This window comes from Hirundo rustica, chromosome 1 (genome assembly GCF_015227805.2).
Source record: "Hirundo rustica isolate bHirRus1 chromosome 1, bHirRus1.pri.v3, whole genome shotgun sequence".
In the NCBI taxonomy this organism is placed as follows: Eukaryota; Metazoa; Chordata; class Aves; order Passeriformes; family Hirundinidae; genus Hirundo; species Hirundo rustica.
Genome location: NC_053450.1, coordinates 37,408,129 through 37,672,764, shown reverse-complemented (window position 1 = coordinate 37,672,764; position 264,636 = coordinate 37,408,129). Strand labels below are relative to the sequence as shown.

The 264,636-nt window shown below is 40.1% G+C and overlaps 2 protein-coding genes and 1 long non-coding RNA gene across 8 annotated transcripts; 2 read left to right on the top strand and 1 right to left on the bottom strand.

The window, feature by feature from the left end:
* The first annotated feature begins 52,727 nt into the window (after positions 1–52,727).
* Positions 52,728–95,460, top strand: RAB2A (RAB2A, member RAS oncogene family). Its single transcript, XM_040088341.2, has 8 exons — positions 52,728–53,001; positions 64,810–64,881; positions 68,289–68,356; positions 77,616–77,698; positions 79,043–79,135; positions 82,638–82,749; positions 91,579–91,647; positions 93,824–95,460. Exons 1-8 carry the CDS (start codon positions 52,956–52,958, stop codon positions 93,917–93,919), a joined length of 639 nt encoding a protein of 212 aa, XP_039944275.1. The 5' UTR covers positions 52,728–52,955; the 3' UTR covers positions 93,920–95,460.
* Positions 95,461–108,476: 13,016 nt separating this feature from the next.
* On the bottom strand, positions 108,477–113,014 carry LOC120757687 (uncharacterized). Its single transcript, XR_005702613.1, has 3 exons — positions 112,917–113,014; positions 109,538–109,593; positions 108,477–108,509 (listed from the first exon to the last, which is right to left on the bottom strand). It is a non-coding gene; the product is annotated as an uncharacterized LOC120757687 (long non-coding RNA).
* A 1,159-nt stretch (positions 113,015–114,173) lies between these two features.
* Positions 114,174–247,059, top strand: CHD7 (chromodomain helicase DNA binding protein 7). Of its 6 annotated transcripts, none has more exons than XM_040085683.2 (39): positions 114,199–114,302; positions 150,520–150,659; positions 155,277–157,137; positions 186,697–187,118; positions 196,308–196,443; positions 199,792–199,929; positions 201,008–201,073; positions 206,011–206,066; positions 207,445–207,559; positions 208,930–209,013; positions 209,944–210,081; positions 210,178–210,299; positions 210,738–210,981; positions 215,617–215,793; positions 217,129–217,272; positions 219,518–219,773; positions 224,673–224,883; positions 225,374–225,569; positions 225,798–225,965; positions 226,627–226,806; positions 227,023–227,133; positions 227,249–227,454; positions 228,361–228,560; positions 229,153–229,312; positions 232,370–232,459; positions 233,043–233,146; positions 234,517–234,646; positions 234,919–234,991; positions 235,211–235,265; positions 235,982–236,210; positions 236,377–236,585; positions 236,726–237,403; positions 237,774–237,934; positions 239,585–239,812; positions 240,043–240,486; positions 241,099–241,320; positions 241,719–241,859; positions 242,341–242,445; positions 243,212–247,059. In XM_040085683.2, the coding sequence occupies exons 3-39, from the start codon at positions 155,452–155,454 to the stop codon at positions 244,163–244,165; spliced, it is 9,039 nt and encodes a 3,012-aa protein (XP_039941617.1). In that variant the 5' UTR covers positions 114,199–114,302; positions 150,520–150,659; positions 155,277–155,451; the 3' UTR covers positions 244,166–247,059. The 6 variants fall into 6 exon arrangements, with proteins under 6 accessions (XP_039941625.1, XP_039941617.1, XP_039941652.1 ...); XM_040085718.2 differs by lacking the exon at positions 150,520–150,659 and adding an exon at positions 116,442–116,546 and having other exon boundaries at positions 114,205–114,302; positions 237,777–237,934; XM_040085710.2 differs by lacking the exon at positions 150,520–150,659 and adding an exon at positions 116,442–116,546 and having other exon boundaries at positions 114,205–114,302; positions 241,722–241,859.
* The last annotated feature ends 17,577 nt before the right edge of the window (positions 247,060–264,636 follow it).

Genomic DNA, 264,636 nt, shown 5'->3' with positions numbered 1-264,636 from the left:
CATATTACCATGCCTGCTCTATTCCCTTTGTGCTTTGTGAGATCAGCACAAAAGGTCTAGAAAGTAGGCTGGAAAAATCAGCAGCAGTTTCTCCTTGAGAGAAGGGCTCCCCAGGTGCCTCAATGCCAGCAGAGCCAGCTGTTCCCCACCAGCAGCTTGCTCCTGCTCTCCAGCAGACTGACGGACCAAGGTCATCATGCTGACGGTGATCCCTGCCTGGGGATGGGAAAGCCCAGCCCCTAGGGAATGCAGCTGGTGAGGAGCAGCAAAGCATCCCCCATCTACCCCAGAATCAGTTGCCAAAAGGTCCCTGCTGTCTCCCTGGATGTCAGCATCCTACATGCACTTACACCCTGCAGGTTTATACATGAATTCTTTCTAACAGGACTTAGTAGCAGCAGAAGAGCATGATTGCATCCAGACTGTGACATGGGGCTTCCTACAGAGCCAACACTTTTTGGTTTACTGTATAAGCCATTATTATATAACATTTCACAGAATGGCTGAGGTTGGAATGTACCTCTAGAAACCGATTACTCCAAACCCCCTGCTCAAATCAGGGTCAGCTTAAAGCAGATTTTCAAGTCCACATCTCACTGGGTTTTGAATATCTCCAAGGATGTAGAATCCACCACCTCTCTGGGAAACCTGTGCCAGTGTTTAACCACTCTCACAGAAATTATTGGTTTTCTTGCATTTAAGTGGAATTTCCTGTGTTTCATTTGCTCCATTGACTCTTGTCCTGTCGTTAGGCACCACTGAAAAGATCTTGACTCCATCGTTTTCAATCACCTCCTCCAGGTATTTATTCACACTGATGAGATCCCCCTGAACTTTCTTATCTAAAGGCTCAATCACCCCAATTATCTCTGTATGTCAGCCTTTCCTGTTAAGGGAGACACTCCAGTTCCTTAATCATTTTCTTGGCCCTGCACTGGACTCTCCAGTAGCTCCACATCTCTCTTGTCTTGGACAGCCCAGAACAGAACCCTGAACTCCAGGTATGGACTCCACAGCATCGAGTAGAGGGGCAGAATCACCTCCCTTGACCTGCTGGTAACTCTCTTCCTAATGAAGCCCCAAAGGTCCTTTGTATTAAAGCTGGTTTTCAGCTGGTTGACCCCACAGCTTTTATGGGTACCTGCAGTTCTATGGGTTCCTTTGACTTGGCATTTCCCTTTTTTGACCTTCAAGAATTTTTTTGTCAGCATGTTTCTCCAGTCACAAACACTTGGTATAGCAGCCATTCATTCCAGTTTTCTATCATCTGTAAACATGCTGAGGAAGTCCCACTGTCCAGCTATTTTATGAAGATGTTAAACACTTTTGGCCTCAATATCAATCTCCAGTGTTCAACTCTGGTGAATGGCCTCCAGGTGAACTTGTGTGGCTGATCACAGTCCTTTCAGCCCAGCAGTTCAGGCTATTTTCAGTGCAACTCAGTCCTGTTATCTCGTCTGTACATCACTGATTTACCAGGAAGGATGTTACAGCCGCCAGCGTCAAAAACCATGCTAAACTCAAGATAACAGCATATTCTGCTCCAACCGATCTGTAGTTTTTTCTTGAAGACAGGAGTGACATTGGCTTTCTTCTGGTCCTCAGGACCCTTCCCTGATGGCATTTCAAGAAAGGTCTTGCAGTAACATTATCTCCTTCAGCACTTGTGGTTGCATCCCATCACATTAACTTATGTTCACTCTAGCTGTGAAAGTGTCACGTAATCTGGTCCTTCTCCAACAGTGGCAATTCTTGCCTGTACCAGATGTTTCTAAATCTCTTAGGGACACATGGAGATCCCTGAGATCCCTGAAGTTGGTTTTACCAGTAGAGACCAATAAGAAAAGAGCACTGAGTACACTGATCTTTTCTGTGTCCTCTGTCACCAGGTCGCCTGCCCTGTTCAGCAGTTGGCCAACATTTTGCCCAGTCTGCCTTTTGCTGCTGATGTATCTGTAGAAACCTCCCGTTTTGCACTTCACATCTCTAGCTAAATTCAACTCCAAGTGGACTTTGACTTTACTGACCTGATCCCTGCATGCTTGGTCTCTATATTACTCCCATATCACCTAACTCTACTTCCACCTCTTGAATGTTTCTTTTTTACCTTTCAGCTTACTGTTCATCCATGCAGGCCTCCTCCTACCTTTGTTTTACTTCCTGCAGGTGGGGATCAACAGCTCTTGAGTCTAGAAGAGGTGATCCTTGAAAATCAGTCAGCCCTTCTGAACTCCTCTCTTCTGCAAGAGGGTGTCACATGGGATATTTTTCCAAGCAGGTCCCATTGTTTGTTTTCCTGATGTCCTGGGTTGTTAAATTGCTGTCTTCCCTCAAGATCCTGAGTTCCATTTGCTCCTGGCATTCACACTCAGAGGTCTGTGCTGGGGCCAGTTCTGTTCATTACTTTTATTGACGGCATGGAAGAGGGTATTGAATCTTTGATTAGTAAATTTGTGGATGACACTAAACTGGGAGCATGTGTTGATCTGTTGGGAGGTAGGAGGGCTCTGCAGAGAGACCTGGAATGGTTGGATGGATGGGCAGAGTCTGATAAGATGAAGTTTAGCAAGTCCAAGTGCTGAGTCCTGCATTTTGGCCACAATAACCCCCTGCAGTGCTATAAGCTGGGGACGGTGTGGCTGGACAGTGCCCAGGAGGAAAGGGACCTGGGGTACTGGTGACAGCGGCTGAACATGAGCCAGCAGTGTGCCCAGGTGGCCAAGAGGGCCAATGGCATCCTGGCTTGGATCAGGAATGGTGTGGCCAGCAGGGGCAGGGAGGTCATTCTTCCCCTGTACTCGGCACTGGTGAGGCCACACCTTGAGTGCTGTGTCCAGTTCTGGGCCCCTCAGTTTAGGAAGGACGTTGAGATGCTTGAGCACGTCCAGAGGAGGCAACGAGGCTGGTGAGGGGCTCGGAGCACAAACCCTGTGGAAAACAACTGAGGGAGCTGGGGTTGTTTAGCCTGGAGAAAAGGAGACTCAGAGGTGACCTTATCACTCTCTACAGCTTCCTGAAAGGTGGCTGTAGTCAGGTGGGGTTGGTCTCTTTCTCCAGGCAGCAACTGACAGAACAAGAGGACACAGTCTCAAGCTGTGCCAAGGGAAATAGAGGTTGGATGTTAGGAAAAAGTTTTTTACTGAAAGAGTGATAAAGTACTGGAATGGTCTGCCTGGGGAGGTGGTGGAGTCACCATCCCTGGATGTGTTTAAAAAAGATTGGATGTGGCACTTGGTGCCATGGTTTAGTTGAGATGTTAGGACTGGGTTGGACTCAATGATCTTGAAGGTCTCTTCCAACCTAGATATTCTGTGATTCTATGATTCCCAACTGGTTCATCTTCATTTGTGAAAATCAAATCCTGCAGAGCATCTCCTCTCTTCACCTTCTCAGTCACCTGTATCAGAATTATTATTATTATTATTATTATTATTGTTGTTGTTGTTGCTGTTATTAATATTATTAATAATAATTTTGTAATATTATTTTTGCATTATTGTCCTTCAATGCACTCTGGAGATCTCTTGGATTGCTTTTGTCTAGCTGTATTCAGCCATTGCAGCACTCTGGCTGTGTGAGTGTGATTTGCCTCTTAATCAGAGATTTCAAAAATCAGGTTCCCTCTGCTGAAGAATTCAAAGGTGAGAATTTTCCCTTTTATTTCTTTTTTAAACAACTGGCAACAAACAAAAAGTCCATTTCTCAGCACCATTGCAAAGCACATGTGTTATGGTCAAATATGTCCTATGCTGCTGTTAGTTTTGTAACAATGTCCTATGCTACTGTTAGTTTTGTAACAAAGAAATGTTTCTATCAAAGCTGCTTATCACCAAAATTAAATAGAAATTATAAATGGCTTGCCAATATTTTTCTGTGAGCCAGTTTTTAAATGGGTCACATTGTTCTTTTCTTTGCTAGCAACCTAAAATAGAAGTTATTATATCAACAGTGGTTTGCACATAATAAAGTGCTATCTGAAATTTAGTTTGGTAACGTTTTCACTTGAAAATTAAGGCTAAAGTTATTGTAAATTATCATGGTTTACTCTCTATTTTTCTATTTAAAAGCTATATTCTTGATAACAAAAATTGCAGTCGGAGTTCTGAACAGAGAAAATGATCTTTTGGTACTGGGAATAAGAAAAATAAATATTCATGTTGAGAGTATAACGTTATTGAGAATTCTTTTCCTTTCATGAGCCAAATTCTCTGCTGGCATATTTGATGCAATTGCACAGACTCCGCTGGGACTTCACCAATTTCTGTTACAGACAACACAGGACATTTATTATTGTTGTTGTAATTTTTTAAAAATAAGGATAAAATTGAAAGAGAAGCATTGACAGCATTTTCTTTCACACATCCTGGATTTGAGAGGCTATTTGTGAACATCAATCTGTGGTCCATTTCTCCCTGGAGTATCATGCAGATGTGCAGCTGCACAGCTGCAGCTCTTCAACGCCAGGGGAAGTATGAGCTATCCACAGACGCCAGGAAAAAAACCAGACACATGCAGGCCACACAAGGTACACAGAGCCATCCAAGAGTCACCAGCACCTCCAGGGGAGTGGTTTTTTATGCTCACTGTGGAACACTCTGGGAAAATGGAAATTCAGATGCGCACAGAGCGCAAGGTGTTTGGCCCAGCTCAGATTTGTGCATCACATCACTGCTGGTGAGGACTGTGCTCAGGCAATGCCATGTGAGGCTGTAGAGAATTCCTTCTCCGAGAATGGATTTCCTCACTACTGTGTAAGCAGCTTCTGCTCCCTCTCAGCCCTCGGTTCAGGATTAAGGGGCAACTCAGGGCTCTGCTTCAATGGCTGAAGTTAAAGTAAGGCTAAAATGGTCAAAGCTATTTGCAACAATGAAAAGCCTAATGAGGGAAAATAAAGAGGTCTTTCCACCACCTGCTGAGGAGAAGGGAAGTGCAGGAGAAAACAGACTCAAGTACAAGGTCCTGACTATTCCTGGCACCATGTGTTAGACTCTTTGGGGATTCTTCAGAGAAGTGAACTTCACTTACACTGAGATCAATGAAAACCTGTACATTCAATCTGTTTCTCATAAAAAAATAACTCTGAGTCTCTCCAGTGTGCAAGTCAGAACTGTCTGAAAGTCACAGGGAAATGAAGGGCTGAAAGGGTAAGAATTTTGTGCTTCTTTCTTCTTTTTATACACTTTTTATTCCCACTGATCCTGTGGGAAGCATAGGACTTCAGCACAGGGACAGCTGAAAAGATTCAGGGCTGTTAAAATAGTAGCTTGTTTAAATCCCAAGATAAACTAGTTGTGCTAAATTAATCTATGAACCCTCACATCAGATCTAGAGCCTCTGAGCAGTACAGATATTTTGAGATGATCTAATTGTAGCTGGAGAGAAGGGAGAGTGTGGGCACGAGTAACACTGCTGTGTGCCGCAGTGGGGTTAGCACACAGTGTGGTTCAAAAAGCTGACATGGGCAACACAGCCAGAACACCAGGGAGCAAAGATATCTAGGCATTTCTAAAAATTAGTTGCTGGAATAATCATAGAATAGCAGATTTGAAATGCTTGCTAGGAAAGTGAGGAAGATGTGTAAAGAAAATCTGGTTTTGGAAGTGGTGGCAGGATTGGAAAGAGCAGAGAAGGGTGCTCTTGCCAGCTAATAGATTAATAGACAGGAATTGTCTCTTGTGGGAGTTTTCCAGCTCTTCAGCAGGAATCAGAGACACCCTGGGTAGCTTTGTTTTCTAAACTCAGGCAGGATCAGTTAAAGCAGTGCCTCTCACCAGAGTGAATTGGAGGAAACAAAAGTTTTACCACTTTAACATGTTGGGAAGCAGGGCACAGGATTTGACAGGTGAAAGCTGTGCCATGGAGCTGAAGGAGATGAGCATTTTGGGAGCACCAGAGCCCTTCTGGACAATGCTCTTTTGTGAGTCTGGCACTGTCAGCTGCTGTGGGGTGGGAGAATTACATCCATCCCCACTCACACCTAGCTTAACACCGCACCACAAAACTGTCTGGGTATTACCAATGTAATCACTAACACCTAACAAGAAAGCAACAGAGAACACTTCTAAGGTACTGCTGGGAAATGTGGAATTTGTAGTATATTGCTATATCCACCCGCATTGGGTGGATGACATTTAAACACTGAAAAGTATGTTTCTCAAAAATTCTGGGCAACACTTTTGTTTTTACCCCTCTGCACAAATGGTGGAAAACATTTTTTTAAAAAACTACACAGCAGACAGAAAGCAAAATGAGTAACGATTTCACAGTTTCTGACTCCTTCAAGATGTGATTGATCTTTACATTGTCACAGGTCAACCTCTGGCATAGAAAACTCCAGATAATCTTCAGCTGCATTTCCTAAACCATTAATAGGATAGACAGGGCTAAGATAACAATGCACAATTTATTTTCCAAAAGCAGCAGACAGGAGGAAATGGATACCAAATGAATTAACTCATTAGAACAGTACGGCACATTTGGAAATTCAAAACAGACTGCCTGGAATGATTTAAATCTATCACAAGGTTAATGTCAGTCCCTTGCTTAGGCGTGTCAGTGTTGTAAACTAGTGAGCCAGTTTTAGAAAAGTTGATATGTGCATGCCCTGGGACTTGTGCCTTTGGGTGGCCTGGACTTAATTAATTACATGACTTGAATACCACCTATTGTGGCCCCCACAGGTTGCATAGAATGTGCAAGGCTTACGTTCACATGCATGGACACACGAAAAACCACACAGACATACCAATGCTTTCTAATATAAACAAAAAATATTTGTTCGCTTGTTGAGAATCATTACTAAAAATAGCAGGTATCTTACAGGCTGTAAATACATTCTGTTTTTAAGGAACTGCATCTGTATCTACAGCAAAAACTTGGCAGTTGTCTCAAGGGAGCAAAGTTTCTCTCATGCCCGCTTTATAACTGACTGAGAATTTCTCAGAAACCGGGTTTTAAAATTTGTCAGCCAAGCCTATTTTCTCCTGGTAAGCTCCCACCTGTGCCTCTTTCATAGTTACAGCAGTATATTTTTAGAAAATTGTGGACTTTTATTCAGCATACGAGACTCCATTACAGCATTGCTAAGGTAGTATCTACATTTATAGCTGTCATTAATATGGTATTTAAGAGCTTTAGTTGCTCTTTTTCCTTCACAGGGTAATAAGCTGTAATTAGAGGAGTCAGGGGCTGTATTATAGAAACATTTTCCACCCCATGTGTAGCACAAAGATTACTTTGCAAAGAGACAACTGGGAGCCAAAGCAGTTCAGAGTATTTCTTTATATATATATTCATGGCAATAGCACAATGACACTTGTCATTAAAAGAACAACATTCTAACACAATAACTTGTTCAAACACTGTATTTGAAAAATGGCTTAAATTTGATTAGTGTGTGCAGATAATGGGGACTAGACAACAGCACAGAAATGGTCCTGTTGATTTATATCTGAAGAGTCCACACACATGAGCTACAAGCAGCAGCTGTAAAAAGCTCTTTGCTTTCCTTTCGGTGCAGAAATCACTTGGAACAAGGGTCATCCCAAAACAAAAGCAATTCAAGCAGCCAATCTGAGAGGAAGATGAGGAAGGAAGGAGACTTATTTTATCTTCTGCACTGTGGCTCATTTTTACATCATCCCAGATTATGCAATATACCATGGCAGGAACTGTGAAGCATGAGCTCATCAAGAAAGGGCACTTTCATTAGCGCTGCTGCAGTGTGTGTTCTTAGATGTCTGAGGTGGAAAGGTCGCAGCCACAGACTCCACAGCACCTGGCCTGTCTACACCCACCCCTGGTTATCCAGAGTTATGAGGAAGAGAGGTTAAATGCTTTCACATGAGGGGTGTGTTTATCCTGGTGGCATACAAAGAAGAATCCCGTTAAATTAAGTAGCTCCCTTCTTAAGAATGTCAATTACTGTGAAACACAGATTAAAGTAAGATTCCATGAATTAGTGATCAGATTTCATTTGGCACTGATGTTTTACAATGTGTAGTGTCAAACACTATGTAATGTCAATGATAAAGCGAGCACATGAGGATTTACGATATGTAATGACATGAAATGCCTTCGGTGCTCAAACTCTCACTCCTTTGTTTGCATGTAAAACACAAACTGGTTTAGCATAAGGCACAAGATTTTTTCTCATCTCAAAAAAAATACAAGGGTCAGCTGGACTGGCATGAGGTAAAAGTACAAAGGTAAGAGCAGGATTACTTCAGATCAGGGGATTACTTCATATGGTCACAACCCTTCTTTTCCTTGAGTATCTGGATTTAGTATGATTTTCCAATAATCTTCAGAGAAATGTTGAAAGTCCATTTTTTAAACTGTATAGGTCTTTGTCCTTTAATTGAGTTACCCACATACTTGTGCACACACACACACACACACACTCTTAACCCCTTTCATTATTCACCAAAAGGCTTTAGTGGCCCCAAGTCACAGCGCTCCTGAAATCAGACATGTTGGTATTTTTGGAAGATATCTTGCAAATTCTTGCAGAACAGATGTGTGATTCCAATTCATGCAACCTGCCAGCTCTGTGAATTGGGGGTCCGAATCAGATATAGTCCTCTTCTTTTGTTTTGTTCTGGCTTAAAACAGCTCTCTGAGATTGACTTCATCCATGCAATCATCCCAAAGAGAATTGCTAGATTTAGCTGACAGATGCAAAAATCTCATGTTGTCACAGAATTCCCCAGTGTCTACTCAGCACCAGATGTCAAAGAATGCAAATCTACAGCTGGGTCTGGTGTTCATTTGTACTCCTAATTCCCTCCCTCCCAGCTGTTGTTTTCCATTTCCATGTACATACAGTTGAATTTTCAGAAGCAGGAGATAGACGCTTATGGTTCCAAATATTGGTATGAATATACATGTTTCTTTAACTGGAAAACATCTTTTTGAATTGTAGTGTATTTGCGAGGGTATATTTGACTACACTTACCCATCACTATTGAAAGCAACCTCACTCATAAACACAATCTCTTCTCAGTAAGTTAGAATAGGATTTTCACCCTTGCTTTGGCCTCCTGGGCACCATGGAAATAATAAGCATGACCACAGTAATACAAAACAAAAGACCTATAGTCGTAAGGAACTGCAGAGCAGTGTTTATTCAGTTATCTGGGAGGCTCTTTGCTGGCTATCCTTTGTGTCCCTCAGGGAAGGAAGTTCTAGCCTGGGACTACAATAACTGGTTTTAAATTTTGCTCTCCCTCGTGTAGACATTAGCAGCCTGCACAGCTTCTGAAATATTGTCAGACAATATTATGTCTACAAGAGCTGAACTGATTTTTCCTTTTTTTGTCCCTACCTAAACTGGGGCAAATTTTGAAATAACAGGTAAAGATTACTACAGCAGCCTACATTTGTTTTCCTAAGCTTTCTGTAAATGAATTCAGAAGTTCAGAATTTCTAAGGTTCACCTGCAGTGACCTCTAGTGTAGTTTAGATTTCCTTTCCTTACATGAAGATAGCATGCATATGAAGACAGACATTCTCTTTCTACTTATTCGCGTGATGATCTTCAATTCACTTAGTTCTCTGTTGTACAGATATTAATCATAATCTAAGAAATTATTTGGTTTATTATACTTCTGATTTTCAGCTAGTCAAGAAAGTTGGTTTCATCTAGGACTAACGACACATTACTGTGTTTAAAAGGGATGAGTCGTAAACGGCAGGAGAGGAAAAGTACAAAAAACACAGGTTCAAATTGAAATTCAATGTCAAAATTAGACAATCACATGTACATTCCTGCTTTTTAAGGAAAGCATAGCATGCACCTTACCATTGCAACATGTTGTACAACAGACTGCAGTAGTTTTCCAGAACATTCACCTTTCTATGCTGTTTTTATTGCCCTCAGCTGGATGGGGATATTGTTGTCTTGGTTTAATCCCCCTGCCTGTTTCAGTGCCTGCACCAAACGCAATTCACCAAACAGCACTGTCTCCCCAACTTCACTGAGACCTGAGGTGGCAAACCCATGCCATGACCAGCAGTGCTGAACAGATTTCTCGTCCAGTGCCTGCAAATAGCATAGACTCAGCTCACTACAGCTACCACACACTTCTTCAAGTCACTGCCTGGCTTGCAGCTACCCCAGCTCTTTCTGCATCCTGGTTATGTGATGCTCCAAGATCTGACGCTGGGGCAGGCAGAGCCAGGTCAGGTACCTGCATCTGCCGTGTCAATACTCATAAATCGTCACATTGCCAAAAAGATTGAATCAAACAAATTTCATTACAAAATACTGAAAAGTTGACTCCTGAAGTTGCTTAAGCTGATGCCTGAGTCCTGTTATTGTCATGAAATGTTTTAACACAACATGACTGATATTTATCAAACACAGAAGTGGAACACAGATTTAGGGAGAGTCCCCAGGTATTTCTGTATTTATTAACCATGCCCATAAAACAGAACTATGGTAGTGGCAATGTTAAGTGTTAACAGTACATTGGGGGAAGTCTAGCAGTGCTTATAACTATTATTATATATGTATCCACAATATCCATTTTTTAAAGTAGGTAATAGTATCAATTTAGGAAAGCAGTGATTTAAGATAAAAGAAAAAACGGTGTTTAATGGTTTTACATTAGGCACTAGCAAAGCTATCTGTATATCAGATAAGAGGAAAGGAGGGAGAAGAATGTAAATACTTTGTTTGAGGTGATCTGACCCGGCACAAATAGCCTCAGTGACATTCTAAGATCAAACAGTCCAAGCATCAGGTACATACACTTCAAATCACATGGGGAAGTTTGGACAGGTTGAGCCTGATCTGCCTAGCCTGATCTGAGCTAGTGCTCAGTGTGACAAAAATTTTTATTTCGTTCTGACTTTCTGATATTTATCCTGCGTATTTTTAAAAGTATGGGTATCCTGCATATTTTTAAAAGGTTGTGTTTCCTTATTTATTTGACTTCTAATCCATTCTAGTGACAATACCCCAATGAAATATTTATTTAAAAATCAAAAATACATATGCCAATTTACATTTTCAGGCTAGTGACTGTTTGGCAGAAGGATTAGAAAGGAATTACTACTAAGGCAAAAGCAAATATTTTTTAACAAGATGAAGAAACACATGTTCAGATATTTAAAAAAAATTAAAATCTAGCCAAATATTACATTTAAATATGATAATTCATAAAATTAATGTTAAAATGTTGAACAAATATTTAAAAAAAAAAAAAAAAGCAGAGGAGATAAGAAAAGTAGGGAAGTCAGGGAATTTTTCAAATGCTCTGTACCGTCAAATATACCTTAAATTTGAGACTGCAAGATATTGAGAATTAAACTGTGAGAAGCCAGCAGGAAAACAAAATGCTGATTGTGCCCAGAGTAAAGCACAGGAGATGCACAAGGAAGGGAGATTAAAAGCCTGTCTGAATGGGTGTTTGGAAGGTTGAGGGGAAGCAAATGGGCAGGTGGGCAGCAGTTGCATAAAAAAACTGTAGGGAAAAGCAATGTCACCTACAAAAATCATTGAGAAAAAGGGTTAGAGTTTCTTCCGTTGCAAAGGTTTTCATTCATAGGAAGCAAATAAAGGACATTTGTGGAGTAAAAAGCAGTCTGCCAGAGCCTGTCCCTGGTGCAACAAACATCACTTCTGTCAGAAAGGAAACATATGTTCTCAGCCAGCACCAGCCTCCAGGAGCCAGCACGCTGCTGGAGATGGACACGGAGCACAGAGAGCTGGCAGGACTGGTGTGGGAAATGGGGCTTGGGCACCACAGCCAGGCTGTGCAGAACAGCCATCCCTGGGTAAAAACAGATACCTCTGGATTCATTATAGTGAATGTCTGCCTTATGTTCATTATCATAGAAATTTATCTCAGAGGCACTGCCTTCTGCCTGGAAAATAAATGTTTCTACTTTGCTTCATTGCCTAATAGCTGGAGGAGTCCATTACCTTGGGAAAGCATTTTTTCCATTTACATTGACTCTTAAATATTTTATGATCATTTTTCTTTCTAGCTTTCACAGTAAATAAAGCAAATACATGACAGACACAAGATGTTAAATAGTCACCAATGTATGTAATTTAGTGTATATATTGATCCTCACCTATTTTTATCCTGAGTTTCTATAAATTGTACTATACGCTATACTGCTTCCTTTAATTATTTTCATTTACTTTAGACTGTCAGTGCTTAGTTTGACTACCTTTCAGTCTCTATCCTATAAATACTTCATAGTGTGCCTCAGGAGGTGCAGCATTTCAACTAAGGAACTCTGAGTCTGGGATCTTAGTGTTTGAAAGGCATTTGATTATTACTTCTCCTCTATGAGGATTGTTGCAGTGACATTTCCATGCAGTACCTCTGCCACTAACTCACTTTCAGTCATTTTGGAATCAAACATTATTTTTATCAGTCTGAAAAATATGGTAAAAGACTTTTTTTAATCATCAAATGTAATACATTCCGCACATACAGCCAAAATAATAATAAATATTAATAGTGTCACTAATTAATACAAATAATAATCCAGCTACATTTGTTGAAAGCATAGAGCAGAGTGAGACTCTAAGGCACCTCAGGGATAAACTGATAGAATATATGCCGGAAAACTCACTTCAACAGCCCCGTTTTGCTTTTCCTCCTCTCTGTTTTCAGGAATTACACTGAAAGAATGGCATTGAAATTACCTGGCTTCCCTTACATATATCAGCTCCAAAGAAATGACCAGGGGTGTACAGGGAAACTGAGCCAAGACCTACCTAACACAAGAGGGGACTTTCTGGACTGAACTACTCCAGTTTGGGCTGCAGGTCACAGGCAGAGACCTTATTGCTGGTGTAAAGCACAATACCCGCGCTCGGTGCCATGCAGTAAAGGGATGATGGCTGTAATAGTCACAAATGTTGTGCATTCGATTAAATTGAACCCAAATGCTGCAACATTGTGGGGAAGTTATGTCTAGGGTTATTATGGTCTGCAATATCCTGTAAAATCTAGATTTATTTTTTGGGTCTCAAAGTGTGAAAACACTTGGAAGAGACATAGATTCAGAGATTTTGTAAATTTTATGATTCACAGACACACAAAATGGGTAATGCCCCATTCCCAGGGAAGGGACCGCAGTGGATCATCTGGTCCAAGCTCCCTGCTCAAGTAGGGTTATTCCTAGAGCACATGGCACAGAATTGTGTCCATATGGTTCTTGAATATTTCCAGTCAGGGTGACTCCACCACCACTGTGGTCAATCTGTTCCAGTGCCCAGTCACCAGCACAGAAAAGGAGTTCTTCCTCATACTCAGGAGGGACTTTCTGTGCGTCAGTTTCTGACCACTGCTTCTTGCCCTATTGCTTGGCACCACTGAGAAGCAGCTGGACTCATCCTCTCGACAGCCTCCCTTCAGATTCTGACAGAGATCGATGATGTCCTCTCTCAGTCATCTCTTCTTGAGGCTGAGCATGCCCAACTCCCTCAGCCTTCCCTCACAAGAGAGATACTCCAGTATCTTAATCCTTTTCACTCCTTGGAATGGAAAAAACTTAGCCCCCTTTAAACATTATATTTTTAATATCAAAGCCAAAAAATAAATAAGTGTTCCTAGAAAATGTCATTCTTTTCCACAAAATATCTCTCTCCATTTTGCTCAAACACATATTTATACTGAACAAAATGTTTCAGAAACCCTTCCAACCTTTATGAAACTGGTTTACTATATGTAGGATATATGTGACAGCAATTTTCAAAGGTCAGGATATGAAATATTATATTATTACAACATATTGACTGTACCCACTAACTACCACTGCCTATACAACACTGACTAGGCATCAAAATATTAATATTTTTTCTTCTAAAAGGTACATGTCTTGAGAACACGGTCTTTTACCAAACTATCTTCTCTGAATTTTGGAACTTTTAGAAATTTAGTCTGCTTCCAAGGAGTAGTTACAAAAGAGGTGAGATTTAAGGCTGGCTTCAGAACTGGGCAAATAAGCTTTGGTGTAGAGTAAATGAACTACGGGGGAACTGGAACTAGGGAACTTTGAATCAAATCAACTAATAAATTCAGCCAGAAACGGGGACTGGCTAGGGAAAATAAAAAGGCCATAATACTTTAGTTTCATATTTCTTTGTTTAATGAAATTCCTTATTTGAAGGCATGAAATATTTTTTATGATCTCTTTTAAAAAATTTGACATATTTTTTTAAAAAACACTTTTAATTACTATATTTTTATTTTAATAAGATAATAAAAAACTCCTAGTCCAAGATCTTAAAACAGCATTTGATCTTTAAAGAAAAAAAAAAGGAAGAAGGATCCAAAATGCCTTACCATATCTATATATATGTATATAGGTATATATGTATGTATATATATGTCCCATTCCCTGGACCTGTTGTTTCCTATTGGCCAACCCTAGACCTTCGTAGATGCCTTGTTAATAGAGAGCAGAGCACTACTGCTCAAAAATTTAACTGGAGTTTAAGCTGTTTGAAAGTGGTCCTGGATTTATTACAATCCCTTAAACAACTTTCTAAAGTACATGCAATTTCTAACGCAATACTTGACATAATTTTCTTCTTGTCCATCCATGTGGTTCATTTATTTTTTCATTAAATGAATGGGAATATTTATAGGATTTTTTCAGAGCCTGTTTATTAAACCATTATACTGGAGAAAGGTACAATCAAAAGAACACTTCCTTTTTAAGTCATTCCAAGAGGTATGACAGTGATTCTATCACAAAAAGGAATACAACATATCCCAAATACATATTCAACTAATTATACAGACTGTTTGTGTTTTTTGAAGCCTGGACAGAGAGTAACCCTATAATACTAGAGCTTAATTTTGTTTCTACCAAAGAGTGTCAATTTGCCTTATGATCCACCACTTTTGCGTTGCCAACAAAGGCATGATAGACAGCAAACTGAAGCCACAATTACAGCACTTCTCTTCCACATCATCCAGTAGTAACATGACGTAAAGTCCCACATAGTCTCTCATAAAGTCTCTCTTACAACAACCTTCCATTGCCAAAAGGAGACCTACAAGAGAGCTGGAGAGGGATTTTTTTACAAGGGCGTGTTGTGATAAGACAAGGGGTAATGATTTTAAGCTTAAGGGGAGTAGATTTAGATGAAAACATTGTGAGGCACCAGAACCGGTTGCCTGGAGACGTTGTGAATGCCCCATTCTGGAGTTATTCCAGGCCAGGCTGGATGGGGCTTTGAGCAACCTGGTCTAGTGGAAGGTGTCCCTGCCCATGGCAGGGGGATTGGAACAAGAAGACTTTTAAGGTCCCAACCAAAACTGTTCTCTTGTTCCATGATTTTATTAGCACACGCTGCCATGACTCCTGTTTTAGCTGCTGTACTGCCCTTAGCCACTGTACCTCAAAAGCTCACACAATATAGGAAACAAGCTCTATCTTGCTAAAACAGAGAAAACTGCATTGTTCCTGTGTAATTTTGGTAAGATCTGGGGAAAGAGAATCTTTTTGTCATTGAATTTCTACACTGAAAACATTTCCACACTTCAGGGTGAAGCAGCAGCTGCATTTGCCACAACCTCACTGAAACTTTAGTCAAGGAAATATATTCAAAGCAGTGTAATTTTCTTTAAAATATTTATTTCAGGGTGCACCTTTTGATCTTATTTGAAGAAATTAATATGAACCCAGTCAATCACTTCAAATATTCAAAGCAATATAATTATAAACATCCCATGCTCAGTAATCACCACACATGGACCAATCTTTCATTCCTGCTTTCCATCCCTTCCTTCAACTCCTTGAAAGGAATAAAGTACAGAGATATTTTCCAGCACACCCCAAGGGAGAAAATGAGCCTAGACTGAGGCCAGGAGTAACTTCTAAGGTTGATGGCACGTAAAAATCCATTTTCTTCCAGCCCCAGAATTTGCAGACGTATATCTGCAATTTCAAGTCTTCCACAGTGGGCACTGAGATATAGTGTTAAGTGCTGAGTAAAACACAACCCACCTATTTCTTCATGCCAAATGTTCCTCCAGGAGGCAAGTTTGTTTAGATTGGCCAGGTCATCTGTATAATTGAGTTTCTGTGATATTTCCATTCCTCACCAGGCTAAGAAATATGCAAACTCTAAAGGAAAATTATCATAAAATTACTATTACTTACTTCCATTATTTGTTTGTACCCTTATGCTTTTTGTTATTTTTATAGCTCCAGCTAATGCAAAAAAGTACTTTTCAAATAATATTCATGCCAACAAAGTCCCTCTGGTTCATCCAGGTTTGTCTTTGTCCTCTAAACCTGAACTGCTCCATCTTTGCTACATACGCTCAGAGCACTAGTGACAAACTACTATTACAGATAGAAAAAATTACCTGCTGATAGAAAGGTACCAAGCCTAGATTATTGGATTTTTCATGCTGGAACTTAGTCCCACTGTATTTCATCTACTCTCTCATCAAGATATCTCTGCAGAAAGTAGCATCAACACTGTCAGTGCCTACAAAAATTCTCCAAAGTATATCTGGTCAATCTTTATTCTCAGAGAATGTTTGAGAGGGAGACCTGCGAATAACTCTAACCAGAAGAGCACAAAAATCAAGGATATCATCGGCCAATTCTCCTTTCACCTCATGCTGTTTTTTTCTCCTCAGTCTCATAGCTGGAATCTGTTTAGATATACACAGTTGTTAGGGATTTACAGAAAATGTCTAAACATTGTTTGGCATCACAGTCCATGTCAATTCTCTTGAAATATTTCAAAAAGAGTAGAAGTTTTGCTTTATCTCAGCACTAAAGATGGGCTTCAGCTTTTACAAGCACTGTTTGAGTGTCTATGTCATAACTCAGGACCCAGAGAACACTTTCTCTTCTTTTATCCACTGATTTCCAGCTGATATTCACTGCAATCTAGCTTCTAAGAATCCTATCTGTAAGAGTGAAATGAGACTTATAACTTGTTTTTCTACCTATATAGCCCAGATGACAAACCTCAAATAAGTGAAGCAAAGCACATATTCAATGTTGACATTGTTTATCTTCTGTAACTCTCTTTCACAGTAAATACATGATTCAGACAGTTTAGATCCAGGTGGACACGGACATACTCATTTCAACCCAGAAAAAATAAAGCTTTCCTACATCTTGATCCACTTAATATTCTTACAAAGACATTCTAGATTAAAAGGTATTTATTTCTAAGCTAGATTTTATCCGCTTAACATATAATGATCTATCATAAACATTTATTATAAATCTTACCCAGCTTAAGATAACTTGCAAACAAAAACATACTAGCCTGCCTCTGAGAAACATAAAAATAAATCATCACTGTATGTTGGCCTGAGTTAACACACAAACACTTCCATCGCTCCTCACTGCCTAGTGTCTCATCCTCAACAGGATCTTTTCTCTACCTCTGCTGCCTTCCAGTGGCTCTACTGCCTTTCAGCTGTCACCTACACTTTTAGCATTTGTTCTTTCTTCTAGGATCTTTGGTACTTCCTTACCTCTATAAATAAGTCTTGCTTTACTCTGATTTGCCTGACTTACTTTAGAATGAATGTTAAGAGAGTAGGTTAAAAGGTTTTTTCCCAGCTTCCCCTCTCATTCACTGATTTGAGCTGTTTACAGAGGAAAAGAACAGGAACTCAGATTCTGGAATATTTCCAAACTTGCAAAAGTTCAGATATCTCAAATTCTTGATCAGCTAGTCCTCACTGTTATTTCTTTGCCATTCTCTGGCAACAAAAAGCCTCTCCTTTGCCCATCTCTCCAAGTATGACATCATTTCTTACATGGTTCAATGGAAACATTATAGTGTCATTTATCAAAATGTGTAGCATAGCGGGGAACTTCTTGCAGTGTTTTCTTCCACACTTCTGTTTCCTGCATTCACTTGGAAATATCCACCATCCTAACAAGAAAACCCATCTCTAGATTTGTCTCCTCCTGAGTGAATGGCTGTGAATTGTGTGTGATAGCTGATACCTGCATGAATGGTTCCTTCAGAAAATAAACTTCTTGGAGAACAAGCACAAATTTTTTCACTAACGGAAGTGTATGAACATCAAACATCTCATGATGAAACTCAGGAAGGATTCATTATGCAGACAATACAAGCAATTACAGCAGAAAAAAACAAAATTAGCTCTTATATCATTCAACTGAGCCCGTGCCAAACAAGAAGTAAATCACTGAAGTTGTGTAAAATGCATGAGGTATACAACATTGTTGAAAATTGATTTTTTTTTTAATGATAAAGGGGAATTGGCACAGAAGTGATATGTAATTTTAAATTCTTAGCCTAATAACATTGCTAATTTTAACTGCCATTAGAAGAACCTTGTTTTCCTCTAAGGCATTATGTAAAGAATCATTCTAGCTCAAATATGCATGGGAAATGTTTAAGGGCCATTACAGAACAAACAATGAATATCAAACTAACAGCACTAAACCAGCAAATATCTCGAGCTGTGATGCCAGGACTCGGCTGTTTAGCTATCAAGCAGACATTAACAGATGACAGATAAGTTATTATTCAACAAAGTTGGATGCAAAAAGCTTAAATGCATCAAAACAATAATGTAAAAGACAATCTAAAATTTGATGAATGTGAAAAACTGCACATAACAAAAACATAACTTTTGTGTAATATTCTTAATTATGAAATACTAACATTTCAGCATGCAAGGTTTTAGCAGCAGTTTGGAATCCAATTTATGAAACTGAGTCCCACACATTTACATATAATTGCATCTGTGCAAAAGATGCCGCCATGGGCTGAGAAGAGGCTTTGTCACACAGTGGCTCGGAGCGGGGGGAACAGCACAAAGGCCACCACATCCTCTGTCTTCCTGAGACACTTTTCTGTGTCAGAATCAGAACTGTCCTGTGTAACAATAGCAAGAGCCAGAAGCTCTTATCACCTTCCAGGAGGTGACCTCTGCAGGAAGGCAGAAAGGTCTGCAGAAGCACACCCTTTTCCTCTCCTGACCTCAGGAAAGCCCTGCTCATGGCTGAAATTACATTGGCAAAGGACTATTTGGGGGACTCCAAAAGTAGTGCCTGCCAGACATATCAGCACATGGATAAAATGGAGCGCTTTGCAGTAGATGGGGATTTTAACACATTTAAATGAAATATGTGCAATTGCAGAGAAAAAGGAAATGTTAAATGTAAGTAGCATGAAAGTTAAGTGTGACTCAATGATGAAACATACTACATTACTCAAAACTGGAGAGGTGTGAACATTCAACTAAAAACAATGGCGGCAACTAGAAAAATATTTAGTAGTGTTGCTGAAGGTATAAGCAGATGCTGTGTTCACTGAAAACAAAGAAGCAAATGAAAAGCAAAAATATTTTTAAGCTAATTTTATAAGCAAGTGTATCTATTCCATAAGAATAGGACTCAGAATAAACCAGTGCACATAACCAAATTCAGCAACAAACTCTTGGCCATTGTGACAGCACAGACTGAAATGCCTTTTTTGCAAGAATTTCCTGCATGTGTACTATTAAATGAGGGAATAAGCAAGAGAAAAAGATTATGAGAGTCCAACTACATAGTCAAGGCAGTCTCTGCATTTGTACTATTCTGCATTATAAACTCAGAGAACTATCCGAAGTAGACAGATTTTAGTGTCATTTGTAAATCAATTACTTTCTTGCTAACATTGTTATGAAGGACACTTTGGACATTACACACATATTTGCTCAAAACAACTAATTTGGGTTTAAAAGCAGAGAAGTGCCTGTAGGCAAACAAAAATGCAGACCATATGTACAACAATTGAACAAAATTAATAACTACATTGAGTTAAACTACAATCAATTAATAATAATTTAATTTGAAGTTAAATTTTAGTTTAAAATACCCCATGAGGCTTGTAGATGGTAGAATTCTTGCTATATGCTCTGTGTCCTAACTGGCAGAAAGAATTTGGTCATAACAATCACATTTTAGTAATTATATTTAGTAACAGACATTTAATTACAAAACAAGGAGGTAATATAAAAGACATAATGACAAGTAAGAACAGAAATCCTGGCACCACAGTCTGAAAAAGAACAAGTAGAAAACATAAAACTCTTAATAATAGTAGCCACAACACTTAATTTTGAAATATTTGAAGGCTTGAGAACAAAGCTGAGTAATAGCACAAACATTTTTGTTTTCTGATCAAGCAACACAATTTTTTTTGCAGATAGAAGGATGTAAAAAAAGTTTAGACTGAGCTGGATTAAATACAATATTCTTAGGCTATAAAAACATCTGATATATGTTTTTTATAGTAACATGGGTTTTGTGTGCAAATGGAAACTGATTTGCAATGGCTGGAAAAGAAGTCTGTATGCTAACTCATCAATTGCTTACCAAGTGATAACTTGGAATTGTAGTTAGCTATTTCAAAATGTTTTTAAGGAAATGTCACTTTCATTGTTTGACTTGGGCATGCATCTTTTCTGTTATCCTTTGTTGTTCAGTGCTCTGCATATTTCATAGGAATATAAGATTGAAAGTCCTCCCTCCCATGCAGTCGCTAAATACACTCCCTGCTGGCAAAGACAACCGTGTGAATAGTTTGCTATCATTCCGTTATTATTAGATACATTAGACAGCTTCCTTTTCCCTTTTTAATAATATTGTCCAGGGAAGCTCTGTAAGTCTCATTATGTTAGGTTCACTGCCAGTGCTCATGAACAAAGGAGAAAGACATACAATAAAACCAAAACCACATGTGAATTTCTAGCATGACCTGAAGTCAATGGGTGCTGTGACATTTGTTTGGATTGCACCCTACAATTATAAAAAGGGAGTGTTCTCACTCTTTAGGGCTTTTCTCATTCAGCCATCAGAAGCTCAAGACGAGGACCGGAATGTAAGCCTAGATTCACAAAAGAGATTAGAGCCCAGGTTCTACACACTGAATCTAAAGTCACCTACCAGAGCTTTTCAGATCATTGCACCAGAAAAGCCTAAAGTTTACAGCTATCTAAAAAAAGGAATGCCCTAGGTTACAATGTAAGATGTGCCCAAAGTATGTATACTATCACCATCTACATGAGATGTTGAAACTAAGTTGGGCAGTGTTTCCCTTGCCCCCTCCCTCCAGACTGTCTTCTGTTAATGGCCCATCAATGCCCTGCTGCATGACTCAGAGATAACTCCCTCCAGGAGCTATCTCTGTTTAATGGGCAATCAAGGACCCATTGCAAGACTCATAGAATTATATCAGTCCATTGTGAGATGCTCCACCCAGGGGGAGGAGCCAAGCATTCCCACCTGGATATAATCTGGGATTTGGGACAGCACAGGCAGCCTTACCCCCTGGATTCCCAGAGGACAAGAGCTACCAGACCTTTCTACGGGATCACTGCTTCAACAAGACCACTTCATCTGGACTGCTACCACCATGGTTTCAGGTTGTGTTCTGACTCTGTCAGTAATCTTTTGTACTATTGCATTTGTTTTATTTTATTTTACTTTTTTTTTCTTTTCCTCCTATTTAATTGTTTTTCCGACTTAGAGTCTCTTGCTGGTTTTATTTTCAAGCCAGCTCATATTTTTGGCGTCCAATGTGGGGAACGAACCTACGACCCTGGGATTAAGAGGCCCATGCTCTACCGACTGAGCTAAGGGTGGAAGCACAGTCCTACCATCTGCCATGGACTGATCCAGACTGCACTGGAAAAGGGTGAGGCTCCTAAACATCAATGACATCATTGCATGGAGGAACACAGCAGGGGAAGTCTTCAAGAAAGGAGAGAAGATCATCCTGATTCTGCTGAAAGCTGGTTTTGCCATTAAGCGAAGTAAAGTTAAGGGACTGGCTCAAGAAATCCAGTTTCTGAAAGTGGCAAGATGGACGTCGCCAGATTCCCACAGAAGTCATCAACAAGATCATCGCAATGTCCCCACCGACCAGCAAGAAGGGAACACAAGCTTTCCTAGTTGTCATAGGCTTTTGGAGAATGCACATTCCAGAGTACAGCTAGACTGTGAGCCCTCTCTACCTGGTCACCTGCAAGAAGAACGATTTCCACTGGGGCCCTGAACAGCAACAAGCCTTTGCCCAGATCAAGCAGGAGATCGCTCATGCAGTAGCCCTTGGCCCAGTCAGGATGGGACCAGATGTGAAGAACGTGCTCTACTCAGCAGCCGGGAACAATGGCCTGTCCTGGAGCCTTTGGCAGAAGGTGCCTGGGGAGACTCGGGGCCGACCACTGGGATTCTGGAGCCGAAGATACAGAGGGTCCGAAGCCAACTACACTCCCACAGAGAAGGAAATCTTGGCCGCCTATGAAGGACTTCAAGCTGCCTCAGAGGTGATTGGCACTGAAACGCAGCTGCTTTTGGCACCCCAACTACCAGTGCTGGGGTGGATGTTCAAGGGAAAGGTTCCTTCCACGCAACACACCACCAGCACCACATAGAGCAAATTAATTGTCCTCAGCGCTCAGCACACACGTATTAAAAACCTGAATCGCCCTGGGATTCTGGAAATTATAACAAACTGGCCTGAAGGTGAGACTTTTGGATTATCTTCTGAAGAAGAAGAGGAACAAGTTACATGTGCCGAGGGAGCCCCCCCATAAAACAAGCTACCGGAGACTGAAAGACAATATGCCCTCTTCACTGATGGTTCCTGCCAAATTGTAGGCGCTAACCGGAAAGGGAAAGCTGCAGTGCAACGACAAGTTGCACAAGCTACTGAAGGACAAGGTGGATTGAATCAGGTTGCAGAGCTTAAAGCCATCCAGCTGGCTTTAGATATTGCCGAACGAGAGAAGTGGCCAAGACTCTATCTCTACACCGACTCGTAGATGGTAGCTAATGCTCTGTGGGGATGGCTGAACCGCTGGAAAAAGGCCAGTTGGCAGCGCAGAGGGAAACCCATCTGGGCTGCTGAGATTTGGCAAGACATCGCTGCCCGAGTAGAGAAGCTGACCGTTAAGGTTCGACACGTGGACGCACGTGTGTCCTAGAGTCAGGCTAATGAAGAGCATCACAACAATGAGCAGGTGGACAAAGCTGCCAAAGTGAAAGTATCACAGGTGGATCTAAACTGGCAGCACAAGGGAGAAGTATTCCTAGTCCGTTGGGCCCATGATGTATCTGGTCATCAGGGGAGAAATGCAACATACCAATGGGCCCGTGACCGAGGGGTGGACCTTACTATGGACAACATCTCACAGGTCATCCACAACTGTGAGACCTGCGCTGCAATCAAACAGGCCAAGCGGGTAAAGCCTCTGTGGTACGGTGGAAGATGGTTGAAGTACAGGTATGGGGAGGCCTGGCAGATTGACTACATCACCCTTCCCCAAACCCACCAAGGCAAGCGCTAAATGCTGACCATAGTGGAAGCAAACACAGGATGGTTAGAGACCTATCCTGTGCCTCATGCTTCTGCTCAGAATACCATCTTAGGCCTAGAAAAGCAGGTCCTGTGGAGACATGGCACCCCTGAGAGAATCGAGTCAGACCACAGGACCTGTTTCAAGAACGGCCTTATAAACACCTGGGCTAGAGAACCTGGCATTGAATGGATATATCACATCCCTTATCATGCACCAGCTGCCAGGAAAGCTGAACGGTGCAATGGGTTACTTAAGACTACCCTGAAGGTGCTTAGCATGGGGACCTTCAAAAATTGGGAAATGAACATATCAAAGGCCACCTGAATGGTCACCACTCAAGGGTCGATCAATTGAGCTGGTCCTGCCCAGTCTGAACCCTTGCACACAGTGGATGGAGATAAAGTCCCTGTGGTACACACAAAAGGTATTCTAGGAAAGACTGTTTGGATTAACCCCACCTCAGGCAAAGGCAAACCCATCCATGGGATTGTTTTTGCTCAAGGACCTGGTTCCACTTGGTGGGTAATGCAGAAAGATGGGGAAACCCATTGTGTACCACAAGTAGACCTAATTTTAAGTGAGAATGAAATAAAATTTTGGCCTGGAGCACGCTCAGAATACTTACGTCGCTATGGGAATTCTCAAATTATAGAAATACAATTTCTTTCTCCTCTGTGAGGCCATACAAGATTGGTGTTCTTAGACAAAAATAATTCTCAAACTTTTTTCTTTAAAAAATCAAGGGAAAAAAAAGGTACTGTATCTTTTGTCCTTAGCTTTTATTGTCCTCATATGTCTATGACACTCCAGGTTAACTCTCAGGAGGACTTGAGCTACCTCACCCACTTCCCAAGGGAGTATATTTTCACCATGTCTCAAATAAGCTAGAGTGAAATTATCTCAATTAGTCCTATTAAACTGTCTCACACTACATACAATTCTAGAGGTGTACAGAGAGTGTAGAGGTTTAAAATGTCTAAGTCCATCAATTACTTCACAAAGCATGAAAAAGTTCCATCAGAAGAATTTGTAAAACCCACTCTCAACTCTCCCTGCACTGCCACCAACAAAGACAGAAGAATGAGGCTGAATGTGACAGTGAGTGTTTCACAAAACTGAATAAATTGTATTGGATCTGTTGAACTCCTGCTTTAGGGATTTCTGAGAAAGGGCATCTAATTTCATCAGGAGGGAGATAGAGAGCCTTAGCTTTTTTAGGGAGTAAGGCTCATGCTCAGTTGAAATTTCTAATTGTGATTTTGTGCTCCCATAGACCCCACTCTCGCACATCTCATTCTCCATACATATATTATGAATTCTTAATGGTTGATTTCTCCACCTTGAAAAGCTGATCCCTGAAAATTCTTTAACTGATGGAGAATACAGACACAGACAATAAGAGGAATCAGAATTCCTCCCTGTCACTCAGTGGCTCTAGGTTACTAATCTTACCAATTAAATGGGATGTAAAAATGCTAGTGTGAAACTGGACTGTTAAAATATTATCCTGGGGAAATAATACTTTCGGAACTTGTATAAATGTTCTTGAATTCATGAAAACATGGAGCTGATGAAGCACTTCTGGATCGAAAATCAGTATTTCCCTTACAAATGATAAGTCATGCAGACTCCTAAAAATTGCAAAATAAGCAAAAAATGTCAGCTTGAAAACACTTGAATTGACAGGTTGTGGTAAAAGTTGCTTACATCTGCTGTCTCCTGAACACAAAATAAAGTTTTCACTTTCCAAAAGATGGTGATTTTTCTTTACATATTTCATTATGTTGAACGTTGTTGTTGCTGAAAGGACAGGGTTCCCAGCCTTCACCCTTGGGAGTTTTCAATTTTTTCTAAGGATGTCATACTTTTAAAAGAAAGCTCCATCATCACACCTGAGCTTCATGTCCCATGATTTTATCTCTGATTCTGGACATCTTGGCTCTTGATCTCTTGTTACTCCCTTAATTAAGTGGAAAACCATCACTCAGAGTAGCCAGCAATCTGGAATGTTTCCATACAGAGATGTGGAAACAGGGGAGTTTTTTCTCTGCCTGGCTCTCACTTCTCTTGCTTTGAAGTACAACATAGATAAATTATTTTCTGTTCTCTGTCCATCACATAATATTTGAGAGCATGTCAGTCTCCTGTACCCTTAGTGTACTGGCATACAGAGGTTGTTTCAGTGGTTACAAGAGCTGGCAGAGCAAAATTTACAGTGAAGAATAGTCAAGAGAGGGAGGTTTTACAGGGGCGTGAAGTGGAAGGACAGGGAGGAGTGGCTTTAAACTGAAAGAGATTGGACATTAGGAAGAAATTCTTCATTGTGAGCATGATGAGACACTGAAACAGTCTGCCCTGAGAAGTTGTGAATGCACCATACATGGAAGTGTTCAAGGCCAGATTGGAGGTGGACCTGAGCAACCTGGTCTAGTGGAAGGTGTCCCTGTCCTTGGCCAGGGGTAAGAACTAGATGATTTTTAAGGTCCCTTCCAACCTAAAATGATCTAAGATTCTGTGATTCTATGACATGGAACAGGGCTAAAACATTGTCACGAACAAAACGACACAAACAGGGACACAGCAAATACATCATCAAGCCCTTCCTACCTGTGTTGAAATTACACAGTATTTTGCTATTTTGCTCTCCTGATCAAATGATCCTCTTCACTGCTGCATCTTAGGGGAAAAAAAAAAAAAAAAAAAAAAAAAAAAAAAAAAAAAAAAAAAAAAAAAAAAAAAAAAAAAAAAGTTAATTGTCAGCTACTATTTCACTAAATTATAACTTTGGACAGACTATTCCTCCAAAAAGTAAAGAAGAGGTGGAGATTATTTGTAAGATATAAATAAAATAGCATTCCTTATGGCTAACATGTTAATTTGGTATGCTGACATGTGCCTCATTTAAACACTTCTGAACACTTTCAAGCACATATGAAAACAAACAGGATATGGTTTTTTTCAGAAAGCAAAAAGGAAAGGCTGAAAGATTGTATTTCATTATCACCCAACCAGAAGGTGCAAAACTGGTACATTGCAGAAGTCAGAAGAGTTGCTGTGATCTAGGTTTCTGGGAAGCAATCTGCACTTACCAGATACAGTGATGGGTTGAACTAGATCTTTTTCCTGTAGTGATGACACACATCACCCTCCCCAAAAGAAAAAAACCACTTTCATATTCAAAGATGTCAGCTTTCCTTAGAAAACTGAATCCTTCAGGTTTATTACCAAGAAACTCAAACTGACTCAACCAGACAAAAAGGAAATTTTAAGAAGTATAAAATTTTCCATTTGCCTTCTATACCTTAAAGAGGGGTCTTTCTGTGTCCTGCCTTTGTGACAGCCAGCTCAGTGGCTTTCAGAACTGAAGAGAACTGCACAGTCTCCCATGAATTCCATGAAATCATAAAATCATTTAGTTTGAAAAAGACTTTTAGGATAACTTAATCCAACTGTGAACCCAGTACTTCTAATTCCACCACTAGACCATGTCCCTAAGTGCCACACCTACACATCTTGTAAATATCTCCAGGGATAGTGACCCTGCCACTTCCCTGGGTAGCCTGTTCGAGTGCTTAACTACAATTTCAGTGAAGAATTTTTTCCTAATAGCCTATCTAAATCTCCTCTGGCATCATTTGACACCATTTCCTCTTGTCCTATCAATCGTTACTTGGAAGAAAAGACAAAACCACACCTCACAACAGTTGTTTGTACGTCAGCCTTTTACCTTTTCCTAAAGTAACAACAAATCAGACAGATTCTGTCCGTAAAAATACGTTAATTTTTCTTCAATTTGTTCAAGGAAAAGAGAGAAAATAATTACTGAAAATAATACAAATCACCAAAAGTTGCTACAAACTAAAAACAGTATTAAATGGGTGAAGATATCCATTCATATACATGACAAAGGACAGATTCCACCCTCCCTAACTTTTGCAGTATCTTTTAAACTGTGAGAATTGCAGATCAAGTGAAGAAAAGGCTGTCACACCACTGTCCAGCACATGCATCAAGATCCATGTTTGCATCAATCTGGTTGATCTACACAGTTTTGATTGTTTCTGCTAACAAAAGTGAAGCCTTTGGTCAGCAGCCTTTGCTCTCTCTGCACCAACACTGTGGATCCACCAGCAGGAAATCTCTGACCACCATCACAATCAGAGCAGGCCAAATTTTTATCCACCTTTCTTTATGTCTATTACCCTTATCACTGTTTGGTCTGCATCTTCCAATGAGTGCTGCCCCTCAACACATGAACCTAATTACTGTATTTGGGGTTATTTTCAGTTCAAAGTGTCCTTCTCAATGGCCACCAGTATAACACCAGTTCTATGCAGTGTGTCCTACAGAACAATACAATGGGATTGTATGCAGGTACGTGTCCTGGTAGACAAAGTCAGATTCAGTGCAACCCTCTGCCAAACTTTCTGGGAGATATCCTAAAACAAATTATCAGCTGAGCTTCGATTTAAATTTGGGTGAAATAATTGCTCATCAAGGAAAATGAGGGCGAGAAATGGAAACAAGGAACGAGAAAGACAGAGAGGGTGAGAATACCTTCATGTTCCCCAACACTAATGAGAGCCTTCACCATGCCCATGATGCCAATTCATACTCTATAAGAAAACCTAAGGAGTCTTTGCTACTGCTGTCACACATCTCTCTCAATCAATTCTTGCAGCCCTTGCACAGACTGGTAAAATCCCAGGACACCCCAGGGGAAGAAGGGCAGAGACTAGCAGACTGTCCCATCCCGCTCCACCACCCCAGCCAGGAGCAGACACGGGCTCATTCTTGGCAGGAATTTCCTTTCATGAGTGGGAAGAAACCAATGTGTTCCACCTAATGACTTATTCCCTCTTTCCACTCCAAAGAGCCCAACAAAAGGCCATAACAAACGCAGACCTTCTACTACTGAGTTTCCAAATGATATCTCCGGTTCTACATTGTCTTAATTATGTTTAATTAGATATGGCCTCTAATACCAGTAATATCAATACCAATAAGAAATTGCCCTTCCTAAACTCAAATAGACACAGGTAAACATAAGAGGAAAATATGGTGTAGTTTTAGTTTTAGATTTCTAAGCTCTAAATTTGATTCCAATTCTGAACCTAAACCAAATTATTAGCTGGAGTCCTTTCTACTGCTCTCCCCTATATTATGTAATAATTCTTGAAAACTATTATTTTATACTATTTTTTACTATAAATAAATATGAAATCTTTCTGTCTTCGTAAATCACATAAAGTGCAAATCCTAATGCAAAATTTAATTATATGAATGAATTGAAGGATGACCAGAAGTAAATGAGAGCATCAAGCACTGGCCTAAGCAACTGTTTTCCCTATTAGTATTTATCTAGACACTCTAGAATGAAAAAAAGTTCTCTTTCAGTACTAAACCCAAAACTTAAAACCTAACTCCAGTCTTAATATCAACACTAACAGTGATGACATCAATGAAAGTGAAAGAAAAGCATATTCCCATAGAGAAATATGTCATCTTCCAGGATAATCCCTGGAATATCCACCCAAGGATGGAGAAAAATAGAGTTTGGATTCCCTATTCCTAACACTACTCTAGCCATGGCATAGGTGCAAATCTCACCTCTACAAGATGACACAGAACATTCATAATTTCCAAAACCTGCCCATTTCCAACTCTTCAGTAATAATAGGATGCAGCAAAGATCTGGGTTCTTAAGAAGGAGCGTGTCAATAGGACAGAACACCTCTTATCCTGAAATCTAATCTCAGCCCTAAATTTAAACAAGTTAGAGCCTTAACCTAATACCACCACTAGCCCTAAGTTAGTTATAACCTGGTATGCATTCTGACCCCAAATTACAGAGTATCTTCCTTTACCAGCAGCTATCTTGTCTTCTGAGTCTTGAAAATCCACTTCCAAACTCTGTGTCTGATGTTAATTACTTGCAAGACTTGGAGCATAATGACAGAGTACATCCAATTTCCTAGTCTGTCATTACCTGCCCTTTTTGTACCTCTGTCAGACCACCAGCATAAGATATGAATAAATATCCTGAAGACTCGAATTCCCAAATCCCAGTTATAATACTGGTATTAATTAAACATATGTAAATAGTAGAGAAGGATATAGAGCATTTACCTCTTTTCGCAGTCTTCTTGATTCTTCAACCCCCTGAGAAAATCAAAAATCTCTTACACCCCCAAAGCCCAGATCAAAATCTACCTTGAAGCGTGGTGTTATTTTGCACACCCAAGCAAGAAATGACCCTTTCAAAATTGTCCCCTTCTGAACATGTGGGTCCTAGAAGCTTTATATTCTGACTCTTACACAAACCATATATCACTTTTTAATTATTTTCCGCAGACAAATGTGCAGATTGTGAATTCCCAGCAGATTTGTCTCTACAGTTTAGTCCCAGCAGATTAAGAAAAACTGTTCCCTTTAATCTTTATTCTCCTCCCAGTCATATAGGACCTACTGCAATGCTACAGAATTCTGAATTTGCAAAAATTTCAAAGATAGCCCCAGTCCTAATTCTGGTTGGGGCCTATAGCCAACACAAAATTACAAAATAAAATATTCCCTTTTGTCAGCATTTGTCCTCTTTCCAGTTCTGAGGATCTTAATCTTGGTCGTGTTGACAGAGCTGGGGAAACTAATAAAATATAATATTTCTGTAGTTTAATTTTAGCTGGGATTCAGTTAAATACGACTTTCAAAAATGAAATATCTGGTTTTGGGCAATTTTTTTCATTCTTTCTAACTCTGGACAGACTGCATTGTAAGCAAGTCATAAGAATGAGCTGGATGATGAAGAAAAATGTTCCAAATGAGTGCATTTCACCAAGAAGTTGATAACTACAGACAGAAACTTCTTCAGCCAATCTATCAAGAAATATATGTTCGCCCTTTTATTAATTTTTAAACATAAATTTATATAGTGTCCTACAACCCCACAGAATTTCTGTTCCACAAATTTAGAAATGCTCTTCACCAAACATGATAGACAGGAAGTATGATACATAAAGTATACTGCTATGAGGAGTTTAATTTTTGCAGCACTGCTATGATTTTGGTTAGTGCCAACATTTTTAGTTGCATACTTGATGCAAGTTCTCCACCTAGTGGAGTCATTTTTAATGCTCCAAAGGCTCATAATTCCTTTCATGTCACCATTTTTACTTCTGATTCATTTAAGGAGTAATAGAAACAGTTCCTTACATTAGATTTTATAAATACTTATGCTATATAATAAGGATTTTTTTCAAAATAAAAATTCATTTCACACCGTGACTGAAATATTTACAATAGCTTTGGAAAACATAAAGACCAAGAGAACGATGAAAGTAAAACCAGCTACAACAATCAACCTGTATCCACAAAATCATTTGAAGAAAATAACCCCAGATATTTTATTCATCTAGGTTTTGGTAGTTGAGTGAAATTCTATTTTTAGAAAATCTTATATCTTTCACAAAAATTAACAACAATCACATTTAAAAGAAAATTTTAGAGCAGGCAACATAACTGCTCATCTAGCACTGACAAAACAATTCCATCAGGTGCCAGAGTGAAAAATAGCAATTTGAACAGCTTATCATGGGACACAGGAAATTCCAAATCACTTGATGTTCTTTTTTTGAGGCTGAATGAAACTGTAAAATACATATTCTGGTGTTACCACGCACTTGTGCATGTATGTACATCATGCAAAGATTCTGTGGGAAAGGAGAAGGAACATTACCATGCAGAAAGTCTAACCAGATGAATACAATCATCCAGCCTGCTTAAATGCATGGATCATGATAATACTCCTCCCTGTGCTTACAAAGAGCAGGCTCATAGAAAAAAAAGAAAAAAAGAAAAAAAGAAAAAAAAAAGAAAAAGAAAAAAAAAAAGAGAAAAAAAAAAAAAAAACACAGAGAAAATAAGTGCTTATACAAAATCCACTGTTCACATCTCAGACCTACTGAGACCAGCTCTGGCCCAAAGCTCCAGTACCTGTAATCACAACTGTAGCACACAGCACAGAGAATTTAAAGTCCCTTCAGGTAGGCAGGTCCTGAGCCATTTCAGGAGGCAAAGGTCAAAACAGAGGGTATGAATTTCACCTCTGTTCTTGCTGGCGACAAGTGCACTTCCAAAGCAATTGGTATAATGCACTCTGCTCCTTGCATGACACATTACTTAATAATTGCATGGCTGCATTTCAAGTCACCTTCAGTTCACAGTAGTTTTTAGTTGTGACTTGACAGCCAGAGTGGGTTACAGTTATCCTGCACTTGAGATAATGAAGGTATAGATTATAGTTGAGAGCCCACATCAAAAAAATGAGGTCACACGTCCTGACTCAATACAGATCACCATTATAAACTTGGTCTCATATAACATTGCCATCAAAACGGTGCCTTGACTCGTTCAGTGCACTTACCAGAACTCAATTTGCCAGTACTGGAGATCACTTTCCCTTCTGCTGATGAAGTTCCAGCATTTCCTCCTTGTAATTTTCTCACTGTACCGGCTGACTCCCCCACAGCACCCAGCCTTGCAGACGCAGGTAGACTTCCTTGGGTACCCTATCTCTGAGTCAGCACACCTTCTCACGTGCACACTACGCTGCCTGCACAGCAGCAGCAGGGAGATGTCCCTGCTGCACAGAGGGGAAACTGAGACAGCAGCAGGAAGCTAAGACTTATGATAAACAGATCTCAAAGAAGCAGCAGTGGAGGAAAGAGACTTAACTGAAATCTTCTCCGGTGTACCGATAACATACAGCCTCAAAAGCAGTGCATTATACTTCCAAGCAGAAAGATAGCACTTAATCCAACAGAAAAGATTTCTTAATGCTGGATTAGGCAACCTAAACACAGCATCCTGCAGGGTAAGACACACAGCAAGAAAAAAACAGACAGTTTCCTTGTGATCATGGGACATATATTTACATATATATATATTTATGCAATATTGTCTTCTAAAGTGCCTGAGTTTCAACTGTGGCAAATGAATTTTGTTGTATTTCCCCTTCCTAACGGAAAAACTAAAATACAGGCAAATTACATGATTTATGGAATTGTAGAGCTATCTACTTGGTGGTGCCAAGCAATAGGACAAGAGACAATGGGCAGAAAGTGGTGCACAGGAAGTTCTGTGGGAATTTGAGGAAAAACTTCTTTAATGTGCTGGTGACCAAGCACTGGAACAGATTGTCCAGAGAGGTTGTGGAGCCTCCCTCCCTGCAGATATTCAAGAACTGTCTGAACAGAATTCTCTGCCATGTGCTCTAGAACAACCCTGCTTGAATAGGAAGGTTGGACTAGATGTGTACCATTCCCACCTGGCTCATTCAGTGATTCTGTGAAATTGCAGAATCTACCAAAAGCTCCCCAGCTGGAGCCATAAGGAGTAAGAGTATCCAGCAAAGGCTAGGAGCAGAGCTAACAGGCCTCCAATGACTGCCCTATGAATGGACCTCACCTCCTCAGAAACCTTCACTGTACACCTTTCACTTGGGTTTTCAGTGAATAAGGGGTAAATTTGGGGGCTGCCTGACAGTGTGCTCAGCCAGCATGTGTACCCTAAGCCAATCTGCTGGCCCTCAGTGCATTCCAGTTGTTATTTGCATGGCTGAAGTCAAAGAATATTGATAACAAGCACTGGCATGCAAATACCCCAAGCACAACGACAAGAGAACATCAGATTTTACATATGAATGTGGCTGAAACAGGAGGGCAAAATTTATAATCCCTCTCCCTTGCTCTTCCGCCTGTAAATGTCTTCTGCTCTTTAGCTGTAGCTATGCTGGCCTTGCGCCAACATACTGCTTTCCAGTTTTTATTCTTCTGTGACAATAGTCTACTGATTTCATCTGCTTCTCCTGCTTATACATTGCCTTTATTTCTTCCTGAGAATCAATAAATATTACTGTCCTTCAGAGACAGGAAGATAGACTGGGTAATGATTTTCCCTGCTTGCCAGGTTCCTTTCACTGAGATTGTGACAAGATTTCTGGGAACGAGCAAGAAAACATCTGCAATGCTCTTCCATCCTGCTGTCCACAAAGGGGGGACTTCATGTGCTGTATGCTTATATTCAATTGGGTCCCAAACTTCTGCATCCCAAACAAAACGAGCTCGTTACCTGAATGAAAACAGACCTGATGTTCTTTGTTAGAATGCGAATAACCAGAAAGAGAAAAATATATTCTCAGACATTTGGAAAAATACCTTTAATTGAGGATCATGCCTTGTTTTTTACACTTGTTCACACAAAGGTTGTTAAGAAATCTCATCAGACTAAGCAGTTAATCATTTATAAGGTTGTAGTTACAAAGCACTGCTTCAAGAGAAAGACCAAATATAATTGCATGGCTCTGGGTTGTTTGTTTGTTTGTTTGTTTGTTTTCAAATTCCCTTATGGAATTGTGTGATGTTTTCAATATACAGAAAGGCAAACCAAAGGAATCAAAATGACGTTTGGGGGCACAGAGCTCCTACCTTGCCAAATTTCATCTTGTTTACTACCTACTGCTTTGGTGCTAGGATTGTAACACATCTTACAGTATATTATTATGAGAAGAAACTTTTCCTACTAGTCATGACTAAAAAAAAAAAAAAAAAAAAAAAAAACCACAACCACCAGAAGTCTTCTGTGAAATTTGTGCAAAAGAAAAAACAAACCTATGAATCAGAAAATTCAACTGGGGCAAATGGAAGTTTCTAGAAATGATTAATACATGGAACTATTTCTAGCAGAGGAAATAATTAAGCACTGTTAGTCAGACTTGCAACAGGCATATGCAAGCTTGCTATATATTTATCTTTGGAATAAAGTCATAATTATCTATAATTCATACTATTATCCACGTTGGTGTCCTCTTGTGTTTGGTGGGGGGGTTTTGGTTTGTTTTTTTTTTTTTTTTTTTTTTATTCAGCTATATTAAATTAAGCTGCCATCTGGTTTTGACTTTGGGCTACCTGGTACTTTTTTTAATAAAATTACAGATTCTCCTTTCTTAGTCACAGCTCATGAGGTGATCCCTTAAAAAATAAAGTGCTATTACAGGAACACAGAACATAGCTCGCTATTAGAAAACATATATTCATACATCTACAACTGAGCGCAATTTTCTGCAGATTGCCACTGTGCAGCTACAGGAAGAGAGGGAACATTTCTTCATTATATTATCATTATAATTAGGGTCATACTAGACACAAAGTAAGTATCCCTTGGGATTGGACAGTGATTCCAAATTTTTTTTTTTCTTCTTCTTCCTAAAAGTGATAAATGCAAAACATTTTAAGTAGCTGTTGTTCCTTTTTTGTCTAGGATACATGGACAAAATCCATCACATTGTTCTTTCATGAATTGACCATTTACTTCAGAAATTCTAAAATGCCTTTCACAGACAGACGTTGTTTGTTGGCAAGGATTATATTGAGAGTTATGATTGTGGATATTGTTGGAGACACAAGCCTATTTATGTGTATATGACTTGGTCCTTTCCTCTCATCTGTAACATAATCCATAATTGAAGATTTACAGAAGTTTTAGAAAAATTAAACTTTCAGCTTTTATTGGATAGTACCACAGATCCATTATTTGCTTATTACCTGCTAAAATAATGCCCAAGACACAAAGACATTAATTTCACACTGCCCAAGTTAAAAATTGTGGCCATGTAGTTTACAGAATATGACAGGTCAAACTGCTGTCTGAAAGAGCTCTGATTTACTTTCTGAAGATGTCTGTTTGACTAGAGAGGGAAGTTAGAGGGGCTGGTGGCTAAACCTACATAAGAAAAAGTTCCCTGTTTTGGGGAAGAATCTTATGTAAATTAGGGTAGCCTCAAGGTAACTATGCTAAAATCTGAGTTTGTTATTGGGGCAACAACAGCTAAACATTTTTCTTATGAAAACAGCAAGGGGGTGGTTGCTATTGGCATGATGTTAAGATTGTGATATGCAGATTTTTGGAATGTTCTTTCTATTCACAGTTGCAGTCTTACAGTTAAGCAAAATGGATTGCCATCCTGCCCTTTGAATTGGTCCTTCAAATCCTCATGTTTTCCTGCCTCCCTAAGATAGGAAGGGATTAAGGGTGACTGACAGCAGAAAAAAAATTATGCAGCCACATATATGTTAATCTTGCCATCTTTTCTGCCAGATTTGGAAGGAGAGGGATATATATAACTGTTCCTTTGTCTTTCTTTTGGACTAGCCACTGATTTCCCAACACCCTAGAAAACATTTCTAAAGGTCTGGGACAGAAAAATAATTCTTTCGAGACAACTAATCTCTCCATTCATGTCATTTATATGAAAGCAATTCTACACCCTTAATATTGGCTAGACTATTTGGTCTTGAGTCTCAGGCCAGGCAAAGACTGGGAGGCTCTGATAAACCTTTCCTTTATCACAGTCTTAACTAACCCAATTTAATGTAACATCTGAAATTAAATCAGTGCACTTTTGCATGTTAGCAAACTTGGGACAGCAGCCTGATTTTGGTCAGAGGCTGCAAAGGGGTTTCTTTTGACCTCGAACACAACAAAGGTCTTATCTGAAGGCCTTCTTAGTTGGGAGAGACTCAGAATCTTGCCTTGTATAATCTGACTAAATAAGAGTTATTAGTTCAAAGATGTCAACCTGGTTTATAGAAGCTGAGATACAGGGAAGGTTAAATAATAAGTTAAAGCCTCTTCATTTCTCAAAAAAAATACTCCAAATCCCCTCTAACATTTATTCTACATCATGTATGTTCATCATTGCTAGGTCCCACTTCTTCAGAGTTTAGCCTCAGAATGCTGTTACCTCTGAATCTGAAACAGACCTTTATCTTTGCCCATTCAATCCCACACTTGGTACCAAGCAGGAAAAGTAATCTGCCACATGTCTCTAACCATCATCGTTTGTTATTACTACTTTTTGACATGGCCATACTGGATACCATGACAACATATTCTGCAGAAGAATGACAGGACTTAGAGGGAACACAAATGAATGCACTTTGTTCGCTTACAAGTATGATCACTTCAATTTTTCACTTTATTAATATTTTAAATACATAAAGACCCTTTTGTCCTAATGGATTCCAAAGCAAACCATTAAAAAAAGAAATAGGAGTGATTAAGATATTGCTCCCTGTAATTGGATTATATGTTTCTTGCTTCTGTGTTGAATTACTGTAGCAATTCAGCCTACAGATGACCAAAGTCCCTGATTTCTCAGTAGAGAAAGTCTTTTCTCTGAGCAACAGACTTGTAATTGTAGCATAGAAATTGTCAAAAGATCCATTCTATCCTCTGATGAATTAAACTCATAAAAGATGCAAGAACACATTTGTGCTGCTGATAGTGACAGCACTAGCTCTACAGATGTCACTGTTGCTGTCACTTTGTCCCACATAACTCAGTCAGTCTTGGGTATCTTTCCAGAAACCAACACAAAGCCTGATTCAGTCCTTCCCTTTCAAACATGGCCTTTACAGCTCCTGGAATTATGGCAAGCAGGAAAAGGAGGATGCCATTTGGAGAGAAATGTCTAATTAATTTATATTTTCAATGTCTGAACTAAAATTGCAGCAAACTACTGGTCCTTAATTTGGCCTTTTGGGGTCAAGCCCCATGTCAGTAGGCCGAGTGTGAAGTGCTGACCAATTTAGAACAAGCAGTTTTGAAAGGCCAATATCACAGAATGTCTAGGTTAGAAGAGACTTTTAAGATCATCAAGTCTAACCCAGCCCTAACAGCTCAACTAAACCATGGCACCAAGTGCCACATCCAATCTTTTTTAAACACATACAGGGATGGTGACATCACCACCTAACCAGGCAGACCATTCCAGTACTTTATCACTCTTTCAGTAAAAAACTTTTTCCTAACATCCAACCTGTATTTTCCTTGGCACAGCTTGAGACTGTGTCCTCTTGTTTTATCAGTTGCTGCCTGGAGAAAGAAACCAATCCCCACCTGACTGCAACCACCCTTCAGGACGTTGTAGAGAGTGATAAGGTCACCTTTGAGTCTCCTTTTCTCCAGGCTAAATAATCCCAGCTCCCTCAGTCATTCCTATGCAAATATTTTAAAGGTTCCATGCTGTAAGAGGCTGGTGGGATAGCTGCAGGCCTTCACAACATCCCTCCGGACAAGTTGTTCAGCTGTTGGATGAGAAGCTCACAGGGTGAAGAACTGGCTGGAAGGCAGAGCTCAAGGTGTTGTAGTGATGGGGCTACATCTGAGTGGTGACTGCTCACCAGTGGTGCTCCTCAGGGCTCAGTTTTAGGGCCAGGTCTGTTCAATACACTTACCAACGGGCAGCATTAGCAAATTTGGTGATGATACCAATCTGGGAAATGCTGCTGACTCTTGAGGAACAAGAGGCATTGTAAATGGATCCAGATAGATTAGAGCATTGGGTACTGATTAATGGGATGAAATTTAACAAGTTTAAATGCTGGATTATGCACCAAACCAGAGAAACACTGGGCACAAGTATAAATTAAGAGAAGAGTGGCTGAAAACAGCCCTGCAGAAAGGGGTCTGGGGGTGCAGGTTGACAGGATGCTCACCGGAAGCCAGCGGTGTGTGTGCCCTGGCAGCTAAGCCATTCTGGGATGCAACAAAAACAGCATCACCAGCCGGTCAAAAGAGGCAAGTATTCTGCTGTATTCAGTGTTGATGTGGCTTCAACTTGGGCGCTATTTGCTGTTCTAAGACTCACATCTTAAGAAGGCTGTGGAAGGTCTTTGGATGCACCCAGAGGAGGGCAGCAAAGCTGGTGAGAGGGCTGGAAGGCATTTCCTGTGAGGAGCAGCTGAGTATTTTGAGCTTCTCTGGTCTGCAGAGAAGCAGGCTGAAGGGTGACCCCATTATTCTCTCCAGCTTCCTGAGGATGGGAAGTGGAGAGGGAGGTGCTGATCTCCTCCAGTTTTGGTATCCAGTGATAAGACATGTGGGAATGGTTGAAAGCTGTACTGGGAGAGGTTTAGACTGAACATCAGGAAACATTTCTTTACTGAGAAGGTGGTCAAGCCCCAGAAGAGGCTTCCTAGAGAGGTGGTCGATGTCCCCAGGCCATCAGTGTGTAAGAGGCATTTGGACAGCGCCCTTAACAGCAAGCTTTAAGTTTTGGTCAGCCTTGAAATGTTCAGGCATTTGGACTAGATGATCATTGTAGGTCTCTCTCAACTGAAGTAGTTCAGTCTATTCTAGTCTATTCTAAGGGGAAACCAAATCATATTTACAAATATTCTATTTTATTCAGGATTTGAGTTGAAAGAAAGAGATAAAGGGGAGCAAACAATCATGGTTTATTTGTTTTTTGGAAATGTGACAGGCAAGACAGGTACCCATGCAAGCAATGGTATGAGGTTTTTTTCGCACCTCAGGTTAATATACCTCTATTTTTAAAGTTGACACTAGTAACATGTTACAGGGCTGACAGGAGAACCTGAACTATTAAGAGTCTCATTTACCTGATGCAAATTGCTCCAGAAATTACTACAGAAGTCTTAGTTACTCACAAGTATAATCTAATGAATACTTGAAAGATTTTTGAATAGGGATAGGAGAACTCTTATATTAGCTAAAGAAAGAATATTTAGAGAAGTCTGAGAGGAAATGGCATAGAATTACAGCAAAAATCCATTTTCACAGGATCAAATATTAAATTACTTAAAGAAGAGCTAGAAAATGGAATTAAAAATATGAGTAAAAAAGAGAAGGTAGAATTCAGAAACAGTATAATGAAAAATTAAATTGACATACTGTTCCAAGAAAGCCTGTCAGCAACCAAAACAAGATCAAATAAAATAAACCAGTATAAAATTACAGCTCCCTGTAAATGGACAGATAAGTCAGTTTAAATCAGTTTGGTTTACCATAACAAAGGTTGGATTTGACCAGGGTATTCTGGATAACTGAAAAATATGAGTGTTAATTCTGTGAAAGGTAGATTTGGGACCAGTGACTGAGATATAGGGTTACAGAGTAGTGTAATCCCAGATGCCAAGTAGAGGAATAACATGTGAACAGACACAGAAAACCAGAAACATTAACAGATAAAATACCATGAATAAATGAGGATTACTAATTTAGTTGAAAATATAAGAGGGAAAGATGAGGGGTTGTGGGATATTGGAGCCCATGGGAAGATGATTTTATATGGATATGCCTAGAAAGTATGGAGAGTAAAGAAAAATTGTGTCAGACTGTCAGTGGACATAAATATATCAAAAAAGCATAAAAGGAAATCTTATTTTAATTAAGCACCATGGCTACTGAGCTAGTAACTAATTGTTCCCAACTGGGCTTGGCACTAGATCAATAGTGACAATGTTCCTGAAATTATAAACACAGTACAGTAAAGAACAGCAAGTGCTATGACTGTAGTTCACTAGTGTGGTATCAAACCTGAGTTTTCTAAGAGTGTGTAATATGTTCTTCATCAGTCCAGGACTTGTGGACATCATTACATTCTGATAATTTAGACAGACTGAAAAAGAAAGAGAAGTGTCATCCCAGAAAAAGTCCCTAGTGTGGCAGGGGACAGTGGTTATTGAAAACTTTTTGGAGGAACTCTACTGCTCTGTGACTAAAGAAGAGAAAATTAAACATAGTAACATAAAGATTTTAAATATTATAGGGTTGTTATTTTAAAAAGGCAATACTGCTGGTAAATTTATAAATATGAAATTGTACTGGACACTCAGCATATATAGGTTGAATCTACCTGGCAAAAGAATTTGTATCTTGGATTATTGACACAGAGAATAGCTGCTTTGAAGACAAAGACTTATTGGAGATGTCCAGGAAAATAGCTTACAAAATAGTCAAAGGGGAATATTCAAACATCTTTGAAGGTTTAAAATGGATCCCTAGTCTGCATGTGAGAAATGTGACCAGCAGCCTGTAAAGGAGACCTAATAATGTCTTATCTAATATATGAAATTATCAAGGAAAACAAAAAAGAATGATAAAGTATACCAAAATTAGATTCTGAGAAGCTGCAGAAAAACATAATGGTATACAACAGATGTCTCAAATCCAGGCATTCCAGCAGGTAAATCTTGCCTCTTATCCTTAGACCCAGAAAAAGCCTACCATTAAGGGTTAATAGTTGAACAAAGCACCACCTTCTTTAGGCATGAAAGTCCTGTTTGGTTGACTAAATATACATGAAGATTCTAATAGAGGGTAAAAATATCATGCAAAACTTCAGGTTGAGATACATATTTCAGTGTGGAACAGCTTCATTGTTGTCCTGTCCTTACTGATGATTATGTGGTACATGTCAGAAAAATGTTACAGCCATCATGAGAACATCTTGAACTTGGTGGCTGTTCAAAGAAATCTCTGCTTAACAGAAACTGGCCTGAAATCCACCCTTATGTAAGGGATTTGAGGTTCATTGGCATATACTAATGCAAGAGGTTAAAGGTGCTACCATGCTTGCATTGCCCCTGGTATAGTGATAGCTCAGCTTCCCACAATCTTGTCAATATTTGAGAAAGTATGCAAGAAGGTGCTAACCATAATTTTTACCAAGGAAAAAAAATTATCTGTTAGAGCAGTAAATTCAAGTCAAAAGCTAATGTCCCAGATCTTAAAACAACTTTCCATGATATGGCCTAAGTGAATTTAAACTCTTTATCCTAAAAATATAAGTCCACTTTTAAGTGGAGTTTTGGAGAGAGAGAAGCTGGCAGTTACATGTTTCTTTACTGTTTTTACATTTAACCAGAAGATGTGACTAAGGGCATGGTAAGAATCATCTTGACATTTCTTTCTGTATAATAAAAGTAGATTTTGTAATGTAGGCCTCTCAATGATCATAGAACATTGCAAAAGAAACACTGACTTCAATAACCTATGCTAGCGTAAATCGTTTCTTTCGACAGTCACTCAAGAAAGTGATGCTTCAGCCATGACTGCTGATCTTCTTCAAGGTTTCTTCCAAATAAGTCAAAGCAAATTCTCCAAATATCTAGAAGAAATGCAATGTCAAAACAGTGTGCTTCAGAATAACTGTCAACATGTATGACTAAATTAAATTAACCTGCACCAAAGATTAAACATTGTTGTTCGGAAATGCATAACAGTCCTTGTATTTATAGAGGGAACTGCACCAAAGTAACCTTGATAATTTCTATGGATTTTGGAAGGAAGACACAAACATACAGCTAATTAAAATCAGTGGTCAGAAGTCAGTGTTGGTCCATGGAAACAACGAAAACCTAAGACTGTGTTGAAAGAAACATCTATCGCTTCAGTTTTAAGATTTCATATCTGGGGTATTGTCAATACTAACTATAAATCATGGTTTGGGGAAAGCAGATCTGTGTTCTGGAGTACCAAATCACCATAGTTATTTAACTGTAGTGATGTTGGGGAGGTTGATAATGGTTATCTCAGTATTTCTTTTTGCCATTACCAAGAGCGTCCAAAGACTGAAATGGTAGCTTGTAGGAAACAACAGCAGTGAAATTAGGTTTTAAAAGCCAATCATGTTATTCGGATCACTTTTACTGGCAATAAAATAATTGCAGTAAAGCAGGAATAAGCCCCCAGAAGACTAAATGACAGGGGTTACTATAGTTGCTATTTACAGAGACAAAGTCTGAAAAGATTTTATGTAGCTATTATTCACATATACGATCCTCTCAAACATTCGGGCTTCCTGAATGGTGTTGGAGTTGCAAAGCTCATCACTGAGTTAGTTATATAAATCTAAACTATCTATTTCGTGTTTCTTTTAATTCAAATGCCTGGCAGTACCACTATGGGAATATATGTGTGCTCCTATACACATATTTTCTAAATTACTTAACTGAAAAAGATAGTGCAAATCGAAAAAACAATACATAAAGGAAGTTGTTAGTTGAGAGACAGACATCACTCTTTAGTATATGCAAAGACAAGCCTGTTTTTTCCCTTGATGTTCACAGACAGGTTTATTGCCATTTAAACTCTCAGCAATTCCTCCTTCCCAGTTCCAGGATCACTTAACACGCCAGGAAAAGTACATGAGCCAAAATGTGTCTTCAGGGAGGTGTTATGCTGCCCTGAACAGTTGACTGCTCCAACATTTAGAATTTATGGTTCTGTCATTACAGAAGACATAAACCTTCAGGATCAGTGAAGTTTTGAGGGTATGTTCAGTCCATTTTAAAAAAAGAAGCTATGAGTATATTTTAAGCAGGTTTTTTTCCTCTGTTTCTCAATGGAGGCTGCTATATGTAAACTACTCCACAGCCTACTCTTAACCTTCCTGGAGTAACTGCAGTTCTAGGAAACATTTGCATGCTGCCACAATCCATGTGGTTAAAGGAGATAAATTATTCAGTGAAGTAACTTCCATATTCAAATCTTCTCAAAGCCTGATATCCAAGAAGCAGATTCTCTAAGATTCTCTAAAATAGACCTTTGCACTCTGGTTCCAGCAGCTCCTCTTTTCTGTGGTTACTAGCAATCTCTAGAAAAAGGCTCTTTCTCAGATTTGCAATTTCTTGTGAATTTAAGTGATTCTTACAGTCTCCTTATTTCCCTCTTTTTCATTTTTCAGTCATAACAAAAAGCATTGTACTGAGCTTCCATTCCCCTTCCACAGTTCTGTCTTGAGGAAAAAAGACTGAGAAGCTCTCACTGACCTTGTTCCACCGCTGGAGGAGGGCTCTGGAGAACTCACTCCCCCTTTCATCCAGCACTTCCACAAATTAACCTTCTCTGATGAGGGATCATGTTTGCCCTTGTGCCTCCTTCCTTTCAGCAATGGATCCCTAGTCAAAGTCAGATGTAAAGACCATTATTGTTTGGTGAAGAATTTAAACAGCTCTACTCAAGTCTAAAATCTGGTCTTACTTCAGCATTTGGGGAAATTTGCCAGGGACTTACCTGATTTACTTTGACAGATTTAGATGCTTAGTGAGTAGCCTAAGTTCAAGACATGCTAAATACACTCTGATCCATGCTCATCACCTGTAACTGAAATCTGAAGTCCTTGGGCTGATGCTCCTTGGTTACTTTTTAAGGCATTTAATTCACAATGTGCACCTTGGTCTCCTCAATGTACTCTCTGGGAGGCTGTTCATCTTCATTGCAGTACCTACTTTTTCCTCCACGAGGCAGCAGTTTGTAAAAAGTATTGTACAAATATTACATATTGCAAGAATACTGAAAGTAGCTGTTATTAAATAGTTTGAAAACTAGATTCAGGATGAATGGAAATACAGAAAACTGGATATTTTCAAAGGAGTGGGATAAGGAATATATACTTTTTTCTGACAGAAGAAAAGGTTTGCCCATAAATAAAGATAATAAACATGAAAAAAATTATGTCATGGCTATTTTATTGCAAACAGCTGCATATATATATATATATATATATATACACACATACACACACACACACACACACAAAACAAGTCGTCCAGAGAAGTTGTGGGTAATTACTTTAAAATAAGGCCCAGCAAAGTACTCTTTGTTACTGGTCAGTTTGTCACTTCAAGTCTATTTTTCTCTAAAACTCAGCTAGATCATACACATTACTGAGCATCAGTTAGACACGATGCTCTTTTGCAGAAAAGAGAGAGCCCAACTTATTTATACAAAAATGTATGGAATTTACTCACCTCAGAACATATGGTCAAATATCTGTTTTCTGCAAGTCTGGTATTTAAACCTATTTGATCTTTATCTGGGGTGTAGGATAAAATGTTTGCCTGTTTAAAGAGACACTCGCAAACTTAGCACTTGCAAAGTTGAACTACTGAACTATTCCAAACAATGAGACAAATCCATGTTCCAAACTGACTTATATAAAATAAATATTTACATTTGCTATTACAGCAAAATTTTCATCTAAGAAAGTACACGCAGATAAAATCTTCACTATTTTTTCATAATTTAAATGCAAATTGCTGACAGAAAAATCAACTTATTAAGATGAAACCTGAAAGAAGGAGCCACAGAATGAATGGAATATTCACTAAGCCATCCAGTAAATGTTCAAAAATATCACAATTATATTTACATTCCCAATAAAACTGGAATAAGAAACAGACTTAATTCAGACAAATTAGGGAATAATTCACTGGGATATGGTAATATGATTATGAATCTCTGTATTGCCTCTTTGTTTTGGAAACTGACCCATTTGTATAATTGATCTGCAGTTATCTTTCTTTTTTCTTCTCTTCCTCCTTTCATTGTCTAGGCTAATCAAGATATTTTTTCCAAAACAGTTGTTTTTATTTTATACACGACATTATACTACTTAAACTGAGATTTGCATCACTTTCTCCATTTACATTTGCCATAAATATTATAATTGTCTTAAGCCTTTCCATGCATTTTCTCTGCTTCACCTGACATTATACTAGCTCATTGCTTTCATTTGAGGCAACAGCTTTAATACCTTGATTTGAGTTATCAGGATACAAATATTTTGATTTCTACTTAGACTAAGCCACATGAATTAGATTAGTATTGCCATACCTTTCTGGGGAGGTTGGCTGTTCCATTTCTTCCTGTGCCAAAGCGAGATGCATTCCCAAGACACGGCAGAATTTTATTGCATCCCTTCAGCATGGTAAGCCTGACGCAACATGGCAGCACCCCATTTACTGAGTAGATAAAGACCAATTAACTCTGTGTTACATGGAGAGAGGATGAGAGGATGGCTATGGCCTAACTGCTGCTGCTGAAAGAATTTATTAAGTATGGTTATGGTTGTTCTTTTTGTCAGGGACAGCTCTGCTTCTCCCCTTCAGGCGGCTGGGTTCATGTGCATGGCAAGAACTATGGAAAATTTCCACATAACTGCTGCTCATGGAAAAATTAATTTAGGCTCTTGACTGCATGCCCCTATTGTCTCTCTCAAAGAAAACCACTACAAGAAGTAGTAGGAGTAGGCTCCCAATCCCTACAGGACATAAGGTAGCTTGCTGAGTCCATTGGTATTGGCCTTAGCCAGTTGTTAAATGGCTGATTTCCTAAAAGGAGGAAGTTTGGGTTTTATTTCTGAAACACTAGATTACTTTTCATAATCTGTAGACTACTCTGTGCTCATACTTCCTAAAGTGCTATATACTGTGCATTTCTTTCCTACAGCACCAAGAAGTTCTGTAAAATACTGGTCATCTTACCTTTTGCACACTTGGGAAGAAAATACCATGACTGAAATTGTTACCCAGAAACACATTTTGTCAATTTTCATGTAATTTTTGACTACAGAACATAAATTAAAGTCATTCTGAAGAAAATGAAGAAAATAGCATTGAGACACATAGCAGGAAAAAAAAAAAAAAAAAGGTAAATAGGGATGGGCTTTGGAGAACTGTCAACATACCACAGGACAAGTTTTATGGTGATGAGGCTTGGCACTGCCATAAACTGCAACCATCTTCTATGCTAAGTAATTATGATGACATGAAGGGTGAGATAACTAAATATGCTTCATTGTTAAAAAAGATGGAATTACAATGGTTATTGACATAATCTGAGTTTAAGTTTTAGCAGACAAGAGCTTCCTTAAGTAAAGATGTGCTACAACTCTTCTATCCATTGTGAACTGGAAATAAAGAATTGAAAAATCCACCTTTTAACATGGTATAGAACTAAAAAGAGACTGTCTGCCAAAGAGAAATCTGATGAAAATTAAATGGGCCCTGAAGCCAAGAAAATTGCTTTTCTACTGAAGTTTTTGCCATGAAACATAAGACAGAATACTTGACATCCAAAATTTCATACTCCTTTACATCTCACGACCATAGCAACAAGGCGTTCTCAATAAGCGTGTAAGAATGAACACATACACCCATCTGACATCTAAAATGAATGGAAGCTGGTGGCTGGGGTTTGGGGAGGTACGCTCCATCGCAATTCATCCTCTTGTGGTTTTTTTTCCATTCTAGGAGGTACTGTTTACCTTTCTCAAACAGTGTGTGAATGGATAGAGGAATCTGAATTAAGAGAAAAAAATTAATACTTGCCCACCCTCTGATCTGGGAATTAAAGACTCCCTAGTCTACAATGGAAGGCTACAATGGCACAGCTCATATAGGCAATAACATCTTTGGTATGACCTTCACAGCCTGAAGAAAAGTGAGGGAAATTGTGCTGAAATACCCTTAAGATGGCTGGAGTTTTGCAAAGCACTCCATCAAATGAAGGAAAATACATGCAGAAGCACAGGCTGCCCTTTGCATCAACAATGGCTGAATATCAAAGGAGCCTACGCATGTATTTTTAAAGTAAAACATCTTCTGATTAAAAATATTTATGATTAAACTTATTCAGTGGAATGCATAATGAAGAAGTACTTAAAAGAGAAATACACCTCTAGTTTCATGGTATTTTGTTTTGTTAAATTTTAAGTAATTTCAATACAAACTTAAAGCCTTTAACATAATTTAAGATATGGTTTAGATACAATTTTGTTAGAATTACCAGAAATTGCTATTACAACTTTTAGACAAAAATGTAGGGTAGGTTATCTGCTAATATCTTGGTGGAAAAAGATAATTTCTGCAGCACAGTTCCTAAGATATCCTCAACTCAGATCCTTTAGCAACTCTGCTGACTTCCAGAGTCTTAGACAGTTCCACACTTTCTACAGCCATCAAAAAACATCAATAGGGGTGTATGAAAAAGAAAAGCAGTCAATATTACTAGAAGAGAAGAAGAAAATAAATTTAATTTTTTTAACCATAAAATACATCTGACTAGGAAAAAAAGTTTGTCTACTCCTATTCCTTTTCAAGCAAACCAGTTTCCTTAAAGTTGTCCCACTTCCTGATGAAGACAGAATGTCTTCATGGTTATTTGCACTTCTGTGAGCCTGTGTGGTAACTTTAGCTTCCACTTTCTCTTTCTGAAAGCATTGCTAAAACAACTTTAAAAAGACATATAAAAAAATTAAGAAAAAAAAAGTCTCTAAACTAAAAAAAAAAAAAAAACCTGAAAAATTACCTTGATGTCACTTTAAGTAGGCTTCTGCATGGATCTCTGACATTGTTTAGCACTACTATTCCATGCTTCTGTGAATCTTGCTACACAAGCACATATTTTCTAATGCCCCTGAGAATAATTTAAGAACACAAAACCCAAACATATCTTTTCAGTTAGTTTCTTAGGCATTTCAAGATTATTTCAAGGATCCTATTGTTTTCCCTGTTTTTATGGGGAAAATTATTAATATTTTAATGTTGATAATTTAATAATAATTAATATGTTAATAATCATATTATTAATATATTGATATTAAAATTATCACATACTGTCTTATCAAACTGTTTATTATTACATCAAGGCAGTAAAAAATAAGGCTATTTGCAAGGAGAAACAGGGTGAAATGATAACAGAGGCAAAGGCCATTAGTAAATAAAAAGGGGTAATGCAGAGGTTATGCAAATATTTCCAGGGGAGCAAGAACCTAAAATATGAATACAGCTGGAAACTCTAGATTTATATTTTACTTTTCTTTTGCACTGCCTTAAAAGTGTAGTCTCAAAATTACATTTTGAAAACAAAAAATTCTATTGGAACTGAAATTTTCACTTCCAAAAATTACTTATAAATGTAATTGAACTTTAATAAAACATTCTATAATTACAGTGACTGGAGAAATGTGGTGTTTTATTTTTAATGTTTAGTCAAGAGCACGTAATTTAAGCTAAACACTACAGCATTCTAAAGGAATGTTTTTTAAAAAAAGAAACTGATTTCCAAACCTCTTTTTTCACCAGATCAAAAATAATAATGTAAACTGTGTACACATATCCAACTGCTAGCTGAAATCTCAGCCAAAGCTGCCTGGTCTAGGACCAGCAAAGCCCAGGCCACACATCACTCATAGACATGGATTTCTACCTACTCGATTCAGAAGTTGTCTCCAGTTAACCTTTATAGGTTTACCATGTATTTAGAAATTCTCTTTACAAAGGCAGATTTTCATTGACATTTCAATATATTTGACTGTCTTGCAGGATCTGCTCTCTATTTCCACATGAAGTGGGCTCCCATTCTCAACATTTATAATAAATAAAATAACCTGTATATTGCCTTGTTTCTTAAGTGTAACACAAATCTAATCTTAGAATTCACAAAGAAGAAAAAATATAGCATATACTTAATGCTCAGAAGAAGCACATGCAGACAGATTAAAGGATAAGCACTACAAAATAACTTTTCCTTCTCAGCATCTGTATAGAAAATTTAACCGTACAACTGAACAATTTAAAAATTGTAAGCTAGACTGAAGTGTGGGTAGAGATTTACTTCTAACAGTTGAATGATACTACTGTACAAAACATAATTAAAGCGGTTGTATTTAAATGTTACGACAGAGTTCTGCTTTTGTGTTTTCATTTCCATTGAAAACGTCCAGTCTAATGTTTTGTTCTGGAGAGTATGTTGAAATTTGGATGACTCTCTCCTACATAGTATTTTTATTCGTAAGGATCCTGCAAAGCCTAAGGCTTTTCTATAAACCTCATTGAGTTTGCTCAGTGGAAAATTAAGGAAAAAACTGAGTAACACAGGAAAAACAGCAAGTTATAGTCTTCCCAAGTGTATCCAGAAACTTTCCCAAATTTGCCAGAATATAATACTGACACAGTCATCATAGTGAAATATTTCATCATGTGATGTAAAATCATTAACAGATGCGCAGTCATGATAACATTAACAAAATTAAAAAAAAAAAATCTTTGCAATTCTTCAATAATAAATTACTAAGGCTTCTTTTATATCAAATGGCTAATTTTTTTTTTAATGAGTTAGTCTGACTACATGGCAGCCTTCTATCAAAGTATTAATGCTTAACAAAAGAAGATATTAATTTCTCTGGAAAAGGTAAATTTAGCATGTGAGAAATAAAAAAATGAAAATATTACCGTAGCTATTTGCATGCCTCTTATTAGTACTTAAGATGACATATGGTACACGTAACTTGGAGGAAAATCAATTTTGCATTAATCTCTAGCTGGAGGCATCTCAGATTTGTAGAACAGCTGGTAACATTCAATAAGTTAGGAACAAAGTCTCTTTTCCAGCAGCAAATTATCTTGTACTTACCATGGGATAGCCCAAGCAACAGTATTATCCTCGCAAGGCTCTACCAAACACCGATTCAATAACTATCTCTAACCATCACAAATGACTGAAATACTCCACAGAGCAGCTTGGCTGTCTGCCTAACCAGCAGAAGCCTGGCTGTCTGTCCACTGTGCAGGTGTTGGCCCAAGCTGAGGAGCCACTGAAGTCAGTGGGGCACTGCCCTGCCACGTGAGTCACCTGCAAGCTGGTCACCCGCCTGACCCACCAGTCAGTGCCAAAGCACAGACAGTAGGGCTGCCTTCCCTCTGGACGGTCAAACCCACCTGCCGCCTGTCAGACAGCTCAGCCGAGATGTTAAAGGCACCTTCCATTTCACCGGGGATTCTGCGCTGTCTGTATTTTCTCCCCATCAGGAAATCTCAGTTCTACAAAACAAAATGCCATTTTCTTCCCAGATCTCATTCAATCATATCAGGCCAATTTGGCTCATCTGGAAGTCTTGAAGGTCACATAATTTGGGAACTAAGACACCAAATCCCATCAATGATGTAAACAGAATCATAGAATCACGCACTCATACAATCATAGAATAGTTTGGGTTAGAAAAGAGCTTTAAAAGCCATTGAGTCCAAACCCCCTGCAACAAGTGGGGACAACTTCAACTTAATCGGGTTGCTCAGAGCCCTGTCCAACCACAACCCTCATAACCACAGGGCCCTTTGGGAGCCGTAAGGATGGCTGGACAGAGGTGGGATCCAACCGATGAGGTTATTTAGTTTGTTATGTGGCTGTGGGACTCAGGATGATTTTGCCCAAAAGCTAATAGGAAAAAATGAAAGCTTAGCCATTTGTCCTATTCAGCAGATGATTTTGACAGTGTCAGAACCAGGGAGGGTCCACAAGCAGATTAGGAGGAGCAGAGCTGCCCCATCCCTAGCAGGAGCAACCTTGACTTATACTGGCTGAGATCTTATCTGCTTACGGCCTGATCTCCTACAGCTTTGTCTCCAGTGGTTGAGGTCACACAAACCCATGCCAACAGCATGAATGCCAGCTGAAAGGCTTAGCTGCTGAGGGAGCACTTGAGAAGACTTGTTTTAGTGTGAATTCTTGATTGGGTTTGACAGCTGACCCCAGCTGCAGCCTTTCCTTCAGCTGAGGTACCCTGCTCCATCCAGATGCCAGATTCCACAATCATTATTAGGGCAGGAAACAGATGCACACAAGGGTACGTGAAAAAAGAAGCCGGCTTTCATAGGAGGCAGGGCAAAAACCTGTTTCTCTGAGAAAACTCATTCTGGCAAGGAATTGTTTATTAACAAAAATGTATATTGAAACTACTTGCAAATAAAATAATAGAGAAATGGCTCTTTTAAGTGTGAAGAGTTTTTAAACTAGGAGAAAAGTTCACATGCCACATTTCAATGCTCTGTCTTGTCCATGCAAGACCTATTCAACATTGTCATGAACAATCTGGGTAACAAAACAGCAAAGAAAATATGAAAAGAGAAAAAATCAAATATTTTTGCTAAACTGAGTGGCCATAATCAAAATTATTGAAATTTAGCAAGGGGAAAAATGCTGCTAATAGGGAGATACCAAATGTATGGATACATTTGAGTAGCAATTTTCTAGAATAGGGATCAATTATCAAAAATTAAATTCAGATGTTGTTGATAAAAAAAAAAAACAAACCTTCAGAGAGTGGCAAGACTGGAGATACTCCTTTGCCAGTTTTGAGGTGATGAGGTTGGTTAGAGACACGTGAGAACTGCTGTTTTGGGCTCTACACTTAATAAACAGTGTTGAGAAATTAGGAGAAGTACAGAGGATAAACAAATGAAAAGGAGGAGGCGAACATCTGACAAGAGGTCATTGAAAATGTGAATTTTTCATGTGGAAAAGGTAGATGTCTTTATAATATATAAAGGAGCTCCTTCCACTTCCTAGTGTTCTTGGGTTGTGGGTTTTTTTGCACATCCACAGTAGATAGGAATTATTTTTATAAAAAGCTTCATTTTGGGTTTCAGGTCATGAAATATGACAACAGGCACAATCAGCTTTATATTTATCAGCTTTATTTATTTTTACAAGTAAGTTGGATGCACACCTGTTAGAGGCCTTGTAGGTCAATGTTATCCAAGCTGTTGACCATAAATAAAAACCTCTATAAAGTTAAAAGACAGATACCTTTTACTCCCATTCCACCAAGATAGCCAGAATGGGAGTAAAATGTGAGTTTATATGAAAAATGTGCCAATGGCTCTTGAAAAGTCCCCCCAGTCCACAGTCAACAAACAGCTGTGCTGAAGGGAATCCCAAAGCACCATCAGTATGATCTGACTGGAGTGTCCTGCCGCATTTATCCCTACCAGGGATCTGCTATAGCCTCAGTGTGGATGTGATCTGGGCTGCCTTTGCTCCAGATTCAAAGGTCAGGGTACACCGGATGCTTCATGAAGCAGCTTAGACTACGGAAGACCTTGAAGCCTCTTCCAGCTCACCATTCCCATGTGAACTCGAAGTCCTAAACACCTGCTGGGAATTTAGGTTATTCACCTGGCTCATTGCTTTCAGTTCAGGGAGGAAACACAGAAACGGAAGAAACCCCTTCAGGCCAGAACTCATGATGAAAGATAAACTTGTACCAAACAGCTCATTGCTGGCTATTCTTGGAGGATTTATGCTTTGGGCCCCTTAATTTAGGAAGGACTTTGAGGTGCTGGAGTGAGTACCTATCCTGTGAGGAGCAGCTGAGGGAGCTGGGGTTTAGCCTGCACAAAGAGAGGCTCACGGCTGACCTTATCACTCTACAGCTCCCTCAAAGGGAGGTTATAACCAGGCGAGGGTCGGCTGCTTCGCCCAGGCAACCAGCGACAGTACGACAGGACATAGTCTCAAACTGTGCCAGGGGAGATTTCGGTTGGAGATTAGGAAGAACTTTTTCACGGAAAGGGAGCTTAGACATAGGCATGAGCTGCCAAGGGGGGTGGCGGCGGCACCGTTCCTGCTAAGGACAGACTGGACGTGGCACTCAGTGTATCGTTGACATGGTGGTGTTTGCTCATAGGTGGGACTCGATGACCCCTGAGCTCTTTTCCAGCCTGACCGACTCCGGATTCAGGGACAGTACCGGCCCGGAGGCGCCGCCGCCGCCCTCATCCCGCGGGGCGGGGGGCGAGGCTCCGCCCCGCGCGCGGCGGGAGGCGGCCTCGCGCCTCAGCATTTCCGGGTCGGAGGCGGGGCGGCGTGAGGGGGCGGGTGCTGACGTCGCCGGAGGGTCCGGGGGCCGCTCGGCGCCTGTTTATTGTTCTCGCCGGCGCCGCGTTCTGCCTTTCCCGGCGCCTGCGGGGCCGCGGCGGGAGGGAGGGCGGACAGCAGGAGCGAGCGAGCAGAGCCCCTCCGCCAGCGGCGGCGCGGGGGCGGAGGTAGGAGGGAGCGAGCGGGCGGAGGCGCCGCCCGGGGGCCGTTAACCCGTTTCCGCCTCTCCGCAGCGCGAGCCCGGGCGGCGAGCGCGCGCGTCACGCCGGAGCGAGAGCGGGACATCCCGCGAGCGGCAGCCCGGGAGCGGCCATGGCCTACGCGTACCTCTTCAAGTACATCATCATCGGAGACACAGGTGGGTGAGCCCGGCCCGGCCCGGCCCGGAGCGGGGCGGGGGGCGGAGAGGAAGGCCCGGCTCCCCGCTCCCATTTCCGCAGTGTTGGCAGTGCCGCCGACGTGGTGGCTCCGCGCGAGGAAGAGGCGGTGTCTCCCCCCCGCCTCTGCGCCGGGCCCCGCCCGCGGCCTCGGCCTTGTCTCCCGACGGCCTTGGGCCGCTGGCAGCCGCCTTCGGGCCTGGCTGACGGGCCACGGGGCTGCTCGGGCTGTGTCACCGCCCTGGCTGCGGCGGCGGAGAGGGGCAAAGGAGAGGGAGAAGGCGCTGTCACAACGAAACTTACACCTAGGTAGTGCCCATGGTTTGCAGTCTTGTGGCAGCGAGGCCACACTCCGCCCCTCAGTTTTGTGATGAGTTTCTGTCTCATTGCTGTGAGTTACCTTCAGCTCGGGCTGCAGGGATGCTCTTTCCAGTCTTAGCTGGAGCTGCTGTAGCAAACTGTGTGAAGACAGGCTGTCAAAGCTGATTAAAAGCTCTGGCTTCTTCCAGTCTAATTTAAATGAACTTCTTTTTTTATGCGTATATATGTACACACACCACTTGCTTTTCCAAATGTTTGTCACTTTCTGAAAACACATTGAATCGTAGAATGTTAAAGGGTTAGACTGGGGCTTAAAGATGGTCTGGTCACAATCCCCGCACCTCCCACTAGACCACGTTGCTCAAGGCCGCATTCAACTTAGCCTTGAACATTCCTTAAAAACTTACTCCGTTCTATTTGTAATTGGCTGCTGTGTGACAAATAATAAGCTTACAAATGTTGCTGGCATAGCCATATGCTGATAGGAATTGCTGCTTGAAGCCCCTTTGCCAATGTATTTTATGCTTGCTTGGCCTAGTATGGATGAGAGTAGCATACTCTGATCAAACGTTGTCAGGACAAGGTAGCTAACTTACTTAGCCATTGTGCCTGTGTGTTGTGCATTTTCCTTGTTGTTTTCCTCATACCTGTTTAAATGCCTTCTATAATAAGTTTGATGACACCTATTTTTTTAGATGCTATTCTGAGTGTACCTTCATAATTGTACTTCATACCTATGAACCAAATTATCTGTTGGTGGATTATAATTATACATTACAGTTGCATTACACATGAGGTTGTTAAATATGCTGGATGCAACGACTATGTGACTTTTATTTGCTTTTTAAACATACCTCTAAACTCTGAAAGCTTTTTTAGGCTTCTGCAGTAACAGTTGGAGAACAGGTGAATCTTTAGAAATTTATCACAGCTGTAATGACTCTGTTGGAAGCATTAGGCTGTAGATGATAACTGAAAGTTCTGTTTTTTGTTGAGTGTTTACGTGGGTGACATTTCATCAAGCCGGGACAGGAGGACAGGATTTGCACCTGTGCAGATTCAGGAGAAGTAAGAAGAGGTTTGTTAAGCCGGAGTGGTGCAAGATGTTAGTGCACAGTTCAGAATGACAGTGTGTCAGAACAGGTGGCCAATTCTGGTGCATCTCTAAAACCTGTACTCATTAAAGTGGTGGACAGCAGCTTACAGTTGTTTTGGTACTTTGATTGTATTCTGATTAAATTTTTACAAATAAATATCCTCAGTGTAATGGTCTGTGCTGCAGTCTTGCATTTGAGTTGCTTGAAATGGGAGAGACAGAATAGATGTGTGACTTCTGAAGTTGTTGCAGCTGCTTAAGAGCCAAATATCAGAAGAGTGAGAGACAGGAAACAGAGAGGAAAACGGCTCACAGATTTGCCATTGGCTTTTTGGTTCGTTTTTTTTTGTTAATTCTTATGGCTTGTATTCTTGCGTTGCTACAGGAAGCTAGTTAAAACTACTGCAATGATTATTCCAGAAGTGAATTGAATATGTCAATAGTGGTGAGTTGGTTTTGCTTTTATTTAGATCTCCTGTGAGCCTTTTAGGTATTCTAATAGAGTTAGTACTGAAGAGCATGGTTGAAGAGCATGTTGTGCATGGTAGCCAAGATGGTGGTGGTGGTCTGGGTATTACTACTCTTCCTCAGAGGAAGGTAATTGAACTCCAAGTTCTGACAATGGAAGTTAAGAGTGGATGGTGACTGTCTTCTTCAGTTCCTGTGGTGGATTCCCTCAGCGTTCCAACCAGTAAAGATATGCCACTGGCCTTGCAGACCATGTAGATTTCATAGCCATCAAGAAATTTGTTTCTGGTATTTGATTTAGAGGCTTTGGAAATGCCTGAGCTGCCTGGTGACTCAGCAATTAGTTGTAAACAAACTGTAGGAAAAAACTAAGAGACTCAGCTGAGGACAGATGTTAACATTTAGCTCCTCTCTCAGCATTAAAAAGCAAAGTAGGTGTGCGATCCATAAGCAAACCAACAAAAACCTCCTGGAGTTATACAAGACACCTGTATGTGCCTTTTCTGAATTGTGATTCCACATGCTTTCATCTGCTTAAACACAGGAATTCAGGATGATCTCAGTCTCTTAAAATGACAGCCACAGAGACTGACTGTGCAAGACTGCCTTGTGCTCAACAGTTCTTGTCCCTTTGCATTCCCTGTTTCATTGGTCATTGGCATTCGCTGTCTTTTTTTTCTTTTTCTGGTACTTCAGTCATGGTACCTTTATGAACACGGGATTGCTTCGAATCTGGTTGTTAAATGTATTTTTTAATATATAAAAAATGGTTTTCTGTGTAGTTGGAACTGGTTTAGGATCTAGTTAATTTTCTGTTATGGGAGAGACCTGAAATGGCATGGCTGTATTTCAGGTACTCAGACAACATGGCAATAAATGTGTGGGGGTTTTTTTTTTACATTGTAGCAGTAGGACAGTAGCTGTGGAGTTTTAAGAAAAAAATACAGGTATTATGGAATACTGACTGCTGTGAGAGTTTATCAGGAAAAATCCTTTGATCTGGCTATTTCCAAAGCATTATAGGAGTTTGCATATTCATTTGGAAGCATGTATGGTACTTGCTGCTTAGGGCTGTACCTCTGAGACCTTTGCCTTTATGATTGATGGTGTCTTCCTTTTTGGTGGCCAGTAGGAGTTGGTGTCTTCATCCACTCTTCTTTGTACATCTGCCTTTGGCCACCAGTTGAAGTTGAGATGGACTTTGATCTGAGCTAGGGTGAATACTCTTGGCATATGAGAACTGCCTGTTTGTGCAGTTGGTGACTGAAAGTCGGTAATTTTTTTTTTTTCTTTTAGCTCTTTTTCTGTATGATGGTAAAATCTTCTTTATTTACATGTTTGTTATCAGCAATGTACCATGTGGGAAAAAACTGGGAAATATACAAGATTTCTGTGAAGATGAGAGCTGGAATATTTTTTTTCAGAATAATACACGTTAACCAGAATTTTTTTATGTTAGAGTATGTTTGCTATATGCCACCAGAGAATGCTCCTAGAGTATCTCTACCAGTTTTGCAATGGTCAGGTTTCTTGCCACCAACATAATTTGTCAGTTGTAGCCTATCTAAATGTGTTTTTAGGATCACTGTTGCTGCATTTTCCATGAGAAGGTCTGCCTGTTTTTCTTGAATGTGTTACTGCAACTCACTGAGTTTTTTGCATAATGGACATTCACTTGCCTTTCAATTTCAGCAGATAGTTGCTGTTCCTAGACCAAGAGCATCTCTAAGTTACTCTTATTAGGAGGCAATGATGAAAGAAAATATAATTGCCTGGTGATCTAATTTTCCTCACTCTCTAGAGTAAAGTAAGCTGTCTAATCAACCATTTCACTTATCTAGGAGACTTTCAAATGTTGAAATTAAGCAATTGAATTTACTTTCTTTTTCAGTCCTCTTTGTGAAATATTTCTAGCGACTTTGCACTTTGCTCTGGAACAGCAGCTGTTATTAGCTAGTAAAGTGTACGACCAGAGTCTTTTGCCCTTATTTTCTCTAAGTATGTAATAGTATTTCTTTGCTAAACTGGTTTTCATCTTGCCAGAGCTGGTGTTAATGCCCTGTGATAGACTGAGAACTTGTTTGTGCTGAAAACCAGGTCTGTACTACTTATGTCTTGCTTTGAGACCCTTTCAATGATGCTTTAATCTCAAAAGAGCAGATATTAGGTGTTGTATAAGAACATCCTCTTAGCCTCTTAGAAGTTGTTAACTATAATTAACAAACTATATGTCCATACAAATGGTTTTATGAGACTGCTAGTATGCACACTTGTACTAATTCTAAGACTTTGTTTAAAAGAAACTCTGCCTTGCCACTCAGAAAAGCATCTAACCCAACCCCACCCCTGATTTAATCTAAACACGTGTTATTATGAATGGCTGGAAGTTTCTAAGTTGTTTGTGACCATGCGGAACATGAAGTTTTTTTACAGACTCAAATGTAGCTTAATTTTATTTGGAAATAATTTTTACTTACTTTTAAAACCTACAGTTAGCAGTGGAGCAATGCCATACAAACTGAAATATGGTAAAGCTGAACAGCTCCTTTAACTTTGTAGGCCTGTGCTAATTGTCATGAGAAAGGAGAAATTTACATCATTGGCTTCAAATATGCTGTTGAAAGTGTTAAAATGTTGAAGCTGAATCAGCTTTAAAAGTGAAATTTTTATTACTGTTCCCAAAATTACAAAGGCATCATGAAGGATTTTGGAGGTTGTTTTCCTTCTGTTCTTGTCCATGCTTACATTTGTATGTGAACTCCCTTTGCTCTGTACATGACAGCTTAGAATTTTTTAGTTTGTCCTTCCTATAAATTTCCTATAAAAAGTAAAGCTTTCCCACTTGATGGTAGAATTCTAAGACATAACTGACTGAGATTAAGAAAACTCTTTGCTTTAGGTTCATGTCTTGTTATGCCTAGGCCTGTGAAAAGGTAATACTGCACTTTCCAGAGCTGCATAAAGCTGCTGTAGTTGGAAAGGGAGGGGAGAAAGAATGAACTGCAGCCTGTGATAAGAAAAGGGCTTATGAAACATATGGAAGCTCTGCGGAGTACTGGAAAGAACTAAAAGTATCTCGTAGACTAGGTTAGAGGTATATATCTTGTGACATTTGTAATGTGTAATTGCCTGGTTAAAATCAAGGTTAGTTTTAAAATCTGGGTTCTTAGGTGTATCATCTACATAATAATCTATTTTATATATAGTATATGTATATATATAATAATCATATTATTATTATATTATAATCACCTTGCCTATTATTTGAATCTGTGTTACCCTGTCTTTAAGATATATTTTTGTTTGTTTTTCTAAAGGATGGTAAGAAAGCGGGAAGTTTGTTTCGGCTAGGTTGGTATTGTGGCACTGGTTTCATGGATATCCAAGCTGACATGTGAAAGGAGAAGTTCTTGCTCCCCTTACCTTGTGGTGGCTTTGATAGTCTGCCGTGATCTGGATCCACCCACTAATGCAGTCTTTATCTCTGTGTGTGGTGGACTGATTGATCACCATCAAGTACAAGAAAAATAGTTCTGAGAGACTGTTGAATTAAGCCAGGGTTTAATCTGCAGCCAAAATGAGGAGACTTTGTTACCACTTGTTGTCTCAATTATGAGCTCTGCTACTTCTTAGCTGTCAGTATCACTGCTTGCGCGATCCTTCAGAGAGCCAGCTCAGCTCACAAAGATGATTTGAAAAACAAACTAAACAAATAGTAGGTATGCTCAAAAGAGTGCAAGAGCCCTTTTGGGTATGGAGGTGGAGCTGTGTGGGAAGGAGTGAGTCTACTCACCAGAGACAACAGGCAGATTAACGTAGAAGGTTTTTCTTTAGCATTCAGTTTTTATTCCACAGTTGGGTAGAATATTACTGCAGTTCTTTTCCTGTCACCTTTCTTGGGCTATAGTAGGGCTTAGGTGAGCAAGTAAGGAAATTCTTAACCTCTCTTTGCTCTCTTTATTGACCCATTTTTAGTTTTGAACCAGGCCAGCTTTTCAAGGCAAATATCAGTGGAAGGAGCACTGAGTTTTGTCTAGAGCTAAGAAAAGCCTGAAAGCTTTCCTCATATTCAGCAGTACACACCTGACTTTGCAGCCAGTAACTGAACTTTCCTTGCCCTTTTCACAGGGAGTCAGGAAAGGGAGAAGGAATCAAGTCAGCTCTCTTAGCCAGAGGCTGGCTCAGCTGTATCATCACCTGTGCTGTGGTTCTGTTGTTCCAGAGATGCCTTTTTATTTTTTTTAAGTGCTTGTTGCATATGAGAGAGAAGGGAGAAAGGTAGCTTTACTACTGAGCCCTGAAAGAAACAGAAGTACATAAGGAAGGATGGTGTTGAAGCTGGGCCAAAGTGGACAACAGAAAAGTTCTGGCAATGCCTTGTCTAAGGAAACTGACTGCAGAGTGGCACCCAGATTAAGAGGAAGCTGTTAAGGGAGTCAGAGGAATTTGGAGAATCAACTCAGTCTGCTGGTTTGGAATTTAGAGCTAGAGGGTAAAACTACTGTAGCACAAGTTTTACTTCCCATCATTGCTTGAGTACTAAGAAGCGATGAAGGGATCCTAAAACAGGCACTTGCAAAAAAGCAAGCTGCCTTCCCTCTGAGCATATAATCCATTGTTTTCATTTGTTCTGAAGCAGGAGCTTTTGTTTACTGTGGTTGTTGAGGTGTATCCAAGCTCTCTCACATGAAAATACTAGATTTTTTTTTTTCTGGTGTGGTTTATCTGAAGCTATATTAAAATAATTGTGTCAGTAAAACAGAGAATGAGTTAATAAATAACTGAATCTATCCCTTTTGCATTTGCATTCTGCAATTAACTATCATCAAGACATGCTTAGCTACTTTTCACAATGTCCCTCATTTCAGGTGTAGATTAGTGCTAAGTGAACAAGATACCTGCTAAGCAGCCACTCTGTTCTTAGAGTTAACTGGTGTAGTTATTTTAAACCACCTGCATGCCATAGAATTAGCTACCTGCAGCTCTTAACTGATCTTTGCAGCATCTGTTTGTCACAAGGTGTTAAACTACTCAGGCATTCATATACTGCTCCTGTCTCTGATACATGTTCTTGGCAATGATAAGTGTTCCAGTCTATGATAGGGGAGTTTGCTCAAGCTCTGGGAGTGATTTGGGCTACAAACTATTTTCATAAGAACTTCTGCGATACAAACATGCAGTATCCTAAAACTATAAAATTAAAATGAAACCTCTATTTCAGTCAACAGTAGTACAAAACCTAGTTACAAAAACTAGTTATTTCTTCTGTTTCTCTGTGTGAGCCCATCGGTCTGCAATCTGCTCCTAAAAGGCTCGCTGTGGAGGAATGACTAGAGGTGCCGTCATCTTGTGCCAGTCTGAGACAGGGTTTGCATCAAAGGGGCTGTGCTTGTCTGTCGTCTTTGCTCGTCTGAGGGTGGCAGTTGTATGCGCATCTCAACTGACTTGGTCACCAGCCTTACAAGGAGAAGAAATACCAGATTGCCACTTGAGAGCTAGTGCTGGAATACCTAATAAAATGCCATTTTGTTGATTAGATTTTGAAATACTGTTCCAGCATTTGTAAGATTTGTGCAGGAATATTGGATTGGTTTGAGGTTTTGGTTTATCCACTGATACTGAAATAATTTTGCAAGATTAATGGCAAAAGCTATTTCTGGTGTGGCAGGTTTTTTGTGAGTGAAGTGGTGATTATGTTCTCTGATGGGGTAGTTTCATTTCATTGGTAATATAAAAGTTATCTGTGTCTATAAACACTGTTCACAGAATGAACTAGGTTGGAAAAGACCTTTGAGATGATCAAGTCTAGCCTATGACCTAACCTAATGCCTCCTAATCAACTAAACCATGGCACTGAGTGCCGCATGCAGTGTTTTTTTAAGTACATCCAGGGATGGTGACTCCACCACTCCCTGGGCAGACAATTCCCTTGCCCAATCACTCAGTGAAGAATTTTTTTCAGATGTCTAACCTAAACTTCCCCTGATGCAGCTTGAGACTGTGTCCTCTCTGTCAGTGGTTGCCTGGGAGAAGAGACTGGCCCCCACCTGACTACAGCCACCTTCCAGGAGGTTGTAGAGAGTGACAAGGTCTCCCCTGAGTCTCCTTTTCTCCAGGCTAAACAACCCCACCTCCCTCACTCGTTTCTCACAGGGTTTGTGCTCCAAGCCCCTCACCAGCCTCGTTGCCTCCTCTGGACGCGCTCAAGCATCTCAACGTCCTTCCCAGACTGAGGGGCCCAGAACTGGACACAGCACTCGAGGTGTGGCCTGACCAGTGCTGAGTACAGGGGAATAATGACCTCCCTGCTCCTGCTGGCCATACCATTCCTGATCCAGGCCAGGATGCCATTGGCCCTCTTGGCCACCTGGGCACACTGCTGGCTCATGTTTGGCTGCTGTCACCAGTACCCCAGGTCCCTTTCCTCCTGGGCACTGTCCAGCCACACTGTCTTCAGCCTATAACACTGCAGGGGGTTATTGTGGCCAAAATGCAGGACTCTGCCCATCCATCCAACCATTCCAGGTCTCTCTGCAGAGCCCTCCTACTCTCCAGCACACATGCTCCCAGTTTAGTGTCATCTGCAAATTTACTAATGAAAGATTCAATATCCTCATCTATGTCATCAGTGAAGACATTAAATAGGACTGACTCCAGCTCTGATCTCTGGGGCACAACACTAATGACTGGATGCAGCACCATTCACCACAACTCTTTGGGCTGAGCAATTCAGCCAGTTCTTAAACCAGTAAAGAGAGCACCTGTCAAAGCTGAAAGCTACCAGCTTATCCAGGAGTGTGCTGTGGGAGACAGTGTCAAAAGCCTTGCTGAAGTCCAAGTACACAACATCCACAGCCTTTCCTGCATCCACCAGGTGGGTCACTTGGTCATAAAAGGAGATCAGGTTGGTCAAACATGACCTACCCCTCCTAAACCTGTGCTGGCTGGGCCTGATACCCTGGCCATCCTGTATGTGCTGTGTGGCACTCAAGATGATCTGTTCCATAATCTTGCGGAGCACTGAGGTCTGGCTGACTGGTCTGTAGTTTCCTACATCCTCCTTCCGGCCGTTCCTATGGATGGGTGTCACACTGGCCAGCTTCCAGTCAGCTGGGACTTCCCAACAGAGCTAGGACTGATGGTAAATGATGGAGAGCACCTTTGCAAGTTCATCTTATAAGAAAATAACTTATAAGGTCTCTTATCACCCTAGGATGAATTGCATCTGGTCCCATAGATTTGTGAGCATCTTGGTGGCTCAGCAGGTCTTTGACTGCTTTGTCCTGCATAATGGGGGGACCATTCTGCTTCCTGACACTATCTACCAGCTCAGGAGGACACAGTCTCAAGAAGGACAGTTGTCCTGAGGACAGCCTGTCTTTCTGTTGAAAACTGAGGCAAAGAGGATGTTAAGTACTGCCTTTTCCTCATCTTTAGTTACTAAATTCCCTCTCACACCTAATAGAGAATGGAGGTTGTCCTTGCTCTTCCTTTTGCCATTAACATATTTAAAAATACATATTTTTATTGTCCTTTATACAAGTAGCCAGATTGAGTTCTAAATGGGCTTTTGCCTCTCTATTATTTTCCTACATGACCTAGCAATTCCCTTAAGCATTTTTGGAGATATCTGACCCTCCTTCCAAAGGTGATACACCCTCTTTTTTTCCCCACAAGTTCCATCAAGAGCTCCTTGCTTGTCGTCTGGTCGTTTTCCTTGTCAGCTCATCTTTTGGCACACGGAGACGGTCTGTTTCCGCGCCTTCAAGATTTTGTTTTGAAGCGTGCCCAACCTTCCAAGACTCCTTTGTTTTTAAGGACAGCTTCCCGAGGAACTCTGTGAATAAGTCTCTTGAACAGGCCAAAGTCTGCCCTCTGGAAGCCCAGTGAGGAGGTTTTATTGATGCCCCTTCTTGTTTCACCAAATATTGAAAATTCTATAATTTTCATGATCACTGTGCCCCAAACAGCCTCCAGCTGCCATATCTCCCACCAGCCCATCTCTGTTAGCGTAGTCCCTTCCCCTGGTAGGATCACTCACCAGCGGTAAGAGCTGTTCTCTGAGTATTTATTAATATTTTAAAATTCCGTACAGTTTTGTGTTCTGTCCCTGCAGCTCCCATACTCTGCCTTTCTCTCTTTCTTTCTTTCTTACTTGCAGTGCTTTTCCCCATTCCTGCTCCACTTCCCTTATGTTACTAATTTTTAAGGAACAGAATCTATACCTGCTTCAAAGTTTGTGTTCTGACAGCTTGCCATCATAAGCCAGAAAGCTGAAGAGATCTAGTAAGGCAAATGCTGCAAATTTTGCCTTGGACTACCATTCCATGCCATTCTATGCCATTGATCTGCTGGCTGCTGCATTTCTTTTCCCTCATTTGAACTGACTCTACTGCTTGTCTGACCGTGCATTAAGCTATTTCTGTTTGCTTTGTCACTCTTCTGTCAGATTAGCATGCTAACCCAGCGTGCAATTGAAATTGCTTCAGGACTCATCTAGGCTGTGTGGAGAAATGGACAGGAGCATACTGCAGAGAACAGAGTAGAGACAGCAACACTAGCAACAGGCTTAGGCTTGTTGGAATTGCTTCATTGTTTGGGATTTAATCTGAGTGTCGTCAGTTGCCGCAACTTATTTTGTGACAAAACCAAATGCATGTTTCCTATTTGCGTTAGACTTCATTGAAACTGGCTACTGGTCTTAGAATTAAAGTCCAAAATAAGATAGGTGGTGATTATATTTCTGTAGGCATTGTTTCCTCATTAAACCATACTGAAAAAACTTAGCTGAATTTGGTACTAGAAAGACCAGTGTCACTGTAAGCAAACCTCTGATATGCGTCTCTTTTGTCAGTAGTGCAGCTCTTTTCCTTCTCTCCTTTTTGCTATCTTTTATTACTAAATATGTCTCTTATGATAAGCTGTTGCTGACCTCTAGTATGTGGTTAGAATAGTTTTATCTTGCTGGACAGATTAAAAAAAAAGTTCAGCAGGATCATGGATGCTACCGTGTAGTATGTTACGTGATAATAGCTCAGAGTTTAAACCAAATATATTGCTGTCACATTTTAAAGGCTGAAAAGATGAATTTTTCACAGAACAGGACAAATAACCTCTCCAAGTAAAAGAAGGAAAAATTAACTGTAAAAAGTAGTATTTACAAACCTAGGTAGTTTGAGTACTCCTGCTTGACTGCATTAACTTCTACCATTCTGTGCTTTCACATATAGAAGAAATTGCCCAGTTGCTGACCAGAGTCTATGTGATGGGTAGTAGTTACACCAATTTCTGACATGAGTTGGTTATCTGAGGGGGACAATGTTTGTGTTACCTGTCTGACTGTAATGTGAACTCGGCTGCTGCCAGTGCTGCAGTTGGACTGCATTTTGGCCTGTGGTGGACCAGTGGGCAGTAGCATATAGTTGTTGTTAAGCAGCCACAGACCTGCTGTGGTTACCTCAGGAGATAAATAGCGAGCTAGGTGGGAGGCTGATGGTATTGAGGACCTAGTCATCTTAGAAGAAACCTGAAAGTACTGAAGGAGAAGCAGATAAAGGGTTGTGAGGAGTACCAAGCCCTGTGAAGAGAGGATGTAAAATGGTACTTTGAAGGTCTGTTAGAAAATAATTTTTTTTCCACTTAATTTTAAAGGCATAACTACTTTTTCAAAAGAATAATTTTTGTTCGATTTTTGAAAATAACTGCTTTGACTATAATGTTTCTAGAACTTTAAAAGCTGTAATTAAAAAGTTTTATACATTTCAAAGTATTTGAGATTCAATGCCTTCAGTTACTGTAATTAATTTCAAGCAACATGTAACATTTCCTTAAATTAATTTCTGTTGGTCCTTTACAGGCTTTTTTAAAAAAATTGTTTAACATTTATTTCTTGTCTTTCTTTTAGGTGTTGGGAAATCATGTTTATTGTTACAGTTCACAGACAAGCGGTTTCAACCAGTCCACGATCTCACTATTGGTAGGTCTTTTTTGTGCTACTGTTAGTACTGTACTACTGTTAGTAGTTAAATGATTGGGGTACCTCAGGATGCATTTATGAGTTTGTTGTGCTGCAGAAGTGCAGGATTTATTAAGGTGATGGTGAATCTCTAGCTAATGAATATTTGTTAGCCTGTAAAGTCAGTTGGGGGGTCTTTTATTGGGAGAGTACAATCTGAAACAATTTAAAAAGTTCATAGATGCAATATCTAAACTGTTTCTTCTGAAAAGCTGAAGACTGGGCACAGAAGAATTGTCCAAGCTTGAAATGCACTGATGGTGATGGAAGTGGCATTTTTTTGCTAGGGAATGTAATATTAGCCACAAAACCTTGAATACAAGTTACAAATAAACTATAGCAAAGTTAACCTTAAAGATGAATGAAGAAAAATGTTTATTTGGGAAGACTAACTTTTGAATAGAGGTCTGAAGTGTGAATGTCTTTGCTTTTGGAATTTTCTTTCCCAACTCTTCAACTGGATATGGACTATTTGTGTTAAGGTATGATTTGATACTGGGGGCATGAATGCACGTTCACACATTGCCTCTGGTATAACTACAGTACATAATACAAACTTTTATTTATCTTTCCACACAAAATAAGAGCAATAGTGTAGTACTAAATTCTTCTGAGGGCAGGTTTAGTCTGGAGATCAGTTTTGCTGTTAAGCATAACAGATGCTAGTCTCAGAGGAAGTTGCAGAACCTTTCAACTTGTTGATGGTCTTCTAAGGAACCTATCAGCTTTAATCACGAGCCTTGCACAAAATGTGTCCTAGTCTCTATTTTTAGTTTGTGCCCTGGAGTAGGTAGGCTCTCTGTGTTTGGGAGTACTGAAATAGTGCTTGAAATATAAACAGACTTCTTCATGTAACAGAATGTATCAGGTGGTTTGATTATGATTTCCCTTTCTCTTCACAGTCCTTGTACACCCTGTATGTGCCTGTTGTATAGTTCAAATTCTTTGGCAAACATCAGTTTTCAGGTATTTGTGAGGTCTTGGCAGCAGATAGGCTTGCTGAATAAAGAGACTGAGTGCTTTAGGGAGGCATGACTTAATGTCATCATTTCTTCTTTTGGCCTGCCAAATATATGACACCTTATATATCACTCATGCATTTGGCAGCCCTGTCACCTCAGACTCATGGGCTCTGGCTCTGGCTTCACCTCAGCAGGGTGGTTGTAGTGCCAGTTCTTTGCTCGGCATACAGCTAGCTGAAATCTGGGAGCAGAGCAGAAATTGAAGCCAGTAATGTGAGGAGGTGAACCTAGAAGCAACATAATGAGGGAGAGTGTAATGGAGCCTGGGAAGCTGCTTGAAGAGGAGGGAAGAAGGATTTTAGCTTTTATATTTTTCATCTATTTGTAATCCTGCAATTCTTTAGAATATAACTGTAAACTCCATATAGAGTGTTAGCTACTGTTTTCCCATTTTGGTCAGACAAAACAATTCCTCTCTAGGTCTGGGAATCAAGGACACCTTACTGTCTCAGACCCCGAAAATGTAAACAGAAGTGATTTGGGGGGACAGCAAACTTCATTACCTGGTGCTGTAATTGGAAGATTAACTCCCAATATGCAAATGGATCAAACTTATAAAAGTATGAAAACCCATGACCTATCATCCATTTTTGTGTGTAGCCCCTGAGGGGGACTTTGTCTGCCTGACATGTACCTGAAGGTCCTTCAATAAATATAACTGCTTTTTATTCCCCTTGATTTTGTCTGGCCTCTGTTTTTAGGTAGTCTCTAAAGGCATCAGAAGAGGCTAGAAATGCCTCCTTAACTGCAATGGCATATGCATATTTTGGCCAGGTTCTCCCAATTACCAAAACAGATTTGGAAAGACAGATAAAGAACATGGATTCAAAGTTGTATGCATGTCGCTGTGAGGGTGAGATGGGCTGGGTTGAATTTAACTAGTAAATGCCCTAATGGTTATATTAAAAGTCCTGAAAATGTGTAGATTAAGTAAACTGTTGTAAACATTCTAGCTGTTTTGCCCACTGCCCTTAGGACATGCCCTTACTGTAAACCTGATCAGCTTCTATTCCTTCTTTGAGAACAAGCTTGCCATCAAACTGTTTGTATTTTTACAAACTCAGTATTTTTTTCCTGGCATGTATTTTGATAGAATAGGATAAATAACCTTTAATTTTTTTTCGTTTTTAGAAACTAAACATTTAAGATAATTGTTGGATTTAAATCAGAGGCTCTATAGCCACATTTTGAGATCAGGTAGAACCTTCAGTGTTTACATGTGCAGTACTCCAAGGATGTACCCCGGCTTTGCAGTCAGTTTCAGGAAGAGCAGTGTCATTCACCTGCTTCCTCCTTGCTGCCTCTCCACCTCCATTCATTCAATTTCTTTGCATATAGTTCCTGCAAATTATTTGGTTACTAAAGAGCACAGTGGTCTTTGGCCAAGGGCTTTTATTCGGCTTGAATATCCAGTTGGGGAACTCTGTCCCTTTCCCCAAAAGTCTTTCCACAGGAAGCAACACTTCACCCTCAAACATTCTAAGCAAGCTTTTGAATTTTGGAGAGACATTTGGAATATTTCAATTCAGGGCTGCATAACTGAGAGTCTTGAGTCTGAGTCTAGACAATGACCAATTTTAGTGAAACTTCAGCTAGCAGATCAGTATTTTTTTAAAAAATAATGGTTATAGATTAATGGAAACTTGATAGCCTTTAAATATGTCCACTATCTCCAGCCATTTGTTAGATTTTAACTACTGCAGTAATAGCCTCAATTTATACTTGATTTACTGTTAATGACCTCAAAATTGCTTTAAAAATGGTATAGAAGGCTGAATTTTTCCACTGAAGAAATTACTTTTGTTTATTTGCAACACACTTTTGTCCTTCAGTTTATAATTGAGGGAACTTGATCTTTAGCTAGAATTTTGGAAGTCTGATTTTTTTCATAAAGACAGGTGGATTTTAATTAATACAGCAGTAAAATTTATTTTGTCGAAGGTGACTCATATGCTCACTTAATAGTTTGTTTATTGATAAAGAATTGTAGGTTTAATTTCTTCTATTTTTCTATACAGCAGTCTGTCATTGGTATAATGTTAAAATAACTGTGACTCTTCAATTTCCTGTTTACATTAAAAGGAGTGTATTTCTCCCTCTAATCTAGAGCTACTAAGTGATTTGGAAAACTTTGTTGGAAATACCTCCCAGACACTTAGACAGTAACAGTTACCTTTCTACAAAGCTCTTTCAAGCAGCTGGGAAATTGGCTAAAAGCAGGTTGTGAAAGAGATTATTTTCCTACAACATTGACTGAACTTAAACTTATGTTCTTGCTTTCTAAGTACTTGACATTCTTCTTTCTGCTATGTGCTAATAATGTATTCTTTTGTAAAATCTGTTCAGGTGTAGAATTTGGGGCTCGTATGATAACTATTGATGGAAAACAGATAAAGCTTCAGATATGGGATACGGTAAGTAATGAATCTGAAAAATTGTGTGAACATCTTGCTCCAGTAGCTTTTCCTTTATTCTGGCTAAGCTCTCTATCATCAGCATCCATAGACTATGTACTGTCTTGCAGCTTTCTTTGGTTTCTATGAAGTCAAAATTTGCTAATACTTCCTTTTTTTGGTGTGATGTGTTCTTTGCGCTGTAACTTCCTTTGCATTTCCAAGGTAGAAGAAAACACATGGCTCACTTTTCATAGAAGACTGAAGAACACAAGCTTAAGACAGAAAATATTTCAGTCAAGAAGGGACTGTAAATACTTTAAGTTTCAAAATGCCTTCTAAAATTCAGACTTTGACTTTCAAGGAGGTTCAGGTTAAGAACATATATTGGCTATTGTTGTGTTGTCAGTCACTTTACTATAAAGCAGTCAGCATCACTATCTGCAGTTGTGATGAGGCAGGTTTAAGATGTTCATACTAGTAGCTATATCTTTTAAATGTATTTGACTGTTCCCTAAGACAGAGTTGCCTGTTTCCTTTTCTAAAAGAATTTTAGGATATCTTTAGAAACTGACAAGCACGTGATCCCTAGCCTCATGTTTGTGTTATTTTTGGTACAGCAAATCAGTGAAGGGACATACATTCATATATGTATGCCGACATATGTGCATGTATATATAAAATGTAAATAACTGTAATGTTGTAGTGAACTTCATAGGTATGACCTTATTTGTTTTAGAAGTTCTTTACTTGAAATGGAACCTAACACCTGTGCCTCCTTGGAAGGTCTAAGTAACAGGCATAGAAGGACGTGGTAAGCTTACTTTTAGGCTTTTTCTGCCCTGGACATTTTTACTATTAGAATTGTGGATTGCAGACTACCAAGGTGGCTGAGCATTTTTAAGTTCAATAAAGAAGTAAATCTCTGCATAAAAAGTAGCTTTATAATCAAGCCCTTAGTATATAGTGTGAATATGTGACTACATACCTATATTGGTCCTTGTTTTCTAAAATTGGGGCAGATTGTCTGTAGGCAAAAGTACTAATTTTACTACTGTCTTTCACTGGCTTTGGAATTGATTCTGTTAATCTCCTTAGATACGAATGAACTTCAGCTGTGTTTCAGTGGATCATGCTTTTCCTGGTGCCTCTGACTCAGTGGCTCTTTGCAGCCTGCTTGTTGTCTTGAATGCATGCGAATAGTCCAGCCAAAATAGCAATCCAAGTGCTTGACTATAATTTATAAACTCTATTTGAGCACAGATATTTTCTGGCTAGCTTCTTACATGTATTAAAAATATTATTTGAAAGCTTTCATGCACTGAGTAGATTGTATGCTGGTGTTGTACTTAATAATTTATAAATTGTATGCAGTGAATGACATATATATGTATACTGGCCGTAGTTAAAATTTTAACTGTATGCAATCTGATTTTTAAAACACAGGATATTTCTATTTTAATCCAGTCTCAGTTTGTCAGCGTATCTGAATTCTACTGTATCATTTGTGATCTTCAGTACAAAAGTGTTGAAGGAATAGCAGAAATAAGAAACATGCTGAGGTAATTCTCAAGGCATATTTTACTTATGAGTGTTAAGGTACACAAATGTCCATAATGACCAAGGTTACTGTGTTCTATCTGCATTGAGCATTTTTTGATTTTCTGTTAGCCAACACTGGTAGCTGTTACTGGTGCTATCTCTATATTTATTAAGCTGTAACAACTTCTGTTTAATGAGAGAAGGTTCCTTTTACACGTGTTGCTGAGGAAACACATGAACTATTCATGTTTTTGGTTGATGCTTACTGAGGCACAGCACTAACACTTCTCCAATTTGGTGCTAGCCTTATACACCTGCTTTTAATCCATCACTGAACAGGATGCATCCTAAGCAGGGGTGTAAGAAGTGGAGAACTTGATAAAACTTGTTTGGATTGCTTAAGAATGAACTTGCTTGCTTAAGAGAATCAAACACAAAAATTCAGGTTTTTCTGGCCAGATATTTCTGTGCAACAGTGCTCATCTTGTGTTGTCTTCAGCAGATCACTGCAGCCCCAAGGAAAGGCGTGTGATAATAATGGGAACATATGGAAGCTGCAGCCTACCTCACTGCGGGAGTGTGCTGCACCTTACAGGGACAACTGAAGCTAACACTATTGTGTGTCTGAGATCCATTTGTGTGTCCTTCTTGTATGATAACTCAGGAATATTTTACTTTTTCATTATCATCCTAGTTTGGACTAAGAGTATATTATGGAAGTTAGTTCTCTTTACTGCAGTCTGTTTTCCATGTGGGAGTACACAAACTGAATTCCTTTTGGATGAGGCCAGACTGGAAGATATGCTTAAGGAATGCACGTATGCCTATTAGAATTTGTAGTCCAGTATTTGGTCCTGTGAGCTGGTAATCTAGTAAAACTAGTCTGATGCAAAAACACGCCTAGCTCCCTCCCTGCCAAAAACCCCACAAACAAAAATCTACGTTCTATGAAAGATACTCAGTGTGGCCTTTGCATTCTTAATGTTATGTGTTGCAGTCTCAGCCGTACTGCTGTTCATGTCTGCACAAGCAAATAGTGTCCTGTTGTTCTCTCCCAGCTGCAGGCTGTTCTGGATCTCCCCACTGCTGGGCTCTGCAAGCTTACTGCTGTGTGTGCTGTGGCACGCCCAGGTGTTTAGCTCTGTGAGTCTTTGGGTTTCACTATTCCTTTTTGCCGTTTTTAGGTCTGTAAAGAGGAGGTATTGGACCAAATTGTTTGTTTGTGTGTCTCTAGTATCTAGATTATTTATGTTCTTGTATCTTTAGTTTTAGTAATGGCTTCCAATAGTTACATGGGTTGAGAAATATGTTTGTCCAAAAGTATTAGTTGGTAATTGCCTATTATGATAAATTAAGCAACTCTTTTGTGGAAGTGTGGTGTTTGAGCTAGTGTCAGCTGCACACATAACTTTTAGGGAGCTCTAGAAGTGGTTTTACAGCAGCTAGTAAGGATTAAAATGATTGTTCTGGAAGCTGTTAAGCTTTTTGAGTTTAAATAAGCTGTGTAGATAAGGTTGGTTGTCTTGTGGCAGACCATAACACTAAGAAATTAAAATTGTTTCTCCTCAGAACAAGTTCATTGTTGTAGAGAGATAACTGGGCTTGTTACCAGGCTGAGTCAGTGGCCTTGGTTTTGTTGTTGAGGGGGATGTTCTGTGTTGCATTGACTGTTACTAACAAGTCATTGTTGATGAGGGAAAATAAGCAGTAATTGAAAGAGGATATTTCTGTCAGACAAGTAGGAGAAATCTGTGATGACACTAAGTAATGCTGATATTCTCTAAATTGGTATGAAAATGAACTTTTCTAATGTACTTGAATACTATATTTTTAGTATCTATTTCAGCTTTATTTCATGGAAATCCATGATTTAAAAACATGAATTCATTATTATGTTTATATACAGTACTTTAGTCCTGATTAGACAGACCAAATATCTGAAATAATTATAAACTAATTTCAAGTAATTTCTTGATTTCCATACAAGTGTACTTTCAAATTGAATTGATAGTGTTTTCTAGTAGTTGAGGGCTTGTATAAAATAGCATGTTTTTGGAAGACTGGAAGCATAATTGTTAAAGGCATATTTCACTTTCAGGTATGCTGAATATACTAATTCTTCTTGGAAATTAAGATATTTTTCTTGTATTTGCAATCAGTTTGGATATATTAGAACCAAATAAAGTTCTCTTCATTCATTAAATGAATATCCATCCTAGTGACTCTGACAATTGCTAGGATGTAGGGCTCACCCCCAGAGCTCTTTACTAACTGCTTACTTTGTGATATTTTCTACTTGCTTTGGTGTTCAGAGTATACTCGTATGTTTGTGGGCCGTTGGTGTATTCTTTTACTACATTATCACTAATTTGGCTCTTTATCCATGGTACCTACACACATATTGCTGCATCTCATGGCCCTCTGTTACACTACTGTGAAGTTATATGAAGAATTTACAGAGGATCTACTTTAGTTTCTGAAACTACTCTGATCATTGGTCACAGACTGTGTTTGCTGCCATGTGGGAGGTTTAACTTATTTCTGGATCCATGGATTGAAGGATGAGGCAGGGAGATTTGTCTGTTTAATAGTTATTCCCGTTGCTGTTTGTTAAAATGACCATCATCTGAACTTCAGTGCCAGTAGCTGAAGTTATTGTTTACACCCATGATGTCACTTTAGGAAGCTGAGGCAACTTGATACACCTTCTAGCTTAGTGTTCATAAACCTTTGTCATGCTTAAATGTATTTGGTATTGCAATACTGTAGTATTGGCATGTTATTTTCTGAATTGTTTTTTGGTTTCTTGGCAGTTTATCCATGCTTTCTACAATAGTTGCAAGATTTCTATAGGAGCAAGCTCTTCCTTAGGATAAGGCCTTAAATAGGAGGAATATGAATCACTTTTTTGCACAGTAGAACTCCTATTTTAGTGAGGGTTGCTACTTAAATCCTAAAGGTTTCAAATACAGTTTCTCTCAAGTTTTAAATGTATTTCTAATAATGGAAGGCTAAAGCTTTGTTTCTGTGATGTGTTGGGAATTGCTTTGGATATCTAAGTGGCATTTATTCAACAGCAGCAGAGGAAAAGGCAGATGTACAAATTACCTGTATTTAGACATATGTACAGTTTTGTCCTTGGAGATCTTTAGTCCTCTTGAAATTCCAGTTCTTACTGCATGCTGACGGGGTTATTCTCAAGCAGCATCTTGGTTAAATCTGTCACATAAATACTGAGACTTTCTTATATTCTGATAGATTCTTCTTCATAAGCATTTTTAGTTCTGTTTTTTTTGTTTTGGAATGTCTTTGCTGGTAACAGCAGGGGTTTTTCTTTATTTTTGCACTGCTTCTGTGCCTATTTGTCCTACATGCTAGTAAACCACCTTAATTTTTTTTTTCTGGATTGGAGACATGATTGCAAGGAAGAGTAATGCATTTGTATAAACAAGTTGACATGTGACTGAGAGACTGTTAATGTATTTGTAACTTTCAAAACTATATTTAAAGATATGTGTTGCTCCTCTTTCTGGAACATTTTATTCCTGGGATCAACTTTGTGGAGTTGTTCCCAGCTGGCAGCTGTCACAGGTGGTGTGACACTTGCGAGTTGGTTATTTCTTAGATGTCTTTTTAGTCTTCTTTGTATCTTAGGAAAGTGTAAACAGGTAAATAATAATTCCCAATGTTAATGAAATGTTCCTTCACCAGTTTTGAACATACCACACATGTATGCCTTATGTTTTCAGAGTGAAGGAATCTAGAGGTACTAGCTAGGTGATTTGTAGTTCTCATATTGCATGTGGATGTGTACTGTAGTATTCTCTCCTAATAAAAACTATTGGTCAGCTTGAATGCTGAAGGTCTGCTGGGACATTCTCAGATAACTTGGTCCTTGAAGAAACTACAAATTGTTTGGCATTGAGAACAGAGAATTCAGCAAAAATAATGAACTGTTTTCTAGGGAGGTACACTGTTATGGATGCTGGTTTTTTATCTACTTTTCTTGTCCTGCATTATGGCTTTTTTCATTTTTTCCCCCTTACTTTTTAGATTCAAGAATATGCAGTTACAGGACTTGCAAGTAACTCTTTTTGAAAACAAAGCCTTGCCTGTGTATTTTGCAACTGATGCAACTACACTGCATACTTGGAAATGACACCAAGATTTCCTGTGGGAATAGTAACACTTGGAAGGTTTTTTTTAAATATGCCAAGGATACTGTGTCCATAATAACAGCTGTATAGCTTAAATGTTCCTGAAAACTCTAGTGCAGTATCTTAGTGTACTTATGCATCTTAGTGACCTGAGGTAATTGATAATGCTTTGTGTTCTACTTATGTTGTTATTTTCAAATTGTGTTTTGGTCTCTGTACTGAAGTATGCTTTGAAAAGCACATGGGATATATATCTGTGCAGTTGAAGCAGGGATGATGATTTTTGTACTTGCCTGAAGACCTTTTACTTCTAGAACTATGCCTATATAGACATCTCTCCCCTCAGAAAGTTCGTTTCTGTGAGCCATTATGGTATGAATTTTAAAAGCTTACAGAGTAGAAAACAGCCAAAAAAGAATGTTACTTAGCACTTAAAACATTGCTTGTTTATCAGAGGCTTGCATATTTTCATGATTAGTGAACTATGCATGTCAGACCTAGCACCTGTTTTTCTGAAGAGTGGAGGCGTGTTCAGGCCTGCTCAGTGTGCAGCTCTAGGTTCCTGCAGGCAGCCATGTCTGAGCTGGAGTTTCTGTGGGTGTCAGGTCTGGCTGTTACCAGAAACATCCTCCATCTTCCCATTTCCACTGCAGTGTAACTCTGACAGTGAGTATAACCTGGGATTGTCTTGGAGCAAAAGTTTGAATCACCTTTACTGGAAATAATATGGCCTTGGCAAACGCCCTGTTTAACATTTGTTTCCTGACTATTGCTCCTACTATTGCTGATACCACAGCCCCCTGCCTCCCCCACCATCTGCATGTGGAACTCAGCGATGTGCTTTGAATGGCCCTACTTGAGCCAGGGAGGTTAGAACAGGGGACCTCCAGAGGTCCCTTTCTTGCCTCAACTGTTCCGTGAAAACAGAGATAAAAACAAGTAAATACTGGATTATGCAGGAACATGAAAGGGATGTTAATAACAAAATCATACTTAAGATAAAGGTCCTTTCTCTGGTATTGAAGCTGATTTTAATTTATACTGAACTTCTATACTGCTGCTTCTATCTGTTGCTCCTTGTTACAAACAGTTAAACTTGGGTAAGTCATAGACTTCTAAGACTGATAATGTACAAATTGTGGCACGATCATGGGGAGTTTTAAGTCAGTTTTGGGCTAATAGCCTTTACTTTCTTTCCGTTTTGAATTCTTTTGACTTTTGAAATAGCTTGTCCCCCTTGGAAAAAAGGGAAGTGGACAGAGAGAAAATTGTCAGATGAAGAGGTAAAGTAACAATGATGCTTAGAAAAAAAGCTGTGGGATGTATTCTATATGTCTAACCCTGTTTGACCTTCTATATTGACCTTCTAGATCTTGTTCAGAATGACATTGTTAAAAGTAGCCACTAAATTTTATATATAAGTTGTTTTTGCTGTATAATACATTTTTGTTATAGATAAACATATCATGGAGCTTTTTTACAGAAACTCAGTTGTGTTGCCCATTGGTACATGTAAGCATAAATTAATTATTTCTATGTGACAAATGTGATCCCTTCACCAAAGAAGGTGCCATTTTCCACCATTTTCTTAAGGAAACAATGATATTAAAATTTTACCATTTTCAATTAAAATTATTACAGTACTTTCTGGATTTATATACTGAACTTTTGTAAGTAAGTGATTCTTTTAAAAATTCACAATTCATACAGTTTTGTAAGATCTGCTAGAACCTCTGACAATGTTGCTTGACCATGATTAATTTGCTCAGGGAGGTGAACAATTTCACATGTCAGGGTGGAATTTATGAAGGTGTAACAGGCGGTCTTAATGTGTTAGGTGAAGTCTAGGTCATGTATGATTTTAGGCAATGTATGGAATACCCTGGTAACGTTAAGTTGTCTGGTTAGCAGGGAAATGTTTCATTTATGTACCATCCACTTGAGCTAGTTGCTACACCAAGGAAAAGTAAATCTTACTTGAATTTCTATGTAGGAAATCAGGTATTACACTAAAAAACTGTGTTATTTGTTTTTTACTGTTTCTTGGTGTATTCTAATGGTTGTCTATATTCTATTACCAATGTTTACATAAAGATGTTACCAAAGTTTATATGAAGCTGTACTTGGAGTCTTGGCCAAGAGCATATGTGAGTGTATTCTAATGGTGTTGAAACTATTAAGTGGGCTGTACTGTATGTTGTAACTGTTTCCACTGGAATGGCGAAGATAAAGTTTTTTCTTAAATAGAAGTTACTGTTTATTCTGGAAGATAAGGATGCTTTCCGAAGACTGAACACATCTAAAGTTGTGCCACTGTTCTTGCTGAGTGACAGTATCTAGATCAAGTTCTCTTTGAATTCAAGAAGATCTAGTATTAAGAAAAGTACAATAACTCTGAGAAGAAAACATTGTCCATATACTAATTTTGTAGTCATGGCTGAAGGGTAACTTGTATTTAATAAATATTTCATTCTTGTGTTTAATGTTCTTAAATCAGGGCAATTTCCTGTAGTTCTACAGATTCATTACACATAGGGGTTTTTTTCAGCATTCATATTTCTTAAACATGTTCTGTGTTATCTTTGAATTATGCTGAAGCATCTGTTATTGCTAAATATTAGAAGTAAATATTTCTTCTAGCAAGTGTAAAGTGCTAGATAGCTCTTCTGAAAAACACGAGCCTGAGGAGCTCAAGATCTGCAACCATGAATACTTATTTTCCAGGACTGTATTCTGGAATACAGAATACATATTGAACATGTTCTTTTAAGTGCTTTTTTTACAGAATACTGTTCTGTGAGAACTATGTAATATATGTTGACTGAAGTTTTTCACAGTGTATATGAAGATGACTCTTGCATACTGTAGCTGCTTTGACAAGCATTATTTATCAAGTACAGAGGAAATTGATTAACTCTGGAGCAAAATTGTGTAAAATTGAATTCACAACCATTTTCTGTTTTTTCTTAATAAAATGATTACTGAAAGAATTCCATCTGAAGACTGTTGAAAGCTGGCTGCAGTTTATGATATAACGGATAAAATCTGCATCCTTGGCCTTCCAACAACCTTTACACCAGCAGATGGTGGGCGTAAAGATGTCATTCATCATTTATTTACAATGGACTTTATTTATTCTAGTGTCAACAGCTGCCCCAGGGAGCGGGTTATTGAATTCAAATGTGAAGCTCTGGGTTATTTGCTTCCTTTCAAATTTGTCTTCAGAGCTTAGTTGCTAGGAGTCCATTCTGTGCTCTAATAATGATTCATGTATTGTGAAGCCATTCAGTAAATTGGGTTGTCAGGGATTGCCAAAAAAGGTTTAGAGGTCTTGTTCCGATTTTTTTTTCTTTCTTTTTTAACAGCACTGTGCTGTAGTTGGTGTCTTCTCCCTATGTGCCTTCTCTTGCTACTGTTGGCGACTTTGTCCCCAGTTGTCTCCTTTCTGATTTCCCTTCCATACTCTTCCTTATCACATCTCTCAAAAGTAGAATTCTATGATCCTGTGATTGTAAGTTCATGATTTTCAGGAACAAAAAATAAGTATTAGATAAGAAGTAATGAAACTTTGTGTTCTACAGGCAGGGCAAGAGTCCTTCCGTTCCATCACAAGATCATACTACAGAGGGGCTGCAGGGGCTTTGCTAGTGTATGACATTACAAGGTGAGAATACCAACTGGATTACAATGATACGTCTTTGTAGAATTGTGCTATGGTGTACAGTAGTGCCAAGTGTCTCATCTAGCCTGGCTTTTTTTATGGATACTGGTAATCTAACATTGTGTCAACTTCCTTTAAGTGCTTTAAGTCAAGATACAGTATATGTAACCTATATACTTGCAGTTTTCTCTGTATGGTAGTTGAGAAAGCATGCATAAAATCTGAGGAGAAATTAAATAAAATATTTTTATAAACTATTGACCATCAACCTCTGGATTACCTTTATAGAGAAATACCTGAAAATATTTCATCAAGTCCTTTCTAGTATTTTATTATCATGAGGTATAGTTTTTCTTTAATTGTAACAGATTATGTTTACTGAAGTGCTATTCTGCAAAGGAGTGAAATAGTAAAACATACAAGTTTGGTTACGTAAAAAATACCAGAAAACTTGTACCATTGCTGTGTTTATGAGGCTTGGAAAATGCAGGTCTTAATCTGAAACTGTTTTCGTAGTTGTTCAGAAATTACTAAAGTTTCCCTGCTATATTAAATAAAGTATCTATATACAGTTTATCTGTAAAACTGTGGGTACTCTGTCTGGTTTATGAAAATGTTGAGGCTCCAAAGTCCTATTAAATTGTGTCCCTCCTTTTGTGGGTCTTGGCTCTTGTTGCATTGAGCAACCACTTGTACTAGAGATTTCCTAGATGTTTTTCCTTTTGTTCCCTTTCTTTATTTAAATATCAGGAAGTAATGTATTCTTTCCTTTGGATTTCCAGTAAGTGAATCTTTGATTCATAAATGAAATACAATATCTTAAAACCACTCTACAAGCATGGGATTTATTACTCAGTTTACACTTTCTGTAAAAACTGTAATGTGTCACATTCATGTACCTCACTTTAAAAGATTTTACTGCTAAGTTTATTATTCAGCTTATAAACTCACATAAAAATTATCAACTATTTTCTGCTTTCAGTAAAACAAATATTACTTTATGTGTTTATTTGTACTGTTGTTTGCCTTGGTTGAAGCAGATGGGTACTCTTAAAATTCTGTTCAGTTTTTATATGTATATAAAATTACAGATTTTTACAGCTCTAAGAATCCTCTTTACTCTTTGTAGCAAATGTGTTTTCAATTACTTTTCAGGCAGAGTTCATTAACACTCCTTGTTTGCTAAATTTTTGTTCGCCCATTCTTCCTGTCACAAAGGGATTACTAGCATTTATCCCTAGAGCATGTACACTAATAAATGAGCTGGTTATTCAAGTAGAGTAGCGGACTAACAGGGGAAAGATTTCTTAAATACTGCTTTTAATGTTCGTTCTCTTCTATACTTAGGAGGGACACTTTCAACCACTTGACAACTTGGTTAGAAGATGCTCGTCAGCATTCCAATTCCAACATGGTTATAATGCTTATTGGAAACAAAAGGTAAAATTTTATTAGCTGTTATTTTGTAAGAGGGGAAGATTTAACTTCTCTGTATTTCAGCTTTGGGTTTTCTTATTTGTAGGCGATATGTTAATTTTAAATTCCTTTCTGTCACTGTGCATAGTTCTGTGATGAGCCTAAAACCCTTCCTATTCTTAAACTAATACAATGTGCAGCACATGGATCAACTACGTTACGTTATGAATCTTTTCTAGATGTAATTATTACAAAAGATTGATTGTAAATCCATGAAGCAATGGATTACATGAGTTTTGGTCTTTTTATGCTTTTTTGTTTCTGGAATCACCAATTAGAAACACCTAGATCTCTCTCTTATAAAGAGAATATGATTCCTAATTTGGAGTCTTCTGAAGTGCTTTAGTTTTTGGTTAAGTATCACATCAGAGAAAATGTCATTTAGGAAAAAAAAAAGCCGATAATACAGGACTCACATCAAAAACTTGACTGAAATGTAAGTGCCTACCTCAATGATTGAGACATTTCTGATTTACAAGCCTCTTCCATATTCTGTACCTTTTAGCTGGGATTGGGGTCGGAGAATGCTTTTTCACCATTTCATGGTAAATTCACTGGGTGATGAAAATACAACTAAAGCTTGTTGAAGTATTACCCAATTTGTAATCAATTCCTTCCTTGGTCTTCTCATCAGCTATGCTGTCAAAAATTATTCCTTATTGATGCTGAGACTTTGTAGTGAAAGACTTAATAAAAACACATCAGTGAATATATTACCTGTGAATATATATCAGTTAATATATATTATAATTCTTCTGGTTCTTGATCCAGTGAATTACAGCATCATATCTAGATTTTTTTTTTCTTTCTGGATGCAGAATTTTTTCAAAATACAAAAGTATCACCTCAGAATTTAATAACCCATTAATTATGTGATTGACATGAACTTTTCTCCATGCCTCAGCAATTCTTGAAGGTAAAGATGCCAGTTGAAATAATGGTGTGTATGCATGCCCCTGAAAATTTCATGAGCAGCCAGATCATTTCTTAGATGCTACTGAGAAGCAGCTTTGTGATAGTGAGTCTGGGTTTGCTGTTTGGGCCTGTTGAACTCTTATTTTCTTCTTCTTCCCCTTCTTCTCCCTTCTATTTCCCCCCCACTTCCCCGCCACCCTCTACCTCCTCCTGAAAACCATTGCACATACTAACTAATTGTGAAGCTTGTCAACTTTTTTTACATTATCTGGTAAATGACTAACAACTTTCTTTTTAATTGAGGAATGTGTCAAGCATTATCTTGACAAATTAATATAAAAAATGTAATCTTGCTTCATTAAATGAAGCTTTGGTAAACCCGTGATGGCCCTTGCCAACTGTTTTTATACTTGTGTGAGTAAAAATATGGCACTGAGAGAAACAGTAAAGCGTACAGTTTGAGATAAGTTTGCATACTTAATTGACATTTGTAACTTTCTGATTATTCTTAGCAATTGAACTAAATTTTTGTGTCTTGCATTCTGCTGATGCAGACTGATTGCTACTTGCAGCTAGTCCAGTAAATCCCAGTTACAGATAGGTTTTATTCAAACAATAAATACACTAAAAACTTCCACAGTAAATTGTTACAGATTAAGGTGCCACACTGTTAAAAGTTTGAAACTTTTTAAATTATATTATTTTCAAGGAGTGAAAGAAGAAAACTCCTTCAATTTTATTGCATTATCCTGAAAGACCTCTTATAATAGGTTTATACTAGAGATGGGTGGAAGGAAGAACATGTATGCTAACACAGTAGTTTTGAAGGAATAAATACTGCTCTAACGACTCCCAGAAGTGCACTTGACATAAGTTTGTAGTACTGACTTATTGCTGGATTTGAACAGTGTTGATAATTTAATTTGAAATATAATGGCTGTTTGTTGAAAACATTACAAATACTAGTGTTAAAACATTACAAATACTGTACTTAATCTTCTTTCCAGAACAAAGCATAGCTATATTGATCTAGTAAGACCAAATGCTTCGAATTATTGGAATGGAGAGAGGAAGACAACTGTGGTTAGTAGAAGTAGTTAAAGATCTTTAAGAATATGTTTAGGTATCAGTATTGAGTATTGATTGGGCTGTCATTGCAGTTTTTGATATGACTGCATTATTTCAAGTAAAAAGTTTATGTTCTGTCATGGAGATAACACTGAAGTGATTCAATGTTTTAAATAAGGTATTTTTGAGGGTAGCATGGTAGTAGCAAATAGTCATTGCTCAGGTTGAAAAAGATAGTATCAGCTAATACTGGGAGTGCCTAAATACAATGAACATCAACTTCAAAATTGCTTTGAGAAGATACTTCTTGTATCCTTATCTTATTTTTTTTAAATATTTAAATAATGTGCTGAATTGTATTGACTCATCTAAGCTAGCATTTCGTTAAAAATTACAAAAACCTGCTTTGCTGCAAAATAGATGCCACAGTGAGTATTACTAATTTTTAATATATGTATGATTACAAAGTTGGCAAACACTGAAGTCTGGTATGATACTTTTTATTTATATACTGACTGCAAATTATATCTATTTTTATGCTGTTTAATTAAAAATCTGTATCTAAGTAGATATATATACATATACAACTTAGATAAAAATTCATTGAAATATATATCTTACACTTACACATCAATACTAAATATATAATTTTTATTGCTCAAGATGTAATATAGTTACATCACATATGTGAATTCCTTGTTCTTAAAGACTCTTTAAAAAGTAAGGATAAAATTCTTATGTCTGCATGAATTAGAGAAATGGATTTGTCTCCAGTCCAGGAGGGGTTTTTTCGGCTTTTTTGGGTAGTATTTAACTTTGAATTAAATTGCTTGGAAAGCAGGAAGCAAGAACTTGTCTAACAGTCACTTCAATTTCTTTTGCTGCTGGAGGGCCAGGAGTTTCAAAACTGAAATGCTAACTCACTGGGAGAGAACAGCTAACATAGTTCAAAAGAACTTATTTCAGATTTTAAGTTTTTTATCAGAAAAGGAATTGACTGTATGAAGTTTTGCTACTGAATAGAAAAAATGAACTTTATTTTTTAAATTAGGTTTAATATTAATAAATCATTTACAAAGCTCCTTTATCAGCTCAGCTTTGTAGTACTGAATTGGTAGATATATATTGGTAGATATATATTATCATATATTATAGGGGAGAGTAATATGTACTAAAAATACAATGCCTAAAGTTAGTATTCAAGGAATACGTAGAGAAATACACACTTGTCCTGTAGAAAGCTATTTCATGAAGTCTTTAAGATTTATGTCAGCTAGGATTTATAGCTCAAGTGAGTGTGATGCCTTTGACTATTCCATATGCTTTAAGTGCATACTTTATTTAAGGGCTGTACAAGTTACATACCCAAGTTCTGATGGGGGCTCTTGGCTTCTCAGGCTTATAAGTATGTATGTGAAGAGTAATCTTTATATGGACACATTAGATCATGTCATATAACATTTGGTTTTTTATTCTATCTTAGTGATTTAGAATCTAGACGAGAAGTTAAGAAAGAAGAGGGTGAAGCATTTGCACGAGAACATGGACTTATCTTTATGGAGACATCTGCCAAAACTGCTTCCAATGTAGAGGAGGTAACTTTGCTCAACACTGGCTTTTTACTAAAACAGTTGATTTAAATTACACGTTTGTGTAGAAACTAGTCTTCTAGATTTTGGGTTCCTTAATTTGAATAACTACTCTTTGTATTATGAGACTGCCTATGTTGTACTTGGTTGCACAGCACGAATTATATTGTTGAGACTTCCACATTAATGTACTTGCAGGGGTTTTTTTTTAAGTATTTGATCAGAGAAATGGCTAACTTCTGTCTGCCATTTCATAAGAAGTATGATATCTTTTTCTGTCTGCCATGAAATCTAAGAAGTAAGGCTAGAATAGATCTGCTAGTCCAAAGCAAGCCAAGCTATTGGTATTCTTGGCAGATGTCACTGTAACCTGTTCTAAAGGCTCCTGGTATATCACGAGCTCTTCAGAGCAATCTCTTGCAGTGATTTGGTATTTGTACTGTCATCATCTTTCTTCTCTACTACCCAGTAGGAATCTTCTTCAATTTGCACACAGTTTCTATTTTCTGTCCTCTACAGAGCTGCTGAAGACGTCATTTTCTTGGTTACTGTAGTCTGCTATGTATTTGAATAAGTTTTTCAGTTTTTGCTACTTTAATGAACTTTGGTCTTTTCAAGTTTGACTTACAGTTCACATTTCTGGACACGTGTGAATTCTTGCATCTCTCACCTTGGTTTACTGCATTCCTTTCTTGAAGGGTACTTATGGTGGGCTGAGCTCAGTTGCAACTGAATACCCACCAAGTTGCTCACTCAGTGCCTCTATCCAGCAGGATGGGGGAGGAGCCAGGAGAGCCAAAGCAAGATCAAACTCAGGGCCTAAGATAGTTTTAAAAATTCAGGAAAGAGATGGGCGAAGAGTGACAAAAGGCAGTCACTCACAACTTCCTATAAACAAATAGAATCTCAGCCAGTCTCTGAGAAACAGCGACTTTGACTACCCTTTAGTTTTTATTCTTGAGCATTGTATCATATAATACAAAATACCTGTCAGGCCAGTTCTGGTCAGCTGTCCTGGCTGGTTCATGTCCCCCATGATTTTGCCTACCCTAAGCCTAATCACTGTCAGGAGAGGGCAGTGTAAGAAACAAGACCTTGACATTCAGCAGTAGCTAAAACAATGGTGTGTTATCAACCCCGTTTTAGTCATAAATCTAAAACATGGCACCGTGCAGACTGCTGTAAAAAAAACTAACTGCATTGCAGCCAGGCAAGTACAGTGGTGCACCAAGAGCTCCAGCTGAGATGCTAGTGCTATGTACAGCAGAAAGATTGCTTCACATGTCTTTCAGGCCCATACTCGGTTCATCCACACTGACCTTTCTAATAATGACATAGTTTAGCTTCTTATACTATGTAATCTACTCCTTTTCCAAAACTATCCTAAATTCAAAATGGTGTGTGGCCAGTGAAGTATTCTTTTATTGGTAAGGCCTTTTAGCTATAAAATATTTAATTTTTTTGAAAAGTTACAGTAATCTACAGATGACTTTCACAGAATTCATTGCTACCTGATTCTAACATTATCACCTCTTTTTGCATCAAAAAATACATCCTAGTGAAGGAGTTGTCCCGTATCTAATGCATCTCTGATTATCAGGAGGCAAATGAGCATTAAGTTCTTTATCAGATATTCACATAAAATCCTCTCCTTGTGATTATATGAGTGAGTGTTGTGTTGTGTGTCTTTTCTAATTCTGATGGAAAAGCTTTAGGATATAATCCTTTCCAGTGACAGTCAAGTGCATTCCTTAAATGGTGTTCTCAGTTAACACAAAAAAAGTGGCATGATGTAGAACAGTTAACAGCTACTGAAGCAAAATCCTAACCTCTAGCAGTTTCTTTATATGAACAAATCAGCTTCTGTTGGTAATGTTTTTTAAGCTTGTTTCCCTCGTTTCATCCTGATTTCTACCACTGTGGAATATCTTACTAAATCCATAGCTGGAGAAGTGCAATGACCTTCTTGGTGCTTAGATCTTAAAGCAGTTTAAAATTATTCATTATACTCTTCAGGATTATGTCTCATTACCTACATCTCTTGAATAGAAATGGGTGATAAAGAGTGGAAAACATCTTGGCTGTTTCTTTTGTGCAAGGCTGTTGGAGAAGTTTCCACCCTGTTTGCATAATAGGTAATAGATTGTAGGGAATGGGAAGTAGATGCAAGCTCTTCCTTCATAGGTACTTTGGAGACTTGCAAGAATTTGCTGTGACCATAGAGTTAAATCATCGTATTTCATGTGGAATGGGATTGTGTAAAAAGTTTCTGCATCACTGAGAGGATAGAATGATTACTGAAGGGAGGTTAGGCACAGGCTTTATAATTTGACTGCACTGCATGGACAGTTAATGCTAGTCTCTTTAGCAGTATTGTATTTTTTTAAACAGGAGGTTGTTGTTGATTTCCTTTTAGTCTCTGTCTGAAGCTGTAAAGGTAACCAACTATCAAAATATTACTGACTTTTTGTGCTGTGATGTCCATTGGGAGGCTTTTCACTTGTACATGCACAAGTCTCGGGTCTGAACCTCAGGCAGATTTGCACTTGTTTTAATCATAACATCCATTACTTTCTGACCTCTCATTAAACCAACACATAATACCTAAGAATTTTTTTTGTCTTGTTTGTGAGAGACATAAGCAATTCTATCACGTTTAGTTTTTTTGTTGGTAGTTCAGCAGTAGTGTATTACTATCAATTGTGCTCTTACCTGCAGCCTGCAGTTCAGAGTCTGCTGAGAGCTTTCTGCTTGGGCAGGGGCAGAGTAGAATCACCTACATGAACTGGGGGTGACCATGTAGTCTGCTATAGCACATGGTGCTTAACTCTTTGTCCTTGGCATATCAGTGGTTTGAATCCTATCGTGTGCACTGATTCTCAAGAAGTAAGGATACCTAGCTGTATTTGGGAAATGACAGTAACTTTGTGCTTTATTATTTCATTCCAAACTGCTACTTTTAATAATGATTAACGATATGACCAATCTTAAGCCAGAAAGTTTCCTGGATGCTGGTTGAAGCAGTGCTAGAACATCATCACTGTTCAGAAGTTGATCTCACTTGAATGTGCCCAGTGTATCACTGACTCCTGGTGTGAGAGTTGGTTTTAGTAAGTTGTTTCCCATATGTAGGAGTGCCTATGCCAAACTTCAGAGCATTTTTTGTGTTATTCCAAGATGTCTGCACAGAAATAGAATGCAATAATGAATTCAATATTTAGGATTAACTCTGAATAGACTCATGATTTTGACTGAGCAGTGGAGCACTTCGGCTACATGGAGCTCAATGGTCATTCAATAGTTCTGTTTCAGTTGTAACTTAATTTTCTCTTCAGGCAGCTTCTTTCATACTTTTGCTTAAACTGATAATGAATATTCAATGCTTCTGTAGCTTCAGCAGTGGCACAGATAAGAGAAGGGAGATCGCCTTTTGTAATATTCTGATGGGTGAAAGTGAAAATCTCATGGAAATGCTCTTAGAGGTATCTAAATTTGAACTGGTTTTTAGAGTGTGCTTTATTTCCCTTCCAACCCTCCCTGAACACAACTAATAGCTGCGAAGTGAACAATTGTTTGACACAGTAATATATTAAGCAGGGATTTAGTTAATAAAACTTGAAAGTCATAGGATGTTACAATTTTCATAGCAAGGTAAAGTGACCTACAAGAGGTAATCTGACTAGCACTTGCGAAAGAGCAGGATTTCTAGGTCATGAGTCTTTAAAAAAAAAACCAAGAAACACCCACCCAAAAGTTAGGTTTATCTAAATTTGTGACAAAGGCAGTATTCCTTCAAGTTCCTGGAAATCAAAGTTCTGTGACCTTTCAGCTATGCGAGGCTGACATTTTAGCTGGTTTCTCCTGTGAGAAAATGGGGTTGAAGCTTGTGTCAGTTCAGCTGAGGAAGGGAGAAAGGGGCAGGACACCTGGCTGTAATGAAGATATACAGCTTTTAGCTGCTTGTGGCAAATCCTTGGATTGTGCCCCAGCTTCACAGTAAGGAACACTGGCTTTGCTGTGTTTCTTGGGGCTTCTGGGCATCTCATGATATGATGAGAATAAAAGGTCTCAGTTAACTAAGTGTTTCAGGTTTTATAGAAGGGCATGAAATGTATTATACTGCCTGTCTGACCTGTAGATTACTGGAGAAATGGATTCATAGTTCCAGGGGATCTATCTTGTTGTTTTTTTGTTTGTTTGTTTTCCCTCAAGTATTCTGTCCCGTGTAACTGTTCAACAGCAGTTACAGGACTTTTGAAGTCAGTTTGAGCTCTAGTAATGTGCATCAGCTCAATAAGTTTGTTGTCAGAAAGATTGTGCCTCTATGGGGACATAAAGAAATAGCTATCAAGTTCTGGTTTGTGTCTTTGCACCTATACTTCCAATATAAGGTCACAAATATGTTGGGGTGCTTTTTAGGGTGTGGGTTCATTATGTAGCACCTTACTACTGCTTATAATTAACCCCTCTGCATCCTTTTTAGTGTGCTAGGCTTCTTGCTGAAAGATCATTTAGCTGTAAAAAGCATTGCCTTATGTGTATGCATGAAAGAGCTCAGAGCTTTGGAATCTCACTTTATTAAGTGCCCATCCAGTGCCACTTACACACTGAGATGGTTAATGCTTTAGGCATAAATCCGTTTGTTGTCTATGTTGTTACTGTTTCCAAATGCATTCTTAGATAGTAGAGTAATCTAACTATATCAATATCTTACTGCTAAAAGGTGAGATAGGAAATTGGAGAGGAGGAGGAAATTCTAGGTGTTGGCTGGGTCATACTTTTGAATTTGTGGCATATTTAACCTTTAAGCAGTCCTCATGTAATTGTAAGAAAGAATCCCGGAAATAATGATTGCCCGATTTTTTATTTCCACGCATTAAATTTAATTTTAACGTTGCCACCAGAGGGCAGCATGTTCCACGAGCTGACTGCTGGACGCGATCTCGTATCTGATTTTAGGCGAAGATGAACTTGTAAAGTCTTGAGTTTTGAAAAGTATCAGTGATTCATTTACAAGTTTTCCTGTTATGCTCAGCTTATAGCAAAGTCCTCAGATCCTGTCCTGCCAGTAGCTTTCTGAGAAAGTTAAGTGACATTATTGATATCTGCAAGTGAAAACTAAATGTAGCTGCTCTACTGCTCACATTCTGGTGCCCCTAGCTTATAACTCCTGCATACAGCTTCCATGAGACAGAGGTATTAGGAATTTATTCCCTTACCTATTTTTTGCCTTGTTTTTACCAGTTATAGAACTCATTCTTCCTGGATTAGGCTCAAGGACAGTAAAACTGTATTACTTGCTTATTTGTGTGATATAAATGTTGAAGTTGATTTAGTTCTACATTCAATGTTTGTAGGATTAATTTACCTTAAATGCAGTATCTGTAGTGTTTCGTAGTTGCAGTTTTGGGTTGTTTTGGGGGTTTTTTTGGGGCAAGCGTCGTGAGACGTGACTTCTTGATTCGCGTGTTGCAATCTGATATTGGGAAACTCCTTATACAAATAATCTAAAGTGATATTATACTGATATATTGTGATTTAAAAGCCTCTTTTATTGGCTTTGCAGGCATGACACAACAGGCAGATCTTGCAAGACTCACTTTCCCATTTGTACAGTAATGCCCTTTTCCTCAAAGGGGTATTGCTATTATTTGGGAACCTAGTTATAATGACCAGACAACTGAAAAACACATTACTTTAAAACAAATCACTGAATAACATGTATACAACCTTTTTCTAATGCTGTGCTACAGTTCTATTCAGCAGTCCCATGCATAAAAGCATCAGTGAGTTGTGGTTAGAAAAGGACCAAGAGGATAATATTAAATGTAGACATTTTCTTGAAGATACATTGTTTTCTTGAGTTTTCCCAAAATGTAATCAAGGATTTTTGTATTTGGAAGTCTAACATACTGATTTTGCAAAAGTCTCTCACTTCCTTTTATGACTAACAGAGGTACTGTGTACTGGGGCATGGCCACTTTTCAAGTGATTATGTAAAAGTGCAGGGTGAGTCTGGTACTGCCTCCCCTGGCGTGGTGAAAATGAACCTGGACCTGATTTGGGTTGGAAAGGCACCAGTGTCTTTGTCTAGTGTTTTAGTAGCAGCAGCATTCTGGGAAGGTGCAGTGCAACTGCAGTAGGCTTGGTAGGCAGCCAGCTGAGCCCTTGTGGGCTTGCTGGTGAGGTCTTGTGTGGAAGTGGCTAAACTGCACCTGCATCCAAGCTGGCATGTGAGGTGCTACAGCTGTGTTCTTGCAGTCCCCTGCACGTGGTCTAATAAATCTGAACTGGATTTGAGGGGAAATTGCTCTGTCTTTCTGCATCTATGGCTCAGTTAATCTGAAAATAGGATAAACTGCCCATAAATGAGAATTTATAGTATGCTGCATGTTCCAGAGAAGAGTTAGAACATGCAGTATTAAGAGATTTTTGGAAGAAGTCAGTTCTACCAAGTTCACCTTCTTGTCCTTGCTAATTGGGGCACTAGCATGCAATGCCAAAATCTGATCTGATATTCTTAAAGCAGGTATTCTTAAAGCTGCTGTTTTAGTGATGTTCTCAGGTAATTGAGTCTGCTTACACTTGGAATCGTAACTTAAAATACATGGATGTGAGAAACAAATGGAAGTGTCAAGGGCTTCAAGTCTCTTTTCATGGCTGATTAATAAGATTTTTTTAGAATATACGCAAAGAAGAGAACGTGAGGTAGGTTTATTATGTGCTATGCTCTTATGATTTGTTTTCAAATACGAATTATTTCTGTGGCCCAGTGCAACCTGGCATTTTGCTATGCAGAGTAACAGTATGTGCTGTTGTAACACTAAATATGTCATGCACCACAATCACTGATGGGAATGGGCTAGTCAGATTATGACTTTCAAGAGAACTGAAATGATAGAACTGAGATTAATGGAATATTTGGATTTTTCGGATCAACAGTTTCTTGGCTAATATGTTTAATATTAAAATATACTGTACTAAGCTCAGTATGCTTTTTTGGTTTGTACAGTACATGTGTAGTAACAGAAGGAATTTCGTGTTTGTGCAATGCTGTTTCCCAGTGCATTTTACTGGTTTTTGTGAGGATAGATGCATTGCTGCAATGACTGTTCTTGAGTGTAGCATCCAAAAGTTAATTTATTCTCAGTTTTATTGGTTGGGAGTCTGTTAAAATCCTAGTTTGTTACTCTAAAGTAATTTTTGTAGATTTAATGTAGTTCTCATGAAATTTATTCTAAGAGTCTTGTTTTACTTAGCCAGCAAATTCTAGAACAGTTAGAAGTGCCAATTGTTAAGTGCTTGTTTACATGAAGTTATCATAACACTTTTTTAAGACTTCAAGTTCTGCTTAATGTCCTGCTGAAGTAGAAGTAAGGATCCTCACAGATTCCAGCTGTGTGAATTTTCTAAGTTGACTTACACCATTCAATAGGCACATGTATGAGGCCATTACAATAATTAGTATGTTATCAGGAACATAGATAAGTTTGAATTTTTTTCCTTACATAGAAAACTTCAGTTTCTGAGGAATTTGAATCAATTCGTAGTTGGCTGAAAGCCAATTTTTCTTCTCAACTCTAACACGTGTTTGAAAAACGAACTTGCTTCCTAAGTGCCTTGTGAATCTGCAATGATTAATTCTTCTCATTATTTTGCTGCAAATTCTCATGACCCTCTGTGATGATTCGATCACCCACTTAGAGTTTATGCATATTCATATCTCTCTGCTCCTGCTGCAGTCGTTCAAGTCTCCTTCACTGGCTGTGGTGTGTGCTTGGTGCAGTAATTGAGCTGCAGTAGATTGATTACTCTGGGGAGCTGTAAGGCCTTTAAAGGTGAAAACATATCAGTCCTGTTAATTAGGAAACAAAGCTCTGGTGGCAAGTTCAGCAGTCAAATGCTTCCAGTGTAGAAATGAGGAAAGGTATGATTTGTTCCTCTCCATGAACCCTGTTTACTTTTTTATATTTGAATTAGATCTGTACTTTCTGTAATAGGCTTGTGCAGAAGGTAGCGCGTCTTGTATGATTGCATGGTGTTGGTATTTTAAAACAAAAAGAACTGTATGTTTATTGTAATTACTAGCTGCTGTTAATCACCTGCTAAATTATACATTATTTTAGGCATTACTTGACCTATAAAGCTAAATGAGAGATGAAGAATGGAATCATTGATTGCAAACTGTAACCAAAAACATTTATATCAGTCACCTTTACAGACCTGAGTGTCAAAGTATTTTCTCTGAATTAAAACAATAGATTTTTAGAAGTCATTATAAAACCTGGGCCTCTCTTTTCTACTATTAAGATCTGTTGCCCGTTGTGTGCAAGATTAATTAAAGAGAATATGTTCTTAAAATTAGGTGAATATTAAATGATAGCGTAAGGTTTCATCCAGCAGACAGCATCCTTACATCATCATTGTAAGTACCCTGTGGTTTTATGTTGCTAAGCACTCTAATCTAGAGTGGCCTATTACAAAGATATTAAGGGTAGGGGAAACCATCTGCCACACAATCTATCCATAAGGGTCAGAAATAAATAATTTAAAAGTAATTTATATATCTTAAAAACCACTTTTTCCCTGTAATTACTGGACAACAGATTGTAGAATACAGATGTTATGAAAATGCCGCTGTTTTTGTAAACAGTGTGTGATCCATTGCTGCTTCAGGGTGGGTTATAGGATGCTGTTGTCGTACCTGTTTCTGCAGAGGTCAGGAGGGAAAGTCTCACTGAAGCTACTACACATGAGATTGAATTCCAATTAGTGCATCTTACACCAAAGGGTATCACATTCATTGTGTCTGTGGTCTTTTTTCCTCTGTTTTAGGCATTTATTAACACCGCAAAGGAGATCTACGAGAAAATCCAGGAAGGAGTTTTTGACATTAATAATGAGGTAACTTTTAGTACTCTTCACACTCTCTGCTTTTTAAAAGTACAAAATTCACCTCCGCCAGAAGTCTGGACAGTAAAAGATTGTCTGTTCCATTTGGATGTGGAATTGTCTGCCATTGTGATAAAAATGGATTAAAATAAGTGACCCTATCCATCCATGAAGCATCACAAAATAATATAAATCCCCAAAAGAGAAGAAAATCCACTTTCATCCACTTCTCCATATGGTGTCATCTGTTTTCAAAGATAATTTTCCACTATGTAAATGGGGGACCATGTTGATATGCCAGATGCACTCCATGAGCTGTCCAGTGGAGGGGAGGGATTGCTTTGAGAGTTACATAAAAGACTTTTGAAATGTTCCTGCTTTAGGTGGCTGGATACTGTAGGGAATAAAAGATTAGCCTTTTTGCTTATGCACATTACTGAAATTACAGATTATTGGGGCCTGTGCCTTGGCTTGTTTAGGATGGGGGTGGAGAGCTGGAGAAAGGGGAACAAGCTAGAAAGACATATAATGTCTCTTGAATTTTGAAATGACAGTGCTGTTGAAAATCTTACTTCGTAACAATAGGATTGTATAGAAATGTTAAGATTGTGTAAGCTCTCAGTTAATAGTCTCATAAAAAATTTGACAAGGTGAGGTGATCAGTCTTTTCTGAAGAGCAAGTTGGGTTTTTTTTTATCCTGCATGTCCCCAAACATTGTTGCTGAGGTGCTTAATGAAACCACATGTGAAAATCTGCACCACCACTCTGTTCTGTTTCTGCTCTGTGGAGAGGTGTGTCCAGACTGTCAGTGTGATGCTTCTCTTAAACATCACAGTCCTTGCAAGATTTTTCGTAGCAGGGAAAGAATTGGCAAGACTCAAATTAAGTAGTCTCAATTCTTTCTGCTCAATATATTTCAACATGGGAAAAATTAGACTATTGAAAATAATACTCATGACTTCAGAGAGGAAAAAAATGAGAAACTTCAGTAGTATGCAAAGTAATACATCAGGAAACTTGTATCTAAATAAGGCTTGAATAATAATCCTCTAAACTAATTCTGACTGGAAAGTGTGTGTGCATGTTGGTGAAGCACTTCTTAAATTTAGTTCATTGATGAAAAATTTAAAATCGTCTTCCACATCTTTCTTGGAGAAAATGCAGTTGGTAGTGCAGTATAAATTGGAGAGCAATCAGAGTGTCTGAGAAAGCATGCTCATTGTATCTGTCGAGTTTCTTATAGTAGCTGACTGCTTTACTGTGCCTTACGGAGCTTTGATTGCAATATGCTGTCAAGAGCCAACAGTCCGTGCTACTTATTTGGCTTTATGCCAAGTCTGGCTCCTTGATTCCTCAAGAAGTTGCTATCAGCCCAGAGGGGGCAAAACCAATGAGCCATAGGGCATGCTTTTTATTAAAGAGGAGTCAAAGAGCGAAAAGAAACCGCATCAGCTGCTGTCAATACTGAGCGAGTGCCAGAAACCCGAAGGCTACCACTGCTGCAGAACAACTGCCAAGCACTATAAATCTGAGATTTGCTGTGACGCAAAGTTTCCTTAAGAGCTTAATTTCTGAAGCTACTGTATTACTTTTCTCAAAGTGCTGTATTTTTAGGTAAAATCCACTTGAGGGAGTGAGGGTTAAGATATAAGTGTGATTTTGATGAATGAAAGAGCTACGCTATGTGTGGGTTCTTGGCAAGTAGCCATGTCTTTTGGGATCACAGAAATTATTGATGACACAGAACACTCGTTTGCCCTTAGCCTCTACAGCTGATTCAACACAGAAAGAAATGCTGTCTAGAGAGGAAAAGTTTTATATTAAACTATTAAACTAGTGGAGATTTTGGCAAGAGGGGAGAGGTTATACATTCTTAGCAAATGCTATGTATTTTTAAGCCATATGCCAAATAGTATTCAAATATAATTCTTGCTCTGTGGTTTGGGGTTTTTTTTTTTTAGGAGTTTAAGCTACAGAGTGTAACATGGAGATAAAATTTAAATGAGAAGGAAGGCATCTTACTTTAAATAATATTTAATTGCCAAGAACATGCTGGGAAAAAATTACAAACTTTGCTGTATTCATTACATAAGTTAGGGGAACTTGTTATATGATCTTCTAAATAGACAAAGTAGCTTTTTGAGTATATTCTACAATATTTACACTGTGTATTAAACTTTATTTCAGGCAAATGGCATAAAAATTGGCCCTCAACATGCTGCCACCAATGCAACACTTGCAGGCAATCAGGGAGGACAACAAGCTGGAGGAGGCTGCTGTTGAGCCTGTTTTTACTTTCTAGCTGCCTGGATGGGGCCTACTTACTTGTTTGTTCACCCTTCCCTCCCCCCGCCCCACTCGCCTCCACTTAATTCAACTGAGACATGAAACTTGTAAGTTGGTTTCCTGTTGCAGAAGACTTTATCCTTCAAATTCTTGTATAACTTTGAATAAATGGTTAATGTTCACTTAAAGACAGATTTTGGAGATTGTATTCATATCTATTTACATTTGATTTCTAGGTCAACTGATGTGATTATTTTTGTTAAATGTTGTCTTGTGCCCTTGACTACGAACTGAATTGTATTAAACACTACAAAGTCATCTGAGTATTTTAATCAGTTTGTGTAGTTAGGTTTCCCAGCTCCTGAGGTTACCTAATGTTTAATATTGTAGCGCTGTCCTCAAGTTTTTTGTCAATTTTCAAGGCTATGAAGAGAAGCAGAAGGACTCTTTTAATTCTGTATTTATCACTTTCTGTATATATAGTTTAATAACCTGCTTGGGTGTACTTGCCAAGCTAGAATTCTTTAATGCATTTGCATAAAATCTATACTACTTAGAGCTTGAAAACTACAGAAGCATTAATAGGAATTGCTTGGATGCTAAATTTTAAGCCTTTTTGACATTGTTAGCATGTTCATCCTCCCCTGTCATTATCCTGAAGTCCGAGAGAGATGCTTAATGTATATTACTAGAGGCTACATACGTGCTATCTATTTTCATGCCAAATGTTTGCTGTTTATCCACAATTTCCACAACACCTCTTCAGAAATGGATTAGCTGTTTGCCTTAACAAATACTTTAGGTGAAAACAGAGTATGAATGAAAAGTAGAGGAGGAGTTGATAAATTTAAAATGGCACATTTTAAAAACATTAATCTTCTCAATGTTTTTTTCTTGTTTACCACTTGATTTCTAGGTATATTTTTCATGCAAGGACAGTTTTTCAACCTAAATGTATAGTGGTTGTGTAAAGTTTTCTTTTAGTGACAACTTGTAATCCTAAATATATGGTAAGCATCTTGTCTATTGTGAAGAGGGTGTGAAAATAAAATCTGCCAGTTTGGAAATCTTGATGAAAATCAAAACTACAAATGTTTTGTTACTTATTATGGTGATGGCTGAGGGGGGGCATATTTTTCCTCAAATGAAAGGGTTGCAACACTGCAAAACAAAATCCTGTGTTTAAGTGTTTATTTGTTAAAATACAGAATGTTCTTGTCACCTTTCATACAAATGTGCAAACAACTGAGTTTCCATCTCATCCTATTTAAATAATTGCAGACAAAAGGGTGATGCTAATGCTAGGCCATGCTTCATGTATTGGGGGAAATAAAGGGGTTGGGGGTAGGCAGTGACTGCAAAATTTTTGTCTTACTGGACCAATATTGACTGCAACACACCACTGGGGGAAAGGGATCCTCATGTCACCCATCCTAATTGTCAGAACTTGAACATCCAGAGTGAATAAACTTCATCCTAATGGGTGTAACATAGCAGTGGTTCTGAAATTAAATAAAATTTGAAAAAATGGTGTGGAACCTTTTGTTGCTATATCAGGGAAGGAGGAACCAGTATGCATTTATGTTAGTTGCTGACTTCAATTCTTTTTTACACACTTAGGAACATTTTCAGCAATGTTGTATAATTGTTTTCAACTTATAAATTATACAGAGGCTACTCTATTTACACACTTTCAACTGTTACCTGTTTATTATACAGACTTCACATTTGTAGTGCACACTTACTGTTTCAGTTGAATTTTGGAAATTGTGTTGCATGACAGTAAAACCGTAAGACTGAACTGCATGGATGACAAGGGAAAACTGGCATGTCCTAACTAGCTGTTTACAAGAAGGAGTGAACAAACAAGACTATTAGCTTGAAATTAACTACTTGAAGTTGGTTTTTTTTTCACTTGGCAACATTGTAGAATTCAGTTGTTTGAGATGAGAGAAAAGTGTGCTCTTATATAGCAGCCTGAGCTTCATTGCAACGGGGAATTAAGTTAGCCATAAAAATTGTCTATTAAGGAAGCAGAGGGGTGGGGATTTGCAGCCTGCTCTGAGAAGAACAAAAATGCATGCTGTTTTAAGTGGTGATGATTTGAAAAACTGAAAGCTTCTGACAGTCTCATTTTCTGAAAACATGGAAGAGGTATAGGATTGCCCAGGAATCCAGGGCTATTCTAGTAAAGAGCCACCAGAGCTGCTTTTTAGGGGGTGAGAGGGGCAAGAGGAATATACTGTGACTTACTAAAGTCATGTATGCAATTCATTGCTGATCCTTCTGGTTTGGTCCTGGTCATATGCCAGTCTTAGACTGTACATTATGTTAAGACTATAGTACTTTCAAAGAGTAGCTGGAACAAAACTGAAATTTCCATGCATTCTGTCTGGCTTTTTATCACAAACTTTATGCACATATAAACCTTTTGTTGCTACAGAAATCACTGTTTTTGTAGGGGTTCTTTTTGAGAAACCCTGATGCTATTTTATCCAATTAGAATTTGAAAATTTTATAGCACAGAACTTAGCAGGAGGGTTTACTTCTGAAGCATATGCTTTAATAAGATGATTCTTTCACAGGTTTCAATTTTACTTGCACATAAGTGACTGGTAACTTGCTGAGATTTCATGTTGAATTGCAGTTGCTTTTGTTGGTTACATTTTCACAACCAAAGAACCAAAACATGTAATTGATTCCCAGCAATTTGTACAGCTGTTGCATGTAATGTGAAACTGTTGATATTGAAAAATCATACCAAGGTGCAATTTTTTCCTGTAATCCCAGTTTAAAATATGGTATAAAGCAGCGTTAACTTAAAAAAAAAAAAAAAAAAAAAAAAAAAAAAAAAAAAAAAAAAAAGGAACTTAAAAAAAAAAATAAAATAAAAAAGGGAAGATTGGGGTGATAAGCCCTCTAAGCGTGACTAAAAACTTGTCTCTCCCATTTCTGCTACATTCTGCAGGAATTTTGGCAGTCACTGAAGAAAGATTAACAACTCCCTCTTAATCTTAGACCTGTCTGTCTCATTTGGCTTCAGTCATTTTGGTTTATTCTTGTGCCGATCAGCCTCAGCAGTGAGTTAAGGTAAAACTGCCAAACCCTTGCTGATAAGCTGAAGTAACAAGTGTCTGATGCCCCTAGCAAGCAGTGAGAGCTCCCATCCCCAGCTCCAGACTTGTAGCCTTTCTGCTGTGTTACACTTTTTGTGACACTTAGTTTCTTGTGGTGTTCTTTGAAGAGCCTTCAGGTGCAACACTTACATGTTGTTTGGGTTAGAAGGGCACACACTAAATGAGGTCTGTTTAAACTGGGAAGGTTATTTCTGCCTTAAGAGTTTGCCTGTGACTATTAGAGCACTAAATCTGTTCTTGGGAAGAAATTGAAACCTTTTTTTACGCTCAAAAATACAGTTAAACTTAATTGGAATGAGGAAAAAAAAACCAGTATATTAAATGAATTTGGAAATACCAGAAGACAATTTTGAGCATTGCATGATTTTTATGTTTTTTAAAGCGATCTTTCTTAAAGAGAGTATCCCAATGTGCCTAGTTGTTACCAGTAAGGTATTGCTTTTGTAAATGCTGATGTCTGTGGTAGTAATTTCTCTTAACAGACTGCTCTTTTGATACTACTGAGTGTCCTACAACTTTCTTCTTAGGTTTTTCAGTTGATTTGTTTGTTTGGTGGGTTTTTTTGTTTATTTGTTTGTGGTATGGGGTTTGTTTGTTTTTTCTAAATCTAGTTTCTCCTCTGTATCATCTCCTTTTTGTCTTTTCTGTTTTCATATTCATTCAAACTAAATTCTATGAGTAAAATGTTGCTCTCTGTCTTCACTTGCTCCACATCCATAACTCCCACACTTGGAGGAATTTGCCCAGTATGGGGCATTTGTTTTAGGGCTGGAAGGGTGGGGCAGAGGGAGAGAGGGATATGTGTGCTATCTGGCTGCATGATATAAAGTCATGAAGGAAATATTGCACAGGCTCTGTTGTTACACCTACTGTGTGTACTGGTTTGCATGTGTGGGGGGATATAATTTGCCTAGTCCTCTTCCACTGTTGCATGGGAGGAGATAGGGGAGACAGAGGAAGCCCAACAGGTTTTATTTGGAAATCTTAATAAATTTGTTTGCTGTGATCATATATATGATTTGTGTATACCTAATGTTCCTCCCCCTAAAATCTCTGGGTTCTCTTCTGCCACATTGCTGCAATGTAACTTTAACAGTATGCAGTGGTGATTTATTGTAATACACTACTGAAATCTCCATTTGTAAATAATCCAGGCTGCTGCTGTGTAAGTAGCTGATGAAATGTCTTTACTGGGTCTGCTGCGTATGAAAGAAACCACAACATTAGGCAATAAAAACTACTAACAGAATGTTACAAAACCAAGACCATGACAAAAAAAGCAGCATGTTGTGGATCTATCATTTTTATTCTTGGGACAGATTTTATTATTTTTGGAACTATTACAAGACTTATGTTAAATATTGTGGATGATAAGAGGAAACAGACTCTTGGCAAACATGGAAAACCAATTACAGCATATTACCCTATTCCCCTTCCAATAAAGGAGGGGCAAAGCTAAAAGTTTATTCTTTGCTTAGCAGCTGGAGCGGGGGGGGAAGTGTTGCTGCTTTAGCACTGGCTTGAGGAAAGAGATTGTTGCTGTAGTGATCTTACTGCAGGCACCCCAAGCTGGAGAAGGCAAACCCAGCATGCTCCACAGTCAGTTATACCCTGGCCTAAAAAAAGCACACTGTTATGAGAGTGCTGAGTAAAGAAATGGCTATTCTGTACCTTCAGGTGTACTGTTCGCTTAAAAATAAATTTTAAAAACTTGTGTTGGGTTGCAAAGCTCTGTGTTGTGGTGATAGGCATTTGACTGGATATGTAAACCGGAATACATATTTGGTATTTAGACATGGGATTTAATTGCAACATCCCATGGCTCTGTGACATAGAAGTGAAATAAGGTATAGGAAAAACCTACTTCAAAGTTTATTTAGAAGTCTGCACATCCATTTGTATTCCTCTCCCAAATTACAGTTCTTGTAAGATTGTCCATGGCAGCATGAATGTAGATGAATTGATGCATCAGTATGTTTGTTGGAGGTCCCCCCCCTCCCCCCCCCCCAAGCATAGTTATGATTTTTAGAATTCCTTCATTAAAGAGTCAGAGATATAAATGTTTATATTGGGCAGACTCTTGTTGATGGTTAGGTCTGTGGTATATTTGCTGTAAATTACAGCAGGATCTAATTAGCCTTTCTTAAGTGAAACCCAGTTTCATTACTTTTCTTAGATTTAGACAGAAAATACTGGGAGGGAGAAAAATCCTGAAGTGTGAGGACAGTTCAGAAGAAACCAAGGTACTACACTAGCCATTGTCAGTTTGACACTGTTTGGCTTAAAGCAGTCAAGTAAACACTGCATGTTCTGATTATGGCATGGGAAAACATTTTCAGATGCAGGAAATGTCTGAAGGAATGTGACTGAAAAAAACAGTTAAATAGCAGGGATACTTGGTAAGGCAGAAATCCATGGGGTTGCTTGCTGTCTCCCAAGATAGGGCAGGGAGAGGCTGTCAGTTTGAGGCATTGCCCAGCACCTGGGCACTGGCACCCACACCTGGCCTGGCATTGCTGCTCAAGGACTGAACCAGCTGTGAGGAAAGGACTTTTAAATTTGGAAATTGTTGACAGGTGCACATTTGACAACGCTAAGACTGGAGCTGAGGCAGTGTCCAGAATTTGTAGGACACATGTGAATCAGTGTTTCTTAGGAGGAAGGACAGCTACAGGGATGGCAGCAGAGTAGATGGGCAAGTTTACTTGTCAGCTGTTGGCTCAGAAAAATCCCTGAATCAATGTACAACACCTTTCTGTGATTGTAGAATACAAATGCAGAAAAGCTTTGTCTTGAATTTAGTTAGAAAGAGATTGTCTTTATGGAGGGGGGGAGGCTACCCCATTTTAATTTATGAGGATGACTAGCCCTTGGGTTGCTGGTTAGTGTCACGTCTAAAGTGCTTAAGATGGAGAAAATCAGAGCACAAAAGAATTCCTGTGTCTGATGCCCTTGAGAGTCAATTCAGCCACTTCTAAGCAAAACGTGACTGACCTAAGCCAACTGGTCACCGATGAAGGTCTGTCAGCCGTCAGTGGTGCACAGAAATCCAGTGGATGGGCTCTGCTGTTCCTCCCTGCCCATCTCAGAAATAAAACATTCCTGCACAGAAACAAAAGCGCCTGTGGCATGTCCCATAGTTACTGCTATGGAGCAGAAATTAAGTTTGTGAACAGAAGTGCAATACTGTAATTCTGTCTGGGAAGTTTTTCTAAAAAGACATGTAACTCCAGAGAAAAAGGCATCCTCATGTGCAGGACTGACCACTGTGCATCATAAATTCAGTGCTTTGGCTTTTCTCTGGGTTCCTATCCAAGTCCAATTCTATTTTCTTTCCAGTTTACTTGTCTTCCTTTTCGTTACTTCTCCTACCTTTTTCTTTCCTCTTTGAAGTTTGGGCATCTGTTTAAGGGAAATGATTCGAGAAAGAGTAGCATATTTACTGTTCCCTATTCTTCTGGAAGGCCTGTGTTAATTATCACTGGAAAAACAAAATACTTTTATCTACTTTGAATAAAGTGCTGACTGGTTTTAACAATGTTACTATGTAAATTTAGATACATAGTTGGTCACAGACCCACCTATTTAGCTAAATCCCGGCTCCTAGATCTTTCATCAGTAGTGTAAGTCTTCAGTAGGATCACAGAAGAAAAATGCAGTTGCCTATTACTCATATTTTTGGCCAAGCACCATCTGAATGGTGGGATTTTGTTTGGTTTGGGCTTTATTTTGAAGGTGTGTGTAACTTCATTTCGTCCTGGCTTTCCAGTTTAATTCAATTGCTATGCAAGATGAAAAGCAGCTTTCCTTCAATGAGCTCTGAAATTCTGAAGTTGTGCAGTTGTTGCTCAACCAGTCGAAAAGAGGATCCATTAGAGGGGAAGCCTCTCATGAAACTGCTGCTTTGTGAGCCAAGACATCGGCTTTCTTGCTGCAGGAAGGAGACGGTTCATTATCTGGGTGCTGGGAGCCAGAGTGTTGGAGAGTCTCCTCTTCCTGCTCCACAAGGACTGAGGCGTCTCTGAGGTAAGCAAAGCAGCAATGCGATACTCCCTAGGCTTATCAACCACTATCAGCTGGATCTCCTGTTTGCTCCAGACTCCACCTTCACTCGGAAAGTGCTTGCAATTCCATGAGGTAATTCCTCCTCCCAGCGCTGTGGCTTGTTACCACGACCACGTGCTCCCAGCGTGAGCCAGGACAGAAAATGAAAAAAGCCTACCGCGACATCCCTGTGCCGTAACTTCCTCTTTCTCCATCGTGCCGGGGACGGCTGTTGAGCTTCGCGTGCTTTGGCTCTGACCATGGCGGCAGCGGTCGCTCCGGCCGGGAAGGGAGGGAGGGCGAAGCAGCGCCGGCCGGGCAGAGCCATCGCCCTCCCGCCGGCCGAGCGGCCCTTCCAGCTCCCCCCGGCACCGGAGGCTGTCGCTCCCCGGCCGCCCATGGTCGGCTTAGCCACAGGTGCGAGGTAACACCTGCTGGGTTGGCACCGGCGCCGGTATAAATCTGCGTTATTTTGATTAAGCTCGGATTGATTAGGAACAGGTCCGGGCTAACGTACCATAAACACCTATTAAACTAAAATAAATACGTCTACAGGGGGCTTAGCTTAAACGGGTGCAGCTTTGCCCGCGCGGGGGGCGCGGAGGTGGCGGCGGGCACCGCACACGGCGGCCCCGACGGTCTCGGCACACGGCCCCGGTGCGGCGCCCGGGCGGTGACCGAGGGCGGTGAGCGATGGCGGCGGGAGGGCCAGGAAAGCCCGTCCGGGCTGACGTCGCTGCGCGGGGGCGGCCGCGCTGTCGCCGCGGGAGGGGGCGGGACGGGGTTCCCCATGGGAGGCGGGTGCCGCGGAGCCCCGTCCCGGGGGATGCTGTTGATCCGTCGCCACGGCAACCTCCGCCCCGCTGGGGGAGGGGGAGCAGGTAGCCGGGCGGCGGTGGCGGGGTCGGTCCCGCCATCCCCGCGGGGCTCTCCCTCCTCGCCCCGGGAGGTGTCCGGCAGCAGCTGCTCGCTCTTCCCGCGGCCCTGCGAGGGGGGAGCGCCTCTGGTGCCCTCCCCGTCCCGGCCGCCATCCTGAGCGGGTGTCCGGGGCTCCCTGCGAGTCCCTGGGGACGCGGAAAGGCGGCGGGAGGGGCGGGGTGCCGAGCTGTGTGAGCGAAGCCCCTCGGGAGGCAGCTGGCACGGTGCTCCCCCGGCTGAGGCCCGGCGGTCAGAGCCGCACAGCAGCGGGACCTTTCAAAGGAGCGAAGCCCTCCCGGAGCGGGAGCGCGCAAAGGCGCGGGGAGCCCGCCCCGCCCGGCAGACAGGGACGCGGGATACGCGGCGTCCCGTTCCCGGAAAGAACAATGGCCGTGCGGAAGCCGGGCCGCCTCTCCAGCCCGCCCGGGGCTTCCCTCCGGGATGCTTTCCCCTGCTCGACCTCCGCCCTCGCAGGCGGCCGCGTCTTCCCCTCGCCGCCCGCGTGTGGAGCCGCACCATTGTGGGGCTGCGCGGGAGCGTGGGAGGGGTGACCGAATGAGGAAAATCATTCCCTGCGACCAGGGAATGGGTTTCTGTGTCACTCCAAGGGCAGCCCGGCCTGTCGCCCCTCCCTTACCCTGCAGAATCTGCCTGCAGCCCGTCCCCGACTTCCTCCTCTGACCCAGCTGGAGCGTTGGTGAGCGGTGTGTTGTGGTACCGAGCCGGCTCTGAGCGTGGCTAGTAACTATAAACACAGCACGTAACTGTTCTGCTTAGAAAAATAACAGGAAAACTGATGGGTTTAATTTCTTTTACTGCATATTATTATTTATAGTGCTATTCAAAATCATCTCAGCTTTTATGTTAAGAAGTTCCTGAAGTGTAGGAAGAACAAATTCTTTCACTTTATTTTCATGCTTGGCAAAACGAAGGTGAGAAAAGAAGCAATGAAGGTTAAATATTTTGATCTTTAACTGGTTATACAATAGAATTTTGTCTGTAATTTTTTTTTTTTTTTTTCACAGCGTGAGAAACAAATCAGTATTTTTACTGTCACCTGTTTTACTTGTGAATGCAGCACAAATATCTCTGGATTGTGTGCCCCTGTGCATTTCTTCTACTAGTTTTCACTTCAGTATAAGTTAGACTGGCTTCATGTAGAGAAAATGGAAATTCCTTATAAAGTCAACTTTTCCCTAACTAAAGTCTTCTGTGGATGATTCAGTACTGAATGTGATGCTTAGACAGCAAATTTTATTGTGCAAAGGCAAAACAATGTGTTTTTTTTTTTTCCTCTGAATCTTACAACTCAACGAAATGCCTAAAAGTTGACAGTGGGCATACAATTTACCTGATTGAATGTTTCAGTTCTAGTTTGCTTTTTGGACAGGTAGGGTACACCACAGACATGCCTGGACATTTGACCCTTCTGAGCAGTTTGTCGCTGAGGAGGCAGATGACTAAACTGTAAATGCCAAGAGAAGAATTTCAACAAGATGAACACCTCTTCCTTTCTGACCTCCTGACTTCCCTAGTTTAGGTGGGTTTAAATAAACGGAGAAATAGATTGTATGCAGCACATGCTATTATGTACATACTAATAGAAAGTATACATTGAAATACTATTTAGTAGAAAGACAAGCAGCGTCTGAAAAGCACATAAGCCTAATTGATTCCAGACACAACTGGCCTGGATTTTGTTTCCTCTTATTCCAACTTTCTGACCTTGTAAAAATTATCTTGATTGTGTTATACTAAAACAAGGCCATGATCTTGCAAAAACTACCATGTGTGCTGGAGCTGAGAAGTGCCCGGTAAAGCGCTGCGTACAGAACGAATGCTGACAGCATTAGGCCCCAGTGCTGCCTGGATTGTTTTCCCTTGCTTGTATCTAATCATGGTGAAGCAAGAGTCTCACTTCTGCTGAAAGCTGGATCTGGGTTTTCATTTTTAAAGGGGGCGAAAAATGTGTAGCGGAGCCTACGATTTGTGGTGAATGACAGGTTTAAAATTCTCAGAGCAGTTTAAGCTACTGGGATTTTATGGCATTTAGACCAGGGGAAAGAACAGGGAGAGTTTAAAAACACATATTGCCTGTAATTTTTTTTTCAGTTGTGTGTGCTTGTGTGTGGTGGTATCTCTGTTTTTCAGAAGATTGTTTCTAGGCATTGGTAGGAGGGTTGAAGGACTTACTGGCTTTGGTGATAACCCTTACAATACCGTTGTGCCTTTGTATAAACATGCAGGAAAGACCCAGCACTGCAGAGTGTTCCATGTGCTCCTGTCTTTGGCTCTGGAGAACTTCTAATAATATTTTCTGCCTGAAAAAATCCAAGGCCTGGGTACACTGATCCTTTCGTTACAATAAATGCTGTTGCTCCTTCTGTTTGGGAATCTGTGTCTTGCTAGCCTTAAATCTCTGTGGAGAGTAGTGACAAAAAAAGTCTTTCCAGCATATTGAACCAATGATCCCTCTCCTTATTTCTCTGAAGGCTCTCCTTTTGATTTTTATCTGGATCAAGAATAAACTGTGTATTTGGGCCTTTGTCAGCAAGGTTCCCATGGGGCAATCCTTGGAAGCACAGGGATTGCCTGTTTAGTAGCAGGGAGGCTTATAAAAAGCAACTCCAGGTGGAAGTGGGCCTTTTCCTGCTCCTCCCTTCATCCTGCTGCAATTCCCTTTCATCCAAGGCCTGAGAACTGCCAGTCGTTCAGACCAAGGTACAAAACTGAGAGTTGTGCTCCCTTGACCAAGATATTAGAGTGTCTGCCTTCACTTATGTTGATTTGTTAATGTTCTGGGGAGTTTTGTTGTACATATTGTACTGTGTCAGCTTCTGGTTGTACAACAGCAAATATAACTCAAAAAACTAACCACACCTTTGAAGAAAGCAAGCAGCTTTTATGCATCATGAAACTTGGTTTCCAAGAAGTTGGCATCAATATGACTGCCATCACATTTGGGATTTTTTAGCTACCATGTCAATGTTTCTTATTTCCCAACAGATTGCAAGGTGGACATAGTGTGTGGTATGTTACTTATTAAATAAAAAAGCCTGAGAGCATGTGCAGTGTTGTGACTCAAAAGTCATGTTAGTAACCTGCTGCACCAAAGATGAATGTTCATGCCAGCATTGCATCTGTTATCTTTATCTTTTAGCAACTACTTTACAGCTTTTCTGTTAAGTTATAGACAAGGTCCAGGTAAAAACCTGCTGCCTCGGAAGCCGTGATACAATCTGTGCGCTCAGTGCGAAAAATTTGGCGTGTTCTGGCTTGTGTTTTTTAAGAGAGAAAACAATTGGTCCATTGCTGCTGAGCTGGGCTGTCTGTGCAGTGCTGCCAAAGTGGGCAGCCTTTGGAGTGTGACCTGTGGCATTACAGATGTGTCTCACATCCCCTCCCTTCTCGGCCACCACCAGTTGAAGACACAAGGTCTTCCTGCCTTAACCGAAACAAGCAGGTTCTGTTCATCTGCCCAGAGTGTACCAGCAAATAACAATGATTGTGTAAGTTGCTTGTCATAGCCAAAGTATAAACAAACTTGTGCACAGGAGAGGTGAGTTTCTGGCAGGCTTTCAGGGGCGTTCCCTCAGTGCTGCAGAACCAAGGTGCTCCTCTTAAAGGATAAAACAAATTTTAGATACTTATGCAAAACAGAAAATGTGCAGAATGGGCGGGACACAAATTGAGGTGTTGTCTGGTGGTGGTGGTGGTGCTTTTAACACTGACCTGTGGCTCCAGATTTATTTCTCCATGTTTGGCACATCAGAGAACACCTCTGCTTTCAAATTGTGTCAGCAGAGTGAGGAGTATGCAGCACCTCGTGGAATCAGATCTTAGATGTCTCCTGTGAAGTGTTAGTATGAAGTAAGGTGTTCCTTCATTTGTGAGTTCATATTGTCAGAGTACATTTTTTTTTAAAGGTTCAGTTAATGATGTATTCTATTAAATATTTAGCTGATTAGAAGGGTTTTCTTTTTACAGTGAAGGTGGCGAAGTACTGGCACAGGTTGCCCAGAGGTGGTGGATGCCCCATTCCCGGAAACATTCAAGGTCAGTTTGGATTGGGCTCTGAGCAACCAGACTGAGTTGAAGACGTCCCTGGGCATTGCAGGGTGGTTGGACTAGATGGCTCTTAGAGGTCCCTTCCAACACACACTATTCATTGGGTCTATGATCAAACTCTGTCTAGCCAAACAGTTCTTTTCTTGCAGTGCAGTGCTCCACAAAATATATGTTTGGCTGGACTGTGAGGAACTGTGAAGATTGTACACATAAGTTTAAGTCCTTTCACACTTGCTGAATATATCTCACCTTTTTAAATGTCCCTGTACCCACAATAATTAATAATAAGCATGAGTGCATTCCCCTTTTCCTCCAAATTGTGCTGTTTCCATAACTAAGTATTGATTCCTATTTAAATTTTCAGCCCTTAAAATGTTTTTTGTCAGTGAAATGGAGACCACAGCTGCCACCTTTGCTACTCTGTAACAGAAAAACTTTTCCATAAGCTTTAAACTTAGCTATGTATGAGACTGATCTCTCATAGCTGGGTCTGGAAAAGTGGAAGGAACAATTTATTATACTTTTTTTCTCACTGTATATAACATACAGTGACTCCATTTATGTCCCTGAATCTTTCTGAAATTCTCTGTGCATGCTCTTCTGGAGAGAGAAAGGGCAAGACAGAGAAGGAAAGAGACAGAAGAGACAAATTATTCTGATGCAAGGCACCAGGATGGTACCATGAAAAAGCCAGACAAAGAATACAAAAAGACAAATACTAAACTGGACTGGTATAATGCAGAGTATGTTTATGAAATGCCTCAATTGCACCAAGCTAGGAGGACAGCGACCACTGTAGGTGATCAGTACAGAAATCAAAATGAACTTCATATAGAAAAAAATAAATCATCAGAGAAGCCAGGGTAGATGATAATAGGGAGTTTGTAGAGCATCACTAACAAAATTGCAGTGGACAATGCAGTGCTCCTGCGAAATGCTCTCTTAGGATTTATCAATAGGTGGCATATGTAAGTCATCAACAATGTAAAGATGACTCCACTGAGTGCCAGTAAGTTCCCAGCTGCCGAATTGTCCTTGGTTTTATGGTCTGTGCTGAAAAAGTACCAAACAGGGAGAGAAAGCAAATAAGAGATGTAGAATACAAAACTAAGTGGTGAAGGAAGGAAGGATATTGACCCTTAAAATAATTTTTAGAGGGAATCAGATAAATTTTCCCATGTGTAAAAGGTTAGAAGAGGTTTGATCAATTGTATTTGAATGCCAATGAAATACCAGAACAAGCTACCTAGGAAGTTCGGGTCTCTGCTTCGTGGAGGGTTTCTAAGAACAGGTTAGACAAACATCTGTTGGGGATTGTCTGGGGCTACTTTATCCTGTCTTTGTGCAACCTGCGGGGACCAGATGGCCTCTTCAGATCACTCTCAGCCCTCTTCCTACAAGTTTACCAAGTGGGGAGGGGAGTGGACCTGAGTTTAATGAGAAAACGGTATCATCCTATTAGTTTATCCTCTTTCAGAATAGAAGAAGAATCAGAAAGAAACCACATTTAACTTAACTGTATAAGTAAATGGATTTTTAATTGTTGTAGACTTGCAGTTTTATGAAGCATTTAGAAAAACAAATGCAAGGCTATAGAAAAATGTTATAAAAATGGTATAGTACTGAACAATTTAAATGCATCTTTTTCTCAATGAACATAAGTAGGAAGAATAGTTTATAAGTATTTTTCAAGGATAGTTTGTGAATATTTTCAAGAATATTATTAGTGTATGTTTGGCCATAGGTTTTACATTGCTTCCCATTTCAAAACAAGCAATGACAGCATCCGTAGTTGCATCCGAGAATGTCACACCTAGGTGCTCTTTGCATATGCAAACCCAGGAATTAATTGTGAGAAATCACTCCTGTTCCCCAGTCCACACAAGGAACAAGTTATTCAGTACCTGCTCTGAAAAGTCTGTCTGGAAGGACAGACGAATGGAAACGTGAAAGTCAGTGCCTTGCCTCCTCGGCAGGTGAACTCTGTGACTGCGGCGGCGTTTCCTCCCTCCCTCCCTCCCTCTCTCTCTGCCTCCCTGCCTGTGCGCTGGGAAGTTCCAGTGAAATATTGCCGCTGTGGAAAGTCCTGTTCACAGCGAGGAGACGTGACCTCTCAGCGAGTCAGATCCAATTTTACAGGCGGCTCTGAGTCAGGGTGGAGCCCGCGCACTGAACTTTGTATTTCAGAAGGAAGTGATGTTGGTGGCAGCCCGTGTTGCTAAGCGGATGAGTTACAGTATTTTTATTTCAGCTGATACTTTCGGCAGGGGTGTGACTTCATTCTTAGATATGATGCCTTCCATTTATTAGGGACAAAGGTCAGAAATTGCCAGTGCTGCGGTAGCTGTGTCTCTCCATATAAGAAGAGGCACATTCTGCTGAGCCGTCAAAGATGGAAATGGGAGTCCTTAATGCTGCTCCTGCATGGTGAAAACAAAACCGACCGTGACGCTGTCAGTTCATGTCACGGTCCAAGAGCAAACGTCCTCACCAGCAGGGATGAAGTGGAGCAGGTCAATTCTGTGGCATTGCTCCATTTTCATAAGAACTCACTACTGTTCCTGATTAAAGAGGTGGCCTGGTCTTGTCTCTAGTAGTAGTGGGAACCAGGAGCCTGAGGTAAGCAGTCAGGTACTGTTAAATCAGAATTTAGATGGAAAGCAAAATGATCATGCCTCATATGCCAGCAAACTAAGTGATGAGTCTGTTTGGGAGGGACAGTGAGTTGTTTGTCACCTCTGTGCCGCTGGCACTTGGGTGGGTGCTGCCTTCCAGCTGTCCAGATCATCATAGGTGAGTGACCGTACCCGGGCAGCATTTTGGAGAGACTGAGCGGGACAGTGCAGTCAGGTTGGGGACAGCTGCCCACAGCAGTGTGTGCAGGCATGCCACCCACAGTGATGGGTCACACTGTGCTGTGTCAGACAGCATTTTCCCCCCTATAAGTCTCTGGTTAAGTCCTTAAGTTAGCTTTGAGAGAGCTTTATGTTGTGCGTGAGAGATTCTGCTGTATCAGAACACTTTCACATAAAAGAATAAATTTTGGGAATAGTATTTCCCTCTTGTTCCTGGATTCCCAGGGGTGAGGCATCAGGAAATGTTGAAGTCCCTCAGAGAGCTTTGCCCCTGAGAGGCCTGACAGGTGAGTGGCACGTGGGCAAGAGCTGCTGGAGCTCGCTGCCCCTCTGCTTTTCTGGTTCAGTTCCTCAGTTAAGGAGTTCCCTACCACAGAAGTGGCTGTTTGGGCCAGTTCCAGCTTTTGTCACTATGGCTGGCTTGAGTTTCAAAAAAGAAAAAACCGACCAACCCACACAAGTGTCTACCCTGGCTTGCCCTCTGTTCCCTTAGCTTGCTGGTGCCACAGGGTGGCTCCTTGTAGCACTTATACTTCCAGCACTTTTAGCTCTTCAGCTGAAGTCGTTAAAGTCTGTTGCTTCCTGGTACTTACCAAAATCCACGTGCTCTTGGTATTTCACCATGCTGTGGGTTAGTGAACGATTTCTTCTGAAAAAAGAGTATTGTTTTCCTTCAGCTTATGGCGTATCATTATCATCTGTGCTCTTTTGGCTACTACACACTCTGTCTCGTGTTCTGTAAATTTTGAGAAACTTTGAGTAAAATTTTCACTTATGAAAGAAAAAGAAACCATTTGATTTTCTCAATTCATTTGACTGAAACAGTGTTCAGAGGTTAATAAAATGTGAGTGTGTGTCAGGGCTGTGTGACTTTGGAGTCACTTCTCAGCAACCACGGCACAAATCCTGATGCCTTTGCTGGTCTGAGGCTCTGATGCTGCATCCTGGATGCTGAGCTGAAGTGGTCAGAAGGCAATAACTCCAAGGACAAGCTTGGGCTCACTGTACAGTTTCGCATCTCTCTGTGCATGAATAAAAAGTAAAAGCAAGCCTGTGAGAGGAGAAGTTGTTGAGTTTTGGGCACATCTGTACAGAATTTCCTTGGGAGCTGCAACTTCTTTCACCAAAGCAAAAAAGCTTTTCAGAGGAAGCCAGCTGGAGGGCATGGCAGCCGCACAAATACTTTCTGTCGGAACTGATGCATGGTTTGGACCTTCACAGTGCTGCGCAGGTGAGGAACCAGATGTGCTTAACAGAGCTGTTCTCCAGCAGGGTGGGCTGCTCTGAGCTCTCTGCACAGCCCTCAGCAGCTCTCAAACGAGCTCAATACCTGGACTGGGTTGTCAGGAATGAGGCACAGATTGCTTGGCCCTTGTAGCCTGAAGGTCTCCCTGTGCACAGCTTGTTTGGGGACTCACGACTTGTGAGGTGTCATCTGCTGCCTGCGGAAGTGACAATGTCTAGATCTTAAGATCACATTTCGCTGTACCTGGCTCTTAAAACAGATGCTGGTTCTTCAAAGTCTACTGAGTAAGTAACCTGCCTTTGTATTTTCATGTGATGCTTAATCATTTGCATTTTCTAATTCTGATATTTTAAAACAGGCTTAAATGCTGCCCAGTAATCTCAGTGCTGTACTTCTTCTTACGGAGTACATTAACTTATCTCTGCACAGCTATGCCTGTCACACACAGTGACTTGCTCAGCTTGGTACAAACTATCCCCACCTTGAGAGTTTACCTGGTTAGGTAAAGTGTAGCAATTCGCTGGGGTTTTGTTGGTACACATACCCTTGCTCTGCAACTGCTGTTGAAATTCTCAGCCATTAATGCAAATTCTTTCTAATCTGTGAGCCAAATGGCTGCCTACATCAGATGGATTACTTCTTCCCAACAGCACACAAAGGGTTGGGTGGCTGGCTACAAGTGAATTTTCATCCCTGTCATCTCTTGGGTATTTTAATAAGCTGTTACCAATAAGGTTAATCATGAAGAGGCCATGTTCCTGTTTCCTCACCCTCCTGTGAAGCTGCCTTGTTGGTAACTCATGGAGTTACAGCTTTCTCTTCAGGGACTGGCTGAAGCACAAGTTAGGGTTTCAAAAAATCTTTCCTCCGTAGCAGCCGCACAATGATGTATTTTGTGCACGTCTGGTACTACCACGGAGTGAGAATGTGTGTGAACTTGTGCCACACCTTGACAGTGTCCCACCTTGGAGTGGTGAAACCACTGCAGCACTTTTCCTTACTCTCTATTTCCTGTTATTGGAGAGTTAGGGAATGCCTGTAATTCTCCCACTTCTGTGAAAGTGCTGTTTGCAGATCCTGTTTCTTCTGATGTTGGAAAGCGTAGGGAGTCTCCCTGCACATTTTTATGACCCGAGTAGTAAGCCAGTTGATTCCATAGGCCACGGCCCAAGGATGATTTATGGGACCTGAGGAGCTGGTTCTGTGCCTTCTACAAGACACATGCAGTAGAGACTGGGACACTTTTTTCCCCGTGAAGCAAACATTTAACCAAGTACCTATCCATGCCCCCCCTCACTGCCTCTGCCATGCTAATATAATCATTTTTTTTAAAGAAGTGCTGCATTTGTTTGGTTGGCTCAGCCTGTCACCACACCATGCTTTGAACACTTTTCATGCTCGGCAGCTTTGCGATCTGATTTCTGCTCAACAAGAAACTGAAACAAATTCTAGAGGGAGCACTGAGGCTGCTGGCAGTTGGTCTCAGAATGAGTTTCTCGTGCCCCTAAATCTTGGAGAACTTAAATCTTTGAAAGCAAGGGGAGTTCCAGGCAGGCTCACACTACACCAGGGTGCTTGGCTGTCAGATTAGGGGTCACTTAAATGATACACACAGAAAAACAGACTTGGGGTAAGTGTTTCTGGGGTGTTTTCTCTCTGGTCCGTTAACATACTGCAAGAGAAAACTCTAACTGATTACATTTAGTGACTTGGGAAAATACCTCTGCACAGGTTTGTTGGGGTTTTTGTTTGTTTGCTTGTTTGGTTTTTTGTTTATGTTTTCCAAAAAGTAAAGAAATGGAAATAAAACCAGAACAACAGTAAACTAGGCAAATTTAGTGAAGGTATACTTGGGATATGTGCTGCTTCAAAGTGTTTTGTTTTTTAATACTATTTCCACTTGCTATTTTTAACTGCATGGAAGACCTTGGCAAAGAACAGGGAGTGTATTCTACTGCACCATCACATGCTATCAGCTTTTCACCGCATTTTTCAGCTGAAAACCTGGGACAACAACACCATCCCAGCTGCTGGCCCCTTTCTGGGTGATTGCACGGGCCCAGCGTTATGGAAGATTATGATGCCTCTCAAACTGCTAACCTTCCCTTCTCCCAAAAGGTGCTTTCCCCTAAACCCAAGAGAGACTGAGTAGGCCAGACATGAATGACACAATGTGGAAGAGTGTCACACTTCCTCTGAAGAAGCCCGAAATATTTTAGTGGCCCTCATGGCTGCGGAATCAGCATGGACACACCTGGACCGAGGGAGCCAACCCAAGAAGTGAGAGAAGCTTTTGACATTCACGTCGTATGGATCCAGCTGCCAGCTTACTAACTGTGTGTTAAGAGAGTGTAGAGGAAAAGCTGTGTTAGATCCTATGAGGACAGGACGCCTTCTCTCTTTCCCACAGAGGAGATACGAGTGTGGGTGCAGCAAACAGCCCCCTAAAAGGAGCGGCAGGAGCTGGAGGGGGAGGGTGTCCTTGCTCAGGAGCACATGACTTTGTTTTTCCTTCCCCAACCTGCCACAAACAATGATGGTAAAAAGTTATCTCGTCAAATGACTCGCTGAAAATTCCCGTAATGCCGAGTATCTTTGCACTGGGTTTACGCTTTAATCTCTTTATACTTTTAAGACGCTTATTTAGTTTCCAGAGCAGCGCGGGGAGGACCGCTAAGCGCGCTACTGGTAATCACTTTTGGGTGGGATTTGTCTAATTTACTTACGGAATGAGTTTGTTTCGGTTTGTATCGCGAATTCGAACGCGTCGCTTACAAACACGGCAGCAGCGGCAGAGCCGGTGCCGGTGCCGGTGCGGTGCCGGGGGAGCGCGGCCCCGCCGGGACGGGGGCGCTGCCGCGGGCGGGCAGCGCTTAATGGCCGCTTCCTTTTGAAAGCCCGACCCGCTCGGGACAAAGTCCACCCTAAACCGCGGTCTCGGGCGATCCTACCCGCGCCCCGCCCCGCCCCGCCTCGGTGGCCGGGATGAGAGAGGCGGGCGGGGTTGCGGTGCCCGCTGCCCGTCCGGGGGCAGAGGCTGGGGCCGGGCAACCTCCCGGGACGCCTCTCGGTTTCGTTTCGCCGCCGCGGTTGGGAAGTTTGAAGAGCGGCAGTGACACAGTGACACCTCACGCACAACACACCCCCCGGGCTTCACCGGGAGTTTCCCGGGACGGGACGCGCCGGGGCGGGCGGGCGGGCGCGGCGCTGACCCCGAGGTGCGGAGCAGGCGGAGCGGCGCGGAGCGGCCCCCCCTCGGTCCGGTCGGCGCGGCGGGGCGGAGCGGAGCGGCGGGGGAGCGCACGGAAGACGCCGAGCCCCGCCGTGCCCCGCGGCAGCGCTCCCTCGGCGGGCGGGCAGCCGGAGCCCCGGCGGGGCGCTGGCGGGCTGCGCGCAGGCAGGTTAGTGACCCCCGCCCTTCCCCCGCCCGGGGCGCGGGGGGGGTTTCCTATTTTTTTTTCTTTTTTTTTTTTTTTTTTTTCCCCTTTTTCCCCCTTCTCTCCTCGTTGCATAAATTATGCCGGGCGGGGCGGTGACGTCGCGGGGGCGGGGCGCGCGGCGGCGCTCGCCCCCGGGGAGGGGGCGGTGTCGGGGGCGCGCCTTGTGGCGGCGGAGGGAGGGAGGAAGGAGGGAGGGAGGCGGCGGGGGCGGGCGGGCGCAGGGGGCGGCAGCCGCCTGGCTGGCTGGTGTCGCGCTCGGCTCGGCTCCGGCGGGCGCGCTCGCTCGCTCGGGAACTATCGGATTAAACTTGAATCGAGTGAAATTACACAAAGGAGCGAAGCGGAGCCGGCGGAGACCCCGAAACTACCCGAGACCCGCGCTGACCCTTCCTTTCCCTCCCCTCCCTTCCACCCCTCCTTCGCCTGCCCGCCCCGGTCAGGGATCCCCCTCCTCCCCTCTTAGCCCAGCCCCGGTGCGAGCGAGCAACTCCGTGCGTGTGTGTTGTGTGCGTGTGTGTTGTGTGCGAGACCCGCACCCCACCTCGCCCCCCCCCCCCCCGGCCGACGGCACCAACTCCGGAGCGTGTCCCCTCCTCCTCCCCGGCCCTTCGGCGGAGGGCAGCGGGGGAGCGAGCGGGGGACACCGGTCCCCGACGGCCACGCACCGGCCCGGTGAGTGACCCCGCACCTCGCTGGGCGCGGAGGGAGGGAGGGAGCCGGCCATGGAGCGGGGAAGCCGCGGCAGGTCTCTGTCCCCAGCGGAGCGGCGCGGGGGGTGCTCGGTGCCGGCGGCGGTCCGGGGGGGGTGGGGGATGCTGAGCCCTGCCGCGGCTCCGGGCGAGGCGGGGCGGGGGGGTGTGTGTGTGTGTAGAGGGGGGTGTCTCAGCGGGGCACTTCCCCGGGTGTAAATGGCTTTTTGTTGTGCTGCGGCCGGCCGGCCGGCCGCCTGCCTCGCCTCGGGGGAGGGGAGGGCACCGGGGAGCCAGAGCGCCGGCGCCCCTTCCCCTTCCCTTCTTCTCCCCCCTCCCCCCTGCGCTCCTCTCCGCAAGTTTGGAGGGTGACTAAAAATTCGGGAAAAGTTGAGCGAAACTGCGCGGCGGGGGCGGCGGGGCCCAGCGCCGGCCGGGATGGCCGCGGGAGCGCTTCCCCCGCTGACCACGCTGACGGCTCCCGGCGGCCGCGGCGGCACAACAAGCGCTAACAAAGTGAGGGCGCTTCCCTGCCGTGCACGGCCCGGCCCGGCTCGGCCCGGCACCGCCCCGCTCTCCGCTCCGCGCCGGCACATGGGTCGCCGGGGCCGGGGCCGGGCCGCAGCGGGGGCACCCCCAGCGGAGGCCGGGCGGTGGGTGGCGGCGGGCGGCAGGAAGGCGGGCGGGGAGGGAGGAGAAGGAGGAGGGAGGCGGGAGCACGAGGTGCCGCTCCGGCCGCCGGTGCGCGCGGCGGGGGGATCGTCCTGCCCCGGCGGCACCGGGAGGGGGCAGGGGGCGGCCGGCGCTCCCCGGCGGCCGGAGAAGAAAGGGGAGCGGGGGAAAGAGGGAGGGGACGGGAAGGGAAGGGAGAACGCTACCCGAGGCAGCCGGAGCGGTGCCGGCGGACGCCGCATAATAGGGGCTTCGCCCCGCCGGGTACCTTCGCTCCGCTGGCGCGGAGCCGGGGCGGGCGGGAGGCGCTGCCGCCGCCGCGCACATGGGGTCGGGGCCGGGGCGCTCCCCTCGTCGCGCTCCCTCCCACCCCGTTCCGGGCCATTTTGAGGGTGAGCGGAAAAAGGTGGTTTGAGGCCAAAGCGGTCAGGGCGCGGAGCGAGGAGCGGGGGCGGGGGGGGGGGGAAGCGGCCGCGCTCGGTCCGCGGGGCGCGGTGGGAAGCGGAGCGGGGCCGGCGGCGGGCGCTGCGTGCGGGGCGGCGGGGAGCGGGCAGCGCCTGTGCGTGTGCGCGGGTGTGTGTGAGAGAGCGGTGGCGGGGGGGAGGGGGGCAGGGTTGTTAGTGAGTCTCAGGGAGAAGGCGCTGCAGGCAATGAGCAGCCATCATTACGTTGCCTTCATTTATCCCGGTAGCGCTAAATCAGGGGACGCGCTCCCACGCCGGGGGAGCCCCTCCGGGCGCGCCCCGCGCTGCCGGGCCGGTCTCCGCGGGTGGGTGTCCGGGGGGGGCGGGTCGGGGTGCTGGGGAAGGGGGTGGCCGTGGGGCACGGGCTGGAAATGGAGCCGGTTTCCCCGGCTCCCCCCGACAGCCCGCTCACGCCCGGCTTTAAAGTAGTTGTTTTTTAAACAGACAATGGACAAAAGGAAAGTAGCGATGGATGCCCGGGAGCTCCCTGTCCGCTGCGGGGCCGCGCGGCGCCGCGCAACTCTCCCGCACTTACCCACTTTCTGCCTTTGTTTTCGTTTGGGAAGGGGCCGAGCGTGCCTCCCCACTACGGAAAAGGGCGATTTTTTTTCATTTGCGAGAAGCCCTTTTTAAATATTTTAAAAATTTTTAAAAAAATTTTTTTTTTTTTAATTTTTTTTTTTTTTTTTTTTTTTTTTTTTTTAATTTCCCCTGCCACTTGGGCTTCCGCGGATGTTTGGCATGGGGAATATCAGAATAACCTCGGTGCGATAAGTTTGTTTCTGTGTCGATGTTCGTCTCGATTTTTGCTCTCATCAAAGCAGATCGTGAGCAGTGTTTGTCCTGGAAGATGGCTTTCGAGAGAATGTGTTAGCCTTTTTTTTTTTTTTTTTTTTTTTTTTTTCCCCCCTCTTGTTTTATACGGGACTAGCGGAGGTACAAACAAGCAAGTTGAACAAAAAATGTTTCTGTTCATTTCCTCACAGATCATCCATTCTAACGACGGCAAAAAAAATCTTAATGACTATGACCCTAGCAGCATGGGTAGCTGATTTTTCCCAGTTATAAATCCCGTTAGTTTGCGGTAATGTGTGAGTATCAATATATAATTCATATTAAAAAGCATGATCCGTAATTCTTCTTCTTCTTTTTTTTTTCTTCTTTATAAAAGTTGAAATCCATCATTTTCCAATGAAAGTGCTGCATCTGTCGCTTGGAGTGTTTTTGTCTCGCTGTTGCACAACAGAGGCTCTCCAGTCTTTAACCTAAAATGGCAGCTTTAATTTGACTGGGGCCCATTCATTGACAATGATAATAAAAAGGCTGAAAGCTAAAATGTAGCTGGATGCTTGGGGCACGTATGCAGAACACTTTCCTCTCCATTGCTGGGCACTGCTAAGAGACGAACTTCCAAGCTCTCTAGTTTCCACCGTGAAAGTTTCCAGCACTTCTTTTTTTTTTTTTTTTCTTCTTTTTAACAAAATAAAAAAAATAATTAAAAAAACCCACGTTGCTCAGCATAGACCATATTTTAGACATCCAGTTTGCTTACAAACTTAACGGTGGGGTGATAGAGAGAGCTCCTTTGAAGAGGTCTGCATTTACAACAGCAGCACAAAAATTCTAGTAATCACTTCTAAAATAAGATGCAGTCTGGGGGAGAATTAACCATTTCTTTCTGAGGTTTGTAACAGGTGATCAGAACAATTACGTTCTGTATATTTTCCCATCTCTAGCTACTAAAAGTGAGGAATATTGCTTGTTTCTTCTTGTTTGGTGTTGTAAATGTGCTCAGGGTTTTGCAGAGATCCTTTTGATAGTGTACCATTTTCCTCTAGGTTAAAACCACAGCTGCTTGGAAAAAGTAATTATTTTTGATCTTAGACACAATGTGAAGTCTGAAACTGTTCTGCGAAACAAAATTTCCTGTACTTAAGTATTGGTGAATTCCACAGATTCACGCATCTTGTCCTGTCTTTCTGGTAACCTGAACTGCTTATTTTCTGTCTCTTTTGAGCTGTTTTTTAGCAAGAAATTTATGAAGATCAATATTAAAGCCATTGCTCAGGCTCTTAGAAGAGTATTAAATGCTTGTGATTGCAAGTGTAACTGAATTACTGATTCGCTGATACTAATTGGATAATCATATTTGACCAAATATCTTACTAAATATTTAACAATGTGATGACATTTCTGTTCTTGCTTGTAAATCCTGGTTAGGTTATTTAAACAGGAGAAAAAGCCTCATAATTGTAACCCAAAATTATTTTATTGCCTCTTCAGTAATGAAGGAAAGTTTCAATCACAGGCAAGGATCACACAATCCTTTTAGGAAAATAAAAATTTCTAGGGATGTTGCATTGTAACAATGTCAGTAAAAATGAGGTTTAGTGGAATACTCTCTATTGCAATCAAAACTCTGTGCAGTGATAGGAAGCTTCAGTTGTGACCAGTTCCTTTTGGATTTGGTTAATGCAGAAACTTGAGGAGTTGTGTCATAGGAGCGGTGTAAAGGTTTTGCTGTCCGCGTAGAGGGGTCAGTTAACCTGAGTGCAGGTTTTTTTTTTTCCATGCGAGTTATTTGCTATTTTGAACTGCAAAGCTTCTGCTGAATGTTGGCGGTATTTCCCGTTAACGCTCAAATAGCATCGGGGCTTTTATCAGAGATGAACCGAGTTGTTTGGGAGTCCAGGTGGATCAGGGCGCTGGTGAAGCTGCGGGCAGTGCACTGAAGGAGGATGTGCTGCCCACTCTGGGCTTGGCACGGGTGGGTGTGTGCCGCGGTCAGCGCGCCTGTCCTGCCCCAGCACACAGGGAGGCTCCGTGCCAGGTCTGTGCCCCGCCGAGAGCGGCTCTGCGGGCAGGAGAACCTGCAGCCTGAGGTTACAACAAAACCCAAACAAAGACAACCCGGACGTGATTTTCCATGAAGCTGGAAAGGCCTGAGTAACAGGGGCTTCTCAGGTTTTCCCAGAGCTGCTGAAGTGTGGCAATTCTGCCGTGTCCGAGGCATCCTATAGCAGCTGGCTGTTTGGGGTTTGGTTTTGTTTGTAGCGTATGGTGTGATAGGTGGAGGTTGCTAAGGTGGGAGGAGGTGGAAAAAAGTAACCAGAAACAAAGAGGGTGGAAATAAATGCAGGTGTCTCCTTGAATCCTGTGCTTTACCTCTATCTCTTACTTCCCACTCATTTTTTACACTAATTTTCAGATGGAAAGCTTTTAGGATGTGCTGGTTGGTATCTGCTCTTGTGAATCTGGTGTTAGTCAAAGAAATGTGCGTGGCTACTAAGGGCATAGGCAACTGTGTGACAAATGTGTGTGTCTGAAGGTCTTCCTTCCCCCAGTTCCCTTAAATCCTCACTTCCAAACCCTTAAGAATTTGTCCGCTGTGAACAAATCACTAACTGCTCAGATTTATGAGCTGGTTAACTGATGCCCATAAGTAACACAAGTGATACTTTTATGTTACTTTAATGTTCCCTGTATACAAGAGAAAACGGCAAATTTTAGTAAATAATTAAACTGTCTTTCTGACAAATGAGCCTTTTGTGTGTAGGTGAGGCTTTAGCCTTCATTTTTCCAACAGAAAAGTTACTGTATTAATTTAGCTTTGCCATTTAGCTATCAATTTAGCTTCATCATTAAGACAGACATTAACTCCATCGTTTCTCATCATTTATACTTCCATGAATAGCTTGTTAGCACAAATACAAACTACTGGATTTTAATGGAAGAAAATCTTGAATACTGTCTATATTGTAGCAGTGATAAAAAGGCAAAGGGAAACTCCAACTATGATTTAATTTTTAAAACTCTTTCAGAGGAAGAAGTGAGGTAAAATATGCAGAAACATCCCATGTTTTATTAGGGTTCTGATGAGATACTGAAACCTGATGGAAGTTTTCCTCCTCTCATTTCTTTCCACCTGCACAATCTGACTGACCTTCGATGATTTGCGTCTTACCCAAGATCAGCGGTCATAGAAATACCACGTTGTAATTGAGCACTAAAAATCTTTCTTGGAAAATGAGGTTGGAAGGCACGATGCAAAAAATAAAAAGGAGGTTATGACCTAAAGGACACATTCCAAGAGCCCAAATATGACAACAAGGCTCTTAAGGGTATTTTTAAGTATACAAAAGCTGATTAGCTCTTAGCTTCCAACATTGTGACTTTTCTGAGATGTAAACTCGTACCTAGAAGAAGCCAAGACAAAACCAAGGCTTCCTGTGCTGCCACTTGGGTTCTTCTCTGAATGCTGCTCTGTAGTGGTTTCTAAACGCTCTGGTTGTTTTGCGGCCCTTAGTCTGAACACATTTTCCTTAAAAAAAAAAAAAAAAAAAAGGAGGGAAACAATTTAACCATTTTCTTTTAAAAGTTGGAATTGAAGAGTGCTAGTTACCTTATAAGCTACTGTTTTAGTAGAACATTGTAACACATGACTTTGAAAGCTTATTGGCATATAGGAACGAACCAGAAGCCCTTGCTGGCACGATGTAGGGCTCGCTTTGCTCTGTAGTGACCTATATAGCTATTTTGGGTGTGGTTTTGCTTGGCTTCGTTGGGAGCTGAGTCCAGCCTTCCTCTGACATAGACAATTGCTGTGACGAGAGGGCCTTGAGGGGAATGGTCAGGAATAAATAACTTTGGGAATCAATTGTCTGGAAAAAGCCATTGCAGCCAAAATGTCTGCCCTCTTCCTAATGGTTCTGTAGGGAAAATAAATTTTTACATATATGTCCTGATCCTAGGGGTTATTCTGTTCAAGTGTCATTTAAATATGAGCTTATGTTTGGGGAGAGCAATGCAGCAACTCACCTGCCTGGGAATAGCTGGCATGTGGCAAATCCAGTGCTGGATAGTTTTGGAAGGGCTTTATTTTAATGTCCTTGTGCCACTTTTTAAGCTGTTCAGCTGAGCTTTCTGCTTACTGCTAGAACTTCAACAGGTACCCAGCTTTAAAATTTATTGGTGATTTTGAAAGAAATTGACCTTCCCACAGTTTATTTTGATCTCTATCGACAAAGTAAGTGTCACTTAAAACATTTTGTGGAGGTGTACATCAGATGGACAAAGTATGGTTCCTTCTGCGCAGCAGAGGCAATCCTGCTCTGAAAACAAAACTTTTTATTTCTGCTTCCTCCCCATTCTATTCCCCTCCCCCCAGCTTTCCCATAGGTTTTGTTCCTCTTCAGGTTCTGCCTTTCCTGTTGGGTTTTTAATCTTTTTTTCCAGTTCATACTGCTTTCTGTTTGCTCAGTGCTTTCTTGCCAGCCCTAGATAATTAGGATATTGTGGCAAAATAAACATGCGTTTCAACGCCCGATAATGCTGCTTTCTACCCAAACCATGGAGGATGCCTAAGTTGGTGTGGGGAGGGCTGGCTGGCTGCACCAAAGCTCAGTGAAGTCTCATGTTAGTCCCTGGATGCTGTCATGGCAAGAGGATGGCTGGCAGCAGAGCAGGGGGCTGCTGCAGTGTGCTGGCAGCTTCCCAAAGGTTCTTCATGACCCTTTGAAGAGGAAAATCCTCTTGTTTCAAGTTTTGTTTTCATGAAAGTGACATTCCCCCATCTTTTAATAGTGGATAGGTAGAGCTGTAGTGGTTTCTCTTGCTTTGGGCACTGAGTGGTTGTGAGTGGGGAGGGTCTAGTTCCATGACAATTTTGAAATGGGCATAGCCGTTGTGGGCTGTCCTTTGCCAAGCAGAGAAATTTGGGGTGTGGGAAAGAGCTCCTGAGGAGATTGTGATATTTCTGAAAGAAATAGGGGAGCTTTGGAGACCAGGAACTATGTGACCAGTGGTAAAGCAGATCAAAACATGGAGCAAGGCCAAGGAAGACTTTAATAAAGGCACTTTTGTCCTCGATCTTAAAATAGGAAGCCTATGGATTTATTTACAGGGTAAACAGGATTTGTTAAGTGGGTAGTCACTACATGCAAAGGAATACTGGTCATTCTTTGGGAGAGAATTCAGGTGAAGACTAAAATAGTTGAAAACTGGAATTTTAGAAGTTTAGACATCAGTAACGGGACAAAACACGGAAAAAGTCTTCATCGTAGAAAGCATTGAGGTAGGTAGTGCTGTTCTGGGAGAAATATGAAACAAGCTCTTACATAATAGAGACTGAGAAACTCGGTTCAAGTCTTTGGTATTAACTTGGATGAGCTAGTAAGTGGGAAGTCTGAGTTGATGACAAGTTATGAGAAAATATTCTTTGCTTCAAAGAGGATCCATCAATATAGCTGTTGAGATTTAAATCCAAAGCTGAAATGCTGCTTGGTAAAGTGTCTTGCAGGAAAGTGTGTGTCAGTCTGTACTGTAGAGAATGGCAGTTTAGTATTTCTTCAAGTTGAAGACTAACTGCCAGAAAGGCAATATAACTGACATGGTTTGTAATGCTCGATAGAAGGAGGATTGAGGGAAGGAGAGTAATGATGAAGATAACAGATGTTCAAAAATCATTCTGATAAGGCTGAGATAAAAGTGCATGAAGGTGAGAGAGTGGTAAATTTCAAGGATGCATCCTAATTAGTTGTTCAGGGTATAACAAATGTTTTCAAAACCTTACCTGTTCCTGGACAGGAGAGCCCATCTGAAGTCTGGGAATCAGGCATCCCAAGTATCCTGCTGCTTGAAATTCTGTATTTGAATGTGTATTGCTTTCTCATGTGGGATAAGAAATACTGAAACAGCCATAACTGCAGTTACTGTCTTGAAATGAGATCTAAGATTATGATTTCATTTTTTCATCTCAGCTGTCTGGTATATATCTAGGCAAGTCCTGTGGATTTTTGAGAATGTGCTCTGGTTTGTGCTGCTTCTGGACTGAAGTAGCTGCTTGTTGGATTTGGTGGTTTATGGCAAGGCAAAAAGCAGGCAGCTCATCATCTCCAGTTCTTGGTTTGAGAGGTACCGGGGACTATGTTGCTAATTCCTGGAAAGTTCAGGCAGCTTCACAGGGTGGTGTAGTTGTGTCAGGATGGCTGAAGGAAGGCCCTCTGATGTAGCAGCCAGTGCCTATGTGAGTCCAGAGGTTCCTTTAAACTCTGATGAGGGGACTCTTACTAAGAGTGTAATTCTTGCCTTGAGTTGTTTAAACGTGAAGAATTAAACTGAGAGTTTATAGTGAGCAATTTAATATCTCTCTTGATTTAGGAAGGAATCATTCAGAAAGTGAGTTAAATAGGGGTTTCTGGACTGCCTCAGGATGTTAATCTGGCAGAGAACTGCTAAGTAATTCAGTTTATTTATCAGTACCTTTGTGAGGTGTCTGCTGTGCTTTGCATTCATTCACCTTTGTAAGTGGGGTACAGCCTCACTCATCTTTACTTTAATCATCATTCTTTCATTGGGGGGAAGTGAATAAGTAGGCTTCAGCTTCACTTCCCCTTGATTTCTGTATTGATTTCTATAAGGGTACATTATCATTTTCATATTTTGTTCTTTTTTTTTTTTTTTGTACAGAAGTAAGTGAAGCATGCTTCTTTAATTCCGTTGTAATCTTTACAGAGGTTACTGAAAAAATATTTGCCTGTTTTACCTGCATTTCTCCTTACTACAGTTCTGCAGTATTCCCCAGCCCATGCAGTCTTCTCTCACAGACATGACTCTTAGTGAACATACTTTTATAGTTCAAATAGGATTTGAACCTTTTGGAAGCCGTGCTGAAGGAGGGGGTTGTTTTGTAGAAATGGCACAGCTTTTGGAAGAATCAGCCTGTTACAGGCAGCACTAGAACAGAAACATGTCTTACAGCTTGGGTCCGAGAATCTTTGTCGTACGTAGTAGTCTTAGAAGTTGAGCATATTAGATGTTGCACTGAAACGATTACAAAAGAAAAGTGGAAGGAGGGTGTTTGTGTTTTTTCACTTACCATGGCCAGAATTAGAGAAATGCTATGGTTAAGGTGACTGAATTCTTGAATGGTGAGTTCTCAGGGAAGTAAGTTAAGGCCTCACACCCCCCTGCTACCCCCTGCCCAAACCATGACTACTTAATTTTGTGAGGTTAAAAAATAAAACCTTGCCTACAGAAAAGATGGCAGGTGAAAGCAATTGCTTCCATAGCTCTTCTCATAAGAAATTGCCCTAACATTGTGATTTAAAAGATTAATCTCCTTGACCTCTTTTCTTTTCTTCACCTTTCAGTCTCCTCTCTCAAAAGAAACCAGGATGCTTACCTTCCTGCCTGCCTCTCTGGATGGACAGCCTTTGGCTTGTCACTGGTTCACAAGTGACTTCCCTGAGATTGTTCTGTGACCAGTGGCACAACTGGACTGTGCAGTTTGGGGCTGCTTGGGCAATGCAGATTTTGGCTATCTGAGGAACTGGACTAGGAAGGGTTCTTAGAGACGGATATTAGTGTCATCTGGGATGCAGGCTGCGTGCCTGAACTTATCCCCTGGTGGGGCTTCTGGGATCTGCTGCTGTCTTCCTTTGTGTGCCTGTGTGTCACTCGGGGTTTGGTGGTGTGTTCTGTGGCTGCACAACATTAAGAGTTTTGGTGGGAAGCCGGTAGGGTCAGGAAGGCTAAAAATCCTTTCTGTAACTGGACAAGGTGTGACAATGGTGGTGTTTTGGGGCAGGGTGCTTTTTGTCTCCAGTGTATGCTGGAAGCCACTGTTTCCGTGTTGAGGAGCCCCCAGGTAGGCAATGAACTTTGAAGAGCGAGGTGGATTCCATGTGGCTGTGGGAGTGATATATTTGATACACCTTGACTTCTCTCTTCTGGAGTGAAACAGCCCATCAGCAGCAGGCATATAGGAGGCAGATTGATCCATGGACAGAAGCCACTGGGCAGAAAACCTGGGGACTAGGCAGCTGTAGCACCTGCTTCCACCTTGTTGGCTTGATTGCCTCCTTCCCTCAAGGTACTTTCTCTTAGGCTCATAAGCTGTCCTCTGGTAGGTTTATTTGGATATTTTTTGGTGAAAAAAGTTCTTGCTCTTTTCTGCTTATTCAAAATACTTGTTTCTCCATCATAATGCTTGTTGAGATTGGTGGTCATTCCCAGGGTTGTTTGGGTTTTCGTTTTTTGCTTGTGGGTTTATTTTTGTTTGTTTGTTTGTTCATTTTTAAAATTTTTTTTAAAAAAAATCTTCCCCCCCCCCCCCCCCCCCCCCCCCCCAAATTAGAGTGAAATCTGTCAAGCTTTCTTTACCCTTCTAGTCTAGGATATCCTTACCTTGATATTATGTTTGTAAGAACTTTTTTCTTCTGAGAGAGCATTATACTTAAATCTCTGTAAGAGTACTTTTTTTTTTTTTTTTGTATGGTAAGTTTTTTGTAGCTCTGAAGATGGCTGAAAGCTGTTGAATGTTGTCTTGTGGTCCATCTAATCATCTGTAAGTCAGGGTATGGTTTGAGAAATGCAGTGAGCTAATTTAACTGGACATTGTTCTGAAAGGAGAAGTTTCCTCTCTGCCTTTGTCCCCCTGCACCCTTCCTCACAACCACATGGCTCTGCTACTTTTTTTTCGGCAGCAGTGCTTGTCAGGTCCTTCTGTGAGCCACTTTAGTTCACCAAAATGGCAGAAAAATAACTCTGTAAAATGGAGAGCATTTTGCTGTTGTAATGAATCAAACTGGCTCATAAAAGGATCTGATGAACACCAGAGCTGGTGCTAAGGACGAGGGGGGCCGCTGGCTTGGAGAGTAGCAAGCCCTTTTCATCTTTTCATTTTGGTGGCAGTGAGCAAGTGGATTGGATCAGTTGCCTGGGAACCTTCATGGGAGAAAGAGAAATAGAGTAATCATCTGTGAAGCAAAGGACACGAAAAGAAAAATGTGCTGGCCTGAGTTAAAATGGATATTAAAATTTGTTTATTCCGTTGATGCTATGGATTGTATGCTGTAGCAATTTGTTAGAATTAATAACCTATTGCTTAGAAATCAGTTTTCCTCTTCAGGTAGGAATACAAAAGCCTAAAAGATTTACTAATGTATAAATAACTTGTTTGCTCTTTTAAATGTGAAGTGTATAATCTTTGAAACAATTTATTGGCAAGAAAGGGAGGGAGGGGGTTGGTTTTGGGTTGGCTTTTTTTTTTTTTTTCCCTTTCTTTGCAAACTTGAAATTCTCCATTAGGTTCATCAGCTTTGAATCAATTTGTCCCAAATTTTATCAAGTCAGTGTTTTTTTCAGTGTCATCAAGTTTCATCAGTCAGTGGGTAATTCAGTGGGTTCTGTTATTTAGAGTATTCCAAACTATTTACATTTTCCTGCTGATTTGAGATGAAATGAGTGCTTGGTCCTAGTAGGTGGCTGAGGCTGTTACTTCATATTATAGTCTTAAGCTTTCTGACAGTGAAATGAATGCACTTCTACTTGTTAAAATTGATGAAAAAAAGTACCTTGCAAGTCAAATAACATGCTGCTTAGTCACTTCTGTAATACTGTGCTCTTGCTGCTCTCCAGAGAGAAATGGGCAGTTTACACTGTGTAGCTTAGCAGAGGAGTGAACAACTTAGAAAAAGTCAGGGATTCTGACTGCAGCTTCTGCTCCATCCACCTGTCAGCTTGAGGTGACTCTTTCAGCATAGCAGCAATGTGACATTAGAAGCTGCTTGCATTCTGAAGAGCCCTGGCTTTTTTGTCAGCTTACTTGCGTATATTGCCTGCAATGTGACAGAAAGGGACTTCTTGGCAGGTGGAAGAGTGGAAGCTCATGCTTTCCTTCCTGTTTTTCTCAAGATCTGGGCAATTGTATGCATGTTAATAGGAGGTAAGTTCTTGCCATAGTTACAAAAAACCAAACCTTCATGTAATGTACCTTCTAGATTCCTTTCCTTGGGTTTTACACCTAAAAAATTCCTTTTTAGGATCTACAGGGGATGGCAGGAGGTGCAGGAGAGGGGATTTACAAATTCTATGTTATGGGTATTGTAAGCTGCATTTGGAGCAAACTGTGAGGAGTGGTGGCCTTGAGTAGCATTGTGTGTGTTCAGAGTGAATACTGTAGTTACTAAAAGCAGCTTGTTTACATTAGGAATTGTATGTGCTAGCTCTAATGGGCTTTAGGAAGCCCAAAGCACAGCTGTAAAACATCTGTCTCTGGGACCAGATCTTGTCTGTCTGATGAGTTGTTGTCCTTCATTTCATGTTCAGATTTAGACAAGAAATAAAACTTTTTTTTTTTTTAATAGAAAAGTTCTTCAGCCATCCTGCTTGAAGACTGGTTTGTACTTGAAAGGCTATCATGCTGTTGTCTTGAACACAGAACTTAAAATAGTGACTCAGTATTAACTTAACTCCACTTGCTCTTTAATCCGATCATCTTGTTGCTATATGACCTTACAACACCTTAATTTAAAGGCTGCTTATTCCAGTGGATTACATTTGGAGGTGTCTGGTGTGGTAGGCATTGCTACAGGAAGGGCTTAAAAGGAACTTAAGCGTTGCCTGAAAAAAAAAAAAAAAAACACAACAATCCCAAGGTGCTGGAATAGGAGCAGGGAGGGTATTTTTCCACTTTGGGATGCTTGGTGTTGCTGGTGTATGGACAAGGCTTGCTCTGAAAGAGCAGGAGAAATTTTAAGCATATAGTTCTGCTGTGCCGTAAGAAAAAGCACATTCACTTCCCGTGAGTGAATTTGATGCTCCTGGTCTTAATTACACATGGAAGCATTAGAAGGCAAAATAACTGTTTAGTTCATGCATTTCCAAGTGCTTGGATGGTTTTTCTTCTTTTCAAGGCTAGTGACCTGAGCAGGTGTCTGGAAGCCAGGACCCGAAGTGCTACTCCAACCTGGTGTGCCAGGTTCATGGTGATGTGCTTTGTGTCTGCCGTACTGGGACGTGCAATAGTTGCTGATTACCAAGCAGCACTCGGCAGAGGATCTTGGGTTTCTTTACCAAGCATTAATTCTGTCGTGCTGCTGCTCTCGTGAAGTAGATAAATGTCTGTTTTAAGTGTTTAGAGTCTGTGTCTGAACAGCCTGCTATTTTCAGAATTTGTCCTCTTCCTTTAAATAGTTTTCTTACACGTAAATTCTAAACAATTGTATTTTGTGTATTGAGTTTAGGAACCTTCCCTAAGCTTCCTCCTTGTCCTATACAGTTTCTTGAGCAAATTCTGTCAAATAGTCTGCCATAATATGTTGAGCTTTGGCTTAGCAGTAGGAAGAGTTCAGAGTGTACTCTCTACTCTGTGCTAATAGCCATTTTGACTCACATTTTCTGTCAGGTTTTTCTTTCATATCAAGTAAAAAGTCAGGTTAAACACCTGACTAAACTAATCTGAAGCCAAACAGATTATCTGTTGGGTGTGATCTGTGTTATGGTGAGTTTTACAGTACCTGTGAAAACTTTGATCATTCAGAGTCCTTGAAAATAAACCACTGGCATGTTCTGCCTTGTCTCTGACAGAGGTCTAGCAGAAGGTCTGTTCTACACTGAGAGTATGCTGCTGCCTTCAGGCTTGGGTTGTGCTCAGCACAGAATGGCAGCAGCACCTTCCATGGGTTGAAGAAAGCAGGGTAGGCTGGAAGTTTGCAGAGAGACTGGGTTCTTCCACCACTTACAAATGCAAACCACTGTTGGATTCGTATTTGCAGAGGGAAAATTCTGTACCCCCAGTTCAGGGGATGGGCATGGTCCCCACTTTATAGGTAATAGAGAGGGTTTGTTTTCAGCAGCTAAGATGTTGCACAATGACTTGTGGATTGGAACCAAGGATTGAATTCAGTCTTCTAGTAATTCCTTTAAGTGCTTAACCTAAATATGTTGTAGTTATTTTAAGTACCTTTTTATAACAGTTGTAATGCTTCAGGCCAGTGTTTGAGCTGATATTATCTTTTACAGCTGCTGTGTAAGTATGAAAATTTTATTTTTTTACCACTTGTGCTGTTTTTAAGTTTTTTTCCTTCAAACATGAAAAGTTTGTTCTAATAAAGATTCAGTATTCCTAATATTTCAGTGTATAATACAACTTTTATTAAAACCACACTTTCTTGAGTTGGTAAAAAAGTAAAAAACTTAAAACCCACTATAAGTACTGAGTACATCCAGAGATGTACTGTACGTGCTATAGTATTTAGTATTATCAGTGTGGTTTTTTCTTTTTTTTTTTTTTTTTACTCCTTAAAGGGGTTACAACCAGATCAGAAATTTTCTCTGAATTTTCTATTGTTGGAATAGGGATAATCTTATAATCTTTTACTCAGGATTGGTAGAATTTCAGCAGAGTCTGATACAGTTTTGGGTGTCCTTGTCTCTCTCATGTTGCATTCCTCTAAAGTGCTGTAATCTCACTTACATCCTTGAAGTACTGGTAATGTGGACTGAAATACAGTATCTTTGTGAAAGGAGGGTGAAATGTTACACTGGAATTGGTGTATTATTGAAGTAGCATAGTTGTCAACACCTATTAAAACCATGTTGTGAATATCATCTTTCTTTTTTAGTACCAGAGGTCTGAATCCTATTTCATAGTGACCAAAGTGGAGGCTATCCAGAAACAGAGCAAGCCCCTTAGCCTCCAGAGCTCTGCTGCTCAGAATTGTCTTAGAAAAAGTGATAGGTAATGCTTAATGAATTTCTCTTGCATGAATTCATCTAGTCTTCTCTTGGTCTGTGTAAATTCTTGGCTTCCATTGGGACTGTGGCAATGAGTTCTGCAGCTTAAGTACACACTGTATGAAGAGCTGCTTCCTTCTATTTGTTTTATTTTGAACCTACCAGCTGCTAGTTTTGTTTGATGTTCTCTAGTTTCCTTGTTAAAAGAGAAGGAGAACAATAGTTCACTGCGTACCTGTTCCGTGCCGCTCTTGATTTTGTAAACTTTTTTATTTTCTCCCTGGTTGGCCCTTCTTGAGGCTGGAGATTGAGAAGGGTATTCAAATGCCTGTCACCCCTCTCTGTTTCATCAGTAATTTTAATTTTGGAGGTGAGAAGAGCAAACACGGTCACTGCAGCAAGGTATAAGCACCTCACAGACTTGTGTATCCCATTTCTTGTACAATTCTGTGGGATTTTTTTAATCTCTTAAACATGCTTAGTGTTCTGTTTACTCTTCTGACTAATCTTGTTTTCCTACATTATTTATTCTAGCTCCCAAATAATGTCAGCGTTCAGTAAAATGTATGTAAAACAGTCAGATTGTATTTTCTCATGTGCATTGTTATCTATTTCCTTCCACTGCATCTCATCTGCAGTTTATTACACCTTCAGTGGGTGTGATGAAGGTCTGCTGGCTTCCTGCATAGTTAATTTAATTTTTAGCAAAACGAACTTGTTAATACTATTAGCAAACTCACTTCAAGGTTCACCTGTTTCTAGGTCTTTCAAGTGCATGCTGCAAGTGCAGGTCCAGAAAGGGGTTGGGTCATGTTTCCTAATGATCATTTCCTAGTTTGAACCGGTTACTTTCATCCATGTGAAGATCTTCCCTCCTTTGCTGTTGTGGCTTAGTTTCCGTAGGAACCATTGCTGGAGGACCTTTGTTCAGCAGCTGGCATGTGTTTTAGTCATCCAGGTTAGCTCAGACTTTGGCCACTTCTCAATTGCTTCAGTGAAATCTCCTGTACTGGTAAAACAGGACTTTGTTGTGGGAACGCATCGGTGTCACTTCTGTAGTCTGTACTTCGGTACGTGCCGGTGTTTCTTTTATTTTTCAGCTTACTTGCCCTACTGGGAAATAAGACTTGCTGGTCTGTAGTTCTGGGCAGGCTAAAGGTATGACCACCTTTCAAAACTGATGCACAGCTGGCAACAAGGCACTGTTGGAACCCGAGGTATTATGTGGCATAGTGGACAGATAGGCTGTTTTATCCTTCAGCTCCTCACAGCTCTTGGTGAATGCCATCCAACTCTTGGTGAATGCATTGCTGACTTGCTGCTGTTTACTTTGGTTTGACCAAAACGGCTTCTGAGGATTTATGTGCCAAAAAAGATGAAAGCTAGCCTTAGCTTTTCCAATGACAGCAGATGTAGAAAACTTGTAATTTTTATTTTCTTGGAATAATTCATTCATGTCTTGGTTTTATGTTAGTTCAGTGAATTCTCTAGCAGGCTTTTTATACCTGTCGTTGTTGAAAGGATCTTTTATGACTTTGCCCCTCTAGGAACATACCTTTGTTTGCAATTTTACTTTCTAGCTCCTTTGGTCCAATTTATTCCTCTCTTCTTGAGAAATGTTCTTACTGATAGCCTCTGCAGCTTGAGGTTTAACTGTGATGCATTTTTTTTCCTTGTGTCTCTGCATTTTCACTATAGTATTTTTTGTCAGTTGTCTGTAAATGTTTTGTCTACCTGATTGTGTCTCTTACCAAGCTTCCTCATTTTAATGGGTTTTTTCCTTTGAAAATAAGCACTCCAGCAATGCATTTTTGTTGTTTATTCCTGTTTTGGGAACACTAAGCTTAAATATATTTAATGGATTTCATTAGCAGTAGCCATGAATCATGATAAAGTTAAGTCGAATATGACAGGAACAAATCTGAATGGTAGTATAATTTCATGGATGTTTAAATAGTCCATGTTCTAGTTAAAATGTGGCAGTGTTGCCCTGTGTGCTTCAGTGTAACTTCATATAAATAGTTTGATATGTACAGTTTAAATGCTTTTATACTGTGATTTCTTCTTGCCAGCAAACTGGTCACCTTACCAAGTTGTACAAGCGGGATGGAAATTTATTTTGAATGCCACTGATTTATTTAGGAGTGAGACAAAGTATGTGACTGTGTCCTTCAGTTATAATTCCCCATCAATTGTAAATTGATGCGTTTGTTCAAATATACAGTATAAAACAGTATTACAATCAAGCTGCAGTTATCATGGGAGCCATAACTTCTACTTTTCTTTTTCTTGGCTCTCTGTGTGAAAAACTGTACTGTAGTATATTATTTAATTGTTTAGTACTGAGTTCTCTCTGTTTTATCATAGTGTGTGACATGCTACAGTACCACTCTGTATAAAAACCTTTGGTGCTTGAAGCAGTGGTGGAACAGTAACAGTTTATTCACGTCTTCATGTAAAGATGTGTGAGCACCATATTTAGAAGGACTTTTGCACAAATAATAACCACTTCGTTCTGCAGGATTTTTGAGAATTATGTTGCTTTGCTTAGCTGAGAATGGCTTGGAAAGACAGGTCTGTAAATCTGAAGTCAGGGGCATGACTATTACTTCTGTGTTTCATTTGGTCACTTGTGTTAGGGAAGAGGCTATCCTGAAAGTTACTTGCTCTTTCAAAGTAGTCTTTAACATGCACTCACACAGTATTTTAGCATAAGCAACTGAAATTTGAGGAATTTTATACTAAAGTAATGGAAAAAAATGTTGGCTGTATTAAGAGCATGAAATATTTAAGAACTCATGGTCGAGAAAGTAGGCAAACTGTTTTGTAGAGAAACAGCAGTTACATTTTCAAAAGAGATGCTCTGAAGGGTTCCAAGTACGAGTTCATAAGATGAAGAAATTAACAGAATTTTAAAAGAGATCTTAGAGAATGAAGTTTTTCATTAACAGGAATGCAGGTGTCATGAAAGGCTTGTGCCTATTTCAGTTGTTGAGGAGTCATGATCTTGGTTTGCTAAGTTAATATTTAAGCTTTCTCATGAAACCTACTACAGCTTCTAGATAGCATGCCATATGCACAAAATAAACTCATCAGTTGTTTTGTTTTCTACTTGAAAGTTAAATTGCAATCCATGCCTGTACAGGTAAATTTGTTGAGGGTAACAGGAAAAAGAACTATGCAGAAATTCAGGGTTTGTTTTAAGAAAGAACTTCAAAGAATTTTAGGATGTGGACATTTCTTAGTTCAACTAATATGAGCAAAGTACCTGGAAGAAGGTGGAGAGGTGGTTTTCTGTTTGCAAGGAAAAGGTTGGTAACAGAATTTGAAGTAAGAAGAGCTGAAACTAATCTAGCCTAGACACAATTAAAAGCAGCCTGTTCTGGCCTGGTAAATTCTCTTAGGTGGTGTTTAGTGAATGGCTGCTCTTGCTATTCATTTCTGTATCTCTTCCCTAACTAATACATTTTCAATTTTGCCTCCTAAGTAACTTTCACAAAGAATAGAGGGGAAGTCTAGAATTTGTTTAAAAGCTATGTAGCTGTGCAGTAGTAGGATGTATCTCTACTGTTGGAAGATCACAAGCTATTGGTCGTTTAGCACTGAGTTTTAAATGGAATAGGTGCTTTTATAGGCTGATTTATTAGAATGCGTTGCTTATAGGCTTGTTGAAAAATGTCACTAGCAAATTTGATGTGAAAAAATGGCGTGAGCACAGTTGGGGATTTTGTCGTGGTCTATGAGCAGCTTATAAGCAAAACAAGGTGCTGTAGTGCAGTTGTTTTCTCTGTTAACCTCCTTGTCCCCTATCCTCACCCACATGCAGGATTTTGAAAGTGGCACTGAGAAGGGGAAGAAGGTCTTAATCTAGTAGCATGAACAAAGCTATGGATTTTAGGGTTTTTTTCCCCCTATTTCTTTGAGCCTTCTCAAAGGCCTATACCACTTGTTTTCCCTCCACCCCCAGCAATAAGGCAATATCTTTCGGGGGCTTGTAAAATGCCAACTTTCTGTTCCCCAAATACATTTTTGAAATAAGTTTGCTGTTGATGATTTAATAGTCTTGTTAGTATTATCTTAATTTTAATCAAAAGGGTGCATATGTTGATGAATAGCATGAGATGAAATCATGTGCTTTGTTTTAGAGGACTGGAACTAAATGATCTTTAGGGTCCCTTTTAATCCAAACTATTCTATGATTCTGTGATCTGGAAAACAGTTATGCTTTAGCAGAATAGAGTCACAATGCAGGGTTTGTTGTAGGATAAAATCAAAACTGACTTTTTGACGGAAAGTTGTCAGTTTTCCTTGCTTTTTCAAAGGCTCAGATATGTATTTGTCCTTCTGGTCTACCCTTAAGTGCAACTACAGTAGCAAACGTTCGGAAATTTTATGTGGAAAGTACTTTAAAATGTTCATAAAGACAGACAATCCCACCTTGGTTCTGATGCCTTCTTTCCATTTTCTTCGTATGATTATTGATCTGAATCAGACCTTTGCCCATCACTTGGCCACGTGTTCTCAGTAATGAGATAGCTAAGGAGAAGAAGTGGGAATTAAATTACCTGTTTCTGTATGGTAGAGAATGATTTTTCTTTCCTCTAGTCTCCTTTTACTCATGTATGTCTAGAAAAGAAATGGTCAAACTACCAGTTAAATGTTTTTCACTGCTAAGTAGAAGAATAATCTGGGCATTTAATGTAGTGGGCGTAAAAGAAAAATGATTATCTGAATACTCAGGTCGATTGTAATGTAATACAGAGAAGTTGTAACTTCTTGGAGTAACTTCTGAAAAGCATGTAACTGCAAGGAAAAAAAAAGGCAACAAACCAGTATGGCCAATTTGAGTGGGTAACCATGTTGGGTCCTTAAGGTGAAGGGCCTGGATAGCTTCAGAATATGTGGACAGGATTAATGGAAGCATGTTTAGAATTGGTAACACTGTTGACACTAGTGCTACAAACACTGCATTTTTATAGACTGGAGTCCCATCCATCATCTCTATAGCCATTTCCAAAAAGCAAGAGATCTGAATTCTCTTACCATTTTCTGTCTTGTGATAAATTTGATTAAATCTAGCTGTTCTTCTAGTCATGGAACATCATTACCCTGAGAGATTGCAAAGTTGCTGTGCATTACCTAATGGAATCCATAATATGTTTAAATACATGCAGAACTGGCATTTTCCATGTTAAAACCTGCAAACTTCATATTAGGTTCTCTTGTGTCTTATAATTACTCTTCAAAATGTCTGTGGAATTGGATCTTCTGTGTAATTAACAACATCCATAAAATGATCTGTGAAGGAAAGATCATTGGCTGGGATTTTGTTGGGTTTTTTGTTTGTTTGTTTGTTTTTGGAGTAATCTACAGTAATAGATGTTGTGAAACTTAGTCCAAGTCAAGGTTTCTTTAGCATGAAATGTAATTCACTGGAATTAGACTGATTACGTATTTAAGCTTCTGTTTTAAGATACAGGTATTTTCAATAGTGGAAGGTTAAAAATGGTATCTTGAAATATGCTTCTGTTATCTTGAAATATGTCTTGAGTCAGCAGCTAAGTCAAGTTCTGGTTTTGAAACCTGATAGATCCCAGCCTCTGGTATTCCTTCAAATAAAACTGTCTTTTGCTTAGAGATTGGACATTTGGAGTTAGTCTTAGATGTGAGCTTTGTGAAGTTGCAAAAGTGAGGCTCGGGTTACAGAGCCAGAAATCACTCTGTTAGAAGTTTAATTTGTTCGTTCAAGAGATTTGGCATAGTCAAGGGTAGAAACCTGTTCTCCAGAATAGCATTCACTTTCCCTAAATCCATGTGTATATTTCATTTTTTCCTGGCTAGATAACTGACTGCAGCAAAGTGATTATGTGAGCTAAAGCTGAAAAATTACAAAAGAAAAATTGCTCTCTTACACTAATTTTTGTATATTAATTACAGGTTATTCTTCATTTATGACCCTTAAAATCCATATTTCCTGCTAGAGAACTAATAACTCTTTAGCAGATCAAACCTTTCTCTCTGGTCTGTAAAAAATATGGCTTATGTTGTAGATACTTGCTGTAAGTTTTGGAATCAGATTTCTCTCGGTCTATAAATTTTTAATTTTCTTATACTATTTGTTGAATATAATTATGAGTTAGTTGATGATCACTGAATGATTGCACTTGATAGACCGAGTGAATCCACTGTATCTAACTTTCGGTAAAAGATCATCTATGTAGTGATGCTGAATGATAAAGACACTGCTAATTTATTTTGCTTCAGGAATAATATTGCAATTCAGTCATATCACACTTGCTATCCCTTTAAAACGGCTTCTGAATTGTTGGAGAAGCATCCTGTGTGATAGCTCTTGTATTCAATGAGTTCTTGGATGTTTCTGAAAGATTTATAGTGAAGTCCAAAGCATTTCAAGGCCAAGTATAGCAGTCTTGTCAGATGCAGCTTTACAGCCTAGTGACTTATAATGAGAGTAGAATGTAATTAGAAATTGTCTGTGTCTTTACCGAGTACTGATGAAAACTATGGCTCAAAGGTTAATTCAAATAATAATTAATATTGGTTTCTGTCAGAACAGGGTGGTAATGAAATCTTTGTCGTACAATGACTCTGATTTTAAGAAGAGGGTGCATAAGAAATAGAGGCTAGTGTTTACCTTTTCTGATTATATTCACTTATCTTACAATCAGCATGATGGCTTGATAAAGCATAATTCGAGAGCAATTTAAACATACTCAGAAAATATTACAGCCTACAGTGAAAATTGTCTAATGTGTTGCGTCTGTTTATGGAGATAGATTTATAGCTAGATTGCTGAAGTAGATGGATTTACTACAAATGATCCTTAAGGACTGCATATGAATTTTTTGTTGTTGATAATAACTGATCAATACCATGTGTTTGTGGAAAGTCTTCCTAGTAAGATTTGCTAGCATGAGAAATGTGGGATGTTACATTGATGTTTGTTTAAATTGGACTAGTTTCAAGGAAAGCGATAGACCAGGTTTTGCTGGCAACCAAAACAAATTCTGTTCAGTTTCTTTTCCCAAGTTAAAACTTTCTATTGGAAAAAAAGAAATGCTGTTAGCTTTGCTGAAGCTGAATCTGTAATTTTTCAGTTGCCACTAGTCAGTGAGCTACTAGACCTGTTATTTTGAGAAGCATTTCATGAATTCTTTGCTGTCACCCGGTTTTCCTGTATCTCGTCTGATCTTGTTCTTTAAAGTTGCCTACCAAAAAGCTTCTCCAGAAAGTTACAGCTGTAGCTTGGGTTTATGGGTCACATAGTTCTGCATAGCATGCCTTTCTCACACCTTCTATTCTGTCTGCTTGCATTAAGTGTTAGCGTATTGCCTCCACAGTTTTAAATTTGTGGTAATTTTAAGGCTGTCTCCTCTATTGCCAAGAAGGAACTCTAAATGCCTCTAGATTGGAGCTGACAAAGATCAGGTATTTTCATTCTCATGCATGCGAAGGTGATCTCAAGACTGATTTTTTTCACTCATCTGGATAATGCTTCCCATACAAACTGCTTCAGTTTTTGGGAAGCAAAAAGAGTGCACTGTCTTCTCTGGAGCAGTGGCACCCAGCAGGGCATGAGCTACATGGCAGGGGCAGGACCTGAGTACGGGATGTGCATGTGTGTGTTCGAAGGGTGTTTTAAACTGTGGAGATGAGAGATAATGAAGCATTATGTTGGTTTCCTGGAGCTATTCCTGCTTTTCTTTCTTCTTTCTTCTTTCTTCATACATTTTCTCAAAAGTCAGGATAAGAAAGTTCTGTGCTACACTGACTGTGCTATGCTGAAATTTCCACTAGATGAGGTAGGAAAAGAAACCCACAAATTTTAATGGTAGCACTGGAGAAAAGCTCACTGTGCAAATTAGATGCTTAAATTTCCTCTCTCTTATTATAAGCAAGGAGAGTGGCTTGGGAACTGAGCTGCACTTAAGAGTTTGAGACATCTGCAGTGTTAAAAACTCTAGGGAGCAAACTTGACCAGGTTATAGAGACCTTTTATCTAAAATGATCTCCATGCAAATTTTTGAAAATTAATATAAGAAGAATCTTAAGGGATGGCTGTGAAACCCTTCTTAGTGAATTCAAGTTGCATGTTTTTCCTTAATGATTTCATTCTTAAAGAGAATAATTTTCTGTGTAGCTGATCTGTAGAACACCTGCTATAATGGTAGCAGAAAAAAAAAAATCTTTCTAAATTCGAAATACTGTGAGATTTACCAAAATATTAACTCCTAATTAAAAAAAAAGCTTCACTTGTAACAAGACCTAAATGTGCTGAAATTTTTGCTAGTACTCAAGGGTGCTGAAGCACAAGTGTAAATAGATAGAAATTTAAATAGAGGTGCTTTGTTGAGCCTTAGAAAAACATGGTTTTTTCTTTTGTTTCCATATATTCTTCCAAACATTCTGAGCCATATTAGGTCATTCTTCCAGTTCCTTTACAAGACAGATATCTATGCTGATGTGGAGGTGTCAACTGAGACCAGTACGTGGTTTAACTAGAGATGCAAGCGCTGGTGTAAATACTCCATCTCCAAATACCAGTGAGACTACATGGTAGGGAGGGGGGGGATGGGAAAAGGAGGGGTAGTCATTTCGGTTCATCTCTTTTAATAGTGGAGATGGCAAAGTTCCTGTTAAGTCTTCTTGAAATATGCCCTAGACTATCCTGCAGATTGCTTTCTCCAACCACTCAAAATTTTTGGGGAAAGGACTCTTCCGGAGGATTGTATCTGTGCTGTGGAATAAACAGTTATCGTGTGAAACTGATGTGAGCCTTAGTTTTACTCTGCCTCCACTAAAATACACTTTTACGGTAGTTTGTGCAGGATCAGCACAGAGGAGTACAAAGAGGGAGCTTTTCAGTACAAAGGCTGCCTGTTTGGCCTGCCCAAACCACCGTGAATGTGTTTAAAGGGGACTTTTATTACCATGGAAACTCTCAGACAGGAAGGAATTTGTCCTGCCATATCTAGAAAATAGTCTGTAATGGTCAGCTCTTGGAACAAAAGTGTTTCGAATAGTGGGATATATTTAAAAATTCTTGTGGTGAATATGTTTTTAAACCCCCCGAATATGTAAAATCCAATCTTATGCTAATGGATTTCTAGAAAGGGGATTTAAGAAAGACTGCAGATAAGTACAATGTGAACAAGAGATGTGTAATGAAAAATCTAAGAAAGTTTTACCTCTCTGTCCAGAAGGCTTCTTAGGTGTTGAATGGATATCAATGAAATATTCTTCCTTTAAGTAGTGTGTTTATCCATCACAGCCATTCATTGAGGGACTGTGTGTGTGCTTGGCTTGAACTTCTGGAGGCTGTCCTCTGAGCACCCATGGATTAATTGCTTTTAGAACATCTTAACTAAAACCTGTTATTTGACTCTCTTGACAAACATCCTTAGTATTCACAAATGGCCTTTATTTTTGTAAATCACAACGAGATATAACATTTTTTGTCTACAAGAAATTCTAATGCCAGATCCCAGATGATTTGCACATCCTTCACTGGAGTTATACAGTGGTATGAAGTAATTCCTAAGTCAGCAGTCTTCCAGTCAGCAGGAGTAGCTAGAGGTAACTGCAAGGTTTTCCATGCTTTGTGTAGTCTTTGGTGTTGATTTATGTGTTTCATCGGTCGGATGAAAAATATTTTTTCACATATTTGACCAAATTAGATATTTTTTTTTTGTTTCTTTTCTGCAAGTCATATCAGCAGACACTACTTTCTCATATCTTCCTGCAGAGCAAATGTCTGGCTTGTTTTACTGCTGTGTTTTTCAGTTTAAGTTGTTGAACCACCCTGGCTGTGGCCTGAAGGCAGTTTGAATGCATGGCATAGTAATAAGCTGATCCAATGGGTTGTGATGCTTGAAATCAGCCATACCACTCTTGCTTCTTCCCTTGTGCTGCCACTGCTGTTCAGCTACCCCTATGGTGATGATCTTCTGATGGCAACTAATGGTTAGATCAGCTTACCTGTGGTGCCAGACTGCACCTGAACATTCTCTTGGAGTGTGTGGGGTAATAGTACAACAAAAGCATCATGCTTGTGGTTAGGAAGAGGAATAACTAAGGAGGAAAAGTCGTAATGAAAACTTTCCACTGCCCTGTCAATTTTGCAGTTGCTCACAGCTGCTGAAAATCAGTGTTCAAAGTCTAATTCTACGTGGCAGGCCAGGTAACGAACAGTTTTATATATGTATATATATAATGGAGTATTTCTGTGTGCCTTTTACAAGTGTTGACTGACCTTGTTTGCGTTATCTGGGTTAACGCTGTAATCTCCTGCTCTAATATGAGGACTTCCGTCTTACAAGTTGATCAGTTTAGTTTCTTGTCTCTTGACTTGAGGAACCAGAAGGATTGCAGAAGGTAGTTCCAACCAAAATTAAAGAAAGAAGGAAAAAAACCCCACCTCACTCATCTTGTTTATAATAAACTATCCCTGCTTAATGGCTGTGTTTCCCTCATGAGGCTTGATCCCTTTTGCTTCATCTGGGAAGTGGTGGTAAGCTGCTTTCCAAACTGTGTCAGGAAATGGGCATCTTAATCATGGACAATCATTTGTCTTTCCAAAAGTATAGAAGCCCTGTTAGATATATTTCCCTCATAGTTAGTGAAGTTGAGAAAGAAAGGAAATAACTGGTGACATCTTGTATGACTTAATATGGTTATTAACTGCGCAGGTGTTGTAAAGCTGTGAATCTAAACTGTAGTGGAAGAATTGTACCATATGGCAGGGGCTTTTTCTTCAATTCTTAATCTTCCACATTTACTATGCATTTTTCCTCTATAAAAATGTATCTCTGTGCCATTTAGGTAATACCTCTTACTTAAAGAAAGAAAGAAAAAAGATCCCTCAAACCTTGACAGGTTTTGATATCACTGTTTCCCTAGTCATTTCTCCAGTATGCAATGTGTAGTTTTGTTTCCTTCCTTACTGCTCCAGTTCTAGGCTTTCTCCAGCTGGCAGTTCTTCATCTGCTGTGCTTTCCATGAAGAAGGAAAATGATCCACTTGCTCTTTTCCGCTATCTCCTGCACTCCTGAGGGGCTCACACCCAGTGTTTGCAGGCCTGGGTTGCATGGCTCAGGATTGCTCTCCCAATGGGAAGCCTGGGAAGCACTAAATCATCTGGCCACATACTGCTTCCTTCAGCTTTCTCCCCAGCAGATCCGTGGGCTGAGTTTGCAGTAGGGCGTGATGGCAGCCCGCAGCTTTAAAGCTCGGGAGTGGGGATGGGCTTTCTGCCCCCACCCCCTCACCCGCACAGACATTTCCCTGCTCTCCAGCTGCTCTGGTTTCCATCTGTTACAGGGCCTTCTGGTGCGACTGTTTCCTCATCTGCTGAGCTGAGTGCAGTGTTGAAGGACCAGACACTGTGCTGACCTGGGGAATTAAGGGGTTGTGGTTTTGGAGAAAATGGCTTGCATGCTTATTTTCCTTTTTTCTCAGAAACCTGGCATGCTACACATGCACATCTAATATTTTGAAAAGCTTTGCTAGGTGCATTTTCATTTCTTTGTAGCGAATGTGTTTGGTCACCTTAGTTGCCCGTGTGATGCTGTAGACCTGCCTGACATGGCAGCTGCCTCCTGCTCTCGGGGAGTCACTGTGCTTCTGTCTGCTGGGCTCAGAAATACCCAGCAATGGTAAATGTTAACTTGCAGCACACAGACAAAAGAAATAGCTGAAGCTTTATTTGTGAAGACAAAAATACGCAACTAGTGAGAAGTAGCAGGGAGCCAAGGGAGGTGTTAAGAAACCTTGGAGTGGCCATCACTCTCTTGGCCCAGGAGCTGGGGAACTTTACCCTGTGAGGTGTTTTGCTTTTGGCAGGCAGATGCCTGCTGCCCATTCTCAGACTGCTATTTTAGGCTGCTCTTGTCTTTAGCACTTCCATTTTGCAGTCACTTAGATTATAACTTTCACAGATCACTGGGCTGTTGCTCTCTCTTGAGTGATACTGGTGAGTTACCAACATCAGCAGAGAGAGAGTGGCAATGCAGGCCTGCAACTAAAGGAGTATTTCTGTAAAGCAAAATACATGGACAACAAAATGTCCATTTCTTAAGTGAAGAATTGTAGCCACTTCTGACTTGCTGCTATACAGAAACCCTGGAAAACTTCATTAATTATCCCTACCAAAGTACATGAAACTGTCAGAGCGGTCCCTTGCTAGTCAAGTTGTCCCGGTGGGTGCGCGTAGCTTCCCTTTTTCTGACTACTGCATCATCTTCTTTTTGGAAGTAGTTGTTCTTGGCTTTTAAAATCTGTTTAGACACCGTCAAATTGATTTGGATTTCAAAATTATATGTGTAAATGAGAAGTGTACCTAGCACCCACTTTAGTAATAGAATAAAGCTTTTATTTCCAGAACCTGACTACTACTCAGTGTGTGGGAAAAGTGTGCTCTGACAACTTGGGCTGTTTTTTGAGGACTTCTGTGATCTCACTGAAGGGTTTTAATATTAATTCATTGCCAGTGTTATGGTTATGTTTTGATGATAGTCACTTAGGTGATGGGTGTTAGGCAACCAGTTGGAAATTACTGTAAAGTGATTTTTTTTAAAAGTGGTTCAGGTATTCAACTTGAAATCCCAGAGCACATTAAAAGTGCTAATTCTTATTCTCCTGAAAGCAAGGTTTTGATGTATTTCTCAAATTAGCCCCCCCTCTGCCCCCACATCCTGGCTAATACAGTATATGTAACTTAACCACTGATTTCTAACTAGGGATCATGCATTTATTAGCTTGATGTTGGCAGAAACTGATATTGAAGAAATAAAATATTACCGAGTTGCTGATAGGAGCAACTGTTTGCCTTTTGGGATAATAGATGTATTGCATTAACAGAAGTGTAATCTACTTCTGGATGGTTTTCTGTGCAACTGCAGCTGCCACACATTGTTCCATGTAGAGCGAGAAGAGAAGCTCCATGCTCATATGTTGCTGTCTTGAAAAACATGGAGCAGATGAAACACTGACCAAGAAGGGTATGACTTGGTGAGAAAGAGTGTTTTCATTGATTTCCACATTTGAACAACTCAGGCTCTCAGCTGTGCTCAGTTGTGAGCAATTACCATATTAATAGTTAGGGAGTTCAGCTGAACAGTAAGAGTTTGTATGGAGAAGTCAGGGAAGAGGCTCTACAGTGTTTTAGAAAACATTTGGAAAAAAGTTTCCCCACCCTGTAATCTGCATTTGGAGCATTACTAGGAAAGACAGAAGATCAGGGTCAAGGGTAATCCAGCTTGTGATTTCTGAAGTTTGGGAACAACAAACAGTGGAGTGTCTACAGATGGTTTAAGGAGTTTGGTTATATGGTCTAGCTACAAGGCTCTCAGATTAAGTAGCTACAGTCTGGTGCAGCAGAAACAGGAAATTAATTTAAATGGATGCTTTAGTAGTTATCTGGGGTTTAATTTATTCAAAATTGCAGATGCCTAGGTCAGAAAAGTAGGGGAGGCTGGTTCTCCATCTAGTTCTCAAAATGTACAAAGATTTCAGTTCTATAGCACCGTTTAATTTGTACCTGTTACCTTAAAAGGCAGCATGTCTTTGGTGAAATAAGATGGACACCACTTTTCCAACAAAGTATAAATGATTGGACTATATTGCCATCACAGGCTTGAAATAGAGGTACTCCATAGATTTCTATCTTGTAGATGTTCCTTGCATCGCTACTTTGTTGATGTATACTTTCTCCTTGCCTCTCAAATGAAGCTCTGGTTTAAACTCGTTTTAGTTGGCTCCAACTCTGCAGAAAAAGGCGTTTTTAGTGCTCTTCTGGACCTTACTGTAAATCTGCTCCAGCTTTAATGCTGTTACCTCACTCAGTGTTTTAGAAGGTGTGAGAGAGAGCTCAGTTTTGTCCTTGTTGTGAAGAAGACATAGGGCATTGGTGTGGGACATGAAAAATTAACTGTTGATCCTCAGGTAAAGTAGCATGTCATGGCCATAGCAACAATCTCAAATTCTCAGATTATTAACAAGGGCTATTTGTGGACCAGGCTGATACTGTGGAGCTGACTGAACTAAATTGAATTATATGTTTATTGCAGACAGAAAAAGTGATATTGCCTGTTTCTTCGCAGAGCATCTAGATGTTGTGAAAAATGTAATAATCCTCCTGTATGTGATGCTGTTTACAATCTTGAGATCCCTAAAGAATAGGGGAATTCTTCCTTTTAACCACACAGATGTTGAAGTGGTTTTGTTTGGATTTTCTTGATGGTTTTTCCTTTTACCTAATGCTTCAATTACTGATTACTGAAAATGTTATAAATGCACAGTAATTCTTGTTTCATAGCATCTTCCATTCATTCTAAAGAATCCATTTTATATGGAGGCATAAGGAAGAGTTACTAGAATACATACACCATTTAGCATTTAGTGTTACTAACGTCTAACCAGTGCGCTTATAAATGCAGGTGCCTAAAAATGTAGGTATTAAATAATCAGAAAAATGTCTGATGCCATTTATGATTTTGCATACAAGCATAGATACTCTGTTTATGATAAGAGACTGTCAATATTGTCATGTCTAAAGCTTAAAATTTCTTCAATAAAATCTTCACTTAGTCTGCCCCTAGAAAGTTAATCTCTAAGTAGTCACAAATCGAACACAAATGCAGCCTTCCCCAGAGGAAAAAAAAGAAGATACACACAAAGGAGTCTTAATTTTAAATAAATATTTCTAGGTTTTGGTAGCAACATCTTTTGAATATTATCACAGTGCAGCCTGTTGCATAACCCAAGGCTGCCGTGAGAGGCATGGCTGACTAGCGAGGAGTGCATATGAAAAGGGAAGGTGGCAGCTGGCTTACCTGGGTGCTCAGAAGGAGGCTGGAAGTCCTGACAATCCTGATGAGCAAATCTGGTTGACAGCTGTTGCTATTGCTACTGCCTTGTAGACATCTCAGTGAAGCTGGTTCCAGTACCTTTTGCTTGACTCTTCACTTTTGGTTTTTGAGCTGTGCAGAATGTATTGAGTGCTGTGGAGATAGGATAGGTGAGTTGATGTTAGTTTCCACTGCACTGGGAAGTAAGACCTGGCTTTGAGGGAAATGCAGGCAAAAGAACCTCCTTAACAGTTCATCTAAAGACCAGGTGGTATAAGATCAGTCTATTAAGTCTTCATTTATTTGTGAGTGATGAGCACTGAAGTTTCTCAAATAGCATTTTCTTCCTGAACAATTCATCCCTGTCCAATCTTGGCACACTGGTATACAGTGTCCAGAGGAGCCTCATTCTGATGAGTGGTTGTTACTGAAGTGTGCTGTTTCATTGCTTGCTTCGCTTGCAGCTGCTCAAGCTGCAGTCTCACTTGAGAACATAACATGGTCTTCTCTGAGGTGATCTCTCTTGCTTCTTTTTCAAGACTAAACTTTGAGACAACTGTTGCCTGAAAACACAGGTACATGGATTTCAGCTGCTGAGCAGGATAGGAAAGGAAGAATCATGCTTTTATGTGTTTGAGATTTTTGGATGATGCTTTGTGATCAAATATGGTAATTTAAAAGGTACTGTAAAATGTTGGTCAAGAAAGCTCATTGTGTAGTGACAGCAGGCAGTTCATCCTCCCTTTCAAGTAATTTTATGTACTTCAACCTTCATAACTAGTTTTATATAGTACATGTAATTGGAGGGACAAGGAGCTAGATTTTATTGCTTTGAAAGCATAATTAATTAAACAGTTACCTGAGTCTCAGCTGTAGATCTAAATAATATTTGCTAATACAGCGTAAGTATTTAATCTGCCACTAATTCCTATGACTTCTAAATCAATTGATCTCTAGCAGAGCTTCATCCATGCTTTTTCCTCAGCTGTGCACTTTATTTTTGGGTTCAGGTGAGCTAAGTCCATGCTACAATAATGCCATTTACTAATGCTTAAGTAAAACATAGTGTATTCTTTCAGTCTTCTGGTGGCTATCTTTTTCTAGACGAGGCTTTTTTTTTTTAGAGGTAATATAACTTTGGAAATGTTTAGCACTGGAAACTGAGTTCTTTGTACCTGTTCCAACTGTCCTCACTACATAGTTGATAAGCAAAGGAATACACTTTTAGCTGTTGGGAGTTTATTCACCTTTCACTAGAGGTTTTTGATAGGAAAAAAGATTTTCCTATAGTGTTTCTATATTGCACTGTTGCATAGATAATTTATTACTCATTGTAGGTCTTGTTCTGAGAGCTGGACTCTGAATAGTAGGTGAAATAGCTCTAAACTTGGCTGTCTACACAAATCTGTATGGTAGCCATCTTTATATAGTACTTGATTAAGAGTCCTCAGTTCTCTTGTTCTGGGATCCTTGCTACTTAATTGGGTTTGCTTGGGTTTTTTTAATGAGCCATTTTCCAGGTATTTACAAACACAAAAGAAATTACTAGTAAAGCAAAGTCTGTAATCAGACTCTTCCAAAATTATCAAAATACACCTTTCTATTTCTTATGCGTGTAAAATAATACTCTAATCTCTTAGGCAGATTGCTCACTCCTTTAATGTTCTTGCTTTTCCTACTTCAAAAACCATAACAAAAGCAACAGCAAAAAAACCTCACACAAAATGACACAACATGCACAAAACCCCCTTGACCCTCCCAGTTTTTTGTGAGTAGAAATAATTTTTGGGGCATGTTTAGGGGAGAGCAATGTGGAAAGTGTTGGGTTGGTTTGCTTGGTTTTTGGGGGACTTTAGTTTTTTTTAAAGTTTATTTTAACTGAAAAGGGTATGGAAAGTTCTAATTCACTGCAGATGCTGCAGTAAAATTGATAAGCTTAACAGGTAATTTAAATAGATTGTGAATCATTAGGAACAGAGAAGATAGCGCTTTCTATTAGAAAATCAAGTTTAGCCCTGCTTTTTGAGAGAAGGTAGAGCGTACCATGAAGTGGAACTGGTTTCCAAGTTGAGTTCTAGTTGAGTAAAAATTCGTTTTCACATCTAATCTGTGAATGCAGCACTGCTCCTGCATGTTCATCATTTATCTCCGCAGAGCTTGTGAGGAATTGAAGGTAGCTCAAGAACTTTCCCGTTTGGTGTTAAAAAAAAAAATGTGGTCGATCAACGTCAGCTGCTCCTGTTGGCTGCAGTAGCTTGAATGACTGTGGCTCTGGGTTCTGGGTCAGCAGGTTGCACATCAAAAGACAGTTATTTCCAAGTTCTTCAAAATCTTGATGAGAAGGGAGTGAAACTGCATAGTTCTAGAATTTTACAAGAAAAATTTTCCCCTGGAAGGCTCTTTTTGTTCATTTGAACTTAACTATCCTGGAGTAATTTTAGAACTGCAAGTCGATTAAGCAAGATGCTTGAAAACACCAGTTGGTTTTCTTCTGTGTGAAGAAAAAATGGATATCCAATTAAAGTTTTGCACAAGGAAATCTGGTTGTCTTCCCTTTGAACCTGCTTTTATAGAGGAAAAACATTGGGTTCAGTCCTGCTTGGACAGAAGGGCCGCACTGCACATGAGGACTGAGAAGGGATGCACTCATTTGACAGTCCCCAGTGCAATTTTTAAATTTCTGTCACAATTGGTTATGCTGTCTAGGCATGCATTTTCCATGTCTGAGTGAACTTGAGCTTACTCTTAAGTATCTTAGTCTTACACACTAGAAGCTGTTGAGAGCTCCACACACTTTTCCCTTGGCATTGTCCATTGGGGAGAACAGCTTGGTATAGCTGTTTGTGTTGTGGTCTAAGTAAGTACTGATGATCACTGTGAACCACGTGTTATGCTAAAATAAATAAATAAATCCACAAAAAAATCAGATTTCATCTGTATGTGCCAGAGCCTGCTTCCATTGCACTGACCAAGAATAACCCCCTTGTCTTTGGCATATCCTTCTCCAAAAAACCAGCAGAATGTTCAAGGCACATATATTAATTTTGTAAAACAAACCCTTCAAATTTAAGTAATCCAATTAACAGTAATTGTAGAAGATCATTTGAGTATCGGTCCTGTATCTCAGCTGTCTCCTATATTCTTTGGGACATTACTGAACCCACCCAATGGTCCAGGCACTACATGAAGGTTTCTGAATTCTGTTTTCTTCATGTGCTGTACTCTGTCCTGCAGTGTACTGTATGTCTTCACACCCTCCCTCCCCAACCCTTTCTCTTTGTGGCTGATTTTAAGTTAGCAAAATAATTTAACTTTTCTTTTAAATAGTCTACAGCATATGATAAAATATGTAGTTAGTCTGATGCTACAGGTCTTTCTTGTAACTAAGTTAAAAAAATACAAAAATAAAGAAGAAAAATTTAAATTTGTAAAATCCAGTGTTTGGGTCTTGGGATGGTCCCTTCCAACCCAAGCCAGTCACTGTGTGATTTAATTTAAAATACATTACGAAATGCTGGTGTTATCTTTCTCTAAAAAAGACAGTTTGTAATCATTTCCTGGTGTAGTATGTGATAATTTGTTTCTTTGCTGAAAGGGTCAAGACGGTATGCTCGAGTGTATGAGCCAAAAGGGATCATCAATACTGGGAGCTGAGTGAGAGCTTAAGTTCAGATGTAGGATGATTCATCTTGCCACATATAAAGAGAGTAAAGGAAAAAGAGCTGCCATTTTGTTCCTCTGTCCTGAAGTGTGTTCTCCTTAGTCCTGTGGAAACTGGCTTTTCACTTTGGGTGCATAGGGTGTATTTATCTTCACAGAAATTCGTGCGGATATGTGGTTCCCGTACGAGCGCAGGCTGCGATCTACCACTATTTATGAAGAACACATGTACAGGAAAATGACTCTTAAGTACAAGTCATAAATTGAAATGATTATAAAATATACGTGGACAAATATAGCATGTGTGGTATCGGTAGACTGTAATTTCATCAAGTGGTTTTTCAGACTTCATAAACTATGAATGAAACATGATTGTATTGGCCTTGTAACAGGTAAAGTAAAATATAGGATCTGGCTACTTTAAAGCGCTCATAATTCTATAGCTGGAAATAGCCTTTTGGGATACGATTAAGTCTTAAAACCTGCCCGCGATTAAAAAAATACATTTCGGTGAAAATCACATGTTCAGAAACTCTGGGAAACATTCGAGTCTCCACCTCGTGAATTTTTACAGTTCCCAACTTTCTGAGTGTTAACACCGTGAGCTGCTTTCGGCGAAAGGAGCGGGGAAAGGGCCCGCTGTTACTTAGATCTCCGTCACCCCTCCGGTTATTTCGTTGTTTTCAGCGGGTTTTTTTCCGGTTTTGGTGACTCGGGCTTTGTTTACTTCGGGGGCCGTGCCCGGCCGGGCAGGCCCGGCCCAGCGCTGCCGCGCGGCGGCCATGCCGCCCTGCCCTGCCCTGCCCTGCCCTGCGCAAATCCTCCCGCTCGCCGCGGCGACCTCTGCCCTTTTGTATCCTGTGACACTCAGCCTGTCTTTGTGCTCAAGTTTATCCATGATGGATACGTTTCCCTCCCAATCGCATGTGCCGGGAGCCCGGCGGAGCGAGCAGATAAATTATTTTCAGCTGCAGGCCCGGGCTGGGGGAGGAGGGCAGGAGGGCGGCGGGGCCCCTCCGCGCCCTAGCCCAGCAGGACGGGGCGCTGCCTCCCACTCCCCCGGGGATATGCAATGGGATGACTCTCGGGCCTCTCAGATCCTTTTTAAATGCAAAAGAATGTAGGAAATTGCCAGATCAGTTGGTTAATCAGTGACAACTGCAGTAGGTGCACAAAAAGCCCGGAGCCATCGGTTGCACGGGGTGTTTTTTTTCAGCGCCCCAGCGGGGTCGCGGCTGGCCCCACCTCTTGAACACCCGGGCCGGTTTAGTGTCAGCTCGAGAAGGGAATGTAATTGCGAGGAGATTTCTGGGTGACTGATGGCGACAATATAAGTCTTCTCCCTGACACCACCGCCCCGCTGGCCCTGCCAGGGCTTTGTGCTCGCCGGGCCATCGCACAGCCGCGGAGCGGTGAGCGCTCAGCTGAATGTCCCCGGCCCACCAAAACACGGCAGCAGTGTAGCCCCTACCATTTCCCCTGTTTTTTTGTTTTTTTGTTTTTTTTTGTTTTTTTTTGGTTTTTTTTTTAATACGTATTGGTTATACTGCTGCCCTGTCATGGTCAAACCTCATTAAGGGGTCATGTTAAGCATGTTACTGCTCCCCTTTATGGAGTTATTTGCGAGGTTAACACCTCTGTCAAATGTTTTGAAGAGTATTCTTGAAATATTTTTGTGACCGCAATTGTTTCTCTTACTTATCTGGGGCTATTTTTAGATAAACCACCTCACATCTGTGTTTTAAACTTACGTTGAGAGAGAGGGTGGTCATGCAATGAAAAAGGCCTCTTAAAATTCCAGGTTACGTAACACTAAAACTGAAATATTTCTAGATTAGGCTTGTTCCCTCTTCTCTCACCTCATGTTTGTAACGTACTTAAATATAAAAAAATGCCTTTATTTTGTTTGTTTTATTTTGTTTTGTTTATTCCTCTGGCTACGTCATTAAAGGCCTCCAAGTGTAAGCTCTAATAAATACCTCTAAACTTTCCTCTTTTTGTTCTGAGCAGGAAAGAAAAGACATGCTGAGGCTTCTTCTGTAATATTATAGGTGCTGACTTAAAATTAGCAGTGCTCCCATGTTAGGGCAAAGAGTTTGCAGCCCGACTGTTCTGGCGAATGCCTTTGTGTGATGTAACAGAGAGGCTCAGTGGGTTTGCATCAGAGTCTTCCTTAAGTGACGCTGTTGTGGTCTCATATCAGAGCTCCTGTGAACTTGAATGACGTAGGATATTGTTTCCAAATGTGTGGCACAGCCTGAACTCTGGGCTGGTCATTCCTGCATCAGCTGCTTGACAGCTGCAAGCTGCCAAATATTCGAAGGCTGTAGTGCCCTCAGTTGCCTCAGTGAAAGCCTGTTTTTTGCCAACATACATCATACATTAAGGATATAAAATCCAGTCTAGATTTTGTGGAATGATTTTATGGGAAATGTAGGATTTCATGGATTTCTTGGCAAAAAAGTGTTACTGAATATCATTCAGGCATTTTAGCTGATGGCACATTACCAAAACCTGTGACCTTTGAGGAACGCCACCTAAGATTTTTTTCCCCCCCACACCTTCTTAATTTAACAAGAGACATTGACTGCCTTTAAGTTGCTATTGAAAATTCTTGTAAGGATGTACTTCTGTCAAGAACAAACTGAATTTTACTAAGATAAAGGTGAAACTAAACTTTTCAGAAATGCTTAAGTCATATTTGCTGATGCTTCCCACTAAGTCAGAATATTCCTGAAGTGCATCAGGTCATTCTTTTCATCTCTGCAAGTCCTGTCTTCCTTTCCTGGGACTAGGGGGAACGAGATTCCTGCCATCCTTTGATGTCTGAACTATACGGACTTAATTTTTAACACAGCTGTGCTGTGCGAAGTGTATAGTAGGAAAGCATTCTAAGTGTATGAAAAAAAAAAGGTCTTCAGGCATTCAGGAAACCAAGTTTCTTTGGAAGCTGCAGTCAGAAATGATCTTGCAATTACTTTACAGGTCTGGTCTTATATTTTGGCTAATCTATATGCAGGAGGAACGTACCGTGCGTGGCGTCTGTGACAGCAATGAAAAGTAAGCATTAAGCACGAGGGAGACGAGGCATGCTTCCCACGGACATGGTCAGGCACTTGCATAACTGTCCTGGCATCAGCAGTGCTGTGTGCTCAGTAGGTGAGTGAGGTGAAATGTAGAAGCCTCACCAGCCATCTTGCCCACTTTGAATGTCTTGTCGTGACTTTTTCAGTGTTGTCATGGTGTTGCGTGTGTTTATGAAGTTTTTGGTGAATGTTTTCCTTCAACTTTGTGAGTAAAATGAGAATATGACTTTCATTGCTGACATTTATGTCATGTCCTTCCATGCGGCAAATGCTTAAATTACTACCCCTAACAGCCAGCCGGAGCTTAGCAGGTTTGAAAAGCAGTTTAAATGTGCAATGTTTAAATGCAGATTTAGTAGCCTAATGTTTAATCCTACATTTTGAGGCTCTGGTCTCAAAATGACCTTTGGCATGGTGGTGGTTTTTAGCACGAGAGGTCTTTTTAGCCTAGTTCTTCAAAATCGCACGGTGCTTGTGGTGTTTCTTGCATTGTATGTAAGGGCATACTTCCATTATGTGAGTAGCTGGTTTGTTTGCGTCTGTCAAGTACTTTAGAGTTTTGTCAGAGGTGTCAACTAATAGTGTAAAAATATAACTCTGCATGACGCGTGTCATTTCGAGCTTGGAGCAGTCAGTATTAGTTGCCTTCTCACCTGTTTATTCAGTTTATTTGCTGCATGGCCAAGTGCTGCTGAATTTCTTCTATAGAAGGGTTGATGGCTGAATCAAGGAACCTGTTGATTTACAAAATGTTCTTTTGTACGGCAGGATGTGAGGATGGTGTGGAGTGCATGGGCATCTGTGTGCTGCCCTTGCTACTTCCTGGTCTTGACTGCCTGGATCTGCTGCTTGCGGAGCAAAACTAATGAAGTTCAGGTTTTTAGTGTCTGCAGCCCTAGATAAGTTACGTGTGTGCAGCAGCCAGTTTAGTTCAACTTACAGAAGTGGGAAGCTGCCAAAGACAACTGAGTGCATGCAGCTTTGGAATATTAAGCAGGACAATGGTTGACTACTACTTAAATTTGAGATCTAGCTGTTTAGGACTGGAATGTTGCAAACTGGAGTAAATGTAAGCTTTGTCTGTTGAGACAACAGGGTTGTTAAGCAATTGACTGTGTCCTGGTGGTTGGAATAGCACCACTGCTTTGAACAGAAACAGGCAGCCTTAATGAAATGTATTCATTGACTCTTTAGGTCAGTCTTCTTGGAGCCGTCTTTCATGTTCAGGAATAGACAAGTGATAGAATTTTATAGCAGAACCTGTGTAGCTTAAGATGGCAATAAAAAAATTCAGTCTTCTCATACATTCCTATTTTGTTTCAACTATCCACCTTTCTAAGGGATCAGAAACTCTTCCCTTTGTACCCAAGAAACAGTCACTGCTTCTGTGTATGTTGGTTTTAAGTTACAGGAATGTAGAGAAGATGATGTACCATGCCTTATTTTAAACTATTTAATTAAAAAAAAAAGACTGTAAGCTGAGTTTATCGCAGTTAACCTTGCTGTTAGTATGTCTGCATTTATGGGGAGGTGAAAAGTGGTGTTGAATGAGTATTTTAACTGAATTATTACTTGATGCAGGTTCTACTTTTATTTGTGTGTTGGCTTTCTTTGTTTTGGAAGAAGCAGACATAGTTGCAACTTAAAATAAGTCTGAGACTCTTGTGACTTGCTTAGCTACCTAGGTGTCTAGAATAGATGGTTGAGAGGTTAGTAGGTAATTCCAGTATTGACTGTTTCCTTATCAAAACATTGGTTAATTTATTTTGATCAGGCTGTAGCTGCTACTGTCTTTCATGCTTCAACAGCTGCTGTTAGCCATATATCACATCAGAGGTGTGACTTTTATTGGGTAAAGCAGAATAAGATTTGGCAAGAGCACAACTGATTGTTAAGGGCTGTGGTCATTAAATTTGAGGCTGGACTTAAATATGAAGAAATACTCCTAAAATTTGAGACATCTTCTTTTCTGTGGCCTTATGCTATGTTTCAGACATAGTAACTTAAGCATCCAGAGCTCAAACACGAAGTTGATTCATGCCTCAGATAAAAATGCAGATCTGAAATCACATAATGGCAAACTGGTTTTGCTCTTAATTTAGATGATGGATTTGTTTGTTTACAAAGTGCATCATAAACTTAAAGGTTAGTTTTCTTTTGAGTGTCTGCTCAGAAAGCCAGGCCAGTAGTAGGTTCCCTAGCACATCTCCTGCCTTGTAAGGGACAGTTCTTAGCCCAAACTTGCAAATTGGGATGCTATGAACTGAACAGAAATAATGTGTGTTTAGTAAAACAAAACCCTTACCCTATTTTAATTTGGTGCTCTGGGTAAAGTAGCAGATCCAAGCTACTGTGAGCTGATGTTGACTGTTATCAGTGGCTGACTGGCCTGAATTTTATTGGAAGCTTGTCAGCTGAAAAACAGTAAACAAAGCAGATTCAAATGCGTGCTTGATGCTTGTAACCTTCTTTCTGGAGAGAAGAAAGCTCTGTTAGCTTGTTAAAAAGTTTCATTAGTGCTTCAGGAGAGTAGAGCCTGCTTGTCTTGAAAAGTGGTTCTTTTAGCAGGCATGATTTATATAATAAAATGAGTGGAAATTCTTACATGTTTGTAACTGTGTGGCTGTTTCTGTTTGTGATGGCTGAGATCTGCTCGGCACCAGTTTGATATTGCCCAGATTACATCAGTGGTTGGGAGGTAACAGTATCTGTGTGCTCTGCTTTATAGCATTTCCAGGCAGAGAGACTATTCTGTTAGATGGAGACCCTCAGTGCACACTGCTGTCCAGCTTTAACAGCTCCCAATGACAGTGAGCAATCAAAGTCCTTGAGCAATCAGGGATCTTCACCATGACTGTGGTCTGCTCTAGAGCAGTCTGAAAGCTTCTTTTGGTGAAGGAGGTTCCTTCTCACCTTGTTGAAACTTCCTTATGATATGCTCTAATAAACAGAATGAGGTGGTAGATATTACTGATGGCTTCTGCCTAATAATGGGAATGAAATAAAACCAAATAGATATTAGAGATATGAAGATGGCTCATAGGAGTTTACCTCCAAGTGATTTAGGAAGTGTTAATATCCCAGCCGAGCTCTAAAGAGATTTAAGAGTGTGGTTTTAAAGGTGACATTCAAATGCTATTTTAAGAGGAGTGATAAATGCTTGTGCCTTTCCTCTTGCCCTCTGCTTCATACTGTAGAAGGTCCTCTTGACAGTGGCTACAAGAAGGGTAATAAATGTGCTGATACTTTCTCCCTAAAACTTATCTGGGACAAATCACCTTCAGCCAAACAGTCTGGTCTGGCATTTTGCGTCCAAAGTGACTGAAAGCACTGAAAGCATCTCTCCTCCATAGCAGAATGCAAGATGCGAAAGCATAAACTTGTAAATCTTCTTTACTTCGGTTGCTGGTTAAGGAGAGTTGGTATCTGCAAGTAAAGTTGCCACTGAATTACAACCAAGATACAAAAATAGTTTTACTTGCTAAGTGTATGGGCTCCCTTGACTATTGTTTTAAAGTTTGTTTTGCATGTAAGACAGAGTGTTTAAAATTCTGATTTTAAGAAGAAAAGACAGCATTAGACTACCTTTGTTCATAAAAAAGGGATCCAAACAAATCTTTTGAAGTTCTTGTGGGAAGAGGATGGGGAACACATTTCAAAATAGACCAGTCTTCCCTGTGGAAAACCTGAATGAGAACTTTTCTGAATCTGCTCTGTTACTGTGTTGCTGCTTTTTGCTTTTTATTCCCCAAGTTCAAATGTGTACTTCGTTAGGTTAGCTTTTTGTTAATCCTTTTGGTATATCCAATTCTCTTGATTGAGTATTCAAGTTCTGAAGACAACAAAACTTCAGTGTGGTCTTCCAAAGTGCTGTAGTTGCAGTAGTAGCATAATAACCTGGAGATGAGTAATGAACTCCAATGATACTATTCTGTGTTACCATCGTAAAGGAAATTAAGATAAGGATTGAGAAATCCACCCTATCATACGATGAAGCTTTTAAATTTGATTTTCTTACACAAACTGAGCACATAATTTTGCTGAAATGGGAAGAAGCATTGTGTCTTTCAGTTTACAAATCCATTAAAATAAGATAAACTGTGTTTAAAAAAAAAAAAAAACAACTCCCTTCTTAAAGGCTGTATTGGAGTTTGGTCTGTGTTTAGTGGGTCATCTCTGTACACATTTGAAAAATCTGTTGTGCCTATAACTTAACTTTAGTTCATCATAGGACCTGGTGCTTCTGCTTGCTCATCTGATTACACAGCTCAAGGGAATAAGGTTAAGGACATGCTGTTGGTAACTAGAACGTTTTCAGGGCTTTAGTTCAGCAGATGGGCTGCTCGGCTATATTCATACATCTGCCTACCTGCTGTGGCAGCTGCTGCTGCTGCGTGTTGCGTTCTTTTGTTCTGTTCCACCCAAGAAAGGAGCACTAGGAAGTCTAGTGAATGGATTAATTTAAGGTTAAGGCTAGTGTTTTGCTTGCTTCTTAACTCTCTATCATAATAAAGCTTTGGATAAAGCTAATGAATCCTTCGTAATGTGAAATAGATTTTTAAGATTTATTTCAGGGGGCTGAAACTAGCTAGCATTTAAAAAACAGTCAAGTGTGTTTTCTTTATGTTGCCTGATATTATTTATTTCAATATCTTCTTTTCTTTCTCCCCCTTTCCCCTGCTTTTTCTAGGAGCAGTAACCAGACTTTGCCTGACACTGCGTGGTCCAAAAGAATTAAAGAAATATGGAATGACATGAAGGAGATTAGTTGAGGATTAAAGGCTTTGAGGACAAAACACCTCACTGAGGTGAAGCACAGACTAACATTCTGGTTGTAGCTCCAAGGAGCTGTGTGCTGAAAAAACATGGCAGATCCAGGAATGATGAGTCTGTTTGGGGAAGATGGGAATATTTTTAGCGAAGGGCTGGAAGGTCTTGGAGAATGTGGATATCCTGAAAATACAGTGAATCCTATGGGTCAGCAAATGCCCATGGATCAAGGATTTCCCCCTTTACAGTCATCTCTTCATCATCCTCCTGCAAATCAAAACCAAGCCAAGTTGACCCATTTTGATCACTATAATCAGTACGAACAGCAGAAAATGCACCTGATGGATCAGCCGAACAGGATGATAAGCAATGCCCCTGGGAATGGTATAGCGTCTCCTCATTCGCAGTATCACAACCCTCCAGTTCCTCAGGTTCCTCACAGCAGCGGTGCTGGTGGTCAGATGGGAGTCTATCCCGGCATGCAGAACGAAAGACACGGGCAACCCTTTGTAGACAGTGGCTCCATGTGGGGACCACGGGCAGTTCAAGTGCCAGACCAGATAAGAGCACCGTACCAGCAGCAACAGCAGCAGCAGCAGCCGCAACCGACACAGCCGCCGCAGGCACCCTCCGGACCCCCTGGGCAGGGCCATCCTCAGCACATGCAGCAGATGGGAAACTACATGGCTCGTGGTGATTTTTCAATGCAGCAGCACGGTCAGCCGCAGCAGCAGAGGATGAACCAGTTTTCTCAAGGCCAAGAAGGCCTCAATCAGGGAAACCCTTTCATTGCCACCTCAGGACCTGGCCACTTGTCTCATGTGCCCCAGCAGAATCCCAGTATGGCACCTTCTTTGCGACACTCAGTCCAGCAATTTCACCACCATCCCCCTACTGCTCTCCATGGGGAATCAGTAGCCCACAGTCCCAGATTCTCCCCTAATCCTCCCCAGCAGGGTGCTGTTAGGCCGCAAACACTTAATTTTAGTTCTCGGAGCCAGACGGTACCCTCACCTACTATAAACAACTCAGGGCAGTATTCTCGATATCCTTACAGTAACCTTAATCAGGGATTAGTTAATAATACAGGGATGAATCAGAATTTAGGCCTTACAAATAACACTCCAATGAATCAATCTGTACCAAGATACCCAAATGCTGTCGGATTTCCATCAAACAGTGGTCAAGGACTAATGCACCAGCAGCCCATCCACCCTAGTGGCTCACTTAACCAAATGAACACGCAAACTATGCACCCTTCACAGCCTCAGGGAACTTATGCCTCTCCACCTCCCATGTCACCTATGAAAGCAATGAGTAATCCAGCAGGTACACCTCCTCCACAGGTTAGACCTGGTAGTGCTGGAATACCAATGGAAGTTGGCAGTTACCCAAATATACCCCATCCTCAGCCGTCACACCAGCCCCCTGGTGCCATGGGAATTGGACAAAGGAATATGGGCCCCAGAAACATGCAACAGAATCGTCCATTTATGGGTATGTCTTCAACACCACGGGAGATGGGTGGGCACATGAGACCAAATGGTTGTCCAGGTGTTGGCCTTGCAGATCCACAAGCAATACAAGAGCGACTAATATCTGGCCAGCAGCTTCCTAGTCAACAGCAGTCTTTTCAACAGCAAATGCCAACCTGTCCTCCCATGCAGCCTCATCCAGGGATACATCATCAGTCTTCACCGCCCCCACATCCTCATCATCAGCCTTGGGCACAGCTTCACCAGTCACCACAAAACACACCACAAAAAGTGCCTGTCCTTCAGGTAAGCTATTTCCAGTTAGTAGAAAATGTTTTAAATGACTGTAAATGCCTTTCAGGATACACAAGAACTATGGTTTCAAAACAGTTCCCCCGTTCAATTCCCTTGTTTGTTATTGGTTACGTGGCTTTTTTGGTGTACAGAGGCTAAAGGTAAAATGAGGTTCAGGTAACTTTCTAATGTCCTTATGGTGATTTTTCTATGATAACATTATGGATAGAACAAAAAATGATACAACAGGACAAGCTGAATACCTACTATTTTTTTCATGATGGTTCCTTTGGGGAGAAGATGGAAAGCATGTGTGAGAATTGTCATTTAAAATATTAAATTTTTATATTTGCAACTTGGAGAAAGAATTGTGTGTTATAATGAGTTTGTTTTGGCCAAACCAAGGTCTTTTTTTAAAAAATCCTAAGGGAATATTCTGTGGTTTTAAATTAAAGCTGAAATTGTTACATGTGAAAAAAACTTCTGGCGTGAACTTCTTTAGCACTAAGTAATGGAACTGAGAAGTGATGGGGAAATAGTTTATGCAAGGAGAAGACAACAATGTGAATCGGTCTGAAAATAAATCTTCCGAGGCTCAAATGAAATGTTAAATAGAATACAAGTTTTATTTTACTGAGGCTCTGATCTGCCAGGTTTTGATGTCTTGCTTCCACATGATTTTTCAATTAAAAATGGTAAAACATCTTGGTTGTCTGTAGCTTAACATGTTTGGCTACCTGCTAGTATGTTAAGCTTCAGCTGAAAAGGTGCTTTTTGGAATCTTCACATTTGCCCTTGTTTGCCTTTGACTCGATCAGTTAGAATTCAAGTGGTTTTGGTACCAGATGAATTAGTGATCAAGATATCAAAGATTTGCTAATTTCATTTTTTTTTTTTCCCCCGATCAGTCAGTAATTAATGCCAAGTAGCTCTGCCCATAAATATTTGGAGACAATTGTTGGAATGCAGTCGTAATGACACGATGCTACAATACGCTTAATAAATCATCAAAACAGCTGTCCTAGGCAGTGTCCTGGGCCTGTGCGCAAAGCAGCTGCTCAGCCGTCCCCTCCACTGCTGCCTGCCGGCTGCTCCTGTTCGCTGCTCCGCACAGCGTGAGCCGGCGCTGGGAATCAGATATATGCGCTGCGGAGAGGCAGCTGACAAGGAGTGGTACATGGAGCAGCTCAGCAGCTGGGACAGGCTTCCACATTCCCCGTGGAAGAGAGGAGGAGGCGGAGGAACCCCACGAGGGAGATCAGGGACTAAGTTGGGCAAGGGGAAAGCGCACTGTCTATGTCTGGGAGAGGAGGAATCTCCTTGAAGAGGCAAAGTATATCTTCAAGACCATCTTTCTCTTCCCTGCCTACCTCCAAGTTGGTTTGAAATTTTATATGCCTGTGTCGGCCCTTCCTCTCTCTGCATCTCCGCACACAGAACTTGTTCGGGGAACTTAAATTACAGTTTTTGCATGCACATGGAGTTGTGTGTTCCTGTCTTGAGAAAGCAGCTCTTGCCAATGCCTCCTATTATTGTGTGGGTAAGCAGGATGAGAAGGAGGGAACTCAAGACTATAGGAAAAAATGAAGAGAATGGGCAAGTATATGGGCAAGGGGTAATGACAGCACAGAGAAATCGGTACAGAAAGGATAGGAATGAGAAAAAGAAGTACAAGACATGTTTTTTACTCTGAAGATGAGAGCTGAAGCATCTAGCAGAAAAATGTAGAAATGGTAATGTAAGGCTTTTAAGACAGTAAAGAAAAAAAAAAAAAGGTGTCACTAGGATTTTTCATAACCCGTGATAGTGGGGATGTGGAAGGAAATACTTGGGGTGGACTGTACCCTAAAGCAGTTCTTCACTAGCATTAATTCCTCGTTTTTATCTGACCATCCAGTAAGCCTATTTTTGGCATTAAAAGATGGTTAAAGAGAAGAAAGTTTACTTGTAAAATGCACAAGGTTGTTAAACATTCTTGAGACACTTATTTCCCCTTAATCAGTGACGAGGAGGTTAAACACGGATAGCTCAAACCTTAAATGAGCTATGCAACCTATTACAGAGTGCTGAACTGCACATGAATAGCTTGAAGAAAGGTAAGTGCTGAAATGAAATAATTAGAGGAAAACCACATGATAACTCCAGTTATTTGATTAAAATCAGTAATTCAGACAGTTGTAGCAAGCCAAGTAACTTCTCTGTTAGCTTATTTCGGTTAAGTTTTTATCTGGTAAAAGTCACTTTTAACGTACTTTTCCATTAAGTAATTAGTTTGAGCCCTGACTGTGGTAATGAAACTCTTAACAGGCAGGCGTTTCCCCCTTGAAAACTGTTTGGATGAAATGAGTATTGTTCAAATCAACGAAAACTTAACCCCTCCCCGCTCCCTGGGGAAAAATGCAGATGTGCGAAACCCCTGCTCTTAAGCCTGAATACAGAGTTGGTAGCTCTCCTGTGTCATGGTTTTCCTTTCATGTCAGTAGGCAGAAAACTGTTCAGTGAAGAGCAGTTATATAAATTACTGGTTTGTTTTTATTTGTATAAAATGAATCAATAAAATGAATATAGTCAATGAAAATGGAAATCACTGTGTACTTTAATATCAACAGAAGTCATCTTAGTAATTATTTTTCAGTGATTTGAAGCTAGCCTTATCATGGGAAGGCTGTAATACTTGTGGTTAACCAAATTACTGTTTTGTTTTTAGATATGTTGGAAGGAAAGTGAAGTTCTTTTGCTTTTAAGTTGAAAGAAATTGCTGTGTTTATTCCAAGGCTTGTTATTTCTTTTTTTTTTTGTGTGTGTGGAAAACTGCAAATTATTTTGGCTGTGAGATGAAGCTGGTGATTGACAATTCATCTGGTTTCGATTAATAGCTGAAAACTAGACATGGTTATTAGAACTGTGTTAGCAGCAAGTTGCTGGCTTCAGTGGAGTTTGATAGATCCATAAGAACCACTGCAGTGCTGGGATGTTCAGTCAGTGTGTTTGATTTGCCAGGCCCTCCTTTGAAATACTTTTCACCAAAGGTTTTTGGAAGAGCCTGGTGGCCATGGGGTGGGAAGGCTGGTTCTGCTGTGGCAGAGCAATCCACCAAGGGGCAAAGCAGGAAGCAGGAGTGCCTTGCCTGTTTTCACAGTGGAGGCATCTGAGTTGGGCTTGTGAGCTTGTGTTTTCCAAAATACTCATACAGGATCTGGAGAAGAGTGAAAAGTCAGATGGCAAAATTTGCTGCTGCTGTTGATATACCCAAAGCAGAGTACCAAATAGAGAGAACCTAATAAGAATGAAGTAAAATAATTAGAAATATAATAGGAGAGTCAATTGCTTGGCCATTAAGTTGTGTGAGTCAAGACATGGCCAGGGGAGGTTTAGATTGGATATTAGGAAAATTTTCATCACCGAAAAGGTTATCAAGTCTTGAAGCAGGCTGCCCAAGGAAGGCATAAAGTTACCATCTGTGGAGGTATTTAAAAGATGTATAGATGCGGTGCCTAGGGACACGTGGACATGCCTAGGAGCATGCTTTAGTGGTGGACCTGACAGTGCTGGGTTTACAGTTGGACTTGATGGTCTTAAAGGTCACTTCCAACCTAAATGATTTTATGGTTCTGTGGTGCTTGGGCAGTGAAATGGCAGGCAAAAACATCTTCTTAGGAGCAGGTCTTTGTGTTAGATGGATGGCTGAAAATGAGCTATAACAGGTAAAGAAATAAATCAGTAGGAATCAATGTAAGTAGCAGAGAACAAAACAAAGATTATTACCTGTGTGTGTGGTATGCTGGTGGGGCAAGTGCCATGAAGTTCTGTGTCCCTTCCTAAGGCCTCAGGAAATACAGCAGTGCTTGAAAAAGCACAGGGTGGGGGGAGGGAGAGTTTTAGTGGGGGTAGGAAGGAGAGAGATGGAGAGATCACTCTAAAATTGTGAGTGATACAGGTACATGAAGAGGATGAATGTGAAGTAAGGGTTTGTCACCTGTTTTTGTCTCCTTGAATTCTTTTTAGGCATTCAGCAAGTTGTCAAGTGGTGAGTTCAGAACTGCACATTAAGATGCTGATCTCTGAGATGTTGCACAGAAAAATGCATCATTATTTGATAGCATAAAGGCACCACATTTGGCTCAGCAGATCTGTGCCATACATAAGTGTCTGAGAATTTGTTACTGGGTTGCATCTCCTGCGTGCATGTCTGGTTCTTGTCCTCTTCTGCACACTTATCAGAGGTGATATCAGGTTAGACAGGCCTTTGGAGGCCTAATGCTATGCAGTTGTTCTTACATATCTTTATTTTCAGAGCATTTTATTAGTGATAGAGGAAGTGTAGGAGTTTTTTCTGCCAAGAATAGGCTCTCCTGGGTGTGTTGTTACACACAACTTATTTACCCACAGCTACTGTGTGGGCTGAAGTTTCGAGTCGTGTTCATTAATCATGTTCCACAAATGCGAGCTACATTATTTATAGTCAAACACAGGAGTATTTAAATGACAAACAGATACGGTATAGCCTCCATGCCTGACTAAGTGGGAGAGCTCAACAGTGGGCACCAACAGTGTTGAAGGATTCTGGGTTACAGTGTCCAGGTTCTGGCAGAGAAGGAACTAATTTTGTGTGTATTACCAGTTCACTGCCAAGTTTATTCTGCTGGCCTTATTATCTGTGGGCATGTGACTTTGCTTTAAATCATAACTCATAGCTGTGTTTGGTATGAACACATTCTTTTGAGATTTCCTGCCCTCCCTTGCAGGGGAGGAGGCAGGGAAAGTCCTGCTGAGTCACCAGCTGGGTCACCCCTTTCACAGGCCCTTCCTGCAATTTCAAACTCTGTGTTGCTGCCTCAGTTTATTTATACTTGGATGTACCTGAATGGAAAGGGATATTAATGAAAACTATAATCAGCTGTATTGGTTTGATGCAATATTCTAACCTGACAGCAAGTAGAGGTTAAATCAGTTTCTGCTGGCACACTAAAATGAGGTTGCTTTTCTCCCGGTGTTTGTTTTAATGTCTGAGAGTAGTAAGAAGAGATTGACTCCTTACTATCTTCACATGCATTATCTTTCAGTGTTTCCTGTAAGTTTACATAGTAGCAAATGATACCACTTAGAATAGTTAGAATTATTCCCATAAATAATATTCATAAGCAATTTCCCACATCTCCAGAGAGAGCTGCTGGCTTTTTAATCCCTCAAGTGCTTAACTTTTTGACTATTTTCCTGTTGATAAGTGGAACAAATTCAATTTATTAAAAAAAGCCCTAGAAACACTGTGGGGTACTTTTTGTTTTGATACAGAGGCTATTTCACGTGACTGCTAGCTGGTCTTTTGGGTTGCTGCATATGCTGCATGTTCAGCAAAGTCTCGTGGCTGCCTGCCCCTGGAAATTCTAGTTTCCTTTTTCAAGAATTCACAGACCAGCAAATCAGTGTATGTTGCCAAGATTTTTGAAGCTGCCAGACTAAATGGAATTAAGAACCACTTACACTGAGCTTTAGTTAACTACAACTGTATATTATTTTTATGTATAGATAAGCATGAGTGTGTGTGCATTTATATAATATATATGGAGAAAATGTAGGCAAAATAAGAAGTTGTGGATAGTAATGAGAGGGAAGAAGGGAAGAAAATCCATAGTGTTCATATTATAGTAAAGGTTGATAACAGTGTTTTTTTCTTAAAACTTTACAGGCTTCTGCTCTATTTTATTGAGGTTCTGAAGAATTCTTGTATTTGAGCAGTGCAAGCAATGTAATTAACTGTAATTTTCCAACTAAAACAAAAACAGGCCATAAAATCTACCTTTGGTCAGAAGTGCTGAAGTTATTTCACCCCTGTGGAGCAGAGTTTTCTGTTACGCTGATAACTTGATCCATCTGTGAGCAAGTTCCCATGCAGGTCTCTCAAAGGATATAATAATTATTATGAAATATTGTGTCCAACAAAAGTTCATATTCTAAAACTCCTCAGTTACATTCCAGTCTAACAGTTAATATTAACATATCCAAAGGCTTATTTCTTCCTCACCCTTGTAAAGGCTAGGTGTGCTTTTGTAAATAAAATGCTTGCACTGATTTTTCAGTGAATAGGCCTTTGGGCCAAAGATTTGTAGTTTTGAGGTGGTTTTGCTATGAACTTTCTGGTCTTTTTTACTGTTGAGGAGTAAAGAATAAAGAATAATTCTTCCCTCAGGTGCCATGATTTCACTGATGAAAATAATTTGTGCCATTAAATTATCTGCTCTGAAGTTTTGGGTAAAGCCAGTTTGTAGCATTAGCATGAAAACACAAGTCTGTATCAGCATAGTGATTTGTAGGTTTGAGAGTTACCCAACTTGTTCTTCAGCACGGGTTTTTTGAAAGTTTTGAAAGCTTCTATGAGATGTTGGTGACCTGAACAATATATTGTTACCTGAAATCATTAACACTTTCTGAGGAATCACCCAACTAGAAAAAAATTTAAATTTATGCTGCTTGTTTAGTACTTCTGTATTATGTTCTTATCTGCTGCTGATGGTCACTTCCAGTGGGACTTGACAGCTGTCTTACTTTCCCATGGTTGAAGATGTTGTCCTACTTTTTATTTATTTAAAGAAATTTAAATCTGGTTTTTCTGGGAAGTTTTTTTTCATGATTGAAAGCTGATAGTCTAATAAAACCTCTCATGTCTGTATCATCATCGACCTACAGAGACAAGGGTGGAAAAACACTTGATTTTTTTTTTTTTTTTTTTTTAATAAAGTGGCAGTCTAAATAAGGGGCAAGTTGCAGGTGAAGAAATAATTTCCTACCTTTTTACTATGGATCCTTCTCCTGGGATTCTGTCCTGTTCTTTCTCATGGAATTTGAGGCATCCATTTATTTTAAGATATCCTTGTATCTTGAATGCAAGTGTCACAAACTTGCATAAGTGTTCTTTTTTTTTCTTCTGTGGAGTAAATGGACACTGTGGAGTGTCAATTCCCACTATGATGGGACACCATCACTTAGAAGTTAAATTTTTAACTTTTGTCTGTAGAAGTTGTTTTTTTCCCTCAGTTCAGTAAGCCAGTGCTTTTCACTTTTGAATGTTCACATTTCAGTTCTTGTATGATGATACTGGTGATAATGTAGTCTGGATTTGGAGGTGGGGGGGAATCCAACCCAAAACATGGGTGTTTGTTTGTTTTTCTTTAGAGATGCTATCTGTAAACATTTATAGACTTCTCAAGAGAGTTGTAAAGTTTGGTAGCTAAAGAGCAAAGTTTGACACCCTTGAGTGGTTAAAGCTTCTGTTTCTGTATCTCTTCCTTTTAAATATTCTCAAGTTTGCCAGTGTGGTTTAAAGATGGTGAAGATGCTTCTTGGGAGCTGGCAGGAGCACAGTGGGAAGCAGTGATCAGGGAAGGAGCAGGGAAAGGCTGAGCTGATCTGACAGAGCAGTGCTGAACAGTGGGAACAGAGAGGAAATGCCCAAGGTCTGTGTTAGAATGGGGACAGAGAAGTTTAGGGAGACATTCCACCACTCTCTGCTTGAGTCACCTGCCTCTTGAGCCCTTGCCAGAAGTAGTCATTTGGTACAGTTGGTGCCTGTTACTGCTCTTCACACTGCTTCAGGGTGCACCTTTGTGTCACCCTGCTGCGGGCAAATAGCCCACTGACAGCTTCCCAACATAGCTGTGTGAACTCAGTAACTCCCAATATCTAATCTGCTTCTAAAAAAAAAAAAAAAAAAAAAAAAAAAAAAAAAATCATGCAGATGAAGGTGGCTGTGGTTTGAAATACAGAACTTTTCCTGCTTTCTTGCATCAACCTGCCTGATCATTTGGTGAACGAGCTTATCTGGCCAGGTCAGTTCCTGGCAGCTCTCCATTGTGTGACCACAAGATCGCCCAAGCTGATGGTGTAGGAGTGGGAATGCTTGCTGGGGCGGAATGGGGACTGCCTCTTCTCTGGTAGGCAGCTTTCAGGCCCTTTAATACCCTTAACACAGCTTGTGTTTTCGTAGCACCTGCCCTCAGTAACCGTCCCTTGACTCTTCCCTCAAATTTTCATAAATTAAAACTTTGTTAGAATTCTTAGAAAGCTTTGTCTTTATTGAATTAGTGACAAACAAACCACATTCCAACTTCTCCCAATTCTCTCTTACTCCACACAAATATAAATGACTGATTTGATTTCAAGAGCTTTTTTTTCTTTTTAGAAAAGCAGGGTTGTTTTCTAACGGAAGTATTTGCAACTATTTTGTTATTGAAGAGGTGAAAGAACATCCCCTTTCTACCAAGGAGCTTGGCACAATTTCATTAGGGGTGTGTCACATTGAAGATGCTTCCAGTGTCAGTTATGAATTGTCTTCTTTGAGTACTAAATGGGATTTTTTTTCCTTAGCACAGAGAATTGTTTAAAAGCATGGCACATTAGAAATAAAACTCAGATTAACTTTTTAGTCCTCTTTATGAGGAAACATAACTGAGAGACAGGATGACTGAGTGATCTGAGTGTGGGTTTGCTCTTTCCAGTTTATAAATAATTTTTTTGATTTTACTGTACTTTATGCATTACCTACTTAGTTAGAATTTTCTCTGTTCCTGGCAAGGTTGGTGTAGCCATCAATAGTGTTACCTCTGTTTAACAAGAGGAACATAGAGATGATGACCCTAAGTTTTGTTACTTGTTCAAAACCAAAATTCATAAAACCCCCAATTTAAGTTCTTACTTGGGTATCTGTTACTCTAAAAAGTTCCACCTCCTTGCTCTCCATCACTCCTTCCAGTATTGCTCTTGCTTAAGAGTGCAGCTCAAGAAGACTGAGATTACCAGTCTTAACAGTTCATAGCAGAAATTCCCACTTCTTGTGTAGGAATTTGGTACTTGTAGAGGTTAACGTGAGAGTAGCGCAGTTATATGAGATGTGGAAGAAAAAAAGCGGAGTTCTCCTCTGATTTTTCACTGTGGGGTGGGGAGGAATCTTTGTTCCTTTTCTTTTGTTGTTCCTCAGCACCCAGGACTGGGATGCAGCTCTTTCCTGTATTCCTCCTCAGCGGTTTTACTGTTAACCACGCTTAGGAGACAGCAGCTCTTGTGCTATGCTGAGCAAGCACAAATATTAAGAACTTCTGGGAATGGGTTCATATTGTGTGGGTTGCTGCTGTAGAAATTAAATGTTAAGAAATCGCAGGTTGATAGAATGACTTGCCTTGGTAGTGAACTAGTGAACCTAGTGAACTAGTGATCTAGTTCCAGCCACCCCACCACAGGCAGGGATGCTGCAGTGGGTTGACCCTGGGTAGATGCCACCCACTAGATCAGATTCCTCAGGTCCCCATCCACCCTGGCCTTGAACGTTTCCATGGGCGGAGGATTCACAAGTTCTCTCTGCAACCTGTTCAGTATCTCTGTACTGTCTTGAGGAAATAATTTCTTCTTGACATCTAATCTAAATCTTCTGTTTTAGTTAAAACCACTCCCTCTTGCCCTGTCCCTATCTGCCTGTGTAAAAAGTTTTTCTTCTTTTTTTAAAAGCTCCCTTTAAGTACTGAAAATGCACAATCTTAACTTTCTAAAGTCATGATTTCTGAATCTTGGCAGGTTTCTGTGGCATATTATTAGCCTTTTAATTTTGGAAAATTGCAAGTATTTGTCTTCATGAATGCAACACTTTTTCTTCAGTGTACGAACCCAAATTTACCATTGATATATTACTATTATGTTGTAGGGAATGCTAAACATTTATTTAGACTTCAACTTCCATTTTTAAAATATTTATATAAAAATATTAATTTGTTTATGTTTTCTTATATGTAAACTCTTGTTATTTTAGTCATAGAGGAAATTTTCATTTTATGCAAGAGTTCCCAAAAGGAATGTATACCCACTTACAGTAGACTTTTCTTACAATGGACTGATTAATTTAATCAGTAGAATCAGAAAACAATAGTCCATGTTAATTGTGCTAGTTAAATTGTATTCTGTTATGTCTCTGTAACTCCCACAAACAAAATAGCGTGACTGCAGTGACTGAGAAGTTAATAGTTCCACAGATTTTTGGATGTAATTTTCCTGGAAGAGAAGAGAGAACTCATAACAAGCTTCATAACAAACTTCCTAATGTCTAGTAGTCAATACGAACTCTTCTTTTTCCACTCTACTTTTACATCTCCCTTCTCTCCAGATGGCCCTCCATCCACTTGCATTCTGGTACTTCATATCTTTTTTGGCCCTGCAAGACTCTGATAAGTGTGATAATACTCTAATTTTCCTTACATGTGAGCGCTGGATGATGTGAAGTCCTTAATTTTATTTTTGGAAGAAATCTTTCTGTACCAGCCAATTGTTGCTAAATATAGTGGGAGGCTTATAATACACAGTGGATGTTTGAATTTAAAGTGATACCTTCCCCTAAAAAGTTGACATCACAGTTTACTTGTACAACTGTGTATGAAATACATGGTCATTAAAACTAGTCTAAAACTTTAAGCATTACGGTTGTTATTTTTATCTGTTTGTTAATGGGATCTTGCAGATGTCTACTGGGGAAAGCATTGTTGGAGATGGACGTGCCTGCAATACTGGAAGCCTGCTTGGTTGTAAGTGTTTCTCTCTGCAGGCCTCCTCTGAAATACTTCAAGGAAACTTGTTGAAAACCAGTGTCCATGGTGTTAGACTGGGATTGGGGGAATTTTTGCTGTCTGACAAAGGTTAGTTGTTTGGTGTCAGTATTGCCAATGTTCCTGTTAGGTATGTTTTTGAGGTCCTCTGCAGCAGTGGTGAGTTTCTGCAGTTCCCTGCTGTTCTGTGTACAGCAACACCTAAAAATGTAACTCAGAAACGATGATGGCAGTCAGGGATAAGTGTTGTTTTAGACACAGCCCTCCAGCTGTAATATAACATTACTATATAACCCCAGATCTAGACCTGGTATTGTATGTCTGATTTAAGATTGGCCTATAAGGATTTTTACATTATACTGTAGGTTGTGTAAAGAATGTCTGGAGCAAGGATACTAAAGATATTTGAACTAAAGAATAAGGTGTTTCATAGAACAGTGTTAATCAAACTGGCTGGAGAATCTAAATTAAGAGTTAATCTCAGCTGGTGCTGCTAAACGAGGTAGGTGTTTGTCCACAGAAAATGAAGTGTGGGATTTTTGATGAAGTTTTTGTTGGTTTTGTTTGTTTGTTTGTTTGTTTTTTGTGCATGTGTTTTGGGGTGTGTTGTTTGGAGTTTTTTGTTTGGGTGGTCTTTTTGGGTTTGTTTTTGTTTGTTTGCTTGTTATTTGTGGGTTTTTATTTTTTATTTTTTGTGGGGTTTTTTTCCCATCCTCCCCTCCTCCCCTGCAGTTCTAATGATACATTCTGATTTAATTATTAGTTTAGCTCATTTACTACAGGAGTTGGGGAAAGGCCTACCTGTGACATGTCATAGCTAAGATATTCAAAGGCTATTTTCATTTGTTGCTGTGACTGTAGAGTCTGAGAAGTATCTTGGGCTCTTTGTTAGCAGCAAATATAATGTCAATGGATTTGTAGCAAGTCTGTGATTTCAAGATCATATGACCATTTTGTCATATTGAAGATTATAAAATAGTGCAATGAAAATGCCATATGGAGAACTGCTGTCCTCCCACCCCAGAAGAAAAATAGAGTTGATTACTGATGATCACTTCTGGTTTTGCATTGCTTGTGTATCTGTTAAGATATCTTTAAGCTGGTGTTTTCAAACCGTGGTCTGTTATGCCTCTGAAGTCCCTTGCAGGCTGCTTTTATGGGGGGTGGGACAGTTGATTAGGGGAGCAGGTTTATATGATAAGCAACAATTTGGGAAGTTTATTAGGAGAATTGCATGTCCACTACTAGAAACTCGCAGATCTTGACAACAGAAAAACAAAAAGGGGGAAGAGGGAAATTTGACAGAACAGAATTCTATGGTGTAACATAAATCTCACTTCCGATGGGATCTGTTCAGGCTGGTGCCTGAAATGACAGTGGTTGCATGTCAGTGTAAAGCAACGTGCAAGGACCACCTGTCCCAGAAAAGTGTATTATGACTAGTACTGCTCAATATCTTCATCAATGACTTTGACAGGGAGATCAAGTGCACCCTTAGCAAGTTTGTAGATGACACCAGGCTGGGTATTGAGGTTGGTGTACCTGAGGTCTGGGATGCCATGCAGAGAGAGCTGGACAAGCCAGAGGAGTGGGTCTGTGTGAACCTCATGAGGTTCAGCAGGTCCAAGTGCAGCCTGTTGTATCAGGGTATCAATTACAGACTGGGGGTTGAAGGGGTTGAAAGTGGCTCTGCCAAGAAGGACTTGGAGGTGCTGGTGGATGAAAGACTGCACGTGACCTGCCAAAATGTGCTGGCAGCGCAGAAAACCGATTGTATCCTGGGCTGCACCAAAGGCAGTGTACCCAGCAGGTCAAGGAAGGTGATTCTGTCATTCTGTTCTGCTCTTGTGAGACCCCACCCGGAATGCAGCATCCAGCTGTGGGGTCCTCAGCATGGGGGAGACAGATCTCATGGAGTGAATTCAGAGAAGAACATGAAGATCATCAGAGGTCTGGAATTCCTCTCCCTTGAGGAAAGGCTGAGAGAGTTGGGGTTGTTCAGCATGGAGAAGAGAAGACTCTAGGGAGATGTTTTTGCAGCCCTTTAGTACCTAAGGAAGGGTTTATAAGAAAAATGAGCAGATCTTGTTGTGATAGGACAAAGGGTAATGATTTTAAACTGAAAGAGGGCTGGTCTAGATTAAAGACTTTTTTTTATACTTAGGGTAATGAAGCAATGTAACTGAGGTGGTAGATGCCCTATCCCTGGAAATGTTCAATGTCACATTGGATGGGCAACATGATTGAGTTGAAGATGTCCCTGCTTATTGCAAGGGGATTGGACTAGGATGCCTTCAAAGTCTTTTCTGACCCAAGCCATTCTATTATCTTGCCAGGAGGGAGTTCTCTGTTGGCTCCTGATGGTGAATCTGACCTGAAAGTTATGGATAGTGCCACCTTTTTTGGAAAGGCCGTGGAAAGACCAATGTTACATTTGTTATGTGTTATATTTGCCTTTGATGGGAACTGGACATAGCTGAGCCTTTTCTGGGCAACTGTAAAATTTGTAGTGGGAAGTGTCAGCGTGAAACCACAGTTACCCGAATTTGACAGGTCAGTATTAGTAAGCCACCTCAAAAAAGATGGCTTTAGCCTGTGATATGTACCCTCCATATCTGTTAATTTCTTCCATCAGATAACCTTTGTGTAACCTGAATCAGTGGGAATTTGTTGGTGGGTCACACAAACACGATCACTGTTTCCATTTCAAAGGGTGGAACTATGCAGAACACGCCTGGGGTTATGGAGGTGACCACAAACCTCCTCCCTCTTCCACCCCCACCATCCTGGGCGAGCTCCTCCTTGTCTTCCTGGTGCAAAAATTCTCTTGAAGATCTGTGGGGACTGGTAATATAAAAAGCATGCAAGCAGTGCATGTGAAAATGTCTACCTTGCTTCAACGCTAGAAAGCCACCAGTTCATTTCTTGCAAGTGAAAAACACAGAATTACTTAAATCTTGATCACTGTATTTTCCTTTTAACTTATGTTCTGTGAGTTGTAGCTGCTGAAGAGGTAGATGCTTGTATTCATAAGTGAAGCAATGAAAACACTGTGGGGGAGAAAATAAATATCCAAGAAAACTTGGGTTGTAAGTAGTTGAAGTATGATCTGCATGTTGTCTTGCTTTTTCAGGGATCAACTGTGCAAGACTTACCAGTATGTGTAAAAGATAAAAACTCCCCTCTGTCTCTTCTAGGTGTCTCTACATCAGTTGATACAAACTTAGCCTAAAATAAAACAGTTCTATAAACCATTCAATTGCCCCAGTGGGTGGGGATAGAAGAAGGGGGTTTAGATTAATAATTAACTGGTCTGGAAAGCCCTCAAAGCAGGCCATGGACTTCTGGGCAGGGAGCTGTGGGCTAATTTCTATGGAAAAGATTCCTCTTTTTCTGAGGGAAGGATTTGTTCTACCTTCATTTATCCTCATTGATTCTGATCTCTTGTATTAGGGGTGTGTGTAGGAAGCTCTTGAGGAAGAACAAGTTTTCCAACAGAGCATTAGGAAGAGGTGACATTCTCTAGGGAGTCCTTTTAGTTGCAAAATTCTTGTTGGCAGGTTAAGACACAGGTCCAGCAACTGGATACTGGCTCCCTCTTGCACTAACATGCTCCTTACAAGTGTATCACTAATACTTAAATGATGTAACTGTGCAAATGAACAAATGATGGATGATCAGTAATTTAATAAATTGCCTACTTCTGCTTTTCTCAAGTCTGTTGTCTAGAGTACTTGAAAATAAAAATGTCTTCTGCAATGTTTGGGGAAAATTGTCCAAACCAGGGAATAGAAAAGTTATTGCAAAAGAACACTGGAACTGTGGCACCTTTATTTCATAGGCAGCCCTTTCTATTTTAAACAACATTGTTGCATTTTATGACAGTCATGACACAAAGACAATTACTTACCAAAGGAAAAAAAAAATTATAAAAACAGACATTTGAAATCACAGAGGGTTTTTGGGGGGTATCTGAGTAATCACATTCATAGCTGTGATGACTTAAGGATGTGTCTGAAGTAAGGCTTATAAAACAAGTAATACTACAGAATTTTTTCTGACTGTTTTGGTCAGTGTAGTTTTAAAAGCTTTTTGGGTAGCCAACCTCTTCTTTCAGGTTTGAAGCTAAAATTTCTGTGACCAAGAGATTGTTTTACCAGCCCTATTAGTCTGCTTAATAGATACTTTCTTCCCCTAGAAAATGAAACATAAATTTTTTTCTAAGCATATTTAACTCTTTTCAGAACTAGTATGTTTGATATTAGTCATATTCCAAACTTGAACTGTTAAAATGCATTTATTTTTTAATGTAAACAAGATTTTGCTGTTGTTTTTTACTGTTCCCAGTCATTAGAAGCAAAGTACTTGTAAAGATTGTCAGGGCCGTTGAGTTGAGCTTCCAGCCGTCACGTGCCATCTTATGAACTGCTTTTCTAAACCTCATCAAGCTTAAAGAGCACTTGGCTTTTGCTTCCAGTATTCCTGTTTTTTGAAATTCTTACCCAAATCAGATCAGTTTGAATGTTGGAACAGGCATCTGACTGTCCTAAATTTATTAGATGCTGGTTTGATACTGAATTTGCTCTGGCATCAATTTTATCCATCTTAGTTATTTTCATTTTCTGTATTAGGATCTGTCAGTGTTTTGATAAATATCAATCTATCTGAAGTAAGTTGAATTCCCTTTGGACTTCTCCTTCAAGATAATCTGTACTCCTGCCTGAGGTGTAATTGTTGTTGATATGGATGATCCGAATTTTGTACAGTGTTGTACTCTGGCACAAACACTTCCCTAGGTTTATTGGAAGCAGTCTTGAGAGGCACTTGAACATTTTAATTTCTTTTCCTCATTGTACATCACACCAGTTGTTTACAGACATCCTGTGGTTTAGGTAGAGACTATTCTGGTCTTTAGCTACACAGTCTTATCTTGTTTTATGTAAGTATATACAAATTAAAAAAAAAAAAACAAAAAACAAAAAACGGGGGTAATAGGATAATAGGATGGCACAAAATTTACAAGTACTGAAATATTTCAAGTTTGGAAATGCATATGAAATACTGATTAAATTTGAGAGGACTCTACACTGATAGGCTTAATTTCTGTGTTAGTGTTTTGAAGCGAGGTGTCCACAATTCTGAGGACTTAGAGCTAGGACGGTGAGTAAGCACAAGCTGCTCTACTGCTACGAGAGACATTCAGCTGTGTAATACTTAAAGGACACCTTCCTTGGCAATAACATTTAAAAATACTAATTCCTCTTACTCATCTGTAATCCTCTTCCCACAGCTTGAGCTCAGGACTATAATGGAACCTATTATGGGGAAAAGGTCTATGACTCAGCCATTGAGCCATGCAAACTCTTGGCTTCTTTAATTGGCACCATTAAATCTTTAGTAGTTTTTCTCTCATAATATATAGGTGTCATTGGTATAAAATGCATCACTGCTGAAGTTACATTGTACCTTTTGCTCTCTGATTTCCGTGACTTGATCAACCATAGGTGTTTAAAGGCTGGTTAATCAGACTTTTTTTAGAATTACTGCTTAATTATTTAGGAGTGTACTGAAAACAAAACGTAGAAAAGCCATTGCATGAATCATTACTTTCCAGGTTATTTTCCTTTTTTATTTAGACACAGGAGAGGGAAAAGAAAAAACCTATCTTTGCATAGTGTTTTATCTTTATTGAAGTTATTTAACTTGAAGACTGGGTATTTTCTATATGACAGGATGGGAGAAGTTAATTCTTGAGCATATAACCAGGGGAGAACTGGCCTGATGTAGTTGATTTTTTTTATTTTTTATTTTTTTTTTTTTTTTCTCCTGTGGCAGGTTGGTTTTGGGGTTGTTATGGTAGGTTTTCGATTGCATTGATTTTTTTGTAAGATACAGGAAAGTGAGCATGGAAACAGGTGTAGTTTGGGAAGGTAGTCAGACATCGTTAGGAACAATATGAACACTGAAAGTTAAATGTTTGAATACCTATGTATATGCATTAGTATATGTATTAGTAAATGCATGTATATGAGGAATAATAGCAGCTTTTAACTCTTCTTTAGTTGTTTTCCCATATACTTCATATGGGACACATAGAGCTTTTCTGTATTTATGTTGCTGTAAGCTTGCTGGCTTTGAAAGAGGGGTGTGATGAGAGCATTGGAAAACTGCAATTGTTTGTTACTATCTTCGGAGTCTGCCTTCTTGTATCTGTGATTGGCAAGAAGGTAACATTTGTATATACTATTTGAAAGTAAGTATCAAGAAAGAGCTAAGTTAGTGACAGAAAATGTAAAACTATGTTACTCAACACACAAAATTTAAGCGATTATGTTTGTGGGATGATGGCAAGGTGCGAAGCTGTAGTTAGAAAAGATCTGAAGTAGGACTGACACTACATGTTCCTCATGCCTATAAATTAGGATGTAATTTGTGTATGCAACCATGTTTTCTCTGTCCTTTTTTTTCTACCCACAGAAGACCTTCTTTGATAGAAGTAGCTGTTTAATTACTTTAATTTTATTATTTGAGGTATGGCCTGATAATATGTTGACTGTATGTTATCCAGTAAACCTCATAATGAATATCACTGAATCCCTTGAACCCGGCAGACTTGCTACAAACAGTGCCTCTCTCCATATCTTTGTAAAAATAGCTAAATGAGCTTATTAAATGGTAATTTTAACCATAATACTGAAAAACTTCACCAACCACTAATACGTACATCATCTAAAGTCTCAGTGTGTATTCTCCATTTTACATATGAGTAAACCAGGACAGAGGGGTAGGGAGTTGTCTGAGGCAAGAGTGAAAGTAATGGGATTTGGGGCTTCTTTGTGTGTTATGCTGGGCTGTATCGCCCTGAAGCTGAAGCCAGGAGTTATCCAAGTAGGTGCTTTCTTGCAGTCATCGTTCAGCAGTTTTCAAGAAGAAGGTCCATGGGAAGTCCTTTGCTGGAAACCCCTCATAGTAAGGAATGAGTATGTAATTTAAAAGAAATGGAAAAAATAACCCAAACAAAACCCAGCGAAAGAAAAGCCCATCTAGGGGAAGAAAAAAAAAAAAAAAAAGTTTCCCTTTTCGGTACTTAAGTTTTCAGCGCAATATGAGTCTTATCTTCAGGGTAATGTCATAGTCATTTAGATCTGATTTAATCTAGAAGTCTCATCCATCCTGTGAACTGCATGAGGCAGCAGTTGTAGAGTAACTAGGGAAGAGTCATGCTGTAGGTTAGAGATATTACTGTAGAAATTTAAGCAATAGGGTGTAAAATTCGTTTAGTAACAGCAATTATTCTTTGTTTTCTATTTGAAATATTTACATAATTTAGACTGTAATTTAAAAAATAAAAATACATTTATAATTTACAGTGTGTTTTCTTAGTGTTACAATGAGCTCTAATCTTTTCAAGACAACATTGCATGTTTGCTATTTTACTTGCAGGCTGGCTCACTGGTCAGGGCCTGAAGAAAGGTTTTGAATTTCTGCTGGACAAGAACATTTTAATATTGATAAAAATGGGTTAGAAAAGTAATTCCAACTTACTTGGGACATCTAATAGAAGTAAAAGTGGTGATGGCAGAGGGATTTTGGAGTTTCTTTTTCTCTCATGATGTGGTATTTCTTTGTGATTAAGGAAATGGTATTTAGAATGTCAAAACATAAAGTTACAGTTTTAAATTATGAATCTCGTAGTAGTAAGTGTGCTAACCTTTACTGTGAGATTGAAACGGCAGCAATTAAACAGTTTGAGATTTGGAGTAGACATAAACAGTAGAGATAGCTTAATTGAGATACTGCAGATATAATCTTATGGTATCAGAAGACCTCTCTCAAATATGGTGTTTTGGGAGAAAATTCTGAGATGAGGCTCCTTCAATCAGAAAAAGTTAGGAAATGTAAAGATTAGAATAATTAAATAATAATAATAAAATTGGTTTAGAGTGGCTTAACTTTCTTTCTTTCTTGGTACCTTAGTATTTTACAGTATTAGAAGTCCCTGTGATCAGAGAATTGTGGTTTTTATTAAATATGTAGCAGAAAAGACTTGAGTACAAGCTGTACTTAAAAAAAAAAAGGGCACCAGCACAAGTAATGAATGAAAAGGATTTCGTCTTTTGCTTGTGGATAATGTACAGCTTCACCTTGCAGAGGAGGAAGATGGCAGTGGAAGAAAGAGTATTGTATTATTTGCCTAGTGGGTCTCTTCCAGATAAAATACTGTTGAAGTAAATATTTGTCAGCTCCAAACTGGAACCAAATTGTACTCTCTGTGCTGACAGTGTTTCTTCTAATGCTTTCAGCTAATTTTTCTCAATATGGTACGCTCTTTACTGCCAGATACCTTGATGAAATTATAAAAATACCTTGTTGCAAACCACGGAAAATTCATTGTGCTCTGTGATTTAGTAAAAATGGATAGTATTGTGGAAGTATTTTGGGACTTCAGTGGGACGTCTTTTCTATGGACAGGAGTAAAAACTCAGGAGTTCTAGTCCTTTTCACAACTGTTGAATTCTTTAACTTCTAAGGCCATTGCCCCTTCCTTGAACTATAGAAACATTATATACATATTTATACCTTTGGGGAAAACTTGTTTCTTTTTTGATGAGGTCGTGCAGATAGGGGAAGTGATAAAGTTCTTAGTAAAGACTATCTATGAATTGCATCCTCTTTTCACCAGCATTGTCATGTGATGCATGTTTGTCATTAAATTGTGATTGGTGTATTTTATGTATGTGCAGGCTTGTTAAACATCCATGTTTAACAAGAAGCTGATGATAGGGAACCTTTAAAACAAAAATCCTGGGCTTTTGTTTTCCTAGGTATATAAGGAAGAAGTTAGGAAAGTGATAGAAAAGTTATATCTATTCCTACTGTATTGGAACAAGCATCATACACTAATAAATATAATGGCCTAAAAATACATTTGAAAGCATTTTACTCATGGTTGCTGTATCTTACTGTTTTATGAATGTTTGATGTTGTGCTCTTCAGTTGCTGAAGAGCAACTCAGTCATGTCTACAAGTGAGGGCTTATTGGGCAGCTGTGATCTCTCTCTGCGAGATGGCTTTCTCAAAGGTGGGCTAGTCCTGTTGAAGACCCTTGCATTAGAGTGCCCTCGGAAGAGGTTGAGAGGTTGCCCTGGGGCAGATAAGAAAGGCAAAGCAGAATGTGAATTACATCAGGAAGACTGAAAGGACTGGCTCGAGTGGTGTCTTCTTAAAGCTTCCCAAAACAGGGAGACAAGCCCAGAAGAAAGGCCACTAAAATGTGTGTACACAAGCAGGGTGCAAGCAGAGCACCCTGAAGGTTGAGTTTGAGGGCTTTCTGGCACAGGCATGTTGTAAAAAATAAAGAGGCATGTAGTGGTGCCAAGTAATTAGATTGGGGCAATATGCAGTTGTAGCCACATGGTGCCCATCTGCTCCTAGTGGATTTCCTTACAGTCTGTTGCAGTTTGGTCCTTTTGCAGTCTATAACCTCCTCATGAAGGGAAGTGTAGGGAGGGACACTCACTAATTCTCTTCTCCCTGGTGGCCAATGGGAGGACCTGAGGGAATGGTATGAAGCTATGTCAGGGGAGGTTTGGTTTGGATAGTAGGAGAAAGGTTTTTCTCCGGAGATGGCTGGGCACTGGAACAGGCTCCCCAGAGAAGTGGTCACAGCCCCAGGCCTGACTGAGAAGCATTTGGATGTTTTCAGGGACATGATGTGACTCTTGGGGTCCTGTGCAGGGCCAGGAGTTGGACTTTGGTGATCCTTGTGGGTCTCTTCCAATGCAGGATATGCTATGATTCTGTGATTCATTGTTAAAAGGCATACTATTGTCCTTGCAAATAATGGATTAGCGCTCACAGGATGTTCATCAGACAGGTGGACATTCTGTCTTGAGCCTTAAGTGCTGCAGAGCAGGCAGGAGAAAACTGTTTCCTGGCCTGCAAGTCTTCAGGTTAATCTAATGAAAAAACACACCCCAAACATACTGCCCTTCTCTAAATTCTATATGCCCTTCCTTAGACTAAAGTAAACATTTTTGTTATAAATTACAAGAAGACGAAGTGTACTTTTTCTGAATTCAGATAAAGAATACTTTATCAGAGGTTTGGCAAATCAAAAAAAGAAGTATTGCTTCTGACTTAACACATATACCTTGTATTTTTTAGTTTTTTAATAGTATTTATCAAATAAACAAACAATATAGTATCCTATTACCCACCACCTTATATTTTTTACATTTGTAGCCTTTTAAATAAGTTTTCCTGTAACTTCTGGGGTTTAGAAGGTGTGGGGGAAAAAAGTACCAGAATAGAAATGCTCTTGCTGTTGTGGTGTGTAATGCTATTACTGCTACTATTACTTGAAGCAGTGAAAGCACAGATGGAACTTTTTCAGTTGTCTGTGGTCAGAGGAGCCAGCACTTTTACCACGTATGCTTGTCTTTGATTTTTCTCTGTAGTCGTAAACCTGGTGCCGTTTGCTGAATGTCACTGTGATTTAAACTTGATAACAGAAAGATTATTGATATGAGCAGATATGATCTATTTAAGGTCCCTCTGAAAATGGTTCTCTGAGCAACTTTAATCTTCTGTAGAAAAAGCAAAGTTTTAGAGAATATTTTTCACTTTTATTACTGTGGGCAGGCCCTAATATACCAAGTCAGCCAGGACTGTTTTGTTGCATTTTCTTTTTCTGGGTAGGGAACAGGGTGTTTAGTGGGAATCATAGTTGGTACCAGAACAATATAAAGTATGGTGAAAGCTACAATGTGATGTAGGAACAGGTAACCCTTCAGAGAGGATGGATCTCCATGCATTTGAGGTTCAGTAGCTGAAGGGAGAGAATTCTGCTTGTGGAGGGAGGAGGCTGCATGTACAGGGCAGTACAGTTTTGTCTCTCCCCTCAGGACCTTGGATTTCAGAGCATGGCTGTGCTCAAGAGAAGGAGGGTGTTTGCATTTGACTGTTTTAGAGGAACTACTTTTGCTTTCACAGTGAATCAAAGGGGCTGTGGGAAACGTGGAGACAAGCCCAAGAGCAAAAATTCAGCCTGTATATATGCTAAAGTGTTAGGTTAGTCTTTTATAATGCTAATTTATTTAATAATAGCAGTTTAATTATTACTGTTTTGCTTGAGTATGTGCAGATGTTTCCTCCCTATATTCCCCCTTTACTGGAGAAGTTGAAGTATTGTACTAGATTCTCTGGAGACTTTCATCCTAACACATTCATACTTTACTGTGTGACTTCCCTATCTTGTCTGGTGATGAGCAACCATTGCCTTGTCTTAGAGGGGTTGGAAAGGACTGTTGGTAAATCTCCTGGATATTCTCTGATCCAAGGGATTCTCTAGTAAGCACTAGGTATCTTGATAGCTGTGCCTGGGAATAACTTCACAGACATAACTTCACAAAGAGAATGCACACATTTTTAAATACAGCTGTTACATGGCAGAATCAAAGAACCATTAAGGTTGGAAAAGACCTTTCAGATCCTCAAGTCTGACTGCCAACAACTTCTATGGTAAAACATGTTGGCATGTTCTGACATGTCTTCTGCTTGATAGTGGAGCACACGCAAAGTGTGATTTCCTTTTACTGTGGCCATGCATGGAGGATAGGCTTGAAGTGCACAAGCTGTCAACATGAGCAATAAGCTTTTACCAGTAATAGAATTCAGTAATCCTAATTGTCTAAATTGTAAAACTAATTGTCCCACCCTTTCTATGTGTCTCTGCAGCTAGAGCTAGTAAAAACTCGCCAAAGTCCTCAACCAGTCTATGCAGTGATGATGGATAGTAGAGAATCAGGCTGCTGTTGTGTAATATTTAGGACCTGCCCTGTTTGCATTAGGGGTAACCTTGTACTGCTAAGTCAGTCTATATTGCAAAGTAATCTCTAGCAAAAAAAGTATTAATAAAATGTTTGTCTTGTCGACCTTCACATCACTAGTTACATACAATTCTTGTGGTAGCTGTTGCAATGTCTTACATGTAGACCCAATTTGGAGCATGCACTCTTCATTATTGTAGGGATGGCAGTTGTCTGAGATTGGCTGATCAACACTGATTCTGATCAATTCTGATCAATGGACAGCAACCTAGGAGCTCTCTTATGGGACAAGTTAGTTGTTTCTTGAGCTGTGAACAAACTGTCAGCACTCACTGCACTGGCTGATAATCCATAGGCTTAGTAACGTGTCTCACGTTTTCTGTGAGCATGCACAAAACACTACATATGATTACTGTTAAATTATAATGGGATGTTTGCTTTTTGGATGGCTACATTAGTATAATTTGTCTTCTGTAATCTGTGTTTCTTCACAGAGTACATGACCAGTAAATAAATAATTCTATTACTGTAGCTGTGCTGAGACTCAATTAAGAAACTCCGTATTTTGCATAGCATGTTTTTATTCCTCCAAATACTGTTACTGGGTGATATTCTCAGCTCCACCAAATCATAAATTATAGTAGTTTTACAGTGATAGCAGAGGACACTAAGATTGGTCTTAATCACTTCTTCCACTCCACTGTTAGCCTGCTGTTGGCATCAGATTTTTTTTAATACAATTTTTAAAAAAAACTTTGGATCAGCAAGTTATAACTTGGTTGTAATTGTACTGTTTTTAACTGTAATTTACCTGTTTTTAACAGGTTTCCAGGAGCAGTAACAGAGCAGAATGACTTAGAATAGCCTTAGTTTATTGTTTCCTCCTAAGACTAAGATTAAGAAATAAAATGTTACTGCAGGAGCACTTTGCTAAAACATTAACTTTTTTTCATGCACAGTAGTTTTGTCTTGCTAGAAAGGTATTAATAGAACTTCTGTTTTCTATACACTTTCATCTGTGTTCTGAAGAGGTATGTCAAGAAATTTAGATTCCTTTCAAGCCTATTTGCAAAATAGACTTTCATTCTTACGTGGTGTGATGTTTTTCCCTTTATTGTAGAGATCACTGACAGCACTTGTTGGTTTATAAATCCCAGTTGTCATTTTGGAACTACAATTTTGTAAGGAGAGTTTCTGAATTATTGAGATACCAGTTGTTTCTAAACAGACTCATATTCCCCCAAATATTTTAAGTTTAATATTAAGGATTTTCATATAGTACAGTAAAAGAAACATACATCTTCAAGGTAGTAGTTTCACAGAAAAGGGAAGGGATCATCATTCACAATAAAGAAGACGACACTGGTAAAACATATTTTTGAAACACAGGTGTGAATGTAGTCTTGAGGATGTTTCTGGACTTCACCTACTGTAGAAAAAGTGCTGTGCAGCTTTTGCTGAATGGAGGTACTGGCATTTGGCCAGAGTTTTGGAGGTGGTGTTGATTCCTGTTTACTCTGGAGTTTTTACTGATATGTGAGCTCTGCATATGGATAATGTCAGGAAAATATTTATGGAGGTCTAGAAAGGGTGTCACACTGAAGGGGCACTAAGAGAGGCCTAATGCTAGAAGTATTCATTAGACAAGTTGAGAATTGCAGGGACAAAGCAATGCATAGAGACATGATGCAGAAACTTTCCAAATTAGTCAAGATGAGTAGTTCATTCTAAATAATCCAGAGGGAGGATGAATCCTGTCATTAACTTTTGAAAGGAAGAATCAAAGGAGCAATTTGGTTATGTGATGGCTTCTAACACCTTTTGGGCTGTCCCATCAGGAAGGATACAAATTCAAAATGAGTGATCTCTGGCACTAGGTAGAGCTGCTGCTGGAAGCATGCTGTAATCTGTCTTCTGTTTTCAAAGAACTTGGACAGGTTGCTGTTTTAACTTCCCCAAAGTGAAGGTGATAGTTTGAACAGACTTGCAGTTGAGAATATTCTGCAATGATTTAGCTAAAGTGAAATTATCCGTTGTATGGAAATCATACCAAAGACGTTTGTATTTTGAAGTCAATGGGGAATAACTGAGCACTTGCTTTATTGTTAGACAACTTAGTTAACCAGCATTCAAGAAAACTTAAATGAAGTGGTGGTGTTGTTGTAGATCTTTATTTAAATATGGAAAAGACCATGGAATATGGAAATAATGCCCACGAGAGAAATGAAAGTGTAGTCCTGGTAAAATGTTGTGGGTTTTTTAAATTGTTTGTTGTTTGATGCTGATGTTTAAATTCCCAAAGTCAGCTGAGTCACATCACATACTTTGCTGCTCTTGCTTCATACTTTGTAAAGCTCAATATTGGCTCAAGTTGCTGCTCTGTAAGGAAAGTGACACTGCTGTTAGGGAACTGCTGCTTTCAGTACAGTTGCTCGTGGCTCAGTCCTTCCCCTGCCACTCACCCCTATTGGATTAATCCTACATCTTGTCTATTTGCTACTTCACATAACAGGTCTGGTTTGAGACATCTCTCTGTGCTTTGGGCTGGGGAGAATGGGCATACACTCTAAAAGTGTAAGCACATGTGAAACACAGGCAAATTTTAATTTTTCAAGTCTTGATGATACCTGTTTGGAAGCTCAAAAATAGGTTTGGATTCTGGAAATTTTGCAGTCTAGAAACAGACAATTCTATTTCTCTAATAGTGCTTTCATTTTTTATTTCCTTGGGTGTTGTTGGCTCTTATTGACAGTGCTGTGTAGCCTGTTGTGCCACAAATTATTTTAACACTTCAGAGTTCTTGAGGAATCTCTGTTTTTTTCTAATAAGCTGTGACCTTTAGGAGTGTCCTGCATTGTGATATTGCATGTTAATAGCATTGATTGACTGCAGATCAGTGGGAATTGATGAGAAAATGTCCATTGTAAAATTAAATGGAATTACTGAAGACTGTGCCATGCTGCTGGTTAGGGAGGTGACTAGCCCCAGTAGTCCCTGGTAGGAGTATTAATGTGAGCTCCAGGTTTTTTCACATGATTAAAACAGGCCATCTGTTCTTTGTTAAATGTTTACAAAAACAGCTTTTCTCTAAAAGATTTAAAGAGATGTGGGTCTAGTAAACACACCAATATTTTTGAGCACCTTTTTCACCTTATTTCAGATAATACCAAAAATAATTCTGCTGCAATATCAAATAGGATGAATACCTATTTGTGTTTAATCTCCACTGGTTTCTTTCCCATGGAAGATTAAATTCTGTACTAGCGTACTAAATTATGGCTTTGTTACTACTAAAAGCAGCAGGAGAAGCAATTTCTGTGAAGTATGCAGATAATTTTTTTCCAATCTTTTGATAAAAACTTGTAATATACATATTTTTTAAAATTCTAAAAATGGAAAATGGGGTTCTTGCATTAGAAATTATGACCCTGTAACTAGAGCTAATCCTTTCTAGATTTAAAGAAGTAGAACTATTTGAAATAATTCCCTGTGGTAGGCTTAATCTAATATTTATAGTGAAAGCCTGTTGTTCTTCCTTTTCTCCCTACTTAAGAAAGAGCAGACTGGTTTGGGGTAAGAAAATGTATCTTTCAAGCTGCTTCCAGTCTCTTCTCAGTAGATTTGTGCTGCTCCTACACAGCTTCACACTAGGGAGCAATGTGGGGTTGTCAGTTAGGGATAAACGGTTTTAGCATATTGCAGAAGTACAGCCACAGACTTCCTAGAAAAATGAAAGTATTCACAGCTATTTCTTTGAAAGAGTGCTACACGTATAAGATCATGTATAAGTGAATTACAAAATGTGCTAAACTGCAGGGAGTGATATGTGGCAAAGGTAATATATTTTCAAGTAATATCAGATATAACCTACAGTGCCTAATTAGGGCAAGATTGTCTTTTTGTAGCTTCAGCGTTCCAGAGGTTCTGAATGATATGAACCAAGATCATAGTATTATTATGCTTAGCAATGCACATAACTTGATCCTTTAAATAAAAGGCAGTAGGTCTGGGTTTTTTTACTATTTGCTTTAGTCGGATGTATAGAGCTGTTTACTGTTTAACTGTATAACTGTTTACTGCTTAACTGCATAACTGTTTTAGAGCCTGAGAATGACTCTTGTGGATAAGGTTTCTGAAAAGTAAGAATCTGGACTTTCACAGTACTACAGTGTGACAGCAATCACTGCTGTTCTCAGAGCCTTACCTTTTGGCCAGACCTTACATTAAAACTGGAAATGTCAAGTCATGAAGGGCTGGCACTGCTGTTGTGGAGATTTGGAAAGCTCCACTTTCAGATTTGCTTATGACTTTGCTGAAAGTTGGTGTTCAGACCTAAACAAACAAAAACAATGCACAAGTCCTACAAAGGCAGCAAGGATTCATTTTTTTGAATCCTGAAGCATTAATAAAATATAATATTGATTTCAGCGATGCTCATATCACTAATGAAGTTGCAGTGTTGAAAATTTTGTAAAATTCATTGCTGGATTTCTTGTGGTTTTTAATATTTGTTGGCTTGGCTGTTTCATATGCATAAGAGGAAGAAAATAAAACTACTGATTCTGACCTGTTCTTGAAAGTTGTGCCGTATGCATAAGCTTCTATGTAATTGTAAAAGTGTCTCTTAATATGGCAAACTAATAATGTTGTGCCAAATTCAAGGTACTTGCTCAAAACTAAATCTACAAATAATGGAAAGAAAATCCTGGAGTTCTTATGTTATATATAGAAGGTGAGCAGTATTTTAAAACAGGATTGAGGATGGTAGGGGACAGCTCAGTGAAAAAATTGGTGAAACTTGCACTTGAAGTTTCTGCAAAATGTAGGATGCATGAGATACAAAATAGCAGATAATGCAGAAATATACTGACTATCTTGCAAAAATACATGTTAAAAGTACTACTACGCTGACATAAGGAGGACTTCCAGATGATCTTGATAATATTTTCCTGTATTTTCCTACCTAAAAAAACAAGGTTAGTACAAGCACATAAGTCTGAGGTATAGAGAAGGCAGTTTTGTTCTGTGTCATATAACAAATCTTAGACATTTAATTCAGTCAACAAAATTCACAACCAATCAGAACATTTTAAAATATCTCCATTTTATGTAATGTGTAATTGAACTGCAGAACTCACTGTTACCACAGACTTTTCTGGGATAGTGCTTTCTCTACAGATACCCAGTTTTTGTGAACTTTCCAGCATGTACGTGCCAGTGGTGACTGTAGATTTCTAGAACAGGTGTTGATCCACACTTCACGATGCCTAACCATGAGGTGGGGCTGATTGATGCACTGCTAATGCAATGAGTTCATTGGGTTTTCATTAGAGCTGGATTTCCACTGCAACTTAGGCCCTGTTGCACAAAAAAGGATCTTAATAAACATGTGGAGGACAGAAACATACAGGAGTCACCCTTGGAACATCTTGGTTAAGCCAAGAGACCCAGACCATCAGTCTGTCACTCAGGGCTTCCCTCTTGTTCTGTCTCTTCCATGGAGAGCTGTACTGTGTAGCAAGTACCATTCAGACCTCTCTGAGACAGCAGAAAAAATTCTTGTCTTAACTTCTCAAGAGTCTTGCTTCTTTTGCTTCTGAGTATGTGAGTGTGTTCAGTGCACAGTGGGTTTATGTTACTGTGAAGATATGTCAGAAGTAGTTAAGACTGCACCGGTTCAGTTTGTTTACATTGAGAAAATAATATTATATAGTTGAAAATATACACATGCATTCACTTTCTCATGTAGTATTGTCACGAATTTTGTTTCTTAAATTTTAAGTGCATTTCTATTTAGATCTAGGTGGCTGAAGTAGCTATATCTGTGTATGCCCATCAGTTCTCCTTATGCTCAGGGATTCATTTTGCAGTCATTCCTTTGCCCACTTGCCACTTCTCAGTAGTGCCATTTGAAAAAAAAAAAGTGGAGAAAAGGAACTGCAAAGAACATTACAGTTACACTGGCACTTCTTGTAGAAGTAGAATTCTTATTTGTTATAAACTGTTCTTCTCTACAACTCAACAGATCAGACATCTCAAATGGCTGTCCTTTGACACCATGGTTAATGGGGAACTCATCCACCTAGAATCATCCTGACTTAATTATTAGGGAATGGGAAAGGAGGAGAAACAGAGAAGAGAAAGAGGGTGGGTAAAATGATCTGACCATATATGTAGGTGCGAGAAAGGCATCAGTACAGTGTCATGCTAATACTTTTCTTCTAGAAAAGCACTGTTGTCCTGCATTTATAACCGTGGGCAGGCAGGTCAGAACTTTGAAATGTTGCAAAGTTGTGGTAGAGCTTAGATATCTTTTGACTGCAAATTCATGGATCTTTGTGTAGAACAGAACCATTGAGGTGAAAATAATTGTCAATATATCCAATGTCTTTTCATCTAGGCATTTAACATTTGTGTAATTTTACATAGGTTTTCCTGCAGTTTGTAAGTTTGGTGTAAACCTGATATGTTATAGAGACTTTGAAACAGGATGTTTATGCAAGTTCATAAGCACTTACCGTAGTTCTCTGTCCAATCTGGAGCAGGAACAAATCTGTTTCGAATACAAGCTGGAAGCAGTGGATCTTGGACATAAAACGTAACCTTGTATTACATTTTCAAGTGGCTTAATCCTTCACTTGTTAATCAAAATACCTTCTTGTCACAGATGAACCAATGTAAATTGCCTTAATTAATTTTTTAGCAATATAGCCTGTGAATATACTTCTATTCTCCTTCAAATGTCTAGAAACAAACTTCAGCAATTTTCTTCCCAAAGGACAAAATTCCAGTGCAGCTGAGTAATTTTTAATAAGTTAATCATTCTACTAACAACTATTTTGAAATGTTTGCAACAATTACTTTTATTTTGCACTGATGCGTTGTGAAATATTTTCTATATTTCCACTTTATACAAACTTTAGAATAATTTTACCCTTGATACATCAAGAATTTCTGGTCATTTTGCTACTGTTCCGACTGCAAAAATCTTTGTTCTTTACTGTTTTACCTGCTCAGTGCTTCAGATATGCTAACTCTTGTTAATAGGTTAATCTTGTGTTTAATATTTTCACTCTCTATAACCTCATGCTCCAAAAGAGCTAAGTTTTAGAAATCAAAGTTGCAGATCTACAATTTTTATTTCTGTTTATCTCTCTCAGCATTCTCCGTCAGAACCCTTTTTAGAGAAACCAGTGCCGGATATGACTCAGGTTAGTGGACCGAATACCCAGCTAGTGAAAAGCGATGATTATCTGCCGTCAATTGAGCCGCAGCCACAGCAAAAGAAGAAGAAAAAGAAAAACAATCACATTGCTGCAGAAGGTCCCAGTAAAGGTTTTGGTAAGGAAGACTTTCCTGGGGGACTTGACAGCCAGAATCTAAGCAGAAACTCAGTGGATTGCTCCCAAGAAGACAAAAAGAAAAAGAAAAAGCCCAAGGCAAAAAAAGAACCGAAGGATCCTAAAGAACCCAAGGAAAAGAAGGAACCCAAGACCCCCAAAGTCCCTAAGACCCCTAAAGAGCCAAAGGAAAAGAAAGCAAAAAATACCACGCCAAAACCCAAGACCAGCAAAAAGGCTAGGTAAGTCAGGAAACTTGTATATGCGATGAGAGAAAAACAGTGTGTTTGTGGGATTTCTAGAGCATCTGTGCTAAATAGCGTGGGTGGAGAGGAAATCTTGTTTTGTCATTTGCCTTCTACCATCTACAACATCGTGTTTTTGAAAAGCTTGGGCACATTTCTCTTGTTTGACTTTCCTGTTTATGGCTTCACAGTTATTTTAAGCAAGCTGGAAAGGCAGAAGGTTAGTTTTTCCTTTCAAGGCAGAAAAGTTTCTGGATGTGGTAGATTTCAAAACTAACTCTTTCTCCTCTAATGCTCATTTGTCCCTTGTGTGTCGTTTTTGTATTGAGAAATTAAACTGCTTCAACATTAATGTGGTGTTTCAGAGATGAGGACTCAGAATAAAATGGTTTGATGATGTTTTTCCATAAATAAAGGAGTTAGGTACTTCATGTTGTTGCATGCTGTACAACCCTTACAGACACTGTCTTATACTAACACAACTCATGGGCTCTAAGCTCTGCTGTTAAAAAGGAATTTTTATATGGTATTGATGTGTCCTCACCGTAGGGATGATATTAATTTTCCTGTTTCACGTAAATAAAATTTTCCTAGCAGAAAGTCTTTGTGGATAGACCGGATGGTTCAATCATGTTTCTTTACTTGCCATTCAGCATTGTGTACCTATCAGGATAGGCTTAAAACGTTACAGAGTAGTATGAGAAAGACTAAACTGTCATTACACATGAGTAAATATGTCATAGGTAATAACACAGATTCTTTCCTTGTCCGTCAAGTCCCTAAACACTGTGGTTATAAATGCCTACTTGGAAGAAAACTGAGACCACAAAAACATTAAAGCTCAATTTTTTTTTTTTTCATTTGTACCTAGAATTTCTTACAACTGTTCTGAATTTGTTCCAAACATCTGAATCTGTTTTTCAAGATGTGGCTAGAGTTAGAAAATATAACTTCCAGATGGAAGCATAGCCAGACTTGGTTAATGCAAATCAGTTTGCAAAATCCATTTGTATTAGGGTTTAAAAATTGCACTTAATGAATCAGCTTTGCATATATTCTACAAGACTGACTATTTATTGGTTAGGTCTGATACAGCTCTATAGCTAAATGAGGTTGGACAGTAAGATGCTACTTGTTGCTTCAGCAAGACAGAAAAGTTTCTGTACTAGCAGAGATGGTGTTTCCTGAAGAATTTTTAAATACTGGCTTGTAAAATCAAGTGTTGTTGTGTACAGGTTATATTAACTGATCAGTAATTTATAGTTGATCAGCCTCTCCCTATTGCAGCATTTACTTCGGCTGTGTACCAGACTGTCCTAAGGATTGGGTTTACATACACAGCAGCAATTCACAGCTTAGAAAAATCTCCTAAGTTATATATATCACCCAGTATGACTTTTTGAAATTAAAGTACTGTATCAGCTAAAATAGCCTTTTTATAGAATTACAAAATGGTTGGGATTGAAAGGGATCCCTGGAGATCATGTAGTTCAACCCCCTTGCTGAAACAGACTCACAGCAGGTTGCACGGGGTCCATCCAGGCAGGTTTTTAATATCTCCAGGGAAGGAGACTCCACAGACCCTGTGGGTAGCCTGTTCAGGGCTCTCTGTCATCCTCAATGTTAAGTTTTGCTTTTCAGACAGATGAAACTTCCTGTGTTACAGTCTGTACCCATTGTCCCATGTCCTGTCAGTGGGCATCTCTGAGCAGTGTCTGGCCCCATTGTCTTCACACCCATCCCTAAGATACCTGTATGCATTGATAAGATCTCTTCCCAGTCATCTCCTAGCTAAACAGGCAAAGCTTCTTCAGCTTTTCCTCTAAAGAGAGGTGCTCCCAATTCCCTACACTCACAGATTTAAAGGCTGACCAGACTACATAATAAAAGTTATTGAGCATTTCCCAAATTTTTCCTGCCGAAAAGTGAAAAACCTTTTACTTTTCAGGACTTCTCAATTGACTACATTGAAGCCGTGTTTGATAAACCATGGTTAGGAGTAGTCTGCCTCAAAAACACCTGTGGCTGATGGTCTGGAAATCAGAGCTCAGAGCTGGTCTGTCCTGTCCACTCAATCCTAATACCTCTGTGCTCATCTTCTCTGAGTCTTGGGACATGCTGTGCAGATTAGAGGATGAGTGTTTCCTCTGAAGGAACAGAACACTGCTTTCTTAATTGTGTTTGTAGGAGAGTCTTCATCTTCTTTCCCATGCAATGACTCTTGTCCCTGGCTGGCTGGGTAACTTACAGTATTCTAGTAAGTACTAAGCCCTGTTGTTTTACCTGTGAGAGAAATATGTTTGGAGCAACAGCAAGAGCATTCAGTGTTCCTTATGTTTACTCAGCAGTGTGGAGAAAGTCCTGTTTTTGCTGTGATGGGCTTGTGTCTCTTGTTACCAAATGCTCTCTTGAAAGCAAGGTGTTTTCTCATTTTGTGGTCTTGTCAGCTCCAGTATCAAGCTTCTTTGAAGAACCCAGAGACTGTGTGGGGATGCTATGCTGCCAAAGAATTTTAAATCAGTGAAGGAAATTTGCTTACTTTGGCAACATCAGAGGACAGGGGAACCTGTCCAGTGACAGATCACTGAAACAAGTTTTTAAATAAATCAACAGTCCAAATGTTTAATCATGTAAGCCACAGTATTTCAGCAGCACTAACTCCGGAAAGGAAATATTACAGTAGCTGAGATGAGTGAGATTAATGCAAGTTAATACAGATTATGGATGATGATGTAGAAGTAAAATATTTTGATAAAGTTAGTACCTGGCATGTCTTTACTGCTATTGCCTATATTGCTCAGTATTTTGCTTCTAAGCGTTGAAAGAAGTAGTGTGGTTTAGAAATCTAAAAATGCTATGTGTAACTAGTGGTCCTCATTCCTGAGTAAGAGGATCAGCCTCAGCAGAAGAGTTTTGTAATCATGTAAAATTAAGGTAAATAGTTAGGTATTTATTGAAGAGCAATAGTTTTTGTATAGAGCATAACGAGTCCTTAATAGTTAAGTTTGACACAGGCTATATTAGAGCATACAAATGGATGAAAAAATCTGATGTTTAATTTTCTTAACGATTTTGTAATTTAATATAGCTCATAACCCTATTATTTTAGTTCCAATTTCAGCTAAAAGTATAATCCTTTTATGTAACAAATAAAAACAAAACCCGAGAAGCTTTATCCTTCACATCTCTGTTATGTTTGGTACAAGTTGCGACAAAATGAGCAGCCTGCCTCACTGAAATGCACCTTCATGTGAGGGACGAGTCAGACTGGAAAATTGAAGAACCTGATTAATTTAATGGTGGTTTGAATTATGTCATGAGATCTCAAAAAGAAAGAAAAAGCCCAAATAGGCTGCTAGTATGTTACACTGCACAGTGAAAGAAAGATCACACATTAATATTGTATTATTACACTTTTAATGGATATTAGCTCAATCCTACCAATACTGAAAGACAAATATAGTAGTGGCTAAAAAAATATCATTGGCAAAAGAAATCTCTTGTGGACCAAACTAGTGAAGTTTGAAAGCAAAATGCAGGTTAACCTAGGATCACAAGTGAAGGGTTTTCATTAAATTGGGTGGGTGCCGAGTATTATGTGGGCTCTAAACGTTCTGAAGCCAGCTTCAGGCACTTGCAAGCAGGCAGATTTTTCCAAAAGCAGAGGGACGGGGAAAGGCAAGTAATCCTACTGAATTGCAAAGTCATGGCTCAGATGTCTGTTCCTCCTGTGCCTGTCCCTGGAGGAGATGAGGACCACCTGTTTGAGACGATCACACTGCAGCACAGCTGATATCTCTCCTGCCACTTCCTATGAAACCCTAGAGAGTGGCCACCGGTTATGGTGGCAGGAGCAGCACCTATTTGCAAGGGCCAAATGGCAGCTATTTGCAGGAGCTCTTGCCTCGTCCCATCTCCTCAAAGCAGTGTGCTGTGCTTCGCAGGGCTGCTCATATCTGCTTCCTCCCCTCCGTTTGGCAGGGAAAACTTCGTATTCCCCACACTCTGAGCAGCAGCCTGGGACACAGGATAGGACGAGTAGGTTGGGGCTTACAAGGGGAGTGCTAAACATGAGCATAATCAAAGTTTTTAGAGGGAGGTGGAGAAGGGCTTTTTTGGCGCACGGCTCAGCTGTTTGTTGTGTCGGAAAGGGGATGGCTCCTGGCCACGGAAGTGGGAAGAGGCTGCTGCGTGGGGGAGCGGTGTGGGCAGCAGGACACAGCACCCTGGGGAGCTGGAGGACAGGAAGAGAGGTCCCGAGGCAGTGGTGGTAGTTTCCACTCCCAAGGTCAGATCATCCTGAGCAAGGCAGGAAGGAGCTGCCTTTGGGAGAGAACAGGAAATCGTGAGAGATTTCCCTGCATGTGTCTGCTGAGGCTGTTCCTGTTCACACCTGTCCTCATCTCCCTTCTGAATCAGCCCAGCTGCCTGATATTTACCTTTGCTTGTGCTGCAGGGTGGGCCTTGTAGGCTTCACTATTACCAAAGCTGTTTAGTTGTTTGGCTGACTTTTCAGGCTGGAAAAAAGCTTTTTGTCTCTCATTTTTCCTACTTCTGTGATACATAAAAACTGCTTTTAGAAAAAGATGTTTAGATTACAGTAGGAGCTTTAAAAAATAATTGTTTTCCTTGTGTAAGGCAGTAAAGCATAAGTCTCTGACATTTTGAGAAGGTTGGAGTGTTTTTCAATGTTTTTTATGCTCCACAGTGAACATGTAAAGTTTGTCTAATCTAGGTTCTAATCGTGAATATGTTACAGGACAGTGTTCCCAAATGGTAAAATAAAAATCAGTAATGACTTACTTTAGATCATAGAATTACAGAAAAAAACATCATCCAAGTCATGATAGTTGTCATAAATTATACTCATAAACAGATCTATCGGTTACCCAGATCAGGTGAAGCAGCTACACAGGGCAAACATATGGGCTAATTCCCCTCTTAATCCTGCAAAGCATGTCATGATTTTGGGGTCATTTTTGAGTCAGATGGTTTGCCCCTGTAAGTTTCTGGACCTTCATCTAGCTCTCTTGGGGGCTGCTGAGCTGACACAAAACACTTTGTCGGAGTTTGGATATCTTTCTCAAACTGCAAATCAAGCTCTCTTTTTAGTTGTCCTACTTACTGTTTTCCTATTCAACCTCCTTTTCTTCATGTTGTTTGCTTGTTTGACCTTCTACAGGTTGTCTTCCTACTCATCCCCTTTGGTCAATATGGTGTGCAGTCCTTGGGGGTAAGAGGATGAAATCAGAAAGTGATATTGGACAGCGAGATTATAAAACATCTAATCTGAAATGTCTGTATTTATGTCTACTTGAATTGAGGGACGAGTTCAACTGACAGTTTCAAAGTTTTGTGTGTGGGAAATACTGCTCCAGTTTGTCCTAGATTTATATAAGTTCTTGTTTCGGGACTGGACACTTACCTTTGTTACTAGTGGGCTTTGGCTAAATTTTGCATTAATGCATGTGTAAAAACAAATAAGAGAGATAGTTGTCTAAATGTGTATGCTACAGTTTACTTTCCTTGATGTCAGACTTGGAAAGTGCTAATCATGTGCACCCAGTGTTGAGCACTGACAGGGAGAGCTAATGGCAGTCTCTGAGAACAATCTCTAAGTACCTGCCTGTTCTTCATGTGGAAAGGCAATTCTATTCCAGGCTAATGCTGTTCCTGGATCGGGCTGACTGTGATCTGCTGGAAAGTGCAAAGGCTGAGTCAAAAGTGGGTACATTTAATTGTCAGGAACAAATCACACTCGCTGTGTGGGAAGATGAAGAACAGTTGCTGACAATGCAAGGAAGCTGATGTTCTCTCTGGCCAGATGAAGCTCCTGCGTGTGTGTGATGCACTGGGAAGCAGCGTGTCCCCGCGTTTAGAGGGGTGGTGCTGTTCTTCTATTTTTACTTCACTTTTTTCTTTTTTTTTTTTTTTTTTTTTTTTTTTTTTTTTTTCCTTTCCTTTAAAGAACTTGTAGCTGTGCATTTAAAAAGAGCAATTCTGTTGCTGAATTAAAAACTTAAAATTCCCGGTGGAGTTGCACACGGGCTTTGTTGTGGTGGCTCTTTCCACGTGCGTGTTTATAGCTGGTCTGAAAAGGGAAGTGATTTGAAACTTTGTCCGAATCGCTTCCACCGCGTCTCCGTTGCCGAGATTGCCTGTGTACACCGAGGCGCATGGCTCTGGGATAGATATAGGTCATGAAGCAGTCATGGCTCGGCGAGAGAAAGGTCTCTGGGAGGCCAGAAAGGAGCCCGTGCCGGGGCGGACCTGCCCGCAGCGCCGGGCTCTTTGTCTGCGCCCGGCCGGCCGGGAGCGCAGCGCGGCCGGCGGGTCGGCGGGCCCTCGTTAGCGCTGCCCGGCCTTTCAGCAGGCTGGCGTTTTATCCCGCCTAGCCCACGCTATTCTTCCCGGCTTTAAGCCTGTTATTCACAGGCGGCCGTGCACCGGGGGCACGGCACGACGGCTGAGCTTTAATTGCGCGCCCCGCTCCGATTTACGGGGGTCAGGGGGGAAAAGCGCCGGGCTGTCAGCGCGCTTCACCTGGCGGCGATCTTCACCTTCCATTTAAACAAGTTCGAGAAACGCGTGAAGCGGGTTGTTGGGTTTTTTTTTTGTTTGTTTGTTTTGTTGCCGCTCGGCGTTTAGTTTTTAGCCGGTGTTTGTGGAAGCGGTTTGGCGGTGATTCGATGAAAGCCGGTGTGTGTGCGGCGGGGGTTCCCGTGCCGCGGCCGCGCAGGTGCCGGGAGCGGGCGGGCGCTGATTGAGGGAAGCAGATGGCAGCGCTCGGTGGCCGCCGGCCAGCGGAGCAGGTGCTGGTCACGTGGCCGCGGGTTGCCGGGGCGACGCCAGCGCTCTCGGCGTGCGGATGAAAAGGCGAAGGGGGCCCCGCTTCAGCTGCGGCTTTTTGTGCCATTGGTGGCAGCCAGAGCGGAAACAAGCGCCGGCGGGGAGGGAGGGGAGCCCGCCGGGCACCGAGCGAGCGAGGGAGGGAGGGACGCGCGCTGCCCGGCCCCGCCGCCTCTCGGGGCTCGCCCTCTGCCCGCGCTCCTCCCGCCGTGCCAAGCTCTGCCCCCGCTGTGCCCGCGCTCTTTCCGCTGTGTCGAACTCTTCCCCCCACCCTCCCCGTTCGTTGTGGTGTTTTTTTGTTTTTTTTTTTGTTTTTTTTTTTTTTTTTGTGACAGTTTAAGGTGTCCTTTTTAGAGCTGTGTCGAATCCTATTAATTTCACAGGATCGCAGGATTGTTAGGGTTGTAAGGCACCTCTGGAGATCGTCTCATTCAAGCCCTCTGCCAGGGCAGGGTCACCTAGAGCAGGTGGCACAGGAACGTGTCCAGGTGGATTTTGAACATCTCCAGAGAGGGAGACTCCGCAACCTCCCTGGGCAGCACGTTCCAGTGCGCTGCCACCCTCCATGTAAGGAAGTTTTTCCTCATGTTGAGCTGGAACTTTCTCTATTTTTGTTTCTGGCCATTGCTCCCTGTCATGTCACTGTGCACCACTGAAGAGAGTCTGGCACCATCCTCTTGATACCTGCTGTTGAGATACTTAGACACACTAATGAATCACAGAATTATTAGGAATGGAAGCGACCTCTGTATATCATCTAGTCTCAGTTTTCTCTTTAAATAGGCCTAGCTCCTGCAGTCTCTCATTATGAAAGAGATGCTCCTGACCCCTAATCATCATTGTGCCCTTCTTCTGTATCCTATCCTATCTCCTTGGCTTTGTTTCACTGAAGAGTCCAGACTGGACGCAGTATTCCAGATATGGCCTCACTAGGGCTGAGTGGAGAGAATTTTGCAATAATACAAATCCATGTTCAAAACTCACAGTCTTTTCATGTGTAAATCTTTTTGTGTGTGTGTTGTTGTTGTTGTTGGGGTTTTTTTGGTGTTTTTTAACTTGGAAATCAGTGTTAGTTTAAGCATAGACTGCAAGGAGAAAATAATGCTGTAGCCAAGCTGTCTCAGTCCTGAAGAGACATGTGACTGTATTGGAAAATATTAAATTACAGCTCCAAAATACACTGTTGGTGGGCTAATGTGCTAATCAAACAAACTTAAAGCTGATGTTTAAATGAGAAATCACAAATGTGAGGATCATGAAGGAAAAACAAACCCCGGGCAGTTTCCCAGGTATGAAATTAAAGTGAGGAGAATGCAGAAGCCATATAAAAGTGCCAGATACAGTGCTTGGTGACCTGTGCTTGCTGTGTGTCAGGTACCAGCACACAGCTCTGCTCTGCTGTCCGCCGTCTCAGCAACTTCCCTTAGCAAGCCCCTCACACTGGTAATGGGCTGTTGGGAGCTGACCACAAAAAACTAGTAAAGACCTGCCTCAGACTCAAAGGCTAAATGTACTTTAAAATACTAATTTCTGCCGTTGATTTTTGTTGCCATTTAAAAATTTCACCCCTGCCATGCTACAGATCATCTCAGTTTGTGATTTGGTGACAGCTGTATTTTGATACACGCATCTTTACCCGTTTCCAAGCCCCTGAGTGCAGCTGGAGACGTGCAGTCCCAGCTCTTTGGGTGATGAACATTTCCATGGGGGAGGAGGGGAAGGAACAACCTTCAAAACGTTTTTGTCAGTGGATATAGCTTTCTAGTTTCATGTAGATGCTGAGATACAAGCTGGGTGTTGTTTCCCCCTGTACAAGCTGCAGTTGCGTGCATTGAGGCTGTATGAATGCTCTCAGCACTGACACTAAAAGTGCATTTCCTGGTTGGAAATAGCAGGGATTGTAGAAGAAGATGGATTCAGTCCTTTGAATTAGTGCTTACTCTGGTTCTGCTTACCTGGGCTGCACGGTTAATATAAGACAAGCACATGTGTAATCCTGTTTCTCTTCTCATGTGTCAGGTTGTCCAAACACCGCTTTCAGAAAGTGCAGGTTCCAAGGAGAGCAGCTCTTCCTTTCCCATCTCATTTTTAGTATGTTGTTGAGTACACAGCGAGTGTCGCTGTCTAAGGTCTTGAAGGAAAGAAACGAGGTGTCTGTTGTTAAGCCATGTGTAGTGATGGCCCATGCATCATTGATTTCGCAGTTACCTTGAAATTCTTAGAAAGACAGTTGAAAATAATGAAGTCACTCAAACATCTCATGGATCAACTTTTTTTAAGCATCTCCTGCTTATATTTTTCTACAAATACTGATTAAAAATACCTCTGTTTCAATAGCAAAAAGCAAGATTCAGAAGCCAGTGCTGCGAAGAAAAAGGTTAACAAGGGAAAGGAAGGTTCTGAAAACTCAGATTTGGAAAAAACTCCACCACCATCACCTCATCCTGAAGATGAAGATGATCCAGGGGTTCAGGTAATGCTGTTGTTGAAGTTCATTGTAGGCTTTGACAACTTAGAAGCATGAAACTGTAGTTCTCATAGTCTTTGTTACAGAGATATTTGGATAATTTCTGTGTTGTTTACATAGAAGGTGAGAAATGAAAACCACCATGGTGAATATTGTACAAAAGCAAGTATTTTTCATCATAATCTTGCTTTACAGTCTTGTTACTTGCAGATATGTGTACGGTGCTGCTGAGTTTTCACACATTCTCTTTGATTACTGTTGCAGTTATGATGCTGAATGTTCTGTTCTGTAGACTTAATGCACTGTTACAAGGTTTTGCTTATAAGCTCGGTGTTTATTCTTGCATTGGCTTTGCAAACCTTCTGAAATCAGCAATGATTCATGACAAAGCAGAGTGTTGGAGACATGCATGTCAGGCACTTGTAGCTACACTGCTTTAGTGGATGAAGGGCTTTTTTTGCAGGATTACCAGTCATGGGCTCACTGATTAATTTCTTTTGACCACTGCACACCTATCACTTTCTGTCGAAACTTTGTTTCACGGAAAACAAATCTGGAAATAGAGTAGCATATATGACAAGTTTTGTGTGCTCTGTCATTTGAACATGTTAAGAAGTGGTCAGCTCCTGGCTTGCTTCTCCTGGCAGTGTTTAGAGTGGACACTAAAAATAAGAATCCCCTCATGAAGAGCTGGGAACAAATTGTGGTGAGGAAAGGATGAGAATCCTATGTAGTCATACTAGTGTACATGAAATCCACTGCATTTATCCATTGCACGTCAAGTTGTGGATGGGCTGCTTCTGGTTATGAGAGATATGACCAATGATCAACTGGGAATGGTCAAAGTAGCCTGGTGAAGACTTTGGCAAACAGTTGTCCTACAAGAGCATGGTTTATGCCCTTCCTCCCAGTATTTTCAAGAAGAATATGGCAAACAATTAAATGTGAGTGATCTAATATATTCTAGTTAAAAACAAAAGAAGCAGCAGAAGAGAAGAGTGTGTTCTTGCTGGCTCCTTCAGACTGTGTATTCTGAATTTGAGAAGCTGAGTTAAACCATGCAGATGTTAAAACATTTGAAGAATTAAGTTTTCTGTCCTATGCTACAAATCTCTGCCAGCCTGATCAATGGCACTGGCAAAAGTTGAAGAACTTCGGGGCTTCGGATGGGTTTTTTTGGTTAATTTGTAGGTGATTATATTCCATTTACAGTTCAACATTTCTGCATGGTTTGCTTGTTTTCACTCTAGTGGAACAAAAACTTTTGCTTTGTCAAACACAATTCGGTGATAAACATTATGTTTGGTTTTTTTTGTAAATAGAAGTGCTAGGGAACTTGCATCACTTTTTAATTAAATGTAGCAAAGTATTTCAGGAATGTTTTGTTTTCTTAGTACTTTCTTGTACTGTGCATGCTGCACTGCTCTTGCACTTCTTTGCATGAACTTAGGAAAGGGTTCCAACCATGTTTGCTAGGACAGCTACAGTCAATGAGCCTGTTAGGCATTTCTCAACTGAGATTGATGTTACTCTGTCTTAAAACACACTTGCATTCTAAGTGTTAAATCCTAAGCCTTCTGTAGAGATATTATATAGTAATGCACGGTGATACATTGTTTTCGTGAAAGATGAGGAATGCTCGCCTTTGTGTGTTACCGTGCAGATTTTTTTGTATTCCATTATGAAAACTTACTCACCTTCTTACCTGTAGATCAGTTAATGAGTTAAAGATAATCTGATGCAGGTAAATATATGTGTACTTTCTGTCAACAGTGCATAACAAACATTTGCAAAACCACATATGAATGTAAGAGGAAACAGGAAGTTCATCAAGTTAAAAAAAAAAAAAATCAAATAAAGGCTACCATTATGTTTTAGGTATACTTTCTGTTAGGGAAATGGAAGAAGAGATTTTTGGCACCAAAATTTATGGTTAGACTTACCTACAGAGTCAGAAGAAAATTGTTATTTTCCCATCAGTGATCATGTAAATCAAGATGTAAATTTGTCGAGTGTTATCTATTTTGAAGTATAAAAATATTGTTTTGTGGAAACCCCTGTAAGTTATTGTGTTAAAGGTAGAAGTCACATCACTGTTGTTTAAAAGGGTGATGTAAAGCTTAACCTTTGCTCAAAATTTTCATTTTCAGTTAAATAAATAATTTCTAATTTTGTAAAGTGCACCAGGTATTTATGCTTTTAAAAGTACAATTAGCTGTCTAAAAGTAAGTATTTGACTTTGTCTGTGTATATTGAGGGACTCAGGTGTGTAAGTCTGTTAAGCTACATAAGTATTTGCATGTATCAGTGAAGATGTGCGGTAGCTGAGAAAGATGTATAAATAAGTAGTGTAAAATATATGAATAGTGTATCAAGACATTAAGGTGGGGGTTTTTTAACAGTTGATATTCAACGAAATTTTACTATATACATTACTCCATTAAGAAATTTGATGCTCAGTTGACAGTTTCCTTCAACAACATATGCTTAAGCTTTTCAAATATAAAACCTGATGCAGACTATCTGGGAAGGTGAATTTTATTGTTGTAAAAAACAATACCCAACCCTGAGCATCAAATTGCAAATTCTGTCAAATGCATGCTTCTGTATTTGAGAAGTTTTGTGCAGTTTTGCTGAGGCTTTCTCTCATGCTGGTGGTGAGGGTATGGGAGCACAGAAATCATGTTTTCAATTTGGGGTGGTTCAAGTTTTCCATTCTCCTCTATTAGTCTGGGGTCTTTTCCCATGCTGTGCTGCAGGATGCCTTTCTGAGCAGTGCTGGGTCAGTGAAGTGAGGAAATCGTATTTCATTGTGTTTCCCCTACAAGATAATCCCGGTACAACTGGGTGGATGGGAAGAGGAAGAAAGTGTGTTGTCACTGCTTAGCAACACAGTGGGCCTTGCTGTGGAAAGGTGGTATTTGGCTCCTACATTGGCCATCTGTCAAAGTTTGTTACAGATGTGAGTGGAGAGGTGCAGCTTCTTGGGTTTTAATTGCTTTCTGAGATCGGCTTCCTAATTTTTTATGTTGTTTTTGTAAAGTTAAAAAAGGTGAAAAAAATGTTGTCGTCCCCCCCCCCCCCTTTCCAGCTTGGAACAAGCATAAAGTCGATTTTTGTTTGTGGTTCGTTTTTTGTTTCACTTTAAGTTTTTGTGGGTTTTTTTCTTACAGAATTTAAGAACGGGTAACAGGCAGGAATTCAGAATAGTGGTGTCCTGAGTCCACTGTTTATTTCTACCAGGGTGCAGCATTTACTACACACTACTGTATTTAAGACACACAGAGAAATTTTCTGTTATTCTGCTTCTTATCAGTTTAGTTTCTCATGAAAAATATTAATGCTTTTTTTTAGAAACGACGCTCCAGCAGGCAGGTGAAGAGGAAGCGTTATACCGAAGACCTGGAGTTCAAGATTTCAGATGAGGAGGCTGATGATGCTGATGCTGCTGGAAGAGACTCTCCTTCAAATACTTCTCAGTCAGAACAACAGGTCAGATATGAACAGACTGGAAAGGTGGCCGTAACTGTAGCATTCAGAGATCAAATATGGGCCCTTTTCCTGAATGATATTCATACATGATTGGTAGTGTGCCAGAAGGCATTAGTTTTTACATTCTTAAAGAATATATCAATTCATGGTTTTGTTTGCAAGCTGATGATATACAGCCTGAAAGTTCAAGCTGAGTTCTTTGAAATTAGTGGTCCCTAGCTAAAGGAAACCTAAACTGTACTGCTAGGAATCCAGAATGTACTTCAGAATTCAGTGGTCTGGCTTCTGTGACTTTAATAAACCACTCAAGCTTGTCCCCTGCTGCTAGGCACCATAAGAACTCCTTTATGAAATTACTGCCTTGTAGTACCCAGCAGGGTACACTTTATTCTCTGTGCAATGTAAATGATGGATAAAATAGTTTGAATAAGATGAGGGGTAATGCTGTAGGAATGACTGTTGTAACAATCTCATTGTTTTGTAGTGCTTTTTCAAAGAACTACTTCATTTAACTGATGACCTATTGGATAATATATAAATGTTCTTTGGTATTTCATTTGGCAATTTGTTAAGCCTTGTGAAATATTGTATGTGATCTCCTTTGTTAATTGTGTCTTATCAGAAGGAGAATTGGGATGGTTTGCCTCCCGTTGTAATCGTGAATTAATGTAATAGAGAATTGCAGGCAGTTTTGAGAGCGATCGCGTGGACACCCGCACAGCCAACTAGAGCTTCTGAACATCTTCTGCTGTTTAGACTGTATGGTGCTGAAAGCATGTATTATTTTAGGACAAGGGAACTGCTCATGTTCTTACATCTGTTTATCTGTGCATGTCAACCTTCTTAACTGAGAGAGCTGGAGTTGCACTAGGTCTTAAAAATGGGCTTAAACAAATATCCTTCAATCCTTTATTATGGTATTAAATCTCTTTGAATCCTCCAAGTTCTCATGCTAGGGGGAGAATGTCCTCTTAGTATTACGCCTCTGTTACAAAAAATTATTTTAACGTTTTTCTAATAAAGGAATTCTTTAACCAAGATGCACTCCCATAACTCTTGTATGCTATTTATGATGTAGGAATCTGCTGATGCTGAAGGTCCCATTGTGGAGAAAATCATGAGTAGCCGTTTAATCAAGAAAAAGGTAAAACAAATCCCTTTCCCCCCATATTTTTAAATAGACTAAGCATATTTCTGCTGAAGCCCTTACTGAGTTCTTAAAATGCCTTGGATATTCCCAATTAAGAAACTGTTCTGTTGAGTAGAAGAGGTTCCCTGAAAGTGTATTCAGATGGTATGCAACATGTTGTTCGATAAGCATACACAAAACAGATTGTTTAATCTTTTATTCTTTTCTTGCTTTTTTTGGAAGAAAAATTTGATTTTTGCAAATATACATGCCCAAGTGAAATCTGTGGTGCCCTTCAGAATGATATTGCACAGGAGTTTGAGGAATAAGAGAACTTTTCCTGTACCCCAAATTTCTGCCTTTTCTAATAAACAAAAACTCTTGCCTGTAATTTTTGCATCTTTTGATGGCAGTTGTGCTTAGCAGCTGAAACAAATTTACATATGACCGAGTATGTTGCATACACAGGTGATAAATATCTTCCTTGTCACTATGCTAAGATGACTCAAGAAACTAAGAAGCACTCAAGTTCAGTGTGATTTCCCTTATAATTCTGTCCTGGTTCCTAGTTAAGTTCTTATTTTGCTTACAGATTTTTCTAATCTGCTTCACAACTTGATTGGCCTTTGCAGTTCCAAAATACTAGAACTCTGAGAAGGAAGTAGAAAAGAACTTATTCCAAAAAGGGCATGAGTATATTTATAGACTCTTTCATGGAGCTAATTCTCTGACTTGTACTACTGTTGGACAGAAAACTGTCTGACTTAGACAGATCATGTTGATCTTTGTTAACCAGCAGTTCATCTTTGCCTCAGTGTTAATTTTCAAATTGGAAAAAATGAAATTTGCCTTTATTCATGGATTTTTTATTTTTTTTTTTTCAGTGTCATGGTGGTTTGGGGTTTGTTTTTGGGTTTATGTTTGGTTTTCTTGGGTGGGGTGGTGTGTGTGTGTTCAATTTTATTACTACTGTCCTAACATAATTAACAGTTTTGTAAACCTACATTCATGTTTGTGTTTTTTTTGTTAGTTGTTTTTTTGTTGGTTGGGGTTTTGTTTTTTTTTTTTTTTTTTTTTTTTTTTTTTTTTAAGACTAGAGTTGTATTTTGTGTTTCAAATCATAGGCTTATTTTTCAGATAAACTTGAGGTAATATAAACTGAGTATTTACCTGTCTTGATGGTCTAGTAGGCAGGAGAGGAGAATGTGGTCCTTTCATAAATGTCTTTACATGGGAAGCTGTTTTTCACCAATTATTCTTCCCTTCTTCCTCTCCCCTGCAAACAAAGGTGTGATTACTCATGGGGAGTGTGTATTTTGCTGCAGTTTGTGGGAAGTGGTTGGTCTGCTGCCTACATGTCTTTGATTGCAAGCTCTGCTGGAGGCAAGCTCTATTTTGAGCTTTTTCTTTAATGTTTTTTATGGATTGTATTTGCAGGTTTGAGGGGTGTCTTCTTTTCTCTGCTCTTCTCCATAACCTTCTTCTCCAAATTTCAAAAAAAAAAAGGATTTCAGGATGTTAATATTTAACATCTGAAGTATCCAACTGTGCTTTTATTAAAGGTCTTTTACACTCTTACTAACGTCATCAAAACCCTGGTTGTTAGATTACTAATCAAAGTAAAATTGCTGCGATCAGGACCAGTGCATAAAATAAACATGAGGAGAGGCTTCACTAGGAAACCTTTCAGTGGATTAGGTTTTACAAAGATGTTGCATCCAAGTAAAGGACATTAGATAATGATTATGCATTTGGAGGAGTATTCTTATCATGAAATTATGCTGCTTTTCCAAGGAATAGCCTTAGTCTAGTTCTGGTGTTACCAGATAGGATGCAGCACTGTACTTGCAGCCATTTTTGAAATGTACAGAGTAAAAGGTAGAACTGAGTTCCTGTTTGAAGTAAAAAAGATGGTGTTTTTCAGAGTTGCTCTTAATGTGGAATGCTGAATTCCCTTGAAAAGTCTTTTCTTCTTGCAGAAAACATTTAAGTACATGTAACACTCTCTTTCCAAACCTGATGAGTTTGGATGTTGAAATTTTTCAGTCTCCTTTGAATTCCTGCTTCGTAACTTCAAAAAGGAATAGCTAGACCTGCTTATGCTATCCAGCAGAAATAGCACATATTATGGAAAAACAGGGAGTTTGTAGAATCTTGCATTTGCACGTTACACATGAGAATGACTCTTTTTGCCTACTAGTACATATCACAATTAGAACTAATTAAAATGTGTACAATACCTACATCTCTTCCTCAAACTGATCAGTTTACAATTTAGTGCTTTGTATCAATTGAGGTGATTTGGTTTTGTATGTTGATTTGCATCTGTTATTAATGTGCTCTGTCTGCTATTTTTCTGGCAGTTGATAGTTGTGGTGTCTTGCGGTTTTCTCGTGGTTCGTTTTTTTCTTAGGGTTTTTTGGTTGGTTGGTTGGTTTTTTTGGCTTTTTTTCCCCAAGCTTTTGTCTCTACACCTGAGTGGCTTATACAACTAACTTTTGCATTAGCAGTGTTACTGTATCACCTCTGTGGCAATGGCATGCAAGATTTTTTGCTTTTAAGTATTTGCTTGAATGAAGGGGTCATTTATTTCTTAATTATCTGCAGAGACTGTGAATTGAATCCTGGTCACACCTGGGAGTGATAATTTGAAGTGTCCTGCATTGCCCAAGTCTGCCATGTGTTATTTTTGGATGTCTGTGTAATCAGTTTGGGGAGAATTTTTGCATAAATGTTCTGTCTCACCTTTTAATCTGGTTAATGTCAATGTACAGGTAGTGAGGAGTACACAGTGACATCAGAGGCATAAGCTGCTGTCTCATATACTCTAAAGTGACGTATTGTTAACCTCTGCTTGAGTGCTGACAGTTTTAATTTGATTAAATTTTTGAAGGAGGGCATAAGTGCTGAATGCCAGACTAAGATTTTAAAAATACTTTTTCTGAAGTACTTTTTGTTTAGGTGAATCTTTGGTGCACGCTTATAGAACACCTAATAACATAAACCAGTTATTACCTATTAGACAATACAAAAGTGTGTTTTACTCAGGAGAGTTACAGAATTTATCAAGATCTGCATTGTAAGTTATTGTTATTAAGTTGGCAGGTGACAGAAAATAGGTTTGACTGAAATGCTGCTGAGGAGAGTGAAGTTGGATAATATGAAACCTCTATGTAAAGATGTTTAATGATGTTGTCACTGTAATACTGATAGATCTCAAAGGATTCTAGTTTAACACTAATCAAAGAGACTTGACTGTAATACATTTTAGATAATAAAAGAAGTTAATGTCTTAAAATTAGGGTTGACTTCTTAAAGACTAATTTTGCCTCAGGGCAGTGAATAGGTTCAGATAATATGATCTCCAGCTTCTTTTTTCAATGCAGTTTTGATCTCTAAATATTAATCTCATCTTCAGAAAGACTGCTCTAAATTTTTTGTTTAAAAAAAAATCTTGATGGTCTTTCAGATTCTTTCCTTTGACAGTTGTGTCAAAGAAGTTTCTTCCCTGTGTTTGGGTTTAGAGGACGGTTTGAAGAGCTTATCTTCTTCAATGGAAAATTCAAGAAGATCAAGAAGTAGCACCAGTAATCTTCTTCCATTTTTTTAGCAAGAAATAGGTGGAATCTGGTGTTGCTTCTCTCTCTAGGAAGGAATACAAACATACCGTACTGAAATCATATAAACGCTAGACTGAAACTCCCTTGCTAGTCAGGAAGTAAAGGAATACTGTGTGAATCAGGGACTGGGAATGCATGAGCTTCACTGTGCTAGAACACGGTTTAATGCAGCTGCTACTGTTGTTCTTTAATTGCACTGCTGTGGAGGTAAAATCTAGCCAGCAGCTAAAGATGACAGTTCAAGTTTCAGAGTAGTCCCTCGTGTGTGTTTGTGTCTGTCTATGTATCTATCTCTTTAAAATATATATATGTATATAAAAATACAAAAAATGTTGATTTATGCAGCAATCAACAGTTTTGCCTATTTAATGCTGTATATACAGTATTTATTACAGATTATGTTGTCCCTGATGAAATGTATGTACCAGAAAATGCTGCTCTGTTTAAAAATGTTCCTAAAGTTCATTAGTAAAAACAAACCGTTAATGTTGTGACATAAACTGAATTCAAAATGTGTGCCTGGTGCACTGTCCTTAGTTTGTCCTATGGCTGGGTTAAGGAGTAATTCAACAAAGTATTACATGCCATATGTTATGCAATACTTTGGCACCAGGGGTGAGTTAAGGGTAGCTCAACCCTTAGCACTGAATGCCCTTGGTTTTGCTGGTTTATGTCACAACTTTAACCTTGCTTTAAATGTAGTTTTTTGGGTGTTAATTTAATTTGGCTGCTCTGTATGTGAGACATCTTGCCTGAGTGAATTTAATTGCACCATTGAGTAAAACTAAAGCCATGAACACTGATGCACTACAATTCTAGCAGAGGTATAAGGTTTAGTTTTATATGGCTTTTTGTTTGGAGTTATTAACTATATGGAGGAATAAACCCCCTTTAAAACTCTTTTTTTTAAACATTACAAAACCCACAATGTAAAGTTGCCATGAGCCAGCCAAAAATAATACATATGGCATTCAGGAGTGCAGTTGCTAATTGGCTGCTGCCTGAGAAAATGGTACACTTGGCTTCTACTTAACACTGTGGGTTTGGCAGAAAGCCAGGTTTGGGGTGAGGTTGTGAATGAAGCTGCATGTGGTTAGGGAGGAGTTCAAATGATTCATGTCTTGGAAGTTGTAGTAAGCAGTGCAGTATGTACTTGGGTAAGCAGCTGGAGGAAACTCCTCACCCATGTCCTCCCCCACAAACCTTTTCCTGCACCTCCACTTGTGTCTCTGTGTGGGGACCGTAGTCCATATCTCACATAGTTTTAAAGTTGTTTATTAAATTGGGCTGTTTAGAGATTTAATTCATGTTTCGACATTTTCTGTCTTTTAGATGGAGAATGGAGAGGAAGTAGAAGTAGAGGAATTCTATGTAAAGTACAAAAACTTGTAAGTAGAGTTACAGCTTTGATTACTATCCTTAAGTTCGGGTAACTTCCAAATAGCTTTTGAAACTGGTTTTGTAATTGATACGAATTATTATCAAACTTTAAATGTATCTAATGTTTCATCCTAAACAGTGACAAATAAACAAGGGAATACCTTGCATTCCTGGTACAGGGTTTGACAGTGTTAATTTGTGTTCTCTCCAAAATTAAATCCATAGGTAAAATTGCTCTGCTGTTAAATACTTTAAGGCTCATTATGCATGCAGGCTCACGAGCACACACCTGTGCTGTGTAGGTCTAACTGCAACTGTAGAGTGTGTGCAAACTGCTCAAAAGTAAACCCTTGATGCTGTTTCAAAAACAAGATTGATGTTGAACAAAATGTCTAAGATAATAAACAAACAAGATGGCTTTCAATATTCCAGCAGATCGTTACCCCTCCATGAGAGCAATGTAATCATGGTGAGAGCAGCATGTTGTTTCACTTCTGGACTCTGAAAGTGCAATGCAATCAGTATTTAAAATAAAACACTTTGTAGCTCGATAAGCTCACTTTTCTTGTAGGAAAATAGCATACCTTGTGTATTTTTACCAAATTTTCTGTCTGAGAGACAGAAATCTGCTTTAAGGGAACTTATGGCAGCTATCTGCATGTAGACTTCACTTTAAATATGCTGTCATTTTTGATTCCATTGCATTATATTGTTTATTGTGTAATGTTTAATTGCTTTATTATGCTTTGTTTAGTTCAACTACATAGATACGATTTTTGTGCTAACTCGTGTTTTAGCAGTAGAACTTTTGACAGATTAAATTTAGGGAGTGGGACAAGTCACTTTGGCAGAGATACTATTCCTTCTATGCTCTTACTGTGAAACTGCATTTACAAGGGGATTTTCTTTTTTCTGTCAGTCTTAAAAGACTCAAGCAATTTTAAGTTACGATGCTGTCCTCACAAAAATATATATAGGATGGTAGTACTTGAAATATTTGTATCTTTTCATTAACTTATAAAACTCCTACTCTTTGCTAGAATGTGATGCTAAGTAGTGAGTTTATCATAAGTGTCTTGTATAGTAATGGTTTTAAGTATGCCCAATAAAAATCATCCTAACTTTGTGCCAAACTAAGTGCAGAGGGTTTGTATTTAAATTTTGAGTGGGAGTTGTTTCTGTTTCCTGACAAGTTTCCCTATTGGTAAGTAAAATTACTTTGAGTCAAGGTGATTGTTTAATAACGTGCATGGTAAAGAAGATAGTGTCAAGTTTTCCAAGCATAGCATTACGCTGTGCTGCAAAGATCTAGTTATGCTAATGCAATACGTGAGGAGTGCAATGGAAGCAGAGTTCTGAGTAAGATTTTTCTATTTCATCTTCTAGTTCTTACCTTCACTGTCAGTGGGCATCTGTGGAAGAGCTGGACAAAGACAAGAGAATTCAGCAGAAGATTAAGCGGTTTAAGGCAAAACAGGGCCAGAATAAATTCCTTTCTGAAGTACGAATTTTTTTGTTTCTTTTGGGTTTTTTAAGGAATATTCTTAGGAATTATTGTTCTGTGTACAAGCAGAACATTTTGAATAATGCTGTGATATATCAGTAGCATTTATTCTGGTATAAAGCATAAAGCATTCTGGATGCAAGTCTTGCAAGTTTATGGAAGTCAAGTGATCTATCCTGACTGTATACTTTTTCCTATAGTTTTGGCTGGTCTTTTTCCTTGAAGTGAGTGACCAGTTATTAGCCTTGTAAGCCTGACTGAATCAGTACCATATCTTTTTTCTCAGGAGCTGATTATGCCAGAAGAAATGCATGCCATTTTTCTATGTTATGGACTGCTGCTCACTAGGGATTCTAAGCTTTTTATCATCAATTTAATTTCACTTAGAGCCATAAGCAGTGATGTGGCAGGGGTCCTGTCAATAAAAGACCAGATCTGCTTATTTGTGTCTCCTAAAAATTACCTTTTAGAAAAATGCTGTCTTTTAAGGTAAAAAAAAAAAAAAAAAAAAAAAAAAAAGTGTTCATGAGCTACTTTGTTTATTTATTTGTATTTTTTTTTTTACTATATCATTCAAGCTGAAATAAAAACCTGTTGCAAATTGAAAACTTCTAAGTAAAGATATCGGGAATTGTTTCCATATTCTTTTTTTTAACCTGCTTCCAAGTGGTTCACAAGTTATTGCAAATGCTTGCAATTTGTCATTGTTTTAGAAAAAGCTTTTACAATACACAGGCTTTAGTCCTTTTGGCTGTCTCTTCTGTTGGAGTGGATCTTAACTATGAAATTAAATGCAGTGCTTTAGTACAGAAGAGAATCCTCTAAGTTGTTTAAGACAAGAACAAACCTGACAAATCGTGATTTTTGGAGAAACTGTGTATGCATGCATTGTGTTTTCTCTGCTTTTGAAATAATAATCTTTAAATCTTGCCTGTAAAACAGTTAGACAATTCCTGCAGTTAAAATAATCTGAAGGCACTTAGTGTACAAGGCTCTAATTTCTTTATTGCAAGCTGTAGTTTTCAAGAATGCTAAATGCATTGCATGCCATAAGCCTTTTCGATTGCTCATTAGTGAATTGTAATTTCACACTTCATTTAAAATATTCTTAAACATTCTCTCACAGTAAAAGGTTTCACACAGTAATTAAGAGGCCCAGTTAACAAAGTCTGAGAAGTCTGATTCCCTCACGGGGAATGATCTTGCTGAATTGTAGCATTTCAATTAACATGTTGAAGTTTGCCAAATATAAATTCTGTGTCACCGTGACCCAAAATATTATTGTCTGCTGAAATATATAATAATTTTTCCTCTCAGGAAAGGCTAATAGAGACATCTTTTATATTTTTGCCTCTTTCCTTGAACAGATTGATGATGAGCTTTTTAATCCAGATTATGTGGAAGTTGATCGAATAATGGATTTTTCACGTAGCACAGATGATAATGGAGAGGTAAACAAAACTTTTAGTGCATCTCTAGTCATGTAGACATTGTGTTTAGAAGTTATTGTTTAGAAATGTATTAATTAGAATATATCAAACTCTTACAGAAATTACCACGGTATATGTGTGTAGAAAATAGGAACATGTTTGAAAAAACATTGGCTAATGTAGCAGTTTCCTGTAAATAAAGGGGGTCAAGTGATAATTCCAAAGTTCTTATAAGTTATATATTAAATAAGTTAAATATACTTATATTTAAAAGAGCACACAAAACAACCAACCAAAAAACAACAATGAAGTGATATTTAATACTGTAGAAATATGATGTCCATGCATGTAATGCAGAATTTACCTGAAAATAGCAAGAAAGAGTCGTAGTGGTTTAGACATTGTTTAGACTATCTGTTACAGAAGTAGTCCTGAACTCACTGTTTCTTCATTTTTAATGACTTGTTCTGTAAAACAGATGATTTTGTCTTCCAGGAGACTCCTTTTTGGTCCTGGGAGAATAGAAAGCTTCACTGGCAGTGTCATTGTTTCTGTGTTGCTCTGTCAGTGAATGGTGATGGTTGATTTGTCTGTTGTGAAGTTTCTGATGATGCTGATAAGAGAAAACAGTCGATTTTTAAATATGTAGTAAAGCACAGAATTGTAAGGGTTGAAATATGAATATTTTGCTTCTAAATTTTAGTCTAACCTTAGTGATTTCAAAAGTGTTATGCTCAGTTTGGTGGTAAGCGTGCATTCTCCAGGTTCTCATCTTACTTGGTTACGTCGTCAAGCTGTCAGCCTGCTGTTTGCTTATCCTTCTAGCTGAGTCAGACATTCAGGTCTGATAAAGCTTTTTGAATTTCATCTAGCCTGCAGATCCCCTGTAAAAATGGGTACACTTTTATTCTTTTTGTATTGTGATATAACGTAATTTTTTTCTTAACAAAGCCCGTAACGCATTATCTGGTGAAGTGGTGTTCGCTTCCTTATGAAGACAGCACTTGGGAGCTCAAGCAAGACATCGACCAAGCCAAGATCGAAGAATTTGAGAAACTGATGTCTAGGGAGCCAGAAATGGAGCGTGTGGTAAGAATTGGCTCTGTATAGAGGATTTTATTTGAAAATAGTAAAGTAATGTGGTCTTTTAGAAACCACTAATGGGATTTGCTGTATTTGAAACAGGAGCGACCTCCTGCCGATGACTGGAAGAAATCGGAGAGTTCCAGGGAGTATAAAAACAATAACAAACTCAGGGAATACCAGTTGGAGGGAGTAAACTGGCTTCTTTTCAATTGGTACAACACGTACGTAAAACATTGCTTTCTGCTGAATCCTGCTTTGGAAAAGTTTTTATAGCTTATTTGAATTAGCAGCCTTGTAAAGTAACCTCCTAAAGTGAGATTTTAGAATCATTTACGTGGCTCATTTTTTGCTGTAGGGGACATATACAAACTAATTTGGAGTGGGACATGAATATTTCAGATAGATTCCTGCAGCAAGTGCTTTGGGTTCATGCATGCCCCTGCTGCCCCTTCCTCCCTCTTGTGAATTTTAGAGGTACATAGAAGGGATATATACATGCTGACTGCATCACAAATCATATCATTTATTTAAAATGCAAAATGTTATGATGCCTTTTCATTCTAGAAATATCTGGGGGTATTCAGATTATCTGATATACCGATTTTCTGTGTTTTAAGTTGGGAATAAATCATTCAGCCTGTTTTTATTCTTGTTTTCAGACGAAACTGCATTTTAGCAGATGAAATGGGGTTGGGAAAGACTATCCAGTCCATTACGTTTCTCTATGAGATATATTTGAAAGGAATCCATGGTCCTTTCTTGGTTATTGCACCGTTGTCCACAATTCCCAACTGGGAAAGGGAGTTCCGCACCTGGACAGAGTTGAATGTGGTTGTGTATCATGGGAGTCAAGCAAGTCGGCGGACCATTCAGTTGTATGAAATGTATTTCAAAGATCCACAGGTAAAAGCTCTTCATGGCTTTTCTTTTTCTCTTTCTTTGTACATACTTTTTTATGGTTGTTTATTAATTTAAGCATCAATTAGTTTTTCAGTACTGGTATGTTAGGTTTCAGTTAGAAATACAGATACATGTATTAAGAATGCTTTTTAGTAGTGGCCAGTATCTCTCTGGGAATAAAGGGCACCAAGAGATGGTGCAATTTTTGTTTAGAGTTTCATTCTTTCTTGCAAGGTTTTTGTTATTTTGCATTTCTGAGGGGAGCTGGCAGAAGAGATTCTTAATGGAGAAAGTCCTTTAAGAGGAACTAAGCTTAAAAATCAATTTTTGCCTATCATTCCAGGAAAGACCTGCTTGCAGAAATTAAACTTGTCAATGCTTCTTTATCAAATTTTGTAAGTCAGATATATTTTGAATCTGTGTTACTGTGCTTAGGTTGAATAGCTGTGAGTCAAGGAAAGCAGAAAAGACTAAGAGTAGAAACAGAAAGTTATTTGGAAAACAGAAGCTAAGAAGAGCAGCAGATCCCTACTCCTAAGTGCATGGCTTTTCCCAGAGTAAACAGAATTGGGGGAAAATAAAATGTGCATATATTGAATGTTATTGCAGAACAATAAAGTCTTCCTTGTGTAAGAGAGAGAAATAGTAGAAGTTCAACCTGTGAAGTACTATTTTCAACTGAGCTTTAAAAAGTGGTAGTGGTGAATTCATACATTTAGATTTTCTTTAAAGCCTTTCATTTTACACCACTGGCCATTTTGATTAATAAACTAGAAGGATATAAAATCAATATAGCACACATTAAGTGGATTTAAAACTGGCTAGCTGATATTTCTTGATGTAATTGTTAATGAGAAATGATTTGCATTTCCAGCATAGTTCTTCAGGGATTGGTTCGTGTCCATGAGATGTATAACTTAGCAATGACCTGAAAGAAAACACAAAATCATTACTGAGGAAGTTTTTAAATGATACAAAGATGTGGAGAGTGGTAAATGATTAAGACAGTTCATGGATACAGAGTAAGCTGTTTTACATAATAAATGAGATCCAATCTAGCAATACTCAGAGCAGCTAAATACAGGGCTATCTGTGGACAAGAAATGAGGATGATTCTTAATGGTAAGGATCTCCACAGGGAGAGCTCAGCTCTGGGAGGGCTGTAAGACAAAGGCAGATTCTTTTTTGTCATGGCACATGACTGGTTACACATGAGTTCTTACTGTGACACAGTGGTTAAAAGGGCTAGTGTAGTGCAAGTGTATGGGAGGAAAGAAATCTTTAATATAAAGATTAGAGAAGTTACAGCATTCTCCTCTTTGTCAGTGATGTAATGAGTAGCCCAGTTCTGCTTAGTTCTTGCCTCATATCCTCAAAGTGTGTTGAAAAACCAGAGGCTTAGAGCAAAGCTGTGAGAGAGATTGCAAGATAGAAAATATGCTTTTACAAGTAAAAACTGGTTAGGAACTGTTTTGAAGGTGATGACTGTGGCACAACATGACATGCCATTAGGGCAAACAGAAATAGAACTACATACTTGAATATAGTAGAGAAACACATAGTAATTTATATTAGTTAGAAGTTACAGCTGTGTGGTCTAGAAAATAACTATTTTCTCAGCAATTTATCTAAGAAACTTTCAAATTAAAATCATATCTATGTTTGTTGAAGATTTATTTGAGTAACAGTTGCTCCATTGAGGTCTAGTGGCCCAGAGAAGTTGTATATGTCCCAATCCACAGCAGGAGTGTTGGAACTAGATGATCTTAAAGGTCCCAATCCAAGTAATTCTAATAATCTCTAATATTCTTTATGATAATTCTCACATTTAGCTTCTTACCTAGCTGTATAATACACAAATGAAGGGGGATTTAAATCAAGTTTCATTGATTTTAAAATAATTTCTTAGCAGTGATTGATATTTTATATTATTTAAAAATTTGGGTTTATACAAATGCTGTCTCTGCTGAATTGTTTCCTGTGTTAAAAATCATATTTGTTTGCTATTTGAGTGGTCCTTGTTCTCAGCATGTTCTCCCCCTTAGCAGTTACTTAGTGTGAAACCTGATGGAATGTCATCTGAAAAATCCCACTTACTGTGCAGATTCTTATTTATTTTGGCAATGTTGTTTCATTGATCTAAAGGTAATTAAAAGGATCTACAGCAAGATGCAGCAGAAAGTTTTTTTTCCCCCCATTGCCATATTCTTAACTCAATTCTTGCCATGAGCATGGCAGTCATTTGACCCCATAGTGAGTAATGACAAATCACTCATGGCACAGAAAAATGTATAATTTTCTGCTGCCTTTGCTCCATGAACTGTCTTAAGAGGAGAATCAGACAGTTACTGCATTTAGGGAGAAATGGAGAGAACTCATCCTTTTGGTGGCAGCTAGCTTAGATGTGTCATAAAATCAGCTTCTATGTTCCATTCTATGTAAGTGTCAGCTGTGAAATGCATGGTAAAACCGAGTTACAGGGAGAAAATCTCTTCATGTTCTGAAAAAGAGACCCCATGTAGTATTCGCTCTAACAATCTCCAAAGTACCGTCAATGGGCATATGATGGGAGACAAAAAGGAAGCGAAAGAAGACGTGATTTAGCAGCATCATTTCTAGTTCCCTTGCCAGACTCATCAACATCTGGCATCTTTGGCTTTTTATCTCTTAATATGAAAAGAAGCTTCTCAATCTGAGCTGTTTCTCAAAAAGACAATTGAACATTGAGAAAGTGTGAGTGGCTTTTGAAGTGCAGCAACAACAGAGAACATGCATAAGAAGCACCTACCCCATCTGCAATAGTGTGATTTTTCAGAGTCAGCCCCAGTTACCCGAGTCGAGTTGTGAAATGTTAGAGAGTAGTCAATAACAAAATAAGTTTCTGCAGTGGTGGGACTTCAGCATTAAGGACATGGTGTTATCAGAGACATTCTGCTGTGAGGTTCACATAGAGAAGCCTGTTCTGGTGTTCTAGAGCAATATAGCTGTTAATAAAGGTCTTCCTAGAGGCCCTTTCCTGGTTGGAATATCAAATAAAGCATGTGCTTTTTTGTCTTGCCCCACCTCTGAGAAGGAGTTCTGCTTTAAGATTACAAAAACTGTATGTGCCAAATACAGCTAATGACAGAGTCTTGGAAAAGGGCTGACTTGGTTTGTGATGGAAATTTACTTGGCTCATGAAAAGGTTACAGCATTTCAATTTGCTGGCTTTCAAAGCTGCTCACTTAGTGTATCTTCATCTGCTGTTTGTTAAGTAACAGCTTTTTTTGCCCCTAACAAGATAAATATTTCTGGATTATGCCATGAGAAAGCATTGTTGAGCAGGTCATTACTCTCTCTGAAACGTTCTTGATTTGAGTAGGCAGACTTAATGCTGAGTTCAGGGTCTCAGGTTTTCAATCATTTCATTGAGTCAGTAGCATGTTCTGATCCCCATGGTTTGGAGAGGATTATATGCAGGTCACTTATAAAAGGATTCAGTCTTGCACAGGTCTAAAGGAAGAAATGGTCACCTTACTGTAAAATATGTGTTTCTTTTGAAATGTATTCAATATACAACCCATGACAGAGGCCTTTGAAAATGTGGAATGGCTTTGAACTTGTGTAATGCTCATCCTTACATAGGCAGTTTTTCTACACAGACCCAGTGACACTGGAGGTACCAGATTACATTTTTCTTTGAACAGCGTTGGGAAGAAACATAGCGTAATGTCAGAAAGATGCTCATTTCATGGTCTTGAATAAAGTTTATTCAGGTTTTTTTTTTTTTCCAAGAGTCTTTATATCAGTGCTGAAAATAAGACTGAACTAATGAACCAGTGAATATGGTGTCAGACATCAAGTTAATTGTCCTGTTGAACTTTGCTTAACACAGACTTACAAAAATATTATTAAATTGTATGCAGAGATACACATTCTCCCTTTAAAAGTTCAGGTATTTACTTCTGTCAAAGCTGTTCACTAGACTTGTTCTAGAATCCCCATCCCTGGAAGTGTTCAAGGCCTGATGGAACAGAGCTTTGAGCAGCCTAGTCTACTGGAAGGTGTCTCTGCTCATGACAGGGGTGTTGGAACTAGGTGGTCTTCAAGGTCTCTGCCAACACAAGCCATTCTATGAATTGTAGTTGTTTTGAATCCTTAGTATGTATTGGGAAAAAAACCAAATTGGTAACGGCCAGCACAATATTCAAATAGGCATAAAAAGGACACCTTAATGCATTTTTGCTGTATTTGGATTGTTCAGGAGGACCCTCGTGTACTTTCATTTCAGAAGTTAAAAGAGAATTCTTTTGATGAAGTCTGAAAAGCTTATTTCAATATTGCAGCAATACATTAATGCCTCAAGGCATTAGTATAATCCATATGAATTGCAACTGAAATACTTGTGTAACTTCTTGGTAATCAATGTGCAGTGATTCTGTGGGCCTATTTACAGGATTAAAAACAGCTATCATGAAGTCAGTAGCAAACTTACAGAATTGTATTTCCCCATTTAGTCAGCAATAATGACTTAATTTGCTTTAAATGTCTTGTCCACTGTACTGTTTTGTATTTTTTAAAAAATAAAATTTGACGGTGAAACAAATTGCTTCCTTTCTTTGCCAGAGAGTTTACTTGAACATTTGCTGTTCTTTTTAGGGTCGTGTGATAAAGGGGTCTTACAAGTTCCATGCCATTATCACAACATTTGAAATGATCTTGACTGACTGCCCAGAGCTGCGTAACATTCCATGGCGTTGCGTGGTCATTGATGAGGCCCACAGACTGAAAAACAGGAACTGTAAGCTTTTGGAAGGACTCAAGATGATGGACCTGGTCAGTGTGAATATCTCTTGTCCTCAAGTCTTCTGTATTTTTATTACTTCTGATTTACGGTTCTATCAAAAAGTGAAATAAAAGGGTTTTTTTCTCAAATAAATCGCAAAGTGTTAAGAAGAATAAGAGAGTGCAGATGAGAAAGTATAAAATACCTGGAAGCATATGCATACCTTCAATTTTGGAGTGCTGATATTTAATAAGTTTTTTTCATTGATTTAGACCTAGAATTATGTGGATTCTCCTAAGACAATCAAAATAAATTTATTCTTTCCTTTCTTTCCCTTCATGTGACTTAATCCATAGTCACTTCTTCACATAGATATTTATTTAAAAGTATAATGTAGCCAAGTGGCCAAATATGGCCATGAGAGTTAAACTGCTCTGCATTAATATGAGCTCTAACGTTAATTTTGTTATGTGGCCATAAGGTTGTTCTTTCGCATTGACTAAGGAAGGGCAAGTGAGTTGTTTCTGATGCTTATACAAATATGTATTATGTTGTGTGTACAAAATAGGTGTATTAAGCTCATAGAGAAAAACAAGATAATGTGAAGATGTTTACCATTTAAAAGACACAGTAATTACTTCATTTTGGGCAGAATATTCTTTGAAAGTGTGAGAATAATGCAGTCATGCTAAGCTAATACCTGTAATTCAGTTTGTAAAAATGCTGTGTACCTTTTGTTTTCTTATTATTGTTGCTGTTAGAGGAAAGCAGATCTTATAGTCTTAACAGACTACAGATAGAGATGTGGGACTTTTCACATTTGTTCTTGTTACACTGCTAAATTTATGTTTGGCTCTGGGCTAGTTGCTGAACCTGGGCTCCTTCTCTAAAGCAATATTACTTTTGTCTCTGCCACTCTGATGCTCTTTAGCATGTAGTAGGATGTTAGAACTCTGCTTCAGGTTCCTGTTAGATCTTGTGTTGATCTCCTGGCCTGAGGAGATCTGTACACTGAGGTCAGTTGGTGGTGTGATAAATCAATTCATTTTTACTGGAAATGATGGGATAGGTTCAACTGCTACTTTGCCATTTAAAGTTCATTGACTTGTGAAAGGGACGGGACATTGTGAACCAGTAAAATCTGGTCTTGTATCTTGGAGGACTTTTGAAGCTGCTTAAGTAGTGAAGTGTTTTTCTGGTCCATCACTGAAGGAACACCAGGGTACCAGTTAGAAATGTCTTGAGAAGAGTTTTAAGTAGCTGGGGGAAGGGAGAGGAAGTAAAGGTGAGACAGACATACGGTGACAAGGGGAAAGAATTTTGTGTATTTTTCCATTAGAGATTATAGTGATGGATTCCTAAGCAACTGTTTCTTACCTTTCCAGGAGCATAAAGTGCTGCTTACTGGAACCCCTTTGCAAAATACAGTAGAAGAGCTGTTTAGCTTGCTTCACTTCTTGGAACCAGGTCGCTTTCCATCAGAAACCACATTCATGCAAGAATTTGGGGATCTTAAAACTGAAGAGCAGGTAAATTTATCTTGCACACTTACTCTTCTATTTAGATATTGTGAATTTATCTCTTTTATTGTGTCTGAACTTCATTGCTTGTTTTTTCAAATAATACCTATTTGCTTCCTGGCACACCATGGTGGGTTTATCCCTTTTTTCCCCTTTCTTTATTTTCATTTATTTGAGGGGTTTTTGCTTTTGGCCAAAAGTAATTGTGCCTTATCACTGTTCTGGTGTTTTTAGTTTTTTGGGTTTTTTTGAGTCCTTTGTCCATTGGTCTTGCAGAAACAGGAAAAATTTCCCTTCATTAAAATGTAGTGTTTAAAAATAGAGATGGGATGTCTTGTAATGGTTTCTGGATGAAAATACTTCTATGAGAATTAACTTGTCAGTTGACATTCTTCCTTAAGCATCAGAGTGAAGGGATTGTCCCTGTAACTTCTGGGGAATTTGTGTTTGAGAGTTTTCTCAGTGATTTAAGTGCAAACAAGAACATACTTGAAACCCAGTTTAGCAAGAGGTAACCAAATGGAGGGAAGGTTTTTTTTTCAGAAATAGATTTCTCGAGCTGTCCAAGAGAAGCCTAAATCAATACAAAATGAAAGGTACAGCATGTTTTATATCTGAAATGTAAAACGTTTCTTTGTATGTATCAAAATGTTTTAAAGGGCCAAACCATCTTAATATTAGGAGTTAACTGAACCATGGCACCTTAATTTGGCCCTTTGCTTCCAGTGATCATAGCTGCATGCTTTTTTGTGTGTAACTTTGTTGGCTTTGTCTTGAAATTCAGTCTTTGGTATCTCTTAACTTTTGATTGCTTGAAATTGTTGTCTTTCTTTGAGAAGAACTCTTTCACACATCATAGTCTTAAATTACAAATAGCTCTTCCTCTATCCCCTGACCTCCTGGCAAAATAGGATATGTTCTCATAGGTTGTGCATGCTATTACACGTCAGTCAGAATGGACACTGACCTGATTGAAAGTGAGCCAGCTCTGATACAGAAGCCATGTAGTCCTGTTAATGAAGTGTTTGTACTGGAGCTGATATATCTTAACTCTTAACACAACTTTTGTGTGGCCAGCTCAAAATGACTGGAGACTTTTGAAGCCATACATGGAACCATTATTAAAATAATGCCATTGGCTGTGATCAGAATTAGAGCCTGGATTGCTTGGTCTAACAAGTTAGTTCAGGAGAACTTCCTTGTCTGTTGACCCTCAGATGTTTTGGAATTGGGTTTGTCTTTCAAGTGGTGGGACAGGTGACTTGGGGTTTCCTCTCCATTCGTTGCAGTTGTATTCCATGTATTTTCTCAATTTTTCATCCCTCTGTGCTAATTACCGTTTTTGTTCTGAAGTTGCTTTATTACTAAGGGAATTATGTAAATTCAGGAGAAAGTGCCTTTTGTTCATATTTCTGCTGTGCAGCTCTGCACCAGGAGATGATGACCAATTTCAGTGTGAATTATTAGCTCTTCAGCACTGAGATGATTTGTACTTTGAGACACAGCCTAAAACAACCTAAATGCCAGATGGTTTGTTTGTTTTTCTGTTTTTGTTTTTAAATATGGAATACATTTGAGCTTTTTGTTAGGGAATTTACGAAAACTTAGCCTTTTTTTTTTTTTTTTTTTTTTTTTTTTTTAAGAAAACTGACATTTTCTTTTTTGCCCTTCCCACCCTTTAGGATGTCTTAAAGAATATGCCACAAAACCTGGGGACACTAAAAATGATCACTCTCATAAAAAATAACAGAAACACAATGTTTTCAGTTTTAGATGAGTCCTAAATAGTTTTCTACTTCAGTGGATGTCAAAACTAGGGAAATAAGAAAACAATTAGAAGCAGATACTTAAAGTAGGAAATAGCGTTAAATACTGATTAGTAATTACACGTGAACTTCAAAGGTTATCTTAAAAGTGTCAGATTTGCTTCTTTAACAAAGGGTTAGGTCTGCATGATTTGTGTGCAGTACTGTCCTTGTCTAGGAAGATAGTTCTGAGTGAGGTCTATTTAATAACAGAAATCATTAACGGAAGGGCTACACATACACACCAAAAATAGACTTCAGAAATGTGTATGTCACTGAGTTAACAAGGAGAACTTGCTGCTGAGTCACTGAGGAAAGATTTTTTACAATGTGCTCTACTTGGCATTTGAGGTTGAAAACGAGGTTTTTAGAATTAAGGAAACTGAAAAATGAATATTTGATTTCTAGCAGTTTTAATTCAGTGATTTTATTAAACATCTGTTTTCCAGGTGCAAAAACTGCAAGCTATTTTGAAGCCGATGATGCTGAGACGTCTCAAGGAGGATGTGGAAAAGAACCTGGCCCCCAAAGAGGAAACCATCATTGAAGTTGAGCTGACAAATATTCAGAAGAAATACTATCGTGCTATTCTTGAAAAGAATTTCACATTTCTTTCCAAGGGTGGAGGTCAGGCAAATGTACCTAATCTTTTAAACACTATGATGGAACTAAGAAAATGCTGCAATCATCCATACCTTATTAATGGTAGGCTGCCTACTTTTATCCTTGTTTGAAAAATGGTTGTAAAATGTTCACTAGGTATAAATTCTATTTTAGTGTCATTTTATTTATTCATGTATTTTAAGTAGAAAAGTGAGATAACATTTTAGATTCTCATAGGTATGGATATCTGCTAGCCAGGACAGCTGCTGTTGCAGCTGCTTTTTTCTGTGCTGCTTTTTTCCAAGGCTTCCTGACAGACTTAATGTCACCCTGGTTTTTCTGAGTTTTTTAAAGCCTTTTGATTGTTCATAAAATGGAGTCAGACCTTTTAGCTACTGTACAATATTAGGAGCAGTTTCTACCTTTTTCTCACAGATGTAACATAAACAAATCCTTTGTTTTTCATTCTCTGTCCTTTGTTTGCATATTTCTAACCTGAAAACAATTGTAACTGACAGTTGGTCTGGCCATTCGGCTGGGAGGTGATAACTCCAAAAGCCAATCTTCAGCCAGACCCACAAATGTATAAAAAGTAAGAAATAAACAAGCAGAGGCTCTCCGCCTTGTTCTCGGCCTTGGCTCAGCTTGAGCTGGCTCGGAGGAACCCTCTGCCCTGTGAAATCTCTCATCTCTCATGTGATTGCTTTGCATATCCCAGTCACAACTTAACTCTCACTGAGTTAATGTTGGTATTATAAAGTTTTCCTTTCTCTTATTTGCGAGAAACAAGATTTCAGTTATCATGTTGGATGTTGGCATGAATATGGTAATTTTTTCTTCCCTTATCGTTAGCTGCTACTTACTTTCTTGCTGTGAGCATCATAAGGTAGTAACTTAAAATATCTGAATGAAAGTTGCAGAGTAAGACATTGTGATCAAGCCTGCTTTTATGGCCACATGTTGTCAGTTAGTTTTCTAATTTGACTAGTAAGAGAAAGATAGGTTGAATGTCTTATTAGACTTAAGTGGCTTTCTGTGTGATGGTATTGGTTTTAGATCAGGATTATCTTTGGCAAGTAGTATGAAATCATAAAATATCTTCAGATGAAAGGGAGCCACAGGGATTATTGAGTCCAATTCTCTGCTCCTCACAGAACTACCCAAAACTATATCATATGACTTAAGGACCAGATGGTCCTTGAACTCTGACTTGTGATGCCATGACCACTTCCCTGGGGAGGCTGTTCCAGTGGTCAGCCCTGTGAGGAACCAGCCAGCTCCTACTGTCGGAAGTATGCTGAACTTGTATGTGCTGGTCAGTTCTTCCCTTTGAGGATGTAACACAAGCCTCCATACAGGGTTGCATTCTACTAGTTTCTAGTTTCCCAACTCTATTTCTTACTAGATATGATTTATGGTTGGTTTATGCTGGTTATAGGCTTCATGATGAAAGACTGTTTTGTTCCAGAGCCATATGTGATTTCAGGTTTTTTATTGTATGACTTCCATATTGCAGTACTTAAGTTCTTTTCCTTGACATTTTTTGTTTAAAGGTGGGGGGAAATGCTTAAACTGCTTCATGAAACTACATCTAATTATATTTCATGCACAAGTAATTATTCCAAAGACATCATATAGGCTTACTCCAAGTACTTCAGCTTGTCTATGCTAGCGGCTGTTTGGTTTCTAAATTCATATGACATACAGTAAAGTAGCTTTGTGGTTCTGGTGCAGGGTTTGTTGGGGATTTTACTTGATTTTTTGGCTTAAGTTAATCCATTGTATAAATGAGTTTATCGGAATAGTGTAGGCTGTTAAGGTTATGAGTGGCTGAATTGATGCTTCTTGGCTTTCAACTAGTTTTTAACCTTGCTATTATTTTTCTTTTTTTCATGTTTGTTGAAAGAAAAAAACTGAGTATTTTGCTGCAACTTTGTTTTGGCAAATAGAGTTTATGAGGAGTGCTTGCAGTGTTGCCTACAGCAGTGATTTTTTTTCCCCTCAGAAGTCTTGTGTCATTTAATTTAATTTAGAGACTGATAAAATTTAGGTGTTAATTTAGAAAACCTCATATATTTTTTGACGACTGTATCTTAATCTTAATAAAGGGAAGTGGGTTTGTGTCTTGAATGCATTTGCCTCTCTAAAATTTTTGTGATGCTTTGAACCTTTGGACTTGCTTCGTATCATTCAGCAACATGGCACGTAGGTTGAGCCTTCAGATTTGAGGAGAAAAAGAAATCCTAATGTGTTAGTGTGGAGATGGAACTAAACAAATACATTCTTTGTAGTTCTAGGACAGAGAATACTCCTATGTGCTGTAGTCTTCTGAGCCCAAGGTTTTATTTTGTTGATTGATATTTAACAACTCTGTGGTTAATGTAATGGCACAAGTTTATTTTATTTTATTTCATTTCTGCTAAGAGTTTGCAGCATGAGTGCTTGCGGTTACTTAGTATTCTCCTGGTGAATGACTTCTTGCAGTAGTAACAAGTTCTGTTTTCTAAGCCTAACTGCTTTTATAAAAGTGTCTCTGAATCCTCATTTTCTTCCCAGTTTGTGAGCAAGCAGTAGTACACGTGTATTTGAACATTTGAATGTGTTTTGCGTGAGAGTTGCAAGAAAGTCTTCTATATAACCTTCAGTTAAGGCTGTATGGTGGAAGTAGTATGGTAGGAATTGAATGTGAAGTGGGGTTTTTGTTTCTTGATAGACGAGTTCTGTGGTCTGCTGAGACTGGGAGTAGACTTCTAGAGGTAGTTACTGCATGTTGGGTATTCTCCAGCCAACTTGGCTAAAGCATTATCTGTCATTTTTCTTAGGGCCAGACTCCTTGTTTTCTCCATAGCAACGATTCTCAAGTATTTATACCTCATTCCTCTCTCTGTCTCCAAGAACCAGCCGTGGGGAATGCCTTTATACTTACAGATCTTAGTGCTGAACACCAGAAAGGCTCCTTACTCTGTTTGTTGTGCCCTCTTGAGCCCTGCTAATGAAGAGTAGAAGTGGAGGTTTCCCTGACTGACCAACCACACATTCAAACACCTTCCTTTCATCCCCTGCTAAAAATCGGCTAGAATAGGAAGTAATTTTACAGACCTGCAAATACTGCATCAAGTAACTTTTGGGTAACAGGCTGCTCAATGGACATGATGTAATTGCAATTGAAGTACGAACTAAAACAAAAATGGTCTTCTACAGGATTTAGCTAGGACACAGTTATTGAAAGAAGATTTTTGGAGTTATCTGTAGTGGATTTGGGTGGTGCTGAGACCAAGCTCTGATACTGTAAGCTCACCATTCATTAGACCAGATTGTGGGTTTATTGTGATGTGACTTGCTTTTGCAGATGCTGTTCTTGCATATTGGTTTGCTTCACAGTAGTGAAACTTAAATCTGGATATCACAGTTGAGTCAGAAATAATTGCTGTAACCTGGAAAGGTGACCGAAATTACTGGATATGAAATGCTTGACAGCCTGCAGTATCCTGGAATTGTCAAAGTTCATGGAGAATCTGAGATTTACTGCCCAAAATACTGCCTGTTTTAGAAAGATGGGTGCTGCTGATATGATTGAAGGGAACTTTGAATGTCTGCTTACACTCATTTCATACGGGCTTACTTTTCTTATGTGCAAACCATTAGGATGAGTAGTGCTGGGAGCAGGGAAGCCGGCCGGATCAGGAAAATCCAGGGACGTGAAACTATCTTGAAACGCGGTCACATCTTGAGGCCATCGGGTTGTGTAAAAGCGAGTAGTGCGAGCGCATGGAGCAGCATGGAGCTGTCAGGCAGCCTGCCCCGGCTGGAATCTGGTTCAGGCACCACATTACAGCAGGCGCTGAAGCAGCGATCGCACAGGGAGGGTGCCTTTCCGTGTTTGTTTACAGGCATCTACTTAGAGCTGGGATTTGAGAGAGAGATGCTCAGCAGAAGCCTGGCAGTAAGCTGTTCTTCCCCCTCCCCCAGCCCTTCCATCTTTCCTTGGGCTGTCCAAATGCAGTATTGAAGCTGAATATTAGACAAGCTAGAAATACTTTATAAACTGCATTCGTTGGGGATAAAAGCAGAGGGGAAAAAAGGATGGCTCAAAAAAAGGGGCTTATTTGGAGGTGAAATAAGCTTAGAACAAAAATTCCTAACCTTTTACATGCCGAGAATGGCAATCTGATAGTTCTTGGAATTGCCCACTTTGTAGAAGTGGCATAAAAATAAAATAAAAGCATAGGAGAGGTTGAAGAGAAAGCTTGAACTTGGTCTGTAGTCTTCCAATAGTGAGCAGAACAAGGAAATAGTTGCTGCTGTGCATGTCATTCATAGGCAAAGCGAGTGGCAAGAGAGAACTTTTGACTAATGCTGGAAAGAATAAATATGTCTGATAGCTTCATCAAACTGAACAAAAAAAAATACATTCAGTGAGAAAAAACTAAATAGAAGATAAAATAATAATTTCATAGCTACTTCCCTCCCGATTAATTTTTTGTTTGGATTTTGATTTTATAATTAATAATGAAAGGAGCAGGTTCAGGTCATGTGGATGTTTAAGGCTGAATTTAGAGGCACAGGCATTAAATGTGACTTTTGTCCCTTGTATTTTCCTGTAAAACAAGACATTGTTTTCTTTCATGCTACATTTTTAAACAGAAAAGATTCCATTTCATCAGTTGAAATACGTTTAATTTTTTTCATCATTTTTCATTTCTCCATTGAATTTTGTGTGTCAGTAGTTCTATGAATTTATTTAGGGAAGAGTTTAGTGTTCAAAAGAGAAAAAAAGAATGAATTCTCAGAGTTATTTTTTATTTATGCTGTATTTGTGTATATGTTTGCTTCAAAATTAAGCTTAATATTTTTTATAAATGTTTAATTTTTTTTTTATAAATGTTTATTCACATGGTGCTTAAAACATTCCTGCAGTTTCTATAGGGTATTGAAGGCGAGCTCATTGTTTATTAATAAAACCCTTTGCAGTGTTCATGTATTGCTGTCCAATCTTTGCAGGTGCTGAAGAGAAAATTTTGGAAGAGTTTAAAGAAACACACAATGCCGACTCTCCAGATTTTCAGCTCCAGGCAATGATCCAGGCTGCTGGCAAGCTCGTACTGATTGACAAGCTGCTGCCAAAACTGAAGGCTGGTGGCCACAGGGTGCTTATCTTTTCCCAGATGGTGCGCTGCTTGGACATACTGGAAGACTACCTCATTCAAAGACGGTGAGAGCAACAATATAATACAATTATAAATAAACTGTGCCTTCCTCAGTGATAACTGCATATAACCTGTGAGTAATCCGTATCAAAAGGGAAGACGTTAAACCAGTATTTTCTAGTGATCTGACTAAGGGAAAGAGCAAACCTGGAGGTTGCAAGTACTGAGCCTTTTCTTCTGAGTGAATACAAAATGGCCTCATATGGAGAGCTTCAGACCTCTCAGTTTAGCTCGCAGTTAAATGTTTTTGTTGGCTGTAGAGTTTTTTAGTTTAGGCCTAAATTTTTATTGAATTCCTTGGACTGAAAGTCTGCTCTTTACCAAAGAGACAAAGTAGTATGTCTTTACTGATGAAGTTAGTTAGTCTCTTAGTTTGTTGTAGTTCTTCTAACCCCGTAGTAGCATATTTGTCTTTGCTGTTTTCAATTGCATATTCATCTGAAGAAGCAATGCCATTGCAATAAAGCAAATCCCTATAATGCATCTATTTTTCAGGTACCCATACGAACGAATTGATGGTCGAGTGAGAGGCAACTTGCGTCAAGCAGCTATTGACAGGTTTTCAAGACCTGATTCTGATAGGTTTGTTTTCCTGCTGTGTACAAGAGCAGGAGGTTTGGGCATTAATCTTACTGCTGCTGATACCTGCATCATTTTTGATTCAGACTGGAACCCCCAAAACGACCTCCAGGTAATATTACAAGAGATGATTCTATTGAAAATTTTTCTTGCCTTTTTACTGTGAAATTTTCTTCACCTACAAGAGAAATTATCTGTTGTTGTTCTCTTAAAAGCATAAACAATATCATTCACATTAAAAAAAACCCACTTTAAAAGTAGGTTCTCTGTATTGATTATTTCAAATTTGTTTTTCTTCCATTTGTAACCTGTAACTGAATATCTGTTTTTGTTTATTCAGGCTCAAGCACGATGTCACAGAATAGGGCAGAGCAAATCAGTGAAAATTTACAGGTTGATAACAAGGAATTCTTATGAAAGGGAAATGTTTGATAAAGCTAGCTTGAAGCTGGGCCTTGATAAGGCTGTGCTACAATCTATGAGTGGAAGAGAAAACGCTACAAATGGGGTAAGGACTAGTTTTTTAAGGTGCATCATCAACAAATGCTATGAACATGTTACGCTTTGCTTGCCTGATTGCGTTTTAGCTGGAGAACAGTGGTTTTCAGATGGAGTGTGGCTGATAGTTAAAAGTCGGGTTAAATAAGGGCATTGGCTACATGAACTGGCTCAGCCTATCTAATGGCTCACTTAATGCCAAAAAGGGGCAGGTGGAGTCATGTTCCCTCAATCCTGATCCATCCTCATCATTCCACCCTTTTCCATTTGTTGATCCTGGCACTTTATGGAGTTCTTCTAGTTAGCCTTTGCTGGTGCAGGCTTTTTGCTTTGGGACTTTTTTTTTTGCTTTAGCTTTTTTGTTGGGTTAGTAAGTTAAATCTGCTCCCAGGAGGAGTTTAGCAGTCATCAAAGCTAAAGGGATTCAGTGACAATGAATTATTAAGTTGTTTAAACCACTCACATAACTTCAGCCTGAGAATGTTGTTTTTGTATTCTTCTTTAAAAGGTGATTTCAGCATGGATGTTTAATTGACCACCACTACATTATTGTAGAGTTTCAGTTCTTAAAACACCAAATAAGAGGACAATCCATCTGATTGTGCTATCAGATGAACACATTTGCTGGTGTCAAAAAACCCCAGAACCATAACTCCTCTTACATGTTACAGGTGCAACAGCTGTCTAAAAAAGAAATAGAAGATCTTCTTCGAAAGGGAGCATATGGTGCTCTGATGGATGAGGAAGATGAAGGGTCTAAGTTTTGTGAAGAGGATATCGATCAGATTCTCTTAAGGCGAACACACACAATTACTATTGAATCTGAAGGAAAAGGCTCAACATTTGCAAAAGTATGCATTGACATTCAGAGGAAAATTAATAAAATGTGACCAGAATAGATGGCAGTATATTAAATTGCCTTCCGTGTTAATTTATTTTTTCAGTGTACTTGACTTTTTTCTTTCTTGACACTATCTCTTCTTAAGTATTGTATTTGCTAGTGCAAAACAGGTATTCTTCATAGCATGCAATTAAGAAACCAATCAACTTGTTTTTACTTTTGCTAGGCCAGTTTTGTTGCATCTGGGAACAGGACAGACATTTCTTTGGATGACCCTAATTTCTGGCAGAAGTGGGCAAAGAAAGCTGAGCTGGATATCGATGCTCTAAATGGAAGGGTAAGAGCTTTATGACTCTTTCTAGCACAATTAAATTGAAGATTTGCACACACACACACACACACACCCCCTCCCTCCCCCTTCCTAAATTTATACCTTTTCCCTTTCATTTTAGAACAACCTAGTTATTGATACACCAAGAGTAAGGAAGCAAACCAGGCTCTACAGTGCAGTCAAAGAGGATGAACTGATGGAGTTTTCAGACCTGGAAAGTGATTCTGAAGAAAAGCCTAGCACAAAGCCCCGTAGGCCCCAGGACAAATCACAAGGTTATGCAAGAAGTGAATGTTTCAGGGTGGAGAAGAACTTGTTGGTTTATGGGTAAGATATGCAAATAAAATAGATTAATTGTGGCTAAAGATCTGAAAATAAATTATATATAATAAATAATTCATTCTTCTCTTGGACACGTTCACACACTATCATACTGTATAATGCTTATACATACAGACTTTTTTTTGGTTGCTATGTATATAAATTGTGCTTACATGTGTTACTTAGTTTAAAGTATCTCAGTGTCTCACAGATGGCTATGCACTCACTGGTAAGATAAGTGGTTTTGTGATGACAGAATATTTGTTTCTGGTTTCTCAGGGTAAAGAATTCTTGAGTTAATGAGTTTTAACCTCTCTTTTCTAAGCGCTGAAGAGAGTGATAGTGTATTTGTAAAGGACAAAATGATCTTGAAATCAACAGTCAATCTAGACTTTGTCACCACTTAAATTCAGATATTTGATATTTTCCCATTGAGTGTGCTAATTTGAATTTTATCTCTTTGCAAGCAGGTAGCTATATTTGACTTCTCACCTCTCGCGTGGAGGCCTTCATAATGACTGGGTTTTTTTAGAAATTAGTGTACAACAGTTGCTAGTAATAGGTTTCTGGATCAAAATAGGAATGGTTCCTCAAATCCCAGAATTGTAGGAATTGGTTGAGTTTCCTATTTGAAGCTTACTGGGACCTTTAGAGTTAAACATATGTACTTTATTAATTGAGTGTAGTTCAATTGCAGCTTTACGAGCAGTGAACTTATTGCCTGTTCTGTAAAATAAACATTCTTAACTCTTTGGTGCTGGAGGCTGGATTCCCTGACGTAACTTGCAAATGCAAAATGCATTAGTGCTAACACAGGGGGTCCCAAGTTGCTTGATACCAGGAGTTAAACTGAAAGTCACAAATTAAAATACCAGTACCTTGGTTGTTGGATTGACCATATTTTTCTTATAGCTGGGGTCGGTGGACTGACATCCTCTCACATGGGCGCTATAAACGTCAGCTAACAGAGCAAGATGTGGAAACCATCTGCCGGACTATCCTGGTGTATTGTCTTAATCATTACAAAGGGGATGAAAATATCAAAAGTTTCATCTGGGATCTGATCACTCCGACTGCAGATGGGCAAACTCGAGCTTTGGTTAATCATTCCGGTATGTCTACCACAATCAAATAATGATGCTAGTAAATAGGAAAGAATTGCTTCAGTCGTGCTATGTATTTGGTTTAAACTATAGCCATTCTGACATGTCGTAGGATCTTGTCAGATTTTATGAGTAAGGTGGGCTTTGACTTGGTCTGTACTTAAAGGGGAAGTCTCCCTCAGACACTTTGTAGAATGCAGTGCTCTTTCCTTTAAATCAGTTTTAAAGACATATTCCAGCATAATTTTTTTGCTGGCACCCACTGCTGGATTTAATCTCTGTTAAATTGCCATAAATCAGGAAGCTTGTTTCCTTACGGCCATTTAGATTCATGAGAGTTTTTACAAGAAATATTTATATAACACCATTTTCTGGCTAGCACTCTGAATTTCTGAAATCTTCACACGTAAATTTGCATGAAAGTTTGGGTTGATTTTGTTACTTGCCATTTTCCGTACTGAGTTATGTTGCTGTTCAGTTTTTGGTGGTTGTGTTGCCCACAAAGTAATGAATACTTAGCTTTAAATGTATGTTTGTAATGTTGTTTGGGGTGAGACTTTTTCTATTCAGATTGTGTAAGAAGTATTGGGGGGTTTTCTAGGTCTGTCTGCACCAGTGCCCAGAGGGAGGAAAGGGAAGAAAGTAAAAGCCCAAAGTTCACAGCCAATGCTGCAAGATGCTGATTGGCTCACAACCTGTAATCCAGATGTATTATTTCAAGAAGACAGCTATAGGAAGCATCTCAAACATCACTGTAATAAGTAAGTACTAATAAATATTTCATTTCGAGGTTTGGGAATTTTTAACTACATGCTTTTGGAAAGTCCACAACTTCATTTGAGTATATTTAATAGAACAGAGGGCCATTTAATAGGGTATAAAGGCCATTATTACTTTTTAATTTGGGGATAATCATCTTAAAAGGTATCTGGATACTTCTGTAAGCTCTTTATGACAGATCAGCACAGTTCTGAAGAAAATCATTCTCTCCTTATTAAGTAAGAATGGACTCAGATAAGGTTATATTTTTACCATAGAAAGTAAAGAATACATTCGTACACTAAGTCTATTTCACTTCACAATTGGCTGTCTTTAAACAAAAGCTGTTTTGTTTCTTACCTTCTTGTGGAGTCCCTCAGGCTGGTACTTAAAGTTCTATTCCATAGATGTTATATTCATATATCCAGTTCTTAGTTTCGGGAGTTTCGTGTAGTAGTTCACCTATATGTGGGCATATCTTTTCATTCTTTCTCTCCCTTCCTCTCTTGCTTTCCTCAGACTATTTATATATAAATAATAAACATAATTTATATAATATATATTATATATACAGAATATTTATTCTTTCTCCATTGAGATGAAATTTCTCACCAAACTCTTTTACCTGAACTGATTTGTCCTGATATGATTTTGGAAATTCTAAACATGTTACCAAAATCAAAAGCCCTTGGTGATAAAGGTGATTGTATACAATGTTTTATTATTTCATTTATGTCTCTTAAGAGCCTTTCTTACATATTTTCTGGCTTTTGTTTTGTAATATCTTTTTTTTGTGTCAGCTTTCTTTGATGCCATCTCAGTTTTGCTTACTATATTTTCCATATAGACACTGAACCTTGTCCCAAAAATACCTTGGTTTAGAGCTGGCGATGTGGTTGATTGCTTTTGGGATTTTGGGATATTTGATTTTGTTTTTAAATTTCTACTCTTCATTGTATTGGTATTGTACAGTTGTAATGCAGTGTTACTTTTGTGGTTTGAATATGTATTGTGTCTCATTCATACTGTTTAGTGGAAAGATATTATTGATTTGAAAAGTACCTGTGGGCTGTCAATAGGGGGTGTGATGTGAAGGAGGAAAGGCATTTAAGGGGTTTATTAGCTCATTTCCAGATGCTAACCAAGCTTAATTCTTAGCTGATGACAACAGATACTCATAGAATTATGTTAGTGAGTGCACTTCCAAATAATCTGTTTTCTGATTTTTTCTGAACTGTTACTCAGGTCTGTTATTACAGTTCACTTGCTCTTAAAGTAATAAAATTTTTCCTGTAAAATTATTTTAATCTCTCAGGTAACATGTCTTCATTACTTGCTATATCAGTTTGCAAATCTGACTTAAATTAATTTTTTCAATACTGCTTCTTTAATAACACAATAGAACAATTACAAGGACTGGGAAGACTGATAAATATGCAAGAATGTTTTCAGTTGCTATCTTTTTCCTTCACTTCCCAGATTCACCAGGACTAAATGAATTGTAGAAGCCACATGTTTTTAGCACAGGTAAAATCAAACAGAGGTGGAGCCAGTTAATAATCTGAGTATTTTCCTTCAAAAGGTACCAGTTGAAGTTGGCTGTTTAAGAATTGGTGTCCTTTCCTTAAGTACCGTGTATGCTGGTTTAATGCCTAGGACTCCTGAAAGTTGCAAAGAGCCTCTGGTTTTTGGTTTATCTTGGGTTTTATTTCATGCTTCTCCTCTTTGGCTTGATGTAACAGCTGTTATTGCTTAATGCTAAGATGATAGAGACCCTCAACAGCTTATTTACATAGCCACACAGGGAGCAGGGACACCTTACTGGTCCCAGTTACTGTGCATACAGAAAGAAGCATGTCTGACATGTTTTGAATTGCAGACATGACCTTCATTCAAATCCCTGCTCTTCCGAGGTTTGATTGAATAACACGTGTGAAACCGGGTATTGCTCCAGTTGCATCTGATCTCTAACAAGGAGCTCTCAAAACTAGTGGTGGTCTAAATTTTTCATGCAAGTGATGATCAAATTACTGCTTCCCTGGTCACCCTTGCTGTTCCAGGAGCAGCAGCAATTCAACAGTTGCTGTGATGGATTTGGGTACAGTGAGAGGGCAGGCTGAGTAATCTCCATTTTAGCTGATATTGGTTTTACTTCATGAACTAGGCAGCAGGGGGTGCCCTGAATTGGGTAAACATAGGAGAGCAGGATTATTTTCAGGTAGATACTTTTTCTACAGAAATGACCTCTTTTCTAGTCTCCTTGAAAAGCCAGTCTGCCATTCCCTCTCCTGCCAGCTTCAAGTGTGACCAAAACACCTGACAGTGCTTCCAAAACCGACTGCAGTATTGCAGAAATGAGGAAAAATAAACTTGGCAACGAAGATTTTTCACTTCCTCGTAGCAGCTAGGTTGTGCGTGTAGGTAAAATTTAAAAGCAGTTTGAACTATATAGAGTAAAAATAGTTAATATCTCCCAATGGAAATGGGGGATTATTTCCCCCCCCCCCCCGCCCCATTCTCAGAAACAAAAAGTTGTATAATCTGAAAAACCTGACATTCCATATTGAGGGTTTATTGTAAGGTAGTAAAACCAGATTTTATATCTCGTTTATTCCTACAACTTCTGATGTGCTTCCAAAAATGGTATTAAGGCAGCAGCTGAGGAAATTTTATGAGATAATGAAGCAGAACAGTTACTGAAAGCCATCTGCTCAGTTGTTTACAAACTTGCTTCAATACTTCAGAGGCAGTGGTAGAGTACGTGTCTAAACTTCACAAGCTGCACTAGGTAGAACTAAATGAAATGCGCTGGGGCCGGGCTGAGCTGGGTCCCTCTCTGTGCAGTGTAAGCAGTTGCCAGGCAGGCCTGTTGGAAGCCAGCAGAAAGCACCACACAGAGGTGATTATGTGCCACCATCTGTCACGCTTCAAGCCTACCATACAGCATGGCTAATCAGCCTTGGCAGGATGATGGATGAACAGCAGCAGCTGCCAAAAGCCACTGTTGGCAAACAGTCCTGAAGTTAAGAACTTTTTCCCCCCTCTGCCTTCCTCTCCAGGGTCCTGCTGCGTGTCCGCATGCTCTACTATCTACGACAAGAAGTTATAGGGGACCAAGCAGACAAGATCTTAGAGGGTGCTGACTCAAGGTTAGTACAAGTGCAGGTTTATTTTTTGCTTTATGACTTTGGCTTTTGTGAAGTACACGTACTATAATAATGCAGCGTTTAAAGGTGGTCACACTTTATCTCCGTTCTCGGGCAGCTGTATTGTTTTATCAAGCGCAGTGGGTAATTTTCTTGGGGGAGGAAACGATGTGGGAAATAACAGAACTGGATTTGCAGTTCTGCTAATATTGAGGGATTACTCTATCTCAATTTAAAAAATTAAAAAAAATACTAAGGCCTTAAATGAATCATATTTAGATAACCATTTGAGTCCCAAAATAGCCTAATGTTGGAGGGGGGGGTGTCTTTGTTGTGGAGTTTTTTGTTGATTAATTATTTTTTGTTGTTTGTTTGTTTAATCATCCTAATTATTTTTTAGGGTATTTCAGTTTCTGTATTGGGTTTTGGGCTGGTTTTCCAGCGCAAGATTTATATTTACAGAACAGCATAAACTACTTAGGTTCTTTTTTGGATGGTTTTTTTTTGTTTTGTTTTGTTTATTTTGTTTTGTTTTAATCTGTGTCCAGTAATATCTTTGAGAATGTATATAATGCTGTCTTCACAGTGAAGTAGATGTATGGATACCTGAGCCATTCCATGCCGAAGTTCCTGCAGACTGGTGGGATAAGGAGGCAGATAAATCCCTTTTAATTGGAGTATTTAAACACGGTAAGTGGTTTCTCACTCTCAAAAAACTCAGTTGTAAAGCTTTCAGTGTGTAGGACTGTTCAGTCATAATATTAGCAAGTATTGTTCCAAAGAACTGTTGGCTTGTATCTCCCTTTTTTCTTGCCTGCATTAAAAACCTAATATGAGCTGTAAATATCAGATGCTGTTTTTAAATGTTTGCAGAACATTTGAGAAGAAAACATTACTTTCTTGGCTGTAAATAAAACAAAGCCATATTTGTTTAAATAATAGCCAAATAGTAAGATAGATCTCCATAAACTTTGCTTCCAGCACTGCTTCACTTGCTAACTCTGCCAACCAGTGTCAAAGTGGACGGTGGGCTTAACCTCTGCTATTAATCTGTACAAGTGCCTCCTGGGCTTTGTTCCAAGCAATATTTCACAAATGTCAGTGTTGAGAACTCCCGGCTCCCTTGAGTGGGATGCAGCCTTGTTAACTTTGAAAGGCTGGGGATGCAGAGCTGGCATGATATATACAGTGAGCGATTCCTGATTATAATCCCAATTCTCTGGAGGTCGCAGAGGTATTCTCAGCAGCCCAGCCTGACTAAAGGGGAGAATGATGGCTTATAAAACCTTTCATGATTACAGTTTGGCTTGAGGCTCTACAGCAGTTAGGAGCAGTGTGTTGTAGTACAAATCCTAATTGAATTGTGCTGTTCTGCCTATGTACAGCAGCTCTGTGTTGTGGGCTCAGCTGAGGCAAGTCTAGTCTAAAAATCATTTTCCTGCAGTGCACTGTTGGGATCTGCCATTTTCCATCTAGTCAACTTGGGCAGTAAAAAAGCAAACAGCAGTTTGAAAACCATAGAGGGAACAGTGTCATCTTACTGACATGCATCATCCTAAACCTAATAAGACAGGTTCGTTGGCCTTACGTATAACCCATGTATGCAGCATTTTTGCAGCCTATATTGAGGGTTCCAGCAGGGCTGGAGCTATTGAAAGTATGTGAGTGTGTGTGTGTGCGCTTCCATTTGAGTCTGCGTGTTTCTGCTGACGAGTATTGAACGTCGAGAACCACTGTGACAGTTGCATAGGAAACTTAAAGGTTTTTCACTTGTGAAAGATTTTTGCTTTACTTTTTAACAACATGAAATTTGATGCTTTCTTCACTCTCTTGTGTGTGTTGATGTTATTGATGGGAAAATGTTTCTGTGCTGTTGGAGTTTACCAACATGAACAATTTTTTTACGTGAATTTAATGTTTCCAGCATGCTGACATCTCCCTTGTTTTATTTAAAAATAAATTAATGAATCCAGAAAATTGTTCTTTTACTGCCTAGACCTGTTCTGTTCACAGCTGGTCATAGCTTTGAAAGAAGCATTTGTCTCCCACTCTGCACGCAGGTTATGAGAAGTACAATTCTATGAGAGCTGATCCAGCACTGTGCTTTCTGGAACGGGTTGGCATGCCTGATGCAAAGGCCATAGCTGCTGAACAGAGAGGGACAGACATGTTAGCAGATGGCGGTGATGGGTAAGGAGGACATGAAAAAATTAATAAACTTTATCAGCATTGTATATATTGGCATGGGTTCATATGTCATATTATACTTACATGTTGCCTGAGGATATGAAGTGATCGTATGATGTACAAAGTACGTAGATTTGTTTACACAGTTGAGCATGAAATACAAATGTGTAACTTGGTACACCATGCTGGTGGCTTTTCTTGCTTTTCTCCAGAATATCAGCCCCCGCTCAAAACCAGCATTTTTCTTAAAAATATTATTTTAAAATATTTTATAGGGGTGAATTTGACAGAGAGGATGAAGATCCAGAGTATAAGCCAACCAGAACTCCTTTCAAGGATGAAATTGATGTAAGAACTCCCAATTTTCTGTAGTTACAAATATGTACAATTATAGTTGATTCTCCATATTATTTTAGTGTGTGTTTTTTTACGTTTGAGAGCTACCAGATAAATGCACCTTACAAAGATTGTTTGCTGCTGTGTTTGAGAGAGGACATATTTTTTCTTCTCAAATTATGACATATGGTCAAAACTGAAAACTAAAATAACTTCTGTCTTCTCCCTAAGGAATTTGCAAACTCACCTCCAGAAGACAAAGAGGAGTCCATGGAATTACACCCAAGTAAGACTATAGCAAAAAAATTAAAAAGCAAAAAGGGCTCGTTTAGTGAAAGGTGGACTGTCTGTATTACCACATGAGGGGATAGGAGATGTTTTGGGACAATACCACAGAAAGCTTTTGGCTGCCAAATCTCTTCATACTTCACATTCTTCAAAACAATTACATACTGTCTTGGAATAATCCACTTTATGGCTCTCTGGATTTCTAATTACATAGTAGAAACCATGATGATAAAGACCGGATGTTTCATTATGCAGCCGTTGATGGTTTTGCCGAGATAATCTTGGAAGTTACAAATACGTTGTTTCCTCAGTATGGAGGAAAACTGCCAAGTTTAAGTGAGAATAATAAAGTGGGAAACGATAAGCATAGGTGTTTCCTCAGAGGCAGAATGATCTTCTTAGTAATGTATTTAAAGATGCATTGCATTAATTTAAATACTTACAGTGTTCATAATACGTTTGCATTCATAACATCGAATCATAGTGTTTGATGGTTATCTCTAAATGCTTCACAAGCATTTCTCAGTTCTTAGAGTTGGATGGTTTGATTCCATTTTTTATCTCTTACCAATAGTTATCCCGTTTCTAATTCATTATGCGCTAGTATCTGAGACACATATTCTTATCTGATAAAACAGGAATCCAGTTATAGCCATAGAAACTTTGAAATGTTTAGTGTTGGTTTTGCAGTGCAAATCCTTCTCTGTTCTCTAGACAAGCACAGTGAAAGCAATGCTGAGTTAGGGCAACTCTACTGGCCCAACACTTCAACCCTGACTACCCGTCTGCGTCGCCTCATTACTGCCTATCAGCGCAGCTATAAAAGGCAACAAATGAGGCAAGAGGCACTAATGAAGACTGACCGCAGGAGACGTCGGCCTCGAGAAGAAGTGAGGGCACTGGAGGCAGAAAGGGAAGCTATAATAACTGAGAAACGACAAAAGTGAGTTTCCTGGTGATATCTTTCTTTAAATCTTACTTGAGCTTGTGCGTCACCCACACCGCTCTTTTGTTTTGAAAGAATAAACTAAGGGGGTTTGGGAGCTTCTAAACATGTTTGTACTCTTATCTAACTGTGGCCTCACTTCTCTTGCTTCTTCCTTGACTAGATGGACAAGAAGAGAAGAAGCTGATTTTTATCGTGTGGTGTCCACTTTTGGAGTTATTTTTGATCCTGTAAAGCATCAGTTTGAGTGGAATCAATTCAGAGCATTTGCCAGACTTGACAAAAAGTCCGATGAAAGCTTGGAAAAGTATTTTAATGGCTTTGTGAATATGTGTAGACGAGTGTGCCGAATGCCAGTCAAACCAGATGATGGTAAGTTTTAATTGACTGTGGAAATCAACATGAATATTGTGAGACCGTAGGACTGTTGAAACTTGATGCCCAGCTGTGATGATTTTGAAATGGGTGTGCATTCAATCCATGTTAAACAGTACAACTTTGTGTCCCTGCAGAACCTCCTGATCTTTCCACGCTGATCGAGCCCATCACAGAGGAGCGCGCTTCTAGAACTTTATATCGCATCGAGCTGCTGCGCAAGATCCGGGAACAGGTTCTCCATCACCCGCAGCTGGGGGAGAGGCTAAAGCTTTGCCAGCCAAGTCTGGACCTTCCAGAGTGGTGGGAATGTGGTAAACATGATAAAGACTTACTGATTGGTGCTGCTAAACATGGAGTCAGTAGGACAGATTATCACATTCTGAATGATCCTGAACTCTCTTTTCTTGAGGCTCACAAAAACTTTGCTCAAAACAGAGGGACGGGTAATGCAAATACTGTCTCTTCTGTAAACCCTCTTGGTGCTGGCTGCAGTCAAACACCCCCAATTGTCCCATCCACACCAGTACAAGAAGAAAAGACTACAGAACAAACAGAGTCTAAAGTTGAAGGGTCTGAAAATCCAGCAGCCAAAGAAAAGTCTGAAATCAAAGAGGAGACAGATACTACAGATAAGGACACTAAACCGGACTGTGATGCTGAGGCTGAGCCTGGCTCTGTTAAATGTGAATTGAAAGACATAGAGATGAGTACAGATGTAGATCCAAAATCTATTTCTGAGAAAGGTTCAGAAGAAGATGAAGAGGAGAAACTGGAAGATGATGATAAATCAGAAGAATCCTCCCAACCTGAAGGTAATACATTGGTCAGATCAGTTCTGTTTGCTTAGCACAAGCCCCACAGCTGTTGCAGCTCGTGCCAGCTGGTAAGTGGCACACAGGGTGCCATTATGGAATATGGGATGGGCTACATGTAGCAGTTCCTCTGCCCTTCCATGTATCAGGTGGCTAAATAAGCTTTCATAAGAAGCATCCAGTGTCAGTGGGGTATTCCCCCACAAGGGATGATTTCCAGGATAGCTCACTGAGCCAATAAGCATGGTCTCTGCTGTAGTGATGACTGAACAAAAGCCCGAGTTAGAAATGTTGTGTCAAGCTTGGTTACCTTAGCCTGTCTAGCTGGGTAGACACTGGATATTAATGTCTGGTCATGATTGTCATTCAGCAGGAGCAGTTTCTCAGGGTAAGAATTTTGATGAAGAAAGCAATGCCTCTATGAGTACCGCAAGGGATGAAACACGTGATGGATTCTACATGGAAGATGGGGATCCCTCTGTGGTTCAGCTGCTTCATGAGAGAACATTTGCCTTCTCATTCTGGCCTAAGGTTGGTTGGTGGTAGAAAGATGTGACTCTTTTAATTTAATCAAAATATGGGAAACGTGCTTGCATAGTAACAGTGAGCTTTGTGTGATACTGCACATGTGGAGGGTGAGACCTTTATCTGTGAATGATTTGTGGAATGGCACTTTTTTCTTCAAGATCATACAAACTAGCAGTGGAAATGAAAGAAATTGCTCTTTTTTTGTAAAATAGGGTCATTTAGTAAAACAATGGACTGCTGGCAGACACGAGTTCTTCGTAGTGTCCATAACTTTTTGTCAGCAGAGTCCCACCTCTTGCATCTCTGTACAGTTTTGAATTAGAAATTTTTCCTGCAGAGCAATCTGCAGAATTGAGAGCAGAGACTTTCAAAGATCACTTTTTTCTTTTGGGGTGAAGAGATTGTAGGGGGAGAGTTTTGGTGACCTACATGATCTAAGCCATTATGTAACGTTGACAGATGTAATTGTATTAAGGTATCCTGCAAACATAAGCAGCAGTTTTAGATAGGACAAAGCTGTATCTTATTTTGGTAACAACACAGAAAATTATCTAATATAAATGTTTTTAAAAATACAAAACTGTAACCTTGTAATAAATCCATACTTAATTTAGTACTCTCCTTTGCAGTAAGGGGAGAGAGAAAAATAAAGTAGTAATAGTCTTAAGCTTACTAATCACCATAACAGGGCCATCTGGTTGGGGTAGGGAGGGGGAAGGGGGTAGCAGGGCAAGAGGACCTTGCTCTTAATAGGCTTATTTCTGGGGAAAGCAAGCAGTCTGTTGCAGCTGCTGAGATTTGCTAGTGGCTTTTGCACTGTTTTGCTGTTCAGGAAGCTAACTGATGCTCATATTCCCTAACCAGCAGTATTTCTTAGAATTCCAAAGTTGCTACTACTTCAGGCAGGCTAGTGTAGAATGTGCTTGAATACTGAAATGGAATAAAATCAAATAATGCTCATCTTCTCCGCTTTCAGCAAGTATTTTGGAAACATGGGCTAAAATCTTATTCCAGACATAGTGTGAAAGTAGAACAGAAAATCTTTCATCTGTATAGGTTCAGCATAAGTAGACTAATAAACATAATTAGAGATTTTTAGTGTACACGCTTCAGTGAAATTTGAAGTGATAATGGGCGTGGAATGAAAATTGACATTCATTAGATGTCCCTAGGTTGGTGCCCGTTTCATAATGTTGAACTTTATTAATAGTGACGCTAATGAGGATCTACTTCCTAGGACAGAATTACAGATCCAGCCTCTTGGATCTTGAGAACTGCAGCTTTAAGATACTGATTGCAGATGTGTTTATTTTCCCTTCCTAACTGTTGATGTTGCTAACTACTGAAGTTTTGTAAAACAACAGTGAGTTTCTATTAAGTTCTTCAATTAGTGCATTGTCACACAGAAAACTTGGTCTGTCTTTTCTCCTTCCCCTCACAATATAAATGCAGCTTTTAAATCCTAATAAAGTTTTATTCTACAAAATTGTGTTAGCTTCTTGCAAAGTGATCAGTTAATTCCTAACATGCAAGAATAGTTGTTTCTGAATGTCTTCTTTAATCTCTGGAAACTGGACTGTGTCATAAGACTTATTTGAGTTTAAAAGGTGACGTTTACACTGAAGGTTCATTACATACTTTTCCTTTATGCAGGACCGAGTAATGATCAACCGATTAGACAACATCTGTGAAGCAGTGCTGAAAGGGAAGTGGCCAGTAAATAGGCGCCAGATGTTTGATTTCCAGGGGCTCATACCTGGGTACACTCCAACAGCTGTGGACAGCCCTCTACAGAAAAGGAGCTTTGCAGAGCTCTCCATGGTTGGTCAAGCCAGCGTCAGTGGCAGTGAAGATCTCACTGCTTCTCCTCAGTTATCAAAGGCAAGGCTGCAGCATTCTCTTTTTCACATAAAACGTTTTATCTTGCTGAACTTCTCTTGCGTAATAGAAAATAAACCAGCATGAATGAAATAGGAAAAACATAAAAGTGTTTCTTTGAATAAAATGAAGGCTTTTGTTTCCAGAGTTATATGTTTGGAGTTTTATTTTAAACTCAACATAGCAAACAGAGCTTTGGTAATGTTTGGAAATGCTAATTTTTTTTTTATTAGGAAGATGCACTCAATTTATCAGTTCCACGTCAGAGGAGGAGGAGACGAAGAAAGATTGAAATTGAGGCTGAGAGAGCTGCCAAGAGGAGAAATCTTATGGAAATGGTTGCCCAGTTACGTGAGTCTCAGGTGGTCTCAGAAAACGGACAAGAAAAGGTTGTAGATTTATCAAAGGCCTCACGAGAGGCAACAAGTTCTACCTCAAATTTTTCATCTGTTACTTCAAAGTTTATCTTGCCTAATGTCTCCACACCCGTGTCTGATGCCTTTAAAACTCAAATGGAGCTGCTGCAAGCAGGTCTTTCACGCACACCCACAAGGCATCTACTAAATGGCTCTTTAATAGATGGAGAACCACCCATGAAGAGGAGGAGAGGAAGAAGGAAAAATGTAGAAGGGCTTGATCTGTTATTTATGAGCAACAAACGGACATCGTTGACTGTAGTAAGACCACAACCTTTTTCCTTTTGTCTCATTTTTTTTCTCCTGTCTGTGGTACTTCCTGAATGTGTTTTAAGTCTTACTATACTCTGCCTAATAGAAACATACCGTTTTTGCCCAACCATGTTTTTCTTTGTTTAGAGCTGTTAATTCTTTTTGAACCAAAAAGAAATGTGCATATCAAGATTTTACTCTAGCAAATCGTAGCTAAGTTTTAGGTAGCTTGTACTTTCAAAATTACTCTTTTCTTTTTTTTTTTTTTTTTTTTTTTTTTTTTTTTTTACGAAATATATTTCTATCTATATATGTTTTGAGGCTTAAGTATGTCTTTCTTGATGTGTTGGAAAGGGAGGGTCTTGAAGAATCTTGGAGGACTTTTACTGGAAATGCAAAAAACCTGCTTTGCCTTTAGCCCTATGTTTGTTATTGTTCAAGGATGCTAAATTTTCAAAATTTCCCTGATGCAGTGATACTACTTTATGTAGTATAAGTATTTAAACCCCATTAACTCTTGTGTATGCAAGATCTTGAACATTTCACTTCAATCAGTCCCTGAAATTATTTCTCCAGCTGTTCCTGTGAAGGGATGACTAACACAGATGTGATTGTTTTCAGGAGGATGCGGAAGTGACCAAAGCTTTTGAAGAAGATATGGAAGCCCTACCAGCAAGGAACATTCCATCTCCTGGTCAATTAGACCCAGACACTCGCATCCCTGTTATCAATCTAGAGGATGGGACCAGGCTGGTGGGAGAAGATGCCCCGAAAAACAAGGATCTAGTTGAATGGCTTAAGTTGCATCCTACTTACACTGTAGATATGCCAAGTTATGTACCAGTAAGTATGTGATTCTAAAAGTGTTGTTCTATTGTATTAATACAAAAATTAGTTTTATGGATGTCAGACTGAATTTCCTCATATTAGGCATAGTCTTTTGATTATGTAGCTTGCTTTTCAACAGAAGTTTTCTCTTTATCCACCATTCTTATTTTATCAACACCCAAGTGACATTGGGGTGTTTGATTTGCTTTTCCTTTCTTAATATTTGTATATAACAGCATTTTAGAACCGTGTTTGATGAGTTCTTCATCTGATACAAAAATAATTTTTCTCGCGTAATCTGAGAGTAAAGTAATGGATCCTTTCTTAAAATTGTTGTGAGAAGGGGTATTGTGATTGGTGGTTTTTGTCAAGGAATGAAAAGCTAAAAAGCAATAACTTCCTCTTCTTTCCAGAAGAGTGCAGATGTGCTGTTTTCCCCATTTCAGAAGCCGAAACAAAAACGACACAGGTGTCGAAACCCTAATAAACTGGATATAAACACCTTGACAGGAGAAGAAAGGGTACCTGTTGTAAATAAACGAAATGGAAAGAAGGTAAAAATTAAGTTACTTCAGTTGAGGTCTTTAATAATGTCTTTGCATGTGGAAAGAAGGTTTTCTACTCCAAGCTTTCTCTTTAAAAAATTAATAATTTGGCACCAGCAGTTTTTCTTACTGGACTGTGGCACCTGGTTCTTCCTTTAATTCCTTCTTTGCCCTTCTCATATGTTCATATTAATCACCTGAGTGAATAACTCTCACTTTTTGAACCTATATGTCTAAGGACATTTTGTCCTTAGATACAAAATTTATTATTAGACCCCCCTAAGCTGCAGCACTTTACTGTTTTTTTAAAACATGATTTTGTCAACTGAGGTATCACTAGCTGGTTTCCATAGTTTTCCACAGTAAACTGAATGTCTTTGCTGCCGTCCTTCAGAGATGAAAGTGTGTAGATAGAAAATGTCCATAAAAGTAGTTGTTTGGTTTTGTTGTTGGGTTTTTGTTGAAGTCATAACCTTGTCTTTTGCATTAGATGGGTGGAGCTATGGCCCCTCCAATGAAGGACTTGCCAAGATGGCTGGAAGAAAATCCTGAGTTTGCTGTTGCTCCAGATTGGACTGACATTGTTAAACAGTCTGTAAGTGAAACTCTCCTTCCATGCATCACTATAGGTTGTAGAAAAGTTGAAAGCTGTGTAAATTGATTATTAAGTCTTTATCTCATACCTGGTTTTGAGAAAATTGTGGTGTCTGTGTAGGAGTTACCCAGCTTGTGGGAGAGTAGTGATCGGAGGCTGCTGCAGAATTGGATTGAAATGCACTCAAAAAATCAGCTACAGTTTAGGCAGCCTTCAGCATTTGTTTTGCATTTTTTTTTCTTACAAGTAACAATCCTTAAAAAGCACATGTACTTGTTTTGTACATTAGGAACTGCTAAGAAAATATTTGTCATATTTGTCATATTTGTAACACATAGGAATAGGTTTTCTGCCTTTTATTTTACAACACTTGTTTGAAAATAAAGGGTAAAATTCTGCAAGTACTCAGTTTAATAAAATATTACTATCCTGAAATTCAATACGATCTATGAAGATATAAACTTGCAACTGCAGCATATCAGGGTGGGGGTTTTTAATAAAGTTACAGAGTTTTCAGTGTGTATTATTTTACTGTTGTGTTTAAATATAAAAAAAACCTGTGACGTTGATTTCTTCAGCTTTCTTTACTTGTTCTAGTGCCACTCACTATAGTTCTAAGCTAGTCACCATTTGCCAGGGTGAAAAAACAAACCACTTTTGGAGTATGCTGAAATCCCTTCTGTTTCTTCTATCGTCATCAGTTAACTGCTGAAAGCTAAAAAAGCCAACTGAGGATAAAGGTTGTTTTTTCACCTTCCCTTTTTAGGGTTTTGTTCCAGAGTCCATGTTTGACCGTCTTCTCACTGGACCTGTTGTGAGGGAGGAAGGAGCAAGCAGAAGAGGAAGAAGGCCAAAAAGTGAAATTGCCAAAGCAGCTGCAGCAGCTGCTGCTGTAGCATCAACTTCGGGAATCAACCCACTACTAATGAACAGTCTGTTTGCTGGAATGGACCTCACAAGCCTCCAGAACCTACAGAACCTGCAGTCTCTCCAGCTCGCAGGCCTCATGGGCTTTCCACCAGGGCTAGCAACAGCTGCTGCTGCTGGGGGGGACGCTAAAAATCCGGCTGCCATGTTGCCTCTGATGTTGCCAGGGATGGCAGGACTGCCCAATATGTTTGGACTAAGCGGATTGTTGAATAACCCGATAACGGCTACTACTGGAAATGCCACTACTGCTTCCGGTCAAGGAGAGACTGAGGATGGCGCTTCAAAAGCTGAAGAGAAGAAAAATGAGAATGAAGAGGAGAACAAAGACTCTGAGAAAAGCACAGATACTGTTTCTGCTACTGACTCTGCGAATGGATCTGTCAGTGCTGCTACTGCGGCGACTACCGCCACTGCCACCACTACCACCACCACCAACACTGGATTGCCCACAAACCCTCTGGCCTTCAATCCTTTCCTGCTGTCTACCATGGCTCCTGGCCTCTTCTATCCATCTATGTTTCTACCTCCAGGACTGGGAGGATTGACTCTGCCCGGTTTCCCAGCACTAGCAGGACTTCAGAATGCAGTGGGCTCCAATGAAGAGAAGGCTACTGACAAAACTGAAGGAGCTGCCTTTAAAGATGAAGAAAATCTCGAAGGCAGTGATGCAGAGGAGAGCCTTGATAAAACTGCAGATTCCTCCGTTTTAGAAGATGAAATAGCACAGGGTGAAGAATTAGACTCACTTGATGGGGGGGAAGAAATAGAAAACAATGAAAATGATGAATAACCAGTACCAGTTACAGTTAAAGTGTTTTAAACTTTTGACAAGTGGTAGTCCTACTGTTTACACTCACAGTTAATGTCCATACTTAGTTTTTATAAGCTGTTCTGTAACATAGTGTAGCAAAAAAAAAAAAAGTTCAAGTCATGTTATACAGATGTGTCAAAAGGTATCTTGGTCATTAAGTATTGTGCAGTGCATTATTTATTATCCCTAGGAGAGATGAAATTTGAGAGGTGATCATGTCTTTTTAAGGAAATTGACATAATGCTCTGCTTTTTTTTTTCTTTTGGTACCATTGGTATTATGAATTAAGCAGCAATTTGTAATCAAGTGGCACTAATAGAAGGAAGTGCTGCTTAAAGGAAGGATGAAGTTATATATTTAATTTTAATTTTTTTTTCCTTTTTTTTCCTTTTATTTTTTCCTTTTTTTTTGCTGTGAAGGTCAAGATGAAATTTACCATACATATCGTACTCGCGCTTCATTTTGACTGTATGGGAGTTCACCCGCTCACATGCGCGCACACACCCACACACACACTCTCTCTCTGACAATCTTCATGATAGTGTGAATGTCTCTGTCTTGAGACGCAGCAATAATAAGGCAGCTGTTGAATGTGAAGAGTACCTTTTGGAAATTAACCCGCGGAGAAGGTTCTTACAGGATAAAGCTACAGTTTAATCGTCTCGTGAGCTTGTAATGCACTGGTATAAACAAAAAGAAAAAAAATCAGGTACCTTTTTTAAATTAAAGGACTTTGTTACTTTAGCCACAAAGCTAAACAGCATTACCTCAACTCTAAACTAGCCTTGAAGTTTACAGACATGACTTTGTAAATGTATTGTTTTTCTTTGTTGTGATGTCTTTTTATTTTTTTTTTCTTTGGAAACTGCTATCATGTAAGATAAGATGTAAATTGCTGCCAACTGTAGTAATGATGCTTTTAATAAAAGTGACCCATGATATGCAGAGATGTAATTATAGAATGTAGTGTTTAGGGACATCAGAAGTGGTGTTCACTTTCTGTATTTGTATTGGTGGCTTTTTTATAGCATTTTCCTGCTATATTCTTTATAGATTAGTGGCTGTAAATGCTGAACTGATCGTCTTCAGGGGACTGGGCAGGAAGAGAAACCTTGAATTGCCTTCATATTTTCAGCTCTAAGTAACTCTACAGAAATGCACGCTAAAATCCCTACTTTACTCCTTCAAAGGGGCATGAGAGACTGAGAATACTTTAAATGTGTTCAGCATGTGATAATGTGGTACACTAAAGAACAAAAGGGCAAAAGAAAAATGAGGCTTTAATAGGCACAATATCTAGGTCATTTATCCTTGGTTAATGGGTAGAAAAACACAATGCTGTAGTGACAGCAAGGGATACAAAGGCTCTGTGGTATCCTGTAGACCAGAGCTTGTGATGCCAGAAACCACTGTGTCAAACAACCTACATGAAACTAAAACTGACCCACTTTTTCTAAAAAACAGTGTCTCTTCTGGAGAGCTACCGATTTGTACCCTTTTGTGACCTTTTGATATTCGAGATAATGTACCATTTGAGAACTTCTGTTTTCACGGTGTTGTCACCTTGACACACACATACACAACGAGCTCCAGAGTGAGGATAAAAGGTTAGATTTTCACTGGAGTACATGAAAAATTAGCTATTTCAGTAGCCAGCTGTGGGTGGACCCCTGTCTTTAGGACTAATGTTTTCTGTGCTTTTGGAATGCTGGAGAGCTGCAAACCTCAGCTCTCATGTACACTGTGAATTTGCACGAGAGCTCAAATGGGCAAGTATTGCAAGGCCGAAATTTGGTCCCCAGGGGGATATATGAAAAGGGGTGAACTTGGCTTGAAAAGAATATTTCATGAATGATGAAAGCAGATGAGAAATGAAGGCTTAGGAAGTGATTTTTGTGTGAATGAATCACAGGCACACACTGTTGAAATGAATAGATGTCAGGATGTCTTGTACTGCCACTTAAATAGATCATAGGGAGTTAATGAAGGTCAGGAAGGATTCCCCCTGCATGGGCATCACTGAATGGTTGATGAGGTGTGTTATTCCTGCCTCTTTCTAAAACATCACATGTAGACCATGACAAAAAGTGAGAGGCTGAAAGCAAAAGCACGTTAACTTGGGCAGGTGTGTTACATACTCTTGAATTCATTTGAGTTGTTTTTTAAGTTGTTATAAATGCCTTGTCTTTTTTTTTTTTTTTTTCCTACCCGTAAAATATTCCCACTGTAAGTGTTTGTAGGTGCTTCCCATTGTGTGTATTCCACACATGGTACTGAATAGCAGGGTTTTTTTTCAGTTCAGTTTTATAATTTCCAGAAAAGATTTACAAAGACTAATTATATCCCTTGGGAGAACCCTTTTTAATTGGCCAGACTAGAAATTGTATTGTTAAATGCCATACTAAGTCCCTTTCTCCTCTGTCAAAATGGGGAAGTTTTGGTATCTTCTATTTTTGCCTATAGGTTTTTGACATGGAAACATCCAACTCATGATGTAGGGTGTCCAAGTGACAAATGTGTGAATCCTACCCCTAGTACAAGCATCTTCCATGATAGCATTACTCATCTGCCATTCCTACTCAGAAAAAAAAAAAGGCAAAACTGGAGAACTGTTGCAACAGAACAAATGCCATGGGAATGGGAGAGCCTCCATGCTCTGTGCTTTCCAAACAGAAGACAACAGACCCCTCACCTGTTGGAAAGGTGGTGACATTTGATTTTTGGAAGGGATATGGGCCCCTGGTATGAAAAATAAAGTGGGGGGATTGCCATCTAATGTCCAAGAAATGTATTACATGAAAATATGAAGGTTTTTCTTTGATTTGACAGAGTTTTTACATGTTAATTATTGCAAAGATTCTTACGGAGTTTTAAAAGTGTGTCTAAATGAATAAAAGCTTACGTGAGTAAGATGCATAGATCAGAAACTATTCTGCACTTGATTCACATTTGGAGCATCCTTTCTGTCTCTCGCGATGAGGAGCCTTTTGTTTGCCACCAACCATTATTTGCTGCACCTCCTAATGGCCATGGAAATGTTAATGGGATTATCAAAGAATATAAATTCCGTTCTATGTTGCTTTCAAAAAGAAAGTACCTGTGTCAAAGTACAGCAGTTGTCTGCATGCTACCACAGCCTGTTCTGTGTGCATGGTGTGCAATCCTGCCCAGGGAAAGAACTGAACAACAACAAATCTGCTCAGACTACTACAGAGGCAATTTTTAATGAGGGGACTATAGAGGAGAACCAGTTCAAGTGTGAGTCTTCAAAATTGTTGCTAATGAAATAGGGGACAAATTTCTAAACTAGTCCCAGTTTTTTTCAGTCAGCTTCAGTCTCTTGTTTTGTATTGATGTCTAATATCAAAGTGTATTGCTTATTGGAATTGCACACCTCTATTGAGGATCTTTGCCATTGAGCACTTCCTCATTTGAGAAGGGCTTAACATTGAGGGGAGGGAGGGGTATTCAATTGTATTTTTAGTATTAAGCTTCCTGTTGACTTTTGTGAACAAAACTGCTTAGGACATTTTAGACTTCTGTTGCTTCTGCACTTTGCATTCATCTCCCTCTGAATACTTAACATCAGGGCTGGGATCAGGAAGTGTCAGAATACGTGAGGGCTCTCTCCACACTGCTTTCTGGGCACCTGAAAGGTGCCTGCCCCTGAACGTTTCTGACTCCTCAGTGGGAAAGAGTGCTGGCTACAGCTTCTGCTTTCGTGCTATGCAAATAACCCATTGTACCCCTTTGGCTTCAAGTGATGCCTTGGAGAGACCTGGAGATGGCTTCTTACATAGACAGGTGATGTTTGAGATGTCTAGCCTAATCACTAGCTTGAGTCAGCTGTTCTGAGGAGAATATGTGAAGGAAATTCAGTTATATGACTGACAGTTGCTATGATCAAACTGATCGGACTTAACAAAAACCTCCCTTGGAATGCAGAGTGAATGTCCCAGCTCTGCATGCAGTTTTAGATAATAAATTTGATGCGAAAGAGCAAACACTTATTAGTATAAAGAACTATAGTGCAAAATACATGTTTTCTAGAAGGGGATGAATCCATGTCACTGGATGGTTTTGTTTTTCCAGCTCCTATGGATTGCTGTCAGCACTGGTTAAACCATCAAAACTTAAATCATTTGAGCTATTTCTGTTGCCGTAGCTTAGTGCAGGTTACTTGTCCAATCTGTTACTTGTCCTCCCTCAGTCTTTGCTTAAGAAATTTAGTTATTAGTTATAGCTGGAAGTCAGACTCTTCATTAAATCCTGGTAATTGTAGTTACGTTAGAAACAAAAACCCCATCCCTTCATTTAGAAACTTTGCTTAGAGTATGTTGATGTAAATACTATTAACAAATACTGTTAACAAATACTGTTAACAAATGTCTGGGGTCTCACCATAGGAAGTCTTTTCTTCTTTTAGTTCCAGCTTTTTATATGTGGTCCTTATTTATCTAAGGGGCAATGTGGAGACGTTAACCGTGGATTCATCAATCCTCTGGGCTGTTGCACCCATGAACTGAAAGGCAGGCAAACTGTGAGCTTTAAAATGTCCCATGATGGTGCACAGCTCCATGGGCAAACAGCAGTCAACCATGATACCACAGCTTTTGCAGCTCTCCTCTTCTTGGATGATGCCTTGATGATTGGCTTTCCGGTTCTCGGGAAGTGCCAGGAACCTGTGGGTTTTACAGGCAGAGGAGTTGGGAGCAGCAGTGCCATCGGTCTCCTCCTCCCACAGGGTTTCTGCTATTGTTGGGCCTGGGGAAGGATTTGCATATCTGTGAGTGCAGAGCTGATGTTCCCTCCCTCTGCTCAGAGGCCCTGCAAGGAAACTCCGTGATCCTTCCCTTTTTTTTGTCCCTCATCTTCCCCCCACCTCCCCTTCTAAGGGCTAGTGGAAAATAAGAGACGGCCATTGTATTTCACTGCAGCAGCATTGTTCTGCACCAGACAAAGATGGCATATTTTTCTGAACCATAGTTTCTGCTCTTTCAGCCATGGCTGGCTACTGATGAACAGCTGTGCAGACTCTGAATAGCCTAAGGCATTTCCTAAAACCATTAGAAAATATGAATTTTCCCCAAACACGTGCCAAACCCCTCCCAAAAATATGTGGCAGGAGGGGAGAGCAAAGTCTTTGCTCCTTGTCCAAAATATATTTTCCTAAAATGAAACTTTCAAGGCATGCCTGCTTTCAGAGAAAGCATAGAAGTTCTCTCAAACATATCCGTTGATTCTTGAAGAATATTTTAAAAGAAAAAAGAAAAAAAAAAAGATTTTTTAATAGTGAGGATTTTTGTGAAGGAAAGAGGTGAAAGTTAAGGGTTTAAACTAAGCTATATACATTTGCTTTATAAGCCAAACAGGTGCTGGTAATAAATAGCTGAATAAAATGTTAAAAATCAGTCCTGTTCCTCATCTGCCATGCATGTGACATTTCTGAAATATCATTTTGGGCTGTCAATGTAAGGACATGCTTTTTCTTCCCAGTCGTCTTCAAGTTCTTCTCAACCAGACTGGCCATCTTCTGCTGTCTCAGTCTGCAGCAGGCTTGCCATCTGCTATATGGCTAATCAATTCACAAAGGTGCTGCTGGGCAGTGCAGACTCCCTGTCCTCTGCCAATATTTTCTGGAAGTTGTCAAACATAGCTGAATTTGTTCTCAGCTGTCACAATCATTGCATTGATTCCAGCTTGTAGCACTCTAGTGACCAGTGGGGTATGTGCTTTGTTTGGCAAGCAGCGTTTGCTCTTTTGTGCCTGTTTGATTAGGCTGGAACTATTGCTGGAGTCTGAGGGAGCGTCTCTCGGGCTGCAGGTAAAAGGTGCCCTCTGACTGTTTTGCCTTGCCCTCTCCCAAGTTTGAAAGGTGAACCCGTGGGCGAATCAGCAGACCAGGACTCCAGATTCAATTTCTAATTCTGTCTGCTTCCCTGAGGCGGTTGCTTTAATTGCGGTTTCCAATCTTCCCGAATGGAGAATGACACTTGCCTTCTTCACAGAGATGTTGTGAGGCTAATGTTAGTAACAATCATGCAGCACTCAAACCACCCTGATTAGGACTGCCTGGGTAGAACTCCAGCTCATCCTTGAACATGACAATCTTCATTACATCTTGGGCTGTCGTAGTATGGCCCCCCTCAATCAATGGCTGCCACTGTACGATGGCAAACCTGTTACCCTGCTGTGAGGTACCAAATCTGCCACCTTCTTTCCTCTGCCCCCCACTTCCATGGAAACCTGTGTGCCAAGGTGCGGGTCTCGTTTCTCATTGTCCCATTGAGTTCCCACTGTCGATGCAGGGCCATGGCTATTGCTTCCGCTGCACAACTTGCTACCGCTTGACCTTGGGGCAGCTTTTTGTTCTGACTGCATAGTACATCACAGAAATGGGAACATAAATCAGTGCACTGACTTCTTCAGGATGGTGGCAGTTCATGTTTCTTTAATATTCCTTTGGTCATCCCTGGATATGATGGTGCAGCTCCTTCATCTGACTAATACAGTTAGCAAAGTTCCAAGTTTGTGCACTGGTTTTAAGAGGCAAGATTTGCATCATTACAGCTTCGAGTTCTCCTCAAAAGGCATCTGCTGCACACATCGCACTTCTGGAGGGGTAGATCTGAAATTAAGATGGTAGATTGCTAAAGCTTTAGTACATTCAAAGCTTCTAATAGCTTCTCTTTTTCCCTGGTCATGCAGGTGTGCTGAAAAGCCATCCCTTAGTGCCTCCTTGGCTTCCCTTACAGCTGCCTCAGTAAGGGAGCTTGTGCGTACACCAGGGACAGGCAGAGAGAAGACAATATTCCTGGATTTTCCATCCTTGTCCACTTTCTATCAGCAAGAAGTGGCTAGATGATGCTTCCAATGTCCACTGGTCTTCTAGCAGAAATCGGTAGTTTTAAAAAGGCCTAAAGTCAGCTTTCCAAGTACCAGTTTCTACCAAGGAGCACCTGTCATTGGCTCTATACAACTGCACTGAAAAGGAGCATTCAGGAAAAGAAAAAGGTATCTGCTGGCTTTAACACTCAGTGTTTGAATAAAGCAAGCTTTTCATTGCCCTATTAGTTTCCCTTGCCATGTGAAGAATTGCCGTAATTTCTTGCCTATTGTATACTTATATTTAATCCAAAGGAAAACAGCCATTTTCTAGAAACCATAAGAGGCAAGTTCCAAAATATCTTTCAGCCTGTTTTCAGTGTGTGCTGCTAAATACCTCATGTTTGTCAGCTCTTCTTGGCACTCCTTCTATGTAACAGCCTTTAATGATTTTGGATCGGCTTCTCTGCTGTTGATGGCTAGTAGGGATCACGCCATGCAGTAACAGCACTCCAGTGTGTGCAGCATGTCACCACCACCATTTCAGAGGTGGCTGCTTTTAACCTGGATTTGGATTGGGATTTGCAAAACCATTACTATCAGTGGATTTCATTGTATACAAGTTAAAGGATGAGTGGGCTTCCTTGCACACCATTTAATGAAGTCTTCCTAAAGTAGTTGTGAGTTCACATGCCAAGATCATCTTAACTAAATTGGAACAAATTATGCTTCTCTGCCATGTGCTTTGCTTGTTCCTCATGGAGAGGTGGCTTTTTAGATCTCTTCTTAGGCCTCATGCCTCTCGTGATCTGAGGAACATTTGCCTGCAGTGGTATCAGGTTTTCTTGCTGAGCCTTTACTGTTTGCACTACAGAAATAATCTCCAAGCAATTGTGGAGCTGTTTTTTATGCTTGTCTTCACTGTTTTTGAGAGGTAAGGGAGAATATGTTGTGAGCAGGCAAAGGCAAATTAAATCTGAACAGATCTCTTTGATGACCAATGTGCAATAAGGTTGCACGCAAATGTCTTTGTGTCTGCTACTTGCAGCAAACAAAAGTTGTCACAGGCAAAATAAGAACCAGGAGTTCAGGGAGGAACGCAGAGATTTCTGTGGGAATACTGTGGCCTATTTGCCAGGTTCAAGGTGGCAATGATGCCCTGGGGTGCAAGGTAAAGACTGGAGGGGTCTGTGGCTGATGTAGTACAGGAGTCCTTGGTGGAGTTCTGCAGGTATTGGTGAGCTTTGTTAGTGGAGGCTACAGCAAGGGCAGGGAGAGCCTCCTTCATTGACACGGTAATCTTGAGCAAAATGCATAGGAAGGGCTGGCACAAAGAGACTCTCGCACCATCCCATCCCAGGCAGGGTTTCTGGCAGAGCAGCTGCACAAGGGAGGGGAGCCAGAGGTGACAAAATCCTCTCACAACCTCGTGGAAAAGAATGGTTTCATCTGCAAGATGATAAATTGATGGTATGAATCAGTCGCAAAATGCAGGGCCTCTTTCATGATTCCCGTCACCTGCCAACAGCCACTCAAGTTTAGACACGAACAGTTAAAGCCTCTCTGTAAAATGTGTGTAGGATGGGAACATGTGGCACAGGCTTCTCAGTGCTCACTAGATGGGTGCTGGGTAGCTTTAAATCACTGAGCACGTTTTTAGCTGACACAGACTGTGTTTATGCACATGGCTGTTGGGAGGATGGAAAAGGTGAGGATGCCGTCCCAAAAACCAAAATGTCACCAGATGACCTGCTACCTCTGGACTACCTTCCCATGTTCCTTGGGGTCCTGGCCATCAGATTTTGTGGCTTTTAGAAGTTTATTTTCTGGTTCTGTCTTTATATCCTGTTTTATGTTTTGTTTATTCCCTTTGGTTCTATTACTGACTTACAATTGTATGATTCATGTGCTTGCTGGCACCAAACCTCAGGTGAATCTACAGCTACCATCCCCAAAGCTAAAGTGCCAATGGCAGCTACCGAAATCCCAGTAGTGATGGATGCAACACCAAGTATTGCAGGGAAAAAAATCTGTAATCCTCTCAATATTTCTGCAGGTGTGAGTCCTTACCCTGATAGAAATAAAGACATAAAACTAAAAATGAAAATGTCATCATGAAGTACAGGCAAACTGACCACTCTGAATTTGTTTAGGCATTGCATTTAAATTTTAGAAATCAGCCAAACGCCACACCAGGAATTCAAGAAGATATAAATGGCTACATTATAATGAGCAGACACCTATTTTAAGTATGATCTATGTTTTAAAGAAAATTCATTACAATAAGTCTTACAATACCAAGCTCTTCAATGAATTTTTCATGTCTGCATAGCAAGATATATATAAAATGATCGTAATCATACACCTTTGGGGCAATGCTGAGCACCAGCTGCTTCACTGATGATTTATAGGTTGCCATGTTCAAGGTTAATAATCAAGAGAAACAGGTTATAGTATGCAATGTATTTATGTCAGGTTAGAAGTTCAGTAGTGAGGATATGATGTTAGGATGATATGTGCAGTTTTAATCAGCTACATGCCAGTTTTCTGGAAAATCAAATGCAGCCACTTTCCAAAGATAAAAAAAAAAAAACATGTGAAAAGTTACCAAGGCTAATTTTTATTTTCAATTCAGCATGGCAGTCTCAAAACATCACCCTGTGCAGCAGCTCCAGCCACTGGCAGGGGCATTGCGGGTGGCCATGGTTGTTTCCTCCCTGGATCCAGCTACATCCACATCTATGTCCTCCTGAACAGGACCCTTGTAACTGTGATTGCCAGGATCTGCTCTTCTATGCAAAATGGTTTTTGTTGCTTAAAGGCTTGAAGTCACCATCTGATGCCATGGGCCTTTTTAGTGTTGCTGAATAGTTACCCCTTGGTTTACCAAGGGAACTGGAACTTTCTGACACAAGCCAAAGGTACGAGCTCTTCTGCTGAGGCCTGGAGAGCTGTAACTGCTTGCAAACACCAGAGTCCCTGAGCAGGGCCTTGGAGAATTGTCACTGCAGTGCACTGCTCTGAAAAAACCTTTGCTTCTTCTGTTCAGCTTTCCTGAGCTCCCTTGAAGCTGAACGCTTAACCCCGGGAAGTCAGCAGCTTTCTCCACACACTGCTGTGATTGTGTTCACAACTGGGAACTCCAAATAAGATGAGGAATGGGGCTAATTCATTTCAGAGAGATGTCTTTAAATCTTACCAGATGCACTAATAGCAGACTTCTCTTTGGATGAAAACAGCTGATCCATCCCATCTTTGCATTTTCAGCTGTGTTAATGCACCCGACTGGGCATGACAGGAGGTGTGCTGGTGCCAGGGTCAGATCAAACTTCATGCCCACAAGTTGCTGTGTCCACCTCTTCCTCCAGACTGATCTGTGGCTAAGTGGGATTTGAGTCCTGGGCCACTGTGGGCCTTCACTAAGGATTTCCTTGGTGCTGAATGTTATGTGAAGTGACACCCCTCACCCACAGACCCCAACTGCATGCTTTGACTCTTTGATGTGACACATCCAAGGTCTGTCTCTGCTCCCCGCTGTGCATTAATGTATGCTAAACAACCTGTTGAACTTATAATAACAAATGCAGCCCGGCCTCTAAACAAATGGCAAGAGGCACCCTGGCATAATAAAATCACCAGAGAGAGGGCAAGGAATAGGACACAGATGAGATTTCATTCTCATAAATTGCCTCTCTATTACACTTGGAGTATATTCACAATAGGGAACTCCAAATAAGATGAGAAAAGGGGCTAATTCATTTCACAAGGATGGCTTTAAATCTCAGTCTATATCCATGCTAGAAAATTAATTATGGCTATGATGAATGAAAGGAGAAGTTATATTAGTAATGAACATCACCATATCATGCTTTCTTAGCCCAATAAAATTTTCTTTAACTAAGCAGTGGCATTCATAAATGTCAGCAAAGCAGAACATGGAGATAATAAGATATGTTGACCTGGATGTAGGCAGGGGTGCCTATGGGTACAGGAAAAACTGTTTGAGCCCTTACGTGTTTGGGTATGACTTTAAAAGGCCAGGCTCTCAGGCATTTCATAGGCCAACAGACCAGGAGGTAGAGAAAAAGCCAATAAAAATGGGTGATATAAACACGTTGTTGAGAGTTGCAGGAGATGATGGAGGGAGCTGGAATCCCAGGGCGAAAATTTGGCCATATTGAAAGCCGTAGTAAAACTAATCCTGACTATGTATTCTGGTCTTACACCATCCAAGTCCTCAAAAAAATAACCAAAACAGTCCTATTAAGCTATTAGACTGCATACCTCGAGTTATTATTGAAGGGCTTGTGCTTAAGCATTTTGTTTCACTACTATGTCCAAGTGTACAAGGCCTGGCAGGGGCCTTTGGAGGTTTAACCAACCCAATGTCCTAAAAGAGGGCCAACCACTCTTCATGCTCTTCTGTTCATACTCACTTAACCTGTTCTTAAAGAGCTTGAGAGACAGAGATTCCACAAACCATGCTGTGCTTCCCTTGCATTTTACCTTACTCTCCTTGCTGTCGTTTTTGCTACTCGTGTTGCTCCCATTCTCTGTGAACGCGGAGAACCAAACAATCCCTTTTCCTTGGCAATGGCATTTTCTAGTTTGGAAATCAGCTGTGTTTCCCCTCAGTCTTTAGTCTTCAGAATGATCCATGGTTGGCCCAGCCTCTGTCTACAGATTGCCCCTTCCAGTCTGCTCCCTTAGTCAGTCTTAAGGTACGTCCTGGCACTGGGGCCCTCTTTGGGCTAGGCCAGGTTGCTTCATCTTCCCATTCACACCTCCCATTAACCAGCTCTCCTCTTTTGCCATGTTATCCTGTGATTTTGTGTTTGGCTTGTGATCCTGTTTCCCAGAATGTCCTCTCAGTGGTCCCTTGACTGGTCACGCCTCCTTGTCTTATTTCTGCCTGATTCCAGTCTGGTTCTGCTTCTCACCAGATTGCTTGGATGCCTCTCCACTGCATTATTTTGAATGAAGACCTTTCTGCAACATGAACATTGCCATTCAAAATATTTTAAGCATCTCCATGAAGGCATGATCTCTGTTTCTTGCTGAATGCTGTTTGTACCCAGTCCTGGGAGAGACCTCGAAGAATCTGCTTTTAACTATAAACTAAATCCTTTCATATAGTTTCCAATTTGATTTTCTGTCATGTTGCAGGAGTTCAAGTTAAAGCCTGCTTCCCCAATTTGCTTAGGAGGATGTTTGGAAGACTCTGTCAAAAGCCTTGCTAACCTCAAGTATATCCACAAAGCCTATTACTTTACCACACAATGAAATTAATTTGATTTGATGCAATATATTCTTAACAAACACGTCTTGGCTGAATCTCATCTCCTTGTTCTCATCTATGTGCCTACAAATAGTTTTTTTTTTATTTTCCTGTGAAATGAAATTAAGCTGACAGTGGTTTATAATTCCCAGCCCTCCTTCCCCTTCACCCTTCCCCCTCTGCCCCATGCATCCTCTTCCTTTTTCCAGCCACAGTGCAGCCTCTGTGTGTGTTGTTGCTGCGGCAAGCTTGGGCCTTCTGCTGAAATTTCCGTCCATGCTTTCCTGTCCTCGTTTTTTGTTGTTGTTGCTATTGGGTTGGTTTTTTTCTTTTTTTTTTGTGGGGGGAGGGTTGGTTTGTTTTTTTTTTTTATTCCTCTGGTGTGGTAACCCTCCCTCCCCATCCAAACCCCTCGCTCCAGCACTCCGCAGGGGATGGAAAGCTGCTGTTTTCCCTCACATGTCATGACATTTGACCACTTCACCCTCAGCCAAACAGCGAGCGGCTTGCTGCTTAATTTCAGGATCCAAAATACAATTGCTTTTTAAACTCCCTATGGACTCTTTCCAGGCTACTGCACAAATTAAGCCTGCCTCCACTCCTTTCCCCACCACTTCCTTTCCTTACAGAACAGAAGCCTCTTCCTTCTTTTTAAACTTTTATATAGTGCCATAAATTTAAGTGGAGATTTACAGGCCCTGGATAAGACCCCCGGCTGCCCAGAGGACTCTGGCTGCTCGGCTGCAGCGAGCGGGTCCCTCCACAGGGCTCTGCCCTCCCTCTTCCAGCGGCGGTGCGGGCGCCAAACGGGAGCAAAGCGTCCCTCCATCGCCAGCGTCTCTCCGTCCCTTCAAAATGCTTACAGCTTCCCGCTTTTCTCCGGGCTCTGAGCTGCGCGGGGATCGGTGCGTCTCCTTCGTGGCCCCCTGGTTCGCACCCAGAGCAGAGCGGGAGCTGCAGTTTCGTTTCCTTTACATGCTAATGAGCTCAGCTGCTCTGGCAGCAGCAAAGCCGGGCGGGGGGGGGCTCAGCTGCGAGCTGCATGCGGCCCCAAAAACTGGCAACGGCGTCTGCAAAAGGATGGAAAGCAGCCCTTCCCTGCTCCGTCTGTGGGAGCTGTAACCCGCCTCTCCGGCAGCACGGGAGATGCCGCTCTGCAGGAGTGGCTGCCGCTGCGCTGAGGGCCTTCAGCCCGGGGAGGTTTCACAAAGCGCGGCCTGGGAACCACGGTCACTGTGTTGAGGGCCAAGGGCAGTTCACAGCCCAGCCCCCAGCCACGCAGATGAGTTCAGTCCTCATAAATGTTTTGTTTGGAAGTCTGCATTAACCGTTTTATCTTTAATTCTAACTACACCTGCTAACCAAGTCGAGCTTTGTGTGGTTTTGTCCCTCACGCCCGTGGCCATTTCTCTGCTACCTTGCTCAGCAACCAGAGATGCTGGTTTCTGCAATGGAAATAAAACTGTGCAGACTCTCTGGTTAAGAGGCCTCTGTAAATATTATTTACTATGAACATTATAGCAAATCCTCACACACAATTAGAGTGACTGCCGATATGCCCCTGTTTTGATACTTAATGTATCTCCTCCCTAAATGCTTACAGAAATATGAGCATCAAATAGGCACAATACTGTAGATTTCACCTTTAACGCTAGTCTGGTTGTTTCATCAAAGCTAAAATAGCTGGACTGCAAAACTTGTCTAGTGAGTTAACAAATCTTCAGAAAGCAGAAGTCACAGGGGACACCCACTGTTTTGACGTTTTAATAATTTTTGTCTTTGAATAAAATACTCTGCTTCTCCAGGTACTAGAAAACCATCTTTGTGTAGGTACTTTGTATGCTGGGCCATTCGCAGCACCAGCTTAGCTCCACAGTCCTCTTACTAGCTGTTACGTGTTTATTTAGAACAAAACCAGAAACAACACCACCTAATTGTGTGGGGACAGACCCCCCCCAAACCCCAGGTGGGCACAGCCATGTTGTGGGGTGCAGTGGCCACAGGAGGGGCTGTACTTGTGCTGTGCATGGGGCAGCAGCACCAGCTTAACTCCACAGTCCTCTTACTAGCTGTTACGTGTTTATTTAGAACAAAACCAGAAACACCACCACCTAATTGTGTGGGGACAGATGCCCCCAAACCCCAGGTGGGCACAGCCATGTTGTGGGGTGCAGTGGCCACAGGAGGGGCTGTACTTGTGCTGTGCATGGGGCAGCTGCCCCAGCTACACTGTGTGAACCTGAACTTTGGTGTGAACCTGAACTTCTGCATTTCCTGCCTTTGTGTTGTTTTGTTTTGCTCCATTGTTGGCTGGCCCTGCCTCCCCCCTCCCCGCTCCAGCGGATGCACCCTGAATTCAGCGTCTTCCTATTCTCAGAATCCCTCCCTTATTTTCTTCTCTTCTGGCTGTGAACAAACTTTTGTGCCTTTTCCATGTTTTGCTTGATTTTTCCAGCAGCTGAGTCAGCATCTCCCTTTCCCTGCGAGGCAGCAGCCCTTTAAAGCCGCTGTTATCTCGCAAGCGTGCCATTTGCTGCAACCACCACCTAGAGCGGCTGAGATAAGTGAGGCAGTGGAGGGAGTAACCATCTCCTCACAGCCCATGAATGCTTCCAGTCAGGCTGGGAAATAATAGAAATATTTATTCTCTGGAAATCTTCCCGCAGCTGCTCTTGCTCCCTCTTTGTTTCACCCGGTGCTGCCTATCTCAGCGGCAAACTGAGATGGAGCCGGGAAAGGCCTGAGCCTGGTGCAAAGTCCAGGTTTTCTCCTCATTACAGGATTTTTAGTGAGCACTGGAGTGAGCAGAGACCAGCTTTGGCCCTTCTCCTCCATGATAGCCTTAACCTCCAGTACTGACTGAGTGACCTGGTGAGAGATGAGGCAGTGGGACCAAAACCTCCTTGGTGCAAGCAGTCCAAGGTCTTATGGGGCAGAGGACCAGCCAATGCCAGCAGCTGGGCGCTGTGTTGGGAACGAGGGTGACCCTCAATTTTCTTGTAAGGCCACTAAGCTCCAGCTGTCACCATTTCCCCAAAAGGATATAATGGAGAAGAGCCCCTGGCACAGACACTGGGGAAAGGTTTCATGGTAAAGAAGGCAGCACTGGCATGCTACCCGACACAGGTTTGGCCAGGCTGGCTGAGCCAAGAGCTAATGGAAGGAGCAGTGAGGGCCAGGCTGCTGCATCTACCCAGAGGTGTATGAGCCTATGCACAAAGGGGAAGAGACCCAGGGGAAATATAGACATTTGGTACTTAGAGACCTTTCAGCATCCCTTTTAATTTCTCAGGGTAGAAACTGAAATTGCAGCTTAGCTGGAAAAATCACACAGCACGTGTTATAAACACCCACTAGAGCTGTGAGTTCCTACCAAGGAATATCCTTCCTCGGTATCCCTAATGAGCCAATGCTCAAGTTAAATGGAAAGGTAGTTTAATCTGCTCTTTTCTCTGGAAATACCTGTCATGCAGCCATTTCCTGCCATGGGGAGGCAGCTGCTTTCTGGTGAAAGCTCCTGTTCTGGGAGGTACACGATTGCAAGGGAATCTGCCATTTTTCTATCTGACCAGCAACTTCTCCATCAGCTGTTCGTGATTAACCTTTTTCTTCTTTTTCTCTTTGCAAACCAGCTGAAGATCAAAGGCTCAAAGCTGGAGTGCCAGGTTTATCTCAATATGCTGTGACTGAGCCGTGGTTTTTGACAGGCTGGAAGTGGCTGTACAGGGCCTGCGGAACAGTGGTTCCCTGCTCTGGTTTTGTACCTCTTTCTGTAAGGGATAGCTAGGGAGCAGTCAGGGGTGTGCTGAGAGGCCAGATACTATGGCTCGCTAATGATGTTTCTGGGGATTTAACTTTATGCTCTGTATTTCTCAGCCATAGCAGGCTACAAGTGCTATCAGAGAAAAGTCTCATGCTGATGTCTTTGTATAAATACATGTTTACTGTTGTACTGAAAAGTAGAGGGAGTTGCTATGAGATAGAGCTGTACGTCCTGTGGTCTGTATCAACTGAAGGATGGCCAAATTCATCCCCATGACATTTTGCTGCTGCCTGGTGCTCGCTTGTGTCCTGCTCTGCTCTAGTCCATGCTGCGTCCCACTGTGGTGCGGTCCCCAGTGTGCATTTTTTTGGGTTCATTCCTGCCCTGCAGGTTGCTGGAAGAGACGGGCTGAGCTGTGCTCAGCTCCCCGTGGAGGCTGTGCGGGACCTGTGAAAAGCCATCTGTGCCTCGGGACCCCTTCGTCCATCTCATCCAGGCGCTTCTGCCCAATGTATCAGGTGGAAGTGGCTGGATCTTGACCAATTTTTAATTACCAGAGCACTGATTGAAACGGTGGCAGCGCCGGCTACCTGGAGTCAGTAGGAATTGACTCCTGTCATGTGGTGGGTATAATCTGCTCTCACTGTGACCCTGCTGTGGGACCGATGCCAGGAGACCAAGAGCAGAAACCGGATTTTCAGAGGCGGTGAAAGCCCACAGCTTCTGCTGGAGGAGCAGAGAGCAATGAATCCTCTGTGACACTGTGAATATCGGGCCAGCGTCCCTGGCCAGCCCTTCTGTGTGTGGGACTGCTCTGAGATAGCATTGTGGCATGCCATACTGTGTTCTCAAATAAAGAGAGGAAGGAAAAGGATTTTAAGTAAACAAGAAGAGAGCAGTTCACAGAGCTGACCGCCACTGCCAGGCAGCCTCGTCAATAACTTGCATGCTTGCCTCAGACTGCAGATTATTTCAATGTCAGCACAGATGCCATTTCTGGAAACTCCCTGCAGACCAAGGACATCAGAGGAGCCATTTTATTGTACTTGATGGGTGAGTGCAGGAGGCAGAGGTTAATAAGACTGGCATTATGCACAGAGTATGCAGAATAAACGAGGCATCACAAAAAGTTTGTGTGAAAAACGTTTCATTTTCTCCATGCATGCTGAAGGAAAAAAAAAATAATTTCCTCCAATTCCTGTTTTTAAATGCACATTTGTGACTTTTGCAGCTGCTAACGTGTGTAATGCAGTGCCGTTAGGCTCTCCTGAGCATAAGACTTCTCACCTAATATGCACATACTTAACCGTCTCTGAAACTCATTTATCTGCACCAGCTACTTCCAGACTCCCTGGCATAAAACAGTTTTGCACCAAAGCTGTGTTTGTGTTCTCATATGTGACAACACCACATGAGGTGTTTTGGTGTTATTTTGTAAAGTCTCTCTTTTCCTACGCATGAGCCACATTTGTCTGTGGGTGTAAGGAAGCCTTCCCACCCCCTCTGGCTTTCAAGACAGATCTGAGAAAAGCAAGAGTTGCATTTTGGAATACTGCAGAAGTTTAGAAAAGGACAATATTTTTCTATGTACTCTAAAAAATACTTGAGAGCATAGAGAATTTGGGATCACATTTGCAGATACTCTCACCAGAAGTCACAGTGAGTTTTGTGGCCGTGGAAGCTTTCCAAACTCCTCTGTGTGCTCAACTCCGGTGGCATGCTGCTTTCAGGGCTCTCGGTGAGTGTCATGACACCCACATGCCCAAAACCCTGGGAGGCTGCTGAACATGCCAGAGGGCTTCCAGCACCACCCCTCTTTGCAAAGGTGACCTTTAGATTATGGGCAAACCTCCCTGCACATCAGGCTGTGAAGAAGGCACATCTGTCGTTCCTAAATAATTCTTGAGCGAGTCTTCCTAAACCTTTTGGGGAGCACTGTGGACAGGAGAGGAAAAAGGTTTGCTCTTGCAAACCTTGGAGTCTTTGCCACACTGCAAAGGCAAAGCTCAGGGAGATGCTGGGAAGGGTCTCAGGTCACTAATCATCGTGTAGTTCTGGAGGGCTGAACAGGGACCCCAGCACAGCAGAGGTGAAGGTGCAAGCTCCTGGTGATGGGATGGGATGGGATGGGATGGTCTGATGTCAAGCAGGTGGCTGACTGAGGTCAGTTCTCTAAGCAGGAAGCACCAGTTTGTGATGTGAGAGAAGGGAAGAGGGTGCCAGGATGTCCCAGATCTAACAGCTCCTGTCCACATTCACAGCAGCCACGAGTGCTTACAAAGACAAAATACTAATGCGTGTGCTGGCTGAATGCTCAGGCTCAGTGAATGCTGAGAAAGCAAAGGGGCTTCAGCTATTTTGAAGACAACAAATCCAGACAAAAGATGCAGCAAAGCCGACTGTAACAGCATATGCCACAAAAAGTTAGCTCCTCGTCCTTTGTAGGCAGGATGGGCTGCAGCTGCAACACAGGGGGAGCGAGGGGGGGAGCTGAGCAGGAGTGCAGCTGCTCCCATCACGTGGAGAGAGCCCACTCGGCACCTCCTGGGGAAGGCTCAGGAAAGGGGAGGGAGAGAGGGAGGGAGCTGGCCCCAGGATCTGTGATACTGCTGCTGACGGGAAGCAGATACATCGAATGAGGGACAGCAAGCACCAGGCTGCACATCAAGGTGTTCCTGTGCAAGTTGCCACCCAAGTTAAAAAAAAAAAAAAAAAAAAAAAAAAAAAAAAAAAAGGGAGCCTTGAAGGTGATGAAGTTGATGATGGAGGTATGGAGATTCAGAAAGACCATCTTCCAGGAGTCCTGAAGTGGTTTTTTGTTCATTTGGAAAATGCAACGCTTTATTAAGGCTGTTGATTTACCACCAGTTGAGCTGGAAGAATAATGGATGGATAAACAGGATTTTTTAAATTTTTCTTTTTAACCCCAGATGCTTGATAAACTTATTCTCAAACAGACAAGCATATATATTAAAAATTAAAATGGGATGTTTTGGAAGCAACAAGTGAGTCTGGATGGAGAATCCTTCGTGTTACATCCTCGAAGCTATTTTGCAGATTTTACAGATTATCCATCAGGGTTCAGCACACAGCAGTGCTACAGGACAGGAGCGATATTCTTGAAGAATTTAAGCACATAAAGTTAATGATGTGAGAACAGGTGTTCATTGCTGTAGTTGATGGGGAGGAGTTTGGTATGGCATCTATATAAGGACAATATGAGCAGTGAGAGATTAAAATTCATATGGGTAGCAACAAAGAGACAGAATACCAAATAGCAGAGATGCCACATGTGAGCCATGGGGTGATCCTGAAAAGGGTTAAAAAAAGGTGGTGCTGCAAAGGTTAAAGCTGTAACTCAAATGCAGATTAAAAAAAAAAAATAGATTAAAATCAAGCAATGGATGCTGCCAGGTGCCTGAATGCTCATATATTACCTGAATGAAGAAAAACGGCTACAGCACAAAGCAGATGGAGTCAAGGTGATGGCACGGCAGTCCTGGTACCATCCAGCCAAAACACTTGTGACCACAACGGTCCCCTTGCTGGGAGTGACCCCTCTGACCTGTCAGTGGGTATTGCTGAGAGCATCGTAGCACCAAATGGTGGCTTCTTAGCATGGGGATTGCGATTAATAGTGGATTTGAGCACTCAAGTTAATGCAATTTCCATTACTAGACCTTTTTATCCTTCCCTGCAACTTTCTCAAATTAATTCTAGGTTTTCTTGCTCGAGCTTTCCTCATAAATGACTTGTTGTTCAAAGGGGTGGGGGAGGGGAAAAAAAGCAAGACTCCAACCAGAAATCCAGCCTCCTTTTTGATTTTTACAGAGGAGTTTAACCAAATGCAGCCATTTGACCTGAATATTCCAAATGAAACCAAATAGATTTTGCTCAGCCATAGCACAACCTCATAAATCCCTGTGGAACAATCCAAATTCCAAGAAAACAGAAGTAATTCTTTCTGTATATATGAGGCAATACCAGATTAATGGGCTGGGGCATAGCTACCATACAACTGTGAACATATTCAGCTCCTGAACACCTTTCTAATTTTTTTTTCTCCCCATTTTTTCCTCCTGGGCTCCCTTTGAGCATCATTTCAAACTCCACTGAAATACATAAACTTAAGCTCTACTGAAATGTCCAGGGCAAATGGACTGGAGGATACAAAACCTTTCAATGGCACAGGAGAAAACACTTGCTGTGAATACAGACAAAGGAACTAAAGAAGGCATAAGGACCTCAGGCTGCTGGAATCTAATGTCCTTTTCTGTCACTGTTGGGTCTTAATAACTGGTGTTTATCAAATGTTACTTTGTCATGTTATTAGTTGAATTTGCTAATAGTGAGGCTGATGCTTATAAACCTGTCTTACCAGCACAGGACTGTGATGAGAATGTCAATATGAGTTTGCCTTTAAAAAAAATGGAAATAAAAACAATGGGCAAAAGCACTGGGTGGAAAGAGAACTGATGCTGTTGAGAAGTTGAGATCAGAGACACAGGGAGAAGAGGATCTTGAACCTGCTGCCTAACAAGACTGCAGCTTCTCAGAAAGGTGTGTTTCTCCTCAAAGTATTTT

Coding starts and splice junctions, on each gene's coding strand:
- RAB2A (XM_040088341.2), top strand. CDS start 52,956: ATGGCCTACGCGTACCTCTTCAAGTACATCATCATCGGAGACACAG. Junction 77,699..79,042: donor CTAGTGTATGACATTACAAG/GTGAGAATACCA, acceptor TTCTATACTTAG/GAGGGACACTTTCAACCACT. Junction 79,136..82,637: donor ATGCTTATTGGAAACAAAAG/GTAAAATTTTAT, acceptor ATTCTATCTTAG/TGATTTAGAATCTAGACGAG.
- CHD7 (XM_040085691.2), top strand. CDS start 155,452: ATGGCAGATCCAGGAATGATGAGTCTGTTTGGGGAAGATGGGAATATT. Junction 227,134..227,248: donor TCGATGCTCTAAATGGAAGG/GTAAGAGCTTTA, acceptor CTTTCATTTTAG/AACAACCTAGTTATTGATAC. Junction 234,647..234,918: donor TTAGCAGATGGCGGTGATGG/GTAAGGAGGACA, acceptor AATATTTTATAG/GGGTGAATTTGACAGAGAGG.